Genomic DNA, 235757 nt, shown 5'->3' on the forward strand with positions numbered 1-235757 from the left:
ACAATAAAGTGTCTTAGCAATTGCTAGCTTGCACCCCTCATTTATTCCTAGCTCCTGAACATATCCTAATACATTGATCACCGGTTCCCTTGGGGTAATAATACTATATGTATTATCTATGGTATCAAAGACATCCGTCCAAAATACACTTAGCTCCCTACAGAGCCACATCATGTGAATAAGATCTGTGTCCTCCTCTATGTATCTAGGGCATTTCGCGTCAGGACGAACGCCCATTTTACATAACACTGAGGGTGTTCTATACACCCTGTGCAATAAGAAAAGCTGCGGGCGTCGCTGAGCCTCGCTGATGGACAATTTTGGTGTGTTCCCAAGGATGTCTTGCCACTTGGCATAATTGAGAACTCCTATGTCTTTTTCCCATTTTTCTTTAAGACCGTTTATCGGGTCTCCCAGGCATTTTCCATTGAGAAAGCTGTATGCAAAAGAAATGAGCTTATAAGACGCCGAGGCCCGCACCACATGGTCAAATATAGCTGTTTTGGCAATAGTCATGGGAAATAGCTTCTCTTGGCATTGTGCCGCGTGCCTCAACTGTAAGAACGCATAGAACATAGGCCTGTGCAGGCCAAATTCCTGCTGAAGTTGCTGGAAGGATTTGAGGACCCCTTCATCAAATATCTGAGAAACATACTTAATTCCTTTACTCACCCAGTCCTCAGAGCCCTCCAGCATAGATATCTCCCTCAGTTGAGAGTTGTGCCACAGAGGGGTATATTTGGTACATCCCTTAATTTCTAGCAAGTCTCTAACAGTCCACCACACTTTGTGCATGAGTTGCAGCGTAGGCATAACAGGTAAGCGTGATTTAAATGCATGTGCCTCCAACGCCCCTAGGGGAGTGTGGTGGCCTGCCAGAACCTCGATCATGCCTCTCCTAGAGTCTTATATGCCTTCTCGCCCCCATCCCTGCATATGCTGGAGCTGTGCAGCCAAAAAATATGACCACGGGTGCGGCAGGGCTACTCCACCCTCATCTTTGGCCAGCTGCAATTTGCTTAATTTGATCCTAGCCACTCCCCTCTTCCACAACAGATCTCTGAACCCCCCCTCTATTTTTTTAAAGAAGTGTCGGGGGATCCATATTGGAGAGTTCTGCAGGATGTACAACAGCTGAGGCATCACCATCATCTTTATCAAGTTCACCCTTCCTATCAATGAAATCGGTTTACACCACGCTTCGATTTTAGGCTTCAGCTTGTCTAAAAGGGGTATTAAATTGAGACGGATATATTTTTTGACATCCCTCATGACCCATATTCCTAAATATTTAAATTTATGCACCCATGGAATTGGTATTGTGGCTAAACTGCTCGGGGCCTCACGGGGAGTCAATGGGAGTAGTGCAGATTTGGACCAATTAATAGACAAACCCGAGAAAACTCCAAATCTGTCGATGATACTGATTACTGAGGGCAGACATTCCGTTATTTTATCCACAAATAATAAAAGATCATCTGCGTAAAGGGCCACCTTCTCCTCCAGTCCCCCATGCTTGAATCCCTGGACTCTATTGGAACCTCTTATAATGGCCGCCAAAGGTTCTATTGCAACCGCGAATAGCAGCGGGGATAACGGGCACCCCTGCCTGGTACCTCTCCCCAGACGAAAGCTACTGGATAACTCGTTGTTGACTCTGATTCTAGCAACCAGGAAGAAGTATAAAAGCTGGACCCATCCTGTGAAGATGGGTCCAAATCCCATTTTATTAAGTACTGCCCATAAATATCTCCACTCCACACTATCAAATGCTTTGGCAGCATCGAGGGAGAGAACCGCCTTATCTTCCACATCCCCTGTTGCTGCCTGCAGGTTTAGGAAGAGTCTTCTCAAGTTGATCGCTGTGGACTTTGCGGGCATGAAGCCAGACTGATCTGAGTGCACTACTGTCCCCACCACCCGGGATAGTCTTATCGCTAAGGCTTTTGCTAATATCTTTATATCAGATGTGAGGAGAGAGATGGGGCGGTAAGACTCAGGTAATGCATGGTCTTTATCTGGCTTGGGCAGCACCACAATGGTAGCTTCATACATAGAAGGAGGTAAACTTCCCGTTGCTAGGGCCTGGTCAAAATACTTTGAGAAGATTTGGTAGCAGCTCCCCACCAAATTCCTTGTAAATTTCAATAGGTAGCCCATCAGGGCCAGGAGCCTTATCGTTTGGCATCGCACTTATTGCCCTTTGTAATTCCTCCACCGTAAGAGGAGACTCCAGCCCCTCTCTCTACTCGGCCGACAAGGTAGGCAACTCCACTCCCCCCAAGTAAGCCTCCAGATCCCTGTCAGAGTACGTAGCTCTACTTTTATATAGTGAATCATAAAATCCCTTAAACACCTCAAGAATCTCATGAGGATCGCTCACCATCCTACCTTCCGAATTCCTGAGGGTTGACACATAAGTGGATTCTTGTTGGGCCTTGGCTATCATTGCTAACATGTGACCCGCCTTTTCCCCCTCCTCAAAGTATTGTTGTTTCAGAAAGAGCCTCTTATTGTTGGCCTGCTCCAACACGTGTGTATTGAGTGCCTCCTGTGCCGCTTTCCAGGCTCTCAACGATAACTCAGGTGTCCGAGGTGTGCGACGCAAGACGCCAAGTGTTTTCCTGCACCGCTCGCCCCTCGTGTGATAAGACCGTGAACGTCTCAACAGGAGGCAGGTAGGAACCGGTAAATCACTGCAGTTAACATTGCAACATCTAGTGACAAATAGTCACCATTATATGCGGACATAAGACTACAACTACGTGTCCCAGACAATTGACTTTCTTGATGGCTATGGTAGCTGAATAGAGGCTACAAGTGTTAACCCTAGACGAGTTGCATTTACTCATTACCATCTATTGTTAACCAATCACGATAGTCACTGGTGAAAATGACCTGCTGAACAAATATAGAGCAGTGCTCTCTTACTTTTTGAATATTATCTGGCGGACTGAGACATTGGTACACATAGCCAGACTCATTGACACAAGTTGGTTATCCCGGGGAGCAAGTTCAAAGTGATATTCATAGTCATACCAACGACTGTCACCATCCACTGTTGGGATAAAGTGTACATCATCACTCCTCAATCAGTGAATCCAGCCCTTAGCATCAATTGAATGTTTTTTATCTTAAATTTTTAACCATTTTCGTGTGATTCATTGTATGCATTTTATGCGTTATATTTTATTTTATGTGTAACCCTCCTATTAAATTTTTCCATTATAGTACAAATGTTGTGAGTGCTCACTCACTTTCCATATTTTTTTTTTAAGTTCAGTAATTAGCCTGCCAAAAGCAGTTATGGTGCATAAGGGGAGTGGAGCCCTCACCGGATGCTTGTCAACAGCTAAATCAGGATAAGCGTTAAAGTCCCCCATAATTAACAGCGGTATATGCGGACAGTCTGCTACAAACTGCATCACCGTACTCAGCCTGTGAAAAAGAGTGTGAAAAAGGAGGTGGAAAGTACACAAGGATAATAACACATTCTACATTTAGTAAAAGACAGTGCACCTCGACATAACTACCCTCCCTGTCCACCTGTGACCTGATGGGAACAAAGGGTACATTTTTGTGGATCAATAGGCTCACTCCCCTAGAGTAAGAGGAGTATACCGCGTGATATTCCCAACCCACCCATGGCTTATGAAGCCAGCTGGTAGTGTCAGAGGTCCTATGTGTTTCCTGAAGACCCACCAGTGCGGGCGGCAATTTTTTCAGATACTCAAATAAGGCAAAACGCTTGGTGACATCACGGGCTCCCTGACGTTCCACGATATAATATCTATGTTCCCCATTTTACATTTACCAAGAACATATAACACTTCTTACTGCCCACAAGAATCCGCGTTATTATCAAATAACTGCCTACCAACCGTATTTCCCAGGGACGTATTAAGAACACTGCACAGAGGTACTGACCCCCCTCCCCAAAACTTTTGAAGACAACTTCAGCTCTCCAAGGAGAGACGGGGCTGTGAATTTGCACCCAGCCCGGCATAATAACAGCAAACATTAACAATATTAACTTTTGCATTTGTGACATAGTTAACTTCATACTGATATGCCTGTATCACGACTGATAGGAGAAAGACACGACCCTAGCGGGAGGCAGTGCACCCCAAATTGAGCGCAGCTGAGAGCTACTACTCATCTCCCCACCGTAACCGTGCCCTCCCCCCGGACTCGTCCTTGTGCTTAAATGTAAAAAAAATTCTAATCTTTTCCCATCATTCTGCACTCAATATCCCATAATGAGAAAGTGAGAACACAATGTTAGAAATCTAAGTTATTGAAAAGGAAAAACTAAAATCTTGCATTGACATTAAAGGGGTATTCCCATCTCAGACAATGGGGGCAATATTGCTAGGATATGCCCCCATTGTCTGACAGGTGCAGGTCCCAGCTATGGGACCCGAACCTACACTGAAAACGGAGCGATCTCCCCGTAGTAGGGAATGGGAGCGCTCCTGTCACGGACTTACTGAGACATACGGACGTCCCGGCGACAGTGAGTGGAAGGAGATCTGTGAGACTGGCAACACGTGGTTTGATCTGACAGGTTTTCTTTGTGGATCAATAGGTGTCTGTGTTATTTTTGGTAATGGCCACACCCCTTGCCTCCAGGTGTTGCTCATTTAACCTTCCTTATTTATAATTGCTTCTCCCACTATGCTGTGCGATTTATAGCTTCTGTGCCTGTGGATTGTTTGTGGTTGAATCTTGGCTGAAAGTTAAGTCTTTCCTTTCCCTTTTGTATTTTGTTTGAGTTCTGTTGCATTTCCCTATTGTTTCCATTAGGCCTGAAGGAGACTCCTATTCGTCCTTCCTTTTGGAGGAACAGGTAGTCTCGTCCCTGCCATTAGTACCAGGGTCCTATAGGGCTAGATAGGACTCTAGGTATTCCTGAGTATGAGCTCACCCATCTTTGGAGTAATCAGTCAGGATTTTGGTTAGGGTTTTCACTAGGAGATGTTCATCTTCCTTCCATAGTTCTCAGGCCTGATTCCCTGTTTCCCCCTTCCCTCCTATGCTCGGTGTGGTGTTTCCCTCTCACACAGAAGCGTGACAGCTCCGCGCTTGTGCAGCCACCGCTCCCATTTATTTCTATGGGGCCGACGGAAATACTCAAGCCAGTGGATAGTTATTTTCGGTGGCCCCATAGAAACGAACGGAGGGCGGCTGCACATGCGCAGTGCGCCCTGCATAACTGTCAGGGCTCTGTTCTCAGTGTAGGTGCGGGTCCCAGAGGTGGGTCCCGCACCTATCAGACAATGGGGGCTTATCCTAGCGATATGCCCCCACTATCTGAGATGGGAAAACCCCTTTAAGTATTCGGACCCTTTATTCAATTGAAGCACCTTTGGCAGCGATTACAGCCTCCAGTCTTCTATGGTATGATTCCACAAAGTTTGCACACTTAAACTTAGGGATTTTCTGCCATTCTTTTCAGATGTTTTCAAGCTCTGTCAGGTTGGATGGGGACCGTCAGTGGACAGCAATTTTCAGCTCTCTCCAGAGATGTTCAATTGGGTTCAAGTCAGGCTCTGGCTGAACCACTCAAGGACATTCACAGAGTTGTCTCACCACTCCTGTGTTGTCTTGGCTGTGTCCTTAGAGTCACTGAACCTTGGGCCCAATCTGAGGTTCGAAGCACTCTGGATCATGTTTTCATTAAGAACATCTCTGTACTTTCCTCTATTCAGCTTTCCTTCAACTCTGACCAGTCTTCCTGTTCCAGCCGCTAAAAAATCCGCCCACTGCATGATACTGCCCCCACCATGCACAGTAAGGATGGTTTTGGGCAGTGCCTGATTTTCTCTAAATATGATGCTTATAATTGAGGCCAAAAAGTTCAATCTTGGTTTTATCAGACCAGAGACTCTTCTATCTAACACAAAACCTAAACAGGCCTCAATACAACAACAAATCAGGGTATGTACAGTACAGACCAAAAGTTTGGACACACCTTCTCATTCATAGAGTTTTCTTTATTTTCATGACTATGAAAATTGTAGATTCACACTGAAGGCATTAAAACTATCAATTAACACATGTGGAATTATATACATAACAAACAAGTGTGAAACAACTGAAAATATGTCATATTCTAGGTTCTTCAAAGTAGCCACCTTTTGCTTTGATTACTGCTTTGCACACTCTTGGCATTCTCTTGATGAGCTTCAAGAGGTAGTCCCCTGAAATGGTTTTCACTTTACAGGTGTGCCCTGTCAGGTTTAATAAGTGGGATTTCTTGCCTTATAAATGGGGTTGGGACCATCAGTGGCGTTGAGGAGAAGTCAGGTGGATACACAGCTGATAGTCCTACTGAATAGACTGTTAGAATTTGTATTATGGCAAGAAAAAAGCAGCGAAGTAAAGAAAAACGAGTGGCCATCATTACTTTAAGAAATGAAGGTCAGTCAGTCAGCCGAAAAATTGGGAAAACTTTGAAAGTAAGGGCTATTTGACCATGAAGGAGAGTGATGGGGTGCTGCGCCAGATGACCTGGCCTGCACAGTCACCAGACCTGAATCCAATCGAGATGGTTTGGGGTGAGCTGGACCGCAGAGTGAAGGCAAAAGGGCCAACAAGTGCTAAGCATCTCTGGGAACTCCTTCAAGACTGTTGGAAGACCATTTCAGGGGACTACCTCTTGAAGCTCATCAAGAGAATGCCAAGAGTGTGCAAAGCAGTAATCAAAGCAAAAGGTGGCTACTTTGAAGAACCTAGAATATGACATATTTTCAGTTGTTTCACACTAGTTTGTTATGTATATAATTCCACATGTGTTAATTCATAGTTTTGATGCCTTCATAGTCATGAAAATAAAGAAAACTCTTTGAATGAGAAGGTGTGTCCAAACTTTTGGTCTGTACTGTATATTGACCAGAACATACTGTATACCTATAATGTTGCTCAGTCACAAACAACAAAGACATACCTAGTCAAAAATATATCAACCTTATTGCATAAAAATCCATATACACAATATATAACAATATAATAGTAATGATAAAAGTAAAACGTCAGATGTATAAGGATGCCAGAATCACCTGACCTATGCTGCTGCTACTCCCAAAAAGATCTTCTACATGTCAAGTGTCACCATGTGCAAAGAGTATACACTATAAAACATAAATATCACAAAACGGCCTACCTGTTACTACATGCATGGGTATATCCCTCAGTACGGGTAGATACCTATATCAAGTTCACGTTTAGGAAATGTACAATAACACTCCTTAATAAATATTGCCCAAAAGAATGGTACAGCATGAGCTCAGGAATAAGCAATGGGACGGAGAAAATGGGGGAAAAAAATAAAGAAAACAGAAAAAAGAAGAATCAAAAACTGCATATTGATAGTATATGCCAGGGGTGGCCAACCTGCGGCTCTTTGCCTCTTCAAGTGCGGCTCTTGCAGTGGAGATGGGAAGCAGCTGCGCAGCCTAATAGAGAACATGGCATGTGCCGCTCTCAGCACCTACCATGTTCTCTTCACTAGCACAGTGGAGAAGAAGGGAGTCCCTCCCTCTCCACTGTGACACGGCTGCCGCTGCCACCAATGGGGAGATAGCAGGGAGGAGAAGGGGAGCGGCTGTGGCCACTGCACCACCAATGAATGTAATTAATAAGTATAGGAGGTATACCCGGCCTCAATAACAGGGCATGCGATCCGCGGAAATTAACCCCTTAGGTGCAGCACCTGAGGGGTTAATTGCTGCGGTTCGGCGGATCGCATGCCCTGTTATTGAGGCAGGGTATGTGATACCGCCGCCTGTACCCGCTGCCTCCTATACTTGAATTAATGTGTTAATTACATTCATTGGTGGCGCAGTGCGCCCCCCCCTAGTATTATAAATTCTAACCATTGGTGGTGCAGTCTCCCCCCCCCCCCCCCCAATTATTAGTATCATTGGTGGCAGTGGCCACAGGGTCCCCTCCCCCCCCCTTCATTGGTAGTAGTTCCGATCGGAGCCCCAGCAGTGTAATCCTGGGTCTCCGATCTGTTACCATGGCAGGCAGGACGCTACTGAAGCCCTGGCTGCCATGGTAGGCTCCCTGCTGCTGTGTGTACTATGCACAGGGCAGCAGGGAGAGTGTGAGGTCCTATTCACCCTAATAGAGCTCTATTAGGGTGAATAGGACAAGGGTTCTAGCCCCTAAGGGGGCTAATAGTAAATAAAAAAATAAATAAGTAAAAAAAAGTTTTAAAAAAAACGCCACAATTCTAAAAGTTTAAATCGCTCCCTTTCCCAATTTTACATATAAAATTTACAAACAATAAAGAAATAAACATACATATTACATATTGGCATGCCCGAATAAATGTGAACTATTAAAATATAAAAAAATATTTCTTATGCGGTGAACGCCATAACAGAAAAAAACTCACAACCGCGCGATGTATAGCTTGTGGCTCCTGGTAGTCATGCGTTTTTTTTTTCTGGCTCTTTATGTCCGTAAGGTTGGCCACCCCTGGTATATGCCATACATTTCTGACAGGTCAGGGTTCTGCCACTCCCATAACCACCAGGTGAAACCTGAAAAATCTGAATATCGTGCAAAAAATTTTTTATATCAGTAATGCAACTTAAAAGGAGTTACATTAATGCAACTTAAAATTAGAATTTTGTGAACAGCAGTGGCGTCTCTAGCTTTCAAATTTTGGGGGGGCACACTGGGGGCCAGGACAAAAGTAGGGGGGGCAGCTATAACAACGATACATTTACACAAGTACTCTTAGAAATGCTGCGATACTTTACCCAATACCTAAAACCACAGTCCTGCTGTCTGTGGTTTAAAAAAATACCATGGGTGAGTAATAAAGCCCACCATAATGCCCCCCCAGTAAAAATAATTCTCCTTATAATGTAACAATGCAAAAAATACCCCATTGTAATGCCCCCAGTTGAGCTAATGTCCCCATAGTGCCCCCATAATGTGCCAGTATAAAATACCCCTATATAGTGCCCCCAGTAAATGCCCCCATAGTGCTCCTCTCCCCCTTCCTCCTAGTGCCCCCCATAATGTACCAGTATAAAATGCCCCATATATCGTGCCCCAGTAGATGCCCTCAGTGTCCCCCATAATTTGCAAGTATAAAATACCCCTTCTTAGTGCCCCCCGGAGATGACTCCATAGTACCCACCATGTGTCCCGGTATAAAATGCTACTGTACAGAGCCCCCCATATAAAATACCCCTTCTTTGTGGCCTCGGTAGATGCCCCTATAGTGCCCACCAATAACGTGCCAGTAATAAGTGCCCTCAATAACGTGCCAGTAATAAGTGCCCCCAATAACGTGCCAGAAATAAGTGCCCCCCATCAAGTGCCAGTAACAAGAGCCCCCTATCACGTGCCAGTAACAAGAGCCCCCCCATCACGTGCCAGTAACAAGAGCCCCCCATCACGTGCCAGTAACAAGAGCCCCCCCAATGTTCCAGTAACAAGAGCCCCCATCATGTGCCAGTAATAAGCCCCCCTCATGTGCCAGTAATAAGCCCCCCCATGTGCCAGTAATAAGCCCCCCCAATGTGCCAGTAATAAGCCCCCCCAATATGCCAGTAATAAGCCCCCCCAATGTGCCAGTAAAAAGCCCCCCAATGTACCAGTAATAAGCCCCCCCAATGTGCCAGTAATAAGCCCCCCCAATGTGCCAGTAATAAGCCCCCCCAATGTGCCAGTAGTAAGCCCCCCCCAATGTGCCAGTAATAAGCCCCCCCCAATGTGCCAGTAATAAGCCCCCCAATGTGACAGTAATAAGCCCCCCAATGTGCCAGTAAATAAGCCCCCCAATGTGACAGTAAATAAGCCCCCCAATGTGCCAATAACCAGAGCCCCCCTTATTGTGCCTGTAAAAATATTGCAAAAAAAAGCAAAAAACAAAACAGTTATACTTACCTCCATGTCAGCGATGCGATGCAGGCCTCTTCCGGCCTGTGTCCCGCACTGTATGGCTCAGGCGGCGCAATGATGTCATCGTGCCGCCTGCGCCAGCCTAGTGCCTGCAGCCTATCAGAGGAAGGGGAAGGGACACGCCTCTCCCTCCCCTGCACCGCCGCAGCACAGGCAGATTACTATGGAGATGAGCACAATGGAAGTGCTCATCTCCCTGTACCCGACTGCGGCAGTGCGGCAGCTCTGGGGGGGGGGCATTTTAGTTGGGGGGGCACAGCGTGATGTAGGGGAGGCCGTGGCCCCCTCTGCCCCCCCCCTCCCCCTTAGCGACACCACTGGTGAAAAGGTTCAATATTCTGGGCTCAAAATGTCACACTGTAGTCAGCTAATTAATTCATACCCCCTGAGCAAAGGGTACCTGAGATTGTGACTTTGGGGTTTTCATAAGCTGTAAGCCATAATCATCCAAATTATAACAAATAAAGCCTTGAAATATCTCGCTTTGCATGTAATGAGTCTATCTCATATATTAGTTTCACCTTTTAAGTTGCATTACTGAAATAAATGAACTTTGCATGATATTCTAATTTTTCGAGTTTCACCTGTACAATGGAGAAAGCTGCATTTTGTAGTCTTTGAACCTTGTGTCAATCTCTATGGAGTGATGAATTATGGAGGAGGAGTCATACCAATTAGGTTTTAGATGGAAGTTCCCCTTACTTGCCAATTGTGGGGAATTTATGCACTACATCTGCTGCCCTTTTTATAAGCAATGTCGCTTTTAACGACAGATCATGTCCCCTCATGGGATGCAGTACTCTCCCTGTGTGTCTGTACATTGGGACTGTGTCTGATAAAGCAGCATCCCAGGACTACACACAGTTAGGGCCAGATTCTGAGAGTTAGCTGGAAATTTGAAAACTCTTTCAGGAATCCAGGAGGCCTTTCCTTTTTCTGGAGATTTGTGAAACTGTCTAAAAGAAAAATTTTCTTTGTTGCCCACAGCATCCAACAACAGCACAGCTTTCATTTCATATTGTGGTCTTAAAAAATAAGACCACACAGTGCCACCTATAACAGTGTCAGCCACACATTGCTCAATTTGTTTAGCTGTTAAAGAGTTTTTTATGGGACATAGGACAAAAAAACACCAAGACATGTCACAATATCTGCTATGGTATCTCTTTGTTGCAATAATTAGTTAGAACTCTTGAGTTACCATACAAAATAATCAGAAAAAATGGCAATGTATTTTCTATCTCCAGATTATAAGGAAGAGGACACCACAGAACTACCATCTACTGTTTTCAGAGCTATGAAAAGATAAAGTGCAAGGAGAGTCCTGAAGATGTGCTCCATCATGGCAGCATTGTTGAGCCTCCTAATCCTTATATGTACAACAGATGCAAATCCCTCCCAATTCTGTCCAATGTCTTGCCTCTGCTATGACTCTTCCAACCTAGTGGAGTGTAGGGGACTGGAGCTCCTCATGGTTCCTCATCACCTTCCTCACAGCACATGGATGCTAGATCTTCGCAGCAACAACCTCAGCCGCCTTGAGCCTGCCTCATTCCAAGCCTTGTGGTCCCTTCGGATCCTTCTTTTATCTGACAACCAGATTGAGGTTGTGCTAGCAAGATCATTCCGGTCTCTTGGATTCCTTGAACGGCTTGACCTTTCCAATAACTTCCTCAGCAGCCTTCCTCATGACTTCTCCAAGGGCTTGGGTTCCTTGAGAGAACTAAGAGTTCCTTCAAATAGGTTGACTGCCTTAAATTATGAAAGTGTAAGACACATGGAAAGTCTGGAGAAATTGGACCTGAGCAGAAATTATCTGAATTCAATAGAACAGGGGGCCTTTCGTGGACTTTCCAGACTACGTCACCTTCACCTCCAGTCCAACCTTCTAGATTCAGTAAGAGGTGGATATTTCTTCATGCTGCAGAATTTAGAACTCCTTGACCTTTCAGACAACAATATCAGTAGCATTGCCGTAGAGTCCTTCACCTCCCTACACTCCCTTAGTCTCTTGGCTCTCTCTGACAACCAGTTAAGTCATCTCAAATTCAAGACATTCCTCAATCTCCAAACTCCAAGTACCCACATCCAAGTATCTGGCAACCCATGGATATGTGACTGTGACTTGCAGAGAGTGTTTGGAAAGATAACCAGTGTGAGGCATCTTCACATAGATGACTATGACAATCTTACTTGTGCAGGGCCACCACAACTCTCTGGTGCTGCCCTGGTGTCAGTGGACAACCAGCTATGTGTAGCAGAGACTGCCACTGTACTGGTGATCACAATAACTGTTTTAGTTACCGTTATTGCTGCAATTGTAATGGCTGAGAGGAACCGAAAGAAAAGCCAAGAGAAAAACTGGAATGAACCAGATGGTCCCTTTGAAACACAGGACAAGTGAGATGTATGACCTAACAGAGGCGCTTACAAGACGTCACAAGAATGTGTTTTATAGAGCATACAATGTTGAAGAAACATAGCTGCCTTCTTCCAGAAACATTGCCACTCTTGTCCATAGGCTGCGTCTGGTATTGAAAGTCCCATTGACTTGAATGGCAGGCTGAGCTGCAATACCAAACACAGACCATGGAAGTGGGAGTGGCGCTGTTAGTTTTGATTGTGGTATAGGAATGCTAGGAACACTACTGAAGTTTCTTATAAATATTTCTGGTTTGCAAATTACGCATATTATGACCACAGGGGAATTAAGGGTACTTTCACACTTGCGTTGCTGGATTCCGGCAGGCAGTTCCGGCAACGGAACTGCCTGCCGGATCCGGCAATCTGCATGGAAACGGATACCATTTGTACTTATCCGGCAATCTGTATGGAAACGGATACCGGATGCAGATCCATCTCACAAATGCATTTCAATACCGGATCCGTCTCTCCGGTTGTCATCTGTAAAAATGGATCTGGTACTTATCTTTTTCACATTTTCAAAGGTCTGCACATGCGCAGACCGCAAAACCGGATCCGTTTTTCTGAAACACTTATGGTGCATTTCAATGTAAAATAATGCCGGTGTTCCGGAATTTTGGATGGACATGCTGCAGTATTTTTTCCGTCCAAAAATCGTACAGTGACTGAACTGAAGACATCCTGATGCATACTGAACGGAATGCTCTCCATTCAGAATGCATGAGGATAAAACTGATCAGTTACTTTCTGGTATTGAGCCCCTAGGACAGAACTCAATACCGGAAAAGTTTAATGCAAGTATGAAAGAACCCTTAAAGCAAAAATTGGACACAAAGACAGAGCTATAATTCATCATGTGGACTTCTGTTGTTGTTGTGGACTATACATATCAGTAACATGTCTAGAACTATGAATTAAAAATAAAAATAATTCCAGAACTATAAAAAAAAGTATATTAATATTTACTTATAGCTATGAGAACATTTACCTAAATACCCAGGAGCAGTGTCAGACTGGGGTGCCTAGTAGCAGACAGCAGCAAGATACTACAAGATGATTGATTATGGAAGCCCTTGCAGAGACTTTGAGAAGCTGGGTCCTTGGGAAAAGAGGATACTGGCTGGCGGCCTCTGATCACGTCAATAAACTGGGTAGTTTCTTAAATAATCTACCCAGTTTTTTAAATGAACATATGCTGGTTGAAGTGCTGTATGTTGCTTATCTATATGTAGTGCAGTAAGTCTACTTTGTTATGTGCCACTTGTACACGGTGTAGGAGACAAGGGGCCTACCTTGCTCAGGGGTCCAACTTGGGAATACACTTGTTCCCCTTGTGGGCCAGTCCGAGCCTGCCCAGGAAACTCCCAAAAACAGTATAACCTCCTTTACTCCCAGAAAAACAGACATGCATCAGGGTCTGGTGTGGGGTCCGGTTTTAAAGGATATGAACACCTTTAAAGGGGTTCTCCGGAAATTAAGAAAATTAAAATACTTAAATATTACTTTTTTAAAAATATATTTCCAAATACCTTTCATTAGTTATAATGGCTAATTTTATATATATAGGGAGCAATTAATAGGAGAAATAAAATGGCCGCCGTCCTATTAGTACACAGAAAACACAGAACCCCTTTAAGGGCAATTGTTTTATTATTGCATTTTACTCAATCAAGGCTACAAAATTTTTATTTTTTTTCAATTGGTCTTTATTAAAAGGTTTCAGAAATTTTTGTCATAATTGTCATATTTTGATAAGTTTGAGCCTAGCTGTGAGCATCTTACTTTAACTTTGAGCTGGCATCTAAGGTTATGTATAGCCCTTATGTCCGAACTCCTGACAGTTCATAAACACATGCATAAGCCATGTTCTTATCAGTAAGATAAGAATTGAGCTACAATAAGTGTTTATAAGCTGTCAGGAATCAGAGATAAGGCTTCACATGAGCCATCAGCTCACCTGGTCTGGGGTGAGAATTTATATAAATGGGCATGGCACATAGTTACCCACTCAACATGGTGTCAAAACTCAAAAGCAAGCAACTATAGCAATATGTTATAAGGCTTTTAAAATGTCTGCCGCAGCAGAGCTAAAGCATTTGCTCATTGTGGTTAGATGCCTGGACCTCTCTGCTTACTTTTGCAGGCCTATGTTAAACCATAGGAATACATAGCGCTTCACCATTCCTTTATCTTTCAGTCTCACTGTTCCTCTATGTTGAGGTATGGCTTCTAACATCTTTCACATCCCATTTCTATATATACACTGCTCAAAAAAATAAAGGGAACACTTAAACAACACAATGTAACTCCAAGTCAATCACACTTCTGTGAAATCAAACTGTCCACTTAGGAAGCAACACTGAGTGACAATCAATTTGACATGCTGTTGTGCAAATGGGATAGACAACAGGTGGAAATTATAGGCAATTAGCAAGACACCCCCAATAAAGGAGTGGTTCTGCAGGTGGTGACCACAGACCACTTCTCAGTTCCTATGCTTCCTGGCTGATGTTTTGGTCACTTTTGAATGCTGGCGGTGCTTTCACTCTAGTGGTACCATGAGACGGAGTCTCCAACCCACACAAGTGGCTCAGGTAGTGCAGCTTATCCAGGATGGCACATCAATGCGAGCTGTGGCAAGAAGGTTTGCTGTGTCTGTCAGCTTAGTGTCCAGAGCATGGAGGCGCTACCAGGAGACAGGCAAGTACATCAGGAGACGTGGAGGAGGCCGTAGAAGGGCAACAACCCAGCAGCAGGACCGCTACCTCCGCCTTTGTGCAAGGAGGAACAGGAGGAGCACTGCCAGAGCCCTGCAAAATGACCTCCAGCAGGCCACAAATGTGCATGTGTCTGCTCAAACGGTCAGAAACAGACTCCATGAGGGTGATATGAGGGCCCGACGTCCACAGGTGGGGGTTGTGCTTACAGCCCAACACCGTGCAGGACGTTTAGAATTTGCCAGAGAACACCAAGATTGGCAAATTCGCCACTGGCGCCCTGTGCTCTTCACAGATGAAAGCAGGTTCACACTGAGCACATGTGACAGACATGACAGAGTCTGGAGACGCCGTGGAGAACGTTCTGCTGCCTGCAACATCCTCCAGCATGACCGGTTTGGCATTGGGTCAGTAATGGTGTGGGGTGGCATTTCTTTGGAGGGCCGCACAGCCCTCCATGTGCTCGCCAGAGGTAGCCTGACTGCCATTAGGTACCGAGATGAGATCCTCAGACCCCTTGTGAGACCATATACTGGTGCGGTTGGCCCTGGGTTCCTCCTAATGCAAGACAATGCTAGACCTAATGTGGCTGGAGTGTGTCAGCAGTTCCTGCAAGAGGAAGGCATTGATGCTATGGACTGGCCTGCCCGTTCCCCAGACCTGAATCCAATTGAGCACATCTGGGACCTCACGTCTCGCTCTATCCACCAACGTCACGTTGCACCACAGACTGTCCAGGAGTTGGCAGATGCTTTAGTCCAGGTCTGGGAGGAGATCCCTCAGGAGATCGTCCGCCACCTCATCAGGAGCATGCACAGGCGTTGTAGGGAGGTCATACAGGCACGTGGAAGCCACACACACTACTGAGCCTCATTTTGACTTGTTTTAAGGACATTACATCAAAGTTGGATCAGCTTGTAGTGTGTTTTTCCATTTTAATTTTGAGTGTGACTCCAAATCCAGACCTCCATGGGTTAAAAAATTTGATTTCCATTTTTTTATTTCTGTGTGATTTTGTTGTCAGCACATTAAACTATGTAAAGAACAAAGTATTTCAGAAGAATATTTAATTAACTCAGATCTAGGATGTGTTATTTTTGTGTTCCCTTTATTTCTTTGAGCAGTGTACTATTTCAAAATCATTAGTCTTGCTGGATTTGGTTGTGAGCTATACCACTAATAGCCACTAGATGGTGCCATTGAAACACTTTTTAATCCCATGCAATCATATGGTGACAAAAATATTGTATAGGTAATTCTGAGAACAAAGGGCGCACCTGTAGTGTAAGCAGAGTGTCAGCTGTTAGTAGTATAAAGATACCTTAAGGCACTGGTGGAGGTCAACAGACAAACTATAATGTGCTGATAAATAGGTAAGAGACCCAGGGCATGTGTCCCCGGTGCCAGATGCTGCTCAACATATCGATTAAAAATACAGTATATCTAGACATGTCTGAATCTTGCATTCACCATGAGACAGGTGCGCTTTAAATACAAGCGCCTGCAAAATGCTTTCCAAACCCATGGTAAAGTAGGCACTCTGCCATATTGATATGATTGAAGTGAGTGTCAGCAGAAAAAAAAATCCCTTTTCATCCAGGCACAATGTCACGTAGGGCTATCTCAGCGTATTATAATCATACCCTTGTGCATTCCGGTTAAAAAACAAACAAAAAACTGCTCTTAACTCATATGCAAATCAGCTGTTAAGTGCAGCAAGGGCAAGCACAAGCGAACCTCTGCATCCTCAGCTATAATAATAATCATTTTTTATATAGCACCAACATATTCCACAGTGCTTTACAATCAGGGGGTGCACGTAAAAACTGTCACAAATAACATAGCAACAAACAGGTCAACAATTAAACGAGAGGAATAAGGGCCCTGCTCACAAGAGCTTACAACCTATGAGGAGACGGGTGACAGAAGGTAAAAAAATGCTTGTTTTGTACAATGGTCCGCCCAAATGTATTAAAAAAAAAATCTGATTCACAATAGTCCACCCAAAAGTATTTAAAAAAAATAATTTACAATAGTAAAGGGATTAATGTAAAAACTGAAAATGAGACATCATATAATAGAACATAACAATCTATTTTTATCAAAGCTAGAGCAAGCCCTGTAACTCACATGGATCCAGAGATCTCCCCATTCAGTACGGAACTGAGCATGTGTGTCCACCTCAACAAGGTGAACAAAGAATTAAAAAAAAGAACAAACAGCAGGTGGCGCTATACAGATACATTTTATTGAATAACTCAGTGGCCGTATTACATTTTTAATTATATGCAATTCTAAAAGTATTTGAATCCAGGTGCTGGTTTGAAAACTGAAGAATAGTTTTTCGTGGGACAACCCCTTTAACATAATAGGGGAGTAGATATGAAAGCTGCATGAACCAGCCACCAGCCAATATCTGTATTGCTTCTGAGTGCATGGGGTGTGTTGGATACTGATGGAACACACTCTGAAGAATGATGTTGAAGGATGATTCGGGAGGAGTTAGATTAGGGGATGTGATAGGAAAACCTAAAAAGATGTGTAGATGCTATGAATGAATGTAATTGCTTGAGTTAGGGCATTCCAGAGAACTGGTGCAGCTCGGGAGAAGTCTTGGAGACAGGAGTGAGAGGTTCGGATTATGGTGGATGTCAGTCATAAATCATTTGTAGAGCATAGAGCACTGGTAGGGCGGTAGACAGAAATGAGGAAGGAGATGTAGGGGGTGCAGCACTGTGAAGAACTATGTGGGTGAGAATGAGGACTTTAAATTGAATCCTGTACTGTATGGGCAACCAGTGCAAGGACTGAAGCGGGCGGAGGCTTTGGAGTAGCGGTTAGACAGATAGTTGACCCTGGCTGCTGCATTCAGGATAGATTGGACAGTGGAGAGTCTGGTGAGGGGGAGACCGATCAGTAATGAGTTACAGTAATCAAGATGGGAATGGATCAGGGCAACAATGAGAGTTTTTGTTGTTTCCACAGTAAGAAAAGGGCAAATTCTAAAGACGTTTTTGGGGTGCAGGCAGCATGTGCGGGCGAGAGATTGACTATAGCGGTGAACAAAAGACCAATTTTAAACATGACGCTAACACAGCGGGCGTGCTGCCTAGAAGTTATGGCAGTGCCACACACTGAGAGGGGAATATAGAAAACACAAGTAGTTCAGTTTTTGAAAGATTTTGTTTCAGGTAGAGAGAGGGCATGATGTTGGAGACAGTGGACAGTCACTGGAGTTCTGTAGTACAGCAGGGGTGATATCACGGGAGGAAGTGTATAGTTGGGAGTCATCAGCATAGAGAATCTACTGATAGAGAAGAGGACCTAGGACTGAACCCTGAGGCTATTTTCAGATATGGTCGTCGCTCCATTACCAGCACCGTGCAATCGGGCCCCCTTCTTAAGATAGGAGCAGGTCCCAGAGCTGAACCCAACAATTGGGGACATTTATTAAAGGCTTTATGCCATTTTTACGATGTAGAAAGCTGCAAATTATTTGTGCTAAAATTTTCAACTTTTCAAGTGTCTAGAAAAGTGGGCATGATTTAGCGGGACGGGGCAGGTTCGCCTGTGGACTGAAAGATTTATCATTTCTTAGGCCAGAAGTTGGCTTAAATTACAGCAGAAATCTAGGAAAGCTGGATGACAACATGCTGATTGTCCAGTGATGTATGATATGCAATAGTAGGGGATATAAGTAAGCAGATTTGCCGTTCAGGGCTGCTAGAAAGCTGAATGAGCTGTAATGGTGACCATAGGGGTTATTATTAACCAGTTTTTCCAGTAACAGATATAACTAAGAAACGGGTGAACATAACATCTTGATAGAGCGTATTTGCATGATTGCATTTGCGGCCATTGGTGGGGAGGATTTATTAAAGGGGTTCTGCAGTTTGTTTAAACTGATGATCTATCCTCTGAATAGATCATCAGCATCTGATCGGCGGGGGTCCGACACCAGCATGTCGTCATCCAGCTTTCCTAGAAACAGAAAAGGTGAGGGTATGCAGTGTCAGACTGGGGTGCTTAGGGCCCACCAGTAAAATTCATTTTGAGGGCTCACTGTACAGATACATTCAAATGTCTGCTTACATAGAGGTAGACAGAGCCAAAATGCTAGGATACTGGCTGGCCTGCCCCTGTACCTACAAGTCATCTCAGCCTTCTGAAGCATCTGAGCAGACATACAGTCATGTGAAAAAATTAGGACACCCTTTGAAAGCATGTGGTTTTTTGTAACATTTTTAATAAATGGTTATTTCATCTCCGTTTCAACAATACAGAGAGATTAAAGTAATCCAACTAAACAAAGAAAACTGAAGAAAAGTCTTTTCAAGATCTTCTGTAAATGTCATTCTACAAAAATGCCTATTCTAACTGAGGAAAAAGATAGGACACCCTCACATGTATTCCCTCTTAAATTGGCTCAGATCTCACACAGGTATATCACACCAGGTGCACATAATTAGTAGATCGTTACTCTGCATGTTGAATGAGGCTTGCCCTATTTAAACCTCAGACATTTAGTTTGGTGTGCTCCTGACTGTTGAAGTGAGAGTGAGCACCATGGTGAGAGCAAAAGAGCTGTCAGAGGACTTCAGAAAAAAGATTGTAGCAGCCTATGAGTCTGGGAAGGGATTTAAAAAGATCTCAAAAGATTTTGAAATCAGCCATTCCACTGTCCGGAAGATAGTCTACAAGTGGAGGGCTTTCAAAACAACTGCCAACATGCCCAGGACTGGTCGCCCCAGCAAGTTCACCCCAAGAGCAGACCGCAAGATGCTAAAAGAGGTATCCAAAAACCCTAAAGTGTCATCTCGAGAACTACAGCAGGCTCTGGCTACTGTTGATGTAGAAGTACATGCCTCTACAATCAGAAAGAGACTGTACAAGTTTAACTTGCATGGGAGGTGTGCAAGGAGGAAACCTTTGCTTTCCAAGAGAAACATCGAGGCCAGACTGACATTTGCCAGCGATAAAGTTGACAAAGACCAGGACTTCTGGAATAATGTTCTTTGGACAGATGAGTCCAAAATTGAATTATTTGGACACAACAGCAGAGGACATGTTTGGCGTAAACCAAACACAGCATTCCAAGAAAAGAACCTCATACCAACTGTGAAGCATGGAGGTGGAAGTGTCATGGTTTGGGGCTGCTTTGCTGCAGCAGGACCTGGTCAGCTCACCATCATAGAATCCACGATGAATTCTACTGTGTATCAGAAGGTGCTTGAAGAACATGTGAGACCATCAGTTAGAAAATTAAAGCTGAAGCGGAACTGGACCATGCAACATGACAATGACCCAAAACATACTAGTAAATCAACCAAAGATTGGCTGAAAAAGAAGAAATGGAGAGTCCTGGAATGGCCAAGTCAAAGTCCAGATTTGAATCCCATTGAGATGCTGTGGGGTGACTTGAAAAGGGCTGTACGTGCAAGAAACCCCTCAAACATCTCACAGCTGAAAAAGTTCTGCATTGAGGAGTGGGGTAAAATTTCCTCAGACCGATGTCGAAGACTGGTAGATGGCTACAAGAACCGTCTCACTGCAGTTATTTCAGCCAAAGGAGGTAACACTCGCTATTAGGGGCAAGGGTGTCCTATCTTTTTCCTCAGTTAGAATAGGCATTTTTGTAGAATGACATTTACAGAAGATCTTGAAAAGACTTTTCTTCAGTTTTCTTTGTTTAGTCGGATTACTTTAATCTCTCTGTATTGTTGAAACGGAGATGAAATAACCATTTATTAAAAATGTTACAAAAAACCACATGCTTTCAAAGGGTGTCCTAATTTTTTCACAAGACTGTATATAGTTTTATGGGAAAAGATTCAGTAAAACTTGTAATTTATTCATTTAATTTCCTGCTCCTTCTGGGCTTTGAAGTCAAGGAGGAGGTTCTATCAGTGATTGACAGCTCTGTATACACAGTCATAGGGGGAAGGCTGTCAATCACTGATAGGACCGCCTCCTGGACTTCAAAGCTTAGAATGAGCAGGAATAAAATACATGTTTTATTGAATCTTTTCTCATAAAACTACACTGCTCAAAAAAATAAAGGGAACACTTAAACAACACAATGTAACTCCAAGTCAATCACACTTCTGTGAAATCAAACTGTCCACTTAGGAAGCAACACTGAGTGACAATCAATTTGACATGCTGTTGTGCAAATGGGATAGACAACAGGTGGAAATTATAGGCAATTAGCAAGACACCCCCAATAAAGGAGTGGTTCTGCAGGTGGTGACCACAGACCACTTCTCAGTTCCTATGCTCCCTGGCTGATGTTTTGGTCACTTTTGAATGCTGGCGGTGCTTTCACTCTAGTGGTAGCATGAGACAGAGTCTACAACCCACACAAGTGGCTCAGGTAGTGCAGCTTATCCAGGATGGCACATCAATGCGAGCTGTGGCAAGAAGGTTTGCTGTGTCTGTCAGCGTAGTGTCCAGAGCATGGAGGCGCTACCAGGAGACAGGCCAGTACATCAGGAGACGTGGAGGAGGCCGTAGGAGGGCAACAACCCAGCTACCTCCGCCTTTGTGCAAGGAGGAACAGGAGGAGCACTGCCAGAGCCCTGCAAAATGACCTCCAGCAGGCCACAAATGTGCATGTGTCTGCTCAAACGGTCAGAAACAGACTCCATGAGGGTGATATGAGGGCCCGACGTCCACAGGTGGGGGTTGTGCTTACAGCCCAACACCGTGCAGGACGTTTGGCATTTGCCAGAGAACACCAAGATTGGCAAATTCGCCACTGGCGCCCTGTGCTCTTCACAGATGAAAGCAGGTTCACACTGAGCACAAGTGACAGACGTGACAGAGTCTTGAGACGCCGTGGAGAACGTTCTGCTGCCTGCAACATCCTCCAGCATGACCGGTTTGGCATTGGGTCAGTAATGGTGTGGGGTGGCATTTCTTTGGAGGGCCACACAGCCTGCCCAGTAGTTGGCAGATGCTTTAGTCCAGGTCTGGGAGGAGATCCCTCAGGAGACCGTCCGCCACCTCATCAGGAGCATGCACAGGCGTTGTAGGGAGGTCATACAGGCACTTGGAGGCCACACACACTACTGAGCCTCATTTTGACTTGTTTTAAGGACATTACATCAAAGTTGGATCAGCCTGTAGTGTGTTTTTCCACTTTAATTTTGAGTGTGACTCCAAATCCAGACCTCCATGTGTTGAAAAATTTTATTTACATTTTTTAATTTTTGTGTAATTTTGTTGTCAGCACATTCAACTATGTAAAGAACAAAGTATTTCAGAAGAATATTTAATTAACTCAGATCTAGGATGTGTTATTTTTGTGTTCCCTTTATTTTTTTGAGCAGTGTATATATCAATCTGCTCAGCTCTTCCTGCTCTATAACATGATGTCTACAGGTTAAACTGCATTTCCCTGGTGACAGGTTCCCTTTAAAAACACTGCATGTGTCTCCAGTCCAATAGATTTTGTTCTAAAATCTCATTGCTCACATATTGTGAAATTTAGCTAGCAGACGTTGTCTGGAGAAGATGCTGCAGCAGATTCATTACATATGGGCGTCGTGGACAGAGATGAATGCTTCCTTCCATGCTGTATAATTTATTACCAGACATGGCTGCTTTGGACCAATAGAGGAGGCTGCTGCCTGTCTGCATCACCCATGCTTAAACCAATACCAATGTCGGCAGAAAGCCAGTGTCAGGACTGGAGGCTGTGCCAGACACAAAGGTTTTCATTACGTCTCTGGCAGCGCCTCGCTGCCTCCTATGGTTAGATGATTTCATACTTGGTCTGTTTCAGTCTGTTACCGAAAGGAAGGCAACACTGCAACCCACATACAACCCTTGTGCCATAAGACGTAAGATTATGTACCGGAAGTAGGGAGGCAAAGAGCTGCATCACCACTGCTTTGTCCATTCACCTCAGTACTATATAGTGCAGCGCAGGCTACCATTACAGAATCTTCTACAGGTTCTTGTGTATGTGCAGATGACATGTCACTGGCTGTCTGCCATCTTGATCTTGTCATTATGCCCCAGTAAAGACGAGAGTGTTTAGGCTCCTGGAAGGTCAGTTTAAATAAGTTGCTAGGATGGTGGACATGGGTTCTAAGGATCCATTGGGGGCAGGAGGACATACATACTAGCATGTGTGTCCACCTCCTTACATTTAGGGGTGGACACAGAAAGGAAGTTGAATAAAAACAACAGGTGGCGCTATACAAACATTATTCCTGAAATATCTGGGGATATGAGAATTTATTTTCAAATCAGTGTAAATAAAAAATAAAAAAAATCATTAGGCCTCATGCACACGACCATGTCCATTTTGTGGTCCGTAAACCACGGATCTGCAAAATATGGATGCAGTCCATGTGCCGCCCACATTTTTTGGAGGGACCAATTGACTTTAATGGGACTGTGGTCAGCATTTAGCGGACATCTTCCATATTTTAGCAGTACACACATACAGAAATGGAAAGCACACGTATGTCTGTTCTGCAAAATTATAGAATGTGTCTTATGCTTGGGCACAAAATGTGGATCGCGGGACCATTGAAGTCAATAGGTCCGCAACGGGGGCATACATAGAAATCAGTGGGCCCCACGCTCCATTCATAGCCCCTCGCCACTACCCGTTCCTGGCCAGTATATACAGCAGTGTACTGATATGCGAGGTATAAATTACAGCTCGTACCTCACATATCAGTACACTGCTGTATATACTACCGTATTGTTCGCCCCATAAGACACACTTTTTTCCCCCAAAGTGGGGGGAAAACCGTCACTGCATCTTCCATTATGGAAGCGCTCATTAGTACCGGAGGACCGGGAAGCAGTGAAGGCTGTGTACTCACTGCTTCCTGGTCCTCGGCTGTTGGCTGTGCTGTGGCTGCACACAGCGTGAGGGCGCTCTGTGACCATACATTGTGCAAGAGCGCGCTGGAGGTGAGGAGAGGTGGCGTGAGGAGCAGGTGAGGTAAGCGGATTTTGTGATCTGTGGGTGTTGAAACATGGCTGGGGGCTGATATGAGGCATGGGGGTCTCATCTGAGGTCTGAATATTAACATTGGGGTATGATCTGAGATCTGATTGAGGGTCTTATTAAAATTGGGGGTCTGATTAGGGCTGTGAGCTGAGGTCTGATTAACATTGGGGGTCTGATTGCTGGTCTAACCTGAGGTCTAATGAAAAAAAAAAAGTTTCTTATTGCCCTCTTCTAAAACCTAGTTGCGTCTTAAGGGCCAATGCATCTTATAGGGTGAAGAATATGCTATATATCTGTACACACTGCATCTATAGTACCTTGTACCTCATATATCGGTCCACTGCTGTACTGTATATAATATATACAAACTGCATCTGTTGTACACGTCATATATTATTGGGTATACTACATACCTGTGTACACTGCAACTATTATACTGTATAATAGATGCAGTGTGTGTGTGTATATATATATATATACATACACACACATACATATACACTCACCTAAAGAATTATTAGGAACACCTGTTCTATTTCTCATTAATGCAATTATCTAGTCAACCAATCACATGCCAGTTGCTTCAATGCATCTAGGGGTGTGCTCCTGGTCAAGATGTGTGTATATATACACTCACCTAAAGAATTATTAGGAACACCATACTAATACGGTGTTGGACCCCCTTTTGCCTTCAGAACTGCCTTAATTCTACGTGGCATTGATTCAACAAGGTGCTGATAGCATTCTTTAGAAATGTTGGCCCATATTGATAGGATAGCATCTTGCAGTTGATGAAGATTTGAGGGATGCACATCCAGGGCACAAAGCTCCCGTTCCACCACATCCCAAAGATGCTCTATTGGGTTGAGATCTGGTGACTGTGGGGGCCATTTTAGTACCGTGAACTCATTGTCATGTTCAAGAAACCAATTTGAAATGATTCGAGCTTTGTGACATGGTGCATTATCCTGCTGGAAGTAGCCATCAGAGGATGGATACATGTTCTCATTCTGTTTACGCCAAATTCGGACTCTACCATTTGAATGTCTCAACAGAAATCGCGATTCATCAGACCAGGCAACATTTTTCCAGTCTTCAACAGTCCAATTTTGGTGAGCTCGTGCAAATTGTAGCCTCTTTTTCCTATTTGTAGTGGAGATGAGTGGTACCCGGTGGGGTCTTCTGCTGTTGTAGCCCGTCCGCCTCAAGGTTGTGCGTGTTGTGGCTTCACAAATGCTTTGCTGCATACCTCGGTTGTAACGAGTGGTTATTTCAGTCAACGTTGCTCTTCTATCAGCTTGAATCAGTCGGCCCATTCTCCTCTGACCTCTAGCATCCACAAGGCATTTTTGCCCACAGGACTGCCGCATACTGGATGTTTTTCCCTTTTCACACCATTCTTTGTAAACCCTAGAAATGGTTGTGCGTGAAAATCCCAGTAACTGAGCAGATTGTGAAATACTCAGACCGGCCCGTCTGGCACCAACAACCATGCCACGCTCAAAATTGCTTAAATCACCTTTCTTTCCTATTCTGACATTCAGTTTGGAGTTCAGGAGATTGTCTTGACCAGGACCACCCCCCTAAATGCATTGAAGCAACTGCCATGTGATTGGTTGACTAGATAATTGCACTAATGAGAAATAGAACAGGTGTTCCTAATAATTCTTTAGGTGAGTGTGTGGGTATATATATATATTATGGAGCAGTGTACTAATGTGAGAATTACAGTAGTACAGTAGTACAGATATATGTGGTCAGTTATATATTATGGTCATTATGTGAGATACAGGAGGTGATAATGGTTCTAACTATATGTATTTGAATAAGACCTCCTCTTACCATACTATTCTAGTCTCAGTGGAGAGCACATCCTGCAGTTCTTCTCCATGCTGTTGGGGGTTGAAGGACCTGTGATTAAACTCTGTGCAGTTCCTTTACTAGATGTGCAGGACCTGTGATGCTGAAGATGATGTCATCACAGGTCCTGGCAGATGCTTGTATCTAACCTGGGAACTACACCATTCTTTGTGCAGTTCCTTTACTAGATGTACAGGACCTGTGATGACATCCACTAATTATAAGGATACCAATACTGGAGCTGGATAGTAATGAGTGTAATTAGGCAGTGGGCTTTTGGTTCACTGCAGGCCCCTTTAGCCCACAGGAGCTGTGTGGTCTGCCTCTATTGAAGGAACGTACAGGTCTGCAAAAAATGCAGACCACAAAATACTTACGATTATGTGCATGAGGCCTAATGAGGTGGATATAAACAATGGGGGGGATTTGCTAAACCTATAGATGATGAAAACTCAGTCTGTCTAGACCTGCACCACATTTAAAGCAGAATTGGGGCACCATTTTGGGTGTAAAATTTTGCACATTAGGCCACACCCCTTATCAGAAAATATCTGTAAACCTAAATGCACCAGTGTGGCACAGTTTACAGCAAAATCTAGGTGCACTCACATGACTAAACAGGTGCAGATATTTTTCATATCTACTCTTCTGCCCCCCCGCCCGCCATGTCTGTATGTTAGCAATGAGGGATGTTACACAATTGCAGAATGATAGCATGTCCTAAAATAATAACTAACCCCTTCAAATTAGATCTACTTGATGCCAATACAGCAGGTAAGCACTCATTTACTCAGAGAGAAACATTTTGCAATTAAAGCAGTTGTCCGCTTTTTTTAGGTTAATTACCTATTCTCAGGATAGGTCATCAATATCAGATCAGCGGGGGTCTAACTCCTGGCAATCCCACCGATCAGCTGTTTGAGGAGATGGCAGCGCTTGTACCGGCACTTCCTACCTGCCATCGCATCTACAGCAGTGTAATTACAACTAAGGCCTCTTTCACACTACCGTATGGCTATTTGTGTTTTGCGGTCCGTTTTTCACGGATCCGTTGTTCCATTTTTTTGTTTCCGTTACATTTTTCCGGCATATACAGTAATTACATAGAAAAAAATTGGGCTGGGCATAACATTTTCAATTGATGGTTACGCAAAAACGGAACGGATACGGAAGACATACGGATGCATTTCCGTATGTGTTCCGTTTTTTTGCAGACCCATTGACTTGAATGGAGTCACGGAACGTGATTTGCGGGAAATAAGACATGTTCTATCTTTCAACGGAACAGTACAGTCAGTCTTTTTTGCGGAACCATTGAAATGAATGGTTCCGTATACGGACCGCAAAAACTGCCCGCAAAACCAAAAACGGTAGTGTGACAGAGGCCTAAGACATCCTATTCACTTCTCTTCAAACAGCTGATCAGCAGGTGTGCCCGGAGTCAGACCCCCACCAATCTCATATTGATTACAAACCCTTTAATGATACTCAATTTTTCCAACCCCCAAAAAGCAGGTACCGTAAGCGCGGCTTACAGAGCGGCTGGCGCACAGTTTGAGCACCAAGCAAATATGACAGAGTTTTTCTGTAGCTTGTGAATTGACGGCACAGCTTCGTTGGTAATCCCAAAGTTGGTATGGATTGCAGTGTTGGATTTCTTGCGACTGGCACGGCGATCCCATTCATTTCTATTCAATCTCATGTACACTTTGCAAGTCAATTTCCGCACAAACAATCTGCAGAGTGGATTTCTAAATCCGCAGCATGTCAATTAGGTTTGCAGATTTCACCCTTTTTCAGTGAGACGTGAGATCTGCGGCAAAATGCGTAATTAGAAATTGCGGATATATTGCAGAAATGCACATAAACCCGATCAGAGATTTGTGCGGATCTTAAGTGCGATCACCCACACTCATGTGCAGACAACCTGATCATTAGGCCTCCTGCACACGAACGTGTGCGCCCCGTGGCCGTGCTGCACGAACACCGACCGTGGGGCAGCCGCAGCGGATTGCGGACCCATTCACATGTTCTATCTTTTTGCGGAACGGAAGTACGGGACAAAACCACTATGGAGTGCTTCCGTGGGTTTCCGTTCCACACCTCTGGATTTGCGGACCCATTGAGGTGAATGGGTCCGCATCAGTTATGTGGAATGCCCACGGAACGGCGCCCATGTATTGCGGATCCGCAAATGAGGTCCACAATACGGCCACGGGGCACGCACACGTTCGTGTGCAGGTGGCCTCAGGGCTTGAGTGAATCGACCTTCGGATTATAGATCCAAAGTCAATTTGTTCAAAAACTTTGTTTCTAATGCCATTTTCCGTACAGCATTAAAATGTATTGGCTTTGTGGAGCCAAGACTTCGCTGAATTACAACTGTATTCATATCTGTGTATCAAAATATAGTTTAAAATAGGAATCCAAATTGAGCTTTGGTACTGGCTGGTACCTCGGTACCAAAGCCCACTCTGGATTCCTATTTAAGGCCCCATTCACATGACTATTTTTGGTCTGCATCCGATCCCCATTTTTTGCAGAAAGGATGCGGGCCCATTCATTTCAAAGGTTCCGTGTGCTGTCCGCATCTGTATGTCCATTCCATAGTCCTATAAAAAAGATTGAACATATCCTATTCGTGTCCGTTTTGCGGACAAACACAGGCATTGTTACAATGGATCTGCAAAAAATACTGACACCATCTGTATTTTTTGCAGATAAGCATTTTGCAGACAGCAAAATGCATACGGTCATGTGAATGCATCCTTAAACTGTTTTTAAATACATAGATAGGGCCTAATGCACACGACCGTGTGTTTTGCGGTCCACAAAAAATACGGATGACATCCGTGTGCATTCCGGACGGAACATCTGGCCCCTAATAGAACAGTACTGTCCTTGTCCGTTACGCGGACAATAATAGGACATGTTCTATCTTTGAACAGAAAAATGGAAACGAGTACATTCCGTTTTTTTTTGGTGGACCCATTGAAATGAATGGCTCCATATACGGAACGCAAAAAAAACGGAACGTAAATGAAAAAAAACAAAACAAAAACGGCCGTGTGCATGAGGCCTAATACGGTAGTAATTAACAGAAATCTCACCCAGAGTTTTTGAACGAATAGACTTCGGACCTATGATCCGAAGGTTGATTCGCTCAAGCCTAGTTATCATCATTGAGATACTCTAGGACAGGGATGCTCAACCTGTGGCCCTCCAGCTGTTGCAAAACGATAACTCCCAGCATGCCTGGACAGCCCGCAGTACTAAGAAAAATGAGGTTTTAATATATGCAAATGAGCCTCTAGGAGCAATGGGGGCGTTATCATTACACCGAGAGGCTCTCTCTGCATCTGCTGTGCCCTCTGCACTTTGACAAGACCAGATGTAATTAGGTTTTTACTTCCTGGCCCTGTCAAAGTGCAGAGGGCACGGTAGTTGCAGAGAGAGCGGAGCCTCTAGGTGTAATGCCAACGGCCTCGTTGCTCCTAGAGGTTCATTTGCATATAATTGAAACATCATTTTTGTCAGCAATGCGGGCACACATGAACATGGGACCAACACAGATGCCTTCAGCTGCCAAGCGCACATGGAACAGGTCAGCCAGTGTCATAGGTACAAATCTGCTGACAGATGCCCCTTAAGGCTTATTTCACATAAACAATACGGAATGAATCGGGGTCTGTTCAGAGAAAGGCCGATGGCTTTGCCTGCGATTGCATTCAGTGCGGATACAATCAGCTTTTATGCGTTCTTCACACGCGCGAAGAGACACTACGGACAACACCAAACATCTCCTAGCCACCATCAGTGAAAACAAACTACATCCAGATTGCTTCCTAGGGGGTCGTCAGTTTTTTACTCAAACCCAAGAAACAGTCATTTCTGTGAGGCCAGGGTTGCATGAAAAAAAAATAAAAAAAATCTAGATCAGGGATCAGCAACCCCCGGGCACTCCAGCTGTTCAGAAACTACAACTCCCAGCATGCTTCATTCACTTCTGTGGGAGTTAGAACAGCCAAGCATATTTGCATGCTGGGAGTTGTAGTTCCACATCAGCTGGAGTGCCGAAGGTTGCTGATCCCCGATTTAGAACAAGCTGCGATTGTTCGTGAACACAGAGAAGATCAGTGACAAACAATACTCCGTACACAGACCCACGGAAATGAATGGGTCAGGCTGCTGTCCGTTCACAGCACGCATCGCATCCAGATGGAAAATTCATTCATGTGAAAGAGGCCTTAGGCAGCACTGCAGTTCTCCCTGGGACAGACAGGAGACATTAGGGCTAGGTCTACACGACGACATGTGTCGCACAACTACACTGCAACATTTGCCGCACGACAATTTGTATAATGGTAGTCTATGGTGTCGCAATGCAACATGCGACGACTGCAATTCGAGATGGATTTTTCTGCGACTGTCGCGTCGCAGCATGTCGACACCATAGACTATTTTAAAAATGGTCACGCAACACAGGTAGTCGTGTAGACCTAGCCTTATAGAGGACTTTTCACTAGAATAGAAAATCTAAAGTAAGTATATACAGACATGGAGAGCAGCGCCCAGGGATCTCCCTGCACTTACTATTATCCCTGGGCGCCGCTCCGGTATCTTCATAGTTAGGCTCCACCCAGTGGAACCTGCCGCCGTCGTCTTTCTCCCAGGCTGTAGCGCTGGCCAATCGCAGCGCTCAGCTCATAGTCTGAGAGAAAAAAAAAAACTCACGATATTGATGACCTATCCTCAGGTGGGGGGCGGACTCCCAGCACACCGACTGATCAACCGTTTGAAGGGGCTGTGGAGCCCAACCGGCGATGCAGTGTAATTACAGCTGTTTATACCATTCACTTTAGGGTTCATTCACACGTCCGTAATGTGTTTTGAAGATCCATAAAACACGGACACGGCACTAATAGAATAGGACATGTTCTATTTTTTGGGGAAACTGAATTGCGGACCCAGAAGTGCGGGACCGCAATGCCGTATCCGGCCAGTACATCATGCTGCCCCATAGAAATGAATGGGTCCGCAATTCCGTTCCGCAAAATGCGGAACGAAATTGCGGATGTGTGAATGGGGCCCAAATGGGAAAGGAAACTAATTACACTGCACCGCAGCTACAATCTAGAGACGGTGCGACCCCTTCAAACAGCTGGGTTTGATGCAGACTTTCCGCTCGCCATTGAAGTGAGTGGAGAAAATCTAGTTCTGAAAAAAATTATTAAAGTGAATGGACATGCCACAGATTTTTAAATTCACACTGAAAAAATATGCATCGCATAGGCAAGAATTTCAAATTCTCATAGAATACAACGTACAAGACACACGGTGTGGATTTTCTGCACAAACTCCTGATCATGTGCATTTAGAGGTTTCTGAAAATTCAGATACCATGGATGCTTAGGAGATGCCCGCTTCAAAAACAAATATCAGAATCATTTGGAATTCCTGAGGATAGGGTCATCAATATCATGAAAGTGGTCAACCCCTTTAAGTACTGATTATCCCCTTTTGCTGCACCAGTTCTTGAGCCACTTGTTTAACTCTTACTCTCCTGCGGCTCGTGGAACAGCTGGTATTTCACAAAATATTGCATTTGAGGACCTTCCTACACTTATGGCCAAGTCCCTAAGCATATCATCCGTGCCGATCTGCACCATGACCATAATCTATTAACCCTATCCAAAATATGCAGAGCACATCACACGGGGGATTTACCAAAACTGGTGCAAAGTAAAACTTGGCTTAGTTTCCCATAGCAACCAATCAGATTCCTCCTTTCATTCTTCAGAGCCCCCTTGGAAAATGAAAGGATCAATCTGATTGGTTGCTCTGGCTGGGTTCACATCACTTTCATTTTCCGCTCTTCTGATCCGTCAGAAGAATGGAAAACAAAATTGGATCCTGCATTTTAAGCTTTTGTTATGCTGTTATACATACTTTACATCTGTTTCTGAGATTGCCCTCCCTGTTCCTCTAAACTCCCCACTACCAGCAGCTGTCCGGCCTTACTGGAGCCGTTTGCCTGTCAAAGTGAATTGCTGCAGCAGCGCTAACCCTGAACCAACATCCTTCTCATCCGCGCCAACCTGTGGGGTGTGCCCAACTAGGACTAGCCTCCCTCCCCTCTTCCTTCTGTCACCCAGCTATCTGCCCTCTCCACCATCCCCATAAGCAGCAGGCTCCTTTACAGATCATGAATCAATCTCAGCGTTACAAGTTGCGCATTATATCCAAGATCTCTGCCTCCAACAGGCTCTTCCTGAGCGATATGCATCCTCAAAGTGGGCATCCGAAAGCCGCTGCACGCTGGATGGCACAGCTACCATGGAGCACGTATTTATTGATGGGGATGGCACCAAACTGCACTTCTCAGATGTTTCAAGTGTTTCCTCTGGACACTAACAAAGTGTTTGACAGGACATAAACCCTCTATAAATCCCACCTAAACTAATTTTCACAAACGTATGATTAACCCTAAGGCTACTGGAGGTTTTCTCATTTTTATTTTTCTTTCCCCATTTTCCTTGAGCCAAAACTCTTATATTGCCGGTCACAAAGCTGTATGAGGGCTTATTTTTTGCAGGACAGATTGTACTTTCTAATGCCACCATTAATTATGGCATAAAATGTAGAGGGAAGCTGTAAAAAATTTTAAAAAAATTCTAAATGGGGTGTAATTGGGGAAAAAAATTCCTCCACCATTTTACAGGTTTTGTTCCAACAGCGCTTCGTTTTTGGCAAAACTGACTGATGCCCTTCATTCTCTGGGTCAGTACGATCACGATACCCCGTGTGTAGGTTTTTCTATGACTAAATAGTGTAAAAAATAAATAGAAAACTTTGATAAAGATTTTTTTACATCACCATATTCTGACCCCCATAACTTTTTTTTATACTTCAGTCTGAGCTGTTTAGGGGCTCATTTTTTTATTTGTCGTTTATAGATACCATTTTGGAGTGTGTCACTTTTTGATCAAATTTTTTTTAAACATATTTTAGGGGTAAGAGAAGCAATGAAAAAATAGCCAATTAGCCATTTTGACCCTTTCCCGTTACGCCATATTGGTATTTTTTTAATGACATTTAAACTAGAAGTTGCTCATTTTTTTTCCTGCAACATGAACACTGACAAGGCTTAGGCTACTTTCATACTGTCGTTATGTGTGGATCTATCGTGGATCTGCACAGACTGATCCGCACCGATAATACATCCGTTCAGAACAGATCCGTTTGTATCATCTTTAACATTGCCAAAACGGATCCATCTTGAACACCATTGAAAGTCAATGGGGGGGGAACGATCCATTTTCTATTGTGCCAGATTGTCAGTGAAAACTGATCTGTCCCCCACTGACTTAGGCCTCATGCACACGACCGTTGTGCGCATCAGTGGCCGTTGTGCCGTTTTCCATTTTTTTGTGGACCCATTGAAAGAAAAAAAAAAAAAAAAAAAAAAATTATATATATATATATATATATATATATATAAATCGGAAAATGCACCATTTTGCAGCCGCATCCGTGTTTCCTGTCCGTCAAAAAAAATGACCTGTCCTATTTTTTTGACGGACAACGGTTCATGGACCCATTCAAGTCAATGGGTCCATGAAAGAACACTGATGCACACAAGATTGGCATCCGCAGGTTACTTTCATACGAAGATCCGTCTGCATAAAAGCTTTCAGAGCTGAGTTTTCACTTCGTGAAAACTCATATCCGACAATATATTCTAACAGAGGCGTTCCCATAGTGATGGGGACGCTTCTAGTTAGAATATACTACGAACTGTGTACATGACTGCCCCCTGCTGCCTGGCAGCACCCGATCTCTTACAGGGGGCTGTGATCCGCACAATTAACCCCTCAGGTGCTGCACCTGAGGGGTTAATTGTGCATATCATAGCCCCCTATAAGAGATCAGGGGTTGCCAGGCAGCAGACCCCCCTCCCTCCCCAGTTTTAATTTTATTGGTGGCCAGTGCGGCCCCCCCTCCCTCTATTGTATTATTTTCATTGGTGGCACAGTGTGCGGCCTCCCTCCCTCTATTGTACTGTATTTTCATTGGTGGCACAGTGTGCGGCCACCCCCTCCCTCTATTGTATTATTTTCATTGGTGGCCAGTGTGCGGCCTCCCCTTACTTAGCAATATTAGAAGCATCATACTTACCTGCTGCGCTGTCTGTGACCGGCCGGGAGCTCCTCCTACTGGTAAGTGACAGGTCTGTGTGGCGCATTGCTTAATGATCTGTCACTTAGCAGTAGGAGGAGCTCCCGGCCGGTCACAGACAGCGCAGAAGGTAAGTATGATGCTTCTAATATTGTTAAGTAACCATGGCAACCAGGACTGCAGTAGCGTCCTGGTTGCCATGGTTACCGATCGGAGCCCCAGCGATTAAACTGGGACTCTGATCGGAACTCTCCGCTGCCACCAATGATCGGGGCCGGGGGGGAGAGGGGAGGCCGCACACTGTGCCATTAATGAAAATACAATAGAGGGAGGGAGAGGGGGCCGCACACTGTGCCACCAATGAAATTAATACAATAGAGGGAGGGAGGGGGGGCCCAGGGGTGTCTGCCCCCTGCTGCCTGGCAGCCCCTGATCTCTTACAGGGGGCTATGATGCGCACACTTAACCCCTTCAGGTGCGGCACAAGTTAAAATATACAATCGGATTGGAGAAAACTCTGATCCTATGGTATATTAACTCCTGACTTTACATTGAAAGTCAATGTGGGACGGATCCGTTTGCAATTGCACCATATTGTGTCAACGTCAAACGGATCCGTCCCCATTGACTTGCATTGTAAGTCAGGACGGATCCGTTTGGCTCCACACGGCCAGGCGGACATCCATGTCTGTGGATCCTCCAAAAATCAAGGAAGACCCACGGACGAAAAACGGTCACGGATCACAGACCAACGGAACCCCGTTTTGCGGACAGTGAAAAATACTGCCGTGTGCATGAGGCCTTACAATGTGTGCCAGGACAGATCCGTTTGGCTCAGTTTCGTCAGATGGACACCAAAACGCTGCAAGCAGCGTTTTGGTGTCCACCTCCGTTCAGAATGCATCAAGGCAAAATTGATCCGTTCAGGGCTCTTACAAGCGGTCCAAAATGGATCTCACAAACAGAAAGCCAAAACGCCAGTGTGAAAGTAGCCTTAGTGTTCAGCACAACTACTGATACCAATGCACCGTGCAGCCAATGTGTGTAGGAAGCCAGGAAGCGCAAGCTTCCAGGTTTTTGCGCATTTAGATGCCGTGATCTCGCTTGATCACGGCTTCTAAAGCCTTTAATTACAGCGATTGCATTAATTTCCGGTCACAGTAATTCGCCGCAGGTCTCTGGGGTATAAAACAGCAGAGACCTGCCGGTCATGGCGCCCGCTGCAACATGAGAGTTTACACATCGCTCCAGCGCCATACATGTAGCGAACGCGTTAAATGGTTCAGTTTTTCCATTTTCACTATTCAGTATTTGTATTAATAGAAGCGTTCCCTATTTAAAGAGGTTCTCTGAGAATGATTGGCCGCCTGCAAGTGTCAGATTGTCTCCACTTAAAGCGCTGCCTTGGGTGGGTGAGGTCTCAACACTTTGGCACTGGCATATACTACATATTGGTGAGTTTTCCTGTCAGGCTGCTCAGCCGTGATGACATCAGTACCATCTATAGTAGAGCAGTTCAGTGTGTACTCACCCCCCTAGGCAGCTCTGCAAGTGGAGGTAACCTTTCCGGCTCAAAGTTTCTGGCTGCCACTTTAAATCATTCCCGGAGAACCCCTTTAAGATCCTCGTGTCTTAGTCAAAGTGGAAAGTGGTCACAAAAGAGTGCTTCATGAAGGAAGATATGTAGTGTTACAGATGGGGCACTTTGTAATGCTCCATTTCCCCTATGGCGGAGCTGCAGGGAAATTGAACACCAAATGTCAGCTTTCCCCCACATTACAATTGATCACTGGGAGTCAGATTGCCCAAAAAGAACCCCCTTAGGCCTCATGCACACAACCGTTGTGTTTTGCGGTCCGCAAAACGAAGGTGTCCGTGTGCGCTCCGCAATTTGCGGAACGGTGCATATAACTGCCTATTCTTGTTCGCAAAACGGACAAGAATAGGACAGGTTATATATTTTTTTTTTGCGGACCACGGAACTGGGCAACGGTTTTGCAGACCCATTGAAGTGAATGGGTCTGCATCCAAGCCGCAAATACTGCGGCTCGGAAGCGGACCAAAACAGTCGTGTGCATGAGGCCTTAAGGTGAGAAGCCCCAAAAGCAACTTACAACCAAGTGTGCATGCTGGGAATTGCAGTTTCAAAAACATCCGGTGTTGGAAATTGCTGTCCTCAGCTCTAAACACATGCAACTATATTATGTGCGCAATATCATCCAATGCCCACCCAAACTGATACTTTGGGAGCAGATTCTACTATGTAACTCCCAAATAAAGCACAATCAAAAATAAAATAAAATTATTGCACACAACACCCCCTTCCCCCCAAATCTACATCCAAAGATGTACTTACTCTTAATTAGCCTTGCATATCATTCTATTTGCTATCAAAGAAATCTTGCAGACAAGGTTTACTTTTGTTTTTTCGTTTTTATTTTCTGTTTTTGTTTTTTTTTTCTTTTTTTTTTTAATTTCTTTTTTTTTCTCCTTTTTACAGGCAATTTTATAACCCTTTCACAGCCAGAGGCAGCTATGCCAAGCACTGCTCTGCCCCAGCGGCTGAGCAAGGGTTGAGGGTTTCCTCCAGCAACAGAACAGAGATGAGAAATGCAACACAAATAAAGTAAATATTTCGAGAGGGGAAAAAAAAAAAAGTTAGGAAAACAATACTGTTGCGGGAGAAACACAACCTCAGGAAAATTCTGAACTGGACCGGCAAATGGAAAATAAGAAAAAATAAAAAATTGAGGGGAATAGGGGGTCCCCATGGGGTCCTCCATAGCTCTGCATCCCCTCAACCCCCTCAATACAAAACCCTGGAATGAGGAGGCCATTGTAGGAAGGGGTTGAGAGGGACTAGTCCGGGAATAAAAAGCTACCCAATACCACCCCGATCCAGCCCTGCTTGCCCCATCCCCATGTCAACCACCCCTTCCACCAACTCTTTTCACGGATCCCACCATAGTGGAATAAAGAGCAGGCAGCTCAGGGGCAGCCAGGCCGACGTGGCTGAGGGCTCAGGAGGACGTGCTGGTTTCCTTCTGTGATGGTTGGATTGCATTTCTCTGCAGCCCCTTCTGACTTTCCAAATCTCTAAAGTGTTTATCAACCTAGAAGAAAATGTACAAAATTAGAATGAGAATCCAGTGAGGAGTGAGTGTCACTGTGCATTCACGTAGATGAGGCGAGTAGGGCTGAAAAGATTCGATGTAATCAAGGCAAAAAAAAATAAAAAAAATCCTCGATGCAGGGAAACTGCATCGAGGATTCGTTTAAAATCACATGATGACGGAGAGTGAGTGAAGTGAAGCCTCTCGCTCACCGCTCCTTGGCCTCCCGACTCGGCACCGCGCTGCACTGGCCAGGGCCTTGCGTGCACATAGTCAGCGTGCTGGCCGACGCTGGGTGTGACGTCAGGTCACTCCCAGTGCATGCTGGGGAGAAGACACTGTCAGTCTCCAGCGGACTCCATATCAGCGCACTGCCAGGAAAGCTGACAAGTTAGCGGGGGGGTTTGAAGGGGGCACCTGTGATTTGAAATAGACTGAATGCGCTGGAGGACATTGATGGTAGAGAAGGACTGATGGCACTGGGTGGGGGACATTATGGATGGCAAAAAGGCACAATTGATGGCATGGAAGGTCAGATGGAACTGAGGGACATGGCATGGAGGCAGGGGATGAAATGATGGCAATTTGGCTGATCTGATGGCACTGGGGGTGGGGGGACACGTTAGATGGCATTGAGGCACTGGAGAAGGTACATGGCACTGGGGGAGTGGGAGGACATGGCAATTTGGCTGGCAATGGATGGCATACCTTAGATACACATTCCGGCAGAATAACAGCCTGCTGGAGTATACCATACTGGGTATAGAAAGAAACAACCAGCTATATGCTCTCATTGACTATAATGTGGTCCAAGGTCATCTGGCCATGTTCCGGCATACATGCTGGTTATCGTCCAAAACTTTATTTTTGGCCTGCCAAAACCCAGCTTGAATGCTGTAACAAGGCCAGACCCCATTAGTCAATCGCTGCAGCAGCCGGCAGTATCCAGCTATACCCGATATGGTACATTCTGGCTGACTGTTCTGACAGAATGTATATTGCAGCTGTGAAAGAAGCCTTGTGTGTGCGCAATTATTTGCTATACCACTAAGAAATAAAAATATTGTTTTTATAAAATTGGTCATAAAATGTGATCTGATCTTCATCCAAGTCACAATAGACCATCACAGTCTGCTTAAACTAATAATAAAGAATTAAATGTTACCATGTTTTTATTGAACACCATGTAAACATTCTCAGTGCAGGTGGAAAAAGTATGTGAACCCCTAGACTAATGACATCTCCAAGAGCTAATTGGAGTGAGGTGTCAGCCAACTGGAGTCCAATCGATGAGATTGGAGGTGTTGGTTACAGCTGCCCTGCCCTATAAAAAACACACACCAGTTCTGGGTTTGCTTTTCACAAGAAGCATTGCCTGATGTGAATGATGCCTCGCACAAAAGAGCTCTCAGAAGACCTACGATTAAGAATTGTCGACTTGCATAAACCTGGAAAGGGTTATAAAAGTATGTCTAAAAGCCTTGTTGTTCATCAGTCCACGGTAAGACAAATTGTCTATAAATGGAGAAAGTTCAGCACTGCTGCTACTCTCCCTAGGAGTGGCCGTCCTGTAAAGATGACTGCAAGAGCACAGCGCAGACTGCTTAATGAGGTGAAGAAGAGTGTCAGCTAAAGACTTACAAAAGTCTCTGTCATATGCTAACATCCCTGTTAGCGAATCTACGATACGTAAAACACTAAACAAGAATGGATTTCATGGGAGGATACCACAGAGGAAGCCATTGCGGTCCAAAAAAAACATTGATGCACATTTACAGTTTGCACAAGAGCACCTGGATGTTCCACAGCAGTACTGGCAAAATATTCTGTGGACAGATGAAACCAAAGTTGAGTTGTTTGGAATAAACACACAACACTGTGTGGAGAAAGAGGCACAGCACACCAGCATTAAAACCTCATCTCAACTGTGAAGTATGGTGGTGGGGGCATCATGGGTTGGGGCTGCTTTGCTGCATCAGGGCCTGAAAGGATTGCCATCATCGAAGTAAAAATGAATTCAAGTTTATCAAGACATTTTGCAGGAGAACTTAAGGTTATCTGTCCACCAGCTGTAGCTCAACAGAAGATGGGTGTTGCAACAGGACAACGACCCAAAGCATAGAAGTAAATCAACAGAATGGCTTGAAGAAAATACATCTTCTGGAGTGGCCCAGTCAGAGTCCTGACCTCAACCCGATTGAGATGCTGTGGCATGACCTCAAGAAAGCGATTCACACCAGACATCCCAAGAATATTGAAATGGTCAAGAATTACTCCTGACCGTTGTGCACGTCTGATCTGCAACTACAGGACACGTTTGGTTGAAGTTATTGCTGCCAAAAGGAGGTTCAACCAGTTATTAAATCCAAGGGTTCACATACTTTTTCCACCTGCACTGTGAATGTTTACATGGTGTGTTCAATAAAAACATGGTAACATTTAATTCTGTGTGTGTTATTAGTTTAAGCAGACTGTGATTGTCTATTGTTGTGACTTAGATGAAGATCAGATCACTTTTTATGACCAATTTGTGCAGAAATCCATATCATTCCAAAGGGTTCAGATACTTTTTCTTGCAAGTGTAATATTAATATAAATATATACACACACACTATATATGGGGGAACTACTGAGGAAACTGAAAGTGGACAGAAAATGGATGTGCAAATGGTTGAAAAATGGCCATGAAAAACCAGACAGTGTGTCCATTTTCAAAGGCCGTGTGAAAGTGGCCTATGGCTAGGTCATCAATGTCTATTCCCAGGCAACCCCTATAACCAGAGAAAAAGGCTGAAACGAAACAAACTACTCACGTAAAGCCAAAAGTAAAGTATTGAAACACTCAACCTACACGATCGCTTTTGCACATGACAAATCTACATGAACAGAAACTCACTATTTTGCGAACATGGCTTAGTGCGCTGCCTTCCTTTCCTTTGCAGTTTTCCACTTGGTAAGGTGGAGAGATAACTACCTCTTCCATAACAACTATATTTTTCTCTTGCCATTTACAGTCCTTTATCCTGTAAGAGAAAACAATATTAATGTGTGCACAAATACAGGACATCTCACATTGCATTATAGGACAGAAATGCACCCCCTTGAGGAGTTACCCAATTTTGGTCTTGAAGGACCACAACTTCTTCCTCCCTATCCTTGCTTTCCGGTGGCCATAATTTTTTATTTTGATGCACTTGTATGATAATTTGTTTTTACTTGTAAATTGTGGCCTGGCACTCTATGTGTGGCTTCAAATGAATACACAATAATTATGGTGATCACACTCAAATTTAATAAATGAAAAACAATCATAATAACACTATAAAACTATTAAAAATTTATAAAAACAACAAACATTTGCATGCTCACACATTAAATATTGTAGGAAAAATACGTCATAAATCGTATATGCAAGTAGTTCATAAAATAAATGAGGGTGGTTTTCTGATGACTGAACTAAATCTTTATATTTGATTTAAAAGTTCGCATAAAGTGCATTCTGCTGTTATTGCGGCTTGCGGGCCAAGATGTTCTTAAAGGGGATGAAAAGCAATCCTGAATACTGTTCACCAGTTACTGCTTGATTATAGTTTGTTTGCGGTTTAAATGTCCAGACCTTAGTTTATGTCTATGATGGAAAAACAAGTACTGGTATGTACTATAATCACCGCCTATACAGGTCTTACCTGCTTCTAGGTGGATAAGAATATTCGTGTTCCAAGATATGGCATTACATACCCGACCTAAGAGTTGCTGCTGTGTTCGTTTCTCCACGCTATTCAGGCAGATGCCGGTATATCACGTGGTCTGTATCAGGAAACAGGCATCTGCCACTGAGGAAGGGGTAAGAGGTCCCCGAAACGCATCTGGCGTAACCAGCTGAGAACTCCCACTGGACTAAGAAAAGGCCTTTATACGGATGATCTATTAAAATCAATCTTACAAAAAATTGGAGCGCTCCAAATAAGAAAAAAAAATATTCAGATCCCATTTTCAACACCAAGTTCCTGCGATACCTTGCTGCGAGATACAAACCTGTTTCCTGATACAGACCACGTGATATACCGGCGTCTGCCTGAATAGCGTGGAGAAACGAACACAGCAGCAACTCTTAGGTCGGGTATGTAATGCCATATCTTGGAACACGAATATTCTTATCCACCTAGAAGCAGGTAAGACCTGTATAGGCGGTGATTATAGTACATACCAGTACTTGTTTTTCCATCATAGACCTAAACTAAGGTCTGGACATTTAAACCGCAAACAAACTATAATCAAGCAGTAACTGGTGAACAGTATTCAGGATTGCTTTTCATCCCCTTTAAGAACATCTTGGCCCGCAAGCCGCAATAACAGCAGAATGCACTTTATGCGAACTTTTAAATCAAATATAAAGATTTAGTTCAGTCATCAGAAAACCACCCTCATTTATTTTATGAACTACTTGCATATACGATTTATGACGTATTTTTCCTACAATATTTAATGTGTGAGCATGCACATGTTTGTTTGATGTTTTTATAATTTTTTAATAGTTTTATAGTGTTATTACGATTGTTTTTCATTTATTAAATTTGAGTGTGATCACCATAATTATTGTGTATTCATTTGAAGCCACACATACAGAGTGCCAGGCCACAATTGAAGTAATTTCTACACTGCTCAAAAAAATAAAGGGAACACTTAAACAACACAATCTAACTCCAAGTCAATCACACTTCTGTGAAATTAAACTGTCCACTTAGGAAGCAACACTGAGTGACAATCAATTTCACATGCTGTTGTGCAAATGGGATAGACAACAGGTGGAAATTATAGGCAATTAGCAAGACACCCCCAATAAAGGAGTGGTTCTGCAGGTGGTGACCTGACCACTTCTCAGTTCCTATGCTTCCTGGCTGATGTTTTGGTCACTTTTGAATGCTGCCGGTGCTTTCACTCTAGTGGTAGCATAAGACGGAGTCTACAACCCACACAAGTGGCTCAGGTAGTGCAGCTTATCCAGGATGGCACATCAATGCGAGCTGTGGCAAGAAGGTTTGCTGTGTCAGGTCAGCGTAGTGTCCAGAGCATGCAGGCGCTACCAGGAGACAGGCCAGTACATCAGGAGACGTGGAGGAGGCCGTAGGAGGGCAACAACCCAGCAGCAGGACCGCTACCTCCACCTTTGTGCAAGGAGGAACAGGAGGAGCACTGCCAGAGCCCTGCAAAATGACCTCCAGCAGGCCACAAATGTGCATGTGTCTGCTCAAACGGTCAGAAACAGACTCCATGAGGGTGATATGAGGGCCCGACGTCCACAGGTGGGGGTTGTGCTTACAGCCCAACACCATGCTGGACGTTTGGCATTTGCCACAAAACACCAAGATTGGCAAATTCGCCACTGGCGCCCTGTGCTCTTCACAGATGAAAGCAGGTTCACACTGAGCACATGTGACAGACGTGAAAGAGTCTGGAGACGCCGTGGAGAATGTTCTGCTGCCTGCAACATCCTCCAGCATGACCGGTTTGGCATTGGGTCAGTAATGGTGTGGGGTGGCATTTCTTTGGAGGGCCGCACAGCCCTCCATGTGCTCGCCAGAGGTAGCCTGACTGCCATTAGGTACCGAGATGGGATCCTCAGACCCCTTGTGAGACCAGATGCTGGTGCGGTTGGCCCTGGGTTCCTCCTAATGCAAGACAATGCTAGACCTAGTGTGGCTGGAGTGTGTCAGCAGTTCCTGCAAGACGAAGGCATTGATGCTATGGACTGGCCCGCCCGTTCCCCAGACCTGAATCCAATTGAGCACATCTGGGACATCACGTCTCGCTCTATCCACCAACGTCACGTTGCACCACAGACTGTCCAGGAGTTGGCAGATGCTTTAGTCCAGGTCTGGGAGGAGATCCCTCAGGAGACCGTCCGCCACCTCATCAGGAGCATGCACAGGCGTTGTAGGGAGGTCATACAGGCACGTGGAGGCCACACACACTACTGAGCCTCATTTTGACTTGTTTTAAGGACATTACATCAAAGTTGGATCAGCCTGTAGTGTGTTTTTCCACTTTAATTTTGAGGGTGACTCCAAATCCCGACCTCCATGGGTTAAAAAATTTGATTTCCATTTTTTTTTTTGTGTGAATTTGTTGTCAGCACATTCAACTATGTAAAGAACAAAGTATTTCAGAAGAATATTTAATTAATTCAGATCTAGGATGTGTTATTTTTGTGTTCCCTTTATTTTTTTGAGCAGTGTATATTTTTCTCTGTACGGGTGATAGCCATTTGGACTAGAGCACCTGTTCCCTGTCACATAAGAGTGAGCTATTCCTACAACTTTTTTCTCAAATAATTTGTTTTTAGCGGGATAAAATTTATACTTCATGTAACTGCCTTTGTGCAAATATATTACCATTTAACTTCATTTTATTTTTTCAATAAGTGCTCTTTTTTACAACATACTAATCATAAATATGTTATCTAGTTTAGACAGTTGTGACAGTACCAAAAAACAATATTGCCTTCCAAAAACCATATGGCATTCCTTTCCATCTGTGCCCTGCCTCTTGGCCATACAGCAATTTATGACCACATATGGGGCATTTCTGTAAACTACAGAATAAGGGCCATAAATATTGTTTTGTTTGGCTGTTAACCCTCGCTTTTATTACTGGAAAAAATGGATTAAAATTTTAATTTTTTACAACGTTCATCTGACAGGTTAGATCATGTGCTATTTTTATAGAGCAGGTTCTTACTGACACAGGGATACCTAATAGGTTTAATTTTTTTTAATTTAAGTTTTACACAAGATAATTTTTGAAACCCAAAATTTTTGTGTGTCCCCATAGTCTGAGAGCAATATTTTTTTACATTTTTTTGGCCGATTGTCTTAGGTAGAGGCTCATTTTTTGCGGGATGAGATTGGCACTATTTTGGGGGACATACGCCTTTTTGATCGCTTGCTATTACACTTAGTGATGTAAGGTGACCAAAAAAAAAGGCTTTGAAAGTTTTTCTAATTTTATTTTATTTATTTTTTTAACGGTGTTCACCTGAGGGGTTAGATCATGTGGTATTTTTTATAGAGCAGGTTCTTACGGACGCGGCAATACCCATAAAAATATGTTTAACATAAAAAAGCATTTTAGTCTGAGAGCTATAGTTTTTTTTTTTTTTGGGCGATTGTCTTAGGTAGGACCCCCCTCGGCATGGTCACAGGGTGCCTGCTGAATGATTTCAGCAGGGACTCTGTTCCGATAACCGCCCACGGTCAGAAATACACAGGGCGTACGCCCCGTGTACGCAAGAGGTTAAAGGGTTTCTGTCATCAGATTTAACCCTATTAAGCTAGCTGACATTAGCGATGTGCTAATGTCAGCTAAACCTAACTAGTTTATTCCTACTTTTATCTATGCCCTTGTTATGCCAGAAATATAACTTTTATAATATGCTAATTGGCCTCTAGGAGCAGGGGGGGGGGGCGTTGTTCCTGCTCCTAGAGGCTCTGTTCTCCCACCTTTGTCGCCTCCCTCCATGTCCTGATCGACAGGGCCAGACAGCGCTCGCATCTGTCTGCCAGACCTGTGCTCTGGTAGAAAGGGAAAGACGCTGGCAGGCTGCCAGCTTCCTCCCGGCAGTCAGACCCTCACCAAGATGCTTATCCCCTTAAAGGGGTTGTCCAGGTTCAGAGCTGAATCCAGACCGCAGCATAGAAGGTGCATGCGGCGGGTGAGGGAGCCCATCGAGTCCCTGCCCTGCTGTGGCAGGGACCCGATGGGTGACAAGGTAGCCCGATGCCATGCACAGGCTGCCCAATGCCTTGCACGGCATCGGGACCTGCCTTCTACGGGTGCCCAGGAGATCCAGCCTCAGGCTGGGTCTTCAAGGCAACCTGTTAGTGTATTACTCAGTGTAATACACTAAGGCCTCTTACACACAAGCGTATTCGTTCTATGGCCGTATTGCGGGCCACATATGGCGGTTCCGCAACACAAGGGTCACCAGCTGTGTGCATTCCCCACATCATGGATGCGGACGCATTCACTTGAATAGGTCCGCAAATCCAGAGATGCGGTGCGGAATGGAAGCATGGAACCACTACGGACTGTGGTGTTCTATTCTTCTGTTCCGCAAAAATATAGAACTTGTTCTATCTTTTTGCAGAATGGACAGATCGCGAACCCCATTCAAGTGAATAGGTCCGCGATCCGCACGCGGCTGCTCTAAGGTCAGTGCCCGTGCAAATTGCGGTCCGCAGAACGGGCGCAGCCAGCACATGGCCGTTTGAAAGAGGCCTAACAGGCAATGCATTACAACACAGATGTATTGTAATGCATTTCAGAGGGGACCAGACCCTCAAAAGTTAAAGTCCCAGAATGTGTTTCAAGTGAAAAAATATAAATGAAGTCCCTTTCCCCTGATTTTATAAGTAAAAAACACACATTATGTATCACCGCGTCCGTAACTGACTCTAAATCACCTGATCCAATCCACCCTGTCCGATAAACACCATAAAATAAATAAAAAGTAAAAAAAAAAGCCACTTTTGTCACCTTACATCACTAAAAGTGCAACACCAAGTGATCAAAAAGACGCATGTCCCACAATATTAAATATTATCTTTTAAAAAAAAACACTATTTTATAGTTACCATAGGAAACTACAACAAGCAATCGGTCAATTGCCTCTCTCATACACCCCAATGCATTACATACAATGTATTTCTATGGAGCCCTGCCACATGCAAGAGCAACGTAGGAACTAATGTGCAGCAGCTTCACTTCATTCCTGACTGAAGCTGGCGCACAATGCATCTGGGCTCCCCCGATCCTCAGGATGCATCCTTTCCGCTGCCTCCAGAAATGTCTGGCAGATTCTTTGTCTCTCTCTCCATAGAATACATATAAATGTTTGGGCAATGAGTGCGAGGGAGTCGGGAGACACAGCTGCCTGCTGAACAATCATCCAGCTGACAGCTACTGAATGTGTATGCCCGGCTTTAGGTTTGGTGCTGAAGAGACCAACCTGTGGATCCCCAAATGCAATCAATGAAATGACATTTCCTTAGGATGAATGAAGTCGGTAGCTGGACTTCTCTCTGGGTTCCAGCTTCATATGTGGACTGGGCTCCTGTTCAGTTATGCAGACAACTTACGTCTTATGAATGGTCTGAAATAGCTGCTGTCCTTCCAGAGAGACCCCAGCACTGATAGCATAAGCCTGGCTCATCTTCTCTTCCTTCTCCAACCGGGCTCTGCTTGCCAGCTGCAAAACCAAGAAATGAACACGTTCAAGCAGGAAGGATGGCACAGGTTCACATCGATGACTTCACCTGCACATTGGTACAAAGTCCACAGCATGGCACTGCTCTCCATCCAGCACTGGGTGTGTATACGAGTGCCCACAATGAACCTCACAGCAGTCACCATCTTTTACTACTGCAGTCTCGGCTTTAGGCCTGTAACTTACGTAAAGCAACTGCATAAAGAGGTCAAGTCTGCTCGCGGCCTCTGCGGTGCGTACACAGACCATGGGTCCATCATTTTCTTGGCATAAAACTTACCATTTGCAATTAACTAAAGCCCTAAGACCCATCAGTTTAATTAAATGGGTTGTGCCAAGTTTATAAGTTATCTTCACAGGTAAGGGGAAAAACTAGCGAATCAGTGGGGGTCCGACCAATTATAATGGGGGTCCCGTTCCCCCATTCTCATGCATGCACAATGCCACTCAATTCATTCTCTATGGAACAGCCAGTCATAACTCAGCGCTGTACGCTGCTATCTCTAGCACTCCCATAGAGAATAAATGGAGGGGCAATGCACGACCTGCTGCGCCATAGGGGATAACTTATAAACTTGGCACAAGAGTGTTCATAATCCGTCTTGCATAGAAGTAAAAGGCATGTTATATGACCCATTGATAAGGCCTGTAAAGCACTGATCACTGGGACTCAGGTGGCTGGATCACCAACGGGTCCTGAGAAGGGGCCTAAAATGGACCCTTTTTATACGAGATGATGATCGGGAAAAAAATTATGTTCGTTCCTGATCATTGGCCCTTGTAAACATACTACTGGTGCTAAGGATCCGGCAGGGAACAGCCTGCCAGATCTTAGTGCATTCCGGCATTGCCAGTAGCTTGAACGTCTGTCCAGCCCCATTTACTATAATCCAGCCACAACCGGCCGAATAATAGCTGAAAGGCTCCATTTACCCGGCTGCAGCGGTGACACTTTGACAACACATGACCGCTACAGCCAATCACTGGGCTCATCTGGTGCACTAAAGAGGCCAGTGACCTCACTGCTGCAGCGGCGTAACTAGAGCCCGGCCAGGAGAACCGGCATGCGATCTGCCAGGTAAATACTTACCACTTCTTTATTGCAGGCGGATGCCAAGGGTTGTCTGCCTTCTTCCTGAACCAAACAATCCCTTTTAGTTACTTCAAAAGAACATGCTGTGTTTCGTTCATACCCCAGCATGACATCGATCATATTTGCACACACTGAAATCATACTGGGGGCATCTACCTCTGACAAAGCTTTTCGGAGCGAAACCCGGGTCGGGTGTTTGATCTTTTATATACTGCTTATTATCGTTTTACCCTTGTGAGTATAATAAATCCTTTCCATTTCAACCTATGTGACGGTGCTTCACTATTGTTGCAACCTTTGGTCTTTGACAAAAGCTTGTAAAGGGGGGGGGGGGAAGGTGGCTTTCTGTGGCCTGAGTGCTTTCCTATATCCACCAACATCTGAAGGAATCTTCTGTTCCATAGAACAGTGCGGTCCGACTGAAAAACGCACCTTTAAATAAATGTGAACTGTACCCACTTTACCATTGGGACCTGCGACACACTAGAGGCTACGTACTAAAGGCTATTTTATAAATTTATTTACACAGTGAACGGAGCTACTCGGGAAGGGGTGCAGGGTGCCAGACCGTCGCCGATCACATACTGATGGACTACCCTGAGGATAGATCAATATTAAAATCCTGGTTCAAAGAATCACTGATCAAAGACTGTTAACACGGCCTGACTTCATGAGAAATCTGAATGGACCACAGCAGTGAACTCTACAGTGAGGCATGAAGGGTATTGAAGGTAGACCTCCTGTCTCCTCCACAGGAAGGTTAATTACTGACCGAGGAATCCACCATCTACAGCCACATTCACTGCAAATCCTATATGGGTGAGCCCAACTTACAGGGAAGCTCTGCCCTTCATTGAATGACTGAACTGCAGCAGTCAGGTGACGTTCATGCACATGCTGAGGACAGCAATTGGCTGCAGCAGTCAAATTTAATAGATTTTTTTTCCATTTTCTACAAAAACACTAAATTTTGCAGCAATTTCTGAAAACGTTTGGGAAAAAAAAAAACAAAAAAAAAAACATTCAAACGAACCCTAGAACTCCGACATGAAGAAGCAGCAGACGCATGTAGACCACAACTTACCTTGTTAATGTTGAGGGAGGCTAGAGGCGGGGGTGTCTGTGTGCGATCGTTCAGCACCTCTACCTCAGACACGTACTGCAGGTTGAGCAGGAGGATGTCAGCATGGTTGGGTTTTCCACTACTTGATGGGCACTCTGCAGACGCCGTGATTAAGGAAAGCACAATGCATACGCTACAGATAATCCCAATTTGCTAAGAACGGGGGCAGCCAACCTGAGCAAGCAGCAGCTTCACACCACTCACCGGTCATCCACAAGGAATGGGAGCAATAGGACTCATCTCCATAGCAACAGACAAGCAACTGGACCCAAAACTAGACTCACTGCTGGACGGGCATTATGTTGGGTTGGCTAGGACCAAAACATATCTGGACTGCTGCTTAGTAGCAGAACTGGTCGGCTCTTCTGGAGACCCATATCACCAGGCAAGTGGATTATGAGGTCATTTAAAAAAGGGGTTAAAAAGACATAACTGCCTACTTTCAGAATTGGTGCCCCACAGGTTGTGTGTGGTACTGCAGCTCAGGCCCTTAGGGGGAGATCAAACAGGTGTGAAGTAGAACTGCCTTGGTTGTCCATAGCAACCAGATTCCACCTTTCATTTTCACAGCTCCTTTGGAAAATGAAAGGTGGAGTCTGATTGGTTGCTATGGGCAACTAAGCCAGTTCTACTGTACACCAGTTAGATAAATCTCCAGTGAAGCCAAGTCAATACAGGGACTTCCCATTGAGGACCCTCAGACTCTTTGCAGCAGCTCTCCAAGGGCAGCCAACGCAATACTCAAAATCGACCTCCCCCCCTTTACAGACCAGTGTTACTCACACCCAATGAATGGACCTCTTCTTAATATTACCTTGACATACAAAGCAAATGGAACAGGAACTCAGAACAGACTACAGCCCCCCAGCATGGTACCACCACGTGACCATTGTATGACCTTAACGTTGCCCTATGGCTTTAAAAACTGCAGGTCACGTCAAATAAGGGGGGGGGACGGGATTTAATGGTATGGGTGTCACCTTGAGGAGAAAGTGTTTTCACTGCAGATCTATAAGTGAGTACAGGAGTGATCAGACACTGGGTCTCCTCACAAGAGGGCATACGGCTCATACACAACCGTAAGCATTCTGCAAACAGCCGATTGGTAAAATGCAGAAGCGGTGCATGTGCCATCTGCATTTTTTCTGAACCCATTGACTTCAATGGATCCTCATTTTGCAGGCAAGTACAGGGCACGTTCTATCTTTAGCAAAACTGACAAGATACGGAAAGCACATGAAAGTCATCCGTGCGCTTTCCACTTCTGTCTTTTGCAGAGCGGATATACAGAACATACTCTACACTGGCCTGCAAAATGTGAACTGCAGACTCACTGAAGTCAATAGGTTTGCAAAAAACGCAGATGGCACAAACCACTTCAGCATTCTACCAACCCACCCGTTACAAAACACAAAGGTCATTTATTAAGACCAGCGTTTAAGATGACCAGAGGATAGATCAATTTAAAATAACCCCTTTAAATATCAGAAATAAGGGTCTGGCTATGACATTACTTAAAGGGAACCTGTCAACGGGATTTTGGGTATAGAGCTGAGGACATGGGTTGCTAGATGGCCACTAGCACATCCACAATACCCAGTCCCCATAGCTCTGTGTGCTTTTATTGTGTAAAAAAAAACGATTTGATACATATGCAAATTAGCCTGAGATGAGTCCTGTATGTGAGATGAGTCAGGGACAGGACTCTTCTCAGGTTAATTTGCATATGTATCAAATCGTTTTTTTTTTACACAATAAAAGCACACAGAGCTATGGGGACTGGGTATTGCGGATGTGCTAGCGGCCATCTAGCAACCCATGTCCTCAGCTCTATACACAAAATTCCTGTGACAGGTTCCCTTTAATTCTCTTAGGAGAGGCATTACCAGTAGAAAGAGGGAGGTGCTCATGCCACTCTACAGAGCACTAGTGAGACCTCATTTGGAGTATTGTGCTCAGTACTGGAGACCATATCTCCAGAAGGATATTGATACTTTGGAGAGAGTTCAGAGAAGAGCTACTAAACTGGTACATGGATTGCAGGATAAAACTTACCAGGAAAGATTAAAGGACCTTAACATGTATAGCTTGGAAGAAAGACGAGACAGAGGGGATATGATAGAAACTTTTAAATACATAAAAAGGGAATCAACAAGGTAAAAGGAGATGATATTTAAAAGAAGAAAAACTGCTACAAGAGGACATAGTTTTAAATTAGAGGGGCAAAGGTTTAAAAGTAATATCAGGAAGTATTACTTTACTGAGAGAGTAGTGGATGCATGGAATAGCCTTCCTGCAGAAGTGGTAGCTGCAAATACAGTGAAGGGGTTTAAGCATGCATGGGATAGGCATAAGGCCATCCTTCATATAAGATAGGGCCAGGGGCTATCCATAGTACTCAGTATATTGGGCAGGCTAGATGGGCCAAATGGTTCTTATCTGCCAACACATTCTATGTTTCTATACAGGGGTGTATGCCATCTGGTCCTGGCGATTTGTCTATTTCAGGCATGCTCAAGCTGCGGCCCTCCAGCTGTTGTAAAACTACAACTCCCACACCGCCCTGCTGTAGGCTGTTCAGGCAGGCTAAGAGTTGTAGTTCTGCAACAGCTGGAGGGCCGCAAGTTGAGCATGCCTGGTCTATTTTAATCTTTTTAAGATGCCGCTGTACTTCTTCCTGGGTCAGACAGGGCACTTTTAAAAGGGAATTTACTTTTACATTCTGCATTTCATCTGACAGTTTATTTTCCTCAGTGAATACAGTAGAGAAAAAAATATTTAATAGCTTTGCTTTCTCCTCATCGCTCTCTGCAATTCCCACCTCATTGCACTGTAGAGGGCTGACAGCTTCAGATTTATACTTTTTACCATTTATATAATTGAAGAACATTCTAGGGTTAGTTTTACTCTTTGGCAATTAATCTCTCGGTCTCTAGTTTGGCTGATTTTATTTGCTTTTTTTTTTACATATTCTATTTTTTTTCTTAGTTTTTCAGTGCTTCCTCGCTACTCTCCTGTTTAAGGGTACTTTCACACTTGCGGCAGAGGATTCTGGCAGGCAGTTCAGTCACCGGAACTGCCTGCCGAATCTGGACGCAAACTGATGGCATTTGTCATACAAATGCATTGAAATACCGGATCAGTCTCTCCGGTGTGATCCGGAAAAACGGTTCGGTATTAATTTTTTTTTGCATTTTTAAATGCGCAGACCGGAAAGCCGGATGAGTTTTGCCGGAACACTTAATGCCGGATCCGGCACTAACACACTTCCATGTAAATTAATGCCAGATTCGGCATTCCGACATGTGTTTAGTATTTTTGGCCGGAGAAAAAAACTGCAGCATGCTGCGGTATTTTCTCCATCCAAAAAAAAAATTATAAATAAATGTAACTTTCACACTAGCGTTCGAGGCTCCGCTTGTGAGCTCCGTTTGAAGGGGCTCACAAGCGGCCCCGAACACATCCGTACTGCCCTAATGCATTCTGAGTGGATACGGATACGCTCAGAATGCATCAGTCTGGCGGCATTCAGCCTCCGCTCCGCTCAGCAAGCGGACACCTACAAGCAGCGTTCGGGCGTCCGCCTGGCCGTGCGGAGGCAAACGGATCCGTCCAGACTTACAATGTAAGTCAATGGGGACGGATCCGTTTGAAGTTAACACAGTATGGCTCAATTTTCAAACGGATCCGTCCCCCATTGACTTTCAATGTAAAGTCTGGACGGATCAGTCTGAACTACTTTCACACTTAGAATTTTTTTTAAACTATAATGCAGACGGATCCGTTCTGAACGGATCCAAAACGTCTGCATTATAGGAGCGGATCCGCTCTGAACGCAACTGTGAAAGTAGCCTAAGAGGGACTGAACTGAATGCTCTCCATTCAGAATGCATTAGGATAAAACTGATCAGTTTTTTACCGTATTGAGCCCCTCTGACGGAACTCAATGCCAGAAAACAAAAACGCTAGTGTGAAAGTACCCTTAGTGATATAAATGCTTTCTTTTTGTCATTTATTGCTTTCTTTACCATTCTATTTATACACTTTCTTGTTCCTTAATCTTTTATTCCCATACGGTATGAACCTCTCAATTAGATTTTAGGATGCTTTTAAAAATATCCCATTTTGTGGCTGTATTTTTATTTTTGAGGACTTGTCCCGGTTAGTTAGGCCTATGGCCTCTTAGTTGGCAAAAATTTAGCTTTTTTGAAGTTTGGCATTTTTGTTCCTCCCTGAAGAAGCACTTTTGGATGATAATTGGAAGATTATTACTTTATGGTCACTATTTCCCAGGTGTCCGCCAACCTGCACATCTGTTGTTCTGTCAGGCCTATTGGTTAATACTAAGTCCAGTATGGCCGTCCCTCTAGTCGGGTCCTGAACCAGTTGGGAGAGGTAATTGTCTTTGGTTATTGCCAAGAACCTGTTTCCTTTATGAGATGTACAAGTTTCAGTTTCCCAGTCTATATCTGGGTAGTTGAAGTCCCCCATAATGACCACCTCATTATGATTTGCCGCCTCGTCTATCTCGTTTAGTAGTAGATTTTCTGTGGACTCTGGAATATTAGGTGGTTTATAGTAAACTCCTATTAGTAATTTATTACTGTTTTTAGCTCCATGTATCTCTACCCACAGTGACTCCACATGTTCATGTCCCTCACTTATATCTTCTCGGACTGTGGGCTTTAGACAGGACTTTACATAAAGGCAAACCCCTCCCCCTCTCCGGTTTTGGCGATCCTTTCTAAACAGACTAACCCTGTACTTTAATGGGGTTGTCCGGGTTCAGAGCTGAACCCGGACATCCCTCCATTTTCACCCCGGCAGCCCCCCTGACATGAGAATCGGAGTAGTTCATGCTCCGATGCTCTCCTTTGCCCTGCGCTAAATTGCGCAGGGCAAAGGCATTTTTAGGAGTTCCGGTGACGTACCAGGGCTCTCCATGGGGCTGACAGGAACCCCGGAGACGTCACCGGCACTGATGGGCGGGATTTAGCTCTGCCTTAGCCAGTAGAACGGCTAGGGCAGAGCTAAAGCCCGTCCCTCAGAGCCGGTGACGTCACCGAAAACACAGCCGGGCGGAAGTTACCGCCCAGCAGTGTGTTATTGAAAACAAAAAAGCCTGTGCCCTGCGCGATTTAGCGCAGGGCACGGGAGCACATCGGAGCACGAGATGCTCCGATGCTAGCCTCAGGGGGGCTGCCTGGGTGAAAAAACCCGGACAACCCCTTTGGCGAAACACTATCCCAAATACGGGTGTGATGATGTGGGGAGCCATCACAAATGACAGGACTGATTCAAGGGACACCAACAGCTCAGAGCTATGTGCAGGACACCCTGCGGCCACACTCTCATGGCAGAGCTTCAGAACGGCATTCTTCAACAGCAGCGTAATGCGCACCCACACCACAGGGGGTTTCTCAGGAATGTCTTCACCAGATTACAACACTTCCTTGGGCTGCCTGGTCCCCAGATTTATCATCAACCCGGCATTTATGTGCCGCTGGATACCTTACTGAACCTGTATGCCACCATGCCCAGCCATCTCATCTTGTACCCAGGCTAGAGGCGGCCCAACAGGGTACTACAGCCTCCTTTCAGTTGTACAGTTTTCCCCATAAAGACATATCCTTTAGCTCTAATACTGTAATCACCCACACACAAAAGGTTCATTCAATTCCAACAACTACTTTTTGGTGCGGTATTCTGTCAATGAGAGTAAGAGCACGGCAACTAAAGTCAGTATTTCTTCTAGTGGAGCTTAAAGCCTAAAGGGGCTCTCAGTTATTGATGTCCTATACTCCCAATAGGTCATCAATATCAGATCATCAGACACCTGGGACCCCCACCGATCGGCAGTTTCAGGCATCTACACAATGGATGGAGCTGGAAGCACAAGGTTGAGCTCCCACTATAGGAGCCGAGCTGCTGTACACCGGCACCTTCTGTCCGCGGCTGCCCAGTGTCAGACCCCCACCAATCTGATACCAATTAGCTACCCTGAGGATCGGTCAACAATAGCCAAGCACCAGAAAACCCCTTTGATGTCAAAAAAAAAACAAAAAACACACTTACATCTATTAGGCACTTAAAAGTTAAAAAGCATTTATCACCTATCCACAGACAATCTCCTGGTACCTCCAGAGAACAGAGGGTCCCCACGTCAGCTTGTAGCGTGCGTCAGTTCAGTGGTCCATTCGCATCTAGCGGACTGACAGACAGCGCTCTATCCCAGGTGGACCAGCATGTGAGAATACCACTCCAATCAGAGAGGAGACTCAGGGACCCTCCATTCTAAGGACCACTGGGGGGCCCAGCAATTGGACTGTGGTGGTCAGACTCAGCATTGAGCGAAACGAGCTTTGGTTCATAGATCTTAAGTCGATTCGTTCAAACACTTGTTTTTAATGCCGCCTGAGACCTCTCTGTACAGCAAAACGCATTTCACCCGAAGACAAGTGAACGGATTCGGTAACAAGGTACCAAGCGATACCAAACCCGACTTCGGATTCCGAATTTTTAACGTTCATAAAGATGCAGAAATGATCACCGAATTCATTCACCAAAGTCTCGCGCAACTTTTTGCCTCCAAGGAAGTGTTTGAAACGATTACGGATCTACGATCCAAAGCTCGACTCGCTCAAGCCTAGTGGTGCTGCAAGAACAGTCACTGCCAGATCGCCAATTTCCTCATAAGCAGATTGTAAAGGGCCTTTCACTCTGCCTTATATTCGGCCCATTTAAAGGTGCTGCCGAGTGCCCAATGTATGAGAGAAGCACCTAGCTCATCTGGTAATAGGATCATTGGTGGTAATTTGTTTGCCGGCAGCCGATTGTGCCATCTAAACCGCCTCTGCTGCCAGAAAACAATGATTCTGTATGAGGACAAGCAATGGCATTAGCAATCTCTCTTTCCCACACTGTGGAGGAGATCTCCACATGTGAATACAGTGATCTCCTTCACCGACGAGCAGGCGATTGCCAGGAGGGAACTCATCAGCTTCACCTGGCCATGTAAAGGAGGCCTTCACAAGCAGAGACCGTCCAGGCCAGAGAACCCCTTTAATAACTCAGACTGACAGTTACAGCCAACTGTCACCTTGCAGCATCACTACCACATCCATCCCTGACCGATGACACCCAAAAACCAACGTAAGGGGTTCAGCAGCCATGACTAGAATCGTGGTGGCCTTCTGCCCTCATCTACATAGAAAAGCTGAAGGCCATTAAGATGATTACCTGCCATGTAAATGCCCGTAGACTATGCCAGTCCAGATGGCAAAAACCTTAGAAGAGAGGCTGATTAACACCAACTGAGTCATAAGTCAATGGAAGGGGAGCGAGGAGGTTCTGTGGAGCCCAGACCAGTGGGCACTACCGCCGCAAACACCTTGCCATCATACTGTGCCCCACATTATAACCCCTTCAGGGATGTACCTGTGACTGGAGTCGGACCCCCAGCATCATAGCCTCCCCTAGTACCACCAATGACACACCCATGACTGCCAAGGGGCACAATCCAGCACGTGATCACCAGCAAACCCTCCAGTGCCAGTAGCATGGCACAGCGATCACCCCCAGCCTGGCACTGGCCTATACAGGCTGAATGTCATGGCAGAGCCCCCAGCCCGCCCTTGTGCCTCCACCTGCTGGCTGCACGCTGTCAGCTCTCCCATAGGCAGCACCTTACTGTGTGCTGCCCCCCTCCCCCAGCCTCTGACTCCTCTGCCCCCTCTTCCGGTCCCTCAGTCACTCTCAGGATACTGAGCGCCAACATCTTGCTCTGGTAGTCGAACGCTACCACCTCGCCCTGCAACCGCGTCTCCTGGCAGGTCCGGCACGAAACCTGGGAGCCGATGCTGAAGTATTCCCCCGGAGCCGCCATCTTCCTCCAGCCGGCCTGTGCGTGACGTGCTTTACCGCCCCGACCTCAGCGCGCAACCTTAAGAGCCAGCGTCAGGCGCGGGGGCTGCCGGGAAATTACCTTAGTGACGCGACGTCACCACTCCTCTCTGGCCGGAAGTTTCCGTCGCCATGTTGGAAGAGCCACTCATTTCCATTAGCTTGAGCAGGGAGAGGCCATCTTAACATTGGGACCGGTGCGCCTGGTTACTTTGTGCGGGACGTTGGCTTTTGTATTCGACTCTCACTTCCGGTGTGGCGGTTGGCATCGCCATTTTGAAAGAGGGCAAATATTTCAATAAACTTTATTAAGAGTAAACAATTGTAACAGTTTTGCGGGCTGTGAAGGAATTCTTGGACGTGTCCCTGTGCATGTATAAGCACTGCACTACAGCGTGCCCAATAGACATGTGCGCTGGATGGTTGCCATAGTAACAGCAATTATGGCAGTGAATTTACCATATTTATGGTGAACAATAATCACTGTGGAGCTTTGGCCTAAATCAGCCAATACACCCAGCTTTCCCAAACTACTGAATAGTTAATATTCCATTATGCAGACACAACACGTCGTATAAGCAGATCACTCAGTCTAAACCTAGGGCTATATGAAGAGGGCGCTTATTTTCTGAGGTTAAATAAATGCCATTTTCACGAAGCTGCCACTAGGGGGAGCTCCGTGCAAAGACATTATTATAGCTTCCATTGCACTGTATAAATTCCTATGCACTGAGCTCCCCCTAGTGGTAGCCGCAGGCAGACAGCTTTGTAATATGTGCAGTGTCCCTCAAGTTACAGCATGATCATTGGCTGGTGAAACCATTGTAACTAGAGACCATAACTCGATGGAAAATTAGTCATTGGTTTCAAAGCGGCAAAATTTCATCCTATGATAAGAGAAAATTATTTAAAGGGGTTTTCCGGGATTCCTCAGGATAGGTCATCAGTATCTGATCAGTGGCACCCGGGACCCCGATCGATCAGCTGTCTGAGAAGGCACCAACACTTCTGTGAGCGCCGCACCCTTCTCCGTGCTGTACGTCGTATGGCGGCTGTGCTTGGTATCGCACTCAGCCCCATAGAAGTGAATAGGGCTGAGCGCGATACCAAGCACCGCCGCTAAACAATGTATGGAGCTGTGGTTGGTGATAACAGAGAAGGGCACGGCTGATCGGCGGGGGTCATGGGTATCGGACCCCACCAGAGCATAGGTCATCAGTAGTAAACTCCCAGAAAACTCCTTTAATAAAAATAAGCAGATAACTAAGAAGATAAAGCAAATCAGGAAGCTGTAAATCACTTCCTTTGATGAGGACAGGAACTTGCAGGGTCCTGTACAGTACACAGTGTACCAGAAAAATAACACAACGCCCCCATAACCTGACATTCAAAGGAGCAGCTCATCCTGGCACAGAAAGAGGGCAGTATAGGACATGCAGGACCGCGCTGTACTGTAAAGAGGCGCTACTAGACAGCGGATACAGGGCTTTTACCAGTCTGAGGCATTGTATGGACGGATCCGTTCAGATAATACAACCACATGCATCCGTTCAGAACTGATCCATTTGTATTATCTGTAACATTGCCAAGACGGATCCGTCTTGAACACCACTGAAAGTCAATGGAGGATGGATCCGTTTTCTGTTGTGCCAGATTGTGTCATAGAAAACGGATCCGTCCCCATTGACTTACATTGTGTGCCAGGACGGATCTGTTTGGTTCAGTTTCATCAGACGGAAAGCAAAACGCTGCAAGCGGAATGGAGACGGAACAGAGCCAAACTGATGCATTCTGAGCGGATCCTTTTCCATTCAGAATGCATTAGGGCAAAACTGATCAGTTTTGGACCGCTTGTGAGAGACCTGAACGGATCTCACAAACTGAAAGCCAAAACGCCAGTGTGAAATTAGACTGAGTTTGGTTTTAACTTACGATGGCCTCGGAAAGACCATTCTAGGTAGAAAATATTGTATCTTGAGGGAGCGCTGTATTTATGGGAGTTGTCTGGTGTAAATACCCTGAGAATATGGTGTTCGGAAGGAGCGTTATATTTTTTGGCACTCCTGTTGCACTTTTTCCAACACTGAATTTGAATAAAGGGGGTGAGGCTGAGGGCCCTTTTTTTTTAGCATTTTTTAGCATTTTTTTTTAAATCTGGGGCATTGTGCTTTGCGTTTCACATTGCCAGGGAGTGATTGATGCATACGTACTGGGAAATTGGGGGCCCGTAGTAAGTTTTGGTATGGGGGGATATGTGTACTCCCCTGCCCCTTTCACCCACTGCAGTCTAAGTCCAGGGGGCTGTGCTGCTGTTCTGTGCTTTGCGCCAGGTTGGGAGCGGTGCACGGCGTAGAGCAGGCATGCTCAACCTGCGGCCCTCCAGCTGTTGCAAAACTACAACTCCCAGCATGCCCGAACGGCCTACAGCTATCATCCTACAGAAGGGCATTGTGCGAGTTGTCGTTTTACAACAGCTGGAGGGCCGCAGGTTGAGCATGCCTGGCGTAGAGGATTTTCTTTTAGCTTTCACTGCATCTTTCAATTTCACCACTTTGCATTGTGAATCCAGAGGAAATCCACAAAGGATTGGGCATCAATGTCTGATAGGTGCGGGTCCCACCTCTGGGACCAGCTCCTATCTCAATAATCGTGCTTGCTCAATTATTTTCAGATGTCCCATAGCAGTGAATGGAGAAAGCTGTTAATGTGCAGCATCCTCTCCATTCATGGTGGGCACCGTGCTGGAGAAAGGAGCAAATCCCAGAGGTGGAACGGGACCTGCACCCACTGGACATTTATTGGCTTAACCTATTGATACGTACAGTGTCCTAAAAGTAGATAAAGATAACTAAATCACACAAGAGTCAAAAATATCAGAATTGGTTATTTATTGGGGAAAATGATCCAATATCATGTCTAGAAGGCCTCTTGCACACGAACGTTTCTTTTTTCCATTCATTCCGTATGCCTTCCGTTTCCGTTTTTCCGTTCCGTTCAAAGATAGAACATGTCCTATTATTTTCAGCATAACGGACAAGGATAGTACTGTTCTATCAGGGGCCAGCTGTTCCATTCCGCAAAAAAATGGAATGCACATGGACATCATCCGTATTTTTTTACGTATCCATTTTTTGCAGACCGCAAAATACTAAAAAAAGCCATACGGTCGTGTGCAAGAGGCCTAAGGGGCAATAGCATGTGAACCTTTAGGATTAGCAGATGATTTGAAGGTGTTTTCAGTCAATGGGAGGACAATCAGGTGTGAGTGGACAACAGGGATCTATCAAAGTCTGGTCATGTTTGTGAAAGTGTATCATGGCACAAAGAAAATAGATAGCTGTGGACCTCTGAAGAAGAGTTGTTGATGCCCATCAGGCTGGAAATGGTTGCAAGATCATCACTAAAGAGTTTGGACTCCACCGATCCACAGTCAGATTGTGTACTAATGGAGGAAATTCAAAACCATTAATACCCTCCCCAGGAGTGGTCGACCAGCAAAGATCACGCCAAGAGCGAGGTGTGTAATAGTCCACAAAGGAACCTAAGGTAACCTCAAAGCAACGGAAGGCTTTTCTCACACTAGCTAATGTTAACGTTCATGAGTTCACTATGAGGAGGACATTGAACAATAATGGTGTGCATTGCAGGATTGCAAGAAGAAATCTAGTGCTTTCCAAAAAGAACAGTGATGCCCATCTGCAGTTCACTAAGGATCATCTGGAGAAGCCAGGAGGCTATTAGAATAATGTTTTCTGGACGGATGAGACCAAAAAAGAACTTTTTTGTTTAAATGAAAAATGTTATGTTTGGTGACAGGAAAACACCATATTACAGCATAGAAACCTCATCTCATCTGTGAAGCACTGCTGTGGTACCACATGTTTTGTTGCACATTGGGCAGGGCGGCTCGCCATCATTGATGGAACAATTCATTCTGAATTATACCAGCAAATTGTGAAGGAAATGTCAAGGCATCTGTCAGTGAGCTGAGTCTCAAGAGAATGCGGGTCATGCAGCAAGACAACAGTCCTAAGCCCACAAATTCTTCTACCAAAGAAAGGTTAAAGCAGAATCAAGTTAAAGTCAAAGTCCTGCCCTTCATCCAGTACAAATGTTGTGGAAGGACCTGAAGCGAGCAGTTCATGGCAAGAAACCACCAACATTACAGACTTGAAGCCGTACAAAGGAATTACTGGTGGGGGTCGCTCCGGATACTGAAAGCCTCACATACATTTACCACTCGCAGACATGAGATTGGATCATTGTCCTCAATAAATCACTAGAAATTGTTTCGTTTCATTATCTTTTTCTACTTTCCGGACTTGTGTGGAGATCTTATGTCGCTTTTGGTCAAATTTATGAAGAAATATAGAAAATTCGTAAGGGTTCGCAACCCCCTTTTAAAATGCAGCATCAGTCGCGATCACTCTCATTCTGAGGTACCTTTTTGTCCAACTCTTTGTTGTTTCATTCCTCTGTTGTTCCTACTAAAAAAATGTATGAATACATCGACTTTGGGTTGTTACTATCTGGGAGCCGGTCCCTGTTCATTCAAGGGGAATGGTAACCCAGGAGTCAATCTATTTGTACATTTCCAGGAGTGATAACAGAGGAACAACACAACGTTATGAGAAAAGATGTTTCAGAATTGTTTCTTTCAAGGAGACCGCTACTATTTACTGCAATAGACATGTCAAGCTACAGATCCCCTTTAATTGTGGGTCGAATCATTTATATAGCATTGATTGGCCGCATGGTAGCTCTAGCCTTATGCCCATAGGAAAACCCAAAAGTACCCGAGGTCACGAAATGGTTAATAATATAATCACTAGTAGTAGTAATTATTTGCTGTCAGCTAAGGTGACAGCAGGCGCCGCCCTCTAGCTCGCCCAGGTCATGTGACATACTAAATCACGCAAGATTGGGCGTGTCTGGCTTTGCGTAGAAGGGGCGGGGTCTGTTGGGTGACGTAAAATAAGGGGCGCGGTTAGTGACGTGTCAATCACCGGGGAGGAGAGCCAGGCGACTCCTTCAAACTGCCTGCGATAAGTGCCTGTGTACCCGGCGGCTGGAGTTATAGCGGTAGGTGGGCGGGGCTAGGAAGTGGTCACGTGGTTCAGGGTCCGTTTCTAGGAGATGCAGGGAGGAAAGGTGCGCAGCTTGTAGATATATGGGGGTCGTGTGTGCTGATAATGTAAAGTATAGGAGGCTGGAGCCCCCAGGACTTCTCACTGGGCAGCAGTTCTGGGACTACCAGGCTCAGCATTCACTGGCAGTTGCCTGGGCTCAGCTTCCCTCGTGGACTGGTCACCCCACCATTGCTTATAGGTAGTCACATAGACATGTATAGGAACATGTCTGACACGTGGTATCGGAGACTATCACATTATATAATATACCTTCTAGAGTCTAGACCTTCTCAGATATTGCTGGTATGCGGTCAATGTCTGGAAACTGCTCATAGCTGTAGAATGGAGGCCCCCAAGCCAAGGAGAGCACATCACGCCTGCGCGCTACTGCTGAGTTCTGAAAATAGCCAACCAAGAGTGGTGACTGGTGAATGGACAAGCATACTGCGCATGCGCGGCCATCTCTCAGTTCACTGCTTTTGGACTGATGACCATATGAATGGGTCCGCATCTGTTCTGCAATTTTGCGGAACGGGTGTGGACCCATTTATTTCAATGGGACCACAAAAGATGAGGACTGTCTGCATCTGTTGTTCCGTGCCGCGGCCCCGCAAAAAAAGATAGAGCACGTCCTATTCTTGTCCACAATCGCATTTCTATCATAGTGCCGGCAATGCGCGGACCGCAAAACACTACGGTCGTCCGAATGTGCCCTAACTCCCATAGCAGGGAAGGGAGTGTGGCTGTGCATGTTCTGTTGATAGGAGAGGGTCCCAGAGGCGGCACCCACACCTATGTAACGTTGATGGCATAGCCTACTGATATATCATTTCCTCACCACTGCAGAAATCTTTGCTTGGGCTCTTTAATATTGATGGGAGTGGACCCTGGGCAACCTCACAGATCATCCCCCCCACCCACCTTGTACTTGTTCCACTGATCCGCTACTTGCGGGCTGCGCGGGCATGAGTTGAGTCACTTCGGTGCGCAATCCCATCCTGCGGCGCATGATCCCGTGACCACCCGCGTAGGACGAGATTGCGCACTGAAGTGACTCAACTCATGCCCGCGCAGCCCGCAAGTAGTGGAACAAGTAGAAGGGGGGTAGGGGGATGATCTGTGGTGGGCTGCCCAGGTCGAATCAATATTAAAGGGCCCTGGAATAGCCAAATAAATTTAAAAAATGCTACCAGCATAACATTTGGGGCACTGGACAAAACATCCAGGGCTCAAGCCCCGAATGTTTTGACCTAACGACGCCCCTGACTCCCAACATTGCTCCGCCTCTCCCTTCACTTACCTCTCCTCATGTAGCAGACATCACCACAGCTTCTTCTCCTCTTCACTGCCGTCCTCTCCTGCACTGGTCACATGATGGTGACATCATCGCAGGTCCTTCTCAACCCCTGCCCTTCTGCTCTGATCACATGATCTGTGATGTCATTACAGGTCCTTCAGATCTTGCAGTGCATTAGATTCAATTGTATTGCCGTCCTGAGGACGGCAATACAGTTGTATCTGCCTGGCAGGCAGTATATTCGCGGCCTGGGACAAAACATCAGGTTCCCAGGCCCCAAATGTTTTAGCCTAGCAACTCCCCTGGCTGTGGTATTCACCCTAGGTGTTAATGGCAAAAGATGACCTATTACTGGACTGTCTACTGTATTATAGATGGATGAGGTGCACAGGGCTGGCGTGGCGTTGGCTGGTTACCTGCAGGAACACCTCCATGGCACTGAGGATTTCTGGCTGTGGGTAACCTACCTCGGGGATCCCGGCTGCATATTTCTACTCTACTTTCCTCTGGCGTTTGCTCTCCATCATCAACTGGGAGTCACTGTCCTGTGGCAGGGCGTCATCTGCGAGTGGTTGAATCTTGTCTTTAAGTGGTGAGTTATAAACCAGTGTGACCTTCTAGAAGACTGGGCTAGTTTATACACTGGGAAAATGACCTTGCGGGGTGCAGGGCACCTTGTAAAAAATAAATTCTTCTGTCCTGTTAGGGCACCTGGACATCGTAGAGGGGACACCCGCTCAGGTTCCCCTTCTGTGAGGAGAGAGCGACTAACTAGCAGCAGCTGTTGCTCTGGCAGACTCTGTCCATCCAGTTAGTACAAGGACGACTACTCATTTTGATGGCCACATTTAAAGGGATTGTCTCACTTCAGCAAATGGCATTTATAATGTAAAGGAAGTGAATACAAGGCACTTACTAATGTATTGTGATTATCCATATTGCCTCCTTTGCTGGCTGGATTTGTTTTTCCATCACTTTTATAAACTTTTAATTTCCATGGTTATGACCACCCTGCAATCCAGCAGCAGTGACCGTGCTTGCACACTATACGAAGCACAGGCCTATGTGCGCTGCTATGGTCCCGGCCACCAGAGAGAAAATGAAAAGTGTATAATGTGATGGCAAAATGAATCCAGCCAGCAAAGGAAGCAATATGGACAATAACAATACATTAGTAAGTGCCTTGTATTAACTGCGTCTACATGATACTGAAGTGACACAACCCCTTTAAAGGGGTTATCCCACTTAGCAGTTTCATACTTACCTGCTGCCACCGCGCGTTCACTTCCTGGATTCTGGCTGGGGGCGGGCTTCATCTTGATTGAAGTCTTCTCCCGGCCGGGCCGCGCGCTGGACTGAACGCGCACGCTGCCGCGCGTGCGCAATGTGACTTATTTCTGGCCAGTATAGTACAGAGCCGGCGTGCGCGTTCGCAGCTCTATACTATTCTGGCCGGGAAGAAGTCACCGTCGCGCATGCGCGGCAGCGTGCGCGTTCAGGACAGCGAGTGGCCCGGCCATCGGGATTTTGCGGAAGAGCGGTGGTCGTAACCAGGGGAGACCGAGTCACAACAATAAGGTAAGTGGGGATGAATTTTCTCCTAATCGGTGGGAATTTGTTAATAAAGTATATTTACAAAAATGATCACTGTCAAATCATTAACAGATTTAACAGTGATCATTATGATGGGATAACCCCTTTAATACTACATTTACCATGTTGTGGCCGCTGCAGTGGAAATGTATAGCCGGACGCATCTTACTGCAGTCAAAACCTGCTGTTTTCAGGGGTCTCGATGGCTCTCATATTACAGGGGTGTACTAATAGAGATGAGCTAGTGGATTAGTTTCTTCATTTTTGGCATGTCTGGCTAATACCCTAATACAGCAGTTTTGTCATTTAAGAGCTTGTCCCTCTGAACATAAAAAAAGGCCACTCAACTGTCTGCAGTCCCAACGCTGCTCCTATCCCGGCTGCGTCCAGTCCCTGCAGGACCAGGAAGAGACTGGAAAAGTGGATCCTGTAATGCAACAGACAAGATTTGACAATTATTTGTAAAAAAAAAAAAGAAAAAGCTATCCAATTTCACGGATCCTGTCACATGCCATTTGTTTACGTCCTCATTCTGCTAATGTGTGGTGTTTCCTTAAATGCTGAAACTACATTTCCCATGAATCATAGCAGGCTCTAAAACTGTCTACTGGCCAGTCTCGCACCATAGCCGGTCACCACCCAAGGTCTGACACAGCCAGTGTGTCTCTCGGTCTTCTGCCCATCCTCGCACCATAGCCAGCCACCACCCAAGGTCTGACACAGATAGTGTGTGTCTCGGTCTTCTGCCCATCCTCGCACCATAGCCAGCCACCACCCAAGGTCTGATACAGCCAGTGTCTCTCTCGGTCTTCTGCCCATCCTCACACCATAGCCAGCCACCACCCAAGGTCTGATACAGCCAGTGTCTCTCTCGGTCTTCTGCCCATCCTCACACCATAGCCAGCCACCACCCAAGGTCTGATACAGCCAGTGTCTCTCTCGGTCTTCTGCCCATCCTCACACCATAGCCAGCCACCACCCAAGGTCTGATACAGCCAGTGTGTCTCGTCTTCTGCCCATCCTCACACCATAGCCAGCCACCACCCAAGGTCTGACACAGCCAGTGTGTCTCTCGGTCCCCTGCCCATCCTCCAACCATAGCCAGCCACCACCCAAGGTCTGACAGAGCCAGTGTGTCTCTCGGTCTTCTGCCCAGCCTCGCAGCATAGCCGTTCACCACCCAAGGTCCGACACAGCCATTGTGTCTCTCAACCTGCTGCCCTGCTTCCCACTGCAACCACTCACCACCCGAGTTCCTGACAAAGCCACAGTGTCCTTACGCCTGCTGGGACCGTTCACTGCAGCTCAGCACCAGAAATGTCCCATATACCGGGCTGCGACTTTTAGCTCCTTCACTAAGTCATGGGATAAACAGGATGTCCCTAGATAGGCCGCAAAATATCATGTGAAAGGTCACTTGACCTGTGGCAGAATCTAAAAATGGGGGCACTTTGGGGACAGGAAGTGTATTAGAAATATTATGCGTTTGGAAAACTCTGAGTTTTTCTTTTATTTATGGAATTACTGTAATCATGGTGGAAGAAAAGGGAACTTGCCCTGTGTAAGAGGGTGTGGACCATTCTACTTCATATGATAGTGAAAGTAAAATTCTGCCGCATACATGGAGGAGATGGAGTCTATCTCCAGAGCTTCCGTATCCACCAGTAACGTCACACTGTGCCGAGAGCTGAGCATCGGTGACCATGGCGTATGGGTGCCTAATATACAGACCTCGTTTCTGGAGGAAACTGCATCCATGCATCAGGACTGTCTGGAGCTGACCACTACAGAGATTTCATAGAGACGTATAAAACTATTAGGCCTTATGTCTAGAACATAACAAATTTGTGACCCCTCAAGCATCTTAAGGTATATATCGCCTTAGTTTGCTCTTGTTGCAATGCTAGCCCTATGAAGAAGCAACTCCAAGTACAATTTTTAGATGAGTTCCGGTGCGATTTATTAACCGTATGATATTATACTTCGCTTTTCTTAGGCCTCATGCACACAACAATAGTTTTGGTCCCCGTCTGATCCTCATTTTTTGCCGTTCAGACATGGACCGATTTGTTTCTGTGGGACTGCAAAGGCCCGTCACTAGTTTGCTGTCTGCATCCGTGTGTCCGTCCCACAAATGATAGAACTTGTCCTATTTTTGTCCGTGTTGTGGACAACAATAGCCATTTCTACTATGTGGACCGACAAATGTGCGGGATGCAAGTGGCCGTTATGTGTATTTTGCAGACCACAAAAAACATACAGTCATGTGTATAAGGCCTGATATTCTCAATCCACAGGTTTCTGTTCGGTGAGCGGCCATTCTGGTGGGTCCATGAAAGTGGTCTACATGACGTCTATAACCTAAAGCAGTTTCCTTCCACTTGTGAGACGGGCCCTGGTCAGTGCAGACATGTATAACATTTTTTTCACATGTTATATAGCTGCTATGGACTAGATATGTGACACTAACCCTAAATACTGTTCTCAGGAAGTCCTTCAGGACACTGCATGATCACCGGAGCTGCTCTGTGGCCCATAATAATGTTCTGCACTGACCGGTTACAGAGGTGAGACACAAAGGACCTGCTCTTTAGACTATCCTAGAAAGCCCTTGCTTATTTCTCTTGTATGTTATTAAAGAAGAACTCCAGACACAAGCTGAAAATGTAACGTGGAGTTTCCAATCATATATAACCCCCATCCCCTCCAAATCTAATTTACGTGAGAACATTGCCACTGATGTGGGCAGAATTCCTTCAATCTCCTTTGGCAACAAGTACACTTCTGATAGACCTTGGTCCCATACACACCAGGTACACAAATGTTAACCTAGAATTATCTTCTTCAGGGGCATGATCCGGACTCTTCCACTCATATTGTACAGTTTACTGATGGTGGGGATTGCAGTGTCCAGACTCCTTATCCTAGCACACTTCCCCCACCAGGTTGTCGCTGGCATCTTTACAGGTAAGTGATATCATGGTGAGATGACAGCTGAGTCTCACCATGTCATTCATTTCTTGGTATGCTCTTAACCAGGCATGCTCAACCTGCAGCCCTCCAGCTGTTGCAAAACTACAACTCCCAGCATGCCCAAACAGCCTACGGCAGGGAATAGTGGGAGTTGTAGTTTTGCAACAGCTGGAGGGCTGCAGGTTAAGCATCCCTGATCTTCCTGTAGTCAGATCCTGGAAGTGAGCTGCTATGTAGCTATAGGGTTGTCACAGAGTCATCCAGTCTACATAGAAATGCATAGTCCCTGCTCACCCCTGCCCTTCCTATGGCTCCTTCTCTTCTTCCATCTTACCTGATACGATGATGATGTAATGTTAGACTACATTTCTCTCAACCAGGTGTGCTCTTAGGATACTTCTTGCAACGTAACGCTCCCCACGACCGTAGTTTTGCTTTTTTTGTACGGTCTTCAATGTGTCTGCTTTTTGGGGCTCTTCTTGTGTACTGGGGAATGAGTGCGTGCGGAGTGGATCTTTCATGGTGAGTATCACCTTGACATATCATAGGACACAGTGCTACTACATGACAGGATTGGAGCATTCCTTGTGTCCCTAAATGGGTGACATGGCAAGTGGATGGACCATACCATCTGCCACGATTCACAATATTTCATGTAAGGCGTCCATAAGCAGACAGTGTACATTGTCAGGCAGTCATTAAAGGGACCGTGGCACTAATATAAATGTATCCCACCAGACAGATATCGTAGTTATACCACTTTCCCCACCATTTATCAAAACTGCCTGTGGCAAATCAGTTATTGATATTCGGTTGCTGTAGGTTACGTCCTGCATTGGAGTGTTGTAACGTAGGACGCACTAGCGTCATTGGTAAGAACAAGGAGCGTGGTTAGTGTCACGTGTTCTGTCAGGACACGTCTCACTGCCTGAACGTGTGATGGGATAGCAGACACTTGGGAAACCAAGAAGTAGGATTCAAGCGTGGGGGGTAAGATAAAACTGCAAATGAGGTAAATCTGAAGAAAAAACATTCCAAGGAGGAATGGGAGCTAGAGTAATTGATGAAAATACACTTTAGGCTACATGCACACGAACGTATGTGGTTTGCGGTCCACAAAAAAAAAAAAACGGATGATGTCCGCATGGCATCCGTTTTTTTTTTTGCGGATCCTTTTTTTTTTTTGCGGATCCATTGTAATAATGCCTATCCTTGTCCGCAAAATGGACAAGAATAGGACATGCTGTATTCTTTTTGCGGGGCTACAGAACCGACATACGGATGCGGATAGCACACGGTGTGATGTCAGCATTTTTTGCGGACCCATTGAAATGAATGGGTCTGCATCCTATCCGCAAAAAAAACGGAACGGACGCGGAAACAAAATATGTTCGTGTGCATGTAGCCATAGTGAGCCAAAACCAGGATTGGTGGCCACACAGACATAAAGTATAAGGGAAAGATCTGCACCTGTTCTGTGTTTAGAGCCGCACCTGGTTTTGGGTCACAGTCACTGATGGAAATCACTGATGTGTGAATGAGGCTTTAGGCCTCATGCACACGACCATTGTTCTGGTCCGCATCCGAGCCGCAGTTTTTGCGGCTCGGGTGTGGACCCATCCACTTCAATGGGGCTGCAAAAGATGCGGACAGCACTCCGTGTGCTGTCCTCATCCGTGGCTCCGTTCCGTGGCCGCGCAATAAAAATATAACATGTCCTTTTCTTGTCCGTTTTGCGGACAAGAATAGGCATTTCTACAATGGGCCGGCTGTTCCGTTCCGCAAATTGCGGAAGGCACACAGGCGGCTTCCGTGTTTTGCGGACCGCAAAGTACGGTCGTGTGCATGAGGCCTTAGAGTGAGAAGTACAACCCCCTTAATTCTTTTTGTTTCATGACTGGTGCTAGGTCCATCCATCTTGCCTCTAAATGGTGTATGAAGACGGAATGGATACGGCCAGAGACCAGACCCTTTTCATCAGTGACGAGGAGCGCAGGGAACGCTCTAGGACTGGGAGTTGCCCTGCACTGCCCACTCTTCATCAGACTGCACACAGACACTCCAAGCTGGCGTAAAAGGGGCATTTGTCTGCTGCTGTCAGTTCTTTTCCTGAAGCTCCAGCAAGCGCTCCCACTTCCAGTATCCCCCCCTCTGCTCTACTACCTGCTGAACTTTCTGCGCCATTGTACCTGTCCCCTAATTGTCATTATTCTGTCCCCTTATATTGTAAGGGGCTTGGACTCAGGGACTATGCAGAAAAGAGACTAAGGCAACCGGACTGTCGCTCAGGAAATGATCTGCATTTTACTGGAAAGGTGGACTTGAATTTTCTTCTTTTGTTCCTATTTTTAAGAAACTCAGGATGTTAAATATTTCAGTTTCTGTTCTGTTAAAATAAGTAAAGGGATTTTCCACCCGATTCTATGTCATGACAGTCAAACTGTACGTACAAGTGCAACACGAAGGGGGGCAGATACATAAAAGGTATTAGTAAAACGTTGAAGTAGATAGTAATAGTCCACAGCCCCTAAACTGCCAGCCATAAGAACCACAGACAAAATGGCAGTCAGATACTTTATAAATATGGTTGTGCTATAATATTCTCTGTCAAAGAGAGTCTGTCATCACTCCTAACGCCAGTTTTCCTAAATAATTGTATTCCCCATGCAATGATGATTCTGGAGCACCTGTCCATTCCTCAGCTATTGCTACTAAAAATGTATTAGTGACTTTGCAACTGGGGTATGAGGGGGGCAGGCTGTGCCTTCAATAAACTTCTAGTAGCAATAACTGAAGAACGGACTGTCATACAGTTACAGTATAGAAGATGTTCCAGAATGATTATTGTATGGGGAATTGAAGTAGTTACTAAAACAGACATGTTGGGAGAGGCGACAGGTCCTCTTTAAAGTTTTGATTTCTTCAGACAATGAAAATAAGCCTTAGGTGGCCATACACTTGACCGTGTGTATTTTGCGGTCCGCAAAAAATACGGATGACGTCCGTGTGCATTCCGTATTTTATGGAGCAACTGGCCCCTAATACAACAGTCCTATCCTTGTCCGTTATGCGGACAATAATAGGACATGTTCTATTCTTTTGCGGAACGGAAATACGGAATGCACATTTTTTGTGGACCCATTGAAATGAATGATTCCATATACGGTCCGCAAAAAAGAACGGCCACAGAAAGATGATACGTTTGTGTGCATGAGCCCTAACAGTCATTTGGCCAACAGCTTTTTCTTAGAAACTCCCCACACACATGCACACTTTACTCGCACATCGCGAGATTACAGCGCTCTGGCTTTCTGATGTCGGGGAGCAAGGAGGAGATTCTGAGGATGCGGTGCTGGACTCATCTCAGGTTAATTTGCATATGGATCAAATCGGTTTTTTTACACAATAAAAGCACACAGAGCTATGGGGACTGGATATTGTGGATGTGCTAGCGGCCATCTAGCAACCCATGTCCTCAGCTCTATACACAAAATCCCGGTGACAGGTTCCCTTTAAAAAAAATAAAAAAAAAGTCTTAATGATAAATCTGGAGTGGAACTCATTAGCATAGCTAACCACACCCACTTTCCACCGACATTACAAAACTGGAGTGAGTGGTGTAAAAATGGCAAAAACTTCTTCATAGTATTCCATGATCCTTACAGGACGGATACAAACTGGTGCATTTTTCTCTCCATCTTTGGTGCATGCATGCAGAAAGCTCTTAGCACAGACCAGTATGGTGGCATACCAAGTCCCTATAGGTCCGCAGTACAGAGCCATAGGCACTCCATGTGGCTTCTTATATTGCCTCTGGAAGGTACAATATGTTTCCCTTAAGGCCCCCTGCACACGAATGTGTGCACCCCGTGGTCGTGCTGCGGCCCGCAAAATGCGGGCCGCAATGCACGAACATAGTCCGTGGGGCAGCGGATCGCGGACCCATTCACTTTAATGGGTCCGCGATCCGGCCGTTCCGCAAAAAGATAGGACATGTTCTATCATTTTGCGGAACGGAAGTGTGGGACGAAACCCCACGGAAGCACTCCGTAGTGCTTCCGTATGGTTCCGTTCCGTGATTCCGTTCCGCATCTCCGGATTTGCGGACCCATTCAAGTGAATGGGTCCGCATCCGGGATGTGGAATGCCCACGGAACAGCACCTGTGTATTGCGGATCCGCAAATACGGTCTGCAATACGGCAACGGGAAGCACACGTTCGTGTGCAGGGGGCCTAACAGCAATACTTTTAGGAGAGAATACTTCAGTAATATAGCTTCTGTAAGCACATGGAGATACAGAAAACACAAGTCTTTTAAAGGGGTTGGACATAACCCCTTCTTTACCCCATGCAGCCCCTCTGGGATGAGCATTAGAGCATGAATCACGCAGGGAAAGGGCTTTTTCAGCAGATATGGTCACATATCGGGTCTCTGTATGGGAATGCTAGATGGAGACTTCCTCCTAGCAGTTATCCTGGTGATGTCACCTGCACTAATGGGCAGGCTTTAGCCTGTAAAACATCCTAGGTTACGCTAAAGCCTGCCCATTAGTGCTAGTGATGTCACCGGAAACACTGCTAGGCGGAAGGAAGAGCATCGGAGCATGAAATGCTGCACTCAGAGGGGCTGCCTGGGTGAAGAAGAGGAAATGTCCAGGTTCAGCTCCGAACCTGGACAACCCCCTTAAGGCTCCATTCACACGTCCGCAATTCTGTTCTGCATTTTGCGTAACGGAATTGCGGACCCATTCATTTCTATGGGGCACCTCTATGTGCTGTCCGTATCCGGAAATGCGGATCCGCACTTCCGGGTCCGCAATTTCGTTCCTGAAAAAAATTGAACATGTCTTATTCTTGTCCACAATTGCGGACAAGATTAGACATTTTCTATTATAGTGCCAGCAATCTGCAAAATGCGGAACGCACATTGCCAGGGTCCGTGTTTTGCGGATCCGCAAAACACATACGGATGTGTGAATGGACCCTAAAGGGGTGTTATGGTTACAGCAAATAATGTAATACTTTGTATAATGAAACATTCTTTAATTGTATAATATATTTTCTGCATCAATTCCTGCAAGATCTCCACTTGCTGTCATTCCATAGAAACCTTCAGTCTGTCATGTGATGGACACATTGCAGTTCAGTTAGCAGAGCTGTCCCTTGTCCCTCTGTGTCCATCACATGACCAGGACAGATTTGTATGTCATGTGAGTAAACAATGTAGGTTTCTTCTAATGACAACAAGCAGAGATCTTGAAAAAACAGTACATCATTTTACTATGTAACCTTAAAGAGGCAGTCTCACTTCAGCCAATGGCATTTATCATGTAGAGAAAGTTAATACAAGGCACTTACTAATGTATTGTGATTCTCCATATTGCCTCTGCTGGCTTCATTCATTTTTCATCACATTATATACGGCTCGTTTCTATGGTTATGACCACCCTGCAATACAGCAGCAGTGGTCGTGCTTACACACTATAGGAAAAGGCGCCGGCCAGGACCGTGTACAGACACGCAAGCTCAGCAGATCCCATCCTGGCCACCTCGTATCTGCATTGCAGCGGTGGCCGTAACCATGGAAACAAGCAGTGTATATTGATGGAAAAATAAATCAAACCAGAAAAGGAGGTAATATGGACAATCACAATACATTAGTGTCTTATATTAACTTTCTCTACATCATAAATGCAATTGAAGTGAGACACCCCCTTAAATTTGCTGATCTAATCATGTGGTGTGAACATGGCCTTATAGCCTTAAACAAATAATGTCAGTCATCTTTCTTAACCCTCACCCCAAATCAGACACCCACAGGGTTTTCTGCAAGTCTGAGCACATTTTTATTTATACAAGGACAAACAGGACATATTACAAAATACTCAGATGAAAATTCATACCCACAGCATGTGAGGGAGACATAGAGACACACAAAAAAGGGGGGTTTACAGTGGACCAGCCTTTCATGGAGTCCACCCAGAGGCCCCCGACTCTGCACGTAATACTGCCGAACAACATGTGAGGTTTTCTTTATTAATTTAGAAAAAAATATATATATTTATTTACACGACAAATTACGAGACAGTTGCACAAGTCCACTGCGTGTGATGGTGAGAGGAGCCTTAAGACATTTTCAAAGGTATATCCACCCGCACCTGATCCCATTACCCCCCCTCCATTCTGAAATGTTCTGGCCTCGGAAGGAACAAGTATAATGTAAACAACGTCCGTGACCAAATCTCCCATTTAATATGTTGAGCATCCATTAGTAGTGTATTAATCTGATATTACACTTGGTTGAGAACATTGGGCCTTCAACTATAAAGTATGGCGCTAATCATTGTCCAGAGAAACCAATCCGATTTTTCCATTTTTTTCTAGTCTACACTGGAATATGGTTGCTATCGGTAACACCATCAGGTTTTGCGTGTACGAGGTTTTTTTTTTACATGAGGCACAGTATTAGTATTTTTCTTTGAAATGCCATCTGCACGGAGGAGACACCAGACTGAACTGGTAAAGTACATGATTTAGTGGTTAAAAAAAAAAGACGCTATAGATGTCACAGGCTGATCTGTTCTTCTAAAATTAAAAAAACACAGCCTAAGGCTACATGCACACGAAGGTTGTTTGTTTCCGTGTACATTCCGTTTTTTTTTGCGGATAGGATTCATTTCAATGGGTCCGGAAAAAATTCGGACAGCACACATCAGTATGTCCGTTCCGTAGCCCCGTCTTATTCTTGTCCGTTTTAGGCATTGTTACAATGGATCCGGAAAAAAACAAACGGATGGCATGCCTGACACATGGCACCTAAAGTCCTATGCCCTAATAAAAGAAATTTGGTGGGCACTACTAAACCCATCCCTGCTGAACTTCTGCAGAAGGACCATACAAGAACATGTCTCATATGTTTGGCCACTCATTGTGAGCTAAAATCACTTTTTCAATTGATCTTTATTAAAAATGTTGAGCTCCTTTCTCTGTACAGCCTTGAGATTCTCTAGTAGCAGGATCTGTATTTTTACTGTGTTCCGTCGGGCAGCTCAGCTGATGGCTCCTTATCTCTGACAATCATTATAGCTCAATTCTTATCTTACTGATAAGAATGTGGCTTAAATAAGTGCTTATGACCTTTTAGTAATTTAGAAATAAGGTTTATTAGATGACTGGCACAAAGTGAAAGTACAATTCACACAGCTAGACATTCAACCCTTTGTGACAGATCATCTGAATGTTTTTGATAAAGACCAATTGAAAAAATAATTTTCAGCAAAACGGATCCGTCCTCACACAAAATGTAAGTTAATGGGGATGGATCAGTTTTCTCCGACACAATAGAAAACAGATCCGTCCCCCATTGACTTTCAATGTTCTATATGAAGGATCCGTCATGGCTATAGAAGACAATACAACTGGATCCATTCATGACGAATGCAGCCGGTTGTATTATGGTAACGGAAGCGTTTTTGCAGATCCATATCTGATCCGCAAAAAAACGCTAATGTGAAAGTAGCCTTACTGTAATATTTTCCCATTAATAACATTTATCACCTATGCACAGGATAGGTGAGAAGTTTATGGTTGCTGGTGGTCCGACTGCTGGAATCCCCACCTGTCATGAAAATAGGAATCTTTAATTCCCTGTGTGAATGGTCCAGTGTTGTGCCTGCGTGACTACCGCTTCATTCACATCTATGGGACTAATGGGGGCGTTGCTCAGCTATCTCTGTCAATCCTATGGATAGGTGAGAAATGTTGTTAATGGGAAAACCTGTAACTGTCCATAGAAAAATATTTGACAAAAGAAGAGGGATAGTTTGTAGTGCTCCGCTAAATTTATAATTTTTGACAGGAAAGTCAAGTGGTTGCTAAGCAACATGCAAGCAGAAATACAAATTCTGCTAGGGTACGTCATATTGAATAATGGATTTATAATGTTACTGGACTGCGGTTTGGCTTTGATGTTGGTTCGCTGGCTCAACCTGCAGAATGGCTGCACTAACGCTCTATACATTTATTGAATCAGTAGTGTTTCCATTCTAGGAAATGTCAAAGAAATAGATCTCAACATATTAAATATAAACCCGGTTGTCCATAGAAGTGTGTAGTGTGAAGCCAAAAGGCCAAAAATTCCAATCAGAGCTTGGCATCCCCTAGCGGAACTGGATTCTCTACACCTGACGGCTACATCATTGTCTTATAGAGGGCTGACTTGCATAGCAGTCAAAGAGTTTCATTATTAACATAATATATGAATTAAAGGGGGGGGGGGGGAAGCAATAAATATCTCAAAGATTGCAAAAGTGAAACCCTTCAATCCCCACAATTCTTTCAATTTGGTCCTTGGCAGGATAAAACTTCTCCAATTGAATAGCTGTATGAGCTGTGTGTATACGTTCACATTAACAGACACGCACATACCAACCCTGGGACAATGACATGGTTAATGAGTAAGATGCACATATACACACATACACATACATGTAGAGGGACACTTATTGTCATGTCCTCTAGGGCTTGGCGTCCAATGGGGAGTTTTTTCATGTTGAACTTGTCTGTAAAAGGGATTGTCTTGTTAGGGCATTTTTTTTGGGGGGGGGGGGGGGGTAAATATGGCATTCTGCTCTGGAGGGTCAACTGCACTGACTGCCCTCAGCTGCCAAACACACATGCAACAGAGGACAGCCAGTTTTGTTGGTACAAATCTGCCCTTTAAAGAAGATATCTCAGACTAGAATTTTCAGTCTTTTACCAAGCCCAAAAGCAAGTGGTTTCCAATCCCACTGATGATCAAAAACGGCATGTTCCCCCAAATAACTGGGCTGCCCAAAAGCTGGAGCCCCCTTCCCCCCACAAGTCAGGCGTTTAATATAATAATTGTGGGACAACCATTTAAGGAATAGGTTTGAAGGATATTCTCCATAAACACAGGTAAGTAGTCAGAAATTTAGTCGTTACGTCTCAGGCTTAGTTAGCGCCTGATCTGACAAGCTTTTTTCAGCATTTAAAAAAACTTTCTTATTGCATTTTACACGTTTTGGGCAAAAAATCCTTTTATCCAATAGGTCTTTATTAATTTACGTTCAGTTTCAGTGCATTTACAGACTATGGCACTCTTTACAAAGAATCCGTCAAGGAGCTGCTGTGACTGCTCGATCCATAGCCCTTATCGCTGAACTCCTAACAGCTCATAAACACTTAATTAAGCCATATTCTTATGAGTCTGAGGCCTCATGCACACGAACGTGGTTTGGGTCCGCATCCGAGCCGCATTTTTTTGCAGCTCAGATGCGGACCCATTCAGTTTAATAGGGCGGACAGCTTTCGATGTGCTGGCCGCATATGTACCTCCGTTCTGCGGGCCTGCAAAAAAAAAAAAAAATAGAACATATCCTATTCTTGTCTGTATCACGGACTGGTCTATTGAGGGCCAGACCTTCCGTTCTGCAAAGTCCAGAACGCACACGGCCGGTATCTGTGTTTTGCAGACGGTGCGGTCGTGTGCATGAGGCCTGAAAAGCATTTATCTATAATGAATGTTTATAATCAGTCAGGAGTTCAGAGATAAAGGCTACAGATAGATCGGTTGGAGAAGCTCCTTGACAGATTCAGTGTGAGGCAGAAAGCGATGGTCTTTAAATGCACTGAAACTGAAAACTGTAGTGGAAATTTTTTTTACAATAAAGCCCAACTGAAAAAATATATATGATTTTAGCTCAAAATGAATAAAATGCAATGATAAAAGAATTGGCACCAAAGGTGTCCATAGCCTTTAAAGCTGCAGTTTTTCTGACCCATAAAAATCCAAGGAAATGCCACAAAACACACTGTGGGGGAGATTCATCAAAACTGGTATAACGGAAAACTGGCCTAGTTGCCCATAGCAACCAATCAGATTCCACCTTTCAAATTCCAAAAAGGCTGTGAAAAATGAAAGGTGGAGTCTGATTGGTTGCTATGGGCAACCAAGTCAGTTTTCCTTTACACCAGTTTTGATAAATCTTCCCCAGTGTGTGAATCCAACGTAGCAGTCATGACACTTCTGCTGGATCCATTTCCACATGGTTCTGAACAAACTCTGATGGATCCAATTGACTTCTAATAGATCTTTTAATGCATTTCCATGGCAAGAACAGTGCTGCAGTGTATGCTATTCTTGACATAAAAAAAAGCAACTAAAGACTGTCCTGAACGACTTCCACGCATCCACATACGCCAGTATTATAAATCCCAATCTACAAGATAGGTCTCATTTATATAAACTGGTGCAGAGCAGCTGTTGCCCATAGCAACCAATGGGATTTCAGCTTACATTTTCCCAGTGCAGGTTAGAAAATGAAAGCTGAAATGTCATTGGTTGCTATGGTCAACAAGGCAGCATTTTGTCTGTCCAGATGAGGCCTATAGGCTCTCATATTTATCGCAGTCAGTTTTTATTCATTCACGTGTACCTTCACATTTAAAGGGTTTGGCCAGTTTCCTATATTGATGACCTATCCTCAGGATAAGTCCACGATATAGGAAACTGGCCAACCCCTTTAAGGTTAGGAATACCTGTGTTTAAGAAGCAATATCTCCAAACCCTGAGGAAGCTCATTTTATATATTGGTACTCTCGCAAATGGGGATTTTCAGGAGTCTACAAAAAATAGTATCCCTTTTTTTTGTTTTGATAGAATAAATGTCAGAACTGAATGGGGGGGTCAATAAAGTGCATATGTTGCCTGAACCCATTGGAAGTAACCATTTTGTGAGGCAAACAATATTCATCAAGCTGCTTCCTTGGCTCCTAGTCCTCAGTCAGTTCGGACAACAACATGGCTGACTGGATAGGTGATGGGTACACTCTGAGATTTGTGGCACAATTAAAGGGACCTTATGCGTGCATTGGTGATGTACGAGGCACAGATCAATGAGACATTGGCAGTAGCATTTAGTGAGGAGACCAGACTGAGCATGGTGTGTAAGTGAGGGGTCCCGAGGATAGGGAGGGAGCGTGTGCTAGTCTTGCCCACTGGGACACATGACATCTGACCCATTGAGTTTTCTGGCGTTTTTTTTTTTTTTTTCTTTCTTTTTTTTTTTTTGTCTGTTTCTTGGTTTTAATAGAAAAAATAAACCGATCACCATAACAAAAACTAAGAAAGGAAAATAAAAAAAGGATTGTGATGTGTGGAGTCCCCAAGAAGGGGATTAGGCCACCGGCTCATCTTCCATGGGCTCTTCCAATGGTCTGCAAGAACACAGAAGTGGAATTAGTAATTGCCAGGCTGTACGGATAAACTAACCAGTAACAATATTGTATCTTAAAGGGGATGTCCAGGGTTTTCTAGGCTACTTTCACACTGGCGTTTTGGTTTCCGTTTGTGAGATCCGTTCAGTGCTCTCACAAGCGGTCCCAAAACGGATCAGTTTTGCCCTTAATGCATTCTGAATGGATAAGGATCCGCTCAGAATGCATCAGTTCCACATCCATTCCGCTCTGGAGGCGGACACCAAAACGCTGCTTGCAGCGTTTTGGTGTCCGCCTGACGATGCAGAGGCAAATGTAAGTCAATGGGGATGGATCCGTTTTCACTGACACAATATGGCGCAATAGAAAACGGATCCGTCCCCCATTGACCTTCAATGGTGTTCAAGACGGCTATGTTAAAGATAATATAAACTGATCCGTTCTGAATGGATGCATGCGGTTGTATTATCTGTACGGATCCGTCTGTGCAGATCCATGACGGATCTGCACCAAACGTGAGTGTGAAAGCAGCCTGAGTGTAGCCAGCAACACTGCTTCGGCAGCACCTCCCTACTACAGTGCTGCTCCAACTGACGTCAATGAGAACCACGCTGTAGCTACAAGGAGCTGCTGCTGCTACTGTGCTGACTTCTGTCCATGAAGCTACAAAGACCAGCTGATCGGTGGAGGTGCGGGGTGTCGGAACCCTGCTTATCAGCTAGTGATGCCCTTTCTTGAGGATAAAAGCCATCACTTAATAAACCCTGGACATTCTTTTTCATATGTGACGTGGCCTGGGAAAAAACATGCCATATACCACCCTCCCTGTTACCTGGAGATACAGTCTGTATTGCTTTGCTCTGTATCTACGGATAATGATGCCAAGGCGCTAACAGTTTCTGCCTCCTCCACCTCACCTCGTTGTGCTTCCAAGATGGAGTGGCTGAGAGCAATGTTTTTTAAGGAGCTCCAATGCTTGCCTGTGGGAAATAAAGAAAGCATTTTTGTCTTCTGGAGTCCTTCCACGGTTCAATTCCTAGTTTACTGGTGTATCTATTAATCCCTCAAGGACTGGGTCAAATTGTGCCTTAAAGGGGTTGTCCAGTTTCAGGATACTGATGACCATTCCTCAGGATAGGTCATAAATATCAGATCGGTGGGGATCCGTTTCTCGGCATCCCCATGAATCAGTTGTGGAAAGGGGCTATGGCTCCCATGCGAGCTCTGCCTCCTCTTCAGTATTTATCTGCATGCTGTCAACATTGTAGTGGTGGTGCTGGGTAATTACATCTGTTCGTCCCATTCAGGTGAATTCCACTGCACCGCCGCTATAATCTAGACCAGGCATCCTCGAAATGCGGCCCTCCAGCTGTTGTAAAACTACAACTCCCACAATGCCCTGCTGTAGACTGATACATGTAGGCCGTTCGGGCATGCTGGGAGTTGTAGTTTTGCAACAGCTGGAGGGCCGCAGTTTGAGGATACCTGATCTAGACAGTATACAGATAAACGCATCTGTAGCACGAGTGCTGTGGCCCCTTCAAACTGCTGATTGGTGAGGGTTCCCGGGAGTCGGACTCCCGCCAATCTGATACTGATGACCTATCTTCAATATCATGAAACCAGAAAACCCCTTTAAAATGGTTTCCTCATGAAGATAAACCATTTTTATTTTTATTTTTTTAAGTCAGTGAGGCGATCAGCTATTATCACCAAGGAAGTGGCATCTAAGCATACATTTTCCCTGCTGTGGTCACATATATGTCGGCCATCCAATTATGTATAAAAGAAGCTTACACAACTGGTAACACTACAATTGTAACAAGGCATACTATATATGAATGTTATTTATCCTGCATAGTGAATGCCGTAAAAAAATGGACAAAAAAAGTAATAAAAGTCAATCAGTATGTACCCCAAAAATGGTACCAATGAAAGCTACAACATGTCCTGCAAAAAACAAGGCCTTGTGAAGCTGCATCAATGGTTAATAAAAAGCAAAGACAAAACAAAAACTAATTTTCAAAAAGTATTTTGATCATGCAAAAATAGTCAAACATAAAAAATACTATACTAATTTAGTGCTGTCATAATCGTAAGGCCATGCTGAATAAAGTTAACAGGTCTTTTATATTGAACAGAATTTTTTCACAGCCCTTTCAATGGCCGAAAATGGCCGTGTCCTTGAGGATATAATATAGTAATAGGAACAAGTCTGTACGGCAGAATATTCAGAAATGTGCACTAAAATTCTGGGGCCCAGGGTTGTTAATTTAACACGGTCAGCCCTAGCAACTGCAATGGGGACAGCTGCTAAGGAGTTAAATGATCATTAGTATTGCAGGGCAGCATTAAAGCATAGCTGCCTTCCGGCTGACAATTGAATGGACACAACCTCTGTGCCCACACGATTGTATTGACCTACATATTTACGTCAAAATGCAGGAATCGCCTCCCACTTATAAAGTAAATTTATGGACATTTGCATTAATATACCGAACTGTATCTTTTCCTCTCTCCCCATACTTAGTAATGGTGCCTATTAACATATTGTAAAGGTGAAGACCCCCATCTCATCCCTAAAAACAGACAGACACTCACTCTGGATAGTGATGACTCTCTCTAGAGTGGTCACTGCGTTGGCGTTGGGTCTCTGCTGCATGACACTGTTATCAAATGGTGCAGGCTTTGGAGCAAGAACATAAGAGTTAGCATGAGTAAGGCTCCCACCAACACTTCTCATGGACTGTTCCCATCCCACCATCTCGTTCTCACCTCCATGCCCAGAAGTGCAGACACACAAGCCTCAGAGGCATCACAGATGGCAGTTAGGTTGTGTCCTCCTTCTAAAGCCATGACAACCTTACCACTCGCCAGAGACATCAACTGTGTAGTGAGGTGTCCAAAACCTATATGGGGCGTAGACAAAATGGAAGATTTGGCACATTGGAGCATATGGAGTTCAGTGACACTGCTTACTACTGGCCAACAGTACCAGAACCAGTTATCTCATTCTTTTTGGCCTGCAATTAACCTGGTTGATGAAAAATGGTCATCAGTGAAAGACCACCACTATCATCCAGTTCCAAAACAATCTGCACAATTCTACTCACATTACAATAATAATTAGCTGCCTTTGCATTGGTCTTAGGTTGGGTAGAGCGCCTGTGCCATAGCTATACATGGTGTAGAGGTAGTGATTACAACCAAAACCCAGGTCTTGGTGGAACAACCACAAGCAAGCAAGACCAAGTTGAGATGACATATTATGATACTGGCACATTGGTGTAATCCCCCACAATGGAGCTATCTTGTTGTACATAGGAACAATATATTTTTACAGTAGATATAGTTGCCATACACTGGTGGCCTTTAGCTACGGTCACCAATGGGTCTCGAATGTCCAAACGTATGAAAAGATGCCTCTCCGGCAAAAACCATTGGATCATGCTGTCTTGTATATGGTGGTTCAGAATAGAAGGCGGCACTTACCAGCGTCTTCAAATCATTTCAGCATTTATTCATATCCAAGCGGTACAGGGGATGTCCGCCCTCATCCCCTGTAGCGCTTGGACATGAATAAATGCTGAAATGATTTGAAGACGCTGGTTAGTGCCGACTTCTATTCTGAACCACCATATACATGTGTGATGTTTATTTTTGCGAGGAGGCAGAGCACCACATACAGCGAATGGAAACCTTATTGCAGTTGGTGCCGCTCTGTATGTTGATGATTTGAAAGGTGCGTCAGCAGTGCCATCACATAGTGACTGTCTATTTCTGAGATCTCACAGACCATCAATGTCCCTCCATGGTGACCTTTCAACAGCACACGATGAGCCATGTAGACAAAGCTATGTGACACAATATGGGCCTATTAGAAGATATTGCACAGTGAATATACTTACCCCGCTCCCTGTGCCTCTCCTGCTCCCCGCACCGCCGCTGCTGCTTCTCCCCGTGTGCAGAAGAAAACATCTGGTGTCGGGGGGGATTAGCCAATGGCAGGCAGGAACGAGCCTCCCTAGCATCACCCGCAATGCTAGGGAGGCTCCCCCCCCATCTGCCATCAGATGCTCCCCCCGAAACCGGATGTTTTAATCTGCACACGGGGAGAAGCAGCAGCGGTGCGGGGAGCAGGAGAGGCGCAGGGAGCGGGGTAAGTATATTCACTGTGAGGGGCCTGGTATATGGGGGGAGGGCAGTTTATAGTACTGGATAACCCCTTTAAGCTTTCATTCATGCATCCCTACTTCTAAATTAATAGAATTACATAGCTATATCTCCCTCTAGACCGTGAAGAAAATTTGGGGGGGGGGAGACACTGAATACAGTAGGGGTATTTATTAGTGGAATCACTGGGACTGTGTGTAAGGGACTTTTTTCTATGCAGAGGAGGAAGGTGATAATAAGAGCTGACTGCAGTGCACTCCTGGGAGATACAGGTGCTTAACTGTCACATCTGACACGCAATTGCCCACCCACAAAAGGGGATGAGACAAGAGCTTCAGAGAGGTCAGTAAATAAGAGAAAAAGGATGAAAATGACACGGAGAGCAGCATTTTTTGCACTGATATAGTTAAAATAATGGTCTGTATTACTCAAGAAGTTTTTTTTTAATTCATGGGATAATTTCGTATACTCTCTAAATCCTGGGACTTCAACACAGGATTTTACAATTTTTTGACATTGATGCTTACATTTTGCTGTAACAGAGTAGCCGCCAAGTGGGCTTTGGTGACCCTCCACTGCATCAAACCCAGCAGAGACAAGGACAAGGTCTGGATTGAACTCCTGAGCAATAGGCATGACCACCAACCTGAGGGAACAGATGAGACATGTTGACAACTAGTGATAGGCCAATTTACCAAAACAAAAATGGAAGAACAATTATTGATATTCCCTCTCATGGGGTCCTCTCTAGTAGACTGCCCACACACAATGTGGTCCAGCAGCGGAATCTGCATGCTATCACTGCTAATTCCCAGGTCGCACTTTTACATGCTATTTTTTTTTTTTCAATTAGCATGTACCAGCGCGGACTGGCAAGTGCAGACACAGATTGGCAATTAGCAGTGATCCGCCTGCAGATCCTGCTGTCAGACCACATTGTGCACAGACAGCCTTATGGGATTTTTGCTGGTCCTGGAGGAGTGACCCCACTAATATATTTTAGATACCCATACTATGTTTTATTGCAAGTGTGTTTGTAATAAAACACTAACACACAGAAATACTATTCAAAACAAAGAATGTCCTTGATCTAGATAGTGTAACTATCAATGGTCAAGATTGGCGACTTAGCCCACCAATGAATACTTAAATGTGGCCTTCAGAACGAAAGAGTATAAAGGCACCTGACATGGAAGGAAAATAAAAATAAAATCTTGTAAAGGTCAATACCTAAAAGCAGCCAGGTACTCAGCATCCCCCAGAGGTGGCTCCACTCCTCCTGTCCATGCAATGTTCACATTAAATCCAACTCCACTGCCGGCACCCACCTGTGAAATACAGAAACATGATATGCATACACATTTGGTGCCATGAATCATTGTCTGAATGTTCTCCAAGTCAACGTAACTCACCTCTTCTGGAGAGCCGCTGCCAGGGAAAAAGTTCCCGTCATCGTAACGGTGGAGAGACACATACAGGACATTGGGGTCACTGTAAAAGGCTTGTTGGGTTCCATTGCCATGGTGAATATCCTATGAAGGGGATACAATAGAGTTTAATCAGAGTCGCCATTTAATGGCTGGTTATAACGATATAATTTTGGTATCTCACCCAGTCAACTATAAGGATACGACCGATGTTCATCTTTTGACGGAGAAGTTTGGCAGCAATGGCTACAGAGTTGAAAAAACAGAAACCCCTAAATCACAAAAAGAGGGGGAAGGGTCAGTGAGCCATATTAAGGGACTTGCCCTCAGAAAACTGTCTATGGTCATCTTGTGGCTGGTCTTCCCACATTTCCATTAAGGATTCTCATAATTTATCAAAAATGAAGATTAGGCATGGCACCTGTTCTAAGGCCAAATACTAAAACAATGGGGTTATTTGCGCCGCAATCTGCGACTTTTCCCTGCTCACGCCAGGTCTAAAAAAAAGGACCGGCATGCCCATCCTATTCATCATTTTCTATCGGCGCCTCTACATAACTTCGACGGATCCATCGTCAGCGCAGGGGCTTATTAAGACCAGCGTCTAAAACACCTGTTTTAATAAATAACCCCCAATGTTGCTAGCTGGACCTAAGCATGACCCTACTTACTTACATGGCAACGGACTCTTCTGCATGGTGTCCAGGTGGACGGATTACTGCAAATCCATTCTATCAGAACACAAAGAATGAAGTTTAGTGGTCTTATAGATGTTTTAATCTCACATCTACTCACACTATAATATGACTTACCTTCAGTTCTCCAGATGCTACTTTAAATGTCATCTCAAGCAAAGATCCTACAGCTGTTCTGACTGCAGCAGGAGAATGGAGCTCATTCCATACTGTGTCACTATCCACCTGTTTAAGAGATAATGAATTAAATGGTGAACACTATAGTAGGGTCCACAAAGGAGGGGTGGTTACCTACTATAGTAAATATGTAACTACAAAATGGAGAAAAATGAGTATGGTGAGAACTTACCCCGATGCCACCACAGGGGAGCACTGCATACATCTTCTGGGAGAGTGGCCCTATTAGATGATTGGAAAAGAAAGTTGGAGAGACGGAGGTTAAAAACAGAAGAAAAAAAAAAGAAGTTTGACCCACTATTCTATTCAGGACTATACCAATGGTTATGGATATTTTTAAGAAGACAGAGACACTTATCGTGCTCTGGTGTATTATCCATCTAAGTCTCTAATTTCCACAATAAAGACTTATGAGCCCTTTTTATGTATCACAACACCCACCCCCCAACCCCATGGGTTGTTTATTTTATTTTTATTTTTTGCCCTCCCCAAAATTTTACATTTGAACCCAGTTCTAAATTTTACTACTCCATCTGACTTCCCAGCAGGTCCTTTATCTTCAGCCCCTCACCCAGTAGGTTCTTGCTCTCCAGTTTGTGGCGGCTTTGCGGGCTGGTCCCATACAGGAGGGTGTGGTGCTCTGTATGTACAGTTTGAATCTCGTCCAGCGTGGCCTTCCTGCCCCGCACGCGCTGTGAGAGGGACATCATGTCACACTTAGTGTATTTCACCTCAATGAGTGCCCCTGAGATATGCCTTCAGATGCTCAGTGACACCCATATTTACACACCTCTTGTGCAGACAAACAACCAATGTTTCATCATATCCACTCTCTGAGCTATATAAATCAGTCTCTCTGTGACCCACCCCACTGTGTGATTATAATGTCCTGCCCAGCCATTCATTTATGATGCTCACAACTTTAACTGCCATATAAATCACCTGGCATTTGCTGAGTAGACCAGTCTCCTGTAGACGGGACCAGATACTCTGTATTCTCCCAGCATGTTCTGGGTGGTTATTGGTATCCCCACACGTACACTGGTGTTTGAGCATCAGAGTGTCGTAGACTAAACCTGTGGTTTAGGCGGGGAAAAAAATGAAGTCACTTTCAAATATGCTATACAGTGGTCCCTCATTCGGGACTTCTATCAATTAACTTAGCAAAGAGCAGCTACAAAGTCTTTTTCTCACTCTGGAGAACCCAGTACACATATATATTTTATATATATATTACATGGACAGGCACGGTGTAGTACTTCATTTCTCTTCTGGAGGCAACGCAGGGAGACTGATCACGTTACAGATTACTGAATGCTGGCGGTCTAAGCAGTGGGGCAAAGTATGATCAGCTTGTTTTCCAGGGGTACATTTAATGAACTCTAAAAGGGGTATGTCCCACAAAAAATATTGTACACTTTCCAAAATAGCCCCTGGATCTGAACACTTTTGTAATTGCATGTAATTAATAATTTAGTATAGCCACTGAGTTATTCAATCAAATCTGTATGTATTGCACCACATCTGTAACAATGCTGAGGTGGACGCACATGCTCAGTTCCATCCTTCAAGTGCCACCAGCAGGATCTTCTTTTAGAAGCTGTGACAGTTATGGGGAGAGAACTGCTACCTATGAATGGACACATCCCCTGAGCTGTCAGACTTAAATAAATCTGGCAGAACAATCAGAGCAATGAATGTGCAGAGCTCTGGATCCAAGTGAGGTACAGCAATGCATCTAGTTTGCTAGAAAGTGATTGTAATGTACAATATGATGTCTGATTTTCATTCTTTACTGTGGTGGTGTGAACAGTGAAATGTGTGAGAAAGTTTCGGAAAGGGTGTATCTCATCCAGGTTCATCAACTGGATGAGGTAAGTAAGATCCAGGGCGTTTTCCTGTCTACCTGAGCTGAGCGCAGGTGAGGCCTGCGGTAATCAGGGAGACATAAAACCAACCCTTTGTGTATCAGTCTGGGGGAAAGAAAGGCTTAGGAGGCCTGAGATTGAGAGGGGAGCCTGTGAGGCTCCGTGTGGTCTCATCCAAGGAGGGTTGAGGGGCCACAAGGCTTGGAAAGCCTAAGGTTTGGGGGACTCAGCGACGCCTGCTGAGAGAGGGTCGCATGGCCAGAGTCAGGAGGACTTCTGGGCCACAATCCCCCACAGGTGCTCCTTTTGTCACAGCCTGACGGCTGCTGGACGATTGGCTGAGGAGGCCGGACCTGATACTGTGTCTGAACAGTCCTTTATAGGTAAGTCAGTTAAATGTATTATGTATTAGGTAGTGCCTAGATGGGCAGGAGTTATTTTGGTTGCTATATTGTGCTAAAGTGCTAGAAAATAAAGCATCGTTTGGACTTCAATCCAGTTGTCTGCGAGAAAATCTGTGATTGAGACCACCTGAGAGAGAGCGGTCCCTTACATTACATTAACCATGGGAAAACCCCTTTAAGTGTCTTACACAGAATTTTATATAGAGTAGCAGTTTGTAAGAGTCACGCAATACAACCACTGCCATACAAGAGTGGAAAATCTTTTCAATGAGTGGCAGTGGAGAAACATAATTATGAAGTGATCCTATTCTTATATCTTTGCTGCATGTGGCTGAATAGATCTGTTACCAACTTTACATTACAGGATATCTCATTGATGTATATTTACTGAAACAAAACATGGGGGATCCATCAAAATACTGTAAGTGATTAGGTGGGAAAAGTGCAAAATTGCATCAATGCTCACAGCAATGAAGCTGAATAATTAGCCAGGAATTCAACTATTCATTAAAATTAGTCATGTCCTACTGTATCAATGGGCTACTTTCTTCTCCATGGCTTTATGAAGTCATCAGTTTCTGGTAAATAGTTAGATTGCTCTAGGAAGCAGCGATACAAGCCACAAAAAGGATATGAAGGCTTAGGCTATATTTCCTCTGGTCACCCTTTTGTGCAAAAAGGAATGATTGTTAAAGGTGTTGTTGCATCTATGCAACCATTTTTCTAACTGGCTAAGTGATCATCAATGTGATCCCCGTGATAGGGGTGATCACCGGGTGAAGCTGTTGGTGGCAGTGGCCACCAGTGGAGAAATGTAGTATTACATGGTGCTTATTCAAATGGATTGGCATACCTGTGGTGCTGAGAACTCTGCGTCGTGGCTCGGAGCTGAGGGCGGTGAGAGGAGCTGCAGGAGAGGACTGTGTGCGACTTAAAGCTGAATGAGGAAGAGAACCCTGATACAGAGAAGGGGAGTCTGGGAACATCTGTAGGAGAGACAACAACACAACCTACGTTTAGTGAAGAAATAAGGGCTGGTACTTAAATGGCTGATAATGTAGGACAATACCAGAAAACTTTCTAGAAACAAATATTTGGTGGTAGAACATAAATTTCCAATATGCAGCAGACTTCCTGTCCTGCCATCTGATAGAAGACTGCAGCAATCAGTCTCCGCCTTGTCTGAAAATGCAGAATAGTCAATCTCCACCAAATAATGGAAACTCAGTTTTGGCTGGAAATGCTTCATCAAATTCCTCTTCCCCAACTCTACCTGCTCTGAATCTTCTACTGACGATTACCTGCTTTCAAGGTTGAGAATTGTCTCAACAGGTGCACTAATGGTCTCAAGTTGAACGTAAACTTCTCTAGTCCAATGGGACACTCTAGTCTCCAGCACTCCGGCATCTGTGAAACTACAAACTACAACTCCCAGTATGCTCCATTCTCTTCTAGTGTATTTCTGAGAACATTTAAGCGAGTGTGCATACTGAAAGTTGTAGTCTCTCAACAGCTGGAGGGCAAACATTTGCTGACCCCCGCCATAGTCTAATACACAATGTCACACAGTGATGCATTCATCATACTAGGCCTGCAACACAGATGGGTACAGCTTTTCAGTGGTCATTGTAGATTGTGCACAACAGCTGCATATAATCTCCAGGGAACAGTAGAAAAAAATGAATCTCACAAAAGATGAAACACACGGCTGTCAAGTTCTAGCACGCGTGCTCTGTATGACATAAAGCAATACCCTGATTGACCAGCAGAGGTCCTTCTGAACTGCAGTTAGGTTAATAGCGTAAAGAGTGGTGGCCCCTGGGGGGGAGCCGGGAGGTAAGTACAAACATAATTTTACCGACTAATAAACCAGATATTAAAAACGGTATCCTATTTTAATGCAATTAGTACAATATTCATTTGAGTGTGTGGTGCATACAAGATAAATTCATAAGATTTAGGTAGCATCGAGTCTCCAATGTAGATACACCATATCCACCTCGAAAAATGTATAAAACGTGACCGTTCTAGCCTGGATCTATCAATGATATTGCACTCCAACCATGACCTAAAAATGTAGATATGACTGCAAGTAATCCTAATTTCCCACTTTATGTTACAGGGTCAAGGAGGCTGAGATACGGGGAGTTGTTTCACACAATCCCCACACTGGAGAGCTGTGGCCAGCAGTGATTTTCTTTCGAAGACTAAAAGTGGCCATGCATACTAGATAACTACTGGTCCAAAGTGGTTCAGCTCATAGTGATCACCCCAATTCCCAAACTGCCATGCAAGCTCGGCTAGGACAAACATGCATGTTGAACTAATGGAGGATCAGATGAAAATGACAGGGTCATTAATCAGTGTTTTACTCCTAAATCTTAGAATGCCACTACTTGTACTACTTAGGAAAACAAAATCAGTGTCAGCTACTAGCCCCCCAGCAGGAGAACCCTGCCAAACAATTCCCCATATCTCTGCTTCCTAAACCCCATGGACCACAAGGTTTCCAATGTGAGGGCCCTGCCCAAAAGTTCCTCATATCTCAGGTACCTGACCACTGGTGGATGAAATCACTATTGGCAAAAAGCTCTGCCAGGACCCTGCAAAACCTAGCCCCAGCTTCCTGAATCCTGCGGACTACAACCTGTCGACCCCGTTGAGCTCTTAGCGATAATTGTGAGAATCAGGAACTCAAGTACCTAGCCGGCGACCGCACAGGCCCTTCTGAATTCAACTGCTGTGGCCTGCATCTCACCTCCTAAGCCCCCTGCTCCATATCTTAAAGGGTTCCTGTCACCTGAAAAATGGGTATTAAAATGGCTGACATTAGCGATGTGCTAATGTCAGCTGAACATAACTATATTAGTGCCATCTCACTGCCTGCCGCCGTTATTGAGAAAAACGAACTTTTATAATATGCTAACTAGCCTCTAGGAGCAGGGGGGCGGCGTTGCACCTGCTCCTAGAGGCTCCGTTTGCCCACCTCTTTTCACGCCCTTCTTCTCTTGATTGAGAGGGCCAGGGCAGCGCTGCTCTCCTCCTGCCGGCGGTGTCTGCAGTGTAAATCTCGCGCCGTTCAGTATTCGGTGCAGGCGCAGTGAGGGAAGGACGCTCGGTGGCTGCTGATTTCCTCACTGCGTATGCGCCGAATACTGAACGGCACGAGATTTACACTGCAGACACGGCCGGCGGGAGGAGAGCAGCGCTGCCCTGGCCCTGTCAATCAAGAGAAGGGCGTGAAAAGAGGTGGGCAAACGGAGCCTCTAGGAGCAGGTGCAACGCCCCCCCCCCCCCCCCCCCCCCTCTTCTCCTTATATTATACAAGTTCGTTTTTCTCAATAACGGCTTCAGGCAGTGAGATGGCGCTAATATAGCTATGTTCAGCTGACATTAGCACATCGCTACTGTCAGCCAGCTGAATACCCATTTTTCAGGTGACAGAAACCCTTTAATCAGAAACAACTGAAGAAGGAGTAGGACAGAAAATGGCAGCTAATGATGGCCACCAGAGAGGGACAGCTTTTTGGGCAGAATAATGTGCTGCACTATGGTATTGAGTTCTGCTGGGACGGTATTTTGCACTATGGTATTGCTGACCCCACCTGCTTGTGTCATCCCACCTTCTGTCAATTTGGACTTGCCTACAGCATGGGGCCACTTTAAGTTCCCAGTCTGCCCCTGCAGGCACCTGAACGTTCAGGTTTGGGGGAAGCTAGGGTTTTATGGATATGTGAGATGTGGAATAAACCCAGTGCAGCAGAGCTCAGCCTGTCTGTCTGCATGGTATGGTCACAGAAGTGATGCACATCAGCATCTGACTGAATAATACCCATCTCTCCTCTGCAGCATTTTTCATTCATAAAAAATCCTGCATCGTCTCCATCCTCGGACTAATAAATCCCTTTCCTTCTCGGTACCTGCAGCCCCCATTGCCTTTCACAGCAGGTCAAGGGGGAGGGGGATGTTAGAACAGTCTGAGTCACAGGAAAGGGGGGGGGGGGGTAGGTGAGTCATTAATGAATGAGTCATACTCCGCGCTCCTCATCAATGAACTGTGCGCTCTTACATCAAAACACACATTTGGCAGAGGATTTCAAAAGCAGAAATAAACAGATCCGTTTTAATTTTGCACATCAGGATGCATCCGTTCCGATGCAGTTGCGTGAAATCAAAACGGAACAAACCACATCCGGCACTAAATATAGTGAAAGTCAATGGGTGACGGATCCGTTTGTTTAGCTCCTAAAAAAAAAAAACGGATCCGTCACCATTGATTTGCATTGTTTTTACTGGATCCGGTTTGTTCAGTTTTGATAACTGGACACAAAACCGCAGCTTGCGGCAGTTTTGTGTCCGGTCACAAAACGGAATGCTGACGGATTGGAAGGCATCCTGAATGGATCTCTTTCCAATCAGAATGCATGAGGGCTAAACAAAACCATTTTTTTCCGGTTTTTAAATCCTCTGCTGGATCTCAACGCCAAAAAACAACAAAGCAAGTGTGAAGTATGGAAGGAAACTGAAGTAACCAGAGGAAACACCACTCAAACACAGGGAGAATATACTAACTCCATGCTGATAATGTCCTTGATCAGACTCAAACCTAGGACCCCAGCGCTGCAAGACACCAGTGCAAACCTCTAAACTTGCAGGACAATACCTACTGACATTCAGGATTCAGATCTTTGAGTTCTCCTCCACACCCACCTGGATCAATGCAGTTTACAATGAAACGTATGAAAAAATATTGCATGAAATGCAGAAAAGTTTCAATATTTCACTAGGAAGAGAAAAATGGGTTGGCACTCCACTTGGGTATTGCAATGTGGTGCTCAGTGATGGGGGCGAAACCCACTTTTAGTCAGAATCAGTCAAATCACAGCACTCGAAAGAAAGATTTTTTTTTAAATGAAGAAATAATTTATTCCATCCTCTGAACGCCACCCTGCACTATGGTCTCTTCTAACTACATCGTCCGTGAACAAGGTCTGGGATGGACCAAAATGTTGGCCGCAATTGACATATGTGCACCCTAAGGATGGAATAAATTATTTCTTCATTTAAAAAAAAATCTTTCTTTTGAGTGCCGTGATTTGGTCTAATATTTCACTAGGCACATTCAATAAAATAACTTTTTAGTGTGTCTAGTGCACATGATTAACTTAGGTCGATAAAGAGGAGCAATGGGTCCCAGTAAAAGAGGTGTCTGTGTCCCCATGACAGCACTTCTTGGTGCACAGAGCCTCATAGCAACCAAACAGAATCTAAACTATCCATATGTATATATAAACTATACAAGCCTAGCCTAGGGCCATAACATGAAACCATCTGGTGCCAAAGACGTAAAACTGCCAGCTCTGCATTATACGTGGCAAAGTGCCTCAGTGACAAGTGTGGCTCAGACCCCCAGTCCACAACTACAACTATCTCAAAAGAGAACATCATTTAAAGTTTTTTATTTTCAAGGTTGGTGAGCTCTGATGCCTTTTCCCTCAATACCTGAACATCTGTCATTGGAGCACAGTTAGGATACCCTTATACGCATAAAATAGTTGACTAAAATAGTTGACTATTAAAACGGGGTTTATCCCATCTCAAGATTTGTGGCATATCTCTAGGATATGCCAGGAATGTCAGATAGGTGCAGGTCTCATTTCTGGGACCCACTACTATCTCCAGAACAGTCACCAGTCATTTGAACAACACAGCATGGCTGGTTACTGCAGCACTGCTACTATTCACTGACACTTTCCAGGTCCCCCAATGGTCTTTTCACTAATTGGCTGAGCAGTCACATTTCTGTATGTGCCCAGGAACTATAGACAGGTGGGAGACCTAGAAAGCATCAGAATAAGAACAGTAGGGCATCAGTGAGGTATGACATTTCATTTAAGCCACATTGAATATTTTTTATCAAATTTTTACTGGCTGGACAACCCCTAAAACCTTTTACCTGTTTCTTCAGTGGCTCTGCCGATGTTAGTGTCTCTTAAAGAATTTTACAGTGATTTCTAGTGGCAGTGTTCCACTGGAGTCTCCAGATAATGTACATTTTTTGTCCAGGACAAGAAATGCACTTAAGTCTTATTTACAGACATGTGAAAAGAACACATGTTGTCCCACATCGGAAAACATTTAAAACATATTCCTACCTTTTTAAATGCATTTTCTGAACCATTGGTCCGTCCCTCACTATCATCATCCTCATCCTCCACTCCTTCTTCCTCTTCTTGTGTCTCTTCACTCTCTGTTCCTCCATCCAGGGTGAAGATGGCCCGACACCTCTCACCACTATCTTGTTCTGTCAATTCCTCCTCTGTTTCTTCAGGATGGGTCGGTGGCTGGCGTATTCCTTCCACGGTCTAGCAGATAACAAGACGTTCATCAATAGGTCACTTAACCAGGATTGGAACTGAAGGCCAACCCCCTAACAGCCCTACTTACTTTGCTGAGCTGTTGTTGGTCAAGATAGTGCTGGTGTTGAAGGACCAGTTGTTGGAGAGCTTGGGGGCTTTGTGGGAGAGGGGAGGACTGTGTGCGGCTCAAGGGACGATGTCGTGGGCCCTTTGTAACTGTTCGAAGGGAAGTGGACACACGTTCTCCCCCCACCAGGGGTGACTGGCCATGGAGTGGAACTAAATCAGAAGCAAGAAGCATGAAGAAACCTTAACAGACACAAGTTTGAAACACAAGAAAGACTAACAAACCAGATAAGTAGTAGGAAAATGGTGAAAAAAAGTAGGAAAAAAAAGTCAAGATAAGCTCAACAAGAAAAATAAGAAGGCTAGGCTAGTAACCTGTTATAAGGGCACTCTGTTGCCTGGCTTGCTCCAATAACAGTACATGCTGCAGGAGAGAAGGAGCCCCCAGAGTTATCTCCCCTCCATCCAGTGTGGAGAGCGAGCTGGTGTTGAGGAAAGGTCCACCAGGTCGTAGACTTTGGCGCTCTGCTCCCTCCTGAGGGGTGAACTGGCCCTAAAAAATTAATACAACCATTTCATCCTCCATTACAATTTATCCCTCCCTTTACATCTCTTAGGATTTCTCAAGGTCATAAACATCCTACTTTCACATTCTATGGAAGAGGTACTCACACTGAGGTTGCTGGCACTTCCCTGCAGACAGATATTGGGTAGTGAGGGAGATGTGTATAGCCCCAGTGGCCCTCCTGTTCCATCGAGGGTGAGAACTCTCTGCTGAGGAAGCATCTGAAGAAGAGTATTAAATAAAACAGTTATCAATCATACCTCAAGGCAATTGTAAACCAGCATGTCTTCTCTGTCTTTATTCTAGATCCATTAACTTCACCCAGAGCAAACTAATCATCTCCATATCTGCATGTTCACAAAAATCTGACATGGATCCTTCAGTCATACCTTCATTTCTGTGTCCATGTCAGTGAATGGGACAGAGAAGCAGCCACAACTGAACATGGTGCATGAAGACCCCTTCATACAGCTAATAACGCAGGGAGACAGTCCCCTGATCAGAAACTGATATCCCATCCTAAGGACAGGGCCTAAAAATCTGTACTTAATGCACCGATTACCTGTTGAGCTTCATGAGTTGCAGCAGTTGCTGGGAAATGATTGAATAGTGTGGTCTTATACTTACATATACTAAGACAATTTAAACAAATCAAGGTGGCAGCATCAGAAATGAGAGTGAATTTACAACTATTAAAGGGGTGTCCCACAAAAAATATTCTACATTTTTCAACCCAACACTTGGATACTTTTGTAATTGCTTGTAATTAAAAATATCTTATAGCCACTGAGTTATTCACTGAAATCTATCTGTATAGCGCCACCTGCTGTTTGCTCTTTTTCTAATTTCTATGTCCTGCTTACTAAGATAGAAGCACATGCTCAGCTCCATCCTTCCACTGTCACCAGCTTCAGTAGAAACGACACGCCCTCTGAGAAAGTGCATACCCCTAAGCTACTGCTTTGAAATAAATCTAGCAGAGCAATTGGAGCAATGAATGGAGAGATATCTGGATCCATGAGGTACAGGGCTGGTTCTAAGGTTGCTAGAAAGAGACTGCCACGTACTATATGATATCAGATTTTAATTTTTACACTAGGGAGAACCCCTTTAATTTCTCTATATATATATCTTTATGACGGCCAGAGCACTGTTATTTCATACAAGACTGCAAATCCCTTGACATCAAGTTGAATAATAAAATTCTGTATACTGTATACTGTGATATTATGCTGTATACTGTGATATTATTAAGCATAATTAATAAGAACTATGCACTAAGCTCCTAAGTCCCCCAGTGGCCATGGTAACCAAGCATTTATCATTTAACTCTGTGGGGGACATTTATCAACCCCTGTAGGCCAGAAAACTGGCCTCATAAAGTCGCAAAGTCTGGTGCATGGCATGCTTGCGCAAAATTTTGTGAGTTTTTGTCGGTTTAGAGCCCAGCATGTTTCCAAAAAGTGGGCTGAGCAGGGCGGAAAGTGGCTGGTGGGGGGTGACCATAGCTGGCCTGGCACATTTATTATAATCTACGCCAGGAAGCTGGCATAGATTATACAGGAATGCTACAACAGTGTCTCTGCAGGCAAAAATATCTGTTTTGATGAACGGACCAAAACACGAGCCACAATCAAGTGACGTGCACCTCTTATTAATAGTGGTGCATCTGACACCAGCAGGGGATAGACAGACCGGCGTAAAACACCAGTCTTCGTAAATGTTCCCTTTGTCTATTTAAGGTTCTGCTCATATTGATAGACATTGATCTACGACCACAACCTAAAAGGTCCAGCTCATCAACATTTTTATCCCTTTTAGATACTGGACCAATGCCACTTACCTCACTGGGAATATTGGGCACGCTCCCTGTCAGCCCATTCTCACAGATGGCACTATTCGAGCTGTTTGGAGAGCTAGGTCCTGATCCGGGGGCACTATTACATACAGAAGAAACTACAAGGGACAAAAAAAATACATCAATAATGAGCATTTGGGCCTGCTACTTGGTCTTGAGTGAATAAAGGGGTATCATGAAAGATAATTGGGGAAAACGAATGGAAAACAGCCATTAGTGTAGGACAGGAGGAAGTCAGGATGAACATATCTGGAAATAGGAGAGACAAAATGGATGTATACCCTGAATTTCAATAGCCCTCTTTTTGAAAGCACTGATGACGGTTCCATCCTTCCTACGGAGAAGAGGACTACTGCGCCTTTCTGCAACCTTCTGCTTTAACCGTGAGCGAACCTTCAAATTTGGTTCCGAAGCTATGTAGGGAAAACAAGCAAGTTGAAAGTGTAATATTCTGTAAACCCTGAACCCCCTATAGTCAGGCCAATAGTAATATGATTTATAAGTTGAGCATCTACTGCCATATACAGCCAGTCATCTTATAGTTATGAAATTGTGTATTTTTCAAAGCGCCCTACCACAAGCTAGGACAACCGGTTAAACATAGAATCATAAAAAATACGAGGCCAACAAAAATTATTTTCTGTTTCAGCCCCAAAGAAGTATAGTTATATACCAGTCTTGCGGAGGGGAAAGTCATCTCGGCCATCACAGGTTCCCAGAAGAGGCATCTTGTATGAAGGAGGTGTAGCTGGAGACCCAGCCTGAGGTGGGGAACTGTGGTCCAGTGAGGTATGATGAGTTCCCCTGAAAAAGAACCAAGAAGGTGACAGTTGGCAGATGTTGGTGAAGTTCCTCAAGATGAAGTTTCTGAATATTTAGTTCACATAAAGCTAATATCTTTTCTGCTGTGAGGATTGTGGAGATGAGGGACGAGGTCAAGTCAACATCACCCTTTCATATGGGTTGTGTGGAACTTCGATCAGCTCCTCCTTTCCACAGATAACACAGTGTTAAAAACATAACAAGCTTGAGGGCCCCCACCCTTTTTCTCTCATAAAACAATGGTAAGGACATATGAACAAGTGCTGGGCCCAATGTCCAAGAATAGGGAGGGGTTCTAAAAGGTTTGGAGAACAGCTAACATTGAATATTTATGGACTCACCAACATTTGGGGTGCTGTAAGATGGAATGGTTCGCACTGCCTGGTACCTCCTTAGATTTGCTGAGCAGAAATTCCTGAAGCTTCAGCTTTACTTCTGTGCTGGCTATGGCACCTTGGAAGGATACAACCAGTTAAAGGCCACCACAACGTGATCAGTCTAAACATAGCTTGTAGATCACTGACACACTCCCTTCCACCTCTGCCCCTCAAGTTTCCCTTACTTTCTTTGCTCTTCTCCTTGTTCCTCAGTATAAGAAGTTGCTGTTCCAGCCTCTGCTTCTCAGCTTCCTCCTGTCTCTGCCTCTCTCTTTTCCTCTGTTGCTCCAACTCTTGTTGTCTCTTGGCCGCCAGGATCTCCTGCTGTTGCTGCATATAGACAACAGGAGAGGAATAATGATCACCTTTTACCAGTGGGAAGAGTGTGAGGATATAATGGACTTATTAGGAAGTAAAATAAAAACATAATGAATACATTACATGTGTCTTGATAGGAAATATGTAATTTCATCAGTGGAGGATCATTTCAGTAATGGAAAGACGGGAGACCTGTCAGACTGTGCCACTAAAAAGCAGCAACATTTTAATGGTAAAATATTCAACTTTTATTGCTGGTTTCCCAATTTGGTGAAAAACCAGAAAAACTGTCATGGTCTCCAAAGGAGGTGCAGTTTACGCCAGATTTACTATGTGATTTATCGATTTTAATGGGAGCTATATGTGGTAATGCTTAATTTTTCCTGTGGTGGGCTGTTTGGAAACTGAACACTCACTGCCAGGTGTCCAACAGATTATGGCTGATCAGTCGGGCTCCCAGGAGGGGGACACTATGTGATCACCTCATTGTCAAGGGACACTTCTAGCCAAAAGGGATTGTTCAAACTGGAGAATCCCTTTAAAGGGGTAGTGTAAATGTTCTTTTAATATGATTCAGCAGAAAAAATAATTCATTTTAATTTACTTTCTGTCACAATAATGCTCCAGTTGTGAGATATTCTCTGGTGTTTAATCTGTATAGGAATGTGCTTGTCAACCGACTGAGTTGGTCGCACATGCTCAGTTCTATCCTTCAACTGCCGCCAGCCATATCTACTATAAGAATCTATGATAGTTACAGAGAAAGAGCTGTAGCAGAAAGGGCACACCCCTGAGAAAGAAGATGCCCCTGAGCTGCCAGCCTGAAAAGCATCTAGCAAAGCAATTGGAGCAATGAATGGTGAGATCTCTGGATCCATGTGAGGTACAGGGCTGGTTCTAGCTTTGTTAGAACTCAAAGTTCACTTTTCAGTCAAGTGAATCATACATATGCGGTAGTCCTTTAAAATGTAAATATTCTGACTGGAAATGAGGATAAAGGTTTAATGAGCAGTAATTTCCCTATTTAATAAGCAGTAGATGACTCCAAAATGAGACTAGACGTCATGCACTGCTACTTGGACAGATTAGGTCTTTGTGGAGAAAGGAATGGGGAAGGCATAAAAGGAATAACCACTATGGTAACAAGCAAAAGGGCTGAGGAACAGCAGCAACAACACATAATGCAGGATGAAAAAGGTTATTGTTTATGGCCGGCGAAGACATCAATGGTAGCATTCACTGCCAAACAAGCCAGCAAAACCAACGTTAATGAGAGAGGTGAGGTAAAATTATAGAAAGTTATGGACTGCAGAACACAACGTCCCACCTTGAGGTGTTTCTGGATCTGGACCTCATGCTGTCTTGTCAGATTTTCATGTTGTTTTTGGAATTCGGCAAAAAGAAGTTGTTTCTGAAGTTGCTGTTGTTGTTTCAGGAGAAGAAGTTGCTGCTGAAGCTGCTGCTCCCGACTCAAGGTGTCCATTGGCACTCCGGGACCACTTGTTGCCCGAGACTCTTGTGTCAACTCCCCGGGACTTGGGGGGAGGCTGTTTGGAGAGGGCACTGTTGCAGAAAGCAGAGGGGTAACCTCCACTGCTTGGAAGAGATGAAATGTAAATGGTTAGAGAAGTATGGTGACCTAGGATTCATTTAAAGCCTAATGATCTGAAATGATGTCCATAGGCATGGCCAAGAGTTCCAAATTTGCAGAGACTGTCCTTAATTTTAAGAGACAGCCTCTGCAAATTCAGGCTGTCCTGGATTGAAAATGGGTCTGGCTTATGTACGCGCCATCTAGAAGTGGGCGGTCTCGCTGGTTTGGTTGCTTCCAGGGCAGGGCTAAGAAGTTCCAAATTTACCATCTACAATGTTGGCAAATATGCATAGGCTACATCTGTTATTGAAGCGCATGTGAATGGGGCTGAACTGCAGTACCAGACACAACCAACAGGCAACAGTGGTGCTGTTTCTAAAAGACATTTTGCTAACATCACACCCCCCCTTTAGTTGTCGACCAGCACTAAGGTACTAAGCTTACCTAGAGAAAAATGAGCAATGGAGGAATATTAGTCTGTGGATATCTCGTTTTAATTGTATATAGATTAATCTTTTAGATACAGGGACAAGATGGTAAGGGTGGGGCGGATGGGTGATGGTGAAGGTGGGGTCACTAGCACAAGAATAATGAGAAGATCCAGTGAGGAACTTCCCCCATGATGTGCGGTCCGATACTAGTGATTGCTGTGCAACAGTACGCTACCCCTAAAGTCAACCACACTGGCATACTATTTGGCAGGGGGTGCCATACTCACTCACTGGATGAAAATTACTGGACCAATAGAAATTTCCTATAAGTTTCTATATGATTCCACAGCAAATCTTATCTTCTGACATGTCATAAGAGGACACTGGTGGGGGCTACCGAGATGGGCCACCTAACAATTAATATGTTATTGGTGTGCTAAACTGAAGTCACAAGTCAATGATGATCTTAGCCGCACTTCACCTTTAAAAAGCTCATCTTCCATCTCTATAGAGCCTCTGGTAGTCACTGAAATACAAGCTTGAACTTATGAATGGGTACGCATCCGTTCTGCAATTTTGCGGATCGGGTGTGGACCCATCCATTTCAATGGGGCCGCAAAAGATGAACAGTTCCGTTCAGCGGTCCCGCAAAAAAGATAGAGCATGTCCTATCTTGTCAAAGACAATAATGGAGGGAGCCACATCTCTAATGGCGAACCTGACAGGGATCCTCCATGTTCAAGAGCAGTGGTGATGTCAACAGCCAAACCCCACATTTAAAGGGGTAAACCCAACACCGACATTTATAGCATTGCCACAGTATACAGAATGTCATAAATGTCTGATATGCCCGGGTCCTAAAAATTGCCTATGACTTGGCCCTTGGCTCTAAAGGACCAATGGCTTGGTATTAAATGGGCCGGGTGTAATTATTCATTTTGGGGTGCTACACAAATTAATGGTAAAATGCATAATCTACATAAAAAGCTGAGTTACAATTCTGCAGGCTTCAGAGCTGAAATCGTTGTTGGCTTAGTGACTATAGGAAGTGAATTCTTTACACCAATCTAAGGCAGTAAAAAAAAGAACGGTGGCCATACACATTGGATGAAGGTGAATTGTGTATGACCGTTTTCCAATTCTCCCTCAACAGCAGATGATGGGAGAAAGAAGGATTGAGCACATTGATTTCATGCACGCCAAATCCTTTGTTGAGAACGAACACATGCATGCTTGGCCGACAGATATCTAAGGCTACTTTAACATTAAGGATTTTTGCGGATCCGTCATGGATCTGCAAAAACGCTTCCGTTACCATAATACAACCGCATGCATCCGTCATGAACGGATCCGGTTGTAATATGTCTTCTATAGCCATGACGGATCCGTCATGAACACCATTGAAAGTCGATGGGGGACGGATCCGTTTTCTATTGTGTCAGAGAAAACGGATCCATCCCCGTTGACTTACATTGTGTGTCAGGACGGATCCGTCTTGCTCCGCACCACATCGCGGACAGAAAAACGCTGCTTGCAACGTTATTGTGTCCACGATGGGAGCGCAACCAAACGGGACGGAATGCATTTTGTTTCTTTCAGTTCAGTTTTGTCCCCATTGACAATGAATGGGGACAAAACTGAAGCGTTTTCTTCCGCATCCTATGACGGATCTCAATAGCAGAATTGAAAACGCTAATGTGAAAGTAGCCTAAGATGTTTGGCTACCTTAACATTTCCTCTAAATTACAGGAACTCAGCTATGCTGTTAGTGAGTGTGTCTGACAACAAGGTTGCAGAATTGTGAATACAGCTCTGGAATAAAATACACACTGTATCCCAGAATCAGTACAAGTTAAATATGTTGTTTCATTCTGTAAGTAAACTGGGGTTTAAACCCTAGTTGGCCTGAGAAAAGATGGGGTGTTGCAATCGAATTATATCCTTACAACGACTCAATAGCAAAGACAGATAAGAAGACTATGTTGACATAATAAGGAACCTGTGATGGTGGAGACATAGGACTTATGGAAGAGACGGTTGTGGAGACGGAATGGAGGGAGGAATGAGACGCGATGTGGGGAGGGAGATGTCAGAGAGAAGAAGGGAGGACGAGAGAGCCTGTAGGGTGCGTGCTAATCACCTTTTACCACTTTCATTGTGATCACTCTGAAAAACAGAGTTAAATATAGACAGAAAAATAAGCTGCGTGGAGAGAGCGTGAGATGGGGGAAAGTGCGAGTGCGCAGGAATTGGGGAGCCCTGCTGTCAGGAGGATGGAGAGGGACAGCAGCTAGACAGAGAAACATGCAAGTACATGTGTGTGTGTGATATACTATATACAAGTATGCATACATTATATATAGGATAACATAGGATGCCGTTTGACTGCATGGACGCTAGCTGGTATAGAGTATGGATGCAGGTATATATTACATGTACACATACATGCATAGGTGAGGATAGATAGATAGATCGATCTAGAAACAGACAGATAATCGATGGATGGATGGACGGACAGATAGATATGAGATAATCCAGAATAGAAAAACGAGGCAGCACTCCAAGATGGGTGGAGGACCAGCTTTATTCACCCCACGTGGGATAAATACAGAAGGTCCAGCACCCTTAACACCCACTTTGGAGGGCTGCCTCGTTTTTCTATTCTGGATTATCCATTGAACTATAGCTAACAGTCTTGGGGGGACTCTGTACTGACAGTGCTGCTGTAGTTTTCTGTTATAGATATTAGATAGATAGATAGATAGATAGATAGATAGATAGAATATACAGATATAGATAGATAGATAGATAGATAGAATATACAGATATATATATATATAGATAGATAGAATATACAGATATATATATATATATATATATATATATATATATAGATAGATAGATAGATAGATAGATATGATATAGATAATAGATAGATAATAGATAGATGATAGATAGATGATAGATAGATGATTGATAGATGATAGATAGATAGATAGATAGATAGAGATAGACAGATAGATAGATAGATAGATAGATAGATATTAGATAGATAGATAGATAGATATTAGGTAGATATGATATAGATAATAGATAGATGATAGATAGATAGATAGATAGATAGATAGATAGATAGATAGATAGACTATAGATAAGTAGATAGAAAGATAGATGATAGATAAATGGATAGATAGATAGATAGATAGATAGATAAATGGATAGATAAATAGATAGATAGATAATAGATAGATAGATAGAAAGAAAGACTATAGATAAGTAGATAGAAAGATAGATGATAGATAGATATGATATAGATAGATAGATAGATAGATAGATATGATATAGATAATAGATAGATGATAGATAGATAGATAGACTATAGATAAGTAGATAGAAAGATAGATGATAGATAAATGGATAGATAGATAGATAGATAGATAGATAGATAAATAGATAGATAGATAATAGATAGATAGATAGAAAGACTATAGATAAGTAGATAGAAAGATAGATGATAGATAGATATGATATAGATAGATAGATAGATAGATATGATATAGATAGATAGATAGATAGATAGATAGATAGATAGATAGATAGATAGATATGATATAGATAATAGATAGATGATAGATAGATAGATAGATAGATAGATAGATAGATAGATAGATAGATAGATAAATGGATAGATAGATAGACTATAGATAAGTAGATAGAAAGATAGATGATAGATAGATATAATAGATAGATAGTAGATAGATAGATAGATAGATAGATAGATAGATAGATAGATAGATAGATATGAGATAGATAGATAGATAGATATGATATGATATGATATAGATAATAGATATAATAATAGATAGATAGATAGATAGATAGATAGATAGATAGATAGATAGATAGGACATATTTCTGGAATACTGGAGGACACTACAGATATTTTTGTAACCAATACGGTATTAATCCACGTATAAAATATTTGGAGAATGGCGGATTCATATTTCATCTGGGCACACACATACACACATACAGGCACGGGGAGGGGGATCAGTGGGGGCGCAGATTCTGTGCAGCATTCCTCCTGTCTGCAGACATCAGAGGAGCTAAAATTACACAGCTGGAATTATATATAGACCGTCACACATCACACACACAATCTCCTGCACACGTGTGTTATTCCGCATACATGTGTGGTATTTCTACACTGTGCACACACACATACATACAGTATACATAGATAAGTACATAAATACTGCGTATATATAAATCCATGTATATGGTACCCATACATTAATAAATCTATAAACACACATATATATGCATAAATGCATAATTATAGAACAAAAACACAGGAACATACAGAATAGTAACACAAATACATACATGCATTACATAGTATGCAAAATATACATTGTTACATACATATATAGTACACAGACAGAATACACACATATTTAATACATCAAGTATTCATAAACCCATGCATACAGACACACATTAATAAACACATACAGTACACGTACAAAAACATCCATCCATGGGGAGAAATGTATTTAAATGCATATGTGCTGTATGTTCTGTTTCCTGTATAAGAGGAGGGGGTAAGAGTATTAGGAGGGAGATATATGTGGGTATACTGTATGTTCTGCGCACATAATGCCTGTGTATTAGGAAGAGGGGAGAAGCATGTGCAAGGAATGATTCATAGGTACATGAGATATATATATATATATATATATATATATATATATATATGGACTGGGAGTTGTAGCTATTAGATTTACATTACAGGTACAGGTCATATACTTGTGTATTAGGAGGAGTCAACGCATATACGCCTTCATACCTGTGTATTAGGAGAAAATGTGTCATACATCTCCCTAAGGCCTCTTGCACACAACCGTGTGCTGGCCGTGGCATGGGCACCGACCGTGGGGCAGCCGCATGCAGATCGCAACTACATTCGCTTGAATGGGGTCCGCCATCCGTCCATTCTGCAAAAAAATAGAACAAGTTCTATTTTTTTGCACAACGGAAGCACGGAACGGAACCCCACGGAAGAACTCCGTAGTGCTTCCGTGGGGTTCCGTTCCATGCTTCCGTTCCATACCGCATCTCCGGATTTGCGGACCCATTCAAGTGAATTGGTCTACATCCGTGATGCGGAATGCACATGGCTGGTGACCTGTCTATGGTGGAATCGCCGTATGCGGTCCGCAGCACGGGCACAGAGCCCTTACTTTCGTGTGCAAGAGGCCTCAACCTGTGTATTAGGGGGAGCAGAGAAATACATATGAAGAATCTGTTACCTGTGTACTAGGAGGGGGAGAGGCTTATATATTATGGCATCAGTATATGAACCGGTATATCAAGATTTATACGTTTTATTCCTGATTTCTGTGTATTAGGATGAGGACAAGTAATTTTATAAGGATAAGGGCTCGTCTTCAATATAATGGAGGAAAGGAAGTTTCTCAGAAAGAAAGACATAAGGCATGAAATCTAATGTGGAGATAATATTTGGAGAACAGGGGATGAAGTCCTAATACCTGTGTATAAGGAGAGATACCTGCCCTGAACTATGTATTATGAGGAGATTGAAGGTACCTGTGTAATACACAGATACCTGTGTATTAGAAGGAAGATATAGTTATCTGTCATGAAACCTGTGTATTGGGTGGAGGATATCAGCATAGCATCTGATATCTTTGTATTATGACAATCTGATATCTATGTATTAGGAAGCCAATATAGATATATTTTCTAATATATATGCATTAGCAGGAGAACAATGCTCTATAATCTGCTACCTGTGTATAATGAGGAGGATACTGGTATATGATCTGCTACCTGTGTATAATGAAGAGGATACGGGTATATGATCTGATACCTGTGTATAATGAGGAGGATACTGGTATATGATCTGATACCTGTGTATAAGGAGGAGGATACGGGTATATGATCTGATACCTGTGTATAATGAGGAGGATACTGGTATATGATCTGATACCTGTGTATAAGGAGGAGGATACTGGTATATGATCTGATACCTCTGTATAATGAGGAAGATACTGGTATATGATCTGCTACCTGTGTATAAGGAGGAAGATACTGGTATATCATCTGATACCTGTATATAATGAGGAGGATACTGGTATATGATCTGATACCTGTGTATAAGGAGGAGGATACTGGTATATGATCTGATACCTCTGTATAATGAGGAAGATACTGGTATATGATCTGATACCTGTATATAATGAGGAAGATACTGGTATATCATCTGATACCTGTGTATAAGGAGGAGGATACGGGTATATGATCTGCTACCTGTATATAATGAGGAGGATACTGGTATATCATCTGATACCTGTATATAATGAGGAGGATACTGGTATATGATCTGCTACCTGTGCATAAGGAGGAGGATACTGGTATATCATCTGATACCTGTATATAATGAGGAGGATACTGGTATATCATCTGATACCTGTGCATAAGGAGGAGGATACTGGTATATCATCTGATACCTGTATATAATGAGGAGGATACTGGTATATCATCTGATACCTGTATATAATGAGGAGGATACTGGTATATCATCTGATACCTGTATATAATGAGGAGGATACTGGTATATCATCTGATACCTGTATATAATGAGGAGGATACTGGTATATGATCTGCTACCTGTGCATAAGGAGGAGGATACTGGTATATCATCTGATATCTGTATATAATGAGGAGGATACTGGTATATCATCTGATACCTGTATATAATGAGGAGGATACTGGTATATCATCTGATACCTGTGCATAAGGAGGAGGATACTGGTATATGATCTGCTACCTGTATATAATGAGGAGGATACTGGTATATGATCTGATACCTGTGTATAATGAGGAGGATACTGGTATATCATCTGCTACCTGTGTCTAATGAGGAGGATACTGGTATATCATCTGATACCTGTGTATAATGAGGATGATACTGGTATATGTATAGGGTATAGGTATATATATCCTGATACCTGTGTATTAGCAGTAGGGCTAATATTAGTATATCATAAAAATAGAGGTGTAATGAGAGGCGTATATCCTGAAATATGTCTATTAGCAGAACAGAATGATGTCCTGGTATTACAGGGATAGGTGTATATGCCCCGATACCTGTACATTAGGGGGAAGGGTATATCCATATGTGCCCTAAACAATGTATTAGGAGGATAAATGAATTTGCCCTGGTGCCTATGTATTAGGGGCATAAATTTATGTGGCCTGATACCTGTGTATTAGGGGGATAGATGTGTGTGCCCTGGTACTTGTGTATTAGTGGGACTAATGTATGTGTTCTGATACCTGTGTACTAGGGGGATAGATATATGTGCCCTGAACTATTAAAGTAGATAAATGAATCTGTTCTGATACCTGTGCATTAGGATAATAATGCATGTGCTCTGATACTTGGGCATTAGGGGGATATATACATATGTGACCTGATAACTGTATATTAGGGGGTTGAGGGTAGGTGCACTGATACCTGTGTATTAGGGGACTGATGTATGTGTCCTGATACCCATGTATTAGGCGACTGATGTATGTGTCCTGAACTATGTAGTGGGAGGATAAGTGAATCTGCCCTGGTACCTGTGTATGAGGATGATAATATATGTGCCCCAATACCTGCATACTAGGGGGCTAAAGAGTTATGTGCTGATACTCCTGACATCTGTGTATTAGGGGGACAGTATCTGTGTATTAGAAGGAATATAAAGGTATTAGGTGGATGGTTTGTATACAAGGGAAGCGACACAATACATGCAGAAGGGGCTGTAGCAGTAAAAATAGAGCATGATGTAGACTCCAGCCACCATGTACAGAGGTAATATATGTGAGCATTGAGTAATATGAGGATCCCCGCCAGATGTCACAACATAAGAGGAGATGGAGAACAGAAGGTGAGAAGATGGGAGCAGCAGAAGATCAGCAGGATGGTGTATAGTCACAACCAGTAATTGAGATGCAACGTTGGTACATACTAAGAGCAGGGGGCAAGACAGGGAAGTCTATAAAGGTGGCATGGAAGCCCACTGTGCCACCACATGGCATAGCATGAATGGGCATCTGAACAGAAACTATGTTAGAGTTTGGTCCTAGACAGGACAAGCTGTTGGATCAGCACTGAAGAGCGTAGTGATGTGGGTGGATGGATGACAAGCACAAATTTCCTATGAATGGAGCAAGGAAATGCTGCTCACCTGCAGCGGGCATCGCATGCCCCTGTGCCCGGCTGAGGAGCTCCAACGCTGGCTCTCGCCCCTTAACACCATCTGCAGAGGACACACAAGGCTCTGTCTCATAAATAGTCTGCAGCATGTCAGGCAGCGCCAGGGCTCTGGGAACCAGCAACATTCCCGGACCCCCCTCTGCTGCCAGCCACCAAGAACCAGCCGAACTCCCCTCCCCTCTTCCCAAGAAAGCACACCCTATCTCCCAACAACCCCTCCACTCTTGGGTCTTCTTTACGAGAGGCTCAGTGTACCCACAGAGGTCAGATAATCCATATCCAAAAGGAAGAAGGTGGCAGTGGCTGGCAGTGCCAGTGGTGCTAGGAGGTATAGTTAGGCCCGTACCCTGCCCTCCCCCTCCTGCCTAGTGAACTGTTGGGCTGCAAGTGGAAGGCTCTGCAGCAGAGCGACTGAAATAGCACAGTAGAGGAGGAGTCAGATATAAATAGACAGGAGAGAGAGAACGAGGGAGAAAGGAGAGAGCTGGGGGGGGCCATCAGGACTGCTCCGAAATAACAGAGACTAAGTGTTACACTAGACAAATGCAGCGATATATGAGCCATCAGCCACCAGCAAAAAGTGCATAAAATCACATCATAATAACACAAAGTCAGAAAGTGCAAAAAAGAAATGACAGCAAGAAGAAGAGCAGCCGAGTCCGAGACAATAATGATGAGACAGGGGAAGAAGATGTGTGAAGTGGAGAGGAAAGAAGAGTGCAAGCACTGCGGAGGGAGAGTGCGCAGGGAGTGATGAGCGCAGGGCAGGTAGGGGGGGGGGGGCACCAGCACAGTAATACAGGGTTAGACTGGCCATAGACACAATGATTGTAGTTAACGATCCAACCATCAACAAGAATCGGTACTGAAGCCATGTGCCCTGATTGATGGCAACCCAACATCAACATATTCATCAGTCATAGTAGCTACTATTACACATCTTCTCCGTGGAAAGGTCCCTCTGCAGCGAGAAATCTCTTGGGTTATGCCCAGTAGGCACCAGGCAGAGAAGCATACTGGAATACTTATCAGATCTGGGAGGGGAGAGTAAAGACTACTCTGTCCTGACCCTCGGGATTGATACCGGTATATCCTGATATGTCATAGAGACCAGAACTTGTGTCTGCACCAGCCAAGGACAAATGCCAGGGGCAAATGGGCTGGGGGGCCCACGGTTATCTGGATAGACTTGCTTTATGCTTGTCAAGCAAAAGATGGGCATGACATTAAAGCTGGCTATACACATTAGATGTGTATCAGCCAAAAGTGCCAATTTCAGTGGGTTTGGTCAACCACCTAATGTGTGGTGGCCTCCCGACTGTACCCCAAAGGCAGATGTCAGGGGATATAATGGCTGGGCACTTTGGATTCATTTGCCCATTCCTTTTGTTAGCAGGTAGATAAGCTGCTGCCAGAAGAGTCTGGAAGCAGCTTTCACCCCCTCCCTACATATGCACGCTCAGCCAAGCATGTGTATTTATGGGATGATTCGGCAGACAGTTACCTCCTGTATGGACAGCTATCACCCAAGGGACCACTTAAAGGGGTTTTCCAGCTTTTTGCACCATTTTAAATTTGAAGCCTAGCCAACTGCACCTGTTGATAAAACCATACTCACCTGCTCTTTGCTGCTCTGTTCCTGCTTCCTCAGGATGGACAGGGTCACGTTCACTGCTGCAGCCAATGACTTACCACTTGGGCACATGTCACTGTTGGGTCACATGCTGCTTGGTGACATGTCATACAGCACATTAACCCATCCATCCGGTAGTTTACAGGATGGGAAATGGAAGACAGCAGAAGAGGAACATGCCCCATCTTTTTGTTAAAATCAGAAAGCTTCCGACCCCACCACTCGACTGAGACTGCCCTCACCAAAGTCACCAATGACCTACTGACAGCCAAAACCAAGAAACAATACTCTGTCCTCCTTCTCCTTGACCTGTCCTCTGCCTTCGACACTGTTGACCACTCCCTTCTGTTACAAACTCTCTCATCTCTTGGCATCACTGACCTGGCCCTCTCCTGGATCACATCATACCTCACAGACCGGACGTTTAGCGTCTCCCACTCCCGCACCACCTCCTCGTCTCATTCCCTCTGTGTTGGTGTCCCGCAAGGCTCTGTCCTAGGACCCCTGCTCTTCTCTATCTACACTTTTGGCCTGGGACATCTCATAGAGTCCCATTGCTTTCAGTATCACTCCTACGCTGACGACACACAAATCTATCTCTCTGGTCCAGACATCCCCACCTTATTACCCAGAATCCCACAATGTCTATCTTCTATATCATCCTTCTTCTCCTCTCGCTTTCTAAAACTTAACATGGATAAAACAGAATTCATCCTCCTTCCCCCATATTGCTCAACCCCCCCCCAACAGATCTATCTATCACGATCAATGGCTGCACACTCTCCCCGGTCAACCAAGTCCGCTGCCTTGGAGTGGCCTTGGATTCTGCCCTCTCCTTCAGACCGCACATCCAAGCCCTTTCCACCACCTGCCGCCTCCATCTCAAAAACATCTCCCGCATCCGTGCTTTCCTTAACTTTGAATCTGCGAAAATGCTTGTACATGCCCTCATCATCTCCCGCCTAGACTACTGCAACATTCTCCTCTGTGGCCTTCCATCTAGCACTCTCGCACCCCTCCAATCTATCCTCAACTCTGCTGCCCGACTAATCCACCTCTTACCCTATTACTCCTCTGCCTCTCCCCTCTGCCAATCCCTTCACTGGCTCCCCATTGCCCAGCGAATTCACTTCAAAGTACTAACAAATACATACAAGGCCGTCCATAACCTGTCCCCTCCCTACATCTCTGAGCTAATTTCCCGATACACCCCCACACGCACTCTCCGATCCTCACAAGACCTCCTTCTCTCCTCTTATCGGCTCTTCCCACAATCGACTCCAAGATTTCTCCCGTGCATCCCCCATACTCTGGAACTCGCTACCCCAACATATCAGACTCTCACCTACAGTGGAATCCTTCAAAGGAAACCTGAAAACCCACCTCTTCAGACAAGCCTACAACCAGTGACCCTGCTGCCTCCATACCGATATGACCACCTTCACCGGCACCTACTGTGTCCTTCTCCCATACCATGTAGATTGTAAGCCCTCACGGGCAGGGCCCTCTCTCCTTCTGTACCAGTTTGTAACTCGTCTTGTTTATGATTAGTGCAATTGTCTGTATTATGTATGTATACCTCTTCTCATGTGTACAGCGCTATGGAATGAATGGCGCTTTAATAATAAATAATAATAATAGGATGTCACCAGAGGTGCCTGGCAGCAGCTTTATCCCCTCTCCTTATTCATAACATATGCATAATGCATAAACGGCCAAGCACTATTTTTTTTATTTTTTTTGTGGGGGGGGGGGGGGGGGGGCAAAGAGATAGCGGTCAGCCAACAGTTATCTAACTACACATCTGGAGCTGACCCCAGTAGAGAAGATGGGCCCTCACTGATTAATGGTATAAAGGTATTACAGTCTCATTAATTCCTATGGGAAAGACTAGAAGCTGGTTAGGTAGGTGGAAGGCATATTGGAGATAGAAGTACGCAGTGAGCAGGGGATGATGGTCTATAAAGGTATACCTGCAGTTCATAATAACAGAGTAGATGTGTTGACAGCTCCAGTGGCAGATGACAAGCATATATAACCTACTTCTATGGGTGTATATAGTAAAGAAAGCATGTAGATAAAGTGTCTATAAAATATCCGATTGTAAGTGTCTACTGAAATCCCCAATGTATCTGAACAAGATGGAGAGTATTTCCACCCACCTTATTGTGGTATGTAGCTGCAAAGGCAAAGTTGCATCAAAACCCTTGTGTCTGAAGGATCTCTGACAAGAAGACACCAGCATTATAATTAGTACATGGTAGGTGTGGGCCTGATATAGATTTAGCATTGGAGCCCAGAAGCTTTAAGCTAAGGTAGTATATCCTCAGTTCCAACATATGAATATTATCAAGTTTGAAGTTCAGGACTCTAGGAAAGATTGGTGACAATCTCACCATAGACACATTAAATACCTATGCCAAAGTCTGATCAATGTCAAACCAAATTGTCCAACCCAGTGCTAGGTGAAAAACTGCAACACAACTCTACTCAACTGAGAGCACAGGTCCTTAGTTACAGACATTGGTGCGGGTCCCAGCGGGGTAATTTGAAGCTCCACAGCCCCACTGCAAAATCTGTAACAGGGTTCCCCTCCAACCATATGCCATACTGGTGTCCTCTTCTGGGGCAGAGAGGTGTTGGGGCCCCATAAGCAGCAGAACATGGGTGTAATTCCTACCACTGAACCACCTCTGAAGATCCTCACTGATCAGAAAGTGTATCTTTATCTCACTTCAATTGAATGGGGTTACTGAGAATTTTCATATTCATGCCTAACCTCAGGATGAGCCATCAATATAACATTGGCGGGCTGTTTTAAGGTGTCCATTGTGTACTGGATGGAGCTGGTAATGAAACTCCGGTGCCATTCACTTCAGTGGAAGCAGGATTGCAGTAACCAGCTCTATCCACTATATCAAAATAGATGTACAGGGTGGGCCATTTATATGGATACACCTTAATAAAATGGGAATGGTTGGTGAAATTAACTTCCTGTTTGTGGCACATTAGTATATGTGAGGGGGGAAACTTTTCAAGATGGGTGGTGACCATGGTGGCCATTTTGAAGTCGGCCATTTTGAATCCAACTTTTGTTTTTTCAATAGGAAGAGGGTCATGTGACATATCAAACTTATTGGGAATTTCACAAGAAAAACAATGGTGACATAACTTTATTCTTTCATGAGTTATTTACAAGTTTCTGACCACTTATAAAATGTGTTCAATGTGCTGCCCATTGTGTTGGATTGTCAATGCAACCCTCTTCTCCCACTCTTCACACACTGATAGCAACATCGCAGGAGAAATGCTAGCACAGGCTTCCAGTATCCGTAGTTTCAGGTGATGCACATCTCGTATCTACACAGCATAGACGATTGCCTTCAGATGATACGAGATGTGCAGCACCTGAAACTACGGATACTGGAAGCCTGTGCTAGCATTTCTCCTGCGGTGTTGCTATCAGTGTGTGAAGAGTGGGAGAAGAGGGTTGCATTGACAATCCAACACAATGGGCAGCACATTGAACACATTTTATAAGTGGTCAGAAACTTGTAAATAACTCATGAAAGAATAAAGTTACGTTAAAACCAAGCACACCATTGTTTTTCTTGTGAAATTCCCAATAAGTTTGATGTGTCACATGACCCTCTTCCTATTGAAAAAACAAAAGTTGGATTCAAAATGGCCGACTTCAAAATGGCCGCCATGGTCACCACCCATCTTGAAAAGTTTTCCCCCTCACATATACTAATGTGCCACAAACAGGAAGTTAATATCACCAACCATTCCCATTTTATTAAGGTGTATCCATATAAATGGCCCACCCTGTATATTTCCAGGACTGGAGACACCCCAAAACAGATGATCTGCGGGGGTGTTGAGTATTGGACTCCCACCGATCTGATATTGATGGCCTATACTGAGGACAGGCCATGAGTATCACAATTCTGGAATATCCCTTAATGGAGGAAAGCAGCAAATGAAGAAAAAATAATAATCCAAACAACGATATAAACACCTAATAAAGCTACACAGTACAAACCTGTCTATTTATATGCCTGGAGAAGTCCAGACTGGTAGATAGGTGGAAAACACAGCGCACTGATCTGCACAGTATCATTAAGATGTCACTCTGAATTCCCCACATAAATAGCAAGATGTACGTTATTATTAGACACGGTGGAAATATATATATAGCTGGGACCTCACTCTAGAAGCATGTCATTAAACTAAAGCGTGACCTGCCTGCACTCCTTAAGCAGGGTTATCATGGATGAAAAGGTCTTCTAATGTGCCTAGAATTGACTGCAAAACATCACAGAGAAGTGTAATCCCATTTGGTACAGACCAAAGCCATCCAGTGAAGTCACCTGATACTGGAGGGTTAAAGGGAAACTCTGGTAAAAAGAATACCAGCTTACGCAGATGCAAGTGGTGACACCTGCAAGTGACATTGGCCAATACCCACAATCCTATGGAAGTTTAGTGGGGTCATACGTGACAGGACAGAAAGGTTGGGAAGGGGGTATTGATGTCCAGCCCCTTAATTGAACATGGTTTCCACTACCCAGTAAAAGTGAACAGTTTATCATGATTGGACACTGCCAAATGTGGGCACTCTCTGGGACTGTCAATGGGGGCATTCTCTCTTGGGCACAGTCAATGGAGGCACTTTCTGGTTGGCACTGTCAATAATGGTTCCTTTACTACTTGTAACAGGAGCACTCTTTAGCTGTAACTTTTAATAGGGGCACTGTCTGGTTGTCAGGCACTGTTAATGGGGGCATTCTCTGGTTAGCACTGTTAATGGGGGCACCCTATGGTTGGCACTGTTAATTATTATTGCCACTGTTACGAGGGGCACTCTCTAACTGACAGTGTTAATGGGGGCATTCTCTGGATGCCACTGTTAATGGATGCACTTTCTGGCTGGCACTGTTAATGGGGGGGGGGGCTCTGTCAGTGAGGGTGCTCTGGCTCCTCCTATGGGAGGGTGTTACCAATATTTGAGGTTGAGGTTGCGCCACATGTATAATCTCAATGAAGGCTATTCTTAAAGTTAGCGACTATAATATAGTCATAATAGGTAGTATGAGATGCCTGGGATCCTCACTGATACTGAACACTGGTGGTGGTGCTCATTTTTCCTGGAGTGCTGCAGGCACTGAATCTAAAAATTGCGAAACAATTTCCAAAAAATGTTCTTCAACATCATATTCTTTTGCATATCCCACCATCTGAAGTACATAATACTGTCAAGAAAGTCAGAATCTGAAGAAATTCATATGCACAAGGAACAAGGCCGATGGTCAATATTGGATGCTCGTGATCTACGGCTCCTCAGAAGGCACTACATTAAAAACAGAAATGATTCTGTACTGGGAATCACTGTATGGGCTTCTAGAAATCAGTCTCTGTGAACACAGTTCTCTGTGCAATCCATAAATAAAAGTTTAAGCTGCATCAATCACAGAAGAAGTCATATGTCAACACAATCCACAAACGCTGTGTCCTCTCTGGGCCAAAGCTCATTTAAAATGGACTGAGGAAAAATGTTAAACTTCTGTAGTCAGATGAATAAAAATTTGAAATTCTTTGTTGAAACCACAGATGCCATGTCCTAAGGACTCAAAAGGAGAGGGACCATCCAGCGTGTTTTCAGCACACAGTTCAAAAGCTTGCATCTCTGATGGTATAGAGTTGGTATTAGTAGCTATGGCATGGGCAGCTTACACATCTGGAAAGGCACTATCAATGCTGAACCATATATAGAGGTTTTATTTCAGCAATACAGGACAATACAAGACAATAATTAAACCACATACTGCATCCATCAACAGCATGGCTTCCCAGAAGAAGAGACCTTTCACCAAAAGAAACCATTTGGCACATCATGAAATAAAAAATCCAGCAAAGAAGACCCAAGACTGTTGAGCAGCTAGAATATTACATGAGACAACATTCTTCTCCGAGAACTCCATCAATTGGTCTCCTCACTTCTATACTTGCTACACAATGGTAGTCATGGGCCTGTCCCAACTTTTTTGAGATGCGTTGCTGCCATCTAAATGACTTAATTTTTCTCATGAAATCTTAAAATGTCTCACTTGCAACATCTGATATGTGTTCTATGATCTATTGTGAATAAACGAGTCAACGAGGCAAAACCGCCACATACAGTACAGACCAAAAGTTTGGACACACCTTCTCATTCAAAGAGTTTTCTTTATTTTCATGACTATGAAAATTGTAGATTCACACTGAAGGCATCAAAACTATGAATTAACACATGTGGAATTATATACATAACAAACAAGTGTGAAACAACTGAAAATATGTCATATTCTAGGTTCTTCAAAGTAGCCACCTTTTGCTTTGATTACTGCTTTGCACACTCTTGGCATTCTCTTGATGAGCTTCAAGAGGTAGTCCCCTGAAATGGTTTTCACTTCACAGGTGTGCCCTGTCAGGTTTAATAAGTGGGGTTGGGACCATCAGTTGCGTTGAGGAGAAGTCAGGTGGATACACAGCTGATAGTCCTACTGAATAGACTGTTAGAATTTGTATAATGGCAAGAAAAAAGCAGCTAAGTAAAGAAAAACGAGTGGCCATCATTACTTTAAGAAATAAAGGTCAGTCAGTCAGCCGAAAAATTGGGAAAACTTTGACAGTAAGGGCTATTTGACCATGAAGGAGAGTGATGGGGTGCTGCGCCAGATGACCTGGCCTCCACAGTCACCGGACCTGAACCCAATCGAGATGGTTTGGGGTGAGCTGGACCGCAGAGTGAAGGCAAAAGGACCAACAAGTGCTAAGCATCTCTGGGAACTCCTTCAAGACTGTTGGAAGAGCATTTCAGGGGACTACCTCTTGAAGCTCATCAAGAGAATGCCAAGAGTGTGCAAAGCAGTAATCAAAGCAAAAGGTGGCTACTTTGAAGAACCTAGAATATGACATATTTTCAGTTGTTTCACACTTGTTTGTTATGTATATAATTCCACATGTGTTAATTCATAGTTTTGATGCCTTCATAGTCATGAAAATAAAGAAAACTCTTTGAATGAGAAGGTGTGTCCAAACATTTGGTCTGTACTGTAAATACCAGGCAAATGGTATGTCATGGTTTAGCAGCTGCATAAAAAACACTACAGGGCACACTCTTAAACGACATTATCTAGAACAGGGGTAGGCAACCTCCTGCACTCCAGCTGTTGTGAAACTACAACTCCCAGCATGCATACTTACTCTGCTGTTCTCCAAACTCCCATCGAAATTAATGGAGCATGTCGGGAATTGTAGTTTCACAGCAGCTGGCATGCCGAAGGTTGCTGATCCCTGATCTAGAAAATCCTTAAAGGGAATGTGTTATCAGAAAATGATACACATTTTTATTTTAAACATTTTTTTCTTAGAATTTTTGGTAATTTTTTTTCAAATTTTCCATCCATATTTAAAATAAATAAATAAAATAAGAATTCAGCACTTTTCGCACTGGCCACTAGACCTAAAATATGTTAAGACTTCCTGACTTTTGAGAACAGCTACACGGGCCATAGACACAATGGACAGGAGCCGACTTATTGACTTCTATGGGACTTCTATAGCAGTGTTTCCCAACCAGTGTGCCTCCAGCTGTTGCAAAACTACAACTCCCAGCATGCCTGCGCAGCCAAAGGCTGTCGGGCATGCTGGGAGTTGTAGTTTTGCAACAGCTGGAGGCACACTGGTTGAGAAACACTGTTCTATAGGACAGTTTTCTAGGCATGCTCTGTAAGCTGTACAGGAGGTCAGGAGGGAGTAGATAAGCTGTTATATCACCTATTGTGAATGGTGGATGCTGTGTTTTCTATATAGAGGTGTTAATTCTCATCCTAATTCAGCCTGTGGCGATAATGGCTACTGAAAAGTGATCTGTACAGCACAGGAAATCATTATGTATTATTAGGCCTAGTGGTCAGTGTGAAAATTGAAGGATTATATGCATTTTTTTATTTTTTTTTTACATTTTAGTGACATGGAAAGTAAAATAAAAAAACTCTAAAAAACTCTAAAAAAAATTATGTTTAACATAAAAATGTGATTTAAACAATAATTTTCTGATGACACATTCCCTTTAAAGATTGCACAGACAAAACACAGTCCAAGGGCAGTCCTAAAAATAAAGAAATATTATCATACACAGATAGTGAAAGTATGCACGCTGGAGGTCAGCTTTAAATGTCATATAACCCTGCCATGTAATGGATGCAATGACTCATTTAAAGGGATGCAAATACCGTGGTCACCTTTCTATTGGCCATAGCTGGGGCTGTATGTGGACTAGGTGACGGTTTTATTATTTGTATTGTATATTTTAGGCGTTTCATTTGGAGTCCATTTTGGGTTCTCTACTGAAGGAGCCATGTGGTAAATTAGTACAGAGTGCTGCATTGTATACGGGCCCGCTGTATTGTGTACTACACACCTAAATGGGGTTATCTGTGAGGTGCTATTCACATATAGTCAGACTTCGCTTATAAAAGGCCTGTCAACCTTTCTTATACTATCCACTGAAGGGTATATTAAGGTTACGGAGGGGGAGGGCATGGCTTTATGCTTTAGAGAGGGGACGCCCACTGAACACCATGTAATGCCTCACAACGGCTGTAAAAGCCTATGGGCCTCAGCTATTGCCCACAGCAACCAATCAGAGCTCAGCTCTCATTTATTAAACTGCTCTGGAAAAATGAACACTGAGCTCTAATTGGTTGCTATGGGCAACAAGAACAACTTTAATACTAGACAGTTTTGATCAGAGGACCTATGGTTTCCCTAACAATAACAGATATAGAGGGGGTGTCCTTGGTGACCTGCTTTATCTTAGCAGACTCATATTGGCGTTTTCTTCATAAACAGCGCCACGTTTGCCCACTGGTTGTATCCAGTATAGCATATTGAATGCAATGTTGCAATAGCAAATGAAACCCATGGACAAGAATGGCACAGTTTCTGAAAGCCAGCAGCCATGTTCCTCTAATTGCATACAATTAATTTAAGTGCCATCAAGTCAACAACTAGATTGGGTTGAGATATAAATTTTAAATGGGTTGTCGAGATTTGATCTTATTGGTGGGTTCTCTCCCCACCTCCCCGACAATCAACTGTCTGAAGAAGCCATGGCGCTCTAGGCCCATAGTTGCCAACTGGTCGGGTATATAAAGCAAATGCTTTATATAAATATTTAAAAAAATTAACAGATCAAAATAAAAATTATACAAACGATATTGACCCGTGAGATGGACATAAACATCTCAAAAAGAGTTCAATAAAGAACCTGATTATTTTGTGCAATCAGTAAAACAGGGTACAAGCGTCTATGCAAAAATATATAAATGGTTTATTATACAATAGTTTAAAATACAATAAAAAATGAATCAATGTAAATTTCAATAATATACAAGTCCCGAGTCACAAATGGGCGTTTCCAGCAGGTTCAGGTGTTCCCAGTGGTGGGGCTTATATGCCCTGATTTTAGCAACTGAAATGTCGGCAAGTTTGCAGGCCTCAGGGGGCGGTGCATGACAATAGGATTCAAAGAACATAAAACAGCACTGCCCCCTCAAGCCATGCACCAAGCATAGCGTGATATACAGATATGGCACTGTGGATCTAGAACACTTTTGCTCAGGTCTCTGAACGAAAACGCTTCCGTTACTGATAATAGAATAATCTGCATCGGATCCGGTTGTATTATCTTTAACATACCCAAGAAGGATCCGTCATGAACTCTATTGAAAGTCAATGGGGGACGGATTCGTTTTCTATTGTGTCAGAGTTAAACGGATCCGTCCCCATTGACTTTGTGGGTCATGATGGATCCGTCTTGCTCCGGATCCCATGACGGAAAAAAAACGTTTTACTCTTCTGTATGGGAACGCAACAAAATGGAACGGAATGCATTTTGGAGCATTCCGTTCTGTTCAGTTACATTTTGTCCCCATTGACAAAATGGAAAGTTTTTTTTACAGTATTGAGACCCTATGACGGATCTCAATAACGGAAAATAGAAACGCTAGTGTAAAAGTAGCCTTGCTAAAGGCCGCACATGCTCAGTTTCATCCTTCAACTGCCTCCTGAGCTGTCATAGGAAGAGCATGGACACGCCCCTGAGCTGTGATAGGGAGAGCATGGACACGCCCCCTGAGCTGTGATAGGGAGAACATGGACACGCCCCCTGAGCTGCAGTAGAAAAGACACTCCCCCTGAGCTGTCAGCTTGATATAAATCTAGCAGTAATAAATGGGGATATCTCTGGATCCATGCGAGGTACATGGCTGGTTCTAGCTTTGTTAGGAAGAGGTTGTCATATACTATATGATGTCTGATTTTCATTTTTTACATTAAACATGGGGTAACCCCTGTAAACAATAGTCTACAAGAATCAAATAGTGGAAAGGGGAGACTGGCCATAGACCCTACAGGTAAACTTCCCGTTGGGATGATGACCAGGTAGGCCATCTCAGCCTTCCTTACGGCTGTCAGCCAGGGAAGAAATAATCTGACTCTCTCCTCCTGACTCCCGAATTCAACTGTACTGCCATCTTGAGGTAACTGGAGTAGGAGGACAGAACGTGGCAGCTGGAGGCATTTTGTGCTGCTGGGGCAGTATCTTGTGGTGCACTGTGTTAGGCTACTTTCAAACTTGCGGTAGCCTTTTCTGGCAGGCTGTTCCGGACGGATCCGTGCTACCACTGGGCCGGAGGTCTGGATGCAGCATGGCAAACAAGCCGGACCTCCGCCCGGCCCCCAATATAGTGAATCGGGCTGGAGCAGACTTCTGGCAGCACGGTGGACTAGTGGTAGCACGGATCCAGCAGGCTGTTCCCCAGTCAGAACAGCCTGCCCGAAAAGGCTACCGCAAGTGTGAAAGTAGCCGTATTTGCCCTGCTTTCTGTCAGTTTGGACCAAACTACAAAATGGGCTCACTTGAATTTTTTTCTCAGGGCCACTTTAGGTTCCCAGTCCACTTCAGCTCTAAAGGGGTTATCTCATGAATACAAACTCTGTCCATATGCCCTATTTAGGGATATGAACTTGCAAGTTGCTACCCCTCTGCTACAGCAGCTCCCACTCTGGCAAACCAAAACCATTAGGCACAAGCACACAAACGTATTTTGGATCCGCGCCCGACAGGCATTTTTTGCGGATCGCACACGGATCCATTCTTTTCAGCACACAGCAGCCGTATGTCATAGTTGCCAACTGTTCCGAATTTGTCAGGGCTGTTTCTGATTTTTAGAGACAGTCCCGGAAAATTGGGGCTATCCCCAGCTGAAAATGGGCAGGCTAACCGGAACACAAGCCCATAATTGGGTGTTTCCGGGTCCCAGGGTGGGGTTTAGAAGCCACAAATTTAAATTGCTTAGTATGGTAAGTCCATCCCGCAAATTATAGAGCATGTCCTATTCCTGTCTGTTTTGCGGACAAGAATAGCTATTTATATTAATGATAAAGGGGAAAATGCGGATTGCACGCGGAAGGAATCCGAAGTTTGCGGATCCGCGGTGGACCACAAAATGGATTTGGTCGTGTGCATGTATCCTTATACATAGCAGTATGGCTACATAAAAGGTGTTATACTGGATCATTAAAACATGGCTGCTTTCTTCCAAAAACAGCACCACACCGGTCCACAAGTTGTGCGCCGTACGGCAATTGGTTCACGTCTACACACAAGTCTATGTTCAACATCGGCCTCTAGTGGAGATCAACAGAACTGCGGCATGTATTACCGTATATTGGATTAGATAATAGATGTAGATTTAAAAAAAGCAGACATGCTATAATGATATACAAAGGTCAGTGTATGTGCACCAATGTATACAATGCACCGTATAAAGACCAGACACAAAGCAACAAGGCACTACGAACAGTTCACTACAGCGCAACGCACTGACTTCTGTTTATAGAGTACTGAAATCTGATATATACTCATATAAATAGTATATATGGAGACAGAACGTGTATATATAAACATGACAGTAAGGGGTAAAAATGGAAGCCCTAATGTCAATATATGTCCCTTGATCAGCCTACATTTATACTCATGAATGTTCCTCTTCCTTTTGCTTGAACAACAGGTAACTTGATAAAGCAGCAGTTTATCCTCAAGAGCTGCTCTTCCTTTTGTAACTGACGACAGAAATGACAACCATAGTCAGCCATTTTGGAATTATATATCTAAGTCTTCTGGTCACCTGGTAATCCACCTTTTTAAAAGGCATCTGTCAACAGATTTGTACCTATGAAACTGGCTGACCTGTTATATGTGCGCTTAATATGTTGCCGCATTGCTGAGAAAAATGAATTTTTAATATATGCAAATGAGGTGTAATTTGAAGCTCCTGGGCCCCCATGCAAAATCAGTAACAGGAATCCCCCAACTTCCAGGTGTCATTTATAACACTGGTGACTTCTTATCTGGCATTTAGGTCCCTTCAAGCACCAAGGCCCAGGTATAACTGCTACCCTTGCACCCCCTATAACTTTGTCCCTGAAGCTCTACTGAAGCAAACTGAAGCTCTACGGAAGCAAAACAGTCCACATGACAAAACCATATGATCTAGAAATATGAATTCCTCCTCCTTTCCTTTCAAATGTGGGATAAATCATGTGTTAAAGTTTTATAAAAAGGATCAAAAGATTAAAATTCATAATTACCTCACTGATCCCTTGCCTTTCCCATTCCAATGCCTACCGTTCCTCAGACAGTTTATTATTCCTGGTCCCTCTTGACCCACAGGAATTGACTGCCTAGCCAATCACTGCTGAAGTGGGTCATTTCCTGTGTGTCGAGAGGGACCAAGATTTAAAGACCAGCGGGAGAGGAGCGGGAGGCTTCAAAACAGTAGTGGCAGGGGACCGGCAACTGACAGCATTTCAGGGGGCTACTGGAATTAGTGGGTGTCCATTGATTTACACTGTTACCATTAGGATTGCCACCTTTACCACCTTTGTCTCTTCATTGTTTCCTGCACTACTATTACACTGCATAGTGTTGGTGTCACGACACCCGGGACCCTGCCTTGCAAGTCAAAGCCTTCACCACCAAGGGCACCTCAACCATCACCAGGCAGGAGAACCCCAGAACCAGAGAGTGCCCTGAAGGGTAGAAAGGAGTGCCCTTCCCATCACTGCATGTTGGTCCAGGGAGCATCAAAACTGTGAGTACCACAACTTCTACAACACCCATCCAGCCACCCACACATGCGCCACCTACGCATGCGCCTGCGGCCTGGTCGCTGCATATAGATAGGAGGGACAGTGTAAAATAGAATCTTATTAACGTTTGTTATTGTGACCTGGAAGCTGGAAAACATCTGGGTCATGGTGTTGATAAAGGTCTAACTAAGTTCAGAGGGCGATTAGATGAGGATGATGACATTTTCTCACTCCTATGCTGGAAAAAATAAGACACATATGTGGCAATAATAGAGCAACTACAGTTATGAGAAAAACAAAGTACACCCTCTTTGAATTCTATAGCTTTACGATATAAGTAAAAACATCTGGTCCATAGAAGGTCTTAAAATTAGGGAAATTACAACCTCAGATGAACAACCACACACAACAGATGCCATCTTTCATAACGTATAAAAAAAAATTAAGCCAAAATGGAAAAGCCATGTGTGAATAGTATACCCGTTGAATCAATAGCTTGTAGAACCACCTTTAGCAGCATTAACTTGAAGTAATAATTTCCTGTATGACTTTATCAGTCTCTCAAATGGTTCTGGAGGAATGTTGGCCCACTCTTCTTCACAACATTGCTTCACTTCATTAAAGGGAATCTGTGACCTTCCTATCCAACTATTTGCACATCGCTGTGGCTCACCTAATTAAAACACTGCTTTTCTTTTGTTGATCCAAGACTCTGTTCCTGAGTTATGATACTTTTTCTTAATATGCAAATGATGCCTTTAGTGCAACAAGGGCATCACCATTGCTCTTGTTGCACCCACTTTCCACTCTTTTATGTGGCTAGCCCATCCTTGTCTGATTTCATTGATTGGGCCAGGAAGTGGCAAAGCAGCAAAGGAGAGTCAGGCGACACAAAGGAGTGGAGCTTGGGCACAACAAGAGCAATGGTGATGCCCCCACTGCACCAAAGGTCTAATTTGCATATTAAGAAAAAAAGTATCATAACTCGGGAACGGAGCCTCGGATAAACAAAAGAAAAACAGCGCTTTAATTAGGTGAACCACAGCTATGCGTCTATGCAAACCATCTTGATAGGGAGGTCGCTGGTGACAGATTTGTGGCCATTCATTTATGCACGGTTCTTTTAAGGTCCCAACACAGCATTTCAATAGGTTTAGGTCAGGACTTTGAATGGGCCATTGAAAAACGTTGATTATTTTCATTTTCAGCCATTCTACTGTAGATTTGCTGGTGTGCTTGGGATCATTGTCCTGTTGCATGACCTAGTTTTGGCCAAACTTTAGCTGTTGGATATATGGCTTCACATTTGACCCTAGAACACTTTGGTATATGGAGGAGTTCATTTTCGACTCAGAGTGCCCAGGCACTGTGGCTGCAAAGTAATCACAAATCATCACCCCTCCACCACTGTACTTAACAGTTGATATGAGGTGTTTGTGCTGATATGTTGTGTTCGCAAAACGTGGCGCAATGCAGTATGGCCATACATCTCTACCTTGGTCTTGTCTGTTCAAAGAACATTGTTCCATATTTAAGCCATGCTGCCATGTTCTTTTTAGAAAGAAGAGGCTTTCTCCTGGTAACCTTGGGTTTTTGCAATTTCTCTTAGAATTGCAAGGTCTGACCTTGGGGTGAATTTTCTGGGTCATCCACTCCTTGGAAACCAGACTCCATTATATTCAGCGGGATCTGTCAGGTGGGATCCGTTTCTGTCATTTGGCGAAAACACCTTATCCTTCCTTACCCCTCCCTGGGGCTATATACACATACACAAGGAAAGGGGTATCTATGTCTCTCCCCCTGCAGTCAGCATGTCCCCTATTGGCCCCACTCCTTTTCAAAGCCGGCATGGATGGGCGGCTTCAACCTGAAATATCTCAGGCTGTATAGCTGCTAAAGGTATGAGCCAGGTTAAAAGCTAAAAATGTAAGCTTTAAACAAAGGCATGATTGCTGTGCTAGTCACCATACAGCCACTGATAAAACCTTTAGAAACTGGGTCAAAAGTGAGATCTGAAAGTAATACCTGCAGCTTTCGCCCCCAACCCTTTTCTAAAAGTTATACCTGGCTCATATCTCTAGCTGCTATACAGCCTGAGATACAGGCATTAGTAGCAAGGACATATCTCATACCTCCTTGGCTATTGGAAATTGCCAGCAAAAAATGGAACAAGTACAAATTAAATACAGGTTCAGGTGGCAACCCAAGTTACCATATAGAGTCAGCAGACATGTCTACCTAATAATGAGAATTTGAAAAACCTATATGCTTTACCAAGAAATTCCCATCATCAACAAGTTATTAACCCACACACTTACCAGACTGGGTTGGAAGGTTCATTCCGATGTCCACTGGTTGGACAGACATGTAGAGGGACAGACCCCCACCCTGGATCTTCAATGCCCAGGACTTCTTTCAGGTGGAAACAAAGAGGAGACTGCTCAAGGAATCAGTCCAATGGGCACATCACTCAGTTTCTGCTGCCCTGTAATTAGAACAACAATGTCAGTATACTAGTAACAGCAAACCATGATTTTTTGGTCAATCTCTTCATGATGAAAAATTGAAAGAAAACATCTCTAATTCGTAAGCAAATCGTGCAAGGAACGAGCAGCAGTAATTAGGCTACTTGTGGTGAAGGTCTACATCACTAGAATGAATTATGGGGCTGATAAGATAGTACAAGGCAAAATCTAAAAACATCGCCCAAGCTAAGCTGAGAGTATTTGGAGTAATAGAGGGACATATAGGGAAAGATTATATTAATAGGAGATATAGGGGGAGGTTATATGGAGTAATAGGTGAAGATCATGGGCGTAGCTATAGTGGAAGCAAGGGATGCGGTTGCTACGGGACTCAAACTCAGGGGCCCACCCAGGAGGAGGACTAAAAGATTTTATTGTCAGGGCCCCCTCAACAGTATTATACAATGACATTATATACAGTGACAGTATATACATTGACATAAGATACAGTATATACGTGTAGGAAATGGACTGAGCGGCTGCCTGGACTGGTCAAAGAAAGATCTTGACTAGCCACATAGTCACAGGAGTGCGGGATGCACAGGAGGAGGGGGTTGCAAAGAAGTTGTTTGGGGGGGGGAGTACCTCATAAAAAAATGTGTTGTGGGGCCCAGTCATTATGGTTATGCTATTGGGGGAGATATAAGGAGAGGTTATATGGAGTAATAGGAGGAGATATAGGGAGAGGTTATATGGAGTAAAAGGAGGAGATATAGGGAGAGGTTATATGCAGTAATAAGAGGAGATATAGGGAGAGGTGATATGGAGTAATAAGAGGAGATATAGGGAGAAGTTATATGGAGTAATAAGAAGAGATATAGTGAAAGGTTATAAGGAATAATAGGAGGAGATATAGGGAGAGGTTATATGGAGTAATAGGAGGAGATATAGGGAGAAGTTATATGGAGTAATAGGAAGAGATATAGTGAAAGGTTATAAGGAATAATAGGAGGAGATATAGGGAGAGGTTATATGGAGTAATAAGAGGAGATATAGGGAGAGGATATATGGAGTAGGAGGAGGAGATATAGGGGAGGTTATATGGAGTAATAGGAGGAGATATAGGGAGAGGTTATAAGGAATAATAGGAGGAGATATAGGGAGAGGTTATATGGAGTAATAAGAGGAGATATAGGGAGAGGATATATGGAGTAGGAGGAGGAGATATAGGGGAGGTTATATGGAGTAATAGGAGGAGATATAGGGAGAGGATATATGTAGTAATAGGAGGAGATATAGGGAGAGGTTATATGGAGTAATAGGAGGAGATATAGGGAGAGGATATATGTAGTAATAGGAGGAGATATAGGGAGAGGTTATATGGAGTAATAGGAGGAGATATAAGGAGAGGTTATATGGAGTAATAGGAGGAGATATAGAGGAGGTTATATGGAGTAATAAGAGGAGATATAGGGAGAGGTTATATGGAGTAATAGGAGGAGATATAGGGAGATGTTGTATGGAGTAATAGGAGGATATATAGGGAGAGGTTATATGGAGTAATAGGAGGAGATATAGGGAGAGGTTATATGGAGTAATAGGAGGAGATATAGGGAGAGGTTTTATGGAGTAATAGGAGGAGATATAGGGAGATGGTATATGGAGTAATAGGAGGAGATATAGGGAGAGGTTTTATGGAGTAATAGGAGGAAATATAGGGAGATGGTATATGAAGTAATAGGGGGATATATAGGGAGGTTATGTGGAGTAAATGAAAACATGTAAGATACTCTGTAAAGGTGACTAATTGCTTGATGGTGAATAGATCTTCAGGGTATATAGACAGTGATATGAGTTTGGGCAGTATTATTTGCAGTAATTCTATGTATAACAGAACACTAGAATAAGAGGACGTACAATGACCAGCCCTCTGCAATCATTGTGCATTCATCAAGCAGCAGAGGGTTAAGGCTGCGTGCACCCCCATACTGCTTGGAGATCACGTCTCCATGCGTCTGTGACCCTCAGCATCAGCACAGTCATTAACATTCAGAAAACGCAGAATGTGTGGGAGGGAGTGCGCTGTATGAATGGAGACGCAGAGAAGAGAGCGAGAGAGAAGGAGGGAGGGAGAACAAAGTATGAATGGAATATAGAGAAAGAGAGAATCATGAATGGACCTGTATCAGAAGCAGACAGAATGGAGAACTGACCACGCTGGGAAGAGAATGAACACCACAGATCCTTTGCCTTAGTGTGACATACGCAGAGAGAAGGAGGCAATGATATATCACCGCCACTCACTGCAGAGAGGCTGTATACACGTCAGTGGTGCATATAAATAGATGTATACTAACTGATGTAAGCCGCGGCTCGCTCCGCTCTGTAGTGCCGGATCTCCTGGCATTTTTAAAGTTCATGGTTTTAGATAAATGGAAAAAGATTATAATACAAATGGCAGATGTATTTCCTGATACCACGTCACATCGCTATCTGAATCCAGTCTCACTTAAAGGGGTTGACTGCTTTAAGTTTATTTTAACCAGTGTGTAGGAAATGGGACTATATGAAGGTTATTAAAAAGGGTTACAGCAAAGTTTTTGCGCCAGTGTTTTATTTTGTTAAGCACCGCCCCCTTGTCAGGGGAGAGCATTCTCCTCGAACGGCAGGAGCTCCCATCTTGAAACGGCTGCTGACGGAGCGTCATGTGATCACACCCATCCATCAGCCTCCTCACACATGCGCTAGTTCCTGTCACATGACCCTCCATCAGCAGCCATTTCAGGATCCGTGTGTTTTGAGGAGAATGCCTTGCCTGACAGGGGGTGGTGCTAAACAAAGTAAGACAGTATCCAACCCCTACAATGCCCCCCAAATTCCTTGGCCCTTCACACAGGTTATACTTACCTCGCTCCCTGGCATCTGCATCGCTTCTGATGCCGCTGCATCTCCCCGTCGCGCGAATCAACACATCCCCCGGTGGGCAGCCAACAGCAGGCCGCGACGGGAATGAGCCCCCTAGCATCACCCCCAATGTAGCAACAGCCGTGCGAGCATCAGAAGCGATGCAGGTGCAGGGGAGCGAGGTAAGTATAACTTGTGTGAGGGGCCCTTTAATATTATTAAATTAGTATACAGTAATATTACTGCATATAGTCCTGTTTCCTACATATTGGTTAAACACAGCCTATTTTCATAGTTGCCAACAGTCCTGAAGTCCTGTCCCCCTCTGAAAATGGGCAGCGCTTTCATAAGCCCAACCCATAAATGCACGGCCTGACACTGATTGAGGCATTCATGGCATATTGTAGGTTTCATTCATGAGTGGACTGGAAACCTAAAGCAGGCCTGGAAAAAAACAAACCTAAAAGTGGCCCCATGCTGTAGGAGTGTCCATACTGACAGAAGGCAGGGCAACACAAGTAGGCAGGGACAACAGAAGTAGGCGGACCTGCAATACTGTAGAGGAGGGATGCTCAACCGGCTGGCGGCCCCAATATATTATATATTTTTTTACAATGTTCACTGTATAGGACAAATTATGTGTTCATTTTATTGTATGGGTTATTACAGACAAAGCTTTTTTTTTTTAAGAAATAAAGGTATCTGAAGGAGGACTTGAACCTACGATCCTCTTACGCTTCTGCATTTCAGTGTATTATCTGCTACAGCAAATGACATATTCCCCCATTAGGTCCTGCCAAAGGCATCGGTACATAGCAGGCCAGCAGGCCATTGTTAGGCCCCTGGCTGCCATAGCAACCCCTTGGCACCATGCAGTTGCATCACAGAGGTAGGGGAATTGGGGCCGATGGGGTCAGAGACTTAGCACCCTTCTTTTTAACCACTTAGATGCCACAGTTAACTTGGCTAACCAGATCAGCAAAAGACTGTCATGGTCCCTCAGGTGACTGATGTCAGGAAATCAAGGAGATTGGCTGAGCGTGGAGGAATCTAACAGCCTCCTTGATTTCTCTTGATTCAGTGTTGATAGGGTTAATGACCACTTCCCTTTTCTCAGCTGTTGCTCAGTGGTCATCACTTCTACCCTTCTGACTATGCAGTTGATAGCTTTATTTGGGTTTGGCTGAGCTGGTGTGAGATCCTCTCTGGTGTTCCTGTTCTTCCATCTCTACAGAAGTTGAGTGTCCTGTTTGTTTGTATTCGTTATATTCCCTGTTGTTGTATCTGGGCCTGAGACAGAGACTTCCATTCATCCATCTGGGGAGGAATGGGTTGTCTCTGGTCCTATGCTTATTCCAGGGCCTTATAGGGAAATCAGGGCCTAGGTATCCTGCTTATGAATATTCCTACCTTCTAGGTCTATTCATATTGATAGGTAGTCAGGGCCCGGATTAGGGTTGTCTAGGAGGTGACCTGTTTCTTCCTAGTTTCCAGGCCCAGTTACTCTTCCCCTTCCCTCCTGTGTTCAGTGTGGAGTCGCCCCCCCCCCCCCCCCCCCCCCACACACACACACTAATCGTGACAAAGACAAGCCTGTGATGAGAAATTATTTCGGTCTACCCCAGACTCCGTGAGGTTGGCAATACATATTAGTACACAGTGGTAGAACCCTGGCAGGTTCAGCAATCTATTTAATGCATAAGGAGGCCTCACGGCTCCCCCTCGACTGCAGATGTCATGGGAAAGAAAGATGGAGCATGTTGGATTTCGACATGTCCAATCCTTTATTTCTGCAGGATATAAGCCACTGACTGTTGCTGCACTCTCAGCTTGTTGAATGAAGGAGTGCAGAGGAACAGCAGAGCCAAGTGTGTCTATGGCTGCTTATTGCTTAAGACACTGCAGCTAAGCTGGAGTCGTTGATGGCAGGCCTAATGGGGGATCGTACAGCGGATGCAAAAAATTATTCCGTCCTGCAGTTTCTTTCTACTAAAGCAGTGCACATTATTTAAATGGCAGTGCGACAACGTGAACAAGTCATGATCACCATCATTTCTCTATTTCTCAACTGTGAATTCATGTCTCAGAATATCTTTCTTCCTGATGACAGCTGAAGAAACAAAATGGTCTGACATTTCAACATCATGGGGCCTGCACAGTGTCTATAACGAAAAAACCACTGGAAAAGGTGTTTGGCTTTCCACTACCACCTGCTGGCTATCTGTGGTATGGCAGGCACTTGATTTTTAAAGTGTATCTCCGATGTTTGTAAAACGTTTGACTGCTAGAAGCAAGGACCTTGGTTTCAATCCGCCATTACTGATCCCTTTGTCTCCAAAGACCTATCTGATAATGCCACTCCTACAGAGCTGAAATGAATATAATGCATACATGTGCTCAGGCTCGGACTGGCCCACAGGGGTACAGGGGAATTCCCCGGTGGGCCCCTGAGCAAGTTGGGCCCCTAGTCTCCCACCCCCTGCACAAGTGGCACATAACACAGTACACTTACTGCACTACATACATATATTCAATGTACAGCACCTCCACCAGCTTATGTTCATATGAAAAACTTGTTGAATTATTTATTATATTTGAATGTATCCATACGGTGGGCCCCCAAAATACATTTTACTGGTGGACCCTAGGTACCCCAGTCCGACACTGCATGTGCTAATAGCTAAACAATAACTCAGAAGAGCCCCTGGGGATCCTTTTGAAGTTGAGAGAGGGGTGGGCACCTGACCTCCATAAAAGCAAACCTTTGACATGTCATACCAAATGTAAGTTAGAAAAGAATAGGGCACAGGGGAAAGGGAGCGTGACTGGTTCAGACTACACAAGGTTTATTTGTTGTCTGTAACTATGGAGACAAATATATCCAGGATTATTTTTTTTTAAATCAAAGTGGCTTCATTTTTCGTGAGATGTACTGAAGCAAATAAACTAATTGGTCGCAAAGGCAGATATGGCTTTTAAAGGAAACCTGTCACCTGATTTGGGGCCACTAAACCACCAGCATGCTGTTACACAGCTGGTTTTGACCATTGCAATCCCATGTGTCCCCGCAAAGAATAGTAAATGAAAATCAAACTCTTTTCCAGTGGCAATGGTACACCTTTCCCCACTGCACATGCCCTCGCTGAGCAATGCGTGGGCAGTGAAGCGAGGTGCGTCATTCTCGGCTTCATCAGCGCAGTGTTCAGGTGCCTCATGTACTGGACTCTTCTCCCCTGAAGTTTGACTTTAAAGGTTCCCTTTAAGCAATTGGTTAGGAATAAAACTAGTTTAATAAAACTAAGCCAGTAGGAGGTTCTCCCTATGCCTCAATTACTAGGTCAGATAAAAGGGTCATGTGGATGGCATTTGATTTTCTGGAGCAAGCCATGAGATCCTTCCCTAATTTGAAGAGTTCAGTCACAATGACACATCCGCATTTCCAGAGGTTGACTTCAATTGGAGCAGCCCTGCAATGTGAAACCCAGTATACTACAAAGTAGACAAAGCTGTCCTCTTCCAGTACTGCAGCTCATGCTGAGCAGGGCCCCCACCTCTTTCTTGATTGACAGGGCCAGGTTTCTGCACAGTTGTTTCGGGCAGTGGGTGTGGAACCACTGCATCAACCACCCTGTTTGACTTTGCAATAGACCTAAGGACGTTATCCTGGTGGTCCTCTGGTTTTCACCCTTTAACCCTTATAAAAGGATCTGGTCTTCGCTGCAGGGGAGCCACCAGACCGCTACCTCTTCGAATAGTCCCGGTCTGGTTGGCAGCTGACCCACTGGGGAAACAGGACGAAATTAGGGAGTGCAGAGTACATGGAAATCTGTGAAACTAGTACGAGGCCAAAGGAGGCAGCATAGGGTCAATACAGTAAACAGGCTAAGGTCAGATCAGGCAGCAGAACGTAGGAATCGGTAGAGACGCAGAGGGCAATACACAAGCAGACAAACAGAACAACTCTTGGTACTAGCACACTAGAAAACCTAACGCTCAGGCACCCTAAAGTGTCTAGCCTTTGGATGGTGCAAACTAGGAAACATGCACACTGGCCCTTTAAGAGCCTAAGCGCAGTGCAGGAGGTAGAGTAACGCGGCACTTGTGTTGGCCTGAGGGAGCAGGAGAAGGCACAGGTCACTAGCATAACAGTACCCCCACCATGCCCCCTCTTCTTTGGACTAGACTTTTTTTAAAACTTCTTTAGATGAACCTCGGGCATCAATGTTCTCCAAAGGCTCCCAGGATCTCTCCTCAGGACCAAAGCCCTTCCAGTCCACCAGGAAAAAAAAGTGTTGCCTCTGATCCTTTTGTTGTCCAAGATGTCCTTTACTTCTTACAAATTTCTTCAACTGACTGGGGAGACAGCAGAAGATGAACCTCCGGAAGAGCGATTGAAGATTACAGGTTTGAGTAGAGAGACATGAATTAAATTAGGTATCTGTAGAGAGGCAGAAAGACGTAATTTGTAACTGACTGGGTTCAATTTTTTAATCACTTCAAAGGGACCAAGGAAACAAGGGGCCAGTTTGTATGAGGTTACTCTGAGTCTGATGTTCTTAGAGAATAGCCAGAATTTGTCACCAGGAGAGAATTGAACAGTGGTCTTCACAAGAGAAACTTTGATCGCCTGCCAAATCTGGAATTAGCTGCCAACACTCCAGAAGAAACAGAAAAGGGACTCTAAGTTGGCGACCATACACAATGACAAACTTCCCCATAGATTCAGCAGCATGGTTATTATAACATACGGTATATATATATATATATATATATATATATATATATATATACAGTCAGCTCCATAAATATTGGGACATCGACACAATTGTAACATTTTTGGCTCTATACACCACCACAATGGATTTAAAATGAAACGAACAATATGTATTTTTTACTTGCAGACCGTCCAGCTTTAATTTGAGGGTATTTACATCCAAATCAGGTGAATGGTGTAGGAATTACAACAGTTTGCATATGTGCCTCCCACTTGTTAAGGAACCAAAAGTAATGGGACAATTGGCTTCTCAGCTGTTCCATGGCCAGGTGTGTGTTATTCCCTCATTATCCCAATTACAATAAGCAGATAAAAGGTCCAGAGTTCATTTCAAGTGTGCTATTTGCATTTGGAATCTGTTGCTGTCAACTCTCAAGATGAGATCCAAAGAGCTGTCACTATCAGTGAAGCAAGCCATCATTAGGCTGAAAAAACAAAACAAACCAATCAGAGAGATAGCAAAAACATTAGGCGTGGCCAAAACAACTGTTTGGAACATTCTTAAAAAGAAGGAATGCACCGGTGAGCTTAGTAACACCAAAACACCCGGAGAACCACGGAAAACAACTGTGGTGGATGACCGAAGAATTCTTTCCCTGGTGAAGAAAACACCCTTCACAACAGTTTGCCAGATCAAGAACACTCTCCAGGAGGTAGGTGTATGTGTGTCAAAGTCAACAATCAAGAGAAGACTTCACCAGAGTGAATACAGAGGGTTCACCACAAGATGTAAACCATTGGTGAGCCTCAAAAACAGAAAGGCCAGATTGGAGTTTGCCAAACAACATCTAAAAAAGCCTTCACAGTTCTGTAACAACAGCCTATGGACAGATGAGACCAAGATCAACTTGTACTAGAGTGATGGGAAGAGAAGAGTATAGAGAAGGAAAGAAACTGCTCATGATCCTAAGCATACCACCTCATCAGTGAAGCATAGTGGTGGTAGTGTCATGGCGTGGGCATGTATCACTGCCAATGGAAGTGGTTCTCTTGTATTTATTGATGATGTGACTTCTGACAAAAGCAGCAGGATGAATTCTGAAGTGTTTCGGCAATATTATCTTCTCATATTCAGCCAAATGCTTCAGAACTCATTGGACGGCACTTCCCAGTGCACATGGACAATGACCCAAAGCATACTGCAAAAGCAAAAAAAGAGTTTTTTAAGGGAAAGAAGTTGAATTTTATGCAATGGCCAAGTCAATCACCTGACCTGAATCGGATTGAGCATGCATTTCACTTGCTGAAGACAAAACTGAAGGGAAAATGCCCCAAGAACAAGCAGGAACTGAAGACAGTTGCAGTAGAGGCCTGGCAGAGCATCACCAGGGATGAAACCCAGCGTCTGGTGATGTCTATTGGTACCAGATTTCTGGCTGTAATTGACTGCAAAGGATTTGCAACCAAGTATTAAAAAGTGAAAGTTTGATTTATGATTATTATTCTGTCCCATTACTTTTGGTTCCTTAACAATTGTAAGGCACATATGCAAACTGTTGTAATTCCTACACTGTTCACCTGATTTGGATGTAAATACCCTCAAATTAAAGCTGACAGTCTGCAGTTAAAGCACATCTTGTTTGTTTAATTTAAAATCCATTGTGGTGGTGTATAGAGCCAAAAATGTTAGAATTGTGTCGATGTCCCAATATTTATGGACCTGACTGTATGTATGTATATATATATATATATATATATATATATATATATATATATATATAAGAAAACTCCTCCCATGGAAGCAAAGCAGCCCAGTCATCTTGATGTACAGGGTGGGCCATTTATATGGATACACCTTAATAAAATGGGAATGGTTGGTGATATTAACTTCCTGTTTGTGGCACATTAGTATATGTGAGGGGGGAAACTTTTCAAGATGGGTGGTGACCATGGCGGCCATTTTGAAGTTGGCCATTTTGAATCCAACTTTTGTTTTTTCAATAGGAAGAGGGTCATGTGACACATCAAACTTATTGGGAATTTCACAAGAAAAACAATGGTGTGCTTGGTTTTAACGTAACTTTATTCTTTCATGAGTTATTTACAAGTTTCTGACCACTTATAAAATGTGTTCAATGTGCTGCACATTGTGTTGGATTGTCAATGCAACCCTCTTCTCCCACTCTTCACACACTGATAGCAACACCGCAGGAGAAATGCTAGCACAGGCTTCCAGTATCCGTAGTTTCAGGTGCTGCACATCTCGTATCTTCACAGCATAGACAATTGCCTTCAGATGACCCCAAAGATAAAAGTCTAAGGGGGTCACTGGATATGCGAAATTGCTACATGATGATGTGTTTCCCTCTTTATGCACTGAAGCTGAGTTTTTCCAGCAAGATGGTGCACCCACCACCACATTATGGGTGTCAGGTCCGAGCATTCCTAGATGAACAGTTTCCTGGAAAGTGGATTGGTCGTCGTGGGCCAGTTGAATGGCCCCCAAGGTCTCCCGATCTGACCCCCTTAGACTTTTATCTTTGGGGTCATCTGAAGGCAATTGTCTATGCTGTGAAGATACGAGATGTGCAGCACCTGAAACTACGGATACTGGAAGCCTGTGCTAGCATTTCTCCTGCGGTGTTGCTATCAGTGTGTGAAGAGTGGGAGAAGAGGGTTGCATTGACAATCCAACACAATGGGCAGCACATTGAACACATTTTATAAGTGGTCAGAAACTTGTAAATAACTCATGAAAGAATAAAGTTACGTTAAAACCAAGCACACCATTGTTTTTCTTGTGAAATTCCCAATAAGTTTGATGTGTCACATGACCCTCTTCCTATTGAAAAAACAAAAGTTGGATTCAAAATGGCCGACTTCAAAATGGCCGCCATGGTCACCACCCATCTTGAAAAGTTTCCCCCCTCACATATACTAATGTGCCAGAAACAGGAAGTTAATATCACCAACCATTCCCATTTTATTAAGGTGTATCCATATAAATGGCCCACCCTGTACATTGGTAAAGTGGTTAAAATTTAATTAATGCACTCAATTTGCACAACTGTCTGTGAATGGTACACAGGAGAAAATTCCTATTTGACATCCAGAAGCTTGCACAGTGCTCCCCAAAGCTAAGTAGCAGACTGAACTTCCCTATCAGACATGATGTGCAGAGGGAATACATGAAGACAGAAGATTTGCTCAATGAAAAATTTAGGGCTCATTCACACCTGCGCTTAACTGATCCAGCAGGCTGTTCTGGCAGAGGAACAGCCTGTCCGAGTTCACCTGATCCTTCATTTGTTGACACAGTCGTGCATCTCCGGACCCAATTGACTATAATGGGATCCAGTGGTGATCCAGCCGCTTTCCAGCATAAGGGTTGGGTTTGGCTGGACAAAAAGTCCTGCATGCATTGTTTTCTGTCCGGCCTAAGCCGGCACTCATGCTGGAAAAGTGGCTAAATCATCGCTGGATCCTATTGCAGTCAATGGGTTTTTATGATCAGAGTAAAAAATAACTGGATGATTAGCACCCTCCAGAAGATAACGTCGCTCTTCCAAGGCCAGCTTGAAGGCCATTAAAAGCCCTTTTGCGCTAATTGATAATTGTTTGAAAAATCGTAATATCCAAACTGATCAATTATCGAGTAGTGTAAAAGCATTTAACGATCGAACCACAAACAATAATCGTTTAGTTTGCTGTTCTTGCGCTGTAGATACCTAAATCATTGTTTATCATTCAGGTAGAGTTTGCTTGACAAATGATCTATTAAACGACCGCACATGCATGATACTCTGCACATGTAAAGGGTTATCATTCGAACGTTAATGACTCGGATAACGACTCATTCGTCGCTCGATCAAATCAATTATCTACTCGTGTAAAGAGGCCTTAGCACTCTGTCTCCGACTGTGTTATTCTGCTCTGCTGCAGAGAATGCTTTGGAAAAGTAGCCACATGTGACTGTCTTGCCAGTACTCTTCTGAGTTAGAACAGCTCCAGCTCCCAGGAAGGATGTGTCCACCAAAAATTGTGTAGTCTTGGAAGACTGTTGGAGCATTGTTAAGGCCAAAGGGAAAGACTAAATACTCGTTGTGCCATCGCCAGTTTTAGAAACAGTTTTCCTCTCTTTGGCTGCACAGGTCACCAACAAGAGCTTCACATGATGCTGCACCGAAAGTCAGTACTGGTTCACCAAGGCCTGATTTCCTTCCGAGACAGAGTCTAATTGTCATGGGAAGTACAGAGAAGGAAAGGCAACCAAAGGGAACCACAACTAAACAGACTAGGCCCCAAACCTAGGGAATAAAGAGGTCACCTCCTAGAATTTCCTGATACTCTCCCATAGCTGCTAACAACATGTGCAAATCTCAATGGTAGAAATGCACATGCACAGGAACCTGAGACTACTGAAACACTGCACCAAACCCTCAGCTTAGGGAACAGGGAAAGAGGCAACTGGCTCCTTCCAAACTGAAGGAGCTAGTGTCTCCCTGAGGCCTAGTCAGGACAGACACACCAAGAAAAGGGAAAGGACTTAGCTTTAGATGTAACTGGAACAGGAGAACCACCACACAAGCAGAGCACTCCACAGAAGAGCAATCAGCCGCATTGTAACAAGTGAGAGACGGAACATATAAAGAGCCCCCTGACTGATAATGAGCAGCATCGGCGAAGGGGTGGAAACCTGTCAGCAACAATAAAAACAAGAGAGATCTGTCAGATAGACTCCTGAGTCTTCCGTCTATTTGAACTTCTAAGATTTCTCCCAGGGCCGGCGGTGACAGTCCCCCCCCCCCCCCCTTCTACGGGTGACCTCCGGGCACCCAGGACCAACTTTATCATGGTGGGCTCTGTGAAAGGCCTTCAGAAGCCCACATTCTCTCCTCCGGACCGTAATCCTTCCAATGAACGAGGTATTGAGGAACCCTAAAGGACACGAGAGTCAACAACTCTGGAAATTTGAAACTCCAGATTCCCGTCAACCAAGGCAGGTGGAGGTTGCAAGGAAGATGGTACAGCAGGTTCCACATAACTCTTTTACAAAGATTTATGGAAGACATTATGGATCTTCCAAGCTTGCGGAAGTTCAAGGCGGAAAGAAACCGGGTTAATAATGGCAGAGATCTTGTATGGACCAATAAATCTTGGACCTAACTTCCAGGATGGCACCTTCAACTTAATGTTCTTAGTGGACAACCACACCAAATCACGCACATTCAGGTCCGGACCAGACACAGGTTTCTTGTCAGCCATACGTTTATACCTATCGCCCATCTTTTTTAAATTGATTAGAATTTTCTGCCAGATAGATGATAAGGAAGAAGCAAAGCTCTCCTCATCAGGTATACCAGAGGAACTATTCCCAGAGAACGTACCAAACTGAGGGGTGAAACCCATATGCACCAAAAAATAGAGATTTATCAGTGGAATCCTGACGACGATTATTCAAAGCAAATTCAGCCAAAGACAAAAATGAGGACCACTCCTCCTGATTCTCAGCAACAAAACACCTCAAATATGTCTCCATATCAACTGAGGGTGAAAAGCCAAAGAGAAGGACAAACGAATCCCCAGGCGAGTACAGAAAGCCTTCCAGAATCTGGACACAAATGGAGTCCCTCTATCAGACACCACATCAGAGGGAATGCCGTGTAATTTCACAATGTTATCAACAAATGTCCGAGCCAGAGTTTTGGCATTGGGTAAACCAGAAAAGGGAATGAAGTGTGCCATCTTACTGAAGCGGTCGACCACCACCAAAATCACCGTCATCCCCGAAGAACTGGGCAAATCGGTGATAGAGTCCATAGACAAGTGTGTCCAGGGACGGGGGGGGTGAACAAAGGAAGAAGAGATCCTGAGGGCCGAGTATGAGTCACCTTGGCACGTGCACAGGTCTCACAAGCTGCCACATAGCCCTCAACACTCTTAAGTAAACCCGGCCACCAGAATCTCAGAGAAATAAGATCAACCATGGATCTGCTCCCAGGGTGTCCAGCAAGGACAGTATCAAGATGTTCTATAAACACATGTAACAAGAGGTACTGAGGGCACCGTCCTCCCACCTGGAATATCAAGGAACACAGTCGTGGCCTCCTCCGACCATCCAAGAAAGCGGGGTGCGAGGATTGAACAAAATACAATGAAAAGTGAAATTCAAACAGCCGGAGGAAGTGGTCGCACCGCGAAACGGCCGTCGGCTGTAAACTGATACTCCATGTGAGTCTGCCCCTGGAATATACTCTGCAATAACCAATAAAGAAACGTGAACACGGATGGTGAGTGCGATTCATCTTTTCATTTCGCTTTTCATGTTCTATAAACACCTTGTGACGAAGCTCAGAAGGAACAAACAACCTCCCTGGGGGACAGCAATCAGGTGCCTCTCCCTGAACTTCCTGGATACAACCACCCTATCAGCCAAAATTGGACCAGGATCCTCAGTATCACACCCCCCCCAGGGAAGCTACGCGACAAGGCATCCGCCTTGACATTCTTGACCCCAGGGCGAAAAGTGACAATGAAATTAAATCTGGTAAAAAACAAAGACCATCTAGCCTGCCTTGGGTTCAAACATTTAGTCGACTCGAGGTAGGCCAGATTTTTATGATCGGTAAATACAGTAATGGGATGAATCGCTCCTTGTAACCAATGACGCCATTCCTCAAAGGCCAACTTAATGGCCAGCAACTCTCTATTGCCAACATCATAATTTCCAAAAGAGAGTTTTTTAGAAAAAAAAAAGCACAACGGCGCCATTTGCCAGGAGAAGGACCCTGCGACAGAACTGCACCAACTCCCACTTCTGATGCGTCCACCTCAACAATAAATTGCTGAGACACATCAGGCTGCACCAAAATGGGAGCAGAAGAAAAACATTTCTTTATAGTGGAAAAAAGCATGTAACGCCTCTTCCGACCAGACAGAGAAATCCACCCCTTTCTTAGTCATGTCAGTCAGAGGTTTGACAACAATGGAATAATTCAAGATACATTTTCTGTAGTAATTGGTAAACCCCAAAAACCTCATAAGCGCTTTCTGATTCTCGGGCAGATCCCATTCCAAGACCGCACTGACTTTTTCGGGATCCATGCGAAAGCCTGAAGTGGAAAGCAGGTAACCCAGAAAAGGAATCTCTTGAACAGCAAACACACATTTTTCTAACTTGGCATATAACTTATTCTCCCGGAGGATCAGCAAGACTTGTCTCAAATGATCCTGATGACTCTCCATGTCGGGCGAGTAAATCAATATGTTATACAGGTATACGACAACAAACCTTCCCACCAAATGATGAAAAATGGCATTGATGAAAAATGTTGTAATACAGCCGGGCATTGGTCAAACCAAAAAGCATGACCAGGTTCTCAAAATGACCCACCGGAGTATTAAAAGCTGTCTTCCATTCATCCCCCTCTCTGATTCTTATCAGATTATATGCCCCTCTTAAGTCTAATTTAGAAAACACCTTAGCTCCAACAATCTGGTTGAACAAATCTGGGATCAGGGGAAGGGGATAAGGATCACGGATAGTGATGTGATTCAAGTCTCGGAAATCTAGACACGGTCTCAATGTCCCATCTTTTTTCTTTACAAAAAAGAACCCTGCTGCCATAGGTGACTTAGATGGTCTGATGGGTCCCTTTGCCAAACTCTCAGTAATATACTTTCGCATAGCAACTCCTTCGGGTTCAGAAAGGTTATACAACCGAGACTTTGGCAACTTAGCTCCGGGAATCAGATTGACAGGGCAATTATATTCTCTATGAGGGGGCAACTCCTGATCCACACTCTCAGTGAACACATCAGAAAAATCTGAAAGAAACGGGGGTAACATCTTAGTGGATATCCCAGCAAGAGATGTGACAAGACAGTTGTCCATACAGTAATCACTCCAGCCCTTGATCTGTCTCGCTTGCCAATCAATGGTAGGGTTATGTTTGGTCAACCATGGCAACCCTAGCACCAGAAGAGCCGGCAGACCCTTCATTATAAAACAAGAAATACCCTCAACATGAGAATCCCCCACCCTTAAATGGATATCCTGCACCATGTGAGTCAAAGATTTTTGAGAAAGGGGGGCAGAATCAATAGCAAACACTGAGATCTCTTTGTCCAGTGCATTAGATTTAAAACCATGCATCAGGACAAACTGGTAATCCACAAGGTTAACCCCTGCCCCGCTGTCCAAAAATACCTCCACATCAATATTTTTCAAATCTAGCGCCACCCTGGCAGGCAGGAGAAAACGGGTACTACCAGTAAAAGACAAGAGCATGTTCTCAGATTCCCCAACTAATCTGCCAAGAATTAGAGAACAAAACTTATTGGTAACTCCTTTTTTTTTTTTTTTATTCTCGCCTTGATATTTTACATAGGGACAAACATTAACAAAATGACCCTCTTTACCACAAAAAAAACAGAGTCTCTTTTTAGCCCTGAAGTTCTTATCACCAGGGTCTGGAGAGACCCGTCCCAATTGCATAGGTTCATCTCCGAACATGGGCTCAGGTGTCTTAGTACCCAGAGTGTCAGAGGGGAACGATCTCCCTTCAGGTAATACGTCCCGAGAGAACGGAGTCTTGCACCTTTCCCTCAGACGTCTATCAATTCGCACCGCAAGAGACATGGCAGCTTCTAATGAAACAGGATTTTTATGGAGTGTTAGGGCATCTTTTAGTCTCTCAAAAAGCCCCTGACAGAACTGACTCCGGAGGGCAGGGTCATTCCACTCAGAATCAGTTGCCCACCTCCTGAAGTCAGAGCAATAGGACTCAGCAGACCGATTTCCCTGTCGCAAGCCGCGCAACATAGATTCAGCCAGAGAAACTCGGTCTGGGTCATCATAAATAAGTCCCAAGGTTCTAAAAAAAATCATCCACCGACCAGGGGGATTGGGATCCGGTCGGCAAAGAAAAGGCCCAGGATTGAGGTCCCCTTTCAATAAATAAATAACGATCCCCAGAGGAGGCGTAAGCGAAAATAAAGTTTGCAAGACTTCCTGAACCGAACGAAGTTGTCTCTTTCTCCGGCAAATCGGTCCGGGGGGGGCGATCTTAGGTTCAGAGCAGGTCTGGACCCCACTGGGGGAGACAGACGCCTGACACCTTGCAACGGAGGTCTGCTACCTCCAGCGACAACCCCTGCATACGACCCACCAGTGCAGAGACAGGATCCATGACAACACAGAGCAGGGGAAACACTAACGGTATTTGGCGTCTGATAAGGTCACAAGAAGTACGGGGAAGAAAAGACAACCAAAGGGAACCACAACTAAACAACAACAGACTAGGCTTCAAACCTAGGGAATAAAGAGGTCACCTCCTAGCATTCCCTGATACTCTCCCCCTAAGCTGCTAACAACATGTGCAAATCTCAATGGTAGAAATGCACATGGACAGGAACCTGAGACAGCTGAAACACTGCACCAAACACTCAGTTTAGGGAACAGGGAAAGAGGCAACCGGCTCCTTCCAAACTGAAGAAACTAGTGTCTACCTGAGGCCTAGTCAGGACAGACACACCAAGAAAAGAGAAAGGACTTCGTTGAGATGTAACTGGAACAGGAGAACCACCACACAAGCACAGCACTCCACAGAAGAGCTATCAGCCGCAGGGAAACAAGTGAGAGGAGGAACATATAAAGAGCCCCCTGACTGATAATGAGCAGCATCTGTGAAGGGGTGGAAACCTGTCAGCAACAATGAAAACAAGAGAGATCAAGAGACAAGAGCGACTCCTGAGTCTTCCGTCTATTTGAACTTCTAAGATCTCTCCCAGGGCCGGCGGTGACTGCGTACCACCGTAAGAAAATAATATGGGTAGAGTCGATGTTGTACAGAGCTGGTCTTCACCTAGGGCTGTCTCTCCTACGGACCCTAGGCTCGGTGAGGACAAGTGCGGACATAGTGTCATTTGGCTCTGCAATATAGACACAGATCGTTGGAGCGCCGACACGGACCTTCCTCTTCAGACAACCTGATCCTGTCCACATGCCAAACGAGGAGGTGTTCTCTCACGGACTGCTTCCTTACTATGTTCTCAGGACCGAACATCAATATGGATGGCAAGGGGGATCAAAGCTTCTAAAGTAACTGGCGCGTCAGGACCCGCCAATTTATCCTTAATTCAACTTGACAGACCATCCCAGAATGCTGCTACTAAAGCCTTATTTTTAAGGCCAACTCAATCAGAAGTCAGGGTACAGAACTGAATGGAACGCCCAGGTTCTTAAAAGACTCTGCGGAAGGTATATAGAAACTCTTGCAGTTTATTGGTCACAGGATCTCCTCTTTCCCATAGTGCATTTGTCCAGGATAAAACCTCACCAAGGCGGGCAGTGCAGCAGAGTACGTGTGAATCCATGAAACTAGTCGGAGCTCAGAGCAGGTGACAAGAGGTTAATACAGTAAATGAGCTAAGGTCAGCTCAGGCAGTAGAGTGTCAGAATAGGTAGACAGGCAGAGGTCAGTACATGGGCAGACAATCAGAACAGCACACCTTAACTCTGTATTAGCATGCTAGAAAACCTAAAGCTCAGGCAACTTCCCATAGGGAAAGGTGCTTTAAATAAGCTGAAGTGTTCAGCCATTGGCTGGGGCAAAGTAGAATGCACTCACTGGCCCATTAACAGGCAGGGAGGGTGCGCAAATCCTAAAGGAAGTGCAGGAGGAAGGTGGGAAAGTGCAGGCTGTGACCTGCAGTGGGAAAAGCAGCAGCTGCCAGCAAAGCAATAGGCTGAGCAGAGTAAGTGACGTGGCACCAGAGGAAGTGAGCAGCAGGCATACGCCGCTAACATAACAACAGTTATCTTGCCTGGCCCTGTCCTATCCTGAAAACAGACCAGCCCTGTCCTAACGACAGGCCATCAATATCAAAATCCTGGACAACCATCTAAGTATAGATTCTAGTTCTCTTTTTAAAAAGGACCTTTCATGGGTCCAGACATTATAAAATAAGTAGCACGTGATGTAAGGCATAAAGCAGGGATCTAATAGCGCTTACTATTTTTCCTGGGCGCCGCTCCAATCACGCTCCAATCACAAAGGAGAGCGTCACAGCCAGGGAGAAGGTGATTATTTTTTTCCTCCCTGGCTGTGACGGTCTCCTTTGTGATTAGACCGCGCTACAGCCAGGGAGAAGGAGACGCCCATTGAGAAACCCTGGCATCTCCTCCTCCCTGTTCCGATGCTATTAATTAGCATACCCAGGAAAAATAGTAATCGCTATTAGATCCCTGCTTTATGCCTTACATAACCTGCTACTTATTTTATAATGTCTGGACCCATGAAAGGTCCTCTTTAATCTCCTCCTCCCTTAACGTTTCAGCATTTTTATTTATTAGATTTGGTGCAGAATCTATACCAGGAGTCGGCACCCCTTTTTTGTACTAGGTGTCGGGGATGGGGGGGGGGGGGGGGATGTAAGCTGAAGCGCTCAGTATGCCATGCTATACAAAGTCATATAACACAAACATTTGACATAAACCAGGTATTTAAAAATTCTCAACAACTCTGCCTGACTTGCACAGTTTAAAGGATAACTGTCATGTTTTCATAAAAAAAATCTATTTTAGCATATGTTACTACTGCAGCACATACCACTGTTTTCCTGGAGTTTTTTTCCTTAGTTTAATTTACAATATGAGGACCTTCTCAAGATGGCTCCTCTGCCAGTTCTCTGAGGCCAAAACTGCTTTCACTCACTTCCCATACACACTTGCTGTAGCCAGCAGCTCCCTGCCAGCCAATCAGATTAGATTACTGAGAGACACGCCTCCTCACTCTGAAGCCTAATGCAGGTATGCAGTGTGGAGGACCGCCCCTCTGTCTATCTGTCTTCTTAGCCAGAGACAGACAAGCCATAGCAACTGTCTTTTACGGGAGCAGTAGAAAGGGACAGGGGACATTAATGAAAGCTGTTATTATGAGGTAATTACAGATCTTTTGACAATCATTGACAGACTAACTCAGGTATACATGCCTAGCTCTAATAAACTAGCAAATAAAAAAATATGACAGTTACCCTTTAAAAAAGTTTCCAGCTTTTTCGAACAATTGCTTCCCAACATATATATGGATAATAAAGCATTTCACTGATCATCTGAATCTGCCTGAAAGTGGGGGAGAGCAGTTCTCATTCATTTTAACTGACTGAGTGCTGCCATCCACACCACTGTCTGCCATACACTGCTGCCCCATATACTGGTCACCCCTACAATAATAACAATCAGAGCTCACCCCAACGCAGCAATCACATCCAGATCTCACCCTCCCCCCCACACACACAGTAATCACATTCATACTAACTATTCCCACCACAATCCCCAAAGTAGTCAAAAAGTTTGTTCCCCATTCACCCAGCAATCATTTTCAAGCTCACCACTCATTTTCTGGCTCCCCCAATGTTGTCAGAAAGCTGGTTTCCCATCATCACCAGCCCCTAATCCCCCCAGCAATCACGTTCAGACTCACCATCCTCCCGCAACCCCCCCCCCTCCCTAAAAAATCACAATCAGGCTCGCTATCCCCTCCACCTCCCAAGTGGTCAGAAAGCTTGCTCCCCTTCATCCCCCAGCAATAAAATGAAGAATTAATATCCCCCCACACACCCTAATGTAGTCAGAAAGTTGGTGCTTTATCATCCCCCCAGCAATCACGTTCAGGCTCACCATCCTCCCGCCACCCCCCTCCCCCCAAAGAATCGCATTCAGGCTCGCTATCCCCTCCACCTCCTAAGTGGTCAGAAAGCTTGCTCCCCTTCATCCCCCTGCAATCAAATGCAGACTCAATATCCCCCCACACACCCTAATGTAGTCAGAAAGTTGGTTCCTTATCATCCCCCCAGCAATTACATGCAGACTCACCATCCACCCCCAAACTTTTCCCAAGTTCACCATCCTTTCCCTCCCCCCCCACCTGCAAGCCAGTCACAGTGCTCGTTCCATTTCATCATCATCCTCCCCCCCCCCCCCCAAACTAGTCACCGTGCTCGTTCTCCCATTTTCCGAGTTCACCATCCTCTCCCACCCCTGAACTAGTCACTAGTCACCAGGGTCTGGTCAGGGGTCCAAACTCATTTTTGGATCTGTCTAGGGCGTTAATTCAATTTGGATTTGTGTCAGGGGTTATAATTTATTATGGGAACTGCTCTGGGGTTTGAACTAATTTAGGGGTCATCCCCCCGCCAAAAACTAGTCACAGTTCTCGATCCCCCATCTAACCATCCTTCCCTCATCTCACCATCCTCCCCCACCCCTGGCTAGTCACAGTGCTCATTCCTCTGTTTCACCCCCCCCCCCTCCGACAATCTAGTCAAACAGCTTGTTTCTCTATGTCCCCAAGTTCACCATGCTCTCCCCATCCCCAGTCCATCCAGATACCTTTCTGTGGCAGTCCTGAGAAGCATCGCAGCAGGAGCATCGAGGTAGTCAGACACTCTGCTATCGTTCGTCTGTGTAGGCCAGGGCAGGAAGTGTGAGGGGCAAGCCTCTCAGATGCGTCGTGTGTAACGTGTCTGAAGGTTTTTTATTTTCATTTAAGATACAGCGGGCAAGTAAGAAATGGCAACAAGACTGAAAAGTCTTGCCGTCATTTGGTGACAACTGGTGTGCCTGCTTGCTATCTCTGGCACGCGTGCCGCAGATTGCCGACCCCTGATCTAAAGCAAAAATTAAAACCATATTTGATTCTAAAAACTCAACATAGTATTTAAACACCAAATGATCCTAAAGACCCCATAAAGAACCCATCCACATTTTACCCACAACGGTCAATATTTACTAATGTGTCTGTGCCTAAAATCTGTCCAAAAACTGGCACAAATTAACACAATTCTGGTGCAACTAGAGTTTCTACACTATTTTCCGACTTGCTCGAAAAACGCTCCGAGTTTATCGGAAAGGGGCAGAGCTTCGCGGAAAGGAACATGGACTAAGATGCGCCATTTTGCACCATAACAATTTTGGTGTAAAATTTTGTCCCAAAGTATGCAAACCAATAACTGGTATAGAGCTAGACAAAAGTGTCTGTCCCTGAAGCACATTTGTCATCCAGCCTGAGCCCCTGTGATAAATCTGGTGCAGGTCTAGACAGCCTGTCTAAATTTATGTCATTTATAGGCTTAGTAAATCTGGGCCTATGAGAACGCACATTCCCAGACTAAAAAAATTCTCCTGAAGGCAATTTTCCTGCTACTGTTCCATCATAATAATCCACCAATAGCATTATCTGTAGTAGTCCAAGAAGAAAGCGCCACTGCACCAAGCTCCGGATAAAGATCCAAAGTTCACTTTATTCCATAAATAGCTGATACACATATAGTATAGGTGATGTAGCCAATTTATGGCTGAAACGTCACTTTCACTGTATGTGTATCTACTATATATGGAATACGGTGAACTTTGGATCTTACGGTGTAGCTTGGTGCAGTGGTGCTTTCTTCTTGGACTACTACATATGCCTGGCAATGATGCAGCCAGGAGCTCTGCATGCACAGCCATTGTGTGATGGTGCAGAGGGAAAATTTGGGATTATTTGAAAAATCATCATCTATACCATGCAACCTTGTAGCCAGAACAACACCATACAGCTCCAGAATACCACACAACTTCATGCATACAACTCCAACACACCTGACAACACCATTCAAACAGCTCCAGAATACCTAAAAAAAAACATGCATCTCCAGAATATCTAACACCATATATACAGCTCCAGAATATCTGCCAAAACCATATAGCTCGAGAATATCTGACAACACAATACAGCTCTAGAATACCCAACAAAACAATGCAGCTCCAGAATATCAAACACCATGCATGCAGCTTCAGGATACCTGATAACACAATGCATGCCGCTCCAGAATACCTGACAACCCCATACACTCTAGAATACATGGCAACTTAATACAGTATGCTCCAGAATACCATACATACATCTCCAGAACACCTGACAAAACAATGCAGCTCTAGAATATCTGCCAACATCATATAGCTCCAGAATATCTGACACTATACAAACAGCTTGAAATATATCTCATATCATACATAAAGCTCCAGAATATCTGACAACCAAACATACATCTTCAGACCTAAATTACATCCTAAAGGGACACTTCCATCAAGTGTTTTTATCACATATTAGCAACTTACCATATGTGAATATTCTTTATACATATTTTTTGCCATAAAAATCAGTTGGATGATTTTCTCAGTATACACTACCAGGAAATCTAAAAGGAACACCAGAAAAACTTCATGTGACTGAGCGGAGAAAACTTCTAGTGGTGCTTGGTCAGTGATCTCACAACCAAGATGGTGCATCCATTCTTGATGGTGGAAAGAGGAGGGGGGAGCTGCTGGATACCTTGTAGAGCATATTGTGTAACGCGGGCAGTGTGTGGGGGGGCAACTGTCCATTGACTATATACAGCAAATATCTCTGCACTGATGTTTTTAAACCACAGCTGCTGGAACGTTGCCCCCCATAAAGAAGGAAGGGACGGTTTTCACTGTCCATGCCTTCCCCATTGCTGAACAAATACTTATAGAGTAATACGTATAGAGATCAGGAAGCAGCAATGCCACTTGCTGCTCTGTTCCCAGTAGTTATGGGACCACTAGGGTTGGGAGCCTGCACAAGCTTCTGGGTTTCAGCAGTCCCAGATAAGCTCTGCAGTTAGGGCTCATGCACATGATTGTGTGCGCCCCGTGCTGCAGACCGCAAATAGTGATCCGCAATGCACGGGCAGTGGCCGTGTGCCCGCCGTTTGCAGATGCAGACACATTCACTTGAAGATACAGTCCGCACTGCAAAAAAATAGAACATGTTCTATTTTTTGGTGGTGCAGAAGCACAGACCGAAATCCCACGGAAGCGCTCCGTAGGGCTTCCGCTTCGTGCCTCCGTTCTGCATCTTGTGAATTGCGGACCCATTCAAGTGAATGGGTCCGCATGTGTGATACGGAGCGCACGCGACCAGTGCCCGTATATTGCAGACCCACTGTTTACAGGCCGAAATAAGGGCCTCACACGTTCATGTACATGAACCCTTAGGTTGTACAGCCCTGTGCACCCTCTCCGGGAGCTGTATTCCCCCTGTAACTGTGGCTACTATAAATACATTTTTAAAAACTGTAATGCTAAATGTCCGCTAAAGGTCTTGTATGACCTCACAGGGGCACAAAGTGTAGAATAACAAATTAAAAAAATAAAGACAACATAAAAAAAATACATTAGAAAAATACCACCACATGCGGCTCTGCAGCTTCTAGCCCCAACCCAGCCATCATAACCCATATCTTAAAACAACTGTTAAGGGACATAACACATTTTTGCTAACAGAAAAATTTAAAATGTGAAAAAAGACAATTTTTCCCCTATTTTCTTTTATAAAAAAATTTAAACATATACTAAAATAAAAAATGATGTAAAAATAAAGTCTCATGTATCACCAAAAAATGGTGCATAAATTATCTACATAAACAAACAAACAAAAAAGTTCTGGCTTTCAAAGATGCATGTAGTAAAATAAAGGAAAATGTAGCTGGTCAGGAGGTGGGGTAAGTGGCCTGGTCTTGAATTGGTTTGGGGTAGATTTATCAAAACTGGTGTGAAGGAAAACTGACTTAGTTGCCCATAGTAACCAATCAGATTTCACCTTTCATTGTTCAGTGCTCCTTTGGAAAATTAAAGGATCACTCTGATTGGTTGCTAGGGGCAACTAAGTCAGTTTCTGTTTGCGCATGTTCTGATAAATCTCCCCCTATGCCCCCCTGGAATATTTATTTTAATTTATTACACTAACTTTCTTAAAGAGGCAGTCTCACTTCAGCAAATAGAATTTATTATGTAGAGAAAGTTAATACAAGACACTTACTAATGTATTGTGATTGTCCATATTGCCTCCTTTGCTGGCTGGATTCATTTTCCATCACATTATACACTGCTCGTTTCCATGGTTACGACCACCCTGCAAACCAGCAGCGGTGGCCGTGCTTGCACACTATAGGAAAAAGCTCTAGTCTATGTGCACCCCCGTGGTCCCAGCTATCAGAGAGGCCAATGCTTTTTTGTATAGTGTGCAAGCACAGCCACTGATGCTGTTTTGCAGGGTGGTCGTAACCATGGAAACGAGCAGTGTGTGATGTGATGCAAAAATGAATCCAGCCAGCGAAGGAAGTAATACAGACAATCACAATACATTAGTAAGTGCCTTGTATTAACTTCCTCTACATGATAAATGCCATTTGCTGAAGTGAGACAACCTCTTTAATTAAATATATTAAAAGTAATAAACTATCTTCGTCAATCAATAATTAATTGTTATTAATAAAAATATTGGCAGGTGTTAAGACAGTTTGTGAAATAAAATTGAATAAATAATAATCCAAGGGACTATGATCTTCACTTGATAAAAAAAAAAAAAAACATTTAATAGAAGCATTCCTTTAATGCTTGCACATTTGCTGTGACCACAACACACGGATCACCGAAAATCCATTGAAATGAATGGGTCTGCATCTGATCAGTAAAAAAGGTGGATCGGATGCAGACCCATTCATTTCAATGGATTTTCGGTGATCCATGTGTTGTGGTCGCAGCAAATGTGCAAGTCTCCCTGTGACCCCGTTTTTTCCTAAGGCAGCCCCACTACAGTCAGATCTTTGGTCGAGCAACACTTTTCGCAGCCAAAATCGCCGTGTAGACGTACCCTAAAGCCTCAGATACGTTGACAGGAGAGAAGAGTATACTGGACTGTTACCTAACAATTCACATTAAAGGGGAGATCCACTTCTGCACTACTGATGACCTGTCCTCAGGATCAGCCATCAATCGACACTCTCCACCCCACCAATCGGCGTAACCCCGGCACCTGAACTACACAATTCCAACCAATGTACAGTATCTCACAAAATGAGTACACCCCTCACATTTTTGTAGATATTCTATCTTTTCATGGGACAACACTGAAGATCTGACACTTTGATACAATGTAAAGTAGTCAGTGTACAGCTTGTATAACCGTGTAAATCTGGTGTGCCCTCAAAATAACTCAACACACCGCTGGCAACAAAAGTGAGTACACCCCTAAGTGAGCATGGCTAAATTGTGCCCAATAAGCCATTTTCCCTCCCCAATGTCATGCGACTCATTATTATTACAAGGTCTCAGGTGTAAATAGGGACCAAACGTGTTAAATTTGGTGTTATCTCTCTCACATCCTCTAATACTGGTCACTGGAAGTTCAACATGCCACCCCATGGCAAAGAACTCTCCGAGGATCTGAAAAAAAGAATTGTTGCTCTTCATAAAGATGGCCTGGACCAGTGATGGCTAACCTCCAGCACTCCTGCTGTGGTGAAACTACGACTCCCAGCATACTTCATTCAGAGAACAGCCAAGCAATTGTGCATCTTGGGAGTTGTAGTTTTACCACAGCTGGAGTGCCAAAGGTAGCCATCACAGACCTAGGCTAAAAGATTGCCAATACCCTGAAACTGAGCTGCAGCATGGTGGCCAAGACCGCACAGCGTTTTACCTCAGACTAGGCCTCGCCATGGTCGACCAAAACAGTTGAGTACATGTGCTCAGCTCAGGTTGTCTTTTCAAAATAGACATATGAGTGCTGCCAGCATTGCTGCAGAGGTTAAAAGGGTGGGGGTCAGCCTGTCAGTGCTCAGACCATACGCCACACACTGCATCACATTGGTCTGTTGTCCACGAAGGAAACTACTTCTAAAGATGATGCACAAGAAAGCCGGCAAACAGTTTGCTGAAGACAAGCAGACTAAGGACATGGATTACTGGAACCATGTCCTGTGGTCTGATGAGACCATGATTAGCTTATTCGGTTCAGATGGTGTCAAGCGTGTGTGGCGGCAACCAGGTGAGGAGTTAAAGACAAGTGTGTCTTGCCTACGGTCAAGCATGGTGGTAGGAGTGTCATGGTTTGGGGCTGTATGAGTGCTACCGCTGTGGAGAGCTACAGTTCAATAAGGGAACCATGAATGCCAACATGTACTGGGACATACTGAAGCAGAACATGATCCCCTCCCTTCAGAAACTTGGCCGCAGGGCAGTAATCCAACATGATAATGACCCCAAACACACCTCCAAGACGACCACTGCCTTGCTAAAGAAAGGTGCTGGACTGGTCAAGCATGTCTCCAGACCTAAACCTTATTGAGCATCTGTGGGGCATCCTCAAGCGGAAGATGGAGGAGCGCAAGGTCTCTAACATCCACCAGCTCCATGATGTCATCATGGAGGAGTGGAAGAAGACTCCAGTGGCAACCTGTGAAGATCTAGTGACCTCCATGCCCAAGAGAGTTAAGGCAGTTCTGGAAAATAATGGTGGCCACACAAAATATTGACACTTTGGGCACAATTTGGCCATTTTCACTTAGGGGTGTACTCACTTTTGTTGCCAGCGGTTTAGACATTAATGTCTGTGTGTTGAGTTATTTTGAGGGCACACCAGATTTACACGGTTATACAAGCTGTTCACTGACTACTTTACATTGTATCAAAGTGTCAGATCTTCAGTGTTGTCCCATGAAAAGATATAATAAAATATTTACAAAAATGTGAGGGGTGTACTCACTTTTGGGAGATACTGTAACTCTACAGCAGTGAGCCTATTCACTTCAATGGGAGCAGCACTACAATAACCAGCTCTGTCCACTACACAATGGATGGAGCTGTGTAGTTCAGGTGCCAGAGTTACTCCAAAACTGATCAGTGGGGGTGCGGATGATCAGTGGGGGTGCGGAGTGTTGATCTGATACTGAAGGCTTATGCTGAGGGCAGGTCATCAATAGTGCAGGACTGGAAAACCCCTTTCAAGGGGTACTCCAGCTTTGGCAGCCTTTCTGGCTGCCCTCCCCCACCTCGCCAGGCCTGTGTAGGGAAGCATACTTATCTGCTCCCTGCCACTCTGGTCTCCACTTGTCAACCACTTGAAGTGGATGGGAGTTAAGTGTGACGCTGCAGCCAATCACTGGCCGCTGAAGTGACATGTCCCACAAGCAGCACTTGACCCAGTGATTTGCCGCTTGGGGGACATGTCACCGCTGAAACCATGGGCGGACTGAGAACTTAAAGTGGCCCTGAAAAAAAAATAAAAGTGGCCCCATGTTGTAGGTGGGTCAAAATTGACAGAAGGTGGGGCAACACAAGTAGGCAGAGACAACAGAAGTAAGCAGGGCCTGCAGCACAAAAGACCACCCCAGGAGAACCCAATACCACAGCACAATATACTGCCTCAACAGAACCAAATACCACAGTGCTGTATAAAATACTGCTGCCCTCACCACAGTATTTAACTGCATCGTCGGCCTGAGGATGGTAATACAGTTGAGTTCAGGTGGGCACTTGCGGCCCTTGTCAAGGTGCATAAGTACCTGATGATCCTAGCATCAGATAACCATGTACCCAACTTGAAGCCGTGAGGAGGCCTTGGGCGGCCCCCGGGCCATCGGCCCACTGGGAAATATCCCTGTAGGGTCTATGACCAATCCGCCCCTGGCTGAAGCCAGTCACTCTGGATGCTGACAAGCAGGGACCGGAGTGTCGAGACCGCAATCAGGGGTGGGCTGGTCATATACCCTACAGGATAATTTCCTGGTGGGCTGATACCCATGGGGCCGCCCAAGCCCTCCTCACAGGTACATTAGGGCAGTATTTTATGCTGCACTGTGGTATTTGGATTTGCTGGGGCGGCATTTTGTGCTGCAGTATGGTATTGCTGGCACTGTGTACTTCTGTTGTTCATGCCTACTTGTGGCCTGTGTTGGCCCTGCCTTCTGACAGTTTCGACTCACCTACAACTTGGGGCCACTTTTAGTTTTTTTTCAAGGGCGACTTTAAGTTCCGAGCCCGTCGCCTGACTGCAATGATGGATCAAAGAAGCCAGAACCCAGCAGCGGGGAGCAGGTAGGTACGCTTTCCTCCGTAGGTCCAGCGAGGTGAGGGAGAGACCAGAAAGGCTGCCAAAGCTGGACAACCGTTTTAAGGGAGCCTTCACGTGCTGCAGGTCTTGATGCAAAAATGTCCACGACTGAAAATCTGTTCTATTCATTTGAATGGGGAGGCAAGTACCCGGATTTCTGCAAGCCCCATTTAGGGTCCATTCACACGTCCGCAATTTCGTTCCGCATTTTGTGGAACGGAATTGCGGACACATTCATTTCTACACTGCGTGCAGAATTATTAGGCAAATGAGTATTTTGACCACATCATCCTCTTTATGCATGTTGTCTTACTCCAAGCTGTATAGGCTCGAAAGCCTACTACCAATTAAGCATATTAGGTGATGTGCATCTCTGTAATGAGAAGGGGTGTGGTCTAATGACATCAACACCCTATATTAGGTGTGCATAATTATTAGGCAACTTCCTTTCCTTTGGCAAAATGGGTCAAAAGAAGGACTTGACAGGCTCAGAAAAGTCAAAAATAGTGAGATATCTTGCAGAGGGATGCAGCACTCTTAAAATTGCAAAGCTTCTGAAGCGTGATCATCGAACAATCAAGCGTTTCATTCAAAATAGTCAACAGGGTCGCAAGAAGCGTATGTAAAAACCAAGGCGCAAAATAACTGCCCATGAACTGAGAAAAGTCAAGCGTGCAGCTGCCAAGATGCCACTTGCCACCAGTTTGGCCATATTTCAGAGCTGCAACATCACTGGAGTGCCCAAAAGCACAAGGTGTGCAATACTCAGAGACATGGCCAAGGTAAGAAAGGCTGAAAGACGACCACCACTGAACAAGACACACAAGCTGAAACGTCAAGACTGGGCCGAGAAATATCTCAAGACTGATTTTTCTAAGGTTTTATGGACTGATGAAATGAGAGTGAGTCTTGATGGGCCAGATGGATGGGCCCGTGGCTGGATTGGTAAAGGGCAGAGAGCTCCAGTCCGACTCAGACGCCAGCAAGGTGGAGATGGAGTACTGGTTTGGGCTGGTATCATCAAAGATGAGCTTGTGGGGCCTTTTCGGGTTGAGGATGGAGTCAAGCTCAACTCCCAGTCCTACTGCCAGTTTCTGGAAGACACCTTCTTCAAGCAGTGGTACAGGAAGAAGTCTGCATCCTTCAAGAAAAACATGATTTTCATGCAGGACAATGCTCCATCACACGCGTCCAAGTACTCCACAGCGTGGCTGGCAAGAAAGGGTATAAAAGAAGAAAATCTAATGACATGGCCTCCTTGTTCACCTGATTTGAACCCCATTGAGAACCTGTGGTCCATCATCAAATGTGAGATTTACAAGGAGGGAAAACAGTACATCTCTCTGAACAGTGTCTGGGAGGCTGTGGTTGCTGCTGCACGCAATGTTGATGGTGAACAGATCAAAACACTGACAGAATCCATGGATGGCAGGCTTTTGAGTGTCCTTGCAAAGAAAGGTGGCTATATTGGTCACTGATCTGTTTTTGTTTTGTTTTTGAATGTCAGAAATGTATATTTGTGAATGTTGAGATGTTATATTGGTTTCACTGGTAAAAATAAATAATTGAAATGGTATAGTTTGTTTTTTGTTAAATTGCCTAATAATTATGCACAGTAATAGTCACCTGCACACACAGATATCCCCCTAAAATAGCTAAAACTAAAAACAAACTAAAAACTACTTCCAAAAATATTCAGCTTTGATATTAATGAGTTTTTTGGGTTCATTGAGAACATGGTTGTTGTTCAATAATAAAATTAATCCTCAAAAATACAACTTGCCTAATAATTCTGCACTCCCTGTATGGGGCAGCACTATGTGCTGCCCGGATCCGCACTTCCGGGTCCGCAATTCCGATCCCGAAAAAAATAGAACATGTCCTATTCTTGTCCGCAATTGCAGACAAGAATAGGCATTTTCTATAAAGTGCCGGCGATGTGCGGTCTGCAAAATGCGAAACGCACATCGACGATGTCCGTGTTTTGCGGATCCACGGATCCGTGGATCTGCAAAACACACACGGACGTGTGAATGGATCGTTAGGGTGAACGGAACAGATTTTCAGTCGTGGAAATTTGTGCAGAGTGTTAAGGCTGTGTTCACTCTGGAGTTTTTTATTTTTTTCTTACTTGTTTTATGACTTTTTTCACAGATAGTTTCCCCTCCATCAGGTTTGCATTGGTTTTAAATAGTCAGAGTCTTAGGCCAGTTTCAGATGAGGGTGTTCACTGTGTGAAACATGGGAGTGTGATTTCCCATAGTGGACTCTGGCCTTTGACTGGACCGCAGGGCATTATAATGATTTATAATGCTGTGTGTCTCTACCCGACATAATTTGTAAAGATTTGTACTGACGGCATTATGTGAGTAGAAACCATTGGAGTTGATGTCAGGCAGAGACACACAGCATTATAAATCATTATAATGCCCTGTGGTCCAGTCACTGGATCAGAGTTCTCTACGGGAATTCACGCTCGGCCTTTGGACCTGTTTAGATCTACGCTACTGCTCACTAAAAGGGGTTCTCTCACTTCAGCAAATAGCATTTATTATATAGAAGTTAATACAAGGCACTTACTAATGTATTGTTACTATCTATATTGCTTCTTTTGCTGGCTGGATTCATTATTCCATCACATTATACACTGCCATGGTTACGACCAGTGTTCCCTGTAAGCTATGTGGGCGCGCGGCAACGCAGCTTCCTTTATGCCTCCGCTCAGGACATCTGCAGGCCCGCTCACCGCCGCAGCCCGGACTTCATGTAATGATGGGTGCCTGTTCCGTACTCTGGGGAAGCCCACCCTGGCAATGCACACAATTTTCACTGTGTGCATTGCTGTAGTGGGTGGCCCTAGAACTCGGAACAGGCACCCACCATACTGCCCACAGTTCCCTTAATATCCTGATATTATCCAGTGTCAGGAAGTTCCTGTGCGGCGCTCCAAGCTGGCCCCGCCTCCTTCCTCATGCGCTGCTGCTACTGGAAGAGGAGAACAGGCGCAGCGCGGCAAAAGAGGGGAAAAGAGGAGGGGACGGCATCTTCTTAGACCGAGCCCCCTGGCCAAAGTGTTGAAGTGGTGTCCGAGATCCCCAAGGGCCAAGCCAAGTAACTGTAAGTTTTCATATGAAATATGTTTATGTTATACACATATAGCACACACTGTGCCAATATACAGTATACCGCTACACTGTGCTACACAATATACAGTATACCGCTACACTGTGCCACACAATATACAGTATACCTCTACACTGTGCCATACAGTATACCTCTACACTGTGCCGCACAATATACAGTATACCTCTACACTGTGCCCCACAATATACAGTATACCTCTACACTGTGCCCCACAATATACAGTATACCTCTACACTGTGCCCCACAATATACAGTATACCTCTACACTGTGCCCCACAATATACAGTATACCTCTACACTGTGCCCCACAATATACAGTATACCTCTACACTGTGCCCCACAATATACAGTATACCTCTACACTGTGCCCCACAATATACAGTATACCTCTACACTGTGCCCCACATTATACAGTATACCTCTACACTGTGCCCCACAATATACAGTATACCTCTACACTGTGCCCCACAATATACAGTATACCTCTACACTGTGCCCCACAATATACAGTATACCTCTACACTGTGCCCCACAATATACAGTATACCTCTACACTGTGCCCCACAATATACAGTATACCTCTTCACTGTGCCGCACAATATACAGTATACCTCTACACTGTGCCGCACAATATACAGTATACCTCTACACTGTGCCCCACAATATACAGTATACCTCTACACTGTGCCGCACAATATACAGTATACCTCTACACTGTGCCGCACAATATACAGTATACCTCTACACTGTGCCGCACAATATACAGTATACCTCTACACTGTGCCCCACAATATACAGTATACCTCTACACTGTGCCACACAATATACAGTATACCTTTACACTGTGCCACACAATATACAGTATACCTTTACACTGTGCCACACAATATATAGTATACTTCTACACTGTGCCCCACAATATACAGTATACCTCTACACTGTGCCCCACAATATACAGTATACCTCTACACTGTGCCCCACAATATACAGTATACCTCTACACTGTGCCGCACAATATACAGTATACCTCTACTCTGTGCCACACAATATACAGTATACCTCTACACTGTGCCGCACAATATACAGTATACCTCTACACTGTGCCGCACAATATACAGTATACCTCTACACTGTGCCGCACAATATACAGTATACCTCTACACTGTGCCGCGCAATATACAGTATACCTCTACACTGTGCCGCACAATATACAGTATACCTCTACACTGTGTAGGGGTTATACTGTTTATTGTACAGCATGGCACAGGGGTTATATTGCCTGGCATGGTGTAACCTCCATACACCATGCTGTACAGTATACAGTATAATCCATGCACCATGCTGTGTAATATACAGTATAACACCTACACTGTGGGGTTATTGTGTATATTGTACAGCATGGTGTATGGATTAGACTGTATATTGTTCAGCATGGTGCAGGGATTATACTGTATATTACACAGCATGGTGCAGGGATTATACTGTATATTACACAGCATGGTGCAGGGATTATACTGTATATTACACAGCATGGTGCAGGGATTATACTGTATTCTACGGGATGGTGCAGGGGTTACACTGTAAGCTCTTTGATGTGACAATTATCTTAGGTTTTCCTATCGCCCACCTTTGATGGCGCTGTGCCCAGCTCTGAGCCGACCCCGCTCAGCAGCTGCCAAGGCTTAGAGGGAACACTGGTTACGACCACCCTGCAATCCATCAGCGGTGGTTGTGCTTGCTTACTATAGGAAAAAACACTAGTCTATGTGCAGTCCCACAGTCCTGGCCACCATAGAGGCTGGTGCTTTTTCCTATAGTGTGTAAGCACGACCACCACTGCTGCATTGCCGTGTGGTTGTAACCATGGAAACGAGCAGAGTATAATGTGATGGAAAAATGAATCCAGCCAGCAAAGGAAACAATATGGACAATCACAATACATTAGTAGGTGCCTTGTATTAATTGTGTCTCTACATAATAAATGTTACTTGCTGAAGTGAGACGACCGCTTTAAGAGAAAAACAGACAGATAAGAATAGACGCATCAACAGTAGCTTGATGATAGTTTCCATCTACCAACAGCATCAAAGGTGATGAAAACCATCTGCATTAACACAAACAAAACTATCAAAGCTTACAATTTATAAGCATAATCCCCATCATCCCTTCTCTCCTAAATAGCCTGCGCGCTGCTGGACCCTATAAAGTCCCTTTTATATTAGGATTAGTGAGAACAGAGCACTGATCGGCACTGCCCACAGTACCCCATGCCTAACCTCTTTACTTAACCCTGTCCTTCCCAGTTCTGCGCCACATCTCATCCTCTGCAATCACCCATCTAGCCATCCACTGATTAGCCGTGAATGAATCGATTCCGCCATAAATCCCCCAAAATGGAGGGTTTACCATTAGTTACCATTTGTGGGCGGGGTTCTGCTAATGGCACTATGAATCCAGCAGTGCTGGTGTACAGCCATGTAGCCAGCATGGTAATGGGGGTAATCTGCTCATCACCTGTAAAAGTGTCCATGATGTGGTGGCAATGCCTAGTCCCTGATCAGGACTACCCTCTGATAGCCAGAGATGAAAGCGGTCTCATTAGTAGCTCTCGCCTCTGTAAGGACCACAGGCGTCCATTGATATGAATTGGTGATGCCTACTTTTACTGGCGCTTACAGGGAACCAGAGCACTTACATGCCCCCCGATTACAAGGTCCAAGAAACAGGACCCCAAAATCAGCTTTAAAGCTGGTACTGAGGCCAGTAGTAAACATCTGCCCCCCTCTGGTCCTGATACAAGTTATGGCTCATCACAATAAACAGGGAGAAACAATGTTACACCGGCAGCTCCTGGTGATGGGAGTCCGTGCTCTCCTAACAGGTGTCACTCACCGAGGGGATGGGATGTCTGAGGCTCGGGGTATCTCTCATTCACTAGGTTCTATGAATGGGGTGTCTCTAGGCTGGATGGCTGCTCTTGCTGTCTCTTCAGTCACTCTGTCTCTCCCGTCTCCTCTGCTGTCTTCTTAGAGGGAGTGTCCATAGTCACCTACATCAGGCTCTCACGTAGCTCGGCATCAGCCCGTCACTCTCAGGCTGCCTCTCTGTCCGTCCTCATCCTCATTGCCCCTCACTCACTTGCCGTCTCTCTCCGGCTGTCTCTCCCTTCCCTTCTTTGCAGTCTCTCTACCAACAACAACATTCAGTGACGTCACCGGAGTCACGTGACTCGACGGTCCTAAAAATAGAATCTGTCAGGGAACGGGCGTGACTTGCAAATGAAGGGGCGTGGTCAGATGAATAAAGAGCCTGCATCCCTTTAAAGGGGCCGCTACCTAAAAAACTTACTACCCGCGTCGTAATCCTGGCCTCGGTTATGTCATGCGTCTTCTCTTTCCTTTCTGTAGGATTCAGTGATTAATATTATTGCAGTAGGAGAGGTATTAGGTGTTTTTATTGTGCTTGCTGCCTTTATTAGGACACAGGTTAAGGTATGAGGAAATTGCATAAATGTCAACTCCCTAACCATTAATAGTATGGTAGTCCCTCGCGGATATTAATTGTTTTACACAGCTCTCAGCTCAGCAGAATGGACTGTGTCTAACCGCAGCATAGGTTAAAGGGGTACTCCGGTTGTCACAAACTGTCCGCTATCCATAGGATAGATAGAGGATAACTATTACATGAGTGGGACCCCCACCGATCGAATAGCTTTCTCCTATCCTATAACTTCACAGCGTCACAACCGGAATACCCCTTTAATGTTACATAGCGGCTTTGGTCGCATCCAATGGGCAGATAAGATAGGGGATAACTATCAAATCGGTGGGGGTCCTATCGCTGGGACCCCCACCGATCACAAGAACGGGAACCCCATACCCCCTGCAGGCCCCTTGCTGCTCCCCTGAAATGACCAGAGCTGCTGGTCGCACATGTTCCATTCATTTCTATGGGAGTTCCGAACCATAGAAATAAATGAAGACGGGGACGAGCCTTCCTAGAGTCGCGAGAGATGCAGCGGCGGCCTTGCGGGCATCAAGAGCGACGCGGGTGTCGGGGAGTGGGGTAAGTACAACCGGTATGAGGGGCATTAGAGGGGGCATTATAAAAGTTGGATAACCCATTTAATTTTGGCAGTATTATGTTCGGCACTGTGGTATCTGGTTCTGCTGGGGCGGTATTTTGTGCTGCACTGTAATACTTGGTTCTGCTAGGGCAGTATTTTGTGCTGCACTGTAATACTTGGTTCTGCTGGGGCGGTATATTGTGCTGCACTGTGGTATCTGGTTCTGCTGGGGCAGTATTTTGTGCGGCACTGTGATATCTGGTTCTGCTGGGGCGGTATATTGTGCTGCACTGTGGTATCTGGTTCTGCTGGGGCAGTATTTTGGGCTGCACTGTGGTATCTGGTTCTGCTGGGGCAGTATATTGTGCTGCACTGTGGTATCTGGTTCTGCTGGGGCAGTATTTTGTGCGGCACTGTGGTATCTGGTTCTGCTGGGGCGGTATATTGTGCTGCACTGTGGTATCTGGTTCTGCGGGGGCAGTATATTGTGCTGCACTGTGGTATCTGGTTCTGCTGGGGCAGTATTTTGGGCTGCACTGTGGTATCTGGTTCTGCTGGGGCAGTATATTGTGCTGCACTGTGGTATCTGGTTCTGCTGGGGCAGTATTTTGGGCTGCACTGTGGTATCTGGTTCTGCTGGGGCAGTATATTGTGCTGCACTGTGGTATCTGGTTCTGCTGGGGCAGTATATTGTGCTGCACTGTGGTATCTCTGGCCTTGGCTACTTCTGTCGGCACCACCTACTTGTGTTGCCTCGCCTTCTGTCAATTTGGACCTGCCTACAACATGGGGCCACATTTAGGTTTTTTCCATGGCCACTTTAAGTTCCCAGTCCGCCCTTGCCCAGTTATCAGACATTTATCAACTACCCTGTGAATAGAGACTTCGGGGTCATTTATTAAGATCAGTATTTTAGACACCTGTCTTAATAACCACTATAGCTGGCAGTGTATGCCTCTCCATAACGTCGGCGCATCCAGCGCCAGTCTAACTGTAAGCCAGCTTCCTAGCTGACTTACAAAACAGGCGTAGCAACTGTTGCGCAGCCACTTGCGCCGGAAATACACCTAATGTAGTTGTATTTCTGGATAATAAATGACCCCCTAAGAGTTTTTATTGTAGGAAAACTCCTTTAACTCAAAATTCACTAACTATGTAAAAACATAACCTCTTTAAACAGGGGTGTCATCAAGATAACCCTTTTCATAAGACATATTAAAGGAATTGTCCCATGAAATATTCTACAGTTTTCCAACCATCACCTGGATCTGAATACTTTTGTAATTGCATGTAATAAAAAATTTTGTATAGCCGCTGAGTTATTCAATAAAATGTATCTGTATAGCGCCACCTGCTGTTTGTTTTTTTCCTATTTTTTTGTTCAGGTCACTGAAATGGCCGCACATGCTCAGTTTCATCCTTCAACTGCCCCCTAAGCTGTGATAGGGAGATCATGGACACGCCCCCTGAGCTGTGATAGGGCGATCATGGACACGCCCCCTGAGCTGTGATAGGGAGAGCATGGACATGCCCCCTTAGCTGCAGCAGAAAAGACACTCCCCTTGAGCTTTCACCACCTGGAACAGTAATGGCCTCTTTCACACGAGTATTTTTGCAATCTGTCCATATTTCGGCTGTGGAATACTCACGGATTCCTGATGATCAGTGGCGCACCTACAGGGGGAGTCCAGCGGGTCTGGACCCCCCCCCTAGAACAACCAGACATTTTATTTTTTATCCCTCAGGGCCGCACCGCCGATCACCACAGGCGGCGCGGCCCTGGATGTAATTGCGGCAGCGGCGGTGGTGGCGGCGGGCAGTAGAAGATGAGCGCTTCCATTGTGGAAGCGCTCATCTCCATATCCATCTGTATCGCTGTCCTCAGGACATCGATACAGATGCCTGTGCTGCGGCAGGAGAGGGAGAGGCGTGTCCCTCCCCTGTTCTTCTGATAGGCCGCAGGCACTAATGCCTGCAGCCTATCAGAGGCCGGCTCAGGCGGCGCGATGACGTCATCATCGCGCCGCCTGAGCCGGGCAGCACACAGCAGGGACACAGGCCGGAAGAGCCTGCATCACATCGCTGCTGATGGAGGTAAGTATCAGTGTTTTCTATATTTATTTATTTTTTGGAGAGGGGGGGGGGAGCTGGCACTATGGGGGCATCTGACAATTCTTACAGCCCAATTTTTTTGGGGGGTGGCACTCTGGGGGCATTTCTTACTGGCACATTATGGGGGGGCCACCATGGGGGAGAGGAGCATTATGGGGGGCATCTGGGGGCTATAAAGGGGCTTTTTTTTATTGACACATTATTGGAGGCACTATAGGAGAAAACGGCACTATGGGGCATCTGGTGGCACTATAGGGGCATTATTTGGGGGCACTATGGGGGAAGTGGGGGTTCTAAAGGGGACTTTTTTCTTATTGGCACATTATGGGGGGCATTATGGCATCTGGTGGCACTATGGGGGCATTTTTTACTGGCACATTATGGGGGGGGGGCACCATGGGGGAGAGGAGCACTATGGGGCATCTGGGGGGTCTAAAGGGGCTTTTTTTTATTGACACATTATGGGGGGCACTATAGGGGAGAACGGCACTATGGGGCATCTGGTGGCACTATAGGGGCATTATTTGGGGGCACTATGGGGAAGTGGGGGCTCTAAAGGGGCCTTTTTTCTTATTGGCACATTATGGGGGGCATTATGGCATCTGGTGGCACTAAGGGGGCATTTTCTACTGGCACTATAGGGGAGAGCGGCACTATGGGGCATTATTTGGGGGCACTATGGGGGAGTGGAGCACTATTGGGGCATATGGTGGCACTTAGAAGGGGCATTTTTTACTGGCATATTATGGGGGACACTATGGGAAAGGGTGAGAGGAGCACTATGAGGGCATTTACTGGGGCACTATATAGGGGTATTTTATACTGGCATACATTATGGGGACTTTAGCTCAACTGCAGGCACTAAGCGGGGATATTTCATGTACTGTCATATTATAGGGAGAATTATTACTACTAGGGGGTATTAGCTTTACTACTACTGGGGGGCTATGAGGAACATGATTACTAGTATGGGCACTATAGGGGCATTATTACTACTAAGTGTGCTCTGGCAGAGAATTATTTCTATTGGTGGGATTTTGGGGAGCACTGTTACTTTGGGGGGCACCCTGCCACAGTATCAGCTTAGCACAATAATTTTTGGGTGACATTATCTTTATACTATTAGTGTCTGGGAGCAGTTATTTTTTAGAGCACTGTGTGCCAATAATTGTTGAAGGGGGCACTATCTGTGTGGTAGTAGTATTCCCAGGGGTACTGTTTCTGCAGTATAGTATTGAGGGCACTATCTGTGTGGTAGTAGTATTTCCAGGGGAACTGTTTCTGCAGTATAGTATTGGGGGCATAGCGGGTATAGTATTGGGGGCACTATCTGTGTGGTAGTAGTATTTCCAGGGGGACTTTCTCTGCAGTATAGTATTGGGGGTGGCAGGAAAGGGTGTTCAGAAGATGATGGAAATGTGGGAAACTAATGTCTGTTTGTTAATCTCTGCAGAGACGGGAGATGGCTGAAAAGTCATCATGGCGGTCTGGTCTGAATGGAGAAGACGAGGAAAGAGAACGTCTACAACAAAGGTGACATCACTGGATGTAAGAGGTAGGGGGCGCTATGTAGGAGAGGAGATGCTCCGGCTCCTCCCCCTGCCATTTGCAGAAGGAGGATTCAGAGCTGGGTGAGGACGGCCAAGGGGGGCAGCAGGCCATGGGCGGGTGGCAGATGGTGGGTGGAACCACAGGCCTTGAGCAGGATCAGGGGAGGGAGGAGAGCGGAGGAGCGTCCTGGCTGTAGCTTGTTGTATAAGCAGGCAGTGCAGCCAGGACAGACCTCCCCTCTCCGTATGATGTGTAGAGACAGGCCTTAACTATAGAATGTCAGCTGTACAGTGTGTGTTGGGAGTGGCCTATTATATGTAGGAGGGGCTTTTAATAATTGCCGCCGCATTGTTCCATTCCTGCTGAGCTTTTAGAAATGGCCAAGTAAAAGAATCAGCGCAACACACTACACCCACCCCCCCCCCCCCCCCCCCCCCCCGCACTACACATGCCACATTTTTTTGCCTTTCGGACCCCCCCTAGACAAAATTCCTGGGTGCTCCCCTGCTGATGATATACCATCCAGATTGTTATCAGTATTACTTCAGTAATTCATCCACTCCCATAGACTGTAATTTGTGTATTTGGAAGCATACTGCAGATTTCACATACCAATGGAAATGATACTCCCATATGAATAGCCCTATTCCGGTACGTAAAATACGCAATGTAAAGAATTGCAAATACGCTCCTGAGAAAGAGGCCTAAATCAGACTTCCCTCCATCTAGTTGATCTTGGCGGGGGAACTACTGAGGAAATGCTCAGTTTTCGTGGTGAAATCAGGCATTGCACAGAAACCACTGAAATCCGTAGGTGACCCTTGATTCATTTATTATCCATTATCCCTGTATGAAGGGGACATTTATTAAGACCGGTGTTTTCTATGCAGGTCTTGATATATCCCCTACCCTGCCGGAGGATGCCCTTACGTTATGCCTAAATGAAGCACATCTGGCAGTTTGTGCGCTTAGAGTGGCGTAGAGTTATGACAGAAAACTGGCCTTAATCCACATACCACATCCGCTTTTCAGAAAGTGGCGAGGGCGGCTCTGAAACAAATGTGTTATTAGAACTGCCCCACCACTAGGTGTCACTAAGCTTGAGATGACTGTGGAATAGTAAGTGTTTAGGCACACTCAGCGCCCTTTGTGTGCATGCCCCGGGGTGTAAAGCCAAGCATACACATTCAATAGCTGTCAGCCAAATGATTGTTCACCCGACAACTACAGTTGTGTTTGAAATAATAGCAGTCAGACATCACTGACCTGATCAATCACTGTTTTTGGTAGAAATGATATTTCTACATTTCTAAATAATCTACTAGCAGGTGTAATAAAGTAATAGAAACCCAACAGACCCAACAGTCATGACATGCATGCTGCTGATTCTCTGTAATTCAATCACTAATTGAAAGGGGCATGTTCAAAATAATAGCAGTGTGGAGTTCTTTTTGGGTCTAGTGGCCGGAGACAGTTTGTCAGAAGACCCCCAAACACTGAATTCAAGCCCCAGTACACTGTGAAGACAGTGAAGCATGGTGGCGCAAGCATCATGATATGGGGATGTTCTCATACTAAGGTGTTGGGCCTATTTATCGCATACCAGGGATCGTAGATCAGTTTGAATACATCAGAATACTTGAAGAGGTCATGCTGCCTTATGCTGAAGAGGAAATGCCCTTGAAATAGGTGTTCCAACAAGACAACGACCCCAAACACACCAGTAAACGTGCAACATCTTGGTTCCAGACCAACAAGATTGACGTTATGGAGTGGTCAGCCCAATCCCTGGATCTTAATCCAATAGAAAACTTGTGGGGTGACATCAAAAATGCAGTTTCTGAGGCAAAACCAAGAAATAGAGAAGAACTGTGGAATGTGGTCCAATCATCCTGGGCTGGAATACCTGTTCACAGATGCCAGAAGTTGGTTGACTCCATGCAACACAGATGTACAGCAGTTCTCAGAAACAGTGGTTATACAACTAAATATTAGTTAAGTTATTCAAAGGAAAGCAAAATCTTCAAATATTTTTCAGTTTATATAGTGAATGAGTTTGTAAAGAAGAATACAAACACTGCTATTTTTTTGAACAGTCTAATATTCACTTTTCTTAAAAAAAATTTAGAGGAACAACACAAATTTGATATATTTATCTTCATGTTTTGATTTGGAACAGAATGTTTAGTGTTCCCAATGCATTTGCGTGTATGGAAATAAAAGCTATTAGAAGGATTTTGAGCTTTATTCACTTTTTTAAAAACACTGCTATTATTTTGAACACAACTGTATGTCTCCCGACTCCATCATGCTCATACACGTTTTTATGTGTGTTCAATGGGGAGGGAAGAGAAAGCTGCTGTCAGATACTTGGTTTATCTCCCGGGTAGGGTTGCCACCCGGCCGGTAACTCACTGGCCAAGCCGATAATTTAGTGCCCCTACCAGGCAGGACAGGACCTGCGCACCAGCGTGATGATGTCTCGCAGGTCCTGTCCTACACATCTAGTCAGCAGCGAGTGTTCACTGCGGTGTGAACAAATGGAGGAGGTGAGTGCTTTTTCTTTTTTCTTTGCACAAGCAGAAAAGGGCGCATTCATTCTGGGGGGCATAGTAATTCTGGGGGCACTAATGGGGGCATTACTATTACAGCGGCCACTAATATCATTGGGTTGCTCTAATGGGGGCACTGTTAATTCTGGGGTGCACTAATGGGGGAATTACTATTACTGGGGGCACTAATCGGGCACTATTAATTCTGGGGGGCGCTAATGGGGACATTATTAATTCTAAGGGGCACTAATTGGGGCATTAATATTACTGAGGGGCACTAATGGGGGCATTAATATTACTGAGGGGCACTAATGGGGGCATTATTAATTGTGGGGGGCACTAATAGGGGCATTATTAATTGTGGGGGGCACTAATGGGGGCATTAATATTACTGAGGGGCACTAATGTGGGCATTATTAATTCTGAGGGGCACTAATGGGGGTATTAATATTACTGAAGGGCACTAATGGGGGCATTATTAATTGTGGGGTGCACTAATGGGGGCATTATAAATTCTGAGGGGCACTAATTGGGGAATAAATATTACTGAGGGGCACTAATGGGGGCATTATTAATTGTGGGGAGCACTAATAGGGGTATTATTAATTGTGGGGGGCACTAATGGAGGCATTAATATTACTGAGGGGCGCTAATGGGGGCATTATTAATTCTTGGGGCACTAATGGGGGTATTAATATTACTGAAGGGCACTAATGGGGGCATTATTAATTGTGGGGTGCACTAATGGGGGCATTATAAATTCTGAGGGGCACTAATTGGGGAATAAATATTACTGAGGGGCACTAATAGGGGCATTATTAATTGTGGGGGGCACTAATAGGGGTATTATTAATTGTGGGGGCACTAATGGGGGCATTAATATTACTGAGGGGCACTAATGTGGGCATTATTAATTCTGAGGGACACTAATGGGAGCATTATTAATTGTGGGGGGCACTAATGGGGGCATTAATATTACTATGGGGCACTAATGTGGGCATTATTAATTCGGAGGGGAACTAATGGGAGCATTATTAATTGTGGGGGCACTAATGGGGGCATTATTAATTGTAGGGGGCACTAATGGGGGCATTAATATTACTGAGGGGCGCTAATGTGGGCATTATTAATTCGGGGGGCACTAATGGGGGTATTAATATTACTGAGGGGCACTAATGGGGGCAATATTAATTGTGGGGGGCACTAATGGGGGCATTATTAATTGTGGGGGGCACAAATGGGGGCATTCATATTACTGAGAGGCGCTAATGGGGGCATTATTAATTCTTGGGGGCACTAATGGGGGTATTAATATTACTGAGGGGCACTAATGGGGGCAATATTAATTGTGGGGGGCACAAATAGGGCATTAATATTACTGAGGGGCACTAATGATGGCATTATTAATTCTGAGGGGCACTAATGGGAGCATTATTAATTGTGGGGGGCACTAATGGGGGTATTAATATTACTGAGGGGCACTAATGGGGGCACTATTAATTGTGTGGGGCACTAATGGGGGCATTATTAATTGTGGGGGGCACTAATGGGGGCATTATTAATTGTGAGGGCACTAATGAGGGCATTAATATTACTGAGAGTCACTAATTGGGGCATTATTAATTCTGGGGGGCACGATTGGGAGCATTAATATTACTGGGGGGCACTAATGGGGGCATTATTAATACTGGGAGCCAGCCTTAAAGAGGACCTGTCACCACTCCTCACATGCCTGTTTTAATAGCTCCCTGCATTCCCCATGTAATAACCATTCTGGAGCATCTGTTCTTATGGCTCCATGTTGTGCCATTCCTCTATTATTACTGCTAGAAGTTATGAATGAATTGCTATTAGCCTTCAGTAAGGGTACAGAGGGGAGGTAACCAGTTAGGGGGGTGTACCTGCACAGACTGACTCTATCGAATCAGTGCTGCCATTTTCAGACTGTGCAGGGACCCCCCCCCCCCCCCCCCCAACTGGTTACCTCCCCTCTGTACCCTTACTGAAGGCTAATAGCAATTCATTCATAACTTCTAGCAAACAATTAACAAAGTCAGTACAACACCTTTAACACTGAAGATAGAACACATAGTGTTAGCAAATGCATCAACCTCATATAGACCGTCTAAACTTAACCTAGCCACCCATTTAATCGCAGCAGCTAAGGCATTAGTCCCAGTCCATTGGCTTAGCAGGGACCCACCTACTCATCATGAATGGACCCAGAAAGTTGATCAAATCTGCAAATTTGAGGAGATCTCTAGCTATAACAATAGAACTAGAGACAAGTTTCTTAAGATTTGGAACCCATGGCGAGACTTCCAAGCATTAAGATAGGACGTGTCTTTTTATAACCACTGTGACTAAACGACTTCCCCAAAAAGGACCCTTTGCATTGAGAAAAGTTGAGAAATGTTGCTGCTGCCGCTTTGCTTTATTTAACAATGATACATAGACGAAAGATGCGTTAATGAAATGTTGCACAAATGATATATAGATAAAGGACAGGCAATATGTGCGTCAAAGAAGCTGGTCCCCCCCCCCCCACCCCCTCCTCTCCTCCCCTCTCCTCCCTCTCCCCCCTCTCCCCTTTTGCCCAAAACTTTTGTTTATTATTTATTTTAAAGTTCGGGTAACGGATTGCTCCCCACTGTCGACTTGATGACATAGTTGCGCATGGTAGCAACCGTCCACTCGTAATGTTTTGTAGAGTTGACACATCTCATGAGACACAGTAAGATGGACTTGATGCTATTGTAAACATAATGTCCAGTATGTCCTCTTTCAGCTATTATCCCAATTATTGTCCTGTAATTTCCGGCACCATGTACCTATGCAATATCTCTGTGATGTGTCTGTTATGATATTTTATTGTACGTTGATAAATATGAAAATAAAGAATTATAAAAAAAAAATAACTTCTAGCAGTAATAATAGAGGAATGGCACAATATACAGACATAAGAATAGATGCTCCAGAATTGTTATTACATGGGGAACGCATGAAGCTATTAAAACAGGAATGCGAGGAGTGGTGACAGGTCCTCTACCACGCCCCCACAACTACACTCCCTTTGTGGTATGGCTTAACGTGGCCAGTAGTTTTTGTTGGGAAAAGTGGCAACTCTACTCCTGGGAGAACAAAGGAATGGGGTGAAAATACAAATTTTGTATAATATTCATAAACGCTATTCCATACATAGGCCATGGGATCCTGTGGACCAGGTATGTCACTGTATGTCTTTACAGTAGCATCTGTGTTGGTCCTATGTTCATATGTGCCCACATTGCTGAAAAAAACCACATACCACAGAACCAAGTATTACAGTGCAACACAAAATACTGCCCCAGCAGAACAAAGTATTACAGTGCAACACAAAATACTGCCCCAGCAGAACCAAGTATTACAGCGCAGCACAAGATACCGTCCCAGCAGAACCACATACCACAGTGCAGCACAAGATACCGCCCCAGCAGAACCAGATACCACAGTGCAGCACAAGATACCGCCCCAGCAGAACCAGATACCACAGTGCAGCACAAGATACCGCCCCAGCAGAACCAGATACCACATGCAGCACAAGATACCGCCCCAGCAGAACCAGATACCACATGCAGCACAAGATACCGCCCCAGCAGAACTAGATACCACAGTGCAGCACAAGATACCGCCCCAGCAGAACCAGATACCACAGTGCAGCACAAAATACCGCCCCAGCAGAACCAGATACCACAGTGCAGCACAAGATACCGCCCCAGCAGAACTAGATACCACAGTGCAGCACAAGATACCGCCCCAGCAGAACCAGATACCACAGTGCAGCACAAGATACCGCCCCAGCAGAACCAGATACCACAGTGCAGCTGTCACGGATGGTGTACAGAAAACAAGACAATGCAATACAATTAATGACTCACTGGATCCACAACTAAGGAACAAAAGGGAGACCCCTACATGAGTCCTGCCACTCTCCCTAATTGCTCAGCCTATGCGAACCCCCCAAAGGTGGATGGGCGCATATCCACGTACCTCGGCTATCTAATACCTGAAGACCCTACAATAGTGAGGGGACACGACCACCGGCTCCCTACACAAGACACGGAGGGAGTCAGGGTCACCTGAAAATCCAGCAGACAGAAAATCACAAATAAAGGAACAGCACTTATCTTGCAGAGGACTGAGGAATAGAAACAGCATGCACACACACTCCAGGAAGTTGTATAAGCCGCAACCTAATGCATCATGGGGAGGAACTTAAAGGGAAGCAATCAGTCCAACTGCATGACAGCTGAGATAGACTAACGAGATGAGGAACTTAACCAAAACAAAGAAACTCAAGGAGGAGGATCTGGAAAGCTCCTGTCAGAGCTTCTCAACTGTTTGGTTGTGACAGTACCCCTCCCTCTACGAGTGGACTCCGGACACTCAGGGCCCACCTTCTCAGGATGGGACCTATGGAAAGCCCTGATGAGACGAGTGGCCTTAATGTCCGTCACTGGGACCCACATCCTCTCCTCAGGACAATAACCCTCCCAATGAACGAGGTACTGGAGCGAACCGCGGACAAGATGAGAATCCACAATCCTAGAGACCTGAAATTCAAGATTTCCATCAACCATAATCGGAGGAGGAGGCAAAGGCGAGGGTACAATAGGTTGAACATAAGGTTTCAATAAGGACTTATGAAAAACATTATGGATCTTCCAAGTCTGAGGAAGATCAAGACGGTAGGCAACAGGATTGATGACAGACAGGATCTTGTAAGGCCCAATAAACCTAGGACCCAACTTCCAGGAGGGAACCTTCAATTTGATATTCTTGGTAGACAACCACACCAGATCACCAACATTCAGGTCCGGACCAGGCACACGTCTCTTATCTGCCACACGCTTATATCTCTCACTCATGCTCTTTAGATTATCCTGAATCTTTTGCCAAATATATGACAAAGACGAGGAGAATCTGTCCTCATCAGGTAAACCAGAAGACCCCTCTCCCGAGAAAGTCCCAAACTGCGGATGAAACCCATATGCACCAAAAAATGGTGACTTATCAGAGGACTCCTGACGACGGTTATTTAAAGCAAACTCAGCAAGGGACAAAAAAGAACACCAATCCTCCTGAGTCTCCGCCACAAAACAGCGCAGATATGTCTCCAGATTCTGATTGACGCGCTCTGTCTGGCCATTCGACTGCGGGTGGAAAGCAGAAGAGAATGACAACCGAACCCCCAAGCGAGAACAGAAAGCCTTCCAGAATCTGGAAACAAACTGCGTGCCCCTATCAGAGACTATGTCTGAAGGAATACCATGCAATTTGACAATGTGGTCAATGAATGCCTGCGCCAGCGTCTTAGCATTGGGCAAACCAGGAAAAGGGATGAAATGCACCATTTTGCTAAAACGGTCCACCACCACCAGAATCACAGTCTTCCCCGAGGAACGAGGCAAGTCCGTTATGAAGTCCATGGACAGATGTGTCCAAGGACGGGAAGGAATGGGTAAGGGAAGGAGAGGACCTGATGGCCGTGAATGAGGGACTTTGGCACGAGCGCAAGTCTCGCAAGCTGCCACAAAACTCTCAACCGACTTACGAATCGCAGGCCACCAGAATCTCCGAGCGATGAGATCCAGTGTGGCTCTTGCCCCCGGGTGCCCAGCAAGGACCGTATCGTGGTGTTCCTTAAAAATCTTGTGTCTCAAAGCGAGAGGCACAAACAACCTCCCAGGAGGACAAAGATCAGGAGCCTCTGACTGGGCTGCCTGCACCTCTGCCTCCAATTCAGGAAAAAGAGCAGAGACCACCACACCTTCAGCCAAAATGGGACCCGGGTCTTCAAAATTCCCACCTCCCGGAAAACAACGTGACAGGGCATCTGCCTTCACATTCTTAACCCCAGGGCGGAACGTGACAACAAAATTAAACCTTGAAAAGAACAAAGACCATCTGGCCTGTCTCGGGTTCAGACGCTTGGCTGACTCCAAGTAGGCCAGATTTTTATGGTCAGTAAACACGGTAATAGGGTGTCTGGCTCCCTCTAGCCAATGGCGCCATTCCTCAAAAGCCAACTTGATGGCCAACAATTCCCTATCTCCCACATCATAATTTCTCTCTGTGGAGGAGAGTTTCTTCGAGAAAAAGGCACATGGTTGCCATTTGGCAGGAGAGGAACCCTGAGACAAGACCGCACCCACCCCTACCTCAAAAGCATCAACCTCAACTATGAAGGGTAACGAAATATCAGGTTGTACCAGGATGGGAGCGGAAGCAAAACTCTCCTTGATATTAGAAAAAGCCTTACGCGCCTCTACCGACCAGGAAGAAAAATCTACCCCCTTTCTGGTCATATCAGTGAGTGGTTTAACAACAGAGGAATAATTCAAAATACATTTCCTGTAATAATTGGCAAAGCCCAAAAAACGCATCAGCGCCTTCTGATTCTCAGGAAGCTCCCACTCAAGCACAGCGCGGACCTTCTCGGGGTCCATGCGAAAACCAGAAGCGGAGAGAAGAAACCCCAGAAATTGAATTTCTGGAACCGCAAACACACATTTCTCCAGTTTCGCGTATAATTTATTCTCCCGCAGGATGAACAAGACCTGACGTAAATGTTCCTTATGAGTCTTGAAATCAGGAGAAAAAATCAAAATGTCATCCAAATACACTAATACAAATTTTCCCATTAACCACTTCAGCCCCCAGTGCTTAAACACCCTGAAAGACCAGGCCACTTTTTACACTTCTGACCTACACTACTTTCACCGTTTATTGCTCGGTCATGCAACTTACCACCCAAATGAATTTTACCTCCTTTTCTTCTCACTAATAGAGCTTTCATTTGGTGGTATTTCATTGCTGCTGACATTTTTACTTTTTTTGTTATTAATCGAAATTTAACGATTTTTTTGCAAAAAAATGACATTTTTCACTTTCAGTTGTAAAATTTTGCAAAAAAAACGAGATCCATATAGAAATTTTGCTCTAAATTTATAGTTCTACATGTCTTTGATAAAAAAAAAATGTTTGGGTAAAAAAAATATGGTTTGGGTAAAAGTTATAGCGTTTACAAACTATGGTACAAAAATGTGAATTTCCGCTTTTTGAAGCAGCTCTGACTTTCTGAGCACCTGTCATGTTTCCTGAGGTTCTACAATGGCCAGACAGTACAAACACCCCACAAATGACCCTATTTCGGAAAGTACACACCCTAAGGTATTCGCTGATGGGCATAGTGAGTTCATCGAACTTTTTATTTTTTGTCACAAGTTAGCGGAAAATGATGATTTTTTTTTTTTTTTTTTCTTACAAAGTCTCATATTCCACTAACTTGTGACAAAAAATAAAAACTTCTATGAACTCACTATGCCCATCACGAAATACCTTGGGGTCTCTTCTTTCCAAAATGGGGTCACTTGTGGGGTAGTTATACTGCCCTGGCATTCTAGGGGCCCAAATGTGTGGTAAGGAGTTTGAAATCAAATTCTGAAAAAAATGACCTGTCAAATCCGAAAGGTGCTCTTTGGAATATGGGCCCCTTTGCCCACCTAGGCTGCAAAAAAGTGTCACACATCTGGTATCTCCGTACTCAGGAGAAGGTGGGGAATGTGTTTTGGGGTGTCATTTTATATATACCCATGCTGGGTGAGAGAAATATCTTGGCAAAAGACAACTTTTCCCATTTTTTTATACAAAGTTGGCATTTGACCAAGATATTTATCTCACCCAGCATGGGTATATATAAAATGACACCCCAAAACACATTCCCCACCTTCTCCTAAGTACGGAGATACCAGATGTGTGACACTTTTTTGCAGCCTAGGTGGGCAAAGGGGCCCATATTCCAAAGAGCACCTTTCGGATTTGACAGGTCATTTTTTTCAGAATTTGATTTCAAACTCCTTACCACACATTTGGGCCCCTAGAATGCCAGGGCAGTATAACTACCCCACAAGTGACCCCATTTTGGAAAGAAGACACCCCAAGGTATTCCGTGAGGGGCATGGCGAGTTCCTAGAATTTTTTATTTTTTGTCACAAGTTAGTGGAAAATGATGATTTTTTTTTTTTTTTTTCATACAAAGTCTCATATTCCACTAACTTGTGACAAAAAATAAAAACTTCCATGAACTCACTATGCCCATCAGCGAATACCTTGGGGTCTCTTCTTTCCAAAATGGGGTCACTTGTGGGGTAGTTATACTGCCCTGGCATTCTAGGGGCCCAAATGTGTGGTAAGGAGTTTGAAATCAAATTCAGTAAAAAATGACCTATGAAATCCAAAAGGTGCTCTTTGGAATGTGGGCCCCTTTGCCCACCTAGGCTGCAAAAAAGTGTCACACATCTGGTATCCCCGTACTCAGGAGAAGTTGAGGAATGTGTTTTGGGGTGTCTTTTTACATATACCCATGCTGGGTGAGATAAATATCTTGGTCAAATGCCAACTTTGTATAAAAAAAATGGGAAAAGTTGTCTTTTGCCAAGATATTTCTCTCACCCAGCATGGGTATATGTAAAATGACACCCCAAAACACATTCCCCACCTTCTCCTGAGTACGGAGATACCAGATGTGTGACACTTTTTTGCAGCCTAGGTGGGCAAAGGGGCCCATATTCCAAAGAGCACCTTTCGGATTTGACAGGTCATTTTTTTCAGAATTTGATTTCAAACTCCTTACCACACATTTGGGCCCCTAGAATGCCAGGGCAGTATAACTACCCCACAAGTGACCCCATTTTGGAAAGAAGAGACCCCAAGGTATTCGCTGATGGGCATAGTGAGTTCATGGAAATTTTTATTTTTTGTCACAAGTTAGTGGAATATGAGACTTTGTATGAAAAAAAAAAAAAAAAAAAATCATCATTTTCCACTAACTTGTGACAAAAAATAAAAAATTCTAGGAACTTGCCATGCCCCTCACGGAATACCTTGGGGTGTCTTCTTTCCAAAATGGGGTCACTTGTGGGGTAGTTATACTGCCCTGGCATTTTCCAGGGGCCCTAATGTCTGGTAAGTAGGTAAATGACCTGTGAAATCCGAAAGGTGCTCTTTGGAATGTGGGCCCCTTTGCCCACCTAGGCTGCAAAAAAGTGTCACACATCTGGTATCTCCGTACTCAGGAGAAGGTGGGGAATGTGTTTTGGGGTGTCATTTTACATATACCCATGCTGGGTGAGAGAAATATCTTGGCAAAAGACAACTTTTCCCATTTTTTTTATACAAAGTTGGCATTTGACCAAGATATTTATCTCACCCAGCATGGGTATATGTAAAATGACACCCCAAAACATATTCCCCAACTTCTGCTGAATACGGAGATACCACATGTGTGACACTTTTTTGCAGCCTAGGTGGGCAAAGGTGCCCAAATTCCTTTTAGGAGGGCATTTTTAGACATTTGGATACCAGACTTCTTCTCACGCTTTGGGGCCCCTAAAATGCCAGGGCAGTATAAATACCCCACATGTGACCCCATTTTGGAAAGAAGACACCCCAAGGTATTCAATGAGGGGCATGGCGAGTTCATTGAAAAAAAAAATTTTGGCACAAGTTAGCGGAAATAGATTTTTTTTATTTTGTTCTCACAAAGTCTCCCTTTCCGCTAACTTGGGACAAAAATTTCAATCTTTCATGGACTCAATATGCCCCTCAGCGAATACCTTGGGGTGTCTTCTTTCCAAAATGGTGTTATTTGTGGGGTGTTTGTACTGCCCTGGCATTTGAGGGTCTCCGCAATCATTACATGTATGCCCAGCATTAGGAGTTTCTGCTATTCTCCTTATATTGAGCATACGGGTAATGAGATTTTTTTTTTCCGTTCAGCCTCTGGGCTGAAAGAAAAAAATGAACGGCACAGATTTCTTCATTCGCATCGATCAATGTGGATGAAAAAATCTCTGCCAAAAAAAGAAAAAGGAGGGGAAAGGCGTCTGCCAGGACATAGGAGCTCCGCCCAACATCCATACCCACTTCAGCTCGTATGCCCTGGCAAACCAGATTTCTCCATTCACATCAATCGATGTGGATGAATAAATCATTGCCGGGATTTTTTTTTTTATATATACAAAGTGTTTGCCAAAGTATATGAACACCGCCACCTCCTCAGCTCATATGCCTCGGCAAACGTATCTTTTACTGCAGAGGAGAAATCTCGTCTTGCAGCGCCGCATACACCGACTTGCGTGTAATCTGACAGCAGCGCAATGCTTCTGTCCGAATGCACATCAGTGCTGCAGCTAGTCGATCGGTTGGTCCACCTGAAAGGTAAAAAAAACAAAACAAAAAAGAAAAAACCAGGCCGCAAAGCAATAACTTTATTAACTGTTGAACAGAACATAGAAACTTTTTTTAAACTTTTTTAACTGAACATTTAACTTTTTTACTTACCGGTATTTTTTTTTTTGTTTAGTTTTTTTTACCTTTTATAGAACAAACCTCTCCTTCCCCATGGGACAATGTGCAAAGCGCAAATCGCCCAAAGATGTGGCGAAGTACGTTATGCACTTTATCCCAGGTGAAAGGAGAGGTTTGCAGCAGCTGTGAGTGAATGGGCCCTAATAGCCCTGTGTGCCTGTCCTGGTGAGATGTGATCCCTATGCTAGGTGTACCTGTGTGTGGTACTTCCGGAAACACTCTCCATAGCATAGGGCAGGGTGGTCAGCACAGTCAGGACAGAAATAGCGGGTGTCACGCCTTATTCCACTCCTGCTACAGACACGACATCTTTTTCGGGGTGACGGTTGGGTTGAGGTACCAGGAACGACACTGGGGAAATGTCGCTCGTGTAGACGGCTAACTACACTGGTGGATGGGGCCACGGAACCTCCTGGGTAAAGGAGGTTCTCGATGATCTCTTCCTGGAATTTGAGGAAGGATCCTGTTCTCCCAGCCTTACTGTAGAGAACAAAACTATTGTAGAGCGCCAATTGAATTAAATATACAGACACCTTCTTATACCAGCGTCTGGTTCTGCGGGAAACTAAATACGGAGACAACATCTGGTCATTGAAGTCCACCCCTCCCATGAGCGCATTATAGTCGTGGACACAGAGGGGCTTTTCAATGACACGGGTTGCTCGCTCAATTTGGATTGTCGTGTCTGCGTGAATGGAGGAGAGCATGTAAACGTCACGCTTGTCTCTCCATTTCACCGCGAGCAGTTCTTCGTTACACAAGGCAGCCCTCTGCCCCCTTGCAAGACGGGTGGTTACAAGCCGTTGGGGGAAGCCCACGCGACTAGTTCGCGCGGTGCCACAGGCGCAAATCCGTTCTATAAACAAATGCCTAAAGAGGGCCACACTTGTGTAGAAATTGTCCACATAAAGATGGTACCCCTTGCCGAATAAGGGTGACACCAAGTCCCAGACTGTCTTCCCACTGCTCCCCAGGTAGTCAGGGCAACCGACCGGCTCCAGGGTCTGATCTTTTCCCTCATAGATCCGAAATTTGTGGGTATAGCCTGTGGCCCTTTCACAGAGCTTATACAATTTGACCCCATACCGGGCACGCTTGCTTGGGATGTATTGTTTGAAGCCAAGGCGCCCGGTAAAATGTATTAGGGACTCGTCTACGCAGATGTTTTGCTCAGGGGTATACAAATCTGCAAATTTCAGGTTGAAATGGTCTATGAGGGGCCGAATTTTGTGGAGCCGGTCAAAAGCAGGGTGGCCTCTGGGACGGGAGGTGGTATTGTCGCTAAAATGCAGAAAACGTAGGATGGTCTCAAATCGTGTCCTGGACATAGCAGCAGAGAACATGGGCATGTGATGAATTGGGTGCGTTGACCAATATGACCGCAATTCATGCTTTTTTGTCAGGCCCATGTTGAGGAGAAGGCCCAAAAAAATTTTAAGTTCGGAAACTTGGACTGGTTTCCACCGGAAAGGCTGGGCATAATAGCTTCCCGGGTTAGCGGTTATAAATTGTGTGGCATACTGGTTGGTCTCTGCCACGACTAAGTCCAAGAGCTCCGCAGTCAAGAACAGCTCAAAAAATCCCAGGGCCGAACCGATTTGAGCCGTCTCAACCCGAACTCCAGACTGGGCGGTGAAAGGGGGAACTACTGGTGCGGCTGAAGTTGGTGACTGCCAATCAGGATTTGCCAGCACCTCAGGGACTCTAGGGGCTCTACGGGCCTGTCTTTGCGGTGGCTGCGACGGGGTAACTATTGCACGTGCCACCGTACCAGCTTCAACTGCCCTTCTGGTGCTCGCTACTTCACCATGTTGTACGGCAGTGCTGGTACTAGGTCCAGGAAGGGCTGCGCTGCTGGTGTATGCCTCACCACGTGATCCGGCAGCGACAGCCCCACTCTGCTGCTCTTGAAGCGGATCCTGCGTAACCTGTGGTCTAGCGACATGGGGCCGGGTACGCCTGGTGCTGCCAGGGACCTCCACCTCCTCGTCCGAACTTTGGGTCAGAGAGCCACTGCTTTCCACAGGTTCATATTCTGACCCGCTAGATTCGTCAGATGAGGGTTCCCACTCCTCATCCGACTGGGTCAGAATCCTGTAGGCCTCTTCAGAAGAATACCCCCTGTTTGACATTTTGGACTACTAAATTTAGGGGTATTCCCTGAGACTACCCAAGAAAAAAAGCAAACCTGTCTTACAAAGGGGAGGCTAGCGAAGTACCGGAGGCTGCTGCGGTTGATAAAAAATATCAAAACTGATTTTTTTATCGCCGCAGTGCGTGTAAAATGAATGTGCAGTGATCAAAAAATATATATTTTTTGTCACTGCGGTGGGGCGGGCGTGGGTGAACGCACGTGTGGGCGACCGATCAGGCCTGATCGGGCAAACACTGCGTTTTGGGTGGAGGGCAAACTAAAGTGACACTAATACTATTATAGATCTGACCGTGATCAGTTTTTATCACTTACAGATACTATAAAAGTACAAATGCTGATTAGCGATACGCTAAACAGCGAATAAAAGTGACTGCGGTGCGGTGGGGTGGGCGCTAACTGACGCTAACTACCTAACCAAGGGGCCTAAACTATCCCTAAAACCTAACAGCCAATACCAGTGAAAAAAAAAAAGTGACAGTTTACACTGATCACTTTTTTTCCTTTCACTAGTGATTGACAGGGGCGATCAAAGGGGTGATCAAAGGGTTAATTGGGGTGCAGGTGGGTGATCTGGGGCTAAGGTGTAGTGTTGGTGCTACTCACAGTTCAGTCTGCTCCTGTGCTGGATCCAACCGACGAAAAGGACCAGCACAGGAGCAGACAAGCCATATAACAGATCATATTTACTAATATGATCTGTTATATGACTTTGGATTGGATTTTTTGAAAATCGCCAGCCTGCCAGCCAATGATCGTTGCTGGCAGGCTGGTGACGAAATACTTCTTTTAATTTTGCCGACCCGCGATGCGCATGCGCGGGCCGGCTTTGAGCGAAATCTCGCGTCTCGCGAGATGACGCGTATATGCGTGACTCTGCGCAGCGCTGCCACCTCCGGAACGCAATCCTGCGTTAGGCGGTCCGGAGGTGGTTAAATGATAAAAAATGCTGTTCACGAAATGCTGAAAAACGGCTGGGGCATTCATCAAACCAAAAGGCATAACCAAATTCTCAAAATGGCCCTCAGGGGTATTGAAAGCCGTCTTCCATTCGTCTGCTTCTCTGACCCTGACCAGGTTGTATGCCCCTCTTAGGTCTAATTTGGAAAAGACTTTAGCCCCAACAACCTGGTTAAACAGGTCCGGGATCAGAGGAAGCGGATAAGGGTCACGAATAGTGATACTGTTCAGCTCCCTGAAATCCAGACAAGGTCTTAAAGAACCATCTTTTTTCTTAACAAAGAAAAAACCAGCGGCAACAGGTGACTTTGAGGGTCGTATGTGTCCTTTTCTCAGACTCTCAGAGATATAAGCACGCATAGCGACCCTCTCAGGTTGGGAAAGATTGTATAAACGAGATTTAGGCAGCTTGGCGCCTGGGATGAGATTAATAGGGCAATCGTACTCCCTGTGCGGGGGCAAATCCTGAACTCCACTCTCAGAGAAGACATCCGAAAATTCAGAGAGGAAAGGTGGTACAGTCTTAGTAGAAACCTCAGAAACAGATGTCATGAGGCAATTCTCTCTGCAAAAGTCACTCCAACCATTTATTTGCCTCGCTTGCCAATCAATGGTGGGGTTATGTTTAGTGAGCCAGGGTAGCCCCAACACTAGAGGAGTAGGCAAACCGCTAAGGACGAAACATGACACATCCTCAACATGAGCATCACTGACAATTAAACGGATATTGTGAACTATGCCCTTTAATGATTTCTGAGAAAGTGGAGCGGAATCAATAGTAAAAACAGGAATATCCTTTCCCAAAGTGCATACCTGGAAACCATGAGTTATTGCAAATTGATTATCAATGAGATTGACAGCTGCTCCACTATCCACAAAAATCTCACAAAAAAATGCTTTTGCTCTCTAGCGCCACCCTAGCAGGCAGGACAAAACGGGAACTACAAGCAAACGGAAAACCTTCAATTTCCGCCTCAACCCTGCCAATAGTAACAGACGGAACATCTTTAAAAGATTTTTTCCTTTTTGTTTCTTTATTACTCCCAGAAAACTGCCTGAATCTCCTAGAGGGACAAACATTTGCCAAATGATTTATACCTCCACAACAAAAACAAACCCTCCCATGCGGGCTGAATCTTCTATTGTCAGAGGCAATCAACCCCAGCTGCATGGGCTCCTGCTCAGAAGGGGCTGACAGCGACTGAGACCCCTGCGCACAGAAAGAGACCGCTGCACTGTCCCGGGACTGAGTATGACAGGAAGGAGAGATCTCTCCTCTCTCTCTAAGACGCCTGTCAATATGAACGGCCTGAGACATAGCAGAATCCAAGGAGGTAGGTCTCTCATGAAAGGCAAATGCATCTTTCAATCCCTCAGAAAGACCATGGCAAAATTGACTTCGGAGTGCAGCATCATTCCAACCAGTATCAGCTGCCCATCTCTGAAATTCTGAGCAGTATATCTCTGCAGATTGTTTACCCTGGCATAACAGACGTAGTCTAGACTCAGCCAGAGCAATACGATCCGGATCATCATATATCTGACCCAGGGCTAAAAAGAATTCATCCACTGAACGGAGGGGCCGTGCCCCCTCCGGCAGCGAAAAGGCCCAGGATTGAGCGTTACCCCTGAGCAGCGATATAATGATCCCCACCCTCCGTTCTTCATCACCAGAGGAATGGGGAAGAAGGCGAAAATGGAGTTTGCAAGCCTCTCTAAAACGCACAAAATACTCACTACCCCCGGAGAACGTATCCGGGAGCGAGATCTTAGGCTCAGAACAAACTCCATGAACGCAAGCTGAACCGGTCACTTGAAACTGAGAAAAAGTCTTACGGAGATCAGCTCCAATGAAAGACCCTGGAAGCGCTCAGCCAAAAGTGAAACCGGATCCATGCTTGAGACGGTTTTGGCGGCTTATAATGTCACGGATGGTGTACAGGAAACAAGACAATGCAATACAATTAATGACTCACTGGATCCACAACTAAGGAACAAAAGGGAGACCCCTACATGAGTCCTGCCACTCTCCCTAATTGCTCAGCCTATGCGAACACCCCAAAGGTGGATGGGCGCATATCCACGTACCTCGGCTATCTAATACCTGAAGACCCTACAATAGTGAGGGGACACGACCACCGGCTCCCTACACAAGACACGGAGGGAGTCAGGGTCACCTGGAAATCCAGCAGACAGAAAATCACAAATAAAGGAACAGCACTTATCTTGCAGAGGACTGAGGAATAGAAACAGCATGCACACACACTCCAGGAAGTTGTATAAGCCGCAACCTAATGCATCATGGGGAGAAACTTAAAGGGAAGCAATCAGTCCAACTGCATGACAGCTGAGATAGACTAACGAGATGAGGAACTTAACCAAAACAAAGAAACTCAAGGAGGAGGATCTGGAAAGCTCCTGTCAGAGCTTCTCAACTGTCTGGTTGTGACAGCAGCACAGGATACTGCCCCAGCAGAACCAGATACCACAGTGCAGCACAAGATACCACCCCAGCAGAACCAGATACCACAGTGCAGCACAAGATACTGCCCCAGCAGAAACAAATACCACAGTGCAGCACAAGACACCGCCCCAGCAGAACCAGATACCACAGTGCAGCACAAGATACCACCCCAGCAGAACCAGATACCACAGTGCAGCACAAGATACTGCCCCAGCAGAACCAAATACCACAGTGCAGCACAAGATACCGCCCCAGCAGAACCAGATACCACAGTGCAGCACAAGATACCGCCCCAGCAGAACCAGATACCACAGTGCAGCACAAGATACCGCCCCAGCAGAACCAGATACCACAGTGCAACACAAAATACTGCCCCAGCAGAACCAGATACCACAATGCAGCACAAGATACTGCCCCAGCAGAACCAGATACCACAGTGCAACACAAAATACTGCCCCAGCAGAACCAGATACCACAGTGCAGCACAAAATACTGTTCCAGCAGAACCAGATACCACAGTGCAGCTCAAAATACTGCCCCAGCAGAACCAGATACCACAGTGCAGCACAAAATACCGCCCCAGCAGAACCACATACTACAATGCAGCACAAGATACTGCTGCTCCCACTGCAGTATTCAGCTATGTCACCGTCCTGAAGTTGGCCATACAGTTGAAATCAGGTGTGTAACTACCTGATGCTGCTAGCATTAATTAATGATGACAGCATCAGATCGTTATGTTCCTGGCCACCATCCATGAGGAGGTCTCAGGCAGCCCCCTTGAGCCTTGGCCCACTGGGAAATGTCCCTGTAAGGTCTATGGCCAGGCCTCCCCTGTTCTCAGCATTGTGGGCACACATGAACATGAGACCAACACAGATGCCTTCAGCTGCCAAGCGCACATGTAACACGTTGAGCACAAAATGTGCGCCTGGTCGAGTTTTTTACATGGAGGTCAATGGTAAGGTGCTGTTTGCAGCGTAAAACGTTTCTAATGGTGAATCAGTGACTTGTATGTTCTCCCCGTGTTTGCGCGAGTCTCCTCCCGAGCTCCGGTTCCCTCCCATCTTTTCTCTCATCGCTCATGATTACATCCTGCATAAAAATAATGGGGGGGTCATTTACATAGACTGGCTTAATTCCCCCCTGCACCGCCAGAGGATGCGTATAATTTATAAAAAGGTGTGCGACTCGTCATAAATTAAGCGCCTGTACGGCAGTCCATGCACCTGGAGCGAAAATCGACTCCACTGCCTGAGTGGAGAAGATTTCCGGCATCTTTTACGACTAAAACTGGCGTAAATGAAAGTGACTATGCCTGGGCCGATGGCCTGGCCCGGCGCCCGACACGTCCCGTCACTCCCAAATAAAATCACTGCCTGCAACAAAGTATTGTCGCATGGGTGATAAAAAGTCGCTAAACGGGGTCTTGCAGCTTTTTTTTACGCCAGTTTTGACCCCCAATGTACTGTTCGGTAGAATCCCGCCCGGGAGGGTACAATAGCACAAGCTACAAAGCGGTCAGGTCCCCAATAAACCTCTTGAATATAGCAATTCACCAGCAATACGGCCAGAACCAAATATATATATAGAGAGAGAAAACCTACTTCTGGACAGAAGAGCTGATGCTTTTTGCAGATGTTTTTTTTCTCCCAGAAGCCCGTGCCGCTGATTTTTTTATTTTTTTTCCGTTTAATAAAGATTTTTTTTTTTTTTTTCCCTTTCCTTTTATACTATTTTCACACTCTCGTCTATCCCACCGCAGAAGGTTCTGGGAACTTGCTGAGTCCGAGAGCTGGTTTCCATGGCAACCAGAACAGTATTTTTCTCTCTCATGAAACGCCCAGTCCTTCTGGAAAAGGAGGGAATGTGAGAAAGGAAGAGAGCGGAGGGCTGAGCCTCCAAGGGGGAGATTTTGTTTAATAGAGTTGCTGCCAACTTGAAATCATATTTTTCTCTACAACATAATCCGTGAGGCTGCGGGTCACAGCAAGCAGCGCAGTACAGGATGATAGGAGATTTATTTTCTCTTCTGCGTCATCAGAGAAAGCTGCTGCCTATGCCATGGGTTGTGATGTTGGCATATAGCGGCATCTCGTTGTGTCACCGAGTAAATACAGTTGCATCCATTGGTGTCCAATACCGTCACGGATAGGTGCAATCAGCGGATACTGTTGCTCCTCTAGAGCTGGCAAAGCAGTTTACTCTTGATGCCCTTTGCCAACCAACCTGCTGAGACTCAAGTCTGCAGCTAAAAGGGGGTTAGCCCATCTGGGACATTGATGGCGTATCGCTAGATATGTCATCAAACTCATAAAGGTGCAGGTCCCACTTCTGGGACCCACTCCTGTCTCCAGAATAGGGCCTCCAAAGTGAAGAAGAGCACACCACACATCTGCGGCATGTTCTCCATTCATCACCATGGTAGTTCTGAAAATAGCCAAGCGAGCAGCTGTTTTCGGAAGTCCCATAGCAGTGAATGGAGAGTGCACCACGCAAGCACAGCCACCACTCCATTCACTGCTATGGAACTGCCGGAAATACCGTATTTTTCGCCCTATAAGACGCACCTAAGTTTTAGAGGAGGACAATAAGAAAAAAATATTTTTCATTAGACCTAAGGTCAGACCAGCAATCAGACCCCCAATATTAATCAGACCTCAGCTGACAGCCCCAATCAGACCCCCCAATGTTAATAAGACCCCAATAAGATTTCAGATCAGACCCCCAATCAGATCTCAGCTCAGACCCCAAAGTGAACGACCCCCAATCAGACCTCAGATAAGAGCCTCTTATCATCAGCCCCCATGCCTCTCATCATCAGCCCCCATGCCTCTCATCAGCCCCCAGCCTCTTATCAGCCCCCATGTCTCTCATCAGCCCCCAGCCTCTTATCAGCCCCCCTAGCCTTTTTTAAGCCCCCTATCCTTTCATCAGCCCTCATACCTTGTACACAGGAGCAGGCAGTGTGAATACTTAGAGGCGGAGCAGGCATGTGTGGCAGGAAAGCCTGCTCCGCTCCTCATCTGCTTGCTCCCGCGCTCCCACCAACGTTCTCACTGCAAATCTGCCAGCCGGTCCCTATCAACCAGCACCAGACAGGGCCGGCCAGTCTCTACCACCCAGCGCACGCCGCGACCGGTTTCCAAGGGCAAGCATGCGCTCTCCCTCTTCAGGTAACTCGGATGTCTGGTACATTGCAGGCTACTGTTCCTATGCAGCGCAGCCTGTGATGTACCGAGCATAATCAATGCGCCGCACATTTTATATTTCTTTGCCCTGTATTCATCCCATAAGACGCACTTGCGTTTCCCCCCCCATTTTAGGGGGGAAAGGTGCGTCTTATGGGACAGAAAAAATGGTATCTGGCTATTTTCTGAACCCCCATAGCAGTGAACAGAGGTGGGACCCACACCTATTTAACATAGTTTGTAGGACTGAAAAAAGACATTTGTCCATCCAGTTCGGCCTGTCATCCTGCAAGTTGATCCAGAGGAAGGCAAAAAACCCTGTGAGGTAGAAGCCAATTTTCCCCACTTTAGGGGGAAAAATTCCTTCCCGACTCCAATCAGGCAATCAGAATAACTCCCTGGATCAACGACCCCTCTCTAGTAGCTATAGCCTGTAATATTATTACACTCCAGATATACATCCAGGCCCCTCTGGGAGATCTCTGTACTGACCCCTGATATATTTATACATAGTAATTAGATCTCCCCTCAGTCGTCTTTTTTCTAAAGTGAAAAACCCTAGTTTTGATAATCTTTCAGGGTACTGTAGTTGCCCCATTCCAGTTATTACTTTAGTTGCCCTCCTCTGGACCCTCTCCAGCTCTGCTATGTCTGCCTTGTTCACAGGAGCCCAGAACTGTACACAGTACTCCATGTGTGGTCTGACTAATGATTTATAGGCAGGACATTGATAGCATACCCTAGCAAGATGAGACAAACACAACTAGTCCTTACTTTTAAGACCTTCATCAATCATAACTGTCAGAGTTACTCAAATTCTTAGGCCCTTCCCTTTTAGATTGGGTTTTCACCCTGCCCTGTGTGAGCTGGAAACCACCAATGGGAGACATTTTACATAACAGAAGTTTGCAAGAGGGTTGAAAATGCTCATACCCCCTCTTACAGATAGATATGCTTTTGGATTTATGCTCGGTGACTGTCAGTTGCCGTTGACCCTGTTGTGGTAGTAATACCACTCATGGTGAACTGTGCCTATTTACTGTGGAAAACACCAGTACTATGTTTATTATTTGACATTACCTCATGTATATGTGATGCGCTTTAGGGTACTTTCACACTTGCGGCAGGACGGATCCGACAGGCTGTTCACCATGTCGGATCCTTCCGCTATTTCGCCGTGCTGCCGGACCGCTGCTCCGTCCCCATTGACTATAATGGGGACGGGGGCGGAGCTCCGGCGCAGCACGGCGGTGCACGGCGAAAGCCGCCGGACTAAAAAGTCCTGCATGTCCGACTTTTTAGTCCGGCGGCTTTCGCTGTGCATTGCCGTGCTGCGCCGGAGCTCCGCCCCCATCCCCATTATAGTCAATGGGGACGGAGCGGCGGTCCGGCGGCACGGCGAAATAGCGGAAGGACGGATCCGACTTGGTGAACAGCCTGTTGGATCCGTCCTGCCGCAAGTGTGAAAGTACCCTAAGTATGCTTTGTATCATATGTTGAATATGCCTTGTGTTGCTATGAGATGCCAGCGTGATTCTTAGAGGAGTTATCCCATGATTAATTTAAAAAATGAAAATCAGATATCATGTAGTACATGACAATTTCTTTCTAACAAAGCTAGAACCGGTCCTGTACCTCACATGGGTCCAGAGATCTCCCCATTCATTGCTCTGCTAGATTTATATCAAGCTGCCTGTTTAAGGGGCGTGTCCATGCTCTCCCTATCACAGCTCAGGAGGCAGTTGGAAGGATTAAACTGAGCATGTGCGGCCATCTCAGTGAGCAGGTCAAAGAAATAAAAACTATACAGATAGATTTCATTGAATAACTCAGTGGCTATACAAAATGTTTAATTACATGCAGTTACAAAAATATTCGTATCCAGGTGCTGGTTTGAATACTGTAGAATATTTTTCAAATGACAACCCCTTTAAGTAATCTTTGCACCACTGTAGGCTAAACCCTGCGTATTCATTTTATGTTTAAGATGGATATTGTGAGTAATGCTACAGGGATAATGCCTGTGTGAGCCATGCACCCACAGACAGTATGATGCTGGATGCTGCTACAAATATATACTGTATGTGTGAAATCGTACTATAATGCTTACTTCACACTTGCGATAAAAGTATCCGGCAGAGAAAAGCCTGCCGGTGTTCGCTGGATTCGGCATTTCTGGATAGTTGCGCATTCCTGAACCACCCCATTGATTATCAAAGGATCTGGTCACTCCCCGGCATAAATGGTGGTATTAGGCTGGACAAAAAACGTTGCGTGCAGCGTTTTTTTCCAGCCGAATCTGGTCATTTATGCCAGGGTATGGCCAGACCCATTATAGTGAATGTGGTCCAGCAGGCTTACGACACTATACAGCTATGCCAGGTCCATAGAACACTGGAAGGCTGTTCTCTGCTGGAACAGCCTGCCAGATAGTTTTGCTGCAGGTGTGAGGTTAGCTTAATTGACGTAGACAGCACTGTATATGAATAGCATGTGCCTGGGGTTAATTGCCAATGCTGGGCTAAATCAGGAGTCATCATGGCGGTCACACCTAGTACGGCCGCATGCTCTGTACCACGTTTCTGAATGTGATAGGGGTGAACAGGAGGACCTTGTGGAGAGACCGCTGCAGCTGCTGGTGTAGAAAGAGGACCAGGCACACTACGTGGTTAGTTAGTTACCAGGTTGAGGTAAGTGACTCAAATTGACACATTGGCCTAGGTACTTAGATAAAGGTTGGAGCAGCAACGTCTGCAACAGAGGTGAGGGTTGTGAGTGGGCAATGCTTCCCAAACCTTTTATAGGCCAGGAGGAACAGACCAGCCGACTGGCCGCAAAGAGAAACGATTGTTCAGAGAACGGCATACTGGGCTGTGCGGATCTGTGACTCATTGTGAGTCCTACTTGAGGACTGTAAGCATGGGGGTGTGCTGAGTGGAGAGGAGCTGTGGCCTAAACCAGCATGAAGCCATCTTCATTACTGGCACTGAGAGAGAGACTAGGGCAGAGTTGCCATTGGGTGCAATGCCAGGACCAGAGCTCGGCTTGTCGCCAGAGGAGAAAGTTAGCCACTTGCCACCAGTTGAGACTTTAAGACCACCAAGCTTGTTGGCCCACATACGTTCTGTATGCTTTTCCCAAGTTACAACTGTACCTGCCAGATTCCTTCTACCGTCCTTGAGTGGCAAAGTCTGGGAAAGATCTGACCCCCATACAAGTGTGACAGAACCTAAAGACTATTAATTTACTTTTATGTTTGCATCAGGTTAGAGGTTGTCTAGGCTTGGACCCAGCAGTTTTGTCATGGCCCCATCATTATGTCAGAACCTGAGCACACTGATGGGCCCAATAGCGGACTAGTTCAATACTTCAGTACATGCATTGGCTAGCCAGGTCTCATCGAGATCATTAGCACCTATGATCCTTATTTGAGAGATGTGTGTACGTGGTGATGCCGTGTGTAATGACAGTGCCTACATTACACATTCGCCTCATGTCCTCAGCAGAGGTCTTGACGCTCGGCACTTTGGTGGTGACTCATTGCAGAGCCTGACTCGCAGCACAGGGACAGGCTCTCACACTGGCATACACTGCATCTGAAGAGCGGGCTTGAGAATTTACAAATGATTGCATCTGATGTCAGACTATTAAATGCCATACAACCTGCAGAGTCCACTGCCTGGAGACAGGGCTGTACATAAGATTGCCTTCTGGATTATGCAAAAATCATGATCTAAATGGTTTGGATGACAACACGATATCTGTTTACACAGACTTTTCAGTAGGTAACCCTTTCTACCAATGTTTCCGTAACTTCCCTCAACTTGGCCACCTTTTCATGATCCAAATGAAAGGGCCTTTCTGGGAGTACAATATTGATGACCTGTCTTCAGGATAGGTCATCAATATCAGACCGGTGGGGGTCCAACTCTGAGCACCTTCACTGATCAGCTATTTGATCGGGCCGCGGCCTCCTCGCAGGCTCTATGCAAAGCACAGCGCCATACATTGTATAGTGGCTGTGCTTGGTATTGCAAGCCCAGGCCCATTCAATTGAATGGGACTGAGCTGCACATTGGCAAGGTGACCAAAGAACGTGATGTCACTGACCTAGGATTCACCGGGGTGCCGCAGCCTCTTCAAAAAGCTGATCGGCGACGGTGCCGGAAGTTGAACCCGCACTGATCTGATCTTAATATTCTACCCCCGGAAAACCCCTTTAATTACATATAATTACATGGCTAAATGGAGGGGATCATGAGCTCAGGATCCCCTCTGTGATGTTCTTATTTCCTAATAGGGCATGTGGACAGAGATTGTCATTATGAAACAAACCATTTAAAATGCGTTCTTAAAAGTGGATGCGCGTTTTAAGAAATTTGTGCTCTTGAACCCTTTTAGGAATGCTTAACCCTGTCCTGCATATAGTGCTTCAGTAATCAGGAATGTTGGCATGTGCTCACTATTGCAAAATATCCGCAGTCTGTCTTCAGGGGCACAAATCGTCATAGTCCTCAATGTCTCAGAAGATTAGCTACACACTCGGTCCGGACACACCGAAGACCTGTCACAAGTGACAGTATGGGTCAGATTAAAAAAGGATCCGCCATATGTTGGCCAGTGGACACTTGTGCCTATGCTTCTGCCAAACAGAAACCTACATTTCATTATGAAGTCGTCTCTTAGGGCTCATGCACATGGTCGTTGTGCAGCCGTTCTGTGCATTGGGGACCGCAATTTGCATGGGCAACATCCATGCGGCGGCCGGGACGGAGCGACACCCATTCAACTTGAATGGGTCCGTGATCCGTCCACACGTTCTATTTTTTTGCGGTGTGGAGGCACGGACAGAAACACCACGGAAGCACTCTGTACTGCTTCCGTGGAGTTCCGTGCCTTCGTTTCGCACCGCAGCTCCGGATTGCGGACCCGAGTGAATGGGTCCGCATCCGTGATGCGGGGACCACGCGGCCGGTGCCTACATATTGCGGATCCGCTGTTTACAGGGCAACGGCCGTGAGCATGAAGCCTTATTATAACATGAGAAACCCCATTTATGGGAACGCTGAAATACCAGACACAGTACAAGGACGGATCAGAACTGTTTTTGATAAAAATCCAAAATGTTTGTGGAGGTCCCAGCAGTTGGACCACCAACAATATGCCATCAGTTTCTGACTTGGAAACAGTCCTTTTAATCATGGACTGGAAAGTTGTGCAACCTGGTAATACCCTTCTGTTCTTCCAACATTTTTAAAATCTCTGTTAGCTGGGAACATTCATTACTGATATCCTGAGTCTGAAAATCTGTGCGCACCCTAGGCTACACGACCAAAGAATCGGCCACACGACCTGGGGGTCGTGGTATCTGGTGAGTCCCACTGGGCCCCATTTAGTTCAGTGGCTACACGCCCTGCTAAACAGGAGTCTTTGGTTGTGTGATGGTGGCGTGGCCAAGATCACCGTGTAGCCCCAGGTGACCGCGTCTGTATTGGAAATATGTCGTATGGTCTGTATGTCAATGCAGGACATGGATTTAAAGGGGTTGTTCAGGCAGTATATAGTGATGACCTATCTTCAGGATAGGTCATTAATATTTGTTCGGCGTGGATCTGACACATCAGCTGTTTGAAGAGGAGGTGGTGCTCCATGCGAGTGCTGCTTCCTCTTCATTACACTGCTCCTCGTCTCCTGTGGAGCGGTGGCGTAGTCTAATTACAAGTATTGGCACCATTCAAGAGAATGGAGCAAGTACTTGTAAATACACTGTGCCTTTGAGATGACTGGCAGTGTAATGAAAAGGAAGCAGTGCTCGCATGGATGCCAGTCTCCTCTTCATACAGAGCTGATCGTTGGGGTAATGGAGATAGGTCATCACTTTATACTGCCTGCACAACCCCTTTAATGACAGCCGGAGACAACGCTTTCCAATAAAGCTCATCGTTGGGGTAATGGAGATAGGTCATCACTTTATATTGCCTGCACAACCCCTTTAATGACAGCCGGAGACAATGCTTTCCAATGAAGCTCATCGTTGGAGGTGATGGAGATAGGTCATCGCTTTATACTGCCTGCACAACCCCTTTAATGACAGCCGGAGACAACGCTTTCCAATAAAGCTCATCGTTGGGGTAATGGAGATAGGTCATCACTTTATACTGCCTGCACAACCACTTTAATGACAGCCAGAGACAACGCTTTCCAATGAAGTTCATCATTGGAGGTGATGGAGATAGGTCATCGCTTTATATTGCCTGCACAACCACTTTAATGACAGCCGGAGACAACGCTTTCCAATGAAGTTCATCGTTGGAGGTGATGGAGATAGGTCATCGCTTTATACTGCCTGCACAACCCCTTTAATGACAGCCGGAGACAACGCTTTTCAATAAAGCTCATCGTTGGAGGTGATGGAGATAGGTCATCGCTTTATACTGCCTGCACAACCCCTTTAATGACAGCCGGAGACAACGCTTTCCAATGAAGTTCATCATTGGAGGTGATGGAGATAGGTCATCGCTTTATATTGCCTGCACAACCACTTTAATGACAGCCGGAGACAACGCTTTCCAATGAAGTTCATCGTTGGAGGTGATGGAGATAGGTCATCGCTTTATACTGCCTGCACAACCCCTTTAATGACAGCCGGAGACAACGCTTTCCAATAAAGCTCATCGTTGGAGGTGATGGAGATAGGTCATCGCTTTATACTGCCTGCACAACGGAGACATCATTTTCCAATTATTTCCAGGCTCATGAGACACAAAGCCTGACTTTTGGAAGCAGGTTTGAATAGTACCATTTACGGTACTTCTATGGGTCTATATGCAGTCTGACAGAATGTCATGGCTGTAATACCTCCTGGCATATCATGGACTATATTATGGCTGTCTGATAGTGGCCAAATTGTGCTGACTATCCACTAACAAGGGTAGTATGACAGAAGTCCTCAAACTTCAGGTATGAGAGAGAAGCTGAGATATTCTAGAAGTGCAGCAATTGTTTCCTATGTACTTTACATCTGTTCATAAATCGTATTATAACTGTCCCACAAAGAGATTATCCTCACACACTGTAACCATACAGGCAGGTTAATGCTACCGCTAATCCTACTAATCCATAGAGCCTGCACTTCGAATTCTAGGGAAAAAAGGCATTCCAGATTTGCAGTGATGGGAAAATAACTAGATCATCCTAGGAAAATCAAGGCACGGTTACTTCAAGGGGTTGTCCCATGAGAAATATTCTACATTCTTCAAAACAGCACCTGGATCTGAATACTTTTGCTACTGAATTTAATTAAAAATGAAGTACATCCACCGGGTTGTTCAATAAAATGTATCTATATCGCTCCACCTGCTGTTTGTTTTTTGTGTTTTTGCAGCAGAGAGAAGAAGCTCAATAGCTACTGCAGCATCTAAGTGGTTTAGAAGGAGGGGTCTCCCTTCTAAACTCCCACAAATGGGATCATGGGGGTGCCGGTGTCTTGGCGTGGCAGCTGGGGACCTAACGAAGAACCTAGGCCTGCCTGCAATAAATCAGTATCAGAGTGTGCCTCTCTGGCGCAGCCTGCTGGTGCCTGTCAGTATAGCACTGAAAGTATAATACACTGTACTGCATAAGCAGTACAGTGTATTATAGTAGCGATCAGAAGTTCACTGGTAAAAGTCCCATTGTGGGACTAATAAATGGTAAAATAAACGTTAAAATAAAAGTCTCAGAAAAAAAGCTTCCAGGTTAAAAAATGCACCTTTTTCTATGGAAAATTGGCTTTGCAATGAAAAAAGTAGCAAAAATAAAATACCCAGCACATAATTGGTATCGCAGCGACCTTTACTATAATTGGTATCTGTAACGACCTTTACTATACAATTATCACGTAGTTTAACCTGCACGCTGAATGCTTCTTGCTTATTCACCACCATACAAAATGGAATAAAACGCGATCAAAAAGTTTTATGTACCCCAAAATGATACCAATGAAAACTACAAGTCATCCCACAAAAAGCAAGCCCCAACACAGCTCTGTGGAAGGTAAAATAAAAAAGTTATAGGTCTTGGGATGCGGAGACTCAAAAACATTTTTTTTTTCTGACCCAGAAAATAAAGTTATCATGTTATTTACTCTGCAAAGTGAGCATCTCAAAATTTACAACGTAAAAACCAAATGGCGGTATTGATATTTTTTTACCATCCCCCAGAAAGAGTTAATAAAAGTTAATGAGTTATATGTACCCCATATGTCGTCATATGGCCACATCAACATAAAAATAAAAAAAAGTTATAGCTCTTAGAATAAGATGATGAAAAAAATCGTTTAGTCACTAGGGGTAGTTTCACACTAGCGCCAAAATAATCCAGTAGAGGAACAGCCTGCTGGTCCCATCCGGCGTAGCTGGAAGGGACTGGAGCACCACCAGGCCCTGGTGAATATAATGGGACCCGGCCTGTTTCTGAAAGCAGAGATTTTTTTTCCGACCGGATCCTGGCACTAATGCCGGGAACAGGCCAGATCACATCATAGAAAGAGAAAACAATGAACTCAATGCTGGATTATTTTAGCGCTAGTGTGAAAGTAGTTTAAAAGGGTTTTCTGACATTTTTACTAATGATGACCTATCCTCAGGATAGGTCATCAGTATCTGATCGGTGGTGGTCCGACACCCGGGACCCCCCGCCAATCAGCTGTTTGAGAAGGCACCGACACTCCTGTAACGGCCTTCTCTCAGCTCACCAAGCACAGCGCCATACATTGTAGGGTGGCCGTGCTTGGTATTGCAACTCAGCATCATTCACTCCTATGGGGCTGAGCTGCATCTAGACCACATGACCGATGAATGTGTCGCCAAATAAGCCTAGGAGAAGCTGAGAAAAGGCCGTAGCACTACTTCAAGCGCCAATGCCTTCTCGAACAGATGATCGGCGGGGGCCCCAGGTGTTGGACCACCACCAATCAGATACTGATGACCTATCCAGAGGATAAGTCATCAGTATAAAACTCCTTTAAGGCCCCAAATGCATACAGGTGGAAGGGGTTAATCATGGGATAACTCCTTTAAAGGAGTGCTATATGAAGATCCCATAAATGTCTATGGTTGGAATAACCCTTTAAAGTTAGAAGCTTACCACTGTGCATTCTAGGAGATACAGTAAATGGCTAGGAACAGTCCTATATGTATACAAGTACAGTAGTCCCTCAGGATACAATATTTCTAACCTACAATGGTCTTTCCTGAGCCATCGTAAATTGAAACTAGACTCAACATACAGTATCTCAGACTCGGAGCCAACCAATCAACACGGCCATTTGTCTGGTAAACCCCCTGTATTCGCTGTCTAGTAGATCTTCTTCACAGTACAGCGTGGTACTACATGTCCTATACTGCCCTCTATCTGTGCCAGGATGAGCTGCTCCCGTGTAAGGACTCATGCACACAAGCATGTGTGCCCCCTGCTACAGACCGCAAATAGGGGTCCGCAATGCACGGGCACTGTCCATGTGCACGCCGTTTGCGAATTCAGACCCGTTGACTTCAATGGGTCCGCGATCCGCAAGAGACGGTTAGCACCACAGAAAAATAGGACTTGATCTATTTTTTTGCGGTGCGGAGGCACGGACCGGAATTCCACAGAAGTGATTCGTAGTGCTTCTGTGGGCTTCCGACCCGTGCCTCTACTCCACACCACTGCGCATCTTGAGGATTTTGGACCCATTCAAGTCAATGGGTCCGCATCTGTGATATGGAGTGCACATGGCTGTATATTGCCGATCTGCAGTCTGCAATACGGGCACGGGGCACACACGCTGGTGCACATGAACCCTAAACCGGGGGAGGGCAGCTCCATCCTATTTTTCTGGCACACTAGTCAGGACTCTAAGGCTCAATTCACACCTGAGCGTTTTACAGCGCGTTCCTACGCGCTGTAAAACGCTCAACAAGGAGAAACCAATGCTTCCCTATGGGAATGGTTCTCACCTGGGCGTTTTACAGCGCGTACGATCGCGCTGTAAAACGCCCGACGCTCACACAAGTTCTGTAGCGTTTTTTTGGGCGCTTGTCGCGCGTTCCCGTACTATAGACTTTCGGGAACGCGCGACACTGTGTGCACGCTTGTCTCTGTATGCGCGCTTGTAAACGTCCGTACAATCGCGCATACAGAGCGCTCCTTTCAGAACGCTCAGGTGTGAATTGAGCCTAAGGCTGGGTTCACACTTGAGCGTTTTACAGCGCGTTCAAACGTGCTGTAAAACGCTCAACACATGAAAACCAATGCTTCCCTATGGCCCTGGTTCTCACTTGAGCGTTTTACAGTGCTGAAAAACGCGCTGTAAAACGCCCTACGCTCAAACAAGTACTTGAGCTTCTTTGGGGCGTTTTGACGCGCGTTTGTGGCCATAGGACATTGCAGTCAATCACACAAACGCGCGTCAAACGCGCGTTTACTATTGCAAAAAACGCTCGTCAAAAACGCGCGTCAAAAACGCGCATATCAAAGACGCTCAGGTCTGAACCCAGCCTAAGGCTGGGTTCACACTTGAGCGTTTTACAGCGCGTTCAAACGCGCTGTAAAACGCTCAACACATGAAAACCAATGCTTCCCTATGGCCCTGGTTCTCACTTGAGCGTTTTACAGCGCTGAAAAACGCGCTGTAAAACGCCCTACGCTCAAACAAGTACTTGAGCTTCTTTGGGGCGTTTTGACGCGCGTTTGTGGCCATAGGACATTGCAGTCAATCACACAAACGCGCCTCAAACGCGCGTTTACTATTGCAAAAAACGCTCGTCAAAAACGCGCGTCAAAAACGCGCATATCAAAGACGCTCAGGTCTGAACCCAGCCTAAAGAAGCTCCTGTCTTCATCATAGAATGGAAGGACCCCGTACATTATGGAGGGGGACGCATGGCCATACTGGCATTGCCTGATGTCTGTCTTGTCCCTGGGGCTGAGGTATTCTGCCCGGTGACAAGGAGGTTATATTTAGGAGCCCAGTTTTGGAGGGAAATGGTTTCCCGCTCTTGTGGGATCACTGGGCAGAAGTTTAATTCTGCCCGGTGATTTTTCCCTCAATGTAGCCTATGGTGTCCTAGGGTCTGGGGGAAGGTTAGCGGAGCCCTGGAGACAGTAATTGATGGTGGTGGGAGATTTTGGGGCTATAGGTGTCCGAGCTCCGCAGGCTGGCCTGGCCTTTGATCTGCACCTGCCTGTGGAGCCGGATTCTTTGTGCCCCTCCCGCCTGCCCCCTTTTTTGAAGGTGGTTTGGCCATGGCCTGAGGAAGGGTGAGGTAAGGATAGTCATCCCGTGATGGGCTGGACTCTGATTGATATATTTATGGTATTGGAGTCTGAGTTTATGACTAGACTCTTAAAAGGTTTTCAGTTAAAGTTGTATTGGTTAATGTTAATAAATCAGGCCTTGGCCGTTTTACCTCCACTCTTTATGTATTATGGTTTGTTATAGGTAGGCATAATATGCCAAGTATTGCCATGCAGTGTCGGACTAGGGTACCTAGGGCCCACCAGTAAAATTTATTTTGGGGGCCCACCATATGGATACATTTAAATATAATAAATAATCTAACAAGTTTTTCATATGAACATAGGCTGGTGGAGGTGCTGTACACTGAATATATGTATGTAGTGCAGTAAGTCTACTGTGTTATGTGCCACTTGTGCAGGGGGTGGGAGACTAGGGGCCCACCTGGCTCAGGGGCCCACCGGGGGATTCCCCTGTACCCCTGTGGGCCAGTCCGAGCCTGTTGCCATGTGATTTCTTCTCCTGACTGTAGGCAACGACTAGCTTTATCTGTAGTAGTTATCTGCTTATTTTTCTTAAATCTTCATTTTAGGGATTTGGAACCAATTACCAGCTTTCCATAAAGTTCTGGACTCAAGTTACAAGGTCGTCCTGGACCCAAATGATATTGTAACTTGAGGGACCTCTGGAAGTTCTGGACATATGTGACATAAGGCAGAGGTCATTGATTTTTTATTATTTATTTTTTGGACTCCCTGTTAGCGACTGATAGATACAGCCTCACGTCACCTAAAAATGATTGACAACAGGGAGCAATAACTTGCATCTAAAGTCCCCTTTTTATGTCACTAGCTACAAGGGAGATGCCATACAATACAATGCCCTGTCATATGAATGGCACCAGGTAATGTGCGGGCTCTGAGAGGGAGTGGGTGCCAGAGCAGGGGGCGATCTTCCCGGGAGCTCTCTGCTGGGCCTGTCACTGCCTTCTCCCCTACGACTGATGCCCACTGATCTATATCGCTTTATCATGGCTGTCAGTTATTGGCGAGGGGAGCACCAGCTCATGAACACAGCAGATCTTGGCGTTTTTCATTCTGATTGACACAATCTGATCTGTTCTACAATGTGTCTACCGCGACCTCCCTGTCAAACTGTCCACATAGACACATAGCTGTGGTTCACCCGATTAAAACGCGTTTTTTCTTTTGTTGATCGGAGGTTCCGTCCCTGAGTTGTGATACTTTTTCCTAAGATGCTAATTAGGCATTCAGTGCAATGAGAGTGTTCTTGTTGCACCTAAGCTCACCCTCTTTTCTGTGGCCAGCCCCTCCCTGCCTGCTTTGATTAACAGGGCCAGGCAATTGCAAAGCAATGAGGAAGGTGGTGGGCGCTGTCAGGCTCCTTTCACACGAGCGAGTTTTCCGTACGGGTGCAATGCATGAATTGAACGTGTTGCACCCGCACTAAATCCTGACCCATTCATTTCAATGGGTCTGTTTACATGAGCGTTGGTTTTCACGCATCAGTTCTGCGTTACGTGAAAATCGCATGTTCTATATTCTTTATTTTTTACGCAGTGCTGGCCCCATAGAAGCGAATGGGGCTTCCGTGAAAAACGCATCGCATCCGGATGCAAAGCGTTTTTCACCGATGGTTGCTAAGAGATGTTGTTTGTAATTCTTCTGGTTTTTTTTTTACGTGCGCGAAAAACGCATCAAAACTGATTGCATCCGCATGAAAAAAAACTAAACAATGGAACACAATCGCAGACAAAACTGGCTGCACTTGTGTGCGAAACCATCCGGACACAATTTGTATCATTTGTGTGAAAGGGGAGTAAGGAACGGAGTTCGGATGCGACAAGAGCAATGGTGAAGCCCTCATTGCACCAAAGGCCTAATATGCATAGTAGGAATAAGTATCATAACTCGGGAACAGCGCTTTAGATGAACAAAAGAAAAACAGCATTTTAATCAGATGATCCACCGCAGTTTGATAGGGAGGTTGGGGACGACAGACTTCCTTTAGTTGACATACGTTTTTCCGGATCCGTCAGGCAGTACCGGCGACGGAACTGCTTGCCGGATCACTCTGCCGCAAGTGCGAAAGTAGCCTAAGGCTACTTTCACACTTGCGGCAGGATGGATCCGACAGGCTGTTCACCATGTTGGATCCGTCCTTCCGTAATTTCGGACATGCAGGACTTTTTAGTCCGGCGGCTTTCGCCGCGCTGCGCCGGAGCTCCGCCCCCGCCCCATTATAGTCAATCTGGATGGAGCGGCGGCACGGCGAAATAGCGGAAGGACGGATCCGACATGGTGAACAGCCTGTCGGATCCGACCTGCCGCAAGTGTGAAAGTACCCTAAATCTGTGGAAAAAATAAATACCGGATCCGTTTTCCGAATGACACCAGAGAGACGGATCCGGTATTTCAATGCATTTGTCAGCTGTATCCGCATCCGGATCCGTCTGACAAATGCGTCCGGATTGCCGGATTCGGCAGGCAGTTCCGGTGTAACGTTACACCGGCGACGGAAGTGTGAAAGTAGCCGGGCTCCGTTTGCTGTGGCTTCTCCTGCAGCAGGACAACGGAAAGGCTAAACGCCGGTGATGTGAAAAAGAAGAGGAAAAACTTCTGTGGTCTCTAGTCTAGTGGCTCACTCCGTCCATCACAGGGGGCGGGCCTATGCCCTTTTATGGAAATGCAGGTGGAGCCAAATGTCGAATTGTTGTCTCTGCATTCCAAACAGCGGAAATCTGCGTTCCAATAGCCGGAAGTGTACGTCCGGAAGCTGTTCCCGGGGTACCTTGCAACGCTGGAGCCGCCTGGACCGTTTGGCTGATGCTGCGGAAGCTTATTGTACCTTTGATATATGGTGAATTTTCTTTTTGTCCTCTCCAAAGTCACTGACTGTAGTACTCGCTTCCTGTGTGTACACATTGTGTTCTTCAGCTGCAGGAGACCACAAGTCCCTGCATGTCCAGACAGCCGTTTCCTGTGCAGCAGCACTATCGCAGCTGACATGGCGATGCAAAACCAGTGGCAGGGACAGGTGAAGTTGCTCTGAGCAATCAGTACAGCTGAACTAATTTAGGAACCGTTTAGAACATGGAAGCAACAACTTGATTGACAACTGCTGCTCTTTTCCATTCCATTAGTCTGGATAAGGGTCACCAAAGCTCCTGAGGCTCCCCTTTTCTATGGTAGTTTCACATCTGCGGCAGAGATTTGCTGGGTACTGCCGCCTTCCCACCGGACCTCATGGACTGTAATAGGGACCGGCAGAGGTCTGGCCGCAGGTGTGCAAGTAGCCTAATTTTGAGCCCCTTTAAGGAAGACCTCCTTCGATGCTGCTTGGAATGGCAACTGATATAAAGAGTGCTACCTTTTGGAAAAAGTCCCCGTGTAATAACCATTCCGGAGCATCTCTTCATATAACTCTATCCAGTGCCATTTCTCTATTATCCCTACTAGAAGTATATGACGGAATTGGCAGCAGTCTGCAATAAAGGTCCACCTGGGGATTACTAGTTGGTGCTGCTAGTGTCAGACTGTGCAGCGACACGCCCCCTTTTATAGAAGACTGCTGGCAATTCATTCAGAAACTTTTAGTAGGAATAATAGAGGTACTGATTCTCCACTTGCAACTGCTTTTTTTTTTTTTTTTTGCAGTCAACGCCAAAGGTTCTCTGACTAAATAAAGTTAATTGAAATGTTGGGCATGCTGGGATTTGTAGTCTCAAGACTGCTGCACTGTAGCAAATTGTAGACCACTGATCTGTGGAATATCCCTCATGCTTTATCCCTCATGCGTTCATTCAATATTTTAATTTTTTAACTTTTTTTTTTTTTGTTTTCTTTCCAGGCTTTAAGCTTCCAGAACCTGTTCTGCTCTGGGTCTGAAGATTTTGATGATGAGGTGAATGTAGTCATTAGTGTCCACTGTGGTAATATACAGGTTTTCTTGTCAGAAAGAGTATGGAGGAGCTGAGCAGACTGATGTATAGGTGATAAGTGCCCCCGTACTGTGGGGAAAATGTGGTGACCTATCAAAAGTTTGAATCTTTGGAGGTCAAGGTGTTGAGATCCTTGCTGCTCGCTAGAACGAGGAGCGAGAAGCGTTCACCACATGTCCTGTCTGTCCTTGCTGCAGGAGATGGAATAGACGCAGGCTCATAGACTTTCTTTTGCGTCCATCTCTGTAGTGAGAAGAGAGCCCGCTATGTGAGTGCTTCTCACTCTTCCTTCTAGTGATCGGCAGGGGTCTCATCGCTCTGATCCCCGCAGATTAAAACTTTGGGTAATGCAAGTAGTTACCATATTTTCTCCCTATAAGACACACTTTTTTCCCCCCTCCAAAGTGGGGGAAAATGTCACTGCATCTTATGGGGCAAATACTAATGAGCGCTTCCATTATAGAAGCGCTTATTAGTACCGTAGAACCGGGAAGCGGTGAACGCAGCTCTCCCCAGGCTCTGTACTGCTGCGGCTGCTCGACATCGGCGCTCTGTGACCTTGCGCTGTTTGCGTCGGGTCACAGTGCAGCACGCAGAAGGAATAAGAAAAAAAAAGCTGGATTCTAGGAGTGGTACTTTTTTTTTAAATTTTATTTGCTCATGGCATGGGGTCTGATCTGAGGCCTGAATGGAGGGGTCTTATTTATATTGGGGCTCTTATTTGATGTCTGATTGGGATTCATTCACATCGGGGTCTGATCTGAGGTCTTATTGGGGTTCTGATCTGAGGGTCTTCCTAACATTGGGGTTCTGACTGGGGCTGTGAGCTGAGGTCTGATTAACATTTGGGGTCTGATGATTGGTGGTCTGATCTGAGGTCTAATGAAAAATAGTTTTTCTTATTCTCCTCTATAGGGTGAAAAATACGGTACTAAAACACCGGAGAGGTGACAAGTCCTCTTTACATACATGTTGTACTGAATCCTTTTGCACAAACTATATATCAGTCTGCTCCCCTCCTCCTGCTCTTTAACACGCTGCAGATGCAGACTGCATTTTCATCATGGGAGAGTTGAGGTTCTCCTGGATTTACATATCAATGACCTATCCTCACTTGAATGGGGCTGAGCTGCATCTAGACTACGTGACCGATGAACAGAACATCACTGGTCTAGGAAGAGGCCTAAGTGCTGCATTAGATTAAACCAGGCATGCTCAACCTTCCATCATTCCTGGACAGCCTACAGCAGACATGCTCAACCTGCGGCCCTCCAGCTGTTGTAAAACTACATCTCCCACAATGACCTGCTGTAGACTGATCGCTGTAGGCTGTTCGGGCATGCTGGGAGTTGTAGTTTTGCAACAGCTGGAGGGCCGCAGGTTGAGCACTGTCAGGAAAGAAGCGTTCCTTCCCTGCAATCGCCTGCTGGTTAGTGGAGGAGACCGCTGCTATTACATGCAGTGATCTCCTTCAGAGTATGGGGAGGACTGATCGTTTTGCCATCGCTCGTCCCCATACTGACTAGTTGTTTGCCGGCAGCAGGTTGTGATTACACGGCACAATCTGCCGCCAGCAAACAATAATTTTAAAGCATGCTTAAAATCTGGATTGCCCAATGAATGAGCGTTTTCGCGTTCATCAAGTAATCAGTGGCAGTATTACACTATAATCAATTACTGTACTCCCGTACGTTTCCAATCCTAGGCTGACTTAGAGTCTCACTTTGACTCGGCGTATTACACTGCCAGATCATCGCTAACAAGCGTCCCTGCGAACACTCGTTAACATTGAACTGGTCAACAATCGGTCAGTCTTATACAGGCATAATTGCTCATAGAACACGGAAACCTCTTCATACAGCTGATCGGTGGGGGTCCCGGGAGTCGGACCCCCGACGGTCTCATTGATGACCTATCCTGAGGATAGTCCATAGATATGAAAATCCTAGAGAACCCTTATAACTAAATGTGCATTTTAGTGTCGCCTGGTCTCCATTGCAGTAATGGAGAAAGATTTGTGCTTAGCAAGCCAGCTTCGAGGCCTGAGACGAGCCTGTACTGTATGGATAGAGGGTCTGTTATATAGCCTTCAGAAATGCCTGTGACCACTTCAGTGAAACTACCTACAGTCTACACACTCCAGTAGTGGTCACCTAGGCAGGAAGCTAAATGGTTGCTAGGAAACCACAGCCAGGGAAAAGAAATTACATTCTGCATAGGCTTCTAATACCATTTATGTTATGCGTGCAAGTAAAGGGAGTATATCAGACAGATATTTTTTACTAATTAATAGCATATGCTAATAAACCCTTTTTTTTTTTTTTTTTTTCTTCCCTAGTCAGTTTTTATTTTTTAATACATAATTAGGGATCAGTCATCTTGCCTTGCGTGCAAATTGTACCAACATACAGTGCCTTGCAAAAGTATTCACACCCCCCTTGACTTTTTTTTGTGTTTTGGAGCCTCACAACCTGGAATTAACATGGATTGTTTGAGGATTTGCATCATTTAATATACAGAACATGCTCACAACTTTGAAGATGTTTTTTTTAAAAAATTTTTTATTGTGAAGCAAACAACAAATCGGACAAAATAACAGAAAAAGTCAATGTGCATAACTATTCACCCCCCTAAAGTCAATACTCTGTAGAGCCACCTTTTGCGGCAATAACAGCTCCAAGTCTCTTTGGATAAGTCTCTAGGAGCTTGCCACATCTTACCACTGGGATTTTTGCCCATTCCTCCTTGCAAAACTGCTCCAGCTCCTTCAGGTTGGACGGGTTGAGCTTGTGAACAGCAATAGTGTTCAGCAAACCTGTTTTTTAAGTTCTGCGTCCAAGGTTCGGGTTATCGAAGAATCCCGTTATGGATTCCAAATGTCGGGATTCTTCGATAACCCGAACTTTGGACGCAGAACTTAAAAAAACAAGTTTGCTCAACACTAAACAGCAATCTTTAAGTCTGGCCACAGATTTTCTATTGGATTGAGATCTGGGCTGTGACTCGGCCATTCCAACACATTGACATGTTTCCCCTTAAACCACTTAAGTGTTGCTTTAGCAGTGTGTTTGGGGTCATTGTCCTGCTGGAAGGAGAACCTCCGTCCTAGCCTCAAATCACGCACAGAGTGGTACGGATTTTGCTAAAGAATATTCCTGTATTTAGCACCATCCATCTTTCCCTCAACTCTGACCAGTTTCCCAGTCCCGGCTGCTGAAAGTTCACTGTATCCTGTATACCCCAATACCACCGTGCACCGCCAGATCCCCATTCACTGTAATGGGATCCAGCCGCTTTCCGGCATATACGCGACCTTTTTGGCCAGACAAAAAATTGTGTGTAGCATTTTTGTCTGGCTGAAAGCCAGCATGTATGCCAGAAGCAGTGACCAGATTACAGTGCTGGAGTTCAAAACGCAGATGTGATCCTGGCCTTAGACATTTATGGCATAAATATATGGTAGGTGGGACTCCCAACTATAAGGGGTACAGAAGCTTCTTTGGTTGTTTCAGTTAAAATAAATATGGCTGCTGTCATCTATCCACTATGGTGAACATGGGTCCTCTATACGTGCGATAGGTGGGGATACTACAGGCCTTTCTGGCATGTTCTGTTGACTGTTATATTGTTATTTATGCCATCCATTTTCTTTTTATAGGATTTCCTGTCTGTACTAGAGGGTACAGAGTCCAGTCATGGTAACCATGAAACCACATCTGTCTGTCTCAGGCCTATCCCTACTGAAGACACCGGGGCAGGAAAGAGTCTACAGCCCTTACCAGTGCAGAAAGCGGCTAATGCTGAGAGAAGCTCTCCAGAGACACGAAGCGTCCCCTCCTCAGTCCAGGACGTGGATGATGAGGAACTATTGTCTCTGTGTAGTCAGCTGGAGGCAGAGGTGTCTAGCGATCAATGTCGAGCTCCAGGACCTCATCTGCTCCTCAGAACAGTTAACCAGACTGTAAAAACCCCAAGTAGTTCCTCATTACAATTGCGTCCGTCTCGAAGAAGTCATGATGCGGGACCCAGTCACTGTCTGAGTGGCATCACTGGACAGTCACAGCATCCACATTTCAGTGCCAACCATCCCACAAATCACAGTTCTCATCTAAGTGGTGGAGGACAAGGACTATGTCAGTCTCCAGGACCCACCGCTAAAAGGCCATGTTTAAGGCCTGGTGTGGAACCTCAGCCTGTTACCCCCGTGAGGAGTGGAACCTTTACTAACCCTTCAAATTTTGTGTCTCCACGTTCCATTATGTCACCCAGTGCATCAGGCTCAGCAAACGTTTGGCAGACTGGACCAGCCAACTCTCACCCCGTTCCCAGAACTCCCCTCTCATCGCCTCGCCCACATCCACCCAGTACGCTGCAGACACCAGTGGTCACCAATCATCTTCTACAGCTAATGACAGCTGCTAATAAGACCCCCAAGAATTTGCCATGGGAGACGCCTCCACCCAAAGAGAGGAAATTTCCGGGGCCAGCTGGACTCCTTCCACAGCAGGTGATCTGTACGGTGGATTAGTTATAATTATGTTTGAGAGCTGGATGCAAGCTTAAAGGGATGTTCCATGCAAAACGGATACTTTATAATCCCTAGAGTAGGGTCAGAAGGGGTGGCGCTTGACAAACGTTCAAAGAACACCAAAGCTAGAGTTGTCATTCTCTGCCCTCTCCACTTACCACAACCCAGTGTATCTGGAGTGTTCCTTTAATATCTAATATCGGTTACGTATTTCACATGTTATGGAAGTCTGGTGATATGATGGCTAAATACCGTATGTATTTTTACCATGATGATTTACCATGTTTTGTGTAGTTTTTATTCTGAAGGTGCTTTATACATATGGGTGGTGCGATGTGAGTCACTAGCCCTCCTGTGTAATCAGTAGTCACATCAGTACAGCACTAGCTTGTAATCCGCCAGGTTCGACAAATTGCCACTTTACCTTTGTCAAGAGTGCTGAGCTGAAGACCGGGCAGTCGTCCCCATCAGTTCAAGTTTTTTCTTTTCTTTTCCCGCAGTAGTCAAGATGATTAGATTGGGCGGCACATTCTTACCGAAGATGGCAGTTGCACTTGTGGTGTTGGTGTGCACAGGTTTTATAATGCCATTTATCACTGGATGTGTACTCAGTAGGATCTGATTTCCGTGTGTGCAGGACATATGTATGCTATATTTTTGGACTATAAGATGCACATTTTAGCAACCTGGAAAATCTTGCTAAAAATCCCTGCGTCCACAGGCAGGGGGCAGCACCTGTGCACTTTATAGCTGCAACCCCCATCCCCAGCAGTGATGTACATGATCAGTTCTGAACACTATGGAATAAAATACTGACCTCCTATCTTCTACCTCAAAGTACCAAGAAAGGAGGTAAAGCTAGTGACATTAACCCCTCCATTTCCTTAGACCTCCAGGGATGTGAAATATATTTCTTGGTTTGTGTCTAAACCTGAGTGCGTTCAACGCCGGCCAACTAACTATGAGGAAATGGTGTCCTCAATATATACCTCGGAGGAAACAACCTCAGAATAGGCCATTAGTATGTGAATGGCGGGGGTACGACTCCCAGCACCCCGGTGGTCATCTGATCTGCAGTAGCTCCAGCATCAGGATTACACAGCTGCATCCAGAGCTGGTAACTGCAGTGCCGTTCCCATTCACATCAGTTGCTACAGAAAAGACGACACTACTGCAGAATAGCTGATCGGTGAGCATGCGTGGGGCCAGAACCCACAGATCAGATATTGATGGCCTATCCTGAAGATATCCCAGAAAACCCCCTTTAAAAGTTATTGGATATGCAGTAAACATGAATAATCAGTGACTACCGTATGTAAGTGAGCCAGTCACTTTAAGATGTTTTGCTGGAGCTGCTAGCAGCTGTTCTAATGGTGAAACAGGAGGAGAGCTTGTGCATAGCACACCGTGACTGTGTGCAGGGACATCTCAGGGACAGACTTTCAGGGTAGCGCTGTAGGTTGCTGTAATAGGGAGCAGATACTTTAGTGCGTATGTGGGGAGACATACCCACAAAGCTCCCACTGCTAGACCTGTTTCTGTCCAACTAAACGCATGGGCATCAGTTCTCTTTCCTTTGAAACTGGTTCACATATACATTCACTGATTCAATATTCTTGGTTTAAAGGGGTTTTCTAGCTAAGCAAAAATAGTTGTCAGAGGGCTTAAAGGCTATGTACACATTCGGGGACAATTAAAAATATTGAGCCTTTTTTAATTTTTTTTTTAAATCTGTGTGAATGGTACTTTCACTTTGTGCTGGTCCTCTAATAGCCCTGGTCTCTAAATGACTTAAAGGTCATAAACACTTATTTAAGGCTAGTTTCACACTAGCGGCAACGTCGTAGTTTTATTCCGGCTGCCTCTTGGCATGTTTGCCGTGCTGTCGCTGGAACTCCGGCTGGAGCGGTAGACCGGGGGCACGTGTGCACTAGCAGCAGCACGGATCCGACAGGCTGTTCACCCGCCGGAGGTCCTTGCCGCTAGTGTGAAAGTAGCCTAAGCCACTTTCTTAACTGAGCTATAATGAGTGTTTATAAGGTCGGAGATAAGTAGCTCCTGCCTGGTGGAGCAGAGAGAAAACGCAGATCCTCCTAGTAGATAAACTCAAAGCTGTGCAGGGAAAACAGCTCATCATGTTTAATAAAGACCAACTGAACAAATGATTTTTAGCATAAATTGAGTACAATGCAATCATAAAAAAGAATTACTACTAAAGGTGTACATAGCCTTTAAGAACATAAAAGAAGATATACTCGGCACCACCGATGTGTTGCCAATGCCCAGGTTCCATCTCGGCACACAGAATATGCCATGGAATGCTCTGCCAACCGATTACTAGATAGGACAGATCACTGGTTGAGGTGAGAATCTCTCTTCTTTTATGTGTGTAATCCTCTGACCCCCTCTGCCAACTATGCATGATTGGCTTCAGTACCTCTTTAATGAAGGTTATGTTTGGGTTTTGCAGTTTTTAGTCTGAAAAGCATGCGTATGTGACCCAATTTTTTTTTTTTTTAACAGATGTAGGCACCTGCTGCAGGTGGGCTGGAAGCAACATGGCCAGCTATCAGGAAAGCACATTGGGAACTTTCCTCCCCTCTGCCCCAGTCTTGTCTGCATTGCAAGTCGCACAATAGTGCTGCCGCCTGCACTGTAATAGAAAGCCCCACAAGTCGCACAATAGTGCTGCCGCCTGCACTGTAATAGAAAGCCCCACAAGTCGCACAATAGTGCTGCCGCCTGCACTGTAATAGAAAGCCCCACAAGTCGCACAATAGTGCTGCCGCCTGCACTGTAATAGAAAGCCCCACAAGTCGCACAATAGTGCTGCCGCCTGCACTGTAATAGAAAGCCCCACAAGTCGCACAATAGTGCTGCCGCCTGCGCTGTAATAGAAAGCCCCACAAGTCGCACAATAGTGCTGCCGTCTGCACTGTAATAGAAAGCCCCACAAGTCGCACAATAGTGCTGCCGCCTGCGCTGTAATAGAAAGCCCCACAAGTCGCACAATAGTGCTGCCGCCTGCACTGTAATAGAAAGCCCCCATAAAAAAGCCGTTGTTATTAGGAGACAGTCCAAAGGAGCCCAGAGAACCCTCAGAAGAACCCTGGGGTTCTGCAGCATCCACCTTAGGAACTACCAGTCCATGTCTAATATAATTATATATTACACAGCATGCCACTTCTCATACAAATGACATTTACAACTAGGCAATGGATGTAAAGTAATGATTGGTATGCTAGTGCCAGTGATCCGGCCTGCCATCTGCTGGCAGAAAGGTTGGTGCCAAGGATAGTGCCCAGACTGTAACCCGATAAACTTTTTATGTCATCTGACTTACAGTACTTTTGTCCTCAAATAAACTTTAGCTTTACATCTGTTCCTAGGGCAGTGGCAGGCGGCTGGATGAAATTCTGGTGTCCACTCCTCACACCCCGAGCCATGGGGCACGTGCTAAGGTGAATAGTAAGGTAGGTCTTCATTCGACAGCTACTTGGCTGGTAATTTATTCTTTCCTATCTGCACTTAGTGTCTCTGTGGCGTTCTCTACCGCAGCCTAAAGCACGTAGGCTCATGATTTTCTTTTGTCTGCAGGAAGGGGTATCCGCACAGCAGCCAGCAGAAGACCAGTTTATCAAGGGTCCGTGGGCTACTATGAAAGCTGAGCTATCCTTGGATGAAAACGACCCCACCTGCTTCCTCCGAACGTACAGCGTAGTGATGGTACTGCGCAAGGTGACAACCCCTTCACCTTATTAAGTACATGATGGGGGTTATATAGCTCTTTCATACTACTACTCACCCTTTGTTCTCCTTTCAATATATATGTATAGGCAGCCCTGAAGCAGCTACCGAAGAACAAAGTCCCAAGAATGGCAGTGGCTCTTAAGACATTAACCCCTGCTAATGGAGATGCCAGTGCAGTGTTCAGAGACCCAACAGGTAACCTGAGCACTACCCTTCCCATTCTCCTACAGCAGGGATCAGCAACCTTCGGCACGCCAGCTGTTGCGAAACTGAAATTCCCAGCATGTTCCATTCATTTCTATGAGAGTTTTAAGAGGAGCAGAGCAAGAATGCATGCTGGGAGTTGTAGTTTCACAACAGCTGGCGTGCCGGAGGTTGCCTACCCCCGTCCTGCAGTACCTTACTCTGCTCCTCTGGTGCACACTTCCATCAGCCCCTATTTCCTCATCCATTTTTCTTCTTGGTTTTCCCGGTCATTTTACATTGAACACAAATGTATCTGCTCTTCTCTAGGAGATATTCAGGGCACTGTCCACCATCTGCTACTAGAGGAGCGAGAGAGTGAACTGAAGATTGGTAGTGTCCTCTTGCTGCAGCAGGTATTTATGGCCACCAGTATATACTGGCTTTTGCTGCCTTAAAGGGATTTTCCGAGACATTATTACTGCCGACCTATCCTCTGGATAAGTCAACAGTATCTGATCGGTGAGGGTCTGACACCCAGGACGCCCGCCGATCAGCTTTTTGCGAAGGCACCGGCGCTTTTGTGAACGCCACGGCCTTCTGTTCACTCCCCAAACACAGCGCCGTTTATTTGTTAGCGGCTGTGCTTGTTATTGCAGCTCAACCCCATTCACCTCAGTGGGTCTGAGCTGTGCCTAGCCCATGTAACCAATGAACGTGAGTTCACTGGCCTAGGCTAAAATGCGCTACTGCGAGTTGCCGGTGCCTTCTCACACAGCTGATTGGGCGGGGTCCCGGGTGTTGGACCCTCACCGATCAGATACTGATGACATTAAAGGGGTTTTCTGAGACCTTTATACTGATGACCTATCCTCTGGATAGCTCGTCAGTATCTGACCCAGGACCCCTGACGATCAGCTGTTTGAGCTGTTAAGATGCGCTCACAGTAGCACGTCTTAGCCTAGGCCAGTGAACTCGCATTCATTGGTTACATGGCCTAGGCGCAGCTCAGCCCTATCTGTCACACCACCGATCAGATACTGATGACCTATCCAGAGGATAGGTCATCAGTATAAAAGTCTCGGAAAACCCCTTTAGGGGACGGTTCTACCCTTTTTGCCATTGGTCGCCAAGAACTGCAGAACTTTCCTATACATAGTAATGATGACGATACGGTCATGAGATGGGTTTCAGGGGGGAACAAACACAAAGCTCTTCCCAAAACCGCAATGGCACCCTTTGTCTTCTATATAATCTACTGTGCTGCCTGGACTAGGCAGTGGGATTTACACTTGTGACACTGGGTCTTTACATCAAAAATATAATATACAGTGAAACCTCCTTGAGACAACTGCTCAGAATTGCATTGGAAGTGGGCCAAGAAGATGTCCGTATGGATCATATATGGTGGAACTCAAAATCTTTTACAGTCTTCTGGAAGATGAGGTCTTGTGGAGACGTTTCACTGTATATTGATCTTAGCCTGCCTTTCATGTGCTAACTTAATTTTTAATACAACATGGATAATGCAGACGCTATGAACGGGCAGCAGTAGGTGAAGTAATATACATTTTACACAGTCTACATGCATGCCCTTTAAGGGGTATTCCACTTTAGCAAGTAAAGCTTACTGATTGCACAGTGAAAAGCTATGTGGTGTTGTCATGTACATTGTGCATCCTTTTCTCCCGGTTCTCAAGATCTGTATGCTGTCATTGAATGGAAACGTATGTTTATTTCCAGGGACTGAAATGCTGTCCTGGTTTTGCGACTTGCTACAGTTAGGTCTTGTAGCTGTACAGGGAATGAGGATTATTTGCCCTTTAATATCTTGTTTTTTACCTTCACAGGTCGGCGTGTTCTCACCATCACATCGCAATCATTATCTTAATGTGACGCCAAGCAACTTGGTAAAAATCTACGCCCCTCATGAAGATGGTGTGAAAACAGGGGTAAGGAATGTGGCTTGCTTTCGTCGCCTCCTTACTCATCCCATCTGCATCCTGCATCTCCTCCCTCCCCCCCCCCCCCCCCCAGCATCCAGGAGACTGGTAAAATATAAAAGAGTGCCAGTCGCCTTTCCTGACTTGTCAATTTTAGTAAATACTTGAATTCTCCACGAATTAACAATTCTGGAGCCTCTTTTCTTAGAACTTTGTGTTGTCATTCCTCTGTAATGAATGGATACATTGACAGTTCCCTACACAGTCTGACAATCTCCATTCAGTACTGACATGGTCAGACTGTGTAGGGACACCTCCTGTTAACCAGAAGAATGGTAACACTCCGTTTTCAGGAGGCGTAACAGAGGAATGGCGCAATGAATGTCATTTTTGTTTGGATTAAACATTGCTGCTCCTTTCTACCTCCAGGTGCCCATGCCGCATGATGAGGTGGATTTGAACAGCAACCAGACCCGGGCACCACTCGTTCCCTCGTCCGGCACAAATCAGCCCAGTGCTGCACAAACATCTCCTACTCCTTTGTCCAGCACATCACAGGCCAGAGCCTCCCAGGCACCTGTAACTCACCTTCCAGGATCACATACACCTTCCAACACTACACGGTTAAGAAGTGCCCAACCACCATCTTTTCGTCTGTCGTTCAGCGCAGAGAAGTCAGAAAGCCCGCAGCCAGACTGGGATTTGGGTAAGTGAAATAATGGGTCTCCCCTAAAGGGTTGGTATGATTCTCTTTGCCCCATTAACAGCGCTCCTCTTGTCCATGGGCTGCAATACAAACTATAGTCCATATCCAATCTCATGCAACCCTATTACAGATTTTATCCCATGAAAGTTATTTATCACCTATCCACAGTAGAGGTGATAAATATCAGACCACTAGGACCCCCTCAAGCCCACCACTACTTGACTGACTGAGTGCTGTCTTTCAGTTTCCTAGAAGTGAATGAAGTGGTGGACTGACATTTCCATTCAGAAAGAGGTCTCGGCAACCCCTCATTCCCAGAACCCCTGCCGTTTTTATATTTATCCCCTATCCACATTATATTTTTTGTGGCATAACCCCTCTAACATCTTTGCTGCCAGGACAATTTTCATATTTTGACACGCACCAATAAAACCTAAATTAAAAAGAAAATTCACATCATATCCTCAATCTACTGAAAGTAGACATAGAACACATTGTAAAAATATTGGCCAGTACTTTACACACCTGCGCACCTTCTGTGTCATTTTGTATCAAAGCATAAGATTGTGTAAAATATGTATAAGAATTCAGGTTTGTGGCTAAGAGTCCATTCATACAACCATGGGCCGCCCGTGCCCGCATTGCGGACTGCAAACAGTGGTCTTGCAATATACCGGCACCGGTCGTGTGAATCCCGTATCGCCAATTGGCTTGAATAGGTCTGCAATCGTCGAGATACGGCGTGGTGTGGAGGCACGGAACAGAAGCCCATGGAGGCACTTGAAAGCGCTTCCGTGGACTTGGTCCGTGCCTTCGAACCTCAAAAGATAGGACATGTCCTATCTCAAGTGAATGGGTCCGTGCTGCAATACGGGATTCACACGGCCGGTGCCTGCGCTTTGCGGTCCGTACGTGTGAATGTACGCTAAGGGTGATTTCACACACAGATTTTATTTTATTTTTTAAAGCAGCAGGTTTTGGTGCAGTTTCAGTGAAAGCCACCAGGAGTGGATCCAACAGGCAGGAGTATAAGGCTGGGTTCACATCACATTTTATGCCTTCATTTGACGTATACGTTTGGGGGGGAGGGAAGGATACAAACACGCAGCACACCACGTTCTTGTATCCTGCAGAGCCCAGTAAAAAAAATATATATATATTTTTTGAATGGGGAAAAAAATAAAAGTATACGTTAAACGGATGCCTCAGACTGATGGCCACTGTATGGCATCAGTCTGAGGCATCCGTTTAACGTATACTCTTTTTTTTTTTTTTTTATATTTTAAACGGATGGGGAAAACGTGATGTGAAACCAGCATAAGTCCTTCCTTTATATTTCTTATTCCCTTTTAAATTCACTCCTGGCTTTGGCTTAAATAACTGCTACAAAAACTGCAGCTTTATCTAAAAAAAAAAAAAAAAGCCATATGTGAAACATGACACACAGCAGCACCAACGAAAAAGAACAGGATGTGCCGAGTTCATCCAGGTCACTTATGTCTACATATCGTCATATAATTCAATAGACCAGAACCTCCAAGCTGTCAGCAAATGTTCTGATTATGAGCAGGGAATGGATAGATGTACCACAAAGGACCCCCTAATGTGACATTGTCCCATATATTACTGCCTCCATATATTTAGACCGTTTTCTTTTTTTCCGCAGATGACCTTGACTCGATGCTTTGTGACCTACCAGAAGACTAACGTGTGTCGAATCGCAGAGTTAAGAGAAGACTTCACTAGTATTTCAGCAGTGGCTTCTGGGACTTGTAAATGTATAAAACTATGAAAGAAATATACTATGCTTAAAAAGTGCTTCGGAATATAATGTGCATCAGACCTTGCCTAATGAGGCTCAATTTACATAGACCTTCAATGTACTTTTTCATCATCATATATTGCGACTGAGGAGGCAGAGCTACAGATAGCAGCACAATGTGACAGCCCCTCTGCTCTCCCCAGTTACATATAGCTGCATTCTGCTGTGGGGACTTCACGGCCTTTCCTTCTGCTTGTGGTTCGAGTAAGGCCTCATGCACACGACCGTGTAAAAAAATAAATAGAATATGTGGATCAGGTGCGGACCCTTTCTTTTTAGTGGAACCGCAAAAAATGCAGGCTGTACACAGTGCGCCATCCGCATACCTTTGTCCGCTCTTCCGTCTGCAAAAAAGATAGAACATGTCCTATTATTGTCACTTTTGTGGACTGGGATAAGGCATTTCTATAGAAGGTGTAAAAAAATGGCAGTGTGCATATGGCCGGTGTCCATGTTTTGCTAATTGCAGGTTGCGGACCACAAAACACATATGGTCGTGTGCATGAGGCCTAACCGATAAATATCAGGGGTTTATTACTAATGCGGTAATAACCTGTGGCTCCTTAGCTGTTGTGAAACTACAACCCTCAGCATGCCCCTGTTTCACAACAGCTTGAGAGCCACCACTCATTTATTTCCATCCTTATGCAGCATGCGTATCCACAACTTCGTGGCCTGAAAAGTTAGGGAACTTGTACTTGTGGTTTCCAGGCCTTAGTAAATTGATCGTCCGCATTCAAAGGCGTGTAGGTGAGAGTGAAAAGTAAGAAGTAGTGATGAGCGAACTTGTGTTTTTAAGTTCGGCGTACAAGGTTGAGATTCGGGTTATCTAAGAATTCCGTTATGGATTCCGCTACCACAGACTATAAGTTATGGTTTGCGGAATCCATAATGGAATTCTTAGATAACCCGAACCTTGTATGCTGTTCTTGAAACACAAGTTTGCTCATCCCTAGTAAGAAGCCTTATTTTTCTATATATTTTGTATTCGAAGCTGCTGTAATAAAGTAAATATTACATATATTGGGGAAGATGGTCGTACCTTACAATTGCTGTGCAAGTAATAAACTTCCAACCATTTAACAAATGTACTTAAAGGAAATGTAAAATGTGATTGCTGCCTAGAATTTCACCTGATCGAGCAGCAGTTGGAGCTCCATAGCTGCTCTTCCTTACCTATTATTAACATGAAGGTGCAGTCTGAGTCTTCTACTGGTCTCCCCCATACAAGAACATGTAGGCCCTTCGCTGATTTCTCTCCTGATTCTTCTGCATTTCAATACCTGATTTACATCTCAGGAGTCTGTAGGTGCACATTATATGGCTACGTCTTTAAGGGGGTGTAGGGCAAGTACAGGTGTTGGACCTCTTGTCCAGATTCCCTGAAGTTTTTCTTTTTACCTACTGCTGTGTGGAAAATGCTTTATGTTGTTGTATTACTGGTACCCCTCTACAGCAGTACAAGAAAAATTTGGTGGACTAGTAATTACTACACTAGTGCCCTGTTCTCATGTCGGTTTGAGCCTTCTGACAGAGGTTTACATTGGGAAGACTCCCAACATATACCTCTCATGGAAGGCTGCAACATATTCCACGGTATAGGCAGACAGTGGGCTATGTGGCCGTTCCAGCCCCCTGTTCCCAAATTCCTTCTTTACCTTCCTGCACCACAGCAATCTGCTGGATTGCTGCGGTGCACTGGTAAAAACCTACTAAAGCCAAAGAGGAGCCCGTGGTGTCTGGACATAAACTAGATGGGTAGTAGTATTGGGTCAGCTATGCATTACACCTACAGGAGCTTCTAGGCTATGCCATCCAATTCTAAATCACACGCACACTCCTATGGGAAGACTTTCTACAAGAATTTGGAGTGTGTCTGTGGGAATGTTTGCCCATTCATCCAGAAGAGCATTTGAGAAGTCAGACACTGATGTTGGATTAGAGGGTCTCGCTTGCAATTTCCACTGTAGTTCATCCCAATGGTGTTCTGGGGTTGAGGTCAGGACTTTGTGCCCACCCAGCTATGCTTTGCCTTATGCACTGGGGCACAGTCATTGTGGAATAGAAAAGGGCCTTCCCCCAACTGTTCCTACAAAGGTGTAAGCATACAATTGTCTGAACTGTCTTGGTATGGTGAAGCATTAAGTGGCCCCTTCACTGGAACTAAGGGGCTTAGGCTAACCCCTGAAAAACAACCGCATAGCACTATCCAACCTCCTCCAAATGTGACAGCTGGGACAATGCAGTCAGACGGGTAATGTTCTCCTGGCATTCACCAAACCCAGACTTGTCATCAGCCTGCCAGATAAAGAAGTGTGATTCATCACTCCACAGAACACATTTCCAGAGTCCAGTGGTGATGGTGATGTTAGACTTGCATGCAGCTGCTCGACCATGGAAACCCATGCCATGAAGCTCTCGGCACAGCATCGTTTTTGTGCTGATGATAATGCCAGAGGAGATTTGGAACACTGCATATTGTTGGTGACTCTTCTGCACCTCAAAGCGTGGCGTCCCTGTTCTGTAACTTTATGTGGTCTATCACTTCATGGTTGATGTATGTGGTTTCTAAATGCTTCCACTGTACAATAATGTCACTCACAGTTGATGGTGGAATATCTAGGAGGGAAGACATTTCATGAACTGATTTGTTGCACCGCTGACATCCTATTACAGTGAGATCTTTAGAACAATACATTCTTTCACAAATGTTGTAAAGGCAGACCGCATGCCATGGGGTTGGATTTTATACACCTGTGGCAATGGGACTGAATGAAGTATCTGAATTCAATGATTAAGAGGCATGTACAAATACTATTTATTGTGTATTTTGACAGTTATGTCAAAGAAGCTTCCCCAGTTGGCTCTAGTGAGGTAACACACTGTCCATACTTGGTCTATCTTCCAGGCGGCTCATAACTGAATTGTTTGGGGACTCGAATGGACCAGGCACTGCTGCTGCCCCGCAGTCTCAGATGAGCTGGTACACAGGTGCAGGAGAGCCTTCCTCCAGCAGCTTCCCTGCCGCCTGTCAGGAGCCTGTGCAGATGATGTGCCCTTCTTCCTGAATCCCCCTATCGCAGGGAAGCGCCTTTGCTAAATGCTAGGTCTCCACAGTTGTCCCTGGGGTATGACACTGCATATGTATATGCAGCTCCCTGTACATAGCAGTTTGATGTATACCCGCCATACACTCTTGGCCTTCATCTGGCAATACAAACCTATTTAGTGTGTACCTTGGGAGGTTTCCTGGACTGCACACTTTACACTGCGTGCAGAATTATTAGGCAAATGAGTATTTTGACCACATCATCCTCTTTATGCATGTTGTCTTACTCCAAGCTGTATAGGCTCGAAAGCCTACTACCAATTAAGCATATTAGGTGATGTGCATCTCTGTAATGAGAAGGGGTGTGGTCTAATGACATCAACACCCTATATTAGGTGTGCATAATTATCAGGCAACTTCCTTTCCTTTGGCAAAATGGGTCAAAAGAAGGACTTGACAGGCTCAGAAAAGTCAAAAATAGTGAGATATCTTGCAGAGGGATGCAGCACTCTTAAAATTGCAAAGCTTCTGAAGCGTGATCATCGAACAATCAAGCGTTTCATTCAAAATAGTCAACAGGGTCGCAAGAAGCGTGTGGAAAAACCAAGGCACAAAATAACTGCCCATGAACTGAGAAAAGTCAAGCGTGCAGCTGCCAAGATGCCACTTGCCACCAGTTTGGCCATATTTCAGAGCTGCAACATCACTGGAGTGCCCAAAAGCACAAGGTGTGCAATACTCAGAGACATGGCCAAGGTAAGAAAGGCTGAAAGACGACCACCACTGAACAAGACACACAAGCTGAAACGTCAAGACTGGGCCAAGAAATATCTCAAGACTGATTTTTCTAAGGTTTTATGGACTGATTAAATGAGAGTGAGTCTTGATGGGCCAGATGGATGGGCCTGTGGCTGGATTGGTAAAGGGCAGAGAGCTCCAGTCCGACTAAGACGCCAGCAAGGTGGAGGTGGAGTACTGGTTTGGGCTGGTATCATCAAAGATGAGCTTGTGGGCCTTTTTCGGGTTGAGGATGGAGTCAAGCTCAACTCCCAGTCCTACTGCCAGTTTCTGGAAGACACCTTCTTCAAGCAGTGGTACAGGAAGAAGTCTGCATCCTTCAAGAAAAACATGATTTTCATGCAGGACATTGCTCCATCACACGCGTCCAAGTACTCCACAGCGTGGCTGGCAAGAAAGGGTATAAAAGAAGAAAATCTAATGACATGGCCTCCTTGTTCACCTGATCTGAACCCCATTGAGAACCTGTGGTCCATCATCAAATGTGAGATTTACAAGGAGGGAAAACAGTACACCTCTCTGAACAGTGTCTGGGAGGCTGTGGTTGCTGCTGCACGCAATGTTGATGGTGAACAGATCAAAACACTGACAGAATCCATGGATGGCAGGCTTTTGAGTGTCCTTGCAAAGAAAGGTGGCTATATTGGTCACTGATTTGTTTTTGTTTTGTTTTTGAATGTCAGAAATGTATATTTGTGAATGTTGAGATGTTATATTGGTTTCACTGGTAAAAATAAATAATTGAAATGGGTATATATTTGTTTTTTGTTAAGTTGCCTAATAATTATGCACAGTAATAGTCACCTGCACACACAGATATCCCCCTAAAATAGCTAAAACTAAAAACAAACTAAAAACTACTTCCAAAAATATTTAGCTTTGATATTAATGAGTTTTTTGGGTTCATTGAGAACATGGTTGTTGTTCAATAATAAAATTAATCCTCAAAAATCCAACTTGCCTAATAATTCTGCACTCCCTGTATATGTACAGTAAAAATGGGTTGTGGACGGGGCCTAAAACAGTCTTGGGTTTCTGTTCCATTGTGTCAATTTGTATCAAAGAAAGCAAGGGTGGTGCGCTCACCTGAGGCCAATCGAAGGAGGCACGGACAACGCCGGGAACCAAGGATGTGGTATCTTTAATAATTCAGTGCAATAAAAACCAAAGGCAATCTAAGTCTACGCGTTTTGGATCCTACAATATTGATCCTTACTCATGACAAAAGAGAGATTGTGTGAAGCAAGACTAAATAGTGGCCAGCTGAAAGCAAACAGGTGGCCAAAATCAGTCATAGCCACACCTCCGTACAAAATGATTAAAGGGAACCTGTCACCGGGATTTTGGGTATAGAGCTGAGGACATGGGTTGCTAAAAGGCCGCTAGCACATCCGCAATATCCAGTCCCCATAGCTCTGTGTGCTTTTATTGTGTAAAAAAAAAACGATTTGGTACATATGCAAATTAACATAAGAGTCATATCTTACTTGTGTGACCAGAGAAGAGTCATATTTTCAAGCTCTGATTCATCTCAGATTAATTTGCATATGTGTCAAATCGGTTTTTATACACAATAAAAGCACACAGAGCTATGGGGACTGGATATTGCGGATGTGCTAGCGGCCATCTAGCAGCCCATGTCCTCAGCTCTATACCCAAAATCCCGGTGACAGGTTCCCTTTAACTAAAATATATCAAGACAAGTAAAAAATCACTATATAACAAATGGTACATAACCAAAAATACAGAAGAAAATGAGAAAGATCAATAGTGGAATATTAAATCATCTCTGCGATTTAAGCCATTAGGAATGGAGGAGCCCATTCGAAAAATCCAATATGATTCTCTGTTCAACAGTTTTTTCCTATAATCGCCTCCTCTGACCGGTGGATTGACTCTTTCCAGACCTTGGACTTGCATTCCCTTAGGCCCCTTTCACACGGGCGAGTATTCCGCGTAGATGTGATGCGGGAGTTAAACACATTGCACCCGCACTGAATCCTGACCCATTCATCTCTATTCTTCTCTTCTGTCTTCTTTTTTGCTGTGTGCAGGAAAAGGACCTGTGGTGACGTCACTCCGGTCATCACATGGTCCGTCACATGATCTTTTACCATGGTGATGGATCATGTGATGACCGGAGTGACGTCACCACAGGTCCTTTTCCTGCACACAGCAAAAAAGAAGACAGAACAGATGCCGGGCTGCGCGAGCAAGTGGATTAAGGTGAGTTTAATTTTATTTTTATTTTTTTTAACCCCTCCACCCCTATTGTACTATGCATTCTGTATTAAGAATGCTATTATTTTCCCTTATAACCATGTTATAAGGGAAAATAATACAATCTACAGAACACCGATTCCCAAGCCAGAAGTTCGGGTTTGGGTACCAAACATGCGCGATTTTTCTCACGCGAGTGCAAAACGCATTACAATGTTTTGCACTCGCGCGGAAAGATCGCGCATGTTCCCGCAATGCACCCGCACCTTTTCCCGCAACGCCCGTGTGAAAGAGGCCTTAGTGTCGCCTCCATGAACCGCTCCGTAATGTGAACTAGCTGCAGAGACATTTCTCGTCAAAGCATGTGGGATGTCCGAGATGTGTCTGCAGATTCTAGTTTTTAAACTATTAGGCCCCTTTCACACGAGCGAGTATTCCGCGCGGATGCGATGCGGGAGGTGAACGCATTGCACCTGCACTGAATACCGACCCATTCATTTCTATGGGGCTGTTCACATGAGCGGTGATTTTCACGCATCACTTATGCGTTGCGTGAAAATCGCAGCATGTTCTATATTCTGCGTTTTTCACGCAACGCAGGCCCTATAGAAGTGAATGGGGTTGCGTGAAAATCGCAAGCATCCGCAAGCAAGTGCGGATGCGGTGCGATTTTCACGCACAGTTGCTAGGAGACAATCGGGATGGAGACCCGATCATTATTATTTTCCCTTATAACATGGTTATAAGGGAAAATAATAGCATTCTAAATACAGAATGCAAAGTAAAATAGCACTGGAGGGGTTAAAAAAATAATAATAATAATTTAACTCACCTTAATCCACTTGCTCGCGTAGCCCGGCATCTCCTTGTGTCTCCTTTGTTGAAAGACCTGTGGTGAGCATTAATTACAGGTAAAGGACCTGTGATGACGTCACTCCGGTCATCACATGGTACGTCACATGATCTTTTACCATGGTGAATCACCATGGTAAAAGATCATGTGACGTACCATGTGATGACCGGAGTGACGTCACCACAGGTCCTTCAACAAAGGAGACACAAGGAGATGCCGGGCTACGCGAGCAAGTGGATTAAGGTGAGTTAAATTTTATTTTTTATTTTTTTAACCCCTCCAGTGCTATTTTACTATGCATTCTGTATTCAGAATGCTATTATTTTCCCTTATAACCATGTTATAAGGGAAAATAATACTATTTACAGAACACCGATCCCAAGCCCGAACTTCTGTGAAGAAGTTCGGGTTTGGGTACCAAACACGCACGATTTTTCTCACGCGAGTGCAAAACGCATTACAATGTTTTGCACTCGCGCGGAAAAATCGCGGGTGTTCCCGCAACGCACCCGCACCTTTTCCCACAACGCCCGTGTGAAAGAGGCCTTAGAGGTGCAGCCAACGTATTGGAGACAACACAAAATGCAAGTTATACAGTATACTACATATGTAGTATTGCAATTTATGTACTGATTAGGCTCCATTCACACATCCGTGTGTGTTTTGCGGATCCGCAAAACACGGACAGCGGCAATGTGCGTTCCGCATTTTGCGGACCGCACATTGCCGGCACTAAGAGAATATGCCTATTCTTGTCCGCTATTGCGGACAAGAATAGGACATGTTCTATTTTTTTTCAGGATCGGAATTGCGGACCCGGAAGTGCGGGTCCGCAATTCCGGATCGGAGCCGCACGTCGTGCGGCCCCATAGAAATGTATGGGTCCGCAATTCCGTTCCGCAAAATTTGGAATGGAATTACGGATGTGTGAATAGAGCCTTAATGTAAAAAGGCTTACTAAGATCAGTTGAAAAAATGCGGTCACCATATTGTGTCAATCTGACACTTTCAGGGAGACTTCTCAATACAAATGATGTTTTAAGTCCCTTATTCAGTCATGCCGTACTGTGTAGTGGCCATTCTGGGGAACTGCAGCTCAGTTCAAGTGAATGGGAGCTAAGCTTCAGTACGCTGGCGCCAGAAACTACACTATGTACGGAGCCGTCAGCTTCCATCTGCACAAGGTTAGTGTCTGGCGCCATGGCAGCCCACAACAGCGTATTAATAGGGCTACCAGGCGTTGGAACCCAACTGATCTACCTCGGAGAACCCCTTTAAGTTGTGAGTGAAAAGCGTTAAATTGTGTCATGGCACAGTTTTAATTAGAGGTGGGACGAATCCAATTTTTTTTTAATCCAAATCCGAAAAGGTTCTCGAATCCTACGAATCCTGTACATAAGAATTGTGTGAACGGTGTAAGAAACAAAGTGATCCAAACTCAATATTCTTTTAATATGAAAAAATAAAGAGTCCTTACTTTTTTTAACAAAGTATTCGTCAACACAGAAAGAAAGTAACCTTAAAGGGAACCTGTCACCAGGATTTTGTGTATAGAGCTGAGGACATGGGTTGCTAAATGGCCGCTAGCACATCCACAATATCCAGTCCCCATAGCTCTGTGTGCTTTTATTGTGTAAAAAAAACGATTTGATACATATGCAAATTACCCTGAGAAGAGTCCTGTCCCTGAGATGAGTCACGTACAGGACTCATTTCAGGTTAATTTGCATATGTATCAAATTGTTTTTTTTACACAATAAAAGCACACAGAGCTATGGGGACTGGGTATTGCGGATGTGCTAGCGGCCATCTAGCAGCCCATGTCCTCAGCTCTATACACAAAATCCCGGTGACAGGTTCCCTTTAAGGACAACTGAAATGAGAGGTACAGTACAGACCAAAAGTTTGGACACACCTTCTCATTCAAAGAGTTTTCTTTATTTTCATGACTAGGAAGGCATCAAAACTATGAATTAACACCTGTGGAATTATATACATAACAAACAAGTGTGAAACAACTGAAAATATGTCATATTCTAGGTTCTTCAAAGTAGCCACCTTTTACATTGATTACTGCTTTGCACACTCTTGGCATTCTCTTGATGAGCTTCAAAAGGTAGTCCCCTGAAATGGTCTTCCAACAGTCTTGAAGGAGTTCCCAGAGATGCTTAGCACTTGTAGGCCCTTTTGCCTTCACTCTGCGGTCCAGCTCACCCCAAACCATCTCGATTGGGTTCAGGTCCGGTGACTGTGGAGGCCAGGTCATCTGGCGCAGCACCCCATCACTCTTCTTCATGGTCAAATAGCCCTTACTTTCAAAGTTTTCCCAATTTTTCGGCTGACTGACTGACCTTCATTTCTTAAAATAATGATGGCGACTCGTTTTTCTTTACTTAGCTGCTTTTTTCTTGCCATAATACAAATTCTAACAGTCTATTCAGTAGGACTATCAGCTGTGTATCCACCTGACTTCTCCTCAACGCCACTGATGGTCCCAACCCCATTTATAAGGCAAGAAATCCCACTTATTAAACCTGACAGGGCACACCTGTGAAGTGAAAACCATTTCAGGGGACTACCTCTTGAAGCTCATCAAGAGAATGCCAAGAGTGTGCAAAGCAGTAATCAAAGCAAAAAGGTGGCTACTTTGAAGAACCTAGAATATGACATATTTTCAGTTGTTTCACACTTGTTTGTTAGGTATATAATTCCACATGTGTTAATTTATAGTTTTGATGCCTTCAGTGTGAATCTACAATTTTCATAGTCATGAAAATAAAGAAAACTCTTTGAATGAGAAGGTGTGTCCAAACTTTTGGTCTGTACTGTATATGGAGGCTGCCATTACTTGAGCAATAACAGTTGCCTGGCTGTCCAGCTGATTCTCTACCTCGAAAACATTAGCCATAGGCCCTGAACAAGCATGCAGCAGATCAGGTGTTTATCAGACATTTTTGTCAAATCAGATAAGATTACCTGCATGCTTGTTTCTGGTGTGATTCATACAGTACTGGTGCCAACTAGACAAGCAGGGCTGCCAGGCAACTGGTATTGTTTAAAAAAGGAAAAACATGGCAGCATCCATATACCTCTCACTTCAGTTGTCCTTTAAAGCACCTGAAGTTAGGGGGATTTGGAGGATGACATGTTTTCTAAACAATACCAGTTGCCTGGCTGTCCAGCTGATCCTCTGCCTGTGATGCTTCTGTGAGCAACTATACCAGGCTACCTAATAGTGTGTGGCCTACTATACCTGGCTACTTATCCTGGGGGCAACTATACCTAGAGGCTACTATAACAGGCTACCTATACCAAAATTCAAGTGATATAGCTCACTACTGCACTTGAATTGCAAATGCACCTCTTCTGTGCAGGTCCTGTTCAACTACCAGGGTATATCTTATGTGTTTTGACTGGGAGGTTTATATTGCTGTGTTACTTTCTAGAGGGGGTTCTATACTGAGGGGCAGTATCTAGTCTACTAAGGGGGCATTATAGTGAGGTGGCAGGCATGAGAGGATGGGAGCAGTGACAGGGAGCAATACAAAATGTAGGGTTAAAGCTTTTTTATTTTTTTCTTCATGTCACTTTCAGGCAGAGTGGGCCAATAGCACCCCATATGATGGCATCATCTCAACCAGCATCAAACATCTGGAACTATTTCAAAATATTACTGAATGCAAATTGCACCATGTGCCTGGCAAACACTCCCATACCACCTCAGCTATTTAGATATAGGCCCTGAGGAAGCAGGCAGTTGGATTTTCTATCTACTTCAGACTGAAGTTTTACAGGAATTTTAACCCCTTAGGGACGCATGACGTACCGGTACGGCATGTTTCCCGAGTCCTTAAGGACCCATGACGTACCGATACGTCATGAGTTTAAATCGAGATTGCTGAGCTGTGGGGGTTAATCAGAACAGGATGCCCGATGAAATCATTCAGCGGGCATCCTGTCACAACGCCGGGGGGGGGTCATATGACCCCCCCGTATCGGCGATCGCAGCAAACCGCAGGTCAATTCAGACCTGCGGTTTGCTGCGCTTTCTGCCGATTCTGATCCCCGCGGTCCCTGCCCGCAGGGATCAAACTTTAAAATGCCCCAAATAAAGTTTTTTTCACCCCCCTGCACCCCTGAATGATTTTATGGCGGTGGGTGGTGCAGGGGGGGGTGTTGCAGGTGGTGCGGGAGGCGGGCGGTGTTTCAGGCGGGATCGCGATCCCCCGCCCGCCTGCTCTTGAATATTCATTGGCGTCCAGTGGTATACCAGAGTGTCAGCAATGTCACATTGCTGACACTCTGGTATAAACGGCTGACATCTGTGATGCAATGTCAGCCGTTTAACCCTTTCCATACCGCGGTCCGTACGGACCGCAATATGGAAGAGCAAAGGTTAACAGTCGTGAGCTCCCTCCCTCTCCCATCGGGGGGCTGCTGTGCCTTTGCAGCCCCCAGACAGGATGGGGTGACAGAGGGAGGGAGCCCCCCTCCTTACCCTTCCCCGTCTGCTCAGTTGTGGCCACAACTGAGCAGACGGGAAGGTTCCCATGGCAACAGGACGCCTTCTCAGGCATCCTGCTGTCCATGGTGCTGAACAGATCTGTGCTAAAGGCATAGATCTGTTCAGACAAAGTGTAAGTAAAATACAGTACAATACACTATATAGTGTACTGTACTGTATTATACAGACATCAGACCCACTGGATCTTCAAGAACCAAGTGGGTCTGGGTCAAATTTTTTTTTTTAAAAAGTGAAAAAAGTTAAGATAAAAAAAAAACATTTATCACAGAATAAAAATTAAAAAAATAAAATATACTACACATATTACGTTTCGCCACGTCCGTAACGAACTGATCTATGAAACGGTCATGTTACTTTCCCCGCACGGTGAACGCCATAAAAAAAAAAAAAAACTATGAGGAAATTGAAATTTTGCCCACCTTACTTCCCAAAAAAGATAATAAAAGTGATCAAAAAAGTCGCATTTATGCCAAAATAGTACCAATCAAACCGTCATCTCATCCCGCAAAAATCATACCCTACCCAAGATAATCACCCAAAAACTGAAAAAACTATGGCTCTTAGACTATGGATACACTAAAACCTGATTTTTTTTGTTTCAAAAATGAAATCATTGTGTAAATAAAAAAAGTATACATATTAGGTATCTCCGCATCCGTATCGACCGGCTCTATAAAAATATCACATGACCTAACCCCTCAGGTGAACACCGTAAATTCTTTTTAATAAAAACGGTGTAAAAAAAGCAATTTTTTGTAATCTTACGTCACAAAAAGTGTAATAGCAAGCAATCAAAAGGTCATATGCACCCCAAAATAGTGCCAATCAAACCGTCATCTCATCCCACAAAAAATTAGACAAAAAACTATGGCTCTCAAACTATGAAGACACTAAAACATGATTTTCTTTTGTTTAAAAAAATGAAATCATTGTGTAAAACTTATATAAATAAAAAAATTGTATACATATTAGGTATCGCCGCGTCCGTAACAACCTGCTCTATAAAAATACCACATGATCTAACCTGTCAGGTGAATGTTGTAAATAACAAAAAAAAACGGTGCCAAAAAAGCTATTTCTTGTTACCTTGCCTCACAAAAAGTGTAATATAGAGCAACCAAAAATCATATGTACCCTAAACTAGTACCAACAAAACTTCCACCCTATCCCGTAGTTTCCAAAATGTGGTCACTTTTTTGAGTTTCTACTGTAGGGGTGCATCAGGGGGGCTTCAAATGGGACATGGTGTCAAAAAACCAGTCCAGCAAAATCTGCCTTCCAAAAACCGTATGGCATTACTTTCCTTCTGCGCCCTGCCGTGTGCCCGTACAGCGGTTTACAACTACATATGGGGTGTTTCTGTAAACTACAGAATCAGAGCCATAAATATTGAGTTTTGTTTGGCTGTTAACCCTTGCTTTGTAACTGGAAAAAAAAAAATTAAAATGGAAAATCTGCCAAAAAAGTGAAATTTTGAAATTGTATCTCTATTTTCAATTAATTCTTGTGGAACACCTAAAGGGTTAACAAAGTTTGTAAAATCAGTTTTGAATACTTTGAGGGGTGTAGTTTCTAGAATGGGGTCACTTTTTTGGAGTTTCTACTCTAGGGGTGCATCAGGGGGGCTTTAAATGGGACATGGTGTCAAAAAACCAGTCCAGCAAAATCTGCCTTCAAAAAAACGTATGGCATTCCTTTCCTTCTGCGCCCTGCCGTGTGCCCGTACAGTGGTTTACGACCACATATGGGGTGTTTCTGTAAACTACAGAATCAGAGCCATAAATATTGAGTTTTGTTTGGCTGTTAACCCTTGCTTTGTAACTGGAAAAAAATTAATAAAATGGAAAATCTGCCAAAAAAGTGAAATTTTGAAATTGTATCTCTATTTTCCATTAATTCTTGTGGAACACCTAAAGGGTTAACAAAGTTTGTAAAATCAGTTTTGAATACATTGAGGGTGTAGTTTCTATAATGGGGTCACTTTTGTGTGGTTTCTATTATGTAGGACTCACAAAGTGACTTCAGACCTGAACTGGTCCTTGAAAAGTGGGTTTTTGAAAATTTCTGAAAAATTTCAAGATTTGCTTCTAAACTCCTAAGCCTTGTAACATCCCCCAAAAAAATATGTCTTTCCCAAAATGATCCAAACATGAAGTAGACATATGGGAAATGTAAAGTAATAACTATTTTTGTAGGTATTACTATGTATTATAGAAGTAGAGAAATTGAAACTTGGAAAACAATCTCAGAATGGCCTGGATAAGTCAAAGCGTTTTAAAGTTATCACCACATAAAGTGACACTGGTCAGATTTGCAAAAAATGGCCTGGGCAGGAAGGTGAAAACAGGCGTCCCCAGTTCCCTCAGCAACCAGGCGAGGTCTGAGCACCGAGCTGGGCACTTGGTGCTCAGCTGTACTTCCTGGTGCGGGTCATGTGACGCTGGCCATGTCACATGACCCCAGCTAGCTAGTATTTAACAGGCAGCCTGCTGGCCACAGGTTGCCTGTTAATTTAGGTTCCTGGCGATTTGTTTGATTCCTGTATGCTTAACTGATCCTGTTCCCTGACGATCCTTTGCCTGCTCCTCCTCCTCCTGGTATTTTGACCTCGGCTTCCACCTGACTATTCTTTGCGGACTCCTGTTGTACTTCTCTACTCTTCTGGTATTTGACCCCGGCTTCTCCTGACCATTCTTTGCTTATCCCTCTGTACTGCGTTGCTCTCTTGGTTTTGACCCGGTCCGTTCACGATCCGTTATTTTTCTCGTCTGTCCTCCCTGCACATATTCTAAGTTAGGGACTGCCGTCCAGTTGTCCCCTGTCATCAGGACTCGTGAGGCAAGTAGGCAGGGCCAGGGGTGAGGGTGGAGCGAGCAATGAGCAGGACACTGGGTCATTGGGGCTGCTATGCAGTGGGTCAGATTTAGGTGTAAATAAGTTCGTGACGCCAGTTGCAGCTTGCGCAGGTACTGTAGAAGGGCCCTTTAAGATGGTATAGCTCAAGTACCAGGTTAGGAATGCCAGAGGGGGATATTGTCTCTGTATAGTGTCAATGGTGTCTCCTACCTGTAGTACGGTCAGACTCCTGTATCCTGGCTCACATGCAACAAAATTGAGTGCTGTAAATAGGAGTAATGGAGGAATGATGGAATTCCACACAGAAAAGAGGGTCCAACTTGTCTTTACTTGATGGTATTATAAACAGCTTTAGATCCATACAGTTATACAGCAATAGTCTTGGGTCCCAGCAGGTATTGGCAATATGTGGCAGGAATTATATATATATTCTGCATCTAGTACATACGCCTTTAAGAATCTGGCAGGTATCTGTCTTCTGCTCTGTCTATGGTCTGCTTTGTTTGGGCCTGACTAGCTATGGAGGTACTCATCTTCTCCTTGTATTTGGATTCTGTACTTACAGGACTGCTCGCAGGGAATGGTGGGTTCTTCCTGGAGATATAGTAGTTCTGAAGATGGCTGCTTTCTTTGTCATCCAGCTGAGGTAAGGAACTCAGGCTAGGAAGGTTGCTTTGGGCCTCAGCAAAGGCCTAAATCCTTGGTTGGGATCCCTGTTTTCTGGGAGCTCCTATTCACACAGCCTTCCCCAACAAGGGGTGGCTGGTACACTGCCTAGAACTTTCTGTCCTCCCTCTGAAGTAGGATGTGGGAACATTCCACTCCTCCTCAGATAGGGGGAAGCTAGCCTGGAATAGTATATTCCAGTCTAGATATACTAACTGGCTTGGTTCTACTACATACTGCTGCCACCTGCTGGTGTACATGGATATTACAGCATAAATACAATGCAACAAGCCTGGAAAATGCACATAATGGGGAAAATGATGCAACCTTATACCAGATGACAATATACATACACTTGACATTATGAAGCAGGGGAACAGAAGTTTAGTGACATACTCTGGGATGTTACAAGCGCAGTGGTCACTATGCTCCCCCCTGTGTGTGTGTGGACGTGACCGTTACACTGAGATAATCATCATAAGATGTAGATGTCCACATGTCTGTTGTTACTCCAATAAAATTGGTTTTCTCTAGAAGGTCCTGAACTTTTGTCTTTACCTCTTCATACATTTCTGGAGATACCTTTTCTGCAATGTGTTTCCTGCTCGGGATGACATATCTTGGCTCTAGGTGGTTTATCAACTTTCTGAAACCTTTATCCTCTACTATGGATAGTGGTTGGTTGTCCTGACAGATCATTTCAGCGACTAATCGTGTAACTGTTTTAGCTCTTTTGTCTCCTGGTTTGAAAATTTTCTTTTTGTCTAGAAAGGCTGGCATAGTCCATTGCTGAGAAGGTGGTGTTACTGCTTTGCGTTTCACTGAGGGTGGTTTGAACGCACTTTCTGTAAACGATGACTCTGCTGATCCTGGACTAGGAGCTGGACTAGACGTTGATGCCGGACTATGAACAAAAGCTAATTCTATATCTAGGTCTTCGGATGTTAAATCCTCACTGACAGACCGAGGGGCTGAGGGTGAAGCTGGAGGCAATAGTGGTGATGGTGAACGTGTGCCTGTCAGTTCCTGAAATTTGGAGAAATGTTTTGTTTTCAAATGTTTCCACATAGCTGAGGTGGTATGGGAGTCTTTTCCTCTGGATATTTTAGCCGGGCACAGGTTGCAATTTGCATAATTTTCATTCAGTAATATTTTGAAATAGTTCCAGATGTTTGATGCTGGTTGAGATGATGCCATCATATGGGGTGCTATTGGCCCACTCTGCCTGAAAGTGACATGAAAAAAATAAAAATAAATAAGTCTTTAACCCTACATTTTGTATTGCTCCCTGTCACTGTTCCCTTCTTCTCATGCCTGCCACCTCAATATAATTCCCCCGTAGTAGACTAGATACTGCCCCTCAGTATAGAACCCCCTCTAGTAAGTAACACAGCAATATAAACCTCCCAGTCAAAACACATAAGATATACACTGGTAGTTGAACAGGACCTGCACAGAAGAGGTGCATTTGCAATTAAAGTGCAGTAGTGAGCTACAGTTGTGTTCAAAATTATTCAACCCCCAATGCTGTAAAGGGTTTTAGGGAATTTAGTGTACATTTGTAATTGTGTTCAGAATGAAATCTTACAAGGACTTTTTAAAAAACCAAATGCAACAAAAATGACATCAATTGTTTTTGTAATACAGTATTAAATGTTTTTTTTGTGATTTCTTCATTGACACAATTATTCAACCCCTTAAAGACTACCACTCTTAAGAACAGAGGTTCATTCAAGTGTTTTCGATCAGGTATTGAAAACACCTGTGGATGTCAAGGAGCAGCAATCAAGCATAATAAGCACCAATTAGGCAGATTTAAAAGGACTGTGATACTCAGCTCCTTCTAGACATTTACTGGTGTGTTTACAAACATGGTGAAGTCAAGAGAATGGTCCAGGAAGACAAGATAAGAGATGATTTCTCTTCACAGGAAGGGCAATGGCTATAAGAAGATTGCAAAGATGTTAAACATACCAAGAGACACCATAGGAAGCATGTGGGGGGTTGAGTCAGCACAACCCGTATGTAGGTGCATATCACTATGGCGAAATACATATACAAACGGAAAATGCAAATGTGATCGCACACTACATCCAGCACTCTGCCCAGCCTCCATGCTGGATGAGACATTGGTGTACATTTTGGCCAAAGCGTAATAAGCCACTCACCGCGTCAAGGTCGTCTTATTTGAGTGGTCCCTAACACTTGTTCCTACCTGTTTATGGTCCATGACAGCCACATAAAGTCCAGGGAATGCAGGTCAGCATGCAAGCCAAGCACACTCTGCTTTTAACCCCGTCCAGTGCCATTACAGCTTTCATCGGATCCAGGGATGCAAGTACCAACATGCATGCTGAGCCCACCATATACTTCTCCTGGAGCCAAATGGCTACTGGTAGGTTCTATATAAGCAGACTCAGTTTTATACTGACTTTAAAACCAGCCTCCAGGACAGATTGACTGGTCAGGTGTGCATGACTCAAAGGAGATCGCCACGCCTCCAATATAAACTACAAAGAAAAAATGTGGGGGGTTGAGTCAGCACAACCCGTATGTAGGTGCATATCACTATGGCGAAATACATATACAAACGGAAAATGCAAATGTGATCGCACACTACATCCAGCACTCTGCCCTGCCTCCATGCTGGATGAGACATTGGTGTACATTTTGGCCAAAGCGTAATAAGCCACTCACCGCGTCAAGGTCGTCTCATTTGAGTGGTTCCTAACACTTGTTCCTACCTGTTTATGGGCCATGACAGCCACATAAAGTCCAGGGAATGCAGGTCAGCATGCAAGCCAAGCACACTCTGCTTTTAACCCCGTCCGGTGCCATTACAGCTTTCATCGGATCCAGGGATGCAAGTACCAACATGCATGCTGAGCCCACCATATACTTCTCCTGGAGCCAAATGGCTACTGGTAGGTTCTATATAAGCAGACTCAGTTTTATACTGACTTTAAAACCAGCCTCCAGGACAGATTGACTGGCCAGGTGTGCATGACTCAAAGGAGATCGCCACGCCTCCAATATAAACTACAAAGAAAAAATGTGGGGGGTTGAGTCAGCACAACCCGTATGTAGGTGCATATCACTATGGTGAAATACATATACAAACGGAAAATGCAAGGACGCATCATTCGCAAATTCAAGGCAAAGGGCACTGTTGAAACGCTACCTGGTCGTGGCAGAAAGAAGATGCTGACTTCAACTGCTGTGCGCTACCTGAAGCGCAAAGTGGAGAAAAGTCCCCATGTGACTGCTGAGGAACTGAAAAAAGATTTGTCAGATGTGGGTACTGAAGTTTCAGCTCAGACAATAAGGCGCACACTGCGTAATGAAGGCCTCCATGCCAGAACTCCCAGGCGCACCCCCTTGCTGTCTCCAAAGAATAAGAAGAGTCGACTGCAGTATGCCAAAAGTCATGTGGACAAACCACAAAAGTGTTCTGTGGACTGATGAAACAAAATTAGAACTGTTTGGGCCCATGGATCAACGGTATGTTTGGAGGAGGAAGAACAAGGCCTATGAAGAAAAGAACACCTTGCCTACTGTGAAGCATGGCGGGGGGTCAATCATGCTTTGGGGCTGTTTTGCTTCTACAGGTACAGGGAAGCTTCAGCGTGTGCAAGGTACCATGAATTCTCTTCAGTACCAGGAGATATTGGATGAAAATGTGATGCAGTCCGTCACAAACCTGAGGCTTGGGAGACGTTGGACCTTTGAACAGGACAATGATCCCAAGCATACCTCCAAGTCCACTAGAGCATGGTTGCAGATTAAAGGCTGGAACATTTTGAAGTGGCCATCGCAGTCACCAGACTTAAATCCGATTGAGAACCTCTGGTGGGACTTAAAGAAAGCAGTTGCAGCGCGCAAGCCTAAGAATGTGACTGAACTGCAGGCTTTTGCCCATGAAGAATGGGCGAAGATACCTGTAGATCGCTGCAAGACACTTGTGTCAAGCTATGCTTCACGTTTAAAAGCTGTTATAACTGGAAAAGGATGTTGTACTAAGAACTATGATTGAATGTCACTTGGGGGTTGAATAAAACTGATAATGATGTGAGCACAGAAAAGACATTTGTGGTTATTTCATTATAAATGTTATGTTATATTTGTCTGACTTACAAGTGCCTCTTTGATTAAATTTTAAACAAGATGACTGAAATGATCAAAATCAATGTCAAACTGGCCAAAACACTCAATTTCAGTGGGGGTTGAATAATTTTGAATACAACTGTATATCACTTGAATTTTATTTTGTTATTGGTAGCCTAGTATAGTTGCCCCCAGTATAGTTAGCCTGGTAGGCATAGATGTCCCCATTTGTAGGTAGCCAGGTATAGTTGCCCCCAGGATAAGTAGCCAGGTATAGTAGCCCACACTATTAGGTAGCCTAGTATAGTTGCTCTCAGTATTAGGTAGCCATGTATAGTTGCCCACAGTATTAGGTAGCCAGGGTCAAAAGTACCTACCTGCACAACAAACAAGAAGGACCACCTGTGTTGCTCCAGGCAAGGTTGATGTCCTGCTCGGCGGCTCCAAACAAGTTTGGGTCGGGTCTCCACTGCAGGCAACAGCGGTACTTGAGCGGGACCTGCACAGAAGATGTCAATATGCAATTGAGAATAGTGCAGTTAGCAACAGCAAGCTTAGCTATATCACTTGAATTTTGGTATAGGTAGCCTGGTATAGTAGCCCCCAGTATATGGAGCCTGGTATAGATGCCCCCATTTGTAGGTAGCCAGGTATAGTTGCCCCCAGGATAAGTAGCCAGGTATAGTAGCCCATACTCTTAGGTAGCCATGTATAGTTGCTCACAGTATTAGGTAGCCAGGTATTGGTGTTGTCAAAAGTACCTACCTGCACAACAAACAAGAAGGACCAGCTGTGTTGCTCCAGGCAAGGTTGATGTCCTGCTCGCCGGCTCCAAACAAGGTCGGGTAGGGTCTCCACTGCAGGGAACAGCGGTACCTGAGCGGGACCTGCACAGATGTCAATATGCAATTGAGAATAGTGCAGCAAGCTTAGCTATATCACTTGAATTTTGGTATAGGTAGCCTGATATAGTAGCCCCCAGTATATGGAGCCTGGTATAGATGCCCCCATTTGTAGGTAGCCAGGTATAGTTGCCCCCAGGATAAGTAGCCAGGTATAGTTGCCCACAGTATTAGGTAGCCAGGTATAGATGCCCCAGTATAGGTTAGACAATAGCCAGCTATAGTGCTTTAGTATAGGTTAACCAGGTATAGTGCCCCAGTATAGGTTAGCCAGGTATAGTACCCCAGTATAGGTTAGCCAGGTATAGTACCCCAATGAATACAGGTTAGCCAGGTATAGTACCCCAGTATAGGTTAGCCAGGTATAGTGCCCCAGTATAGGTTAGACAGGTATAGTGCCCCAGTATAGGTTAGCCCAGGCCAGTGGCGTACACACATTCCATGGGGCCCCAGTGCGAAACTGATCCATGGTGCCCTTTCCCCGTCAAAGCCACCCCCCCCCCACTGCACTGCAACTGCGACCCCTGTATGTACGCGCCTGCTCCCATGTGCCATACAGTGCCCCCATGTGCCATTCCTTGCCCCCATGTGCCATACAGTGCCCCCATGTGCCATTCCTGGCCCCCATGTGCCATACAGTGCCCCCATGTGCCATTCCTTGCCCCCATGTGCCATACAGTGCCCCCATGTGCCATTCCTTGCCCCATGTGCCATTCCTTGCCCCCATGTGCCATACAGTGCTCCCATGTGCCATACAGTGCCCTCATGTGCCAAACAGTGCCCCCATGTGCCATACAGTGCACCCATGTGCCATACAGTGCCCCATGTGCCATTCCTTGCCCCATGTGCCATACAGTGCCTCCATGTGCAATACAGTGCCCCCGTGTGCCATTCCTTGCCCCTATGTGCCATACAGTGCC

General features: G+C 44.9%; 5 protein-coding genes across 15 annotated transcripts; 3 read left to right on the forward strand and 2 right to left on the reverse strand.

Annotated features, from left to right (window-relative positions):
• Positions 1 to 11269: 11269 nt before the first annotated feature.
• Positions 11270 to 12331, forward strand: LOC121005660 (insulin-like growth factor-binding protein complex acid labile subunit). Its single transcript, XM_040438435.1, has one exon. The coding sequence runs from the start codon at positions 11270 to 11272 to the stop codon at positions 12329 to 12331; it is 1062 nt and encodes a 353-aa protein (XP_040294369.1).
• A 24168-nt stretch (positions 12332 to 36499) lies between these two features.
• Positions 36500 to 56654, reverse strand: LSM12 (LSM12 homolog). The gene is made up of 5 exons (XM_040437686.1): positions 56439 to 56654; positions 48636 to 48769; positions 46331 to 46440; positions 40090 to 40216; positions 36500 to 37193 (listed from the first exon to the last, which is right to left on the reverse strand). The coding sequence occupies exons 1-5, from the start codon at positions 56557 to 56559 to the stop codon at positions 37101 to 37103; spliced, it is 585 nt and encodes a 194-aa protein (XP_040293620.1). The 5' UTR covers positions 56560 to 56654; the 3' UTR covers positions 36500 to 37100.
• Positions 56655 to 61556: 4902 nt separating this feature from the next.
• On the forward strand, positions 61557 to 69996 carry G6PC3 (glucose-6-phosphatase catalytic subunit 3). Of its 2 annotated transcripts, none has more exons than XM_040438829.1 (7): positions 61557 to 61658; positions 63377 to 63594; positions 66893 to 66993; positions 67084 to 67162; positions 67444 to 67562; positions 67949 to 68090; positions 69476 to 69996. In XM_040438829.1, the coding sequence occupies exons 2-7, from the start codon at positions 63377 to 63379 to the stop codon at positions 69834 to 69836; spliced, it is 1020 nt and encodes a 339-aa protein (XP_040294763.1). In that variant the 5' UTR covers positions 61557 to 61658; the 3' UTR covers positions 69837 to 69996. The 2 variants fall into 2 exon arrangements, with proteins under 2 accessions (XP_040294763.1, XP_040294762.1); XM_040438828.1 differs by lacking the exon at positions 61557 to 61658 and adding an exon at positions 61679 to 61727.
• Positions 69997 to 75101: 5105 nt separating this feature from the next.
• On the reverse strand, positions 75102 to 160455 carry HDAC5 (histone deacetylase 5). 9 transcript variants are annotated; one of them, XM_040438822.1, is made up of 28 exons: positions 160149 to 160455; positions 132594 to 132788; positions 125385 to 125551; positions 108202 to 108273; positions 99243 to 99511; positions 97783 to 97927; positions 97562 to 97673; positions 97072 to 97202; positions 96680 to 96811; positions 96384 to 96496; positions 94648 to 94761; positions 94351 to 94528; positions 93998 to 94188; positions 93706 to 93915; positions 88404 to 88536; positions 86221 to 86354; positions 85850 to 85970; positions 85451 to 85500; positions 85219 to 85326; positions 85082 to 85137; positions 84591 to 84678; positions 84392 to 84511; positions 84210 to 84307; positions 83507 to 83625; positions 81582 to 81715; positions 81408 to 81492; positions 79639 to 79786; positions 75102 to 78806 (listed from the first exon to the last, which is right to left on the reverse strand). In XM_040438822.1, exons 3-28 carry the CDS (start codon positions 125431 to 125433, stop codon positions 78767 to 78769), a joined length of 3150 nt encoding a protein of 1049 aa, XP_040294756.1. In that variant the 5' UTR covers positions 125434 to 125551; positions 132594 to 132788; positions 160149 to 160455; the 3' UTR covers positions 75102 to 78766. The 9 variants fall into 9 exon arrangements, with proteins under 9 accessions (XP_040294756.1, XP_040294757.1, XP_040294754.1 ...); XM_040438823.1 differs by lacking the exon at positions 132594 to 132788 and having other exon boundaries at positions 99243 to 99508; XM_040438820.1 differs by lacking the exon at positions 132594 to 132788.
• A 40277-nt stretch (positions 160456 to 200732) lies between these two features.
• On the forward strand, positions 200733 to 215194 carry HROB (homologous recombination factor with OB-fold). 2 transcript variants are annotated; one of them, XM_040436912.1, is made up of 10 exons: positions 200733 to 200851; positions 201842 to 201895; positions 205591 to 206439; positions 209850 to 209933; positions 210058 to 210198; positions 210297 to 210405; positions 210724 to 210809; positions 212244 to 212345; positions 212766 to 213042; positions 214709 to 215194. In XM_040436912.1, exons 1-10 carry the CDS (start codon positions 200849 to 200851, stop codon positions 214747 to 214749), a joined length of 1746 nt encoding a protein of 581 aa, XP_040292846.1. In that variant the 5' UTR covers positions 200733 to 200848; the 3' UTR covers positions 214750 to 215194. The 2 variants fall into 2 exon arrangements, with proteins under 2 accessions (XP_040292846.1, XP_040292847.1); XM_040436913.1 differs by lacking the exon at positions 212766 to 213042.
• The last annotated feature ends 20563 nt before the right edge of the window (positions 215195 to 235757 follow it).

Source organism: Bufo bufo, chromosome 6, assembly GCF_905171765.1.
Source record: "Bufo bufo chromosome 6, aBufBuf1.1, whole genome shotgun sequence".
NCBI lineage: Eukaryota > Metazoa > Chordata > Amphibia > Anura > Bufonidae > Bufo > Bufo bufo.

What these genes read in the sequence shown, in the direction of transcription:
- LOC121005660 (XM_040438435.1), top strand. Translation starts at nt 11,270, where the DNA reads ATGGCAGCATTGTTGAGCCTCCTAATCCTTATATGTACAACAGATGCA.
- LSM12 (XM_040437686.1), bottom strand. Translation starts at nt 56,559, where the DNA reads ATGGCGGCTCCGGGGGAATACTTCAGCATCGGCTCCCAGGTTTCGTGC. An exon ending in GAGCAAGATGTTGGCGCTCA is followed by an intron (nt 48,770 to 56,438) that starts GTATCCTGAGAG and finishes CGGCGTCTGCAG; the next exon opens with AGTGCCCATCAAGTAGTGGA. An exon ending in TTTCAGACCATTCATAAGAC is followed by an intron (nt 40,217 to 46,330) that starts GTAAGTTGTCTG and finishes TTTCTCTTACAG; the next exon opens with GATAAAGGACTGTAAATGGC.
- G6PC3 (XM_040438828.1), top strand. An exon ending in TGCACTGACCGGTTACAGAG is followed by an intron (nt 67,163 to 67,443) that starts GTGAGACACAAA and finishes TATCTTCTTCAG; the next exon opens with GGGCATGATCCGGACTCTTC. An exon ending in TGTCGCTGGCATCTTTACAG is followed by an intron (nt 67,563 to 67,948) that starts GTAAGTGATATC and finishes TCTCTCAACCAG; the next exon opens with GTGTGCTCTTAGGATACTTC.
- HDAC5 (XM_040438818.1), bottom strand. Translation starts at nt 108,355, where the DNA reads ATGTTGCTGGTTCCCAGAGCCCTGGCGCTGCCTGACATGCTGCAGACT. An exon ending in CTTTCCCCTCCGCAAGACTG is followed by an intron (nt 96,812 to 97,071) that starts GTATATAACTAT and finishes TTCCCTACATAG; the next exon opens with CTTCGGAACCAAATTTGAAG. An exon ending in GTATCCTTATAGTTGACTGG is followed by an intron (nt 84,512 to 84,590) that starts GTGAGATACCAA and finishes TCCCCTTCATAG; the next exon opens with GATATTCACCATGGCAATGG.
- HROB (XM_040436912.1), top strand. An exon ending in AGTGTTCAGAGACCCAACAG is followed by an intron (nt 210,406 to 210,723) that starts GTAACCTGAGCA and finishes GCTCTTCTCTAG; the next exon opens with GAGATATTCAGGGCACTGTC. An exon ending in GTGTCCTCTTGCTGCAGCAG is followed by an intron (nt 210,810 to 212,243) that starts GTATTTATGGCC and finishes TTACCTTCACAG; the next exon opens with GTCGGCGTGTTCTCACCATC.